Here is a 220425-nt window from a genome sequence, read left to right as displayed (position 1 = left end):
TTGAGCCCTCCTACGTGTTGGCTATGGGATGGGGACCCCCTGGGGATCCCCCACACACTCACCAGGGGGTCACCAGCGGCCCAGAGACCCCCCACCCCCATCCCGGGTAGTGGCTACGGACCAGGGACCCGCTTGTGGGGTGATGGCTTGGGACCCCCCCACGTCCCCACGGCTGTGGGCTGGGCCCCCCAACTTAAGCGGCTGTCAAAGGCGGGGACGTCTCAGCACATCCTCCATGACCCAAGGGATGTCCCCTCTGCCATCAGCATTGCTGGTGAGGGGGCAGCTGGATTTGGGCAGCCTCCTCATCTCCTCCATCCACCCACCAGCACCTCGTGAACAGGGTGACCTGAGGATCGCCCCCCAAACCAGGGATTCCCACCTGGAATCAGTACTGTGGTGCAGCTGGCAGGGTGCAAAGGTTTGAAGGGGAGGGGAGGGGGCTCACATCTCACATTTGGGCTGGGGTGTCCATGGCTGTGTTTGCCCAGCACCTGGGAAAAAAAGCAGCTTTGGTTTGGGTGGGAGCCTGAGTTGTTACAGGAGTGAAATTCTACCTAAGTGTAGGGGCTTGTAACCAAGTAATTGTAACCAAGTCTTTTTCTGATGCACAGAAAATTACAGTGGAAAGTGGGGCTTGGTTTAACAGCTGTTAAATGCTGCCTTGGTACCTTATAGCTGTGGTGTCACCATCCAGAGATGTAAAGACTCGTTAATGTTTCACTTACCTCCTTGGTCCTTCAGGTATAATGTGACATCACAAAAAACCGTGCAGCCAATTGTGCTGCACAACTGTGCAGTAGTAGCAGTGGTGAGTCATAGCTGCTCTGATTTTATGTGCCGTGATTAAATCAGGGTATCTCAGGACAAAAGAGTGCCTGATGCTGCTGCGGTCTGGTCTGGAGTTCCTCCTGATTTTGGTGGCAGTCAAGTGGGAAAGAACAACTTGCAAAATTCACCTGAACTTGGTTTTTTTTTCAATAAATGTATGTTTCATTTTATTCACAGATAACCAAAATCTTTTAATGAGCCAGGAAAGAACAAAGTAAAGTTTGGGAGCATTTTTAAACTTTGGAACAGTTTCTTCTTCCTCCGGCGGTGTTCACATCACCATGACCCACCCTGGGTGGCTCGGGCAACCCTGATGCGCTTTGCAGTGGGCACAGGCTGGGCTCAGGTTAACGTTTTCCTCCTCTCCAACGAGGGAACGGAACAAACTGACTTGCGGAATTGAATTGTCCCCGGCCAGCGCTTTCAGACACAGACACGTCAAGCTGGATTCTTACGTGAATGTTTCAGAGGCCGAGGCCTTTCACGCCCTGGGTGCTCAGCGCTCTCACCATCCAGCGTGCTCAGCTGCAGATGGGACGGCTCAGCACCGCTGGAAAGAGGCTAAATAGAGATTTTCGCGCTCATGTTAAAACAGCCAGCATGCAAACCTCAACCACATCTTCTGAGGGTGGAAAACGGACCGGAGAAACGGAAGAGGTGTCACTCCAGTCTTGTGCTGGCAGTGTCACTGGTGTTTGATCCTTTGTGCAGGGCTTGGCGAGCTGGGGCTGCCGCTTCTGTCCGCCATCGTCCCCTCTCCTGTGGCCGGCAGAGCCGCGGGCGGTTTGGTGCCTGTGCCGGAGCCGGTGCTGCCTGCAGGACAGCACTGCAGCGGCAGCTACGAAGAAACAGAAGCAGTTAGCAGCAAACCGTGTGCGTCCTGGCTGGTGGGGTGAGTGCTGTCGCCAGTCTGGCTGCGTGACGGCCAGAGGGTTCCTGCGGTGCCGTTATCTCACGTGGAGGCAGGAGGGGAAATGAGAAGGCTCAGATGGTGCCTTCATGGTCGTCAGCAAGCAGCGCGAGTGTGAGTCCCTTTGAAGTTTACTTGTGGCCCTGCTGAGATCAATACTCCGGGTGGGCAAGGAGGAGGGACAGAATCAGGCAGAAAGCTGGGGGAAAGGGCTTTGGAAAGAGTAGGGGGAACTTTGAAAAGGCTTAGGGGAGAAATGCCACCTCCCCCCCCCAGGAGCCAGGTACAGGACGGGCCCCTAGAGAGCCCCACACGCATAGATGGGCCGTGACTGAACCCCTCCTTCTTGTGTGCTGCTGTTTGAAATCAACGGTATTTGCTTTCTGAAGAGCTGGTTTGTGTTTACACGGTCAGATGTGGATCTCAGTCTTGCTGGGAAGCAGAACAAGCAACCCAGGACCTGGTGTGACGTGCAGGGGTGCCCCGAGGTTTCCCTCATCACCAGCACAACAGATCTGGGCACGATTTGGCAGGGCTCATCCGCCGGAGCCCCCAGACAGACGGGGAAGGTCAAAGGTACCGCTACCCTCGCACCCAGCTGCCCTCAGCCATCCGATCATTAACAGTATTGCAACACCAGTTAGAAGAATTTGAAGGGTCAAATTCCTTCAGAGCGTAAAATCGTTGAACTCGGTCGTCTTAGACCTCCAGCATATTCCGAGCAGCGTTTTAGGAGGCTGATACCTGAACGCAGAGCTGTTTAAAGGAGTTAATGTGTGACCGGCTACAAACCGTCTGGAGCAGAGATGGCCTGCCCTGTCAGAGCTGGTTTCGGCAGCTGGGACCCTGAGCAGTTCTCAGCGATGCTGATGTGAATACAGAAGAAAGCAGCTGAGGGGAGAAGGATTGCAGTTGCTTGCATCATCTGTAGAGCAGAATTAGACCCCTTTTCTTCTGCAGCCTTCCAGCAGGATGGCTACCCAGGGCTTTCTCTAGATACGTATGTCCATATTCTGAAACGCAGCCAACATCCCCTTACTAAAATAAACCCCATAAATGTACCGTGTCCGGAACCATTGCGATTAAGAGCTACCAAATAAGAAAAAATGTCAGAACACAATGGATTTATGTCAAACACTCAGCTGTTTGAAGAGTGTTCCTTTCTTTTAAGAGACCTTCCTGCTGGCTGATGGCCAGATACCGTGGAAAATCCACCCCCCTGCATGCAATCTGGAGTTCAGAATACAGCTAAATTGAAAACTAAAGAGCCTCTTGCGATCAAATTAGTTTTTATTTAAGCGCCACACCATAGGATCAGATGATCAGAGCAGTCAGTGGATATAGCGCACGGATCTGGGGCTTGTCAACAGGGAGAATGAACCAGAACAGCCGTCCTCACGTAGCTCCCCTCACGTGGGGATCTGACTGCAAAAAAAGTTACTGTATTTTGGAGTAGTAAGAGCAGTAGCAAACTATGCTAATTATTTCAGACCTATAGTGACCTTTTTACAGGGTAGCCTCTCTACTGGCTACCTAGGGATGGTTTGTCTGTTTAACACCACGTAAGTGCTCTCAAGTCCATCCTGCTGATTGATGTGGTTTCCTCAGACTCGGGAGAATCAGTATTCCATCGCTGCCTGCATCTCCAAGGAATAATTAATGTTCAATAACGTTCAACAACGTAATGTCTATTAATGTTTTCAGTGCTGCTGGCTGGTGATGCAGCTGCTGCACTGAGGCGGGTACAGGACCCGCAGGTCCGTGGCTGCCAGCAAAGTTGAACTCTTGCCTGTGAATCAGAGCTGCTGACTCTCCCTGGTTCACAAGTGGGCAGCTCTCAGCGGTCCCTGATCATCCTGGGTGTCCTCATTGTCCAGAACAGCTATTTTTTGGCACGGACAGTCATATAAACAGGACTGTTCACACCATTATTTGTCCCAGCTTGCTTGTGCAGACGTGCCTCTGTAAGAAGGGTTATCGAGAAGCTCAAAACTGATGTTTACAGCGGATGGAATTTGTCCAAAAGGCGATCGCCTGTTTAAAAAAGAAGCAGCGAGAAAGCTAGCATCTCGCCGGCACCTGCGAGCTTTGCACGGCCTCCGTGCCTCTGCATTGCTGCGCGTCCGCCGCTGAGTGCTGCTGCCGGCCCGTGCCTTTGCAGCGCTGCGTGTGCTGGGAAGCGAGTGTCGCATCCTGGAAAGCTGCCTTCCCAAAGACGGGAATTAACCAGACTGGGTTTTTTTTTCTGCTGTTGGTAAATAGGATTTTTCTTTGATGGCTTCTTTTACGACGCTGTGGCTTTAGGGTAACTCAGTTACTGCTGTTTCAAAGCCACCCTGAGTGTACCTTTCTTTTCTTCTTTTTGCTGCCACAGGTTTAATTTGCTCAGTCTGAGGAGCATACATCTCCACAGCTCGGTATTGTCGGCTTTGGGCAGAAACCAAAAAGCCTGACGAGCTCCCCTGATTGAAACAGAAAGGGTGAATTCAACTCAGTTTGCCATTTCTGCCCCCAAGCCGTTGGGCTAGGGCTGGGGGCTCACCCGCCAGCCCAGCTCCGTGGGCAACTGCAGCGGGCTGGGGTGAGGGCTCAGGGGGTCCCGCAGAGCCAGCATCAGCAGAGGGGGAAGCCAGGGATGGGAGTGAGCCCCCTTTTCCAGCCCTTTTTGTTTTTGCCTGGCAGCACCCTCAGGCTCAGCACTTTCATTTCATCAATATTTTTTTCCTCTTGCCAACAAGACCCTAATAAACACTGGCTGTGGGGAAAAAAAATCCAGGCAAATGTAAATATTTGGCAAATAGTTAGACAAAATATTTGATAAATACTTTGGCAAAATATTTGCTAAATACTTTAGTGAAATATACAATATATACTAGCCGAAGCAGATGCAGTGTAAAAAACAGTACTTAGAAAAAATGAATAGGAGTTAGGGAAACACAGATTGGCACTGTCTCTGTATAGACAAGAGACTGCATATTAAAAGCCCCGTGATGATGTCCTGGCTCTGCAATTCCAGTGTTTCATGTTGGTTCTCAGACGGGCATCCTGAATCCATGATTCTGCTGCGGAGCCTGCACACGGGCAGACACCGACCCGCAACAGGAGCCCTGCAAGTGTTCGCACGTTTTAACCTCGGTTTAGTCACACCTCACACTGTGATGTTGTTTAGTAAGAACTGCCATTTCCTCATTTTATTGCTTTTTAAGAGAAAGAAATGTTTTTTACTTGTTCTGTATTTCGGAGCATCTTACTTCAGCTTTGTCCTCTAAAAATGGGGCCAGACAGATTAACTGCAGCCATAAATATTATTTTTACAACAGAATCTTTATATTACCACATGGGTTGGTTGAGTTCAGGGCTGCAGACTTAAAAAACAGCTTCCCTGCCCTGAAGAGCCCAAATACTTAATTAAGGCAGATAAGGCAGGACAAATAAAAACAAGACAAAACTCCTCTTGCTTTGAACCACCTCTAGGGAGCAGGTCTTGGCAAAAGAAAAGAGAGATTGTAAAGCTGTAATAATAATAATGGTAATTAATTGTGTTTATAAAGCATCCCCTAATGGCTCTGGATGCTATACAATGATTTTAAGTACAGTGGAATGCAGCAAGAGTAAGCAGCCAAATAAGGAACTGTTGTAAAAATAAAGGTGTCTTTTACAGTAGCTAGCAAGATTTAAGAGCACTGGTCTTTCAAACAGTAAAATGGAGGTGGTGTCCAGCCTGCGCACACACGTTGCTCCCCGCGTGTTTCCGCAGTGCCGGTGCAGCTGTGTGTCCCAAGGGATGCTCCAAACCAAAAGCCTCAAACTCCAGCCCCCCAGCCCCGTTCTCTGGGCTCGGCCTCGCACAGGCTCACAGGTTGCGTTTTGCTTTACTGGCGTGTGAGAGCGGAGGGTGCGCGTTCGCACGCAGAGGTGTTTGCCGGCGAGGGCAGGCGGGCTGGGATCCGCAGCGTGGACGCATGGACATCAGTCTGAAGTGGCCGAGGATCCGTGCTGCAGTGAATTCTGTGGGCTTGCAGATTACAGACTTTGATTATAAAGGACAAATACATTTTAAAGCCTGATTTGCATGTCACTGTTTACGCTGTATTTCCTTTCTGTATTGCCGCCAGCCAGACGGGGTAATTCAATGCAGCCCAATTTACTTGTGTTTACACTTCTGGATTGGTTTTTGGGTTTTTCCATCCGCCATTGATAAGGGTAAACATGTATTTACATTAGATTTTGAAGACAAAAAAGGGAAGCCTCTTGCTGTGACTGGACACAGGGGGCCAGCCACATGTGGCCCTTCCCGGGGCAGCGGTTGAAGGGACAGCAATGGGTGTCCCGGCCGGGTGGGTGTTTGTGTTGGGGGGTCAGGCTGGGTTTGCAGGATGGCAACTTGGGCGAGGGCCAGCTGGCCGCTGACCCCCAGCACTGACCGGGCTCCTGGCAGCGGGACAGCCCCGCCGGGGCAAGGCCAGGGCCTGCGCCCTCCTCGCGGGGCGAACACCGGCCATCCCCCTCCTCTCCCCGGGGGGCAGCCGGGCCCTGACGGGGCTGAGGCCTGGGGGAGACTCCGTGGGGCTTTACCCACCGCACCCACTCTGCGTGCCGGGCTGGCCCGTGGGGAGGGGCGAGTGTCCGTGGCCAGTGCGTGCCCGTGACCGGGTTGCGGGGCGGAGGGGGCCGGGCCGGGGCCGGGGCCGTGAGGGGCGCAGGGCGGTGCTGCCCGAGGCGGGGGCGGGCGCGGCGCGGCAGCGCCCCCTAGCGGGGCGGGGCCGGGCCGGCGCGGGGCTGCGGCGGCTGCGGGCGGAGCGGGGAGCGGGATGGCGGGCGCCCTGTCGGAGGTGCTGGGCGAGGTGCTGGTGGCCGCGGACGGGGAGGAGGTGGCCGTGTCGGCGTTGGCCGCCCGCGGGGTCTCGTTGGTGGGGCTTTACTTCGGTTGCAGCCTCGGCGGCCCCTGCGCGCAGCTCGGCTCCAGCTTGGCCGCTTTCTACGGGCGCTTCAGGGGGGAGGCGGCGGCGGCCGGCGGGCAGCGCCTCGAGATCGTCTTCGTGTCGGCCGAGCAGGAGCAGCAGCAGTGGCAGGAGGCCGTGCGGGCCATGCCCTGGCTGGCGCTGCCCTTCGCCGACAAACACCGCAAGGTGAGACCGGGGGCCGGGGCTGGGGCCGGCGGGGTGGGGAGAGGCGGGGGGGGGCGCGCCCCGGGCTTTGTCTGGGGGCGGCGGGGTTCGGCCGTGCTCCCTGCTCCCCTCCGTGGCCAGGGCGGGCCCCGCGTGGCGTGGGGTGGGCGCCTTCCAGAAAGTTCCCAGGGGGAACGGGGTTGGGGGGGGGGGGGGGTGTCGGCTGCCGTCCCGCGGGGCAACGCAACCTCGCCCGGTTCCTCCGGTGCCGCCGGTTTCCCACTCAGGCACCGTCCCCCTCCGCGAGTGGAGGAGCCCACTCTGGGGGTCGCGGTTTCAGGGCACCCACTGGCCTCGACGGGTCCCTCGGAGGAGCGGGGCGGGCAGGCGAGGTGTGCGGGAAGCTGCTCGGCTCCGCTGAGCCGAAACCCAGGACCCCGAAACCCGGGACCCCGGCTCCACTCGAGTGGGTGCCGCTCAGCCTGAGGGAAGTGGGCCTGGCGTGGGCTGTGGGCAGGGGCCCCGTGGGCTCCTGTGTGGGTTTTGGCACAGAAGAGGGGCCGTGGCCTCTGCCAGCCGTGGTGGTTTAGGAGCGAGTCGGAGTCCGGCTCGTCTGGGAGCTGCTGGCAGAGCTGCCAGGCGAGTTTGCGTGATGGTGTTCGTTAACTTGTCTTCGTTTAGCAGCTGGTGTGTTCAGTACTCTACAAGTTAGAGCCCCTCATCTGAAAAGTCTTAATTGGAAAGACAGATATCAGACAAAAAGCGCTCTGTGAGCTCCAGACAGGGAAGGCTGTGAGGGACAGGAAGGCAAAGGCTGGGCTTCCAGATCCCAACGAGCTCGCAACCTTGGTAGTTTTAAAAGAAAAAAAAAAATCCTCTTTACAAATCTAATCTCTGGAAGCTATTGAGTAAGAATTAAAAAGATGGTGCCCCACAGTGCCATTTCTAAACATCTTTTCGGTGAGTGATTGTGGCTGCTGGTCTGAAAGCAGCGGGCAGGCGCTGGCTCTCAGCGAGGCGCGTTCTCCGCTTCAGCGGGGATTGGGGTAACGCCGGTACCTACGGGGCGGGGGGACAGCTGAGCCCCCTCCGGCATCCCCCGTGTTCGGGTTCTGCGAGGCTATGTTGGGATGAGAGGGATGACATCTTCCTGAGTGGATCTCTGAACCCTCTTCTGCCAGCACTCCGCGCTGTTCGTTTGGCAAAGGAGTCGTTTAAGGAAAAGCTGTCTGTTGTCTGGCTGCGCCGTGTGATGTCCTGTCTGCTGAGAAGAGGCACAGCTATTTTGAAACCCAGATTGGGCTTTTTTTCCTTGTTTGCTGCAGGTTTTTTTCACTAAGCTCCAGTTCTGCAAAAGCTCTCGCGTGCACCTGGGTGATGCTGCTGAAGGCCCCCAGTTTGCCCCTTTGAAGTCCAGGTGCTTCTAACGGGGAGCTTGCAGGAATGCTCACAGCTCAGGGTCTGAGATCAGTTTTCATTAACGAGGAGAGTTGTAACAGAAGCTTCATCCTTCAGAGAAATTACAGTTTAATTCCAGTGTTTTTAAAATCAAACCCTCTTCCTACAGGAATGTGAAAAGATTGTGGTTCCAATTAGTAGCTGGCCATTTCCCTCCAGAACATTTCAGGTTATTTAGATGGTGGGACTTTTGCTTGCCATATTTGCTTTAAAAATTCCACTGCAACGTAGTTAAATGGTTGTGAAATCATAGAAGTGGAAGGTGGCATTAATTTTACATGCCAGCCAATACTTCCATCTATTAGATTGCAAGAAAACACGAAATAAAAAGATTATGGGGTCTTAAACTCTTATTCCAAGAAGCCCAAAGTTAAATTCAGGATTATTTTTGTGTGGAGTATAAAGTAATTGAAGCTCGTGCTGTATATTTTCAAAACTAAGCAGATGTGATGTGGCTTTGGAGGAAGCTTAATCTGTGGATAACAGAGAACCTATTTGTAAGTTATAAGGGCAATTATGTCAGGATATCGTATTTCTAAACAGGAGATTTATAACCTGTAGTTCAGGCAGTTAGAAGTTTCCTTGTATAATAGGCTGATTTTTAAATAGTCAGGTTAATGACCTGACTCTCCAGAAAAGCACAAACTTTCTATTTTTCAAAAACATGCCAGCAAGAGCTGGAGATGTCTAGCATATGTTCGGTACCTCGCGGGCTTAATTTGTTTAAAAACAAAAGCATTAGAAAAATGTAGGCAGTCCTTTTGAGTTATGGTTCCTTTGCGCTAAAGGCTACTCCTAAACCCGAGGCGAGACAAGCCCCAGAGAATTATATAGATTTATGGGAAGAAAGAGGTCTTAGACATACAGAGTAGAGATAATACAGAGAGAGAGAGATGTGGGAATGTCGGGCTGGGAGCTGAACTCTATCCCCAAGCTCTCAGCCTCAGCCAAGAGGCTGCGGAGCCCCCATCCTTGGCAGATGCAGGGTTTGGCTGGGTGAAGCCGTGGCTGACGGGGTCTCGTGTTGGTGACTGCAGGGCTCAAAGACCTCCGGAGGTCCCTTCCAGCCAGCGCTTCCCGTTGTTTGTAGGTTAATTTATCTACTGAGGTTGTGAAAGCTTTGGGGAGAGATGACTTCCTATCCCATGTTGGCTGTAGCATCATTTTTGTTGCTCAGAATGATTAGATAATATGGCTATTACGGTCCTGGTTTCCTGCTGAAACATTTATCAGCGTGCGCCTTGTCTTTCTCTGGTCTACTCTGCGGTTTTTTACATTTCTCCTTCTTCCAAGCCCTGGGCATTGAATATTGATGGATCTTAAAAACCAGGCTCCTTTCTGGACTTACAGAAAAATTCCCACAGTCCTGAAAGTCAAATAGCATCGTACTCTCATGGTTATTGGTGGAAGGGGTACGGGTTGTCAAAGGAAACAGCCACTCTTTGTTGAATGCCTCAGTAACTCAATAATGCCAGGGTGCAGTTACCAAGGGCGCGTCTTGCAACAACCGGTTGAGTTTGGGTAACTTTAGCAGACAGCAATTTCTGTCTCCAAAGCAGTAATAGAGGAAAGCGGTACAAGTCAGCAAACATCTGGACGTAGGGAAAGCCTTTGATTAATGAGGAGGATGGCATTATGCCTCCGTCTGAGCCGCAGCCAGCCCTGTTACTGGGTTTTTTTTAAGAACAAAACCGTAATGTGCCAAATGAGATTGGAGGCCTTTAACTCGTGATACGCATCCCTCAGTTAAGCTGTTCAGCCCCGGATTTGGGTAGCTATACGCAGCTGTTGATAATTGATTTATCTTCCGATAATGCCTGGCGTTGCTGAGCAGAACATGGGGGAAGAGATGTTGCTCCGTGTGTTTGTTTCATTTGGGGTTTTGGTTTAACATCACCCTGTCGTTGTCTGTTTGCACGAACAGCTGCTCAAGTTCTGGAGGGTTGATGTAATAACAGCTTTAATTCCTGATTGCTACTGAGAACCCCGGTAATGAAAACAGCCCCCATCTGTCTACGTACCCTGATGTCCGCTGGCGCCCGCAACGGGGCAACACCCTCCCCGCTGTCGGGAGGACCCCAGACTTCTGGTGAGCTCCAGACCATCTCTGCTGCAGAGTCCATCTACACTCGGGATGAATTTGGGTGCTCTTCGAGGGCTTACGGCACGCGGGCTTTTGGAGCAGAGTAGGAGCATGCTGTTCTGCTGCACTGCGTGGCCGTGGGACATCTTGGTCATTTCTGCTAAAAAAAAAAAAAAAATTGGCCATGTTCTCTGTCGACTAGGTCCTCTCACATGGATCCACATAGCAGTGGGAGAAATAGGGGTCATGGTACTGGAGGAGAAGAGGCTGCAAGTGGGTCTGCGCTGGGAGAGGAGCAGTTTATCTTCTGTTTTGTTTACTTGCCCTTGCTTTTGTTTTTACTTGTTACTTACTTGGCCCAGTCGTCTTCCTCATTCTTTGTAATCTGGACTCTTCTGATTAGGCTTACTTCATGCATCCGCGCAGCGCCGCAGTGGTGTAGGGTCTGTGCTTTGCCTCTTGTTTTGTGATTGCTTTCTGCTGCATTCATGCATCTGCTTGAGTGTTGCCCAGATTCTTCTTGGGAAGGCAAACCCGTTTCCAGTGGAGCTGAAATACTTCTGGTTTTAAATAAATGCAAACCACGTTGATTATGTTTCTGTGATTATTCAGTCTGAGAACAGTTTGAGGACCTCTGTTTGCTTACGCTGGTGAATACACTTTGTTTGGGACAGAGTGCTTTTCCTTTTTCTTAAAAGTTGGATTTGTATACCCTGCTCTATGTATTTTCTCCCGTGTTCAGATGAAATGTGTCTTTGGCTGAATTGTGTGGCAGAGGCATGTGATCTTCTCTGTGTGTGAAGAAGACGTCTGTTCTGGTTTGCCCTAAGGAGGGGAAAAGGAGCAAGTTGGTAGTTTGGGATTGTGTTGCTTTGGTGGCTTGACTGCTATGGTAAGTGATCCGAGATGGATGTGGACAGAGCACGCCTTCCGTGCTGGGAGTACAGCTTCCTCAGCACGGTGCTCTGAAGACTGATGGATAAAGTGTGACCATCCTCTTCCTTGTTTGCAGATACCTCTATGGAGTCTTTTACAATAAATACCCATTAATTATTTATTTTGTTTGTTTTTAAATTGTGTTTTCTATTCCCCCCCGGCCCCCCCCCCCCCAACAGGGCATTTTCTTAGCTTAAAAAGATTGTCTACTGTGGGAGCCTCTCCTGGTAAGACACTGGGTACTGGTTTTGTAGGTAGGGTTTGTGCAGGAAATGGTGAGGAGGAGGTAAAAATGGCATTAAACTGTACGCAATTTGTTGGGGGGGGAACACTCAAACCTCTGATGACAGTTCAAGATATACCCTGATTTTTCAGGGACTCGTAACTTCTCTCTTTGAAATTGCCATCTGCCGAGATCTGGGAGGCGAGTGGTCAGCACAGATGTGGGATTTGTCTAACAGAAAATTTTGTAAATCACTTGAAGCGGCTTTTGAATTTCATCATATAAAAATATCTAGGTAATCACTTTCAGCTGTATTCCTGACTTTGTATTTCTGGGGTGGGAATGTATGTGACATCTTTGGCTCAGGGAGATGTAGATTTGAAAAATATGGTCTTTTCATGACATAAGGCTATTGAGTAAGAAGCAAGGCCTTAGCAGCACCAACTGATTCTTTGTTTGCTTTGAAACTCGCTGGTTCTGAAACATAAGAATGGGAGATATATGAAAGGAGCGGGGAGAAGCCTGTGTGCTGTTTTTCATTGTGGCATCTTAATCCAGATGTTGAAATGAAAACGTTCATTTAAAAATGCATGGTTGACAATTTCATTTGTTACTCCCAGGTTGCAGAACTAAGCAAAGCGACTTCGCTTTTTAAAGTAATCACAGTTCTTCTCCAGAAATGCATTCTTTTAGGAGCTGAACGTGTAACAGCTTTACAAAAGACGGTACAAGATAATGGAGCGTTTTTCTCTGCGATTTTGGAGAAGTACAATAGTGAACTTCAGTTGTGACTGAGGAATAAGCTATTCAGTATTTCCACATTGTGCGGACAGCATCGAAGCCAAAACATTCTCTAATTCTTGTTGTTGTTGATGTCGCTTTTCAGAATTATTTCTGAGTGTGTTTTACACAGCTTCGCAGTGACGCTCCACACAATTCGCAGTCGTCTCTCATGCCAAGACCCTAATCCTTCAGTGAAATCCCCGTAGGCGTTCACTGCTCTCCGTTAACTGCAAGGCTGGGGGCTGTGGTTAAAATCCAGGTCCTGCAATAATTGCAAAAACATCACTGACGTCCTCGGAGGTTGGATTGCCCTGTATATCCAAACTGTGGCTGCCTGAGCCCTTTCCCTGGGGGAGAATTAGTATTTTAAACGTCTTGCTGCTGTGTCATCTGCCGTGTTGTTTGTTGCATCCCTCAGCTGGTAATTGCCCGTGTTTCAGGGCCAGCTCTGGAAGTCCTTGGACATCTTTCCATGGTCAGATCCTCCCGGCTCCACGGTGGGGAGAAGCAGTGGGAGCTTTTGCTGCTCACGTATGGTTGGGTCTTGGACTGGGCTCTGCAGGTCCTGTCCCAAAAACTGCTGTCAGGTTTGCATTGCCTTTGGAGGGTGGCTTTCTCAAGTGGATTGATAAGGTTTTAGTTTGAAATGGCAGGAAGCTGCCTCGTTTAATGCTCGAAATAATCCTTTTGTACCATTGCCTGTAGGTACTTTCTGTAGGTATTTCTTAGTACTGGGAAAGTTTGCGAGAAATTCATAGAGTTCAGTGTTAGCAGGTATGGGTTTTGAGAGAGTCCAGAGGGTTTTGAAGTTGGAGTTTTTTGATCCTTTCTCATGGACATACTTTTAATGGTTCAAAGCGGCGCAGGGGAGGGTTAGCTCATGCGGCTGGGGTAGGGTTTCACTTCTCCTGAATTGCGTCTGGGTAGAGCTCTCTGTTTTGCATTCCTGTTTTTTTTCAGCAACGCTCCCAGCGTGGAAGTTGGGGTATGGTTTTAATCTAAGTGAAGTCAGAAGATATTGCACTTCTTGGGGATTAGACCAGGGGATTCTTGCCCCAGCCCCACGCACCCTCCTCCCTGACAAGGCAGCTTCAACGTAGGGATCGCCTGCTCCTTATTGCTAGAGTTCTGACGTGAAATGTGGGGATAAAAGCAAACTGAAGGGAATACTGGGAGCTGTAATACCGCAGGGTGAACTCTGAATTCAAGAAAACAAGTTTGAGCGGCGTTTGCCTGAGCATTTGCTTGGTGAGAAGCTCGCTGATGTGTGCGGATTGCCTGCTCCTCCTCCTTCCCCTCCCCGTTTTTTATCAGGGAAACAAGTTCCAAGCAAAATATTCCAAAGTGATATTTAATTACTCTTTAAAATGCAACTATTTGTCTTATCAGCCATGTGAATTTCTGTTTGCTGCTTTGATTTGACAGTTAGTAGTTTGTCATTTTTAAAAAGCTTACACACTCCAGGAATCTGTGATTTTTTTTTTTTTTTTTTTTTTTTTTTTTTTTTTTTTTTTTTTTTTTTTTTTTTTTGCTTTGAAAGGAGAGATGTTGAATTAACTGCAGCTTTGAACTATTCACGGATAATTTCAGGCCCCCCGCTTTCAGCAAATAACAAGCTGACTCCTGAGCTTTCAGGCTGGGTTGAATACTGAATAATCATGACTTTCTAGCTGCGTGTCTTCTCTAAACTGGTTCCATAGCCCGTCACAGCGTAATGTGCGATAGGTTTGAAACATTTTTCTGGACAGATCAGTTTGTGCTCCTGCCATCTCCAGATAAGAACGATTAGGAAAGGGGGGACTAACACCAGCATGGGGGGTGTGCTTGGATTCATTACAACTTGGGCTTTGTGCCCGTTAATTCCCCTCCGTTCCTGGGGGAGGAGCCCTGGCTGGGTTGGGGGGTGTTCAGCTGGGGGCGAGGGCTTTCCCCCCGGCGTTGCCTTGCCGTACCATACCTCTGCAGGGCAGATTCCTCTCTGCTAGCTGGGACGGCTGCTTTTCTCTACTGATGCTCTGTAGGCAAAAAACCCCACAATTAGAGTTAAATCAGTAGGTCGCAAGGTAAAGAGGTGGCTGGTGGAGAGACTGGGAGTGAGCTGAATTGACACGTAAGCAAATAGGCATACTAAATTTTCTTCCAGGAAAGTGAATTATACCAGTATTTCAGATTGCAATGTGAGCATCTGGTATGATAGCTGATCGCGTTTTCATCATCTAAGTTTTCCAGAGAAAATGTAGTGTCTTATTGACTTGGCTTAGAGTACACACAATTCATGGAAGGGTGGAACTAAAAAGATGCAGGAATGGTTTCTGCATACTCTCACGTCTGTCTTTCAACACCGTGAACAATTGCAACCAACAATTAATATGTAAAGAATTTGCGGTCTTTATTTAGTGTGAGTGACTGACTGCTTCGGTTGCGTCAGGGCATTAGCTGAGCTTTTGCAATCTGATCAACCCCCCGCTCGGAGCCCAGCAAACCCCTCTGGCCTCAAAACAAAGCGATGGGAGCCCCCGACAAGGCACGGGGGGTGCTGGCTCCCTGCCCGAGCGGCGAGGTGAGTGCTGGGAACGGAGCCTAAATGCTGGGGAGAATCTGCTCCATGAAGGATGCACTTCAAGTGATAAATGCCATCGCAACTGCCGAGCCCCGGAATGGTGCAAAGCTGGGAAAGCATCTTCAGCAGGATCACCAGGAAGCAAAGTCGGGGCAGAGCAAACCTGGAAGCTGAAGGCTTGTAGTGAGGAAGGCAGCAGGGCTGCTCAGTGCTGCTGCGGGCAGGGCTCGACAGCCTCTTCAGGCAGACGAAGTGCTGGAGCAGCAGGGTGGTGTGGGAGATTGCTGTGCGTGTTTTGCACCCGTGAAGATCTGCGGCAGTTGAAGGTGTCCAGCCCAGCCAAGGAGAGAAACTCCAGGGTCCTCCAGCAGCATTGTCTTTGCTACCGTGGCTAAATCCCACCTGACTTGAAAATATTTCAATAGAGAAAATGTGCAAGGTCCCTATCTAAAATTAATTTGCCAAGAGTTTCCAGGTTTTTATTTCGTGTCTGTGCTATAAAAAAAATAGCTGGTGGCGTCCTCAGGTACGCATGGGCCGCGGTGTGGCTGGCCCTGGGGGAGGGGATGGCAGCCGGCACAGGGGGTCAGATCCCACCGGGAGGGATCTCTGCAAGGCTGGACTTTGACAGCTGAGAAGGGAGCATTGTTTTATGTTTCAGTGCAAGGATTTAAGAATCTGGGTGAGAATTAGGTAATGTTTGCAGAAGAGAGTAGAAGGCAACTGAAACGAATTGCAACTGTGTGAATGAGCCGAAGAGAGGAATTCTAGTTCTCTGTCGTTCCCAAGAGATTCCCACTGGAGAGATGAAGTCATAGCCATTACTTCATTAGCGTCAACTCAGGATGCTGACAAATGAGCCCTCTTGATTTGTGCCGGGCTGGTTGAAGAGAATACCGCCCCGGCTCTCGCCTTGTGCCGTGGCGTTCGCTGCCCTTGCTGCGGTGTTGGCAGAAGCACACGCCAACTCCCCAGCGGGGCTGATTCAGCTCCGCGTTTTCTTTTGAACTGCCACCACTTTGTCCAGCGTGCCAGCTCCGAGCTGGCTTTTGCAAATCCTGCTGTGCAGAAGGCAGCCGCCGAGAGACGGGCGGGCAGGCGGGCGCGAGCAGCAGCCTTGTGCTCACCAGAACCTTTCCATCAACGCTCCAGCCTGTGGCCAGCGCGGGGAGCGTTAATGGTACCTCGTGGTCCGAGCTTGGCTTCCAGAGCAAACAGATGGGTGTAGGATCTCACCCTCACAGCCTGCAGCGTTGCTGTGGGAGTCCCTTTTGGAAAAAGTGTGAAATTTATTGTAATACGTGCTGAGGATCTTATGGCGGATCTGAGCTGCTAAAGCCTCTAAACCTGAGCCTGCAACTTCATTGACAGGGCCTCTCACTTTGCTCTGCTCCAAGCTTATGGTTTCACTGCTCCAATATTTTTCCATACATGGAAGCATTCCTGCCCTGGCCTGGGCTAATCCTGACATGCCACTGCATCTGGATGTTAGCTCACTTCTAGCAGCTGACACTATGCAAAGGCAGATGTCTGAACTTACTCTTGTTTAAGTAGATTTAATTCAACCAGCAAAAGTCTCACCCTACAGGTAAGCAGGGAAAAAAAAAAAAAAAATAGTTTTCTGTTTTATTGACCCTGCCCAGGGCTGTTAGGTGAATGAACTGGTCCCTGGTAGTGCCGTGCTTTGGAAATGCTTGGTGTTTAAATTGCGGATGGGTATAAACCAGGTTTTTGTGTGTCCGGCACAAGCTGAACTCCTCTCCTTGCTGTGGCTTGGTCGGCGGGAGGGGAGCCCCTGCCCGCCTGTCCGGTCTCGTTGGGGTGTGCTCCTGGCCTCTCCCCTCTGCTCCGGCGGCTCTTCGAGGGTTCCGTGCTGTTTGGGGCGTATGTAGCTCAGCGGGGCTGGGACTGCTGCGCTCCTGCAGCTGAGACGAGCCCCTCGGTTGTGCAGGAGAAAGAGATGCTTGTGTTCGTGAGCTGCTGTCTGAGCCGGGGCCCTGTTCTTAATTCCTCCCTCGCCAGGGTGGGTTGTAAGTTTTAATTAAAATGCCTGTAAGGTGCTCTGCAATCCTCTGCTGAAAGGCAGAGCCTTTGTGTAAAAGTTAGGGACCTTCCCCACGCGTGAGGAAAGAGTTGGAGCTAAACCAGTGAGACCAAAGCGGAGTTGAATCTCGGCAGATGTTGGTTCTCCCCCACTTTGATAGTTCAAGAGGGTTATTCTGCCTCTCCCCAAAAAAAAGGAGAGACACAATGATTTTATTGGCATTGCCAGAGATCTCAGCTCCATCCCCTCCTGCTCACTGCTGGTTTAAAAAGTTGCAGGCTGGGCTGGAGGCGTGCACGGAGAGTTTAGGTCGTGGGCTACACTGGTTTGTTTGCGATTCAGCATCCATTTGCCTGGCCCTCGCTGGAGGTTCGGGTGAGTCCAGGGCTCTCTCTTCGCTTGGCTGCTGCTGTCGCATGCGGGAATAAGACAACTTGAATTGAGCCAGGAGGAAGACAGCAAAGGTAAAACGGGTTTCAAATGAACCAAGCTGTGTGATGGCGTGGGAACAAGATGACAGTTTCCAGATTTGCCGTCAGAACCGTGAAGCAGATGAAACCACCTTTGCGTGACTGTTTCCAGCCCTGGGAAGTGAGGGAGTCCAAGAGCCCGCAGGTGCCTCCAGCCTTGCCAGCGACCCCCCCCACCCCTCCATTTGCCCCTCCAAAGGTACCTCGGGGGCCTGGGCAACAGCAGCACTGTGAATCCCTGCATGCATACTTGGGTCTGACAGGATTTCAGCATCAGACGGCTCACCGGGGCGTTAGAAATGTTCTTCACCTGCCGCCACATTTTTCTGACTGCTGTCACTCTGAGTGAGTTGAAGAGCGCCGGGCTACAAATCCTGCCTTGCCAGTACTGCTGGGGTGTTTATCTTGCAGGAATGCGCTTTTATCAACTGATACCTGGTGTTTTAAGAGGGGAGGGAGCTATGCTTATTTCCTTCTGGGAGGCTGATGACTCTACAAGCTTATTTTTTAGGGTGCTCTCTTTTAAATTCTGGTTTGTGGCTGCAAGGCAGAGGTGGCATCGCTGTTACATTACAGGCTGCTTCTAACGATCTCTCCCCTGTAATCGCTGTGCTCGGGAGCCTTGCAAATGGCTGCATGCATTATAGGGAAGTCCTGCTGTCTTCATCCGACGGGCAGGGAAACTGAGGTGGGGGGGATCTGGGGGCTGAATGAGTGACTGGAGCGGGGTTCTGCAGCTGACACCGCCGGGATTTCCCAATCCCAGCACCCCAGTCCCCCAGGAGCAGCCCTGTTTCACCAACCCCACACAGCGCAAGAACTTGAGCCCTGAACTCTGCTCAGTTTCCCTGCCCGCCACCACGTCAGCCCCAGCCGTTGCCCCCCGCTGCTGCCGCTGTTGTGCCGCGCGCTCCCAAAATCAGTCCGTTCCAGGGTTAGAAAAGACCCATTTTTGTGTCCTAAGCACGGGATTTCACAGACACAGAAGGGGAAAGGTCTTCATGCGTGCAGCTTGGTCTGCTAATCTGAAAGCATGGGAAATTTTTCGCAGGAAGATTTGCTTCCTGGCGTTCTCAATGCAAGTTTGCACAAATAACGTTTTATTTGTACAATGGGTTGTAGCAGCTGGATGCCTCCCACCGAGATTACTGATATTTAGGCCTTTGATTTTGGCGGAGAAACACAGCAATAAATTAAATGAGTGGGGGAGTTTCAGAGAGTAGTACAGATGGTGGGAAACTGAGGGCAGGGACTGCTTAAGTGCTAACGTATGGCACAGCTTTGACTCCTTTGTTTTGTAAAGGAACGGAGAAAGCGATGGGCTGCTGTACCGGCAATTTTGCCTCCCCCTTGTCTTCAGAGACCTGCAGGCCACCTCTATTGCAGTGCTTTCTTGGCAGTCAAGAAAGGAGCACCGTGTGTGCGCTTCTGCCCACTGTCACAGCGATGCGCTCTGTGCCTTTCTGTCCTCTTGCGAGCCTGATCCTGGCTCGTGCTGCGCTTGGGTACTCTCTGTCTTTGGTTTTCTACTTTCCTGGCAAATACTGGGAAAGCCTACTTAGATGAGATTTCTTGAATCTTTAGAAGTCTTTCACATTTTTTTTTGTTGTTAGATCTGACCTGGTTTAGGTTTTGTTTAGCTCTGGGGACTCAAGTGGAACGATTTCATTCCCTTATCCACCTCCGTCTGCGTTAATTCGCTGTGTCTCCTGACTGACAGGTTAATTATTGTGTGTGACAGGAGCATCCAGGGCCCCACTCGGCAAAAGGTGTTTATCACTTAGGTGGTGCATAAAGCAGATGTCTGCCGCCCTGGTCGCTCCCAGGATGGGTTTTTGCCTAGAGAGGCAGTTTTCAAGCCGGTTAATTGCCACGTTGTGAAGCAGAAGGGTAGGTGGCTGTCCCTGCCTTTCCCTGCAGGCACGTCCCTGCGGCTGCTGCGTGGGGACAGTGGCTCTTGAGGTGGAAAGATGGTGATGTGGTGAGCCTGCTGGGTTGGGAAGAACCATCTCACAGAGGGATGGTGAGCATGGGAGGGGTGGGGAGGGAGGGATGGATGGAGAGAGGGGAGCAGTGCCTCGCCTGAAAAGTCACTTTGCTCTAGACAGCCTGGCTTTGAATTGCAGGAAGGCTTCAGGTTTTACTCCGTTTTACAAATGAAACGCCCTGAGAGCCCTGCATGTTTTATGTTGCTTTTTGTCTCGGGCTGGCTGAGCAGCAGCCCTGTGTTGGGCCACATCCAGCATCCTCTTTTTGATGTTTGTCTCCATGAGGATTTGCTGCAGTCTTCGCAGCTGAAAAAGTGGAGTCATCTACATAAAACCCAGCAACTCTCTAGGTTAAGAGGCCACTGAATACCACCTCTGTCTGTGGCCATCCCTCTAATTATTAGAGTTGGGCAGAGCTTACAACCCCACCAGTGGCTCAGGGTCTGTTTTGTTGGGCCCTCTTCAGACAACTGCACGAGAAGGAGACAGCGATTGCCCTAGAGTTGGTTATTGAAGGAAAGGTGCCCGTGTCGCGCCGTGGGGAGAGGGTGGGTGCCTCTTGGGCAGTGACAAGCCAGGATGGTGGAAATGCCTCCCGCCTTGCGGGCACAGAGGTTTGGAATCTGGAAGGGGAAGGCAAGCAGGGACCTCCTCCATGGCTGTGCCCTATGTGAGGTGATGCACTGTGCATGATTGTGAGCTTGCAGAGCTCTTCCCTGCCAGCGGCTGGTCCTTAGTTTTGTCCTTGTGGCTCCTTCTGCCCCGTGGCTTGGTAGGAGCCCTGGCCGTGCTTGACTTCCCCGCAGCTGCTACCGTTGCCCATCTCTTCTCTGCAGCAGCTGGTGGTCCGGCCACACAGCATGAAGGTCTGCTACTGGCATTCCCAGTGTGATCTGGGAACTTCGCAGTCTTTATGCAAAAGCATTTATGCCAGCCAAGCTTGTGCAGCTGGTATTTGGTAGGCTGCTCAGAGGAGAGAGGACCAAAGCAAATGGGCAGAAGTTTGTCACTTGGATTCCGTCACTGTCCTGAACTGACTGACTGGTTTGCGTCAGCAGGTTAAACTATTGGTAAAACACGCTGGAAGCTTGGGGCCGGGCATCTGCCTGCCCGGTTGTGGGGATGCCCCTTGCCCTGATGTCAGTGCACTGAATTTATGCGGCTCTTTCTGACTTTGTGATGTGCCTTTTCTTCTTGGGGCTTGAAAACAGAAACGTGTTTTACACCTGGCACATGCCTGGGGGAGGATAAGTTGTATAAAAGCCATTTACCTGCGGTGGCTGCCGTCTCTGGCTGAGTGCATCTCCGACTGCTTCCTGCCCTTGGCTCCCAGGAGCCAAAGTGAGGATTATCCAGAACAAATCCTGTTACCCAGCTGCTTCTGTGGCGGAGACCTGCCAGGCGCAGGGATGAGCCCCTCCTTCCCCAGCACCCTTAGGAGCGAAGGAGTCGCAGGACAGGAGTGCCCCACGGAACATAAATCACATCGCTGTTTGCAGATGATGTCATGGGTGAAGATCGGGGATTTTTAGGGTTTCTTTGCCAGAAAGTGGCAGTGTTGATTGCCAGGCTTAGTAGTGAAGAATTTGAAGTTGTGATTCATCCCTCAGTTCATGTCTTAGGTATGCGACGGTGAAGCTGAGAAAATCTGTGTATGTATACAGTGCTTCCTCTTAGGGAGCTGAGAAACCCTTAGGTGCAGCAATTATTACTTTACTTAATTGAGATTGAAATTCCAAATGCTCAGAACGTGCCAGCTTGTGTCTGTTGTGGGGAAAATTCAATTGCTCAATAGAAATGTCTTTTCATCCTGCCATACTGAAGAGAAAATAACATCAAATCTATAGAAAAGAAAAATTCCTGACATTTTTTTCTCATCTGCTCAAACGATTGTTCAGGGCTCAGCACGGGCGGATGTTGGTGAGGACAAACATTTGAGAGGCAGCTCCTAAGAAGAAAAGTGGTTCTGTGCTGATGCTCAGACTTCTGGTATTTAATTTGGTCTTTTACTTTTTAATTACTCCAGCAATTAGCACGGTTACAGATTGTGCCTTGCCTTTGCTGTTCTGTGTGCTCTTCTCACACAGCATTTGCCAGCCCCAAGAAGAAACCAGGCTTGTGCAAAAGTGCGTGCTGGCTCTGAAGAGGCGATCAGAGCTTCACGCTGTACGAGCCAGTGTGTAATTCCCACCGAGGGTACGTCACGCTGACACCGAGCTGCCAGACACCTTGTCATTTCAAAGCCGGGAACTGCCATTTACTCACACGTTTTCGGTGTTTCTTGTTTCTGCTGGTGAAAGCACCTACCGACAGAGGAATAGACGCTGATGTGAGCAACGGCCGCGGCAGCGCAGAGCCCGTTGTTCAGCCGATCGGGGTGCATGAACAGTCTCACTCCAGCTTCCCTGTTAAGAGCTGCTGAAGAACGCTGCAGGGTTTTTCCCCCTTGCTTAACTAAATTTTACTAAAGAAAATAAGTTTAATCAAGTCCAGACCTTTTTGCAGGAATCGCCGTGCTCTTCTTCCCCTCGTGGGGAGCAGAGAGCCCTGCGCCGGCTCGGCCAGCGCTCGCCCGTTGTGTTGGAAGATCCTTGTTTGCTTGGTGGGGTTCAGTGATCCCTCAGTGGCTGTCCAAGGAAAAGAGCAAAATCCCAGTGGTCTGGCTGCCGTCCCTCCGCTCTCCCGCCTGTCACAGCCTGTCCAAGCCCTATTTCTGCTCAGGTATGAGCTCTTTTCCATTCTGTTTACTCTCCACTTACCAAAAGAGGTTGGAGCCAGATGATTATTCTGCAGAGGATATAATTTCATTGGAGAGAAGCGGGAGTTTGTAAAACAATCCATGGGATTAGGGGGCACTTCAGCTTCTGCAGGATTTCCCCACCCCCTTCTTGAGTCTTATTTCTGTTCTTTGAAAGCTGAAATTTCCATTGCTGTTGATGCCCTGCCAGGCACTCTAGCAGGGTTACTTTCCCTTGGATGCGGTTCAAGAAACCATCGTTCCTTTTCTCTATCGTTTGTCATCAAAGGGATGGGAGCGCCTTCCCTGCACTGCCCTGCTGCCTCCAGCGCTGGCAAGAGTAGATGGCCGTGGCTGCTCTTCAGATGCACCATGGTAGAAATGTGAATTAGAAAAGACTGTGGTGGCAGGGAAGCTGAAGCATCTGTGTCCTCAAGAAAGTACGCTTCAACATTTCAAAAAACCCAAACCAAAATCTGTTTGGGGTACCAACAGAGGTCTTGGTTAAAGCCCCCTTCCACCAGTGCAGCAATCTCAGGGTGAAAGGCTTGTCTTTGTGGTGTGATTTAGGTTTGTACATTTAGGCAGGAGTGTCCTAAGGGCTTCTGAGAGACCCATGGCGTGACATTTTTATTTTAGTAAAGACTGCTGAAGTCAGAGGTTTTAGGTAAAAAAAATCTTGGGGCAAGGGCAGCTTCAAAATTGGGGTTATTTGGGTTCTGCCCAGGCTGGAGCCCATGGCAGGTCCTGCTTGCGCCGACCACTGTGCTCTGCTGGGTACCATAACACGGGACGCAGTTACTAAGGGGGACGAGACGGGAGAGGAAACCCACCCTCCTGCATCCCGCAGCCGTGCCCTCCACAGCCTGCTTCCGCTGATACTGCGGATGCATTTCAGTTTTATCATATCTTCCTTGCTTTTAGGATTTGGGGTAACCCTTTAGCATGATCGTAGTGTGTAGTTTAAAAAAAACCAGTTTGTTAGAACTAAGGAAAAAAAAAAAACAAACCCACCAAGAGAAATATGTTTAAGAAGGAAAAGAAAGCCCAAGCGTAGCTTTCTGCTGCTTGTAGGAGGAGCTGGCTGTAGGACAGGCTGTTTCCTGATCGCTCCTCCATGCATGTTGGTGTGGTATCTTTAATCTTGGTGATGTGCATCATTTAAGTAGACTGTGTTGGGTGAACTGGTGTGTGTCTGCTTCCTGTATGTCCACCTGATTCACCTGACCTCTCCTTATCGACTGTCTTGCCTTGTCATAATGAAACTATAACAAGTTTTAGGATTATTGGGGGAAAAGCCATTTTCCTAGAGAGAATATAGAGGTTTGCTGGATTTTCGGAGAAAATGTATGAGCTTTACTGACAGGAGAACCGGCCGAGCAAGTTAGCAGTGGATTTGAGATGTTAGCTTTGTGGCTTTTGTCTACCAGAGCCTGAGCAGTATTTGATGTGCAGACATGTTTTCAGACATTTCTCATAGAGAAGGTGTTGGCAGGTCTGTTGTTAACACCCTTGCCTTTAGGCCAAACTATTGAAAATTCGAGTTCAGCTTGAATCTCATTTCAATGGCTTGGAAGGCTGCAATCTGATGGGCTGAAAAATCTCGTCCAACTCCAGCCCTTATTAGGAGTTTAATCTGAAGCGCAGCCAAAGCCAAATAAGGGGGAGGGAAGAAAAAAAAAAAGGCAGTAAAATGGAACAAGAAATGTGCATCCAATTTACAGTATGCCTCTGCAACCTTAATTCAGCCCCCCATGCGCGTTACGATGCAGTTTCTAATTATGGGATTGTGTATGGGTTTTTTCCATGGCACCCCTGCTCTGGCTGCTCAGGGAGGGCAGTCAGGGCGGCCCCGTGAAGGATGGGACCTTGTGCGTGGGACCTCTGCCCTGCATGGTGCGGGATTTGGAGGGAAGGGAGTGAGGCAAGTCATGGAAAAACAGAGGGGGTGAGGTGATGGTTAAGGAGACGAGATTCCTGCTCTGCTTCTGCCGCAGGGCTCCTGTACGGCGCCGGGATAAACTGCTTGTCATGCACAGCAAGGGACTCGATTTCCTGGGTCCCCAGGCTGAGGGCGGAATTGCAGAAGCGCCTAGCGCTTCTGCTGCGGATGATCTCATGGGAAGTTGTACGTCAAACGTTTAAGATGCTGCTCAGTGCTATTTACTTTTTAAAAAGGGAGCTGTAGGCTGATTCTAGAACTGGAAGCCCAGAGCTTCTCTGTGCCTCTTCAGCTATTAACCAGGGGTGTTGTGAATGTAGTTCTTTAGGATTTTATGAAAATAAATTTACGATCGTTTGAAAAGTATCCCAGTCTGCAGTGGCAAGACGCCTCCATTTTTGCCTTGGAGCAGCAGATGAAAAGTGTGAAGTGAAGAGGGCTGAGTGCTGCGTGTGAACGACCAGTCAAATACCCAAACTCCGTAATTCCTCACTTGGTGAGCATCTTCTATTCTCGGCACTGACTGCGTCAGGACTGTGTGCACACATGGTGTGCGGCCATGACGTAAAGACCCTGTACTAGTGGACCAGATTAAAGCTACAGAGAAAACTTATTTCCAGTACATCCTAGCTCTTCAGGGCTTGGCAACTGTAATGTTTTCTTAATGCAGCCCTTTAGATGTAATGTGGTATGAATTACAGGACTGGGCGAGTAAGGATTTGTGCGCGGAGGGCACGGACATCGCTCTGTGGCAAACCTTGCAGCAAGGACGTCGAACGGTTCCATCCTGGAGGTGCTCATTCATTTGCTTTTCTGACCTGTAGCAGGAAGTGGGAGGATTTTGGATCATCCAGGAAGGACCTTATGTGTAGTTTATTAGGCTGCTAATGCCAGATGTCTGCTTTGGCTTATCTGAGCGTGGGTTTCGTTTGATCTTTAGGTTGGACCACTGTTGTGTCTTGGAGTCTTACTTGCAAAATAGCTCCTGTGTCCATCGAAGAAAGAGGTTGAGGAAGTTATTTTTTCTGTGGTTTTATGGAACTCTATACCATCGTCTGTCTCTAAGGAAGATGTGACGCACGATGGCTTTGCAACTATGCAGCTTGATGGAGAGGCGCATAGCTGTGGATGCTGTCACAGGGATGCTCCAACAGGAGGTTTGCGAAGCTGAGAGGCAGCTAGCGTCCCTCTCCCTTCTCCAGTACCCTTTGGACTTCATTCCAGCTTATCTCCTTCCGCTCAAAACATGGATTAGGAATTGCAAAGCTCTCTGCAGGAGGAGCAGAGTGTTTTTTACCAGCCTGACAAGAAGAGCCCCGTCAGCCATACCTTGGGAGGAAGAGCCATGCTCTTCCAGGGCTCTGCAGAGTTTTGAACGCAGCTTGCTTAAATCAGCAGATGTTGTCAGGCATGCACAGGCAAAACCTTGCTCTAATTCACTACTTACAAAAATTCCTGGCAGAAGCTCGTTGTGAGTCAGCTACAAAAAAAATTACTTAGGAAGAAAATAAGTCTATGGTATAAGGCTGAGTTTAGCACACAAAAAGAAGGGAAGCTGGGTTTTCTGTAAATCCAGTTGGACATCCAGCTTTAGCCCACCGTGTCCTAGTCTGGAGAGAGCAGCGGTGGGAGAAGCGGAGTGGTGAAAGCCGAGGGGCTCGTCCCGCTTTGCCCGCAGCAAAAACTGGTGGTGTGGCAGGGGGTGGATGGAGAGTTTCCTTTCCGCTGCCGTAGGAGAGCCGGTGCCCAGCCTGGGAGCTGGCGCGGCTCTGGGTTGTGAATCAGGACAAGGCAGCCGCTTCCCTGCCAGCCCTGAGGATGGGGAGGAGCTGCTGCCGCCTGCTCTGGCTTCACGTTTGCCTTTCACCTCGCTGCACGCGTCGACCGGCACGGGGAACTGAGGAAGCCTCAAATCCAGACAGGTCTTGAATTGTCTGCAAAGGCTCTTTGCAGCACTGTCTCCTAGGGAAGCTGCTTTTTTTTTTTTTCCTTTATAAACGTTGGATTTTATTTTATTTTTGTTATAAAACCTGCATAACTAATTTCCCTTGGAATCTTTTGCAGGCGTCTGCTCTGAGTATGTTTTGGCCTCACTGCCCAGTGCTGATTTTGAATCCCACTCCCAGTGGTGGGAAGTTTTTGGAATGAATGCCAGTTGTATTTTTTAATAGAATCACAGTGTCCGCCTGTGGGTTTTAAACAAATATCTTTGGCTTTATGTTTTGCCTGCAAGTAGCCAGTATCCAAAGGGTGTGTAGCCGACAAGAGCAATTCGACAAGGATGCAGCATTTCCCCTTTGTCAAAAAAGACTTTGTGGTTTTTTTTTCTTTTTTTTTTTTTTTTCAGCCTGGCAGTTCTGGTCCACTGCAGCAGGCAGGATTCGTGCATTTGCGTGGGGCTTTGGTGCCCCCCGGGAGGTGTGTGGCATTCCCATCAGTGAATAATTTAAAATTACACGTGGGGAATGTGGAGTAGGAAGCAATCCTGCCTGGTACATCTGGGAATGGATGTGTCTTTACACAGTTGACTTTTCAGCTGGGCAAAATGTATTTGCTTGCATTTAGAACGCACTTGCGCTGATTTTTCTCCCTCCACCAGCTCCCTTTTTGCTTTTGTACCCGGTTTTAAGATGTGGTTCCTAAAGCAGAAGATAATTTTTCAGGGTGTAGCACCGTCCTTTTGATCCCAACCTTCCCTTGATTTCCTTTCCAGGATATCTTTTGTAGTACAACCTCACTGTGCTTCCTCTGCTCCCCTCTGCCTCACTGACTGGCCGGCGCAAGTTTTGGGTAGGAAGGTGAGCATCTCTGCCTGCTGCTTTGCCACCAAGGCGTGCCCCACAGATGCTGGCATCCCTCCCTTTGACAAAACACCGAGTGCAGCCTCTCCAAACTGCCCTGTCGTGCCCAGGAGTGGCTGTTTTCCTGCGGCAGGCGCCACAGCCACAGGTGCATGGTACAGTGACTCTGTTGTTCAGGTGCTTCTCAGCCCTTCCAATACAAAAACTAGTGTCGGCAGCGCTAAGTTGTCTGCAAAGTTGCTGTTGTTTGAATTTGGATTTTTTTTTTGGTACATTGTTCTCTGAAGAGCTTTTAAGCACACACGTCTCTGCAATGTCTCCAGTGCGGCAGTGATGACTGTAGCACTCGTCAGCTGTACTTTTTAGAGTCCTTTTCCCTTTGGTCAGCAGTTTTTATAGTTCTTCTCCGTTTGATTTTGGTCACTCTCAGCAAAGAAGTCTGTTCTGATAGGTAATAGCTGATAATATAAAATATTAGTAAATGAATGAGAAGCAAGCAGAAGACTGCAGTGGTGGTACCAGCAGGAACACCCAGTGAAAGAGTCGATTTTAGTGTTGAGGAAGGTCAGTATAAACATTCCTTTCACCTGGGATAGGAGAGAGAGGCAGCAATCCTGAAAACAGGTTTCTGTCTGCATGAAGATTCCATATCTGAAGAGCCGTCTATATCCTTGAAGAGACTTCTATTTATTCCTTGGAATCCAGAGTTTGTAGAGCATGTGTTGGCCATGCGAATTCTCAGCTTTGCCATAAATCTGCGTTTTGGCAGCACTTGTCCAAATGCCATATTATCCAGATAGGAATAGATAGGGGATTAAAGCAGAATCCTTTGCTATTTATGGACTCCCTTGGGGAATACATTGTAGTATTCTTCTGAATCGACTAAAGGCTAACCACAACAACCCAGTGCTGCACGTGCTAAATCTTCCCTGTGGCCCTCCTGTAGACCTGCGGAGGGGAAAGGGGGGATGCGGTGAGATATTTCAGCTTACAGATCTGAAATAGCGTTGTTCAGGCTTTAACGATCTGCCACCTGCTGATTCCCTGGGATTTGGAACAGAATCTGGGACATGTGCTGATTTTTTTTCCACAAATGGGCTGTGTTTGGAGCTTTAAATCTCTCCTTTCGTAAGCAAGTGTAGACTTGGAAAGTATTAATTATTTTGCACTATCTGTAGAAGCATCTTTCTGTAGGAGTTGCTGAGTTTTTCCCTCCTGCTTCGTCACTGTCTCTGCAAACCCAGGTCCTGCGTATCCGGGAGTCCCTGTTGACGCGGGAGTGGAGGAGCAGGCTGGGTGCCAGACGGAGTCTGAAGTGTTCAGCAGAGTTGCTGGCTCAGACCATCCTGACACCCTTCAGAGAACTGAGCAGCAAAACTTACCCGAGAGGGGCTTTTATCCTCTCTCTGAACTCATCAGTAATACAGAGTGCCGCGTATTTGTGCCCAGAGTTTAACGTTTTGGTCTCCAGCTCTGCCCAGTGAAGAGAGGAGGTCCTCAGCCCTCTTGGAGAAAACACAGAAGACAAAGTCCAGCTGTGTTAGAGTTTTACGCTGCTGTATATTGGAGCCTTTGTAGCGGGGTCTGTGCAGGTGGACCTCTTCCCTCGGCTGTGCCCTGGTGAGTGGTACCGCTGAGAACCGAGCACCTGGACCCTCAGACGCTCCTTTGTTTGCCCTCTGCCCTGCAAAACTGTGTGCAGTTCATAGCATGCAGAGTGAAAGCCATGAACTTCATGGATTGAAGACAAGCAAATTTGTGTAGGGGTGCAGCTTTACAGACCAGCTGGCTCTGGTTTGGTGTCTCTGGGCTTGGGAATCTTCTGGATTTGGGTGTTCATTCCGGCTGCCCAACCCCTGGGCTGTGTGTCTGCAAGGGGGCCAAGGCGTGCTCCTTGCCCGCTCTTTGGTGGGGGAGAGCCACGCAAAGACTGAAATGCTGGTTTCTCTTACAAAACTCTCTTGCTTTTTACTCAGGAGCAGCAAGTTTGTTCTTAGAGCGAGGGGAGTACACCTCACTTCCCCCATCCCCTTCATGCAGGGCTTAACACAGCCCATTTTTGTCTGTGCTCGCTGAGCAACAGCAAAAATCAGGAGCAAGCGGAGGGCCAGCGCTCTCTTTCTCCTTTATGCACCGTTCAGTTGGATAATGCGCGTGGCCTTGCCTTTCTGTTTACCTTAGGGTTTGTTAAGACAGAGGAGATGGATATTTCCTGGCTGGATTGCACAGTATGTAAACCAACACGATGCCACGCACAGTCAGCGTGTGAAGCCTGCCGCGACCTGGGAACTCGGGCTGTTCTTCGGTGCGCCCCGTTGACGTCAGCGCATTGCTTGGTGTCTGCGTTGCACCTTTGCAGCAATGAAGCACATCCCTTCTTACGCTTGTAGCCACTTGTGCTGTTTGCCAGCACGCAGGGGCTCATTTCAGGTTGCTTTTACTGGAAATGGGGTCATTTGGGAGAAGAGATACCTTTGAGGTATCTCTGTCTTCATCTCAGAGCCTGGTGAATTCTTGGAAATGTGGGGAAGGGAGTCTGTCTGCATCTTCAGCTGGTTTTGCTCTCCCCTTTTAGTACAAGCAAATGGCCCCTAATCTTGGGATGATTTTTGTACAGACTTTTCCTTGAGTTCTGAGTTTCTGAGTCCTTATTTCCCACCTAGGGAACTTTTTCTTTTTCCCCTGTGCCTTGTGATTCCTGGGTGATGTCTGTAATTTATCAATGCTAGCCTGTCAGCAGAGACTTGGAATAAAAAGCTTTGTAGTGTGCTGCTTAGCTGGCTGTATAAACATGAAAGTACCAGGTTTTTAACTAGCTTGCTCACATGGCTTTCCTCTGCAAAGCTTTAGCCAAAACACTCTGCTAGATAAAAGGGACGCTGAGAAAGTCCAGGTCAGCTGGAGATTGTCTGAGAAGGGGTATAACATTGATCTTTGTTTTAGTTTTACTTTTATTTCTTGTAACTTCTCAGTAAGAGCAGGGAACGAGGATAAATTATTTTAATCTCCTAGTGGTCAGAGATTAAGATGGATGAGGCAGTGGGCTGCCTGGAAGAAGCTGTTAAGTAAGAGCCCAGCTGTGTCTCCCCTCTCTTGCGTCTTGCGTGATGTTGGCTTCACGCTTCCTGCTTCCCAGGCACCCTTCCCCGCGCTCCTCCTTAAATATCTGAGCTGGTGAGTGATTGCCTTGAGTTTTTCTGAGCTCTTTGAACTAGAATAAATGAGGAAGGCTCTGGGGATGAGGCCTCTCATCAGTCGCTTGCCTTCCACCTCTGAGGGCAGAGGTTTGCATCAGGTGTGGCGTTGAATGCACGACCCCTTAGGTCGTGTCCTGCTAAACGTGCCCAAGGTGCCAGATGTTTGCCGTAGCTCACGCAGATCTGAGAAGCCAGAGTTTTTAGATCCGAGCATTGTCCCGCGGTGTTTAAGAGTAAAGAAAGGGTGAAAGAGGCTTTGGGTAAGAGGCAGTGCAGCGTTTGGGTTCAGGCTCTGGGATTTCAGCGTTTTTATTTGCCACTCCTTGTGCAGGTTTTCATGGAACAGGAATATATCTCACGTGCGTCCCAGGTTCAGATCTGCAGGGAGAAATTTCTGGGAAACTTTGGGCAAGATTCATCCTGTTTTGGGAGGGCACAGAGGAGTGTAACGCTGGGAAGAGGGATTTTTGGGCTGGTGTCTGTGGGAGCTAAGGCACCGTGTTCATGGCAGGGGGTGTACCGCAGCATTGTTGTGCTTTAGGTATTTAGTGAATTCTGGTTGTAAAAGTGGGTTCGGTTTATCACCAAAAGTGCCTGAAGGGTTGAAAATGTGAGACCCTTGGTTAAAGAAAATGGTTCTTTTGGAGCCCCAATATTTTGCCCTGTTTGTGAGGAAAAAAACCCCTGTTTGAGGTAGGGTGGAGTGTGCTGCTGTTTGTCACCCATACGTGGTGTAATTAGGGCTCTGTTTACATGGCAGATGTGAAGCCACTGTGCTGGGGCAGAGCAGGAGCAAGGCTGGCTCTGCTCTGCCCTGGAGCAGCCCTGCCTTGGCCTGTCCTCCCTGTCCTGCCTCTGTGGTCAGCCTCTCCTGGAAAATCAAGAGGCTCCTGGCACTTGTGTCCTTGCACAGTGCTCTCTTCACGTTGTCATTTTGTTAATGAGCGTCTGAAGAAGGTGCTGGCTGGCTGTAGGGTGCAGGCAGGGATTGCTGGTCCCTCGCGTTCTGCTTTGCTTGCTCAGGAACCGATGGGGAAGCAGGATTGGAGAAATGCTCGGCTTGCACGTGGCGAACGGGGCTGCCTGTGGTGCTGGAATAGCTGGACTTGAGTTTTGAAGACAATTCCCTGCAAAAACACCTTACTGCTGTTTGCTGCTGCTACTGGAATAGCCCCTGGCTGGCGTCCCTCATAGTTTCACTAAGAAGGGACCGAAGCTTGAAGAGGGCTTTTTACTCTCTCGGCTCTTTACCCTGAGGCAAAAGCTTCAGGGTGGGGAGGAGCCGGTGGGTGCCTCCAAATTGGGCAGGATTCTGGGCGCTGGTCCTCCGGTGCGTGGCGGGGCGGCTGCTTTCCTGCCCTTTGATGTCCTGCAGGGTATGTAATGAGCATCTGCCCTCTAAGAGAAAACAGATTTGAGTTATAAAGTTGAAAAAAGAGGGAGCAATTTTGCTTAATCATTTTCACACGGATCCACAGGCGTTTCTGTAAGAGCGAGCGGCATCTGGTTTAAGGGCCTTGGCTGCTTTGAGCTCTCCTGCAGCTTCTGCAGTCTTGCAGAGATTGATGTTCCAGATGCTGTTCCCAGCAATCGGATCAATGACATGCTTATTCAGATTTCTCATTTTTTAAAGAGGAAAAAAAAAAAGTAGATTATACTTTTTAAGATCATCTGAAGCATCAATGATCTGTGAGCCTTTTGTTTTTCTTTTTTCCCCCAGAGTAGGGCACTGCGAATTATTTCCCCTATTTATGAACAACATTCAGAAAGCAGAAGGAAATGAGCTGCTTGCCTTGGTACCTTGATACGCACCCATTCCCTCCTTCCAGCTTCTAGTCACTGCAAGAAATATAGGATATTTTATTCTAAACACAAAGCATTCCTTTCAAGGAGAAAGGACTTAATAAAGCTACGCAGACTGTCCTGGTGCGCGCTGTCTGGGCGTCTCCAGTTTGTGTATGTGGGAAAATTACTGAGCGACAGGAAAAGCGCTGGAAAGCTTTGGGGATTTGATTTAAATCTGATGAAAATCCAAGGCCGCTGCCTCGTCGGCTTATCAGCTGCCGGCACCCCTCAAGACGGCTGCGGAAATGGCTGCTGTGAGTTTGCCACTGTGGTTTGCAAAAACCAGGCTTGTTATTTACCTCTTTCCATCTATTGGGTGTCAGTTCTGCCTGCCCCAGAGAGGCAGTGGTGGTCAGTGAGTTATTTCGGAGGTGGAGAGGCCCTGGGAGAGACCGATGCCACTTGCTAAAGTCACTGGATTTGGCGGAAGCTCTCCCTGCGTCGCTGCAGCGAGTCCCATGGAAATGAGAGTCACTAACCACTGCACCAGCTCTCTTATCTGCTGCCTTGGCTGATGAGCTTTAATTATTACTGAGGTCACAACTGCTGCCTTTTCCTTGGGATACTGTGGCTGCCTTTGGTTCCTGGCATACCCTTTAGCTGTCCTGGAATGAGAGTTGCTGATGGTGATCCATAAAAGCTGCTTGCCGAGTGAAGCAACAGCGCCGTGTCCGTCTCGGGAGGAGTTTGGCTGGTTTCTGGGATGGACCCCGAAGCCCGTGCTTGGCTTCTGGCTGTGTGAGCGTGCAGCATCCGAGCAGATCTGCCGTGTTGGCTGGGTTACATGTCACAGGTTAGTTTTTGCCACTTTAGGGTCTACACGCTGCGTGAGGTGCAGAACAAAATTCCACAAAGCAAACTGGAATTAAGCTGCAGGTTTTGGTCTCATTAGTGTAAAATAATAAAATCTCGTGTTTCTTCTGTCTCTTAAGGAGAGAATGAGAATTAACTCCAGGAGAATGTAACCATATACTTAAAAGGCAAATTGTTCACATACTTTCTTTAAAATTTGCATGAGTGTACTAAAAGGTCATCCTAACTGCAGAGTCTCCTCCTCAGATCCCTGCCTGCCCATGGCTGATTGCAAGAGCCTGTTGCTAAGTGTTCCTGGAAACGGAATAAAGATGAAGCAAGATAATTGAACAAGAAAGAGGGAGAGGGGGGAGAAAGCTCGGAGCCCGCAGCCAAACCGCAGGGCTGCCAAATGAGATGAGTATGCTGGAGTTTGACTGGACGGTTGCATTTACTCAGTTCTGACCCAGGGGTGGGGAAGGGGTGACCAAGCCTGAAACTTCGTGGCAGATCCTTGGAAAAAGGCGCTTGGATGCAAGCGGATGATATGCTTGCGTTTCCTGTGGCTCATCCAACTCCAAACATGTTGCTTCCTAGCTTTGAGGCTGGAGTGGGGATGGGAAGGCAGACCGTGCTCCCACGGCGCTTTGTGCTCGTATCCTGGATAAAATCTCAGTTCCTGCAGCGTACATTTTGTTAGCCTGGGATCTTCTGCTGGATCCTTCATCACAGAAAGAACATAAACAAATCCAGAGCTTGACAAATACAGAAAGCCTTCAACTTCAGGTGACTCCTGAAGGTTATTTTCTGCCCACCTCAGGGCAGCCTCCTCTCTGAGGAAACAACTGGTGGTTGTTTCGTGTGCTGCAGAATCAAATAAACCCCTGATGCAGCTCCTTTTTATTGCCGAAAAGACAAAGATGCAAAACTTCCTCCGTAACTTTGGTCTTTCTTTATTCAAAGCTCTTGTAAAAACAGCAGACTTTCTTCGTCTCCATGGATCGATTTCCTGGAAACAGTTTTAATAACTGTTTCTGGAGTGATTTTTATCATCCCAGAGCACTTTACAAACTCTGAATATAGTAACAGCTCAAATACAGCCACATCTGAGGAAGTTTGCTGCCAGTGCACAGCAGTCTTCAGCGTTTTGTAAAAGAACACACGATCAGCTCTTCCTTTTGCACAGAACCTCCCTTACTCCCACCGAAAAGACGAGGTAGCACTCCCACCGTCCAGCCTTCTGCGTCACCTCCTGGTTTGCCGTCGACTCAAAGCCTCGGCAGCGGAGCGGGCGCTGGGCATCCTTGCCTCGCTGAAGCCTGCGATCTCCGAGCCTCCCCCTCCAGCTGGGGCTGGCTGTCAGCAGAGGGAATTAATGCGCCGCATCTTATCTGACATTTTGAACGCCCTCGTGGGATTCGCGTTGTCATCGGTTCCTGGCAGCAGCCTCTCATTTCGCCGCAGCTGCCTTCATGCCATGCTCGGGGTGACCGGAGGGACGCCGTGCCCAAGGCTTGCTCGCACCAGGGGTCGGTCCTGCCTTCCCAGTGCCATGTTTAATCCGTGTGCTGACTCACGGGCTCTCGCCCCTTTGAGAAATTGTATATTTTGTGACTTCGGTCAGTGAAGTCAGGATGTAGCTGGAGCTTTTGACCTCGCTACTGATTTATCGCCATCCCTGTTCATCGTTTTAATTGATTCGGCAGTTGCAAGACATGCTGCTCAAGCCGCAGTATGAATAAGAGGGAGCCCCAGCCTGCTGTCTCGTTCTTCTCCGGTCGATGGCTCTGGAGTTGGGAGGCCTCTTGCGTCTCGGTGCTGGGTTTCGCAGGACGGATCGAGTTCCCTCACTTGCTCTGCACCTGGCCCACCATGTGCATGTGTTGTAAACCCCACAACCCGCTGGCCTTTTCTTCCTGGCCTCTTCTGGGCTCGCCTGGCACTGATTATCCCTGCTCTCCCTCTTCTGCCTCCGTGCCCAGCCCATACCACATCTCTGCTCCTTCCTCTCCCTCTGCTTTCTCCTTGCAGCTCATGCCACCAGCTTTGCCGGAGCAGAGCTCGATGAGAAAGCCCCTCTGCAAAGGAACAGTTGGGTGGTGAAACGGCTTCTCCAACCTCCTGCCCGCTGGCTTGTGCTGCAGTTGAGATGTTAGTGCATCTGAGCTGTGGTCAGCTTTGTTCTGCTCTGGTTTTTAATGTGTGCAGATGATTAATTGCAAATGTGGGACTCGCAGTGGCATTTTCCCATTTAGAGGTCAGTGGCTCGGCATCAGGTGGGTTTACGTTTCCAGCTCTTGCAGCCTTTTCTGCTGAGGGGCTGAGTGTTGGTTTGGGGAGCAGGAGGGAGATAAATGCTCAGCAGGAGAGCGTTTTCCAGGCAGCCTGGCCCATTATATCCATCCTGCCTGCGTCACGAGTTGGTCTGATGGTGTTCCCCGCAGGGTACCCAGCGCTGGCTCGGGCCACTGCGGATCCGGGCTCAGCTGTGCTTGTGAAGTGTGTTAAGAGGACACGGGGGCCCCGAGTGCATCATCAGCGGTGGTTTAGCCCAGAGCAGTTTCAGTGGTGGGGTGTTTGCGCAGGATGGATTTTATGGCTCCGGAGGAGAAATCCTCGTGAGCGCCGTGGCTGCACTGTGTCGGCGTGGACTGTGGGACCTGCTTCCACCCCAAGAGCCGAGGAGGACTGAGATAACTCCGAGCTGTCACTGGCGGGGAGCGTTCTTTCCAGCTGGAGCTCCAGAGCACCTGGGTCTGGTTAGCTCCTGGCGTACTTTGTCCTGAGTGCGGTTACGGACTGAATCCTTTGGGCTGTGCCGCTGTTCCGAGCTGCAGAGCAGAGCCCATTGCCTGTCTTGCATGCAAAGCCCAGAGCTGCCCCAGCAGCGTGGGCTGGAGCAGGTGCTGGGGGCTGTGGTTACTGCATTTCTAGCTCTGCAGCTGCGTAACCTTTTCATGAAAATCCTCCTTGGGCTGCAAACCAGGAGTGCTGCCGGATGGAGATTCAACGCCACCGGCTCAGAGATGTCGAGGTGGATGTGGCTGTAGGGAGGGCCAGACCAACCAGTGCACCTTCTCCTGAGATCAACTGGAGCAACTGGAAGAACGTAGTTGCTTTTAAATACCCTGAGTGTTTGCAGTGATACAAGTGCTGTCTTGAGTGGGGATTTTTGTAACGAAGTGCCAGCAGTGATGCTGTGGATGAGCTATTGCATTTCTAAAGACGCTGCATCGCGAGGAGGTTCCCATCCGGTGCGTGCAGCAGCAGCAGTGAACACTAGAAGGTGTTTGCAGATGTTGTGGTAGTTTTACAAGGGTCTCCCATGTTGCTGGTCTGGGGGATGTCCTGATGTTGGCGTGTCCCAGAGAGGTCACTGCTCACGAGGCTCCCGGCGCTGCGGCATCCCAAAGCTCTCGCTCCCCTGGGCGCGTCACTGTGCTAACAAATACTCTATTGTTTTCCGTCGGTTTTTGGTCCGATTGTGTAAGGCTCCCTTTCGGATTAAACACTGAAAACCAAACAGAAACCACACTAATACCTCATTGTGTGCATTAAACAACAAAAAAAAATCCTGATTTCCCTGCAGATTTAAAAGGCTTTTGTGTTTGGTGGGAACTCTGTCTAAACTTGGGGCTTATCGGAAGTGTTTGTTTCTTAATGATCAGGGATTGCAAGTTTACTACCAGCGCTCGATGCTGGCTGCCTCCAAGCGAACGGTAGCAGTGAGAGCGAAGGCGGTGGGTAGGAAACCGGGGTAACGTGCAGCGGTTCTGGCAGCCGTCCCGCTTCCAATAACAGATGAGACCTGGGACCAAGAGAGACCCTGAACTTCGATTCAACGTCCCAGACTGCCACTCCACCCCTCACCTTGCCCCTAAACAGATGGAAAAGTATTCTTTCCCCATAGAGAGAGAAATTATTATTTTTTCTTATTACGTTTGTGTTTACATAGCTGTTTCTTACTCAGTGCTGGTCATTTGGGGACGTAATTTATAGGGCCCACGTCTGATACACTTTTACATGTGTCTTTAAATTTTTCCCACAAACATTTTAACTCCCTCCGTCCTCACTGCTTTGTCTGTTTGTCTTGCTGTCTTACCTACCAGGAAATTGTGAAAAAATGCCGGTGAAAAGCAGGTAGCAGAGGCTGGGTTCAAGTTGCTGGCAGAACCTCTGGGCTCTGCACCCGTCTTTGTGTGAGCCCCGTGCCCCCGTTCTCCTGGGTGTAAAGAGAGAGTGCTTGGCCCAAAGCAGAGCTGCAGGGGGAAGAATTGTTTATGAAATATCTTGAGGTGTTCACATGCAAACCTCCTTTTAAGAGGTAAAGCAAGGCATGCACACAGAGGAAAAAAAACCAAAACATTTATTGGAAATGTATGGAAGTGTATTTCCTGGTCCTGGGTAGGATGCTGCATCCTTAAATTCTGGATCATCTTCAGGCTGTTGAATACAATTTGAGGAACACCTGGAAAAAAAGAGGCTTATTAAAGACCTCCTCATAGTGTGAGAAACCGGCCTGTCTGTAGCATCCTCCCTGCAGCATCCTCCCTGCGTGATTTGCTGCCTGCCTTGTTATCTGTATGTTTAGACAAACGCTACTTTGCCCTGATCCTGGGATCAAATCAAGTTGCCAGCTCAGCGCTGCTTTGAAACTTGCACGTATAAAACAACCAGGCCACCTCCCGTGTCAGCTCCAGGCCCTGGAGCTTTGCTCTCCATACATCATGTTAACTGCTCTTCACTTCTGCTCAAATTAAATGTTTTCCTATCAGATGTGGGCTGCGGAGGATCCAGCCTGTTAGCCTGCCTGCGTGTCGGGAGGAGCGGAGGCAGCCGGGCGCGCGCCAGCCATATGCTGCTTTGCCCTCATATAAAATGCTCAGCTCGCAGTCGGTTGGACAGCTTGGCTCGGGAAATTGGGAAGAGCCCCGGTGCTGCTGCTGGGCAACCAGGGCGATAAGATGCAGAAAACAGGAGGAAGTGAGGGGGCTGGCACGTGAGACTGGGCTGGCCTGGGTCCCTCACCCCAGGGCTTTGGCTGCAGAGCTCCTCGGGGGAACAAAGAGCAGCCGTCCGCTGGCAGCCGCGCTGCCAGAAAACCCCGCGGAGAGGATTTCCTTCCGCTTCAGCTCCAAAGCTTTTGCCGTTGTGTTTTGTGGCTGGGAAGAACAAAAGCCCAAGGTTGCAAGCTGGCTCTTGCCAGGGTCTCCCCTGTCCCCCACCTGCTGCGGGACGATGCCGGCAGCCGCAGGCCAGACCGTGCTGTGCCGTTCTCCCACCATGGAGCTGCAGCAAGGAGAGGATGGAGGTGACAAGCAGGACTTTTGGTTTGATTTGTTTATTTTTCGCTCTCACCGACTCATATTGCTGGAACGTGACTGGCGGGGGGAGCACCCACAGCAGCCACCACTGGGCCGAGCGCTGGGGAAACTGGTCGTAAGGTTGGTTTTAACTGGGCCTTCTCCCACTGTAGGCAGCGTGGGGGCCGAGGGGAACGTTAACACCGTAGCCTGGCTGCGCACAGGTCCGTGTGTCCCAGCCGCCCCGGTGCCATGCGCTGTAATCTCAGCCGGTCACATCAATCTTGTTTATTGCAATTCTAGACCCTCCCTCCTCAGCTCATTAACGCTCTCAGAGCAGATGTCTCTCTCACCATTGTATTTTGTAATTAGATTTTGATTTGCTTTCAGAGAGAAAGAGCAGTGCAATAGACATTAATTTATCCCAAGCCTCGCTCAGTCTCCTCTGTGTGGCAAGGTCAGACCTCGGTGTGCACCTTCTGCCCTCGACGCCTCCCCCGCTATTCGGCTGCGTGTCATTCCGGCCCCGCATCCCTGTTCGTTTAAGGGGGTTCCCTTACACGCGAAGGGAAAGGAGCAGCAAGGGTGGGCTGCAAGAGGAGCCTTCGCTCGAGCTGAGCTTGAATCGCAGGGACAGGCGTGACCTGGATTTAAATCGACGGGGCGAGGGAGCAGCCTGTTCCGCAGCCCCGTGCCTGCTATCTGCAGAGCCTGGGTGGCCCCTGGTGCTTGTAAACCCTTTAAGGCACGGTGTCAAAGCTGCAATTTAACATTGCAAGCGAGCGGGGACAGAGAGGTCTCCTGCAGCGCCGGACTGTGGGAGCGGAGCCGTGGGGATGGCTGTGGCTGTCTTGCCAGCCCGGAGCTGGTCACAACAGCGGAGCTGGAGGTAGAGCTGGGAAGTGGACTCTGCTGGTCCCTGTATCCCTGGACCAAGGGCGCTTTTCCACCCGAGTGCTGCTTGTGAGTTCCTCACCCTTGCTGGTCAGGGCGGAAGTGTGGGCTGCAACATGAGCAGAGGCAGCGTCTGCCCTGCTGCTGGCATGGGCAGGTGCCTCCAAAACCTGTTCATCTCCTGGGTGGAGGCAGCTCTGTATCCTGTGGAAGAAGGAGGCGTGAGAGTTTTATGATCCAAGTTCATGCAACAGCAGAGAAACACAGCCCGAATCGAGGGCGGGAGGACCACTTTCCCTCATTTCACTGCAAACAATTCTGCTTTATCTTTGCCAGTGTTAACTATTGCAGCTCAGGATTTGTGTTAGTAAGTGAATGCAACTGAGGGCTGATAAATCAATCAGCACAACCAAAAATAGTGCCCAGCAGCTCTTGGAAGCTGAGGATCCCTTTCCCACCAGTATGTGCAGAGCAGGAGGGGATTTCATCCACCCCGGCCGAGTGCCAGCCCTGCACAGGAACAGCCATGGGCTGCTGGGGGGGGACCTCTCGCCTGACACCTTTATCTGGAAAAATCACTGCGGCTGCCTGCAGACTTCTCTCCAACATGCCTCTTGGCCAGGCATTTCCCAGTCACCAGGGTGGGGGAAATAACTGAGCCAGCCGCCGGTGCGGAGAGCGGCTTTGTGACTGAAGCCGTGCGCTGCTGCACGGCCTGATGTCTTGGGATCGCCTCAGACCTCAAATAATAAGCAATCGTTTTAAAGCCTCTCGTGGCCAGTCGTGGATGGAGCTGCAGAGGGAGTCCAGGGCTGCGGTTTCCGAGTCCTCCAGGACAGCGTGGTGATGCTTTGCGTAGGGATAAGGTTACCAGAGGAATCCAGTGATGGTGTTTTTTCCACTGGACTGCTGTACTTAACTACCTGCACAGGAGCCAGAGAGGTTTCTGTGGAGCTGATCAGCCTGTACGGCGTCTTGCAAGGGGGTGTATTTCCTTGCTCCTTCTCCAACGAGCGTCCTGGGGCGAGTATTGAGTTTAGCAAGCGTGCAGCCTGAACCAGGAGCGAAGGGTGCACTGAGAGGATCAGCTGCTTTCGGGCTGAATAGTCCGTAGATTATTTCCACATCTGTGTTAGCTTTGGCTTGATCCCGCAGATTTGCAACAGCTGTTGGGAAGCGGAGCAGAGATCCCCTCTTTAAATGGATGATCAAATCCTCAGAGTGTGGAGTATGTTATTTCTATGTCATCCTCTTCATGGCAGGAAAAACAGCTTTTAGAAGTTGCTGAGGCAGCACTCTGCCCTGCTGCCTGAGCTATCATCCCATCATCCTGCGGTTTCAGAGCAAGTCGTAATTTGCTTTCCGCATCCCACGCCTAGCCCAACAGAGGATCCTTTGCGAGGTGCGCGGTTGGGCAGGTACTTGTACAAGGGATGCCTTTTTTCTCCTGGGCTCCCCTTCCTGCCTGGACCACAACCAGCAGGCGTATGCCGCGCGGGACCGAGGAGGACCTCGTCTCCTTTCCAGAGCCTGCACGTGTGCAAGCTCTTGGCATTTTACTCTGAGAAAATCTATACCGTGCAACAGTTTGCCACAAGATGGGTTAGGTCATCCTGGTGTTCAAGAGGCTTTAGATAGAGATTGGATGTCTTTGCTGGAAGCTACAGTTCAGCTGCAAAGTAGTGGCATGGTGTGGGAATCCCGTAGCGAGCTTAGCTTATCCAAAAAGCTCAGCTAAAACGAGCCGGGCCTATTTCCTATCAGGGTTCTGCTCTTTCAGGTCAGACCTGTGGTAGAAGGAGCCATCAGGCTTCCTTCAGAAGTGCCTGACAGGGTTTGGAAAGCCAAATCCAGCTGAAGGGGGCCAGGGCGGTGGGAATGGTGGTAGCTGCTGGCACTTGTCCTGCAGCGCATGCGTTTCTAATTCCCCATCAGCTTTCCTAGCGCGCAGGAGAATCGTCAAACCAAACTGCTCCTGCTTTAAACAGCACATTCGTGTGCTTCCCGATACAGACACTGACGTTGATATGGTTAGTGCGTCGAGACCGCCGATTTGCAATTCAAGCATTTTATAACCGGGCTTAAAATGGCAACCCAGTTCCAGTCGTCTTCCGTGCAATTATCGTGTTTGTTCATCCGTGTCGTGTGGTGGATTTCACTGATAACCCAGGCGGCAAGTCTGTTGCACATAGTAAGTGCTGCATAAAGCTCCGAACGTTCGGAATGAGCTGCGATGGCTGGGCAGTGGTGTCTGGGAGCCGCGTGCTGCTTGCAGCTTTTGCGAAGATGCGAGGTAAAACCTGGCAGTTTTGGTTGTTTTTTCTTGTTCCCCCAAGGTGTGACAGAGCAGGACATGACATTTATTGGGTTCAAGTCTCAGAGCCTGATGATGGATGCGCTCCCGCAGCAGCGGCAGATGTCACATTGACCTTTTTTGATGCTTTTTGACCCTTTTGACTCACCTAGTTTCATGCTTGCTTGAGCCATTCTCCTGTGGACCCTCAGTTATGAACCAGAAGCAGCAACCCTCCCATTTCATGGGGACAGAGTATCTGAATTGCAGATTACCCGTACCACAGATGTCTGAGCAGCCAAGACTAGTCTCTGCAAAGGCAATTTTGGCCCCCGTAAACTGCCTGGAGCCAGCCGTGTACCACTCACTCCAGTGCTTCCAGCGAGAGCGGGTTTGGTTTGGTCTGGTCCCCTTATCTGGGGTGTCCCAGCCCCGTCCCCCTGAGCACGGTGAGTCGGTGCAGCATCTTGGCTCTGAAGTGCAGACCCTGCCGCTTCCCAGCCAAGCAAAACTGCGTAGTGAGACCGGAGTAGTGCCCCAAGGGGAGCGCTGCCCATGTACAAAGGACAAAGGGCTTGGCAAAAGTGTAATGTAAGCAACTATTTAAAGAGAACGATCCAGTTGCTAGTTGTAAGCTCCTCATTGTTTGCAACACCCTCTTAAATGCCTGTGATCCTTAGAAAGAGCTTTTCCTCAACCTTTAAACATCATAGAAGTGGATTTTACCTTCTGTGGTGTGAGCACACTCGTTGTGAGGGCGCTGGTTTACATTTAGTATGACTTCTTTTTACTTTCTCATGCCCGAGGCTATTTGATTTGTGAATGGCGATGTGAATGAATCTGCCTGTCCCAAGAATATACATCTAATAACATCTAATGGAAATCGAAGGCTGGTGGACAGGACACAAAGCTTTACCTTGCTGTGGGTCCTGGTAGATGGAGGTTAATAAAGTCTTCCTGGATCAGTGTTAGCACTTTTCTTCAGACTCAAAAGGGTTTTGCTGACACCCCATTGCAAGCAAGCTGGCTCATGTCGTTCACTCAGGTGTATCTTTTGTAAAAAAAAGCGTTGGAAGAAATATTTAATACAATGCCATTAAATCCTGAATGTGGATGTGACTTTCTCCCTCAGCCAGATCTCTGGTGAGCAAACTCAGGGATCCAGTTTGCTCTGCCTGAGCGTTACATCCCTTCCTGCCTTCATTTGTCTGGTCCCCAGATCATTCCCGTCTCGGGAAATGGGATTGCCTCGTTCAGAAGTCAGGGACAGTGATCCGCAGAGCTGTGGCCTCTTTCTCTGGGGGACCATCTGGGTCCAGTTTCCAGGTGAGATTCTGATGGAAGCAGCAACGTGTTGTGTGAGGGTGTCTCTGGCTCTCATGCTCGAACCCAGGCTGGCATTGGGTGGGATTCTCTGTCCCCTCCTGCCTTTCTTCCGTTGCTGGCTTTTATTTTCCAAACCCAAGTGAGCTGTAAACACCCGGAGCCTGAGGGGCTTTGCGGAGCAGAGCTTAGGGGAAGGTGGTGATTCATTTCCTTCCCCTCTGGCTCTCGGCTGTGGTTTGGCTTTTGTTTAAGAGTTTGATAACTCACTGCTGAGCTCTTTAGGTTGAACTGTTTGGAGAAGTTTAAGTAAACCTGGTGATTGCAGCAGCTCCTCCATGCACGACAGGGAGACCGGCTCCTCTGGCCGCAGCCAGCCCACACCTGCAGGCTGGGCTGTGCCAGCTGCTGTCGTCGTCTCATCCCGCCCCGTCCCGCTGAGCTTCTGTATGTGGGTTAAGCTCCAAATTATCCTTTGCCAGAAGCATATGCTGAGAAATGTCAACCCGAGACCGTGCGACACCCAGAGCACTCAGTCATCGGCGTTGTGCGGAGCCAAGCTCGCTGCAAAACGTAATGACCAGCAGACAGCAAGATCTAGATCGGGATACCCAAAATGTGGCCGTCGCAGCCTGCACGGCTTCTGTGCGTAGCTGGCAGGGACCGCTGCAAGGCTGGCAGTGCGGGATAGATGAGCTGGGCTGCGCGGCCCCCAGGCTGATGTCAAACCCGTTAATCAGCTCCTAGGAACAAACTCGGGAAGCCCCCGTTGCAGAAGAATCGTGTTTCTGTGCGTTGGCCTTGTTTTCAGTGTGGCTGTGTCTTGGCAGGGGTTGCTGGTTTGTTTAATGAACACTGAAATGGGAGAGCAGGAAGCAGCCAGGGAAGCATTACAAATTGCTTCAGAGCAGTGGCATTGAAAGTATTTGTGCTTACCGTGTCTTCTAAACAAAAACCTCAAAGTATGGTACATATTCTCCCCATTTTACTTGCAAAGAGGCAAATGCAGTGGGAGGAGGAGCTTTACCTGTGCTCACAACAGGCGTGAGACAAATACTGGTCTCACCCGTGGTACCAGGGTGATGGTGTTGATGGTGTGAGTCTGTGCGGGTGCTGAAGGTCTGGATTGGTGCAGCAGCTCTGGAGGGATGCCTTCATGTATGTTGCTGAAGCACCAGCTCTATTTCTGTGCTTAGCTCTGACCTCTGGTCTGAAAGATGCAAAGCGCACCAAAATTTTGCTCTTCACAGTGCCAAGTTTACCTTTCTTCTCTCCCCTCCCAATCTCTTTTACAGCTGAAGCTGTGGAACAAGTACAGAGTCTCCAACATTCCTGCCCTGATATTTATCGATGCCTCCACCGGGAAGGTGGTTTGCAGGAACGGCCTCCTGGTAATCCGAGATGACCCAGAAGGTAACACCCGGAGTCCCGTGTGCTGTAGAAACCTGGGCACACGGCTGCCTTTTCATCTCAGTTCATTTTGAATTGCCTTGGGGCAATGGGTGAGGGGAAGGAAACACACAACTATTGTCGTACTTAACTAATCGAGGCACTGTATTATTTTCAGCATAAAATTTTCTGCATCGTTCCTGCCAGATCTTGTGTTTTGGTTTTGCTTGTTAAAAAGAACAAAGACTTCCCCTCCAGGATTTTTGTCTGAAGTGCTAATGAGGAAAAAGTTAGTCTAACTGAAACATTAAGTTTGGATTTTTCCCTGATGGAGGCACATGGACAGACAGACTGAGGGCTCATGCTTTCCATACCTTGGGAGCAGAGTCCTTCCACAATACTGAGTGGGATTTTGTCTCTGACATCACATTCTAAATTCCTCATTATTTACAAATGCAACAGAAAAACGCTACCGTTATCCATTTCTGAGCTTTACCATGCTGGAGGTTGATGTTAAATCCATCTTCTTCCAATTTGCAAAAACCAAAATGAGCAAAATGTGTGCCCTTACTCATAGACTCTGCAGACCCATCATTCAACTGCTGCGCTGTCCATGCACACATATTACCAGCTTGTCGTTTCTTCATGTGGTGTGGTGACAGAGTCTTTAATTCAGGTGGCAGGAACTGTGCAGCACATACATGTTGTGGCCTGAGCCATCTGTGATGTTTCCTCCTCTCCAGCTGAATCCATAGATTGATTGCTCTGGGAGCTGGCAGCAGATGATGCAGAGCATGTGTTTGTGTGTGTGCACACATGCTTGCTTTTGGGGTGCAGAGGGTTAGTCTAAGTTTAATTTATATATAGGTTTTTATATATATATCAAACTAAATATAAGCCGCCTTTTATATATATATATATATGGTTTTAGAAGTAAATAGGTAGATGTACATATAAAAAAATAAGGGTAAAATCAGTATAAGGCAAATAGTCTGACTGCATTCCTGAGCACACACCACCTTGCCCTCTTGTTAAAACAAACGCTGATAAGGAGAAGATCCCTCATCAGGCACAAAACCAGAGCAGGCTTTGGCAAGCCGAAGGTGCTGCGGCTCGGGCGAGGGTGCAAGCCTACCTGTGAGAAAGAGGTGGCCCTGGCTCTGGTGCAGAGCTTGGCTTCTCCAGCTCTTCCATATCTTTGCAGAAGGTTGGATGGGTTTTTTTTGGTGGAACGTTTTGAAACTATAAATGCTGCATTTGCATCTCGCTGTTTTGTGTCTTCTTTCCACCCTCAACCCGACCACTCTGCAGGTCTGGAGTTCCCCTGGGGGCCAAAACCCTTCAGTGAAGTTGTTGCTGGGCCTCTGCTAAGGAACAATGGCCAAACACTAGACAGCAGCGCCCTGGAGGGCTCACACGTTGGGGTCTATTTCTCCGCACACTGGGTGAGTATAAGATGCTTTGAAGAGCAGTTGAAGTGAATTTGAGGGTGCTCTGGGGATCCCCCTGCGGCCTTGCTGCAGAGCTCTGTGGGAGAGTAGAGACCTTGGGCTGGTTGGTGTTGAAGCAGTTAAGGTGCTCCACTCATTCTGGAAGAAGTTGCAGCATTGCAGTGACCTGTCATCCTCAGCTGGCCCTTCAGAAGGGTAAGAGTGGACAGATTTAAAAAATGGAAGAGGTTTTGTTGGCAACTTATGGGCCATAAATCCCAGCCACATTCAGGGCTCCTGCCTAGCGCTCCAGCAAAGATGAGGTCACATCTGCCTTCTCATGGTCACTAGGTCATCTGGACCTCCTGGGTGTGGGTCTGGCCCTGTGGAGGAGACAATGTCCTTATGCATGTGTTGTGTTTTGCAGTGCCCACCGTGCAGAAGCCTCACAAGGGTCCTGGTGGAGTCCTACCGAAAAATCAAGGAGGCAGGACAGAAGTTTGAGATACTCTTCGTTAGTGCAGACAGGTAAGGAAGCACTAACACCCTGTACAGGCAGAGCTGGGAAGCTGTGAGCATTGCTGGTTTGATTTGAGGAGGAAATTTGATGTGGGGTAGAGCAGGTTGGCTCTGGTATCAGAAAGGCTGCCTAAGCCCTTTGCCCTCTGTCCAGCGGCGAAGGGTGAAGAGGGGTTAGTGAGGGCAGCAGTGGGCTGAGAGCAGGCTCTGTCCGCAGAGCAGCTCTGTGTTTCACTTTGTGGCTCGTGACTCTGAGGTCTGAAAGGTGGTCAAGCTGCTGCTGTCACCATGGGTTGACATTCAGATGCCCTGGAGAGTTTGAAATATTTTATCGGGGAAAAAATGCACCATGGACCACTTCTTGAGGGACTGGGGGATTTAAAATTAGTCTGCCTCTCCCCAGGTTGTGTCTGCCAGCAGCCCTTACAGGTGGGCTTTGGTAGAAGGGATCAAGGGCTTTGCAGGCCAGGTTTTTAATGAGGAGCAGAGGAAAGAGCCGTGCAGGCGGAGGATCGCACCCTGGATCCCAAGCCCTGTTCCCCTCGCGCAGGTCAGAGGACTCCTTCAAGCAGTACTTCAGCGAGATGCCCTGGGTAGCTGTGCCGTACACCGATGAGGCCAGACGGTCGCGCCTGAATCGACTCTATGGCATACAAGGTAGGAAAGGCCATACTGGTGTACAGCTCTTTCTGCTTCTTTTGTTGAATATTTGTAATGTCTCCTCTTGTTTAACTAAAAATGAGAAAACAGCAAAGCCAAGCACAGTGCCCCAGGCAGAGCTGCTTCATGTTTCTGCTCTCCACAAACTCACATTCCTACCACCTGCCAGGCAGGCTGTTAGTTGAAACAGGACTTCCATAAACAACCTAATTCTTCCTGGAAACTTGGAAGCTGTTTTTGGCTTGGATGTTTTTTGCCTAATTACTGATTTATTTATTTTGCTGCTTCTTGAAGGTTTAAATTTCATTTTCTTGCTGTTTTATGTAATGCGAAGGCAGGCTATCATTCTCTGCAGAGGCTGAGGAAGATGGCATCTGGTTTATGTTAGTGACTTGAATTACAGAAGAGTGTGTGTTTGATGTAAACCATGGCTTTGCCTTTACTGGACGTGCCAGTGCCAGAATTCCAGCAGCCTCGGCTGCTTGGAGGGGCAGGGGAGAGGCTCTGTCTGTCTGCATGGCTTCAAAGTGTCCCAAAGATGATAAAAACTCACAGCAGCCCTTCTGGGGACTGGCACCTTGTTCTGCAGGGGGCAAATTGCAGTGTAGAGACGTGCAAGGTGACTGGATCGCAAGGAGGTCTTCTGTATGTACCTGTAGTTTCTCCCTGTGGTTAGAAGGTCTTGCTGCAACATGCCTGTTTCTTACCCATTTCCTGGTGGCACTGGTGAGGTGGGCGCAAGCTGGCAGAGGGTTAAAAAGGTCTGCAGACTGGGAAGGGACAGGGGAGGAGGAGTGTTGCCAAAGGTGGCCCAGGGCTTGGGGAGAATGGCAGCAGAAATAATCCCTCGTTGCTGTCCTCTCTGAACACCCCTTCTGGTGTGAGCTCAGGTGCCATCGCTCAGCTCTGTTCCCTGACCTTACACCGAGAATAACCATTTGCCTGCTTTAAATAGCCATCAGTTTGCTGCTTAATTATCTTCCCGTGAGGCAAGAGCTTTCCAAATTCATCTGTCTTTTCTCTGGCCTGCTCACAAACCTCTCCAGTGCTGGTTTCGGCTGAGCGCTGCAGGACCGCTGCCAGTTTCACTGGGACTTTCTGTAAATAAGGTGTCCAGGCATGGATACTTGAGCAGCAGGCATGCTGTAGCCAGGGAAACAGTGACAACAGCTTTCCCTCTGACTCCAGCCACTGGCTCCTTAAATGCCTCTCTTCATTGTGTGCTGACCTGAAAATGTAAATATTTGCTGTTTCCCTGCGCCCTGACCCCTTTCTCTGCCAGGGAAGCTCCCATGTTAGCCCTGCATTTCAGCTGCTCTCCCAGGGGCGTTGACCTGGGATTTGGGCATGTTTGAGTGCAAACCCTTCTGCTTGTCTATCGTGATTTTCCTGTAAAGCGGGAACCTCTTCTCAAGGATGGGCTGTGATCCTACGAAGTCATGTCAAAATGTGGAGCCAGGCTAATTTGCACCTTGCATGGGAGGCATCGCTGTCCCACCTCCCTTCCTGCACAGGCTTTGCAAGGCTGGGCTGAGCTCTGTTTACCCGCTGCGGTCTACAGTGGAGCAGGGTGCTGCAGGGAGGGTGCCAGGGTACTGGGAAACGAGAGGGAGGGCTGGAGGTGAACCCTCCTGCTGCTCCTAGGGGTTCCAGGTTGTGGCTGACCACTGCACAGGCAGCAACTCAGGGTCCTCCCCACCAACTTTGGGGTTTGCAGTCAGGCTTTCGCAGCAGGCTGCTGCACCAGCTGTAGCAAAAGCTTTCTGCAGACAGACCTAAATGTGGGCTCAGCTCGTTGCCAGTGGCGGTTATTCCACCTAAATGAAAAATTGGATCCATGTAATCTGACCTGTCTTTACCCAGATGCGTGGCTGTGATGCCACCAGGCATCTTCGAAGCCCCCTTTGGAGCTGCGCCTGTGCACCAGTGTGTAACTGGCGTCCAGTTTACCATCCTCGTGGTGCCTTGGGTTGTGAGCGCAGCATGCACGTGGGGTGGTTTTTCCACTGTTTTTTGTAAGGCTGGGAGCTGAAACAACGGAAGAGCTTGTCTTCCCTAACTACTCCAAGTTCCTGAGTGGCAGAAAGCAGCAAGAGAGTCAAATCTCTTGTTGTTTTAGTCCTGTGTTGGCCCCTACAGCATTCAAAAACTCTGTGTAAAATGTAAGTTGAGTTATTGGCCTTTATTTGGGTTTACTTGAATGCCTCTATTCATAACCCATGCACAGTCAGTGGGCTGTACCGTACCCACCTATATTAAATTGCTTCTGGGTGCAGCACTGTCTTGAGAGAGAGTCATGTCTTGTGTCGTGGCTGCTTAGAAATAATTCTCCGTTGTGTGTGCTGGTCCCGGTCCGCGTGCTCCTGCCTTAGGTGAAATCCCCTGACGTTAGCTCTCCCTCCGATGGGATGGGGAGCAGCCATAACGTTTATGCTTGGATAGGAATCACCCCTTGTTGTGTACCTTATGAGATATTTGGGGTTCCTGAATATTCCCTGTGGCATCGCTTTGGGGTTTGTAGTCCCTTGGGGGAACTTCCAAAAACTGTTGGTTCCCTCCTGTCCTGTGGTTTAGCCCAGACACCCACAGGTCACTCTCACAGCTCGGCTGGTGGGAGCAGCCTGGGAGTCACAGGAGGTTTCTCATACCAGGTTTCCGGAGCTTTCTTCTGAAAAGGTGAAAAACCAGCAATAAAACCCACCGCCTGCCCCGCAGCTGGTGTATTCTGAGTGTTTGCTTCATGGCGATTTTGATTACTCACCCAACAGACTTAATGCAGATGAGATTTCCATGTCAGGTACAGATTTTAATACATAAATAAGTAAATGTACTGCCAGGTTTGGTAACAAATCATTTGGCGCCTGTATTTTTGTAAAATGCTGGCCCTGTGGGAACCGAATCCATTTTCTAATGCATAAAATCAAACTGAGCCCGTCTACGCTGATTCTCATCCAAGCTTATACAATATTCATTGCAGAGTGTCTGATCTGTGATTCTTGATAAGGAAATTCTGCTGTTATGACTCATGGCAATTACCAAAGCCCCCAAAAGACACTGAAATAACAAATAGTGGCTGGGATGAGCAGGGAGGTGGGGACCAGGGGGGAAATATTGGGGTTAGCGGGTGTGAATAAGGTTAAGGATGGCTCCCCTGGTCCTGCTGGTCTGTGTCCCATGCAAAGAGGATGTGTTTGCCTGGGAGGATGAGGCTGATCCTATGGGATGCCACCCTGAGCCCAGTAAGGCTGTGTCCTAACCCCAGGGACCCGTCCAGGAACGCGCAGGAAGGAGCTGAGGAGACGAGGCAGCGATGCTGGGGACTGGGAGCAGATGGGTCACGGCAGCCTCAGCCTTCACCAGGCAGGTCCAGAAAGGAAACCAGAGCTTCGTGGCTGGTGAGAAACCTCTGGTGCGGGGTAAAAGGTGCAGGGATTGACCCAGCACGTGTCACACACCTCCTGAAAACTGATATGACTGGGGGGGGAAAAAAAAGACGACTGAAAACCCAGCCCCAAGGTTTTTTTCTGATTTATGACTTACATTTCTTGAACATGCTAAACCCAGGATGAATTATCTTAAAGACTCTCTGTTTTCTGAGTCAGTTTTGTATTTGCAGTTGGAAGTTTTAGTAATTGGCTGCTTTGGTGTGTGTGTGTGTGTCTGCATACACAAATCAGGTAAAGTCTGAATGCTTTGGATAGTGGATGGAGTCCCTGACAGCTGTGAGGTCACACTCACAACGATCTGTGTCTAAATGGGGCCCTTAATTTTCCCCAGATGAGCAAAGCTCATTTGAAATCTCTGCCTTGCTGCTGCATTGTTCAGACCGATTGGTGACAGGGGACCGCGCTGAACCCACGTTTCTAGCCTGTCCCTCGTGTATGACGCAGGTCTGGAGAGCACGGAAAAGCAAGCGTTTGGAATGGCGTTGGGAATTGTAAATGGATGAAGATCTGAATCATGTGGGATGCTGATGGCTGTGTGCTTCTCCTGGCTTCAGCAGTAGTTTGTGCGTTGCAGGATAGGGCCAGAGTGAAAATTCCCAATTCCTTCCAGTCTGCTTAACCCATGCCTGCCCTAGAGCTATTTTGAATACCAGCAGGTAATGAATAAGCCTTTTTATGATACAAAATGGTTTTCTTGGCATACCCTTAGGATTTGCAAACCCAGCCATTGGTGGAGTTCCTGCGCTGTTCTTACACCAGCCCTGCGCTTGCACACCGGCAGGAATGTGAGCGGCGCTGCCGGGCTGGAATGAGGGGAATGCGGCCGCTCGCCCGGACCTGCAGGCAGGCATGGGACAGACAGACGGCCGTGTATTTCCTAGAGAAATGCCTAGAATTCAGAGGGCTGCTGAGTAACCCACTGTTGTACAAACACGAGAGCGCGGTGCCAGGAGTCCAGCAGCGGGGAGCGTGCTGCATCCCTCCTGCTCAGACAATGGCTCTGCGGGACATTTCTAACGAATGAGCTTAAAATGAACCTTTGGAGGAGGGCAGCGGGATTTGAGCTGCCTCAGTTTCCCAGTTGTGGTTTGGGGAATGTTGCTGGGTGAAGAAGGAGATGCTGGATAGCAAGTGGATCGAAGCTCAGGTGCAGCAGACAGCAGCACCTGGCACTAACACTGGTCGCTTGACCCGTCTCTTGGAGCCTGATCCCAAATTCTTCCCTCTTCCTTCCTGGCGGGATGTTTCTTTGTCTCCTCAATGAGAGAGGAATGGCGTGCTTTCCAGGTGAAGTCACCAACGTCAGCCACTCCTGTTGACTCTCCTGTGACCATTTTGTGGCCGGAAAGCCTTGTCGGTGCCTTATCAGACAGGACAGTCACCAGCTGGTGACCCGGTTGGGTTTGAATAGGTGACTTGGGCTAAATCTCTGCTGCAAGCACGTTTGCCTCCCTTTTGCAAGGGCAGCAGCCAGGAAGGGTGGATGACAGGTTTATTGGCAAGCGTTGCGTGTGGTTTAGCTGTGTGACAAGGTCTGCTGACATTAGTGTGTACGATCCCACTCCATCTCCACTTGCAGAGGTGTGTGCTCTCTTCTGGGTATTCCTAGGGGCATCCATGGTTCTGAGCACGAAATCTTTGTTAGTGCTGGTCTGGGGGCCTTTCTTCCACCGGCGGTGTCGGGTCCCTGCCTCGCCGGGCCTGGGTGATGCAAAAGAGCGTCCGAACCAGGTAATGATGTTTGTGACTTGTCAGGCACATCCCTGCACTCTGGAAATGGCTGGGCGGTTAGCGCCGAGGAGGGGTGTGGGGGTTCACGGAAGAGTTTGTGGCTGCAAAATATATGGTGTTCCTTCTGGGAAGGAACACACCCTGCTTCCTGGCCGCCGTTGTCTGCGGTCCGCCCTGCAAAAAGGTTTGCGTGTGTTCCTGTGAACCGGGGGCTGAGCTTTTCCGGCGGCAGCCACGTCTCGGCACTGGGGCGATGGTGCCTACGGGTCAGTGTTGCTCTGCCTCGCGCGCAGGAGGCACGTCTGTCTGGCACTTCACAGGAGGGAGCTTGCAAGGTGGGGTTAGCATCCAGGAGCATTGGCGTCAGACAGCGGTGACCCCTGCTTGCACTCGGGCAGGGAAAGGCGGGCAGTGCCAGAGCCTGTCTCCCAGCTTCCTGCTCTGGCTGCTGAATTACAGTGCTCTGCTAGGACGGAAACAGGATTCAGGAACCCCGATTCCCACACCGTGCGTGAGCTGCAGAGAGGCAGCATGGTCGCTGGGCTCCTGCCAGAGCCGGAGGTGATAGGAAAAGGCCTTTCTCCCCACACCCTGTCGCTGGCTGGTTCGCAGTTTGACTCATCCCCCCCCTGTTTTTCTTCCGTTGCAGGCATCCCGACTCTCATCGTCCTGGACTCCAAGGGAGACGTGATCACGCGGCAGGGGCGGGTGGAGGTGCTGAACGACATCGAATGCCGCGAGTTCCCCTGGCATCCCAAGCCCGTGCTGGAGCTGACTGACTCCAATGCCGTGCAGCTGAATGAGGGCCCCTGCCTCGTTCTCTTTGTAGGTATGGAGCATCGCTGCTTGGAAAGCAGAGCCTGTGCGTGGGAAGGGGGCTGGGCTACCTGCCAGCTCGGCTAGAGGTGGCCACGGGGCTGAGAACCTGCCTCTGGTGGTGACAGTGTCTGTGGGAAGGGACATCAGCCCGTTTCCATCCCTGAGACCAGTGCCATGTCCTCATGTGTCCAGAGAGGCCATGGGGAGAGAGAGGTCCCTGTGGAGTCCCCTCAAGGGATTCGGAGGGGCTGATGGACCTGGAGCCTTGCCCGTACCAGGGAAACGGGCTGCTGCAGCTCGCAGGGGTTTGCCAGAGCCTGTCTGTGCCCGCGGGCCTCCTGCAGCTCCCCCGCAGTGACGGGATGTGATGGAGTAGTGATTTGCAGTGCAGCGAGGCTGTCATATCAAAGGTGCTTTAGTGGCAGCCGTGGAGAGGAATGCTGATGAGGTGTTGGGGAGCATGAGAAATACACTGGCACGGCCAGTGGTGGTGGAGATGGGAAAAGCCTTTCTGGAGCAAGGACTTCAGGCACACGTGACATTCCACAGGAGGCAGATGAAGTGTTTCAGAGAGGGATTACAGCTCTGTGCTGGAAACCACAGCTCGGGGGCTCGAATCCCTGGGCTGAGCGGGGCCGTGACAGTCAGAGGAGCCTCTTCTGTGCTCTCTGGTCCTCGGGCGTTCTCCCTGTGGGGCGCTGGCTGCAGGACAAGGCAGGCTTTTCCCCAAAGTTCCTGTCCCTCTTCCACTGCTAACCCACACATGGAGCTCCCCTGCAGTTGGAAACAGCCCTAGAGCTCATCCAAAGCACAGCTGGCTCGTTCCTCATCGCTTCCCTGCCAGCAGCCAATGGTTAAATCAGGCGGGGGCTGTGGCCGGCGTAAGCTGTGGCCGGCTGCAGGGGTGGCCGGGCGGCAGAGGGGTGCGCACAGCATCCCAGGGATGTTGGGGGGTGTGTGGCTGTCCCTTGAGCACTCTGGAGCAGCAGTGGTGGTTTGCTGAAGAGGCCCCCCTTGTGTTGGGGCCTGGCCTGGGGCAGGGCTCCTGTCCTGCTTCCTCGCACACCCTTCTCTGCAGCTCTGACAACATGTCTCTCTCTCCTTCCCTTTTTCCCCTTCAGGTTTCCTTTTGACCCTGATTATTTATCCAGCATAGCCCAGCAGGGGACCTGAGCACAGAGCCAAAAACACTCTCCTCGCACGGGGAGGACCAGCAAGCCACGCCAAGCGTGATTGATTGGGGCCAGCGCTGCAGGCCTCTGGAAAGAGTTATTTTTATCTTGCTCTGAGCAAAGTTTTTCTATCACCTTGTTGCAAACATCTTGTCAGTAGAGCGCTCTCCGGCCGGCGGCTGGGGCTCTCGCTCAGCCCTTGAGGGGATGCCTGGCCTTGGTGGAATATGCCAGCGATGTGCTGGCGCTGAGACGAAGCTGGCGCTGCAGGGACAGGGGCTCCTGGTCAGCCTGTGTCCTGGTGGAAGATCCCCCACAAGCAGCAACACCCCAGGAGAACGCAGCCGCAGGAGAAGGCAGGCTTAGCAAGAGCAGGTTGTGAATAAATCCTGACCAACCTCCATCGGCCCCCAGAGAGTTTAGGGCTGGGTTAGCCAGAGTGTGCAGGGATGCCTGGAGTGCCGCCAGCAGCAGTTGCTTGCAGAAAAATCAATCCCTGCAGACACCCCACAACTCTACATATTTATCACTGTCGCACATGGAGGACGGACTCCAAAATGCAGCATGTGGCATCTCTGGCATCCCCTGCTTTTCTTGGAGAAGGCAGAGAGGAGGACAGGGAAGTGCAGAGCAAGGGCAGAGAGTGCTTCGGATGTGGGCAGTGCCTGTCCCAGCTGGGGGCTGGACCAGTCGTGTGGGTAGTAACATCATAGACCATGAGAGCCGCAGCGACTGGGAGACCAGGGGCGCCTCTTCTGCCTTCTTACTTTTTTTTAACACCAGAAGTTGTCCCCGGATTGAAATAATTTCATCTCTATGCTGCTCAAGGACACAGTCTCTCCTCTTCCCAGCTCAGTATTTGAACTTCAGTGGTGGCTGACGTTTGATTGATGTTGCCATCTCTTTCTACTCTACCTCTGTCAAATCAAAGCTGCCTTCACAGCGCTGCTGCCACGGAGACTCGAGCAGAAAAGCTACCGAGCAGCTGTCCCGAGGCGGAGGGATGGTGGGTGGCGGGCAGGGGTGGCAGGCAGCCTCAGATCAGCACGTTCGTTTGGTCTTCAAAACGTCCCGACCCTTCTCAAACTGCAAAGCAGCTTTTCTGTGCCTGTTTGCCCCTGCGCTTCAGCAGCAGCACCAGGGAGCGAGCAGTGAAGTATTTTGGGAGCAGGAGCTGCTCTTCTGTTACATGTTTCCCTGTCTCACATGAAAAGCACATTTCAGCTGCTCCCTAATTGCTACAGAGCCGCGTGGCTTTGAAGTTCATGCTACGCGTCCGGGCTCCGGTTTCCTCTGTGGTGGTGCTGTGGGATAGAGCTGCCAGCACCCAGCCCGTTTGCATCCTTTTTATCCTAACCTCCTTTTTGCCTTGCCTCTTTTGTTCTGTCTTCCCACTTCTGTGCCCGGCAGATTCAGAGGATGACGGAGAGTCAGAGGCAGCGAAACAACTGATTCAGCCCATAGCTGAAAAAATCATCGCCAAGTACAAAGCCAAAGAGGAGGAAGCACCGTTGCTCTTCTTCGTGGCGGGCGAGGTAAGCAGGAGGAGAGCACAGGGCGGCATCCTGCTGTGTCTTTGTATGAGGACTGAGCTGGGTTGGGTACTGCTGTTGCCACTCTTCAGGTGGGTAAACTGAGGCACGGAGCTGCTGCAGCTAGTCAGGGACCATGGAGCAAAGCCAGACCTGAGTCCTGGCTCAGTCGCCTGTGCTCATTGCTGGATATTATTTCTGGCAAAGGGGTCCCAGCTGCATTTGTTCAGAGGTGGAAAAGCCTGATGGCGAGCGAGGGAGCTGCTGGGGAAAAGCAGAGAGGGGCTGGGGGAGGTGAGAAGGAGCCAGCTGCTTCCTCGAACCCTGAGGCTGTGCGAGCAGGAAAGCTGGCTGGGCGGGGGAGAGGAACTGGGGTTTGGGTTTCAGCCTGGCCCGGCCAGTGCTGTCCTCCTCGCTGAGGTGCTGCTGCTTTCCTTCCCGCCGCAGGAGGAGGGCAGGGACTGGTGCTCCAAGCTCTTCCCTAAGGGGAAGCCCCAGTCCCACGGGCTGGGCCCATTTCTGTGCTGTGTGGGTGATGCTGGACAAAAGGGACCCCGGGAGCGCATAGGGGCTGCTCTGGGAGCAGGGATGCGGCATGTGGCTGCGCTCTCCCTGCTGGCTCTTGCTGTTGGAGAAAATGGGAAATGGGGAAACAGGGTTTCTTGGCCTCCTGTTCCCCCATGCAGGCACTTTGCCCCGCTGCAGGCTTGAAAATGAGGAAGGTTCTGTGTAAGGGTCGCAAAAAGCTTCCAGGGCCCCCCCAGGCCTGCGGTTTCACTCCCTAGGCGCTGCCTGGGCAGGTGACAGCTGCTGCACGGCTGTGCGCCTGCTCCGTCCCTCCACACTCACGTCACAGCTGCAGTGTGCTGCAAGCGGGGCCCTCTGGAGCCGCCCCGCACACAAAAGGGTCCCCACTGCCGCACCCTGGCCCCCCCTGCCAGGCAAGCCCCCACCGCCACCTCCCGCAGCCCCGTCAGCCCCCTCTGGGCAGGCGCTCCCGCCACCGTGACGTGTCTCTGAGCATCCCAGCTCGGCCCCGCGCCCCTGAATAAGCCCCTTGTTGGAAAGGCTATTTTGGGAGGGTCCTGCCCCCCTCCCCCAGAGCCTGTGAAGCATTTTCTTCCTGCTTGCTGGCTATAGCTGAAACATTGCCGCTATTCATCCGGCTCCCGACGTCCCTGCGGCGGCTGGGCCGAAGAATGGGGAGCGTCCAGCACGTCCCATTCATCCGTCACCTCAATAGCTGGGAGCGCTGGCCCCAGGTCTCCACCGGCCCTCGCGCACAAAGCAGCTTGGCCATGGCCGGAGCAGGCGCCTCCCATTCCTCTCCCGGCGCCATCTGGGCCGATTTTGCATTGATTAAAAATGGTTTTTTGGTCCCTTTGCGGCGGTGGAATAAAGGACGAGGCATCCCGACACCTGGGCTCCGAGCTGGGCTGGGAGGTGGGAAGGGTGGGGGGCAGCCGAGCGCCCCAGCCCCGAGGCAGTGGGCCCAGCCCCGCTCACCCTTCCCTGCCACGTGGGCTGGCTGCGCCAGAAACCCCTGCAATGGAAGGGGAGGCGCGACAGGCGTTACGCTGCCGGCCCCCGCCGCGTGCTGCAGAGCTACCAGTTGCTAACCAGACTGATGGATTTCTGTTACCGACCTTGGAAAGGGGCTCGGGGAACGCCCTGTGTTGGATGCTGCATGTCGTGGGCTTGGCCGGGAGCGGGAGATGAACCGCCCTCGCGCTGGCTTTTGAATTGCGCAGCCCTGACAGAGACAGATCATTTTTTCCCTTTTGCCCAGAGCTGTGCTGTGCCTGGCTGAAGCGAGAGCAGCCCGCTCCCCTGGTGAGCGGTTCCCAGCTAGGGAGCCCTGCGGCTTTTGCGCTTGGACCTGCCAGTGGGGTTTTGGCGTTGGCTCAAAGCACGGGCCTTCACCCCATTCCCATTTTCTGGTTTGCTCCAGATCCCTTCAGCATCTGCCCTGGTGAGTGACGAGGCCGCAGCTGTGCTGGCAGAGAGCTGGCGAGTTCTCACATTCAGCGCTCGTCCCCAGCTCCTGAGCTGCAGATGCCGAAATCATTCCTGCCCCAGAGGCTCTGGGGTGGCCTGGGGCAGCGGGTCGGTCCGGGGGTGCTGGGAGCTGTGCCCTGTGCGGAAAGGGTTGGAGGAATGCGTGGTCCCATCTCAGCCTGGGATTAAATCAGCCCAGTTTGGTTTTGACCTGGCAGAGCAGACAACGCCCCGCACTCCTGGTCCTGCAGTGCTGGTGTGAGGCCCAGGCCCTTGGGAGATACTTGTGGGCTGGACCACGCTGAGGAAGCAGCAAACTGCTGCTGGTGCCCTGCCTGTTGCTGATGCCTCTTTTCTCCCTCTCATTTTGGCCTCCAGGACGACATGACTGACTCCCTGCGGGATTACACCAACCTGCCCGAGGCCGCGCCCCTGCTCACCATCCTGGACATGTCAGCCCGGGCCAAGTACGTGATGGATGTGGAGGAGATCACGCCCGAAATCGTGGAAGCCTTTGTCAGCGACTTTCTAGCAGACAAGCTAAAACCCGAGCCCATCTAAGGGGCTTCTGCACCGACAGACGTTATTTAAAACTAGGTCTCTCTTCCGCCGCTCATGGATTCTCCAGCGTGTCCTCACGCCCGACCCAGTATCCAACCTTCTTGTGGTGCCTTGTTTTACGCAGTGAATCCTTCTCCTAAAGCAAACTCCTTGAGATGCACTTTCAGCAGGGAGTCATTGGCGTTTGGAGACTTCGCTTGTGCTTCATGGTGATATATTCTCTAATAACCAGGCCAGAACTGTTACCGTATCGTTATTTTATACACGGCACTAGCTAGCAGGCAAATCTTTTTGCATGGTGTTCTTCCCAACGTATGCATCAGGCAGTGGATGGGGCTCTTTTCTTCTCCTTCTCCCCCTTCTTTCCTTTCCTACCACCCCTGCTGACTAAATGACTTTAAGGAAGCAATAAGGAAACTGTCCCTTTCACTGTCCCTGGCCCGTCCTTTCCCACGCGAGTTCCCTGACGAGGCCGAGACAAAGTCTTAACTGCTGACAACCTCTGAAAGACCACGGTGCAGCCGAGCTCTTCTTCCTTGGGGTGAGACCCTTCCGGGTGGGTTTCCCACCTCCTACCCCCAAGCACCGACAGCCGTAGGTGGTGCTGGCTGTGCGTATTGGGAAGTCACCCCCTGCGATGGGTGGATGTTCCCTCTCTGAGCCAGGAGGAGGACCACCACCATCGGGCTGCCCTCACCTCTCCGTCTCTCCTTTGTGCTCTTCCCCGTCCCCTCTCGCACCTCTCTGGTATGAATTGTCCTGTCCCCTCTGTGTTAGTTGATTGAGCTGTTTTTCGTAGGTGTCCCTCAAACCCAACGTTAATGGTGCTGTTCTTTAAAAAAAATAACCAAAACAACCCGACAAAAAAAAAAAAAAATCCCTCCCTAACCCAAGCAGCACAGCTGAGCCCCCTGAAAAGTGACATTGTAAAAACTGTACATGGTGATTGGAACTTTGTAATAAAACCGTTATAATAACCTCATCCGCGGAGGTGCCGACTGCCGTGTCGTGCCGTCGGGGAGAGGGAACCCGCCTGGGACCCGCGTGGGAGGAGGAGCCCCCAGCCAGACCCCAGGGGTAGGTGGTGGGCCAGCAACTCTGGCGCTGCGGCGGCCGAGCCGGGATTGCGTGTTTCCCCCCCACCCGGGTTATTCACTGCACCTCCCCTGGGGATGGTGACTGCCATGAGCTGTTTGGAGACACCGTGGAGTGGGGAGCGCGGCCTCGCCGCCCCACACTGCGCCCACCCACCCCACGGGCTCACAGCATCCCCCAGCTGAGGGTTCCCCGGGGCTCTTGCCGGACGCAGCAGCGACTGCGATGGTTTCCGCCAGCATGCCGGGGAGGTGCGCGCTGAATAGCGGGTGTTGTGCAAGCCACTGCTTTTTCCCTTCAGCTCTTTCGTCGTCGATGGCAGCGTTATGGCCTCTCCCCTTTTATCGCTGCTGCAGCAACCCACCCTGGCAGGAGCTGGGAAGAGCCGCCAGCTCGGCAAGGCGGGAACGGTATAAATCCAGCGTGTTTGGCGCGTTTCAGAGGCTCTCGTGTTCGGCGGTGATTAACTGAGGGGTAAGCTGTTTGAGGAGCAGCAGCGCCCAGCTCGCGGTCCCTGAGCCAGGGAGGGCAGCAGCCGGAGGGGGCTGCGTGTGGCTGGGCTGGGGCAGGAGCCGGTGTGAGCACCGTGGCAGCAGCACGGCAGAGTTGGGAGCTTGCTGCACCTCCCTGGGCACTGGGCTGCCAGCAACCTACCCTGAATTAACCCTAAATTAACTTCTACCCCCTTTACTGGAGATTTTTGAGGAAATAGCCCGTTCAGCGAGTTACTTACTGCAGGGTTAAGGGCTCATGCAGTGAGCTGCGCCTGAGTGGACTCGAGCTGCGTGGAAGCAGCATCCTGGCCGGATTGGCACAAACGCAGTGGCGGCAGCTGCGCCCTGACCCCACAGGGAGAGGTCTGAGACCCCCCCAGATCTGCCGGCTGAGCCCAGAGGGGCCCTGCCCGGTGCTGCTAACAGGAGGGCGAGAGACAAGCCGGGCAGCAGGGAGCTGGCTGCCGGCAAGCTGAGGGCCCCCACCCGCCGGCCTTTCCCTTCTCACTAGCATCACCGTGCGGCTGGAGCACCCGCAGGCGCACCCGGCAGTCACGCACTCACCCCGGCACAGCTCCCCGACGCCAGAGCAGTTTAACACCTGTGTACTGCAAACCGAACAGCCCAAGCTGCGATTTTATTAACTTTACAAAGGGAGAGATGCTTCTTCAGCACCCAAACCCCAGCGGTTCAGCCCACTATGGGGAACTTCTGCCTTTCATCTTCCTGCTTGTGCCTCCGCAGCAACTGTCTCTTCCCCTCAAACAGCACAATGCCAGCAGCGATGGCGGAGTTCAAGCTGTCCACGCCTGGCACCACGGGAATGACCAGTCTCTTCCCGCCTGTGCTGGCTGCGAGGTGAAGCGCGTCTGGACTCAGACCGTGGGTCTCTCCGCCGATCACCACTGCCACTGGAGCCTGTGTCCAGTTCTCGTAGTAATACTGCGCGGACAGTTCTGGGACGCAGACATCCTCTGCTCCCTCCTCATCCTCGTGCTCAGGAGCAGCCTTGGCTTCGGATTTCACAGGAGTTTTCTGGTTTCCAGGAGCAGAGCCACCCCCGCCAGCTCCCCTCGGCACGGATGCGGGCTCAGCCTGAGCGCCTGGTTCTTTGTTGTCGGCCACGCAGACCTGGACGCCGGCAGGAAGGTTGCTGGGAACAGATTCCCAGTCCAGGTTGGTGACGATGGGCAGACGGAAGTGAGCCCCCATGCCTGCGCGGAGCACCTTTGGCTCCCACGGATCCACACAGCCTGGGATGGAAGCAGGGAAAACAGTGACAGTGCAGCAACTCTGAAAAAGACGGATTCAGCAGCTGCTGCTTCCCACAGCAACTCATGTCTGTGCTGGGTAAACTCTTGGAAACATCATCTTCAAGCACCTCTTATTCCCTGCCTTACCCCCAAATTACTCAAACTAAACTTCTTTTCCCCAGGGCGAGGCTCTTACCTTTGGTGAGCAGCACTTTCTCACAGCCTGCTCCTGCTGCAGATCTCAGAATAGTCCCCAGGTTTCCCGGATCTCGGATATTGTCACAGATGAGGTGCAGTGGCAAGGAGCTGGCTAGCTGAGCAGCAGGGTAAGACATCTTGGCATGGTTGGGCTTGGAAAAGATCCCTGAGGAGACAAAGTGCCGGCAGGCTTCTAACACACCCCAAGGAGAGGGCTGTCTGATTTACTTGCCCCAAATCTCACAAAAGGAGAGGAGTCTCACTAAGGCTGCAGAAAGCATTAGGAAAAGCACAGCTTAACAGAAGTTTGAGAAGAGTTTGTCACTTGACAAGAAGAACTATTTCCCAGCAGAGCTGGAGCGATGCACTATTAAAAATGAGCATTGTCACCTTCAGTGCACTCTAGGAGCCACTTTCATAGCTACCACAGCAGGTGAAAGAAAAGGGAATTTTCTCAAACTATGCCACTCTTGACACACTGCCAGAACATCTGGAGGAAGGTTATGGAGGGAGAGTCATTACCCACTTATTAAGTGTGAAATAAATTTTCCACTGAGCAGTGCTGTAACTGTTTCTAAGGCAACTTACCTATGAGCCCCTGCGGAGTTACGAGGTCAGACCAGCTCTTAATGTCTTCAAATTTCACCTTAACTAGGCTGGCTCGTTTTAGCTCTGCCTCCGGCAGCTCCTTCAGGTGCCCCACAGTGCTGAAGAAGAGAGTCTGCAGCACAGCTCCTGCCTCCAGGGCGTCCTTGATCAGCCTGTGACCCTCCAGCAGAACCTTCCCGTGGTGATCCCGAAACTTCTTCGACTTGGCAATGGTCACCACTTTTCTGCGGAGAAGTTAATGGGAGAAAAGGGTTGTGAGGATAACGACACCGTCCCTCTGACACCTGCCAGCCACCTGGAACTTCACTCGGAAGCCCCCCAGGTAGCTTTAGACCGGCTGTAACTGCCGCTGCGGTGTCAGTCCCTGCCCCAACTGTCGGAATTTGCCTTAAATTCTGCGGATACGGCACCGGCCAGCGCAGGGAGCCTCCCCAGGGGGCTCAGAGCGGGGCCGCCCCCAGCCCCACAGCGCTCCCGCGCACGCTGGGGCCCGGCCCCCTCCCGCAGCGCCCATCCCCGCGGGCCGCGCCTCACCCCAGCCTCCTGTCACCGGGCGCCGCCTTCTCGTACCACAGCCCCGGCCCGGCCGAGCTCCGCTCCACCGCTGGCGGCGGCGGTGGGGGGGGCGGCGGCGGCGGCTTCCGGGGGCTCTGCTGCCCCTCGGCCGCCGCGCCCCGCTCCTTCTGCGGCGGCAGCACCCGCACGGGGCTCCGCCGCAGCGCCCGCACCCCGCGCCTCCCCACCGCGGCTACCGCCGCCTTCTCGCCGGCCCGCAGCAACCAGCGGCCCACGCCGGGCGCCGGCCCCTTCAGCGCCGCCATCTTGCGCCGTCACCTCGCCGGGGGCGACGGGCGCGCTCCCGTGACGTCACGGGCCCCGCCATGGCGGCGCGGCGGGCGCTGCACTTCGTCTTCAAAGTGGGGGACCGCGCCCGGAGCGCGCGCTTCTACCGCGAGCTGCTGGGCATGAGCGTGAGCGGCGGGGCCGGGGCTGGGCGGGGGGGGGGGACCGGGGCGGGGGGCGGCTGTCATCGCCCGTTATCGCCCGTCTCGGCGCGGAGGCCCCGTGTCCTCCCTGGGGTCCCCGGGGCCTCTCCATTGTCCCCATCCGGCCGCTGTCCCTTCCCGCCCCGGGCCCGCCCGCGCCGCCTTAGGGCTGGTGGGGGCCGCTGAGGGGAATGGGAATGGGAGTGGGGAATGGGAATGGGGATGGGAAAAGCGTTTTCCCTGTGCTGACCCCTTTCTCCCCTCGCTCCCAAGGTCCTGAGGCACGAGGAGTTCGAGGAGGGCTGCAAAGCCAGCTGCAACGGGTGAGCAGGGCCTGCGCGCCCGCCCCGGGCCTTTTGTGTCTCGCAAAACGCCTGCCAGTCGCGTGTGTGTCGTTTTGTAGGTAAAACAGGGGTGGGATGTTGGGTTTTTTAAGTACTTCCCATGGAATCAGCAGTTCCCCTTTTTGCGTAGGTGTGGTGTTTACATTACAGCACGAGTATTGCTGTATTACACCTATAATCTGATACAGAATTTCATGGAATTATTTCTAAGCTTTCTTGCAATTACGCTCAGTTGTGTCAGTTTTTCACAGACATGGGGCTTTTAAGTGTCTTGAGTTCAAAAATCACTCCTGGTAGCCCCAAAGGCTTTTGTCTCCCTTCATGAATGAAAGAAATCCTACAATCTAGCGCCTAACCACCTACTTTTCCTACTTCTCATTAAGGAAGTGCTCGTGTAATTCCAGCTAATGAGCAGCTTGCGCTCTTAACATGCGAGCTGTTAAGGAGGAGGCAGAATTGTTTTTTGTCGCGTGGTCGTGGATGGCAGCCCAAGGTCACAACTCCTGACCGGATGCCTGCCTGCTGTGTGCTGAGCTGCAATGAGAATTCTTCAGCTCCTGCTTGGTGGGAGGTTGCTGGATTACCTCTGCCGTTTGTTTGGCGATTTTTCCTTGAAACACTAATACGTGTGGTTCTTCAGGCTTATTTCTAATACTCACAACAATTAAATATGAATGTTCCAGCCCATATGATGGAAAATGGAGCAAAACGATGGTGGGCTATGGGCCAGAAGATAATCACTTTGTTGCAGAATTGACTTACAATTATGGCATTGGAGATTATCGCCTGGGCAATGACTTTCTGGTAAGTACCACACTTAGCAGCAAAATCTTTCTTCTTAAGATAAGCTTTTTTATTTTTATGATTAGGAGTCTGTTCAGCATATAGGTTGCACCAGTTGCTTTTTTGTGCTGTTTAGTCCCTTAAGTACTTTTTATTCTTGCGTTTTAAGTTATCTCCAAGAGCAGAAACTAGAGCAGCTTTGTGCTCGCGTAGATTCCAGGAAACACGTCCTTGAGCACCTTCCAACTCAGTTGCTGTGTGTGTGGGACAGCTGGTGTGTGCTGGCCGATCTAATGTGAAATGGTTAGCTAAGAAGGGTCTTACTGTAGGAAAACACTCTTTTATTATCACATATGTCTTTGTTATTTACTAGCTGACAAGCAATGAACATCTCGTGGTTTTTTTATGAGTACACATAAGGTGTTTCCTCGTTGTTTCCCCTGAGCTAATATTCTTCCCCCAGTTTGTGAGGTGTCGGGGAGCAGCTGCTTGGAGCCGCAGATGTCTGCCTAACCTGGTAAAACAGTTAGGAACTCGGTTTTCCACTTCTGTACGTTGCCTTGAATCGGAGTTTTAAATTCCTTTTGCTTTTCATTTCCCTTCGGTGTGAAAGAAGGGTAGTTCAGTGTGCTCCAAATGTATGAGGGATGCCCAGTAAGACTAAGGTTAGTTAATAGGAACAAGAAACCTGGTTCTCAGGAGATTGTATGGTTCACCAAAAGTAATCTGATTTGTTTCTGGCCGTTTGTAGAGGCAGACTGTTGGAAGGCAGGGCTTACACACCATCCCCCCTGTGAATTTTGTCTGTGTCTGTTCTGATCTCGCTAGGGCATAACGCTTGTGTCCAGCCGGGCTGTGAGCAACGCTAAGAAGATGGGGTGGCCCCTGAAAGAAGTCACAACTGGTGTTTTTGAAACTGAAGCCCCAGGGGGATACAAGTTCTACTTGGAAGACAAGGAACAGCTCAAGCAAGGTGAAACATCCACGCACTGGCTGTTACTGGTGTTCAAGAGAGGTTTACAAGGGGGAAACTGGAATGAACCATGCATTTGTCTCTATAGCATTTTATGAAACAGAACAGTGTTTCTGTTGTTTCTTTGTGACTTCTGAAGAGTGTAAAACTACGTTTAAAACTACAGTATATTTGTAACTAATTTCAAATTATTGCAATCTTACAGATCCTGTGTTAAAGGTAACCTTGGGTGTCTCTGATCTGCAGAAGTCTGTTAGCTACTGGTCTGATTTGCTCGGGATGAAAATATATGAGAAGGATGAGGAAAAACAAAGGGCTGTGCTAGGCTATGCGGATAACCAGGTTAGTCTTTAGAAAACTTTCCAGTTCTGAGCTTTGAGTTGCATCTCATCATAGAAACCTCTAATTTCGTGAGAATAGAATCTTAAACAGGAAAAAAAAAGAGCTCCTAATTAGAGCAGCTGAGTGCTTAATTCTGTGCATTTAAATTAAAGCTTGCCTGCACTTAATTGCATTTTTTTTAAAAAGAAGTTGTGGTTTGCTCTGGTAATTCTGGCTTGTTGGGAAAGACGTGTATGGGTGATTTTGAAATTATTTGCGTCAGTGAAAAGCTGGAGCGAGTGTAGCACTGAGAACAGCGTTCTTGCGAGCCAGGCTTTCTTTTCTCCTCTTTCAGTGTAAGCTGGAGTTGAAGGCTGTTGGAGGAGCGGTGGATCACGGGACAGCGTTTGGGCGGATTGCCTTCTCCTGTGCAAAGGAAGAGGTGGTGATCGCATTTCCTTTACCCCTTTCATTACCCAGAGCTGACTAGTGGGAGGTTAATTTCTAGTGTTAGCAAAATATCTCCGATGTGAACAAAATCGTACCGAGCAGATACTCTGGTTGTGGTTCTTGCAGTGGGAATGCAATGGAGTCGTAGGTAATGGGGAACTGTAAATGAGAAGAGCATGAAGCATCTGATCTTCGTCTGACTAGGTTTGGTTTTCGCTTGTTTTCTGTTGAAGTTGCCAAACATTGAAGCGCTGATGAAAAAGGAGAATCAGAAAATTCTGACACCTCTGGTCAGCTTGGACACGCCTGGCAAAGCCACAGTGCAAGTGATTATTTTGGCTGATCCTGTGAGTAATGTTGGAAATAGCCATTAAATTAGATTTGAATTTCTCTCTCCCAGGTAGCTAACTTGCCTGCTCTTAAATTTGGTTTAGGATGGCCATGAAATCTGTTTTGTGGGAGATGAAGCATTCAGAGATCTGTCCAAGGTGGACCCTAACGGTGACAAGTTGTTAGATGACGTAAGTCGTGCTGTGTGCACATTCGTTTTCTTCTTGATTGTAGATGCCTGTAGAGTCTTTTGTTCCTGTGGAGTTTTTCTGAGAGGCAAGTCGTACAGTCTCTTAGCTCAGGTTGCTTTCTTCCTAAGGAACACACATCAGTTTTTAAAGTTGAGTGTCCTGGCTGGAGTTTTCCAGCCGAGTGGTGGACATGTCAACACCACCTTGGTGTAAGTTACCACAGGAAATGATTTGTGAGCTGCAGTAACATCAGTGCCACTGGGCATCCTCCCGAGGCAGAGGGGCTCTGGTGAGGAGCGTGAGCTCTGTGGGAAGGCTTTGTTTAAACTGTCCTGATTTGCTTTGTATTACCAGATCTATTTATTTACTACAGCAGAGAACATTGATTTTCAGTGCCTTTTCCTTACTGATACGTAAAAAAAAAAATAAAAATATTATCCATCAGAATAGCTTTCCTCTAAATTAGAAAGTGTCCTTGTGATCGATCTGGGCTTGTGGGAGAGGCTGATGAGTGCGAGCAGCGGGCCGTCGGCGGCTCGGCTGCTGTTCTGAACACGTTAACGCTTTTCCTCGTGCAGGCCATGGCAGCGGACAACAGTGACAAGTGGTTTGCTGCGCAGAAAATGAAGAAGGCTTCTGCTTAGCTGGAGAAGAGAACTGGACTGCTCGTTCGTGCCTTGGTTTTCATCCGACTGAAATGCCGATCCTGTGTAATGCGTTGCATTGCTCCTTCCAGTAAGAGGGTGCCGTGACGTCCCATTCCGGTTTGTTTGTTTGATTTAAGCCTGTGTCTCTTACTGCGACTCTCTCCTTTCAAGTACATAGTGTGTTCTCCAAAAAAAAAAACTGGGCTGTGCAGTAAGGGGCAGATTGAGCACGTGGCTTCAGAAACGGGGGCCATCAGTTGAGAAGACAACCACGTTTCTCTGTGGTGGTTACACTTGAAAAAGAGGTTGCTATATTCGTTACAGTGTCTACTTCTCTAATGAGCTGGCTTTAGCTGTCCTGGATTTGCAGCTTAGGGAAGAGAATGTCAGGTGGCTGTGGGTATCGCGATCACCCTGCTTCTGTGGCGAAGTGTTGGGCTGAAGGGGAGGGCTGTGTGTGGAGAACTCGAGCAGTTCAGCTGTTGTAGTGCATGCCCGTTTGTTGGGAACAGAAAAATTCTCTTGCGAAACCGCCTGAATATTCTAGTCTGGAACAAACCCTAGTTTCATTCCAAGATGTTTCCCCAGCTTTCGAGGTGAAATGTTCACTTGAGAAGCCTGCGGTGCGTTTCTCGCTGGGGTCACGTCACTGATGTGGCGGTTTCGGCTCCGTACCAAGCTCCTGCGTACCTGTCTCCTTACGGCAGCGCAGGGAACCTTCCACATTCCAGGCGGGAGCCGGGGCTGTGCTTCAGCGCAACTTGAAATAAGTGTATTGTGGTTTTGCAATTAGCTTTTGATGAGAAATTGCCTTTGGAAGTAACAGTTCAGGGCTTATTTTGTTGGAATGAAGTCACTCTGCTTTTGCTAGTGGAATAAGGGCTGGGAGGACAGGGAGTAATTACCAGCGTTGTCCGTGCCGGGCACGCTGCCTGGTTTGTCATCTTCCTTGATGAAAACCTGAAACAAGTTTCCCAGGGAAAAGTGGGCAAAGTCAGCAGCGCTAGCAGTCGCTGAGGCACGTCAGCGCTTGTGGTGAATATTCTGGGTTTAAAGAGGAAAATCTTCTCGCTGTGATTCTGTTGTTCGAGCCTTTTGATTCAAGTTCAGTGGTGATTTTTGAATCGTGTACCGATCGAGTTGAAAAATTTGATGCATAAGCTGCACCCCTGAAACTGCCGCTTGCCGCTGCCGCCCGTAACTGAATAAAATCGATCCAGGATGGTTTGAGTGCGTTTCTTCCAGCCGCCCAGCACGGCCCCGCACCGAGCGTTCCGCTCCCTTTTAATTGGGTTCTCGATTTCCCCGCACGAAAATTAATCACGGGAGGGGCCGGCGGCGCCACCACCGCCGGGCCGCCAGGGGGCGCTGCGGGAGGGGGCGGGGCCTCCTGCGGTGACGTCGGAGCGCGCCGCCCGCCGGTGGATCACGCCGCCGCCATGGAGGCCGGTGGGTGCGGGAGCTGGGCGGGGGGGGGGGGGCAGCAGCGGGGCCGGGGGGCGGTGGGGGCCGGGCCGAGGTAACGGTGTCTCCGCGCAGGGCCCTGGGACGTGTGCGAGGAGACCGCCATCCTGCAGGGCGGGTTCCTGCTGGCAGCCCGGCTCACGCAGCCGCGGCCCCTGCGGGAGCTGCGCAAAGCCGACTGGCCACGCGTGGGACCCCCCATCACCGACGCCCTGGGGGAGATCGGGGCCCGCTGCCCTTCGCCGCAGCGGCACAGCCTCTGGAAGAAGGAAGCCGTGGCCATCGTCTGGGTTAAAGTCCTGCTGCCGGCCCCCCCGCCCACCTCGCTGGACCAGGGATGGAAGGAGGATGGTTTCTTCTCCGTGGGCAGGATGATCCCCGACGTGAACCGCACCGTCCTCTTCGAGCTGGTCAAGGCTCTCGGCGCGCCCCGGCTCTTCGTGCAGCTGCTGCTGGCGCTGCCCCAGGACGTGCGCCAGAGTGAGCTGGAGCACTTGGTGGAGTACGTCGCCACTGAGACCTCCTCGTCGGACATCAGGTTCTTCTTGGACGTCTGGTGGGAGGTGATGAAACACAAGGAGGGGCAGGAAGACGCAACAGTCTCTACGTTCAGGACTCTCATACGTCAGCATGGCTGCGAGTCCTCTCTGGACGATGGTCTCCAGCCTCCAAAGAGGTTCAAGGGTGACCCTGGCTCTTTGAGCAATGCCCCTGCTGCCACCAGCCTGCTCATGGTCCTGATCGAGGGGTTGAAACAAAGCTACAGGAGCATCGCCCAGCCCCGCATGAGGTGCTATGCCTTGGCCAACCTGGTGGAGCTGCTGTCCGTGTTCACCGAGCTGGAGCCAGAGGGCAGCCCCCTCCCTGTTGCAGAGTACCTGGAGAAGGTCAGCTCTGTGGTCAGCCTCTGGACCAGCGACACTGAAAGCCAGTTCCACCACAGCGGGCTGGACGAGAAGGTGAAGGAAGCAGAGAGAGGTATGAGGCTCTTGTCCATGGCCAAGCTCTCTCATGAAGAGCTCTTTGTTGGCTTGGACTTTCTCTGCAGCTTGTTGCATGCCTGGGGAGAGGAGCTGCAGGGCTCCCTGAACAGCTCTGAGGGGCTTTGCTCTGAGAGCTGCCGGCTCCTGGACACCCTTACCACTTTCAGGAAGAACCTGGTTTGCTTCTCAGAGACTGGAGACCTGGGTGAAGATGAGACACGTGTAGTGTCAGAGCTGACCCGCATCACTGAAGACTTCCTCAAGGAGATCAGCACCAGCCTGAAGAGGCAGGATTTGGACACCAGCTTTATGTCTTCAGTTGCTATGACAATCATTGAGCAACAGCTCAACCGGCACGTGGAGGTGTGCTCCATTTTTGCTTCTGAAAAGACCTGGGCCTTTTCGAAGGACGGGGTTGACTGCCTTGTGAAAAACAAAGCCCTCTTCCAGAAACCAGAGCTCATTTTGAAATTGCTGGAGACGCTGGTGGACTTTGCCGTGTCCCAGCAAGACAAGGAGGCCCGAGAGCTGCAGATGCAAGTGACCAAAGCTATCTTGGAGTGTTACACTGAGCTTTCGTTAACTGACAAAAACAAAGTGATCTCAGGCGTCCTGGCATCCTGGGGCGGGCCAGGCCTGTCCCGGAACGTGCAGGTTGTTGTGGAGGGGTTCCAGGAGGATCTGAACGTGACTTTCAACCAGATCACGAAGAGCGTGTCTGATCAGGGCCTGACCAGGGCTGTGGCTTCTGTGGCCAGGCTCATGCTGCTGTACCCCGAGGCTACGGTGAAGCAGATTTGTAATCTTGCTGTCGTCAACCTAGGAGCACACCAGTTCCTCGCGCAAATCCTCTGCTCCTTCCCAGCGCTGAGCTTCCTGGAGACCCACGGTGATCCAGGCAGGCCACACAGCCTGGTGGTGGGGTGTCTGGAGGAGGCAGTTTGGGGGAGGCTTTCCACTGCAAGGGAAGAGGAGCAGTTCCTTGAATTCCTGGCCATTCTCATGCAGCCAAGCTCAGCCGCCCCGCTTGTGTCACCTGCAGAGGTGACCAAAGCCTTTGTCCTTCCCTATTTGAAATCAGACTCTGCTCACATTGAGCTGAGCCTGCAGATCCTCAGTAAGGTTTTGGGGCTACGGTCCTGTTTGGAAGAGCACTGGATCAAGTCCTGTCACCCATTCCCGCTTCTCCTCAGCATTTGCAAGCTTCTAGATGGTTACACAAGGTACTGGCATCAGCCCAGGGACCAGCTCTTCCCTTCGCTGAAGACCAAAGACCTGCTGCTGAACATCCTCTGCCAGCTCTGTGAGGTGGTAGGACCAGAAGCCGCCCCCTCCCCTGAGCTGTGGGTCCAGTCGCTGGCTTGGCTTCACAGGAAGGTGGCGTCACTGGACTGGACCATCGGTCTCCGGCTGAAGAAGCTTTATGGAGACCACTTCAAGAACGAGGTCCCAGCAACACTGTTTGAGATCTGCACGCTTCCTGAGGATGAGTGGACATCCCAGTCTTTGCCAGCATATGGACCGGGCAGTGGGCTCCTGGCGTGGATGGAGTGCTGCTGCGTGTCCACGGCGCTCAGGGAGACAATGCTGACGCTCCTCACTGTCAACGTGGACAACCCTGAAGAAGTGAATCTCTTCAGCAAAGGGTTCCTGGTGGCCCTCATTCAGGTCCTCCCTTGGTGCAGCCACAGCGAATGGAAGAGGCTCACGCACGTGGTCGAAAACCTGCTGCAGAGGCAGGTCCTGCACGTGCCGTACACGCTGGAGTACGTGCAGTACATGCCCCTGCTCAACCTCCGGCCGTTTGCCTGCTACCTTCAGTTCTCCGTGCTCTTCTTGCGGGGCTTCCAGCTCCTCTGCAGCTCTAGCTGTTCCACTTGGCTGCCGGCAGAAGCTTGGTTCCACGTGGTCCAGCTGTACTGCAGCAGCCTCACAGACCTGCTGGGCTCCGTCAAGAGCATCGCGGGGGCCCCCTCGCACCCCGCCGAGGACAACACCTCCACGCAGGAGGTGTCCTTCATCTGCATCCAGATGTTCTGCCACCTGCTGCACGTCGCCGCCATGCTCCCTGACAAGGAGTGCAGCGAGCCGCTGGTGGTGGTGGCGTTGGAAATCCTCTCACAGTACGAGACGTTCAGCAGCGCCGATACCTCCCCCGGCAACACGCTGCGGAGAGCCAACGAGCAGCACTTCCTGGAGTCCATCACGGACAACGTCAGCGACGGGGCGCTGCGCGGCACCCTCCTGCAGAAGCTCAGCAAGCTGGGAGCCCGCTCGGCCGGGGAGCTGGCTTGAGAAGCTGGAGAGGGCAAGAGAGAGCACTGCCCCTGCCTCAGGGGACCCCCTGCACCGACAGCTGTAAGCTCTGTAATAAACCCTGGCTGTTTTTCTCTTTCGAGCTTATTTTCCCCCTGCTGTGTTTTCTTCCAGCCTCTCTAAGCAGTGAAGGAGCCCCGTAAAGATGGGTAGGAAGCGCCACTCTCTAATTTCCCAGTGGGAATAGCTGTGGGCACAGCTGTTCCTGAGCCCCGTTGCCTGTCCCGTGGCCCCAGCCTTGCCTGCTGGCACTCTGGATTTACACGGAGAGCCTGGCAGCCTCTGGCATCAGGGAAATTGTTTCCCTCCGGCTCCCCTGCTGCCAGCCCTCCCCTAGTCCTGGGCGGATTGCTGGGCTCACCACAAGCTGCCGGAGGTCGGGAAGCACACGTTGGATGAGTTCAGGACTAGCAGGAACCTTTGGAAATACAGGTGCATTGTTCCTGCCTGGAGATAAGGATGCCGTGGTAACCCCGTGAGTTAACTCCCTCCACCCAAAAATGAATGGCACGTGGGAGGGACATCAGCGGCGTGACGCAGAAAGGAAATCTTTATTGGTCTCCTGACAGTAAATAGGGCAGTGTTAGTGCAAACTGAGATGACTTTTTTTTTTTTTTTTTCTTTCCCTGCTTGCATAAGGCACGTTATTTGCAATGAAAACAGCGAGGTACAAACATCTGTAACAGACAGCAAGCGGGTTATATCATCAGCTGGTCTCCATCGTTAACGTAACAGTAGTGTTTCTGCAATAACTGACCGCATGTTGGAAAACACCCTTTTATTTTATTCTTTCCAGAATACAGCCGTGGCTGGGACGAGATCCAAACCCCAAAAAACCCTCAGTCCTCGGCCCTTCCAGCCGCTGTTTTTAGGTGGAATGAAAGGCACAGAGTGGGCAGAGGTCTCCAGGCACGGGTGCTGCAGGGGGCTGGTGCAGTACGAGGCTTGTGAACCCCACGGCGCGGGGCGAGCTGGGAAGCCTTCCTCCATTTTGCCGTGACTGAAGGTAGAAATGGACTGAGCTGGTGAAGACTTTTAAATACCCTTTTTGGGGGATGTGGGGCAGGTAAAAGCAACTGCAGTTAGGGGAGGGGGTTGAAAGCTGCATCCCCTGATAACGACGGGCTCTGCATAGTACCCTGTGTGTTGGTGAGACGAGAACTCGGCAGTCTCCTGTCCCCATCCTACTCTTCAGCCATGGGCGCGCTGCTCCGGGACAGCGTAACCGTTCCTCTGTCCTGGCATGAGCTTCTCTCCTCTCCAGCCCGGCTGGGGACATCGGAGCCCCCCTACCGCGGGACTGTCAGCCAGAGACGTCAGACAGTTGTAGTGAAAAGCACCTTTGGGTGAAGTGGAGTCTTAAATGAGTTTGAGCCCAGCAGCAGCGGGAGATAAGAGGCTCTGAACGCGGCCGTAGTGTAGAGGCCAAGTCGGTAAAGGTCAGGAACGGGCGGTGCGGAACCACGCTCCGCTCGCAGCTGGAGGCTGTACACCAGAGCCAGAGGCGCGAGTCGAGGCTGCAGGAGCTCCGGCACATGGCTCCTCCAGTCCCCAGTGCTGCCGCGTGGGGCTGGGCGCACTCCAGCATCGCCGCCGCCTCCAAGCTGCAGGTGTCTTCACGCTGCGCTCTGCGCCGGTGTCTGGTGTCAGCCGTGGAAGACGCGGAGGGGGGGTTTGCAACAAACCTCTCTCCTGTAACCGACCGTTAGTTCGGTGCCACAGCGTTGAATCCCAGGAATGTGGTGCGTACGGATGGACCTCCTCCTCGCTGGCTCCTGCCCCAGCTCCCACGGGTGGGAGGGAGGACACAAGGTCCTGGAGCCGCGTGGGAAGAAAGCCTTCCTAGCCCAGGCTGGTGGTGCCTGGCACGGTGGCGAAAATGATGAGGCTGTTTCCAGCTCAAACAGCCCAGCGGTATCGCTGCTTCTGCCGCTCTGCTTCCATGATGGTCCCCGCAGCGCTGGCATTGAAGGTGGAGGAGCCGGACGGGGGCTGACCCTTTTCCAGCCCCTGTGCTGGGCTGCTGGCCGTTATCTGGTTTTGTCAGCGGGTGAGCTGCCGTACAGTCGGGCGGCTTTGCGGCAGATAAGCCTGAACCAGTAGAGCTGGGGGGCGATGAGGGAGGCGTTGGCTATGTTGCAGTGCAGGGGGATGCGGAAAGGCACCATGTAAACGGGGATTCCCACCTGCCTGGCGTAGGCCGCGTACATGAAGGGGAAGAGGAGAATACGGCAGAGGAAGAAGGTCACCAGGATGAGGATCCCGTTCACCTTGTGCAGGAGCGTGTCCTGCATTTTGAGCTGGAGAAGAAAAGAGGCGAACGTGGGGTGAAGGCTGGGTGAGCAGCGCCCCACGGCTCCTCGGGCACTGACTGTGCTGGGAGCGTGGAGGTGAGCGCCCAGCAGGCGTGGATGGGGGGAGCGTTTTGGAGGGAGTGGGAAAGCAGAATGGGAAGGGATGGAGGAGGAAGGGAGCATTGTGGGCAGAGGGTGGGGACAGGAGGGAGTGTGGGACACGGGGGAGGTACAGACAGGAGGGGGCAGCACCAGCACACAGCACAGCGCCCAGTTTGGGAACGCCCCTGGGCTTGCTGCTTGTTGGGGAAAGAGATGGGAGGTGAGGAGGGTGGCGCTGGGTGGGAGCTTGGTGTTACAGCTGTGGGGCTACCCTCCTCTGAGACCCCCCCAGCCTGCTGCACGAACAGGGGCTGATGGAGAAGGGCAGCGTGGGGCGGGGAAAGGGAATGAGCCGCTGTGGGGTTCCCAGACCCGAGCCCCATCCCTCCTCGCCTACCTGCATGAGGATTTTGCCCAGCGATACGAAAGGCGTGCTCAGCTCTGCTATGAAGATGCAGCCCACGAAGAAGTCCCCCAGCTCTCCCCTGAAGTGCTGCAAATAAATAAAGCCAGCAGTGAGCACTGGGACCCCCTGGAGAGGTGGCTGGGAGTTAACACCAAGCACCTCCAGGGGTTCATAGGCTGCTGACCATCAGAGATACTTTGCCAGATGCGGCCTCAGTTGCCAGCCCTTGCAGCCGCCTGAGGCTCCTCTCCGGCTGCGTTTCACAGCGGCCGTGCCCAGCCCTTACCTGGGTGATGGGCGTGAGGACGATGAGGATGAAGAGGTGGTGGGTCACCATCAGCCGCTCCTGCAGAAGGAAGCTCCACACGCTGGCCAGCGAGTGCTTCTTCTCCGCGACTCCCTTGTCCCGGCTCTTGTGCCAGTGGCAGAGGTACATGACGTAAATGTCGTAGGTCATGTAGGGAACGAGGACCCAGATGTACTCCACGGCCAGCCAGTGCCTAGGGGAGGAGCACACACAGAGGCATCGCAACGGCTCTGAGCCCCTCGCGATGCTCTAGAAGGTGGGAGAGAGCCTTCAGGTCTGAAATGGAAGCAGTGGGATTTTGAAGCTGCTGGTAAGCTGAGAGGTTTCGAGGTTTAACTCGGTCTGGCTCACCAGAGAAAAGGTACCTGGTACGGGTGGAGGACGCCTCCTCGGCGCTGCCCCCGCTTTGCGCTTGGCCGTGCCAGGCACCCAGCTCGGCCCAGCCTAGCACAAACACGGCGCTAACGGGAGGATCTTGATTAGCCCTACAGCCGGCTGTGTGCCGTGCGGGCCGGGGGCACAGCGCCGCCCGGGATCAGCGCTAATCCAGCCCCTCTGCAGCAGGGAATCTTCTCCCCGAGCCCTGGGACACCCAGAGGTGATGTGTGGTAGGAGAAAATCTCCAAGACTCCGTCCTTTCTGGCTACCACGCGGCTTCGGTTGGGAGCGTTGGAAAGCATCTGGCGACTTCAGAGTTAATTAGCGATGCCTGGCCCGGACTGCAGAGAGTGCAGTACAAAATATCTAATACAGGCAATAAACCCCCGCGAGACGTTTGTCTGTTGGGAAATAATTGCAGGCAGCTGCCTGTTCCCGAAGCATGTCAGAATCCCGGTTGCACAATCCGGGCAGCAGCAAGCCCTGCTCTGCTGGGAGACCGCGCTCCTTAAAAAGTCCTCGGTGAAATCATACTGATAAAAAAAAACCCCAAAACAACAACAAAAATGTAGCTCGGGGCCCAAATAAATCTGCTCTTGCTCTCCTGCAATCTGAAGAAAAATGTCTATTTCGGATAGAAGGATGGAAGTGATGTAAAGCAGGGAGGGGAAGTGACCAGCTATTGTGTTTGCAAAACTCGCCCAGGGCTTTCGAGCGCAATTACAGTGACAGCAATATAACGATTGTCTGCCTGTGTAAATAAACTGGCAAATTTTGCTGCAACCTTTGTGATGCTGCTTGGCTCTCTGTCTTGCTGTCATTCTCCGAGACCTTCCCCGCGGAGCGCTGGGCTGTGTTTCCTCCAAATTCACAGAAAATCTGGGTCTCTGGCCGTGAAGCGTTTGCGCAGAGCCGCTGGCCTCGAAAGCACCCGGGCAAGCGCGCAGCTCCGGGGAGAAGGAGGGCGGCCGGCCGCGCCTTCTGTCCGTGCGGGTCTGGGATTTCTCACCTGCCCTATCTATGCAGCAGATATTTTATTTTAGAGCAAAAAGGGTCACCGTTAGACTGCCTGGGTTAAGCAGGACTGAGCCATTTGGATGGATCTCGCTATCTAGCGCAAGGTAGGACGTTTCATACCTGCGTGTTGAAGGCAAGTCTGCAGTGACCGAGAGGGCAGCCCTCCCTAAAATCCGGTGTGATGGTCAGATTCCAGCTCAGCATAGTTACATTCATCCCTCCTGCAATTTTCTCTGCTATTCTGGATAATAGCTCTGTTTTTAAGTCTTCTGACCCAGATTGCGCTATCGCTCCTGCCGAGAGCTGCGTCTGGGGCAGTTTCCCTTGGAGCACTGAGGCCAAGGCGATGCGATTTTCCTCTGGAGCAAACTCCATCCTGATTTTCTCATTTCTGGACTCCTCCAGCATGCATCTCTCAAATCGGCTCTCCCTAGGTCTGCTTGACTCATACACAATTTCAGCATCCAGCAAAGGGCCTCCCTACCCCTTTGGAAGTGCTGGTGTGCTTATTTTTCGCTCGTCTATGGGCCCATGCGCTCGTACATGGGTTCCGTGCTGGCAGAGCAGCGCCTGAACGCACCGAACAGGGGGTGCACGGCCAGCACATTGCCCAACCCTTCACCCAAAGCAGAGGAAAGAGGAACATGAAACTGGTTTTCCCCTCCCTTTGTACGTGCAAGCCTTTGGCACAAAAGACTCCGGCTGCGAGCCGGCCGGGCACGGCCTCCGCGCGCTCCCGGCGGGACGGCAAGGCTCTCGGGCGGGATTACCTGTCGTACACCACGTCCTTGCAGTTAAGGACAACCGTGATCCCCGACACCGTGGCCATCATGGCTTGGACCGTTGACACCAATCTGAAACCGAGAGAGAGAGCAGAAGCAGGTCACCCCAGATGTCACCTCAGATGTCACCCCAGAAGGGGGATGGCCTTGGCGCGGTTGCGCCGGCAGAGCTGTTGCCACTTCGACGCCTACTCCGCCCACACCCCGAAAGCTTTGCCGGGGCGAGGAGGGGCTCTGCCCACGCAGCGCAGGGACGCGGCCGGCGTGTCGGTGCCAGGCACTGCGAGGTTGGGTTTCCAGGTCTCGTCCCTTCCACCCCCGTGGATCAGCGGTAACCCCTGCCCGGTTCCCGGTGGGCACGGGGAGAGCTGCACCGGAGCATCCCCCCGCTGCGGGACCCGGGCCCTGCCACCCTGGGGAGGGGGATGGGGCCGGGCAGGGCTGCCCACGCTGGGCTCTGGGCTGGGGGCTGCCGGGGGTCGGGCTCCCGGTGCTTTTGCCCCGTCCGGGTCGCTCCGGATGCCGGTCCCGGGTCCCGTCCCGCCGATCCCGCCCGTACCTGCCGCTGAGGAGGATGCGGTCCTTGAGGCTCCATCCCGGGGCGGCCCAGCTCAGCAACCGGATGCAGAGGGCGAAGAGCCCCGGGAAGAAGGCGGAGGCGAGGGCCAGCGTTCGCCACATGGGGACCGCCGCCTCTGCCCTGCCCGCCAACAGCAGGCCCGGCGGCGGGAGGCTCCGGCCCGGCTCCGCTCGGCCCCGCCGCCGCCGGGACGCGCCCCGCAAAGCCGGGCGGCAGGCCCCGCCCCCGCGTCACAAACCCCGCCCCTTCCAGAGACCCCGCCCCCACGCGTCACAAACCCCGCCCCTTCCAGAGGCCCCGCCCCGCCAAGCTCCGCCCGCCGCGAGGGGGGCGTGTCCTCCCGGCGTGCTGCGCGGCCCGGAAGCGGCGGGCGGCCATGGAGGAGGACGAGCCGGAGCTGGTGGCCGGGCTGGAGGCGGCCTTGGAGCTGGCGCCCGCCGTGCAGGCCGCTATCGAGCAGGTGCGGCGGGGCGGGGGCCGCCGGGGCCCCGGGGTGGGGCAGGGACCCGGGCCCGTCCCGGTGAGAGGGGCCCGGTGTGGGTGCGGCCCGGTGCCCGCTCTGTCAGGGCCCGGTGGCGGCTCTGCCGGTGTCCGGTGGCTGCTGGGCCCCGGAGAGGCCCGAGATGGCCGTGCCTGGCCTCGGGGGGAGCCCTTCGGCCCTCCGGGTGGGGTCTGCCCGTGTCCCGGGGCTGCGCTGGGCGCCGGTTCGGGTCCCCCGGGTCACGTTAGGGCCGGGGTTTGTCACGGCCCTGCGGTAGCAGCTCCGCTCCCTTCCCTCCCATCCCTTCCCCTCATCCCTTCCCTCCCATCCCTTCCCCTCCCATCCCTTCCCCTCATCCCTTCCCCGTTGCTGAGGAACGTGGGGCAGGCCTGCTCTCTGTCTTCTAGTTGAATCCTCGTTACTCGGCGTGTAAAACGTCTTCGTGGTGTCTGAGGGCCCGTGGCTTGCTCGCAGTCGGGATAATCCGAACGTCTTGGCTTGGCTTTTGTGGTCGATGCTGTGTTCTGCCCCAAGTCCTCTAATGTTTGCTGAAACCCTTCGTGGCACTTGGAGCCCAGCAAAAGTCCGTGAGAACCCAGGGTAAAATCGTGTGTCTGTTGGAGTCCGTGACTGAACTCGCACTGACTTCAGCCAACCCTTCTCTCCGAAGAGCTCGCTCTTGCGGTGGAAGTCTGCGGGCAGCAACAGGAGCAGTCTCTCACAGCATCACTCAGAAAAGTTTTCTTACTTTCTTGAGTGTTGAGGCTTGCGGGTCACTTTTGGTGGCTCTCCTGTGGTGGCTGGGACAGCATCTCAAGTGAGCCTGGCAGCAGAAGGTGAGGAGCAGCACGGTTTCTCTGTGGGTGCTGGGCCAGCTTTGGAATGTTATTGCTCCAGAGAAAGAGAAACCCCACATACTCTGTCTTTGCCTGAGGTTTGGCGCAGCTGGCAGTAAATCGTTGCGTAGTTTTTGCTGAAACCTTTAAGAATTGCTGAATTAAATGCTAGCTTCCAGAGGAGACCTGCAACTTATCCAGATAGAGCCCGTATGTTTGGAAACCAGAGAAACTTGGTGTGATTTCTAACACTGTACAACAAAAGAAGGTTACCTAACGACATTTCCATGAAGCACAAAATGTCTCTTCAGGGTAAAACACGTCTTTTAGAGACAGGCTTGACTTGCGTTTTGAACAATGGAGAATCCGCCGCGTCCCTGGCTGAATTATTTTAGCAGGCAGTAAGGCTGTAGGCAGCTGTTCCTGTCCTGAGCAGGAGGTGATGTTGAGGATGATGCTGCCTCCTGCCTTCCGTCACTTCCTCCCTGGCATTTCCCAGCCCAATAATATTCTTGTTCCTGTGAGTGTTCCTTCATCAGCTTTGGGCAAAACCTGCCAGGTTCCGGTTAAATGAGCAGAACTGGTCCAGCTGACTTCTGCCTGAAGCGGAGTAGGGAGCACATGCAGACCAAACGTGGGGTAGTCATTTCTGGTTCGTGGGTTGTGACAAAGACGTAGGAGTAGCAACTTTAGCTGCTACAGCTGCCTGCAGCATGGATCTCTGTCTGCAGCTGGAGAGTGGAGCTCCCTAGCCTTTATCTTCCATCCTGCCCCTTGTTTTGCCTGCTCTTAATGCCTGGGGAGATTTGGGATGAATTGAGCCTGCAGGAATTGCGAGCCCAGAGCAGGACAGGCTGGTTGTGATGCTGTAACTGCGCTCTTATGGTGGCTGAATGTCAGAGCATCTTCCCCAGACACAACCTCACGCGTATTCAACTGCTGCTTGCTTCTCCTGGGCCACTGGAGTAGCTTTGGGAAAGCTGCTGGAGAGGCCTGTTTTAGGGAGAAGTTGCTCTCATTTATTTGGTGTTGCAAAACCGCTGCTTCGACGCTGCAAAGTGTGTAAAATGAGGTAAATGCTGCATGTGAGCAGGGTGACGTGCAGAGGTGGTGCCGCGGTGTGAGGTGGGCAGGGTTTTGACCATTGAGTGCAGAGCTGGCGTTTGTATAAATACAGAATGAATTTGGTATCAGAGAAGGGAACGCAGCATATTTTAGTCTGTGGGGTCAAAAAGCAAAGCCTGGCAGCTGTGTTTGCGTTGTTTGAGCTCCTGAGGAGAGATGAGGTCTGTTTGCACCACAGCTGCTCTTTTCCCTTTCCCGTGGGTAGGAAGAATCATTCAGCAGGTTCTGTTTCTCTCCCTCGTTCTTCACGTGAAAGTGGCAAACCCAAGTCTCCAGAGAACTTGTAGAACCGTCGCTTAGTTCGTCGCGTTTCCCATTACGCGGCTGTGAGAAGCAAATCCTCCATCTCTCGCCACGGGGCCTCGCAAAGATAAGGGCAGTGCCTCCGCGGGGTTTTCATTTCCAGACAGCGGCAGAAGCGTCAGCGTGGTTTGGGATGCGCAATTAATGGCTCGGGTGTCTCAGGGGTTCCTTGCACGTGACGGGTGGTGCTGGGGCTGTACGTGGAGGCACGTGTGCGTATGATCTGTGTTTGTCCAGGAGTGTCGGTGGGGCAGAGACCTCCAGAGCACGTAGCTGCTTTGCCCCTGGGCAGAGGCCTGGCTGCTCTCCGTGCAGTGTGTTAGAATGACGCTGTGAAACGCCATCGGAAGTGGGTGCTGAAGTAATTGAAAGGAGTTGATACTGTGTAAAGTTACAGAAATTGATGGTGCATTGTTGATTTTATTTGTTTTCCTCCCTCTCTTCAGGTATTTCCCAGCCAAGATCCACTGGACAGAGCAGATTTTAACGCTGTGGAGTATATTAATACTCTCTTTCCCACTGAGCAGGTGAGTAGTGCTTGCAGTACGGCCCTCTCAGCGCGAGGGGTAACCTGATAGTCAGTGACTGAAGGCGTGTTTAAACCTGTACCCAAGCCTTTTCTTGTAAACAGTGGCACAGGTAGTAAGACTATTAACAGCAATCGCTTCTTAAACGCGCGTCTCGCGAGGTTCACTGTCATTATGTAGTTTCTTTCCACCCCAAGTGCTTGCTGCAGTAAAAGTCCTGCTTTGATCTGTAGAAATAAATTAGTTGTCTGTATAGAGGTTTCTCTTGCAGTAGATTTCATAACTTGCCATGTATTAATCATTGGTGAATCCTCAGGGGTTTTAGCCAAATAAAGCCTGTGAAATGTCACTGGAGAGTCATCCGCGTTTGAAACCAATTGTTTCTTTTGAGATGTAAAGAATGAGATTGCCGTGGGCTCATATCTGTACTTTGTTTTCCCCAAATCGGCCCCAGGGGCAGTTTTTGACTAAACTGTTGCAACAGGAGGTGTTTCTGCAGCTGAAGGTTGGCTTGTGGCACAGCTCCGACATTTACTGTGTTTAAGATCCTTGCAGCACCAGGTTTTTTTGGCTTTCAGCACTTTCTAGTCAGTTCGCTGGGGCTGCTGGCTTGGCTTATTCCCTTTTGCCAGTAGTGGAGAGCTATTTCCCCCGCCATACACACAGCTCCAGCACGGCCGGGCCTCCTCCACCCGGTGTGCCGGGCGTCCGGGCTCTGCAGGAGGGTCTCTGGCAGGGACGGCGAGGGCTCTGTCCCCGTTGCCCGCTGGAGGTCACTGTCACCACGGCGTTTGGGGAGCGGCTCTGCTGTCCAGGCAGGGCTCTGGGCTCTTCCTTTTGTGAGCTGAGGAGTAGCTGGGTTGCCCTGTGTCTCAGTTTCTCCATCTATAAAACAAAGTCACTGCTCTCCTCTTTGTAAAGTGCCAGACATGAGATAGTGTTGGGTATCACAGCCGGCGCGTGTCGCAGTAAAAGATTCTCCGTTTCACTTCTCTTCTTTTTTTTTTTTTTTCATGTTGTAGTCTTTGGCAAACATCGATGAAGTTGTGAACAAAATCAGATTGAAAATAAGGTAAATGTGGCTCCATTTCATTGCATCTCGGGTGGTAATCTGCTTGTTACCGAGGCTTCACAAATACAGCCTTTGCGCTGTAGCTGATGGGAATTATTGTGCTTAAAAGGCAAGGGTAAGGTCAGTCTGGAGTCCAGTAGTGGGACAGAGACAAAAATGACTCACTGTAATTATAATTCTTCTTTATAGTTTGCTCCTATTGCGTAATATTATTTTAGCTGATGGGTTGCAAAGTAGAGCTTTGAAAAAACAATGGACTAAGGATCACCAGGTGCCAAATTTTAGTACAGTTTGAAGGCTGAGAGAACAAACTATCTGGAAGATTTGGTTGCTGAAAATTTATTCTGTTTTTGAGGTCAAAATAGAAACTGTAAGACCTCTCATTTTGTATTTTTTTAAAGTTGTCATTATTGGTGCTAGAGTACAAAATAAATACTTAAATTTTCTGTGCAGTCTGGCATTGCCAACTTGAAATGATTGAGACAGCACTTCAATATGTGGGAAGTTGAATTGAAAACGGACAAAGGAAGACTGACGATATTGCTTAAGGGAAGAGAAACACAAGGAGCCCTGATTAAATTAGGAAACAAATTTTTATTTTTGCAACAGGAGTTTTAAATTATGTAAGATAGTGATGTCCTACAGAGAGAGAGGAAAAAATCAAGCCAGTTTAGCATTGATAGCACCAGCTTTTTTGTTTTAAATCAGTTCTGTAGTTCTCAAGGTTCCTGCAGCTCTTTGGGCCAGGCACATAGAGAATGAGTGTGACAGGGTAGATTCTTTTCCTCAGGAGGCTGGATGACAACATTCGAACGGTAGTGAGAGGACAGACCAACGTGGGACAGGATGGCAGGCAGGTATGTGCGTCTCCTCTCCGGTAACGCCAAGGGTTCGCGTCCTGCGATGCTGAATTGAGGAATGGCTCTGGCAGGCAGAAACCCGCTCTCATTGTTAGGGAGGTGTTTCTGCTGTCTCTTACGCTAACAACTTTGCGAGCTGCTCACTGAACAACTGTTGTAGCCTGCTTTCTGATCACCCTCCAAAGGGAAGTGAATGAGAAATTGATTTAAAAATCAAAAGCAAAAGCTGGATGGTTGCGGTTGCGCTGCTCTGAAGCTAATGATAAAATAAAAAAGATTTAATAGGTACAAGCACATCTGCTACCGAGATAGGATCAATAAGAGGATATTTAGCCTTTTAACTAGGTTGCTTGCTGAAGTAGCCTGAGCTGCTAGCGACTAAGCCTGATGACTGACTGCCAGTTCATCCTGCACGTCTTATTCAGCTGTCAGGTTTTCACTTGCCTGACAGATGTGTTTGCTCAGAGTACAGTATTGAACAGCACGGCCGGGGCTGCACTGAAACGGAGCTTGGTCCACCTGTGACCTGATTGTGAGGTGTCACCCAGTGCTGCTCTGATTCCTGTGTCTGTTCTGGTTGAAACCAGGATTGTTAATGTCTTGAATTATCGATCATGCAGCTTTCCTCGTTGTCAACATGGACTCATCTCTTTGATACCAGATTTAAGACTGGGTTGCTGGGATGGGATAGTCATTCCCGCACCAACACGGCTGGCTGCATTTTCCACTTCTTGCTGCAGTAGCCAGTCCTACCTCTGCCACAGAGTCTTGGCCCTGAGTGAATTTTTTAACTTCTCTGTGCCTTCCTATTGCTTTCAAAAACATGTGAGATGCTTCCCTCTCCTAGCAGAACTAGTTTAGTGTTTGCATTGTTCCCTGAGTACTGCTATTAAACTGGGATGTGCTTGGGATGTGGCATACCCAGGAGTGGTGCTGCCTGTAATCACTGGGTAGGGATGAGACAAGAAATGAATCAGGGAGCCAATTACAGAAACTGTGGAGGGAGTGGAAACCAGTGCAGTACTTGGAGAGTTTGGTGCGATTGGAGAGGTGGTGCTGTTGTAGCCTTTAGGCTCATTCGGGATGACAAATTCAGAGAAGACCGCAAAAAAGTGGGATCAAGAAGAGCTGTGGCTGAGAATTGCCTGGAGTGCCTCAGGACTTGCAGGTCCCAAGGATGAATGTGGTGAGAGATGAACAAAAGCAGTGCCGCGGTCAGCTGTGCTTGCAGGATAACAGAAGAGTCTCTGTGCTATGGAGATTCTGGAAGCTTTGTTTAGAGCTTTGCCTTGCGTCTGTGCTTTCTCACTCTTTAATCCCTTTGAAGTTCTCCAAAGCACGTATGGACAGACTTGGACATACCCTGCTCTGAAGTACCGGGGCGACAGATCTGTCTGTGCAGCACTTCATTCAGTTTGGTTGCAAAGGAACCAATTAAACTTCTGTCCAAGTAAAAACCTTCAAACATGCGTGTGTGTGTGTGTGTGGCGTGTCTGTGCAGGGTGTCTTTCAAGTGGCCTGGAGTTGAAGTTAATCACAAATATTCCTGGTTTTAGTTGTGAATTTTTCCATTTTCCTTCACTTTGCTGCTTTGCAAGGTGGAAGCAGGCTTCAAGACAAGACGCCGGAGCTTGCGTTTGCAGGGACTGCGTGGGCTAAGGCCAGGCACTTTCCCAGAAGCCTAACAGTTCTTTCTTACTTTGAGATCCTAACAAATACTGAAACCATTCAATTATTGAAAGTGTTTGTTCTCTGGGAAGAAAAACTGTTTGAATCTGAAATGCTGTGAGCATTTTCTTTCTGCATTTCTAAACCAAGTCCACCATTTCCCACTTGTGTTTGCATTTCATATGTGAACTGCTGGAACCAGGCTGTCAGAGCAGCAGAACTGGGCTGACTCTTGAAGTTTAAAGCAGTAGAGGAGCGTCGGCAAGCTCAGGCTTTGCGTGTTAGCTGATCGGAGGGACCTGCGGCAGAAGAGGTCATCTTACAGTGCTAGGGAATGCTCGAGTTGCATTTTAGTTTGAGGTGAAATTTTATATTTGCCTCCCCAGAACCAAACAGAGGGAACCTACAAGAAACGTTTGCTGTTCCTGTCAACCCCTGCTCTGCTGTCTCCGAGTAGCGTATCGTGTGTGCTAGCCGGGGGAGTAAGGCAGCCTTTTTCACGTGGCCGCCCTGTTGGTACTCAATTGTGGGGGTGAAAACCTTGCTTTTCACCTTCAGCCGCTTGTTCCTGTGTGAAGAATGCCTTTGTTCTACCGGCATTTTCTCAGTGGAACCAAGGACACTGAGAAATGTTAAGTTTTTGTAGAGCACGACGCCTGGTCTCTCCCACTTGGAGAGGAAGGTTTTAATTTTCCGATATGTGGTAGGAAATTGTTTTGGAAAAACTGAGAGCAAAGCCAGTGCTCTGCTAGGAAGGGAGTTGGTGCTACTGCAAGGGGCTTTTTTTCTTATATACCTTTTCTGGTAGTAGTTTGATCCCACAATAAAATTAGGTTTCTCCTGATTGTCTGTTCCTATTAAATGTGTAGGATATTTGTATCCTCAAGACCAATATTTCCCTGCAGAATTTGATTGAAGCATACATGTGGATAGATAGCGTCATCTTGTGAACGTCTCCGTTAGGAAGCCCAGGCTGAAGATCTTTATTGGATTTTGTCACACTAACCACAACGGCAAACCACGCTTGGTTAATAAAGAAACAGTTGGCAACTGGCTTTTGCAATAGGTTTGAAACAAAGTTTAATACAAAGTTTAATGATAAAGTTTATTCAGATACTTTCTCCCACTTGTAACGCTTTCTTACCATACAAGGTGTCTGTAGCCTGTAGTATGCAGTACGTGCAGCAGACAAGCTTTTGAAAACACCGTTCCTGTCTTTTGACATATTTCCATCCCTTGAGACACTGACACCCAAGAGGAACGATGCAATCTGTCGCGTCCTTGAAAGTGCATCCTGTAAATAAAAATGCATATGAACTCTGATGCTGTAGCTGCTTGAATTTCAGCTCAGGATCCTGTGTATTTATTGCAGGATTGGACCTGGAAGGTGTTTTACGAAAGCCTTTTTTCTTCGGTTGTATTCTCTCCTAACAATTCCTGATGCAAACTGTAATCAGCATTTGCCTGCGTGTGTGGTGTCAGAGCTAGAGGAGCTATTCTTGTCTGCAGAGTAAATAATAGTTTTCATAAACATCCTTTCCATTTCTGACTTCCTTCCAAAGGAAACATAAACCTCAGATGCAGTAGTAGAAGAAAAAAAAGCTCTTGTTTAAGTGAGGGCAAGGCGGGAGGGGGTTCCCTGCTGAGCGCTTGCCGGTGTCAGCTGAGCCTTGGGTTTGCGCGGGGAGGCTGAGCTGTGCAGGTGAGCCGCTGCCGCCGCCGCTGCCCTTGCAGGCGAGGGAGTGCTGTGTGCCGTGGGTGCAGGAGCTGATTCAGGAGGTTCAGCTTTGGCCTTTCCATCTCCTGTCAGCTTTGATTGCCCAACAAGGGGTTAGTAATCTCGCGTAGGCTGTTGCTCCAAGCACTGCCCAAATCGGTGCAGCCTGGGACCCGCCATCAAACTGTGTAATTTTTTTTTTTTTTTTTTTTTTGGCAGTATGTTTGCAGACAAGTGATACCTAGAAGACAAATGAAAGGTGTCTTGCTTTCTCTTTACCAGCTGAGCCCAGCAAAGCAGCTTTCCCTCCCGTCTGGAGGAGCAGTGCTGTACTGAGCCTTGTTGAGAGCTGCATCTTCGCAGCCGTCCAGGAGAGGGGAGCCCAGCCTTGCTTTTGAGATCAGGGTAGCATTTTGCTGATCATTGATGGTGAGGGAGTGCTGCCAGTGGAGGTGTGTTTACATAGTGCTGCGTGATATTTTCCCAGTTAGAGCAGTCTAAATCCCAGTCGGGCCCAGTGGGGGATATGCAGTACACAGCTATGGAAGTGTGCTCTCCGTGCTCCTTAAAGAAAAGGAGACCTTAGGGGCAGCAAGTTCAAAATCCTAACGGCAGATCCAGCCACTGTCCTCGCTGTGCTGGAGTCTCCTGTCCTGTCTGGCTGGCGGTGTGGCCGTGGTAATGATGGGGATAACAGCTGTGTCCTCCACCTGGGTGCTGAGATGATTGAGCAGGTCTTTGAGATGACTTGTAGCTAGGAAAAGGATGCAGGAGTAGCTTTTTATAGTCAGTCTTTAACTTTTAAACTGTTTCCCAAAGAGTCTTGATCACATACACATGTTCCTATAAAATAGCATTTGGGTGTTTGAAAAAGCAGATTCTAAATCTGAACAGAAAGTCGATCAAATAGATGTGGCCCCAAAAGAGTTATTTAAACTGCTCTGAAGACAGGAATGCTCCCTTCTCCACAAAGTGTAACGTTTCCCAGTTCAAAGCATCTGCCTTTTTGAAATTTTGCCCTAGAATTTCCTCCAAATGCAAAAGCCTTAAAATAGTCTGGCTCATTTGGCTTCCCCTTCCTGGTGCGTTATTTCAGTAAAATCTGTAGACAATATCATGAACTTCAGAAATTGTCTCACTAATGATCCTTTTATGGGAGGAAACAACAGTTGTGGGTGGAACATTCCTCTGCAGGGCGTAACAAAATTTTCCTTGGGAGTCCCAGACTTGGGCTATTTTGGATGCCTTGGGAGAGGCTGGGAATGCAGGAGCTGCTGTGGTTCAGTTGTAACGATAGGCGGCTCAAGCTGCGCCTGCACTTTCTGGGGAGCCAGCGCTATCCAATTTTTTTTTTTTTTCCCTCTGCAAAGTTTTTCTCAGAGCTGCTGCTGAGCTGGAGTCTGGGCTGACCTTGCTAAGAGCTGCAGTCCGGTTGTGGCATAATTTCCTCTCTGCCCTGGGGTGTAGTATAAAAAGTTCCCATAGATTTTTCCACTGACCGTTTAACACACTCTGTACAGTTTTATTTGTCACTCTTTAGTTGTGTTTATTGCTAAACCTTCTGCATGAGCTGGCTGTAATTTTTTTGACAGTTGCTGACATGCCTTTACTGGTTGGTTGGCTGAGGGTGCTTCACCTATCAGACTTTTGTCCTTGTAATCAAGTAGCCTCTGCATTTTCAGTCCAGTTTAACCCTTGGTGGTATCTGTGCAGCCAGGATGTGGGTGCCCGGGTCAGTAAAGCTGAGGCAGCTTCATAGGACATCTATTTTGGAAAGAGTCAAGAATTCCAAAGGAATCCAAAGATCCACAATGGATTAGTGGTTTATAATTTGAATTTTTTAAAAAATTATTTCTTTCTGTTATATCTGGTGTGTCTTTCCCTTCCTGCTCTGGGCACGCATGCATAACGCAAATGACTGAAGTTAAATGAGTAAAGACTCTGTTTTAAATAAAAGCTTACTTTATCCCTTCGTGTCTCTTACTGTATTAGGATCTGGCTCAATTAGTGCTAGAACCAAATTAAGTGTTAATTAGAAGAGAAAATGGATGTGTTCTGGGCTGGGAAAAGCCTTACATATTTCTCACAGCTGAAGATACTGGTTGATAACTTGGATTGCTTTGCTTGGCTCCCGCTTCTTTGCTTTGCTCCGTGAGAACAGTAATATACTTTTTTTTTTTTTCTTTTTTTCATGACTACAGCAGTGCAAGAAAAGAGATGGCAGTTGCTGTGGTTAAAGAACAGAACTGTATGCTTGCTGCCCAGCCTGAACCCAGCACAGCAGCACACGGTTCAATTAGCCATCCCGTCCTTTGGTAATCAACGCTGGCCTTTCTCCTTGCATGTAAAAATAAACATCTGGGCACTGCAGCTGTGGGGAGGCTCAGACTCCCTGCCCTGCGCTGCCCTGTGCTGTGTGCTGCAGTGCCTGGCAGTGTGTAAGCCTGTGGAAGGAGGAGGATGTGTCTGGCACGGAAAAATGCCCACAGCTTATTGGGTTGGACAAGGTCGTAGATGGAAGTATGTGAAATACTTTTTTTTTTTTTTTTTTTTCTCCCCTCCTATAAATAGAGATCAGGAATTGCTTTGCAGAATCAATACAGGGGGGAAGAGAGAGATGAAGATGGACGATGAGCAGAAGAGAACGTTGCAGGTGCTGGATGTGGCAGAGAGGAGGGCATTGGGGAGTACGGTGCTCCCCTGCTGATGGGGTCGTCCCGGCTGCTGGAGTGCCCGCTCAGCTAGCGGTGTCCTGAGTTACGGGGCAGCTGGCAGATGGTGTCACTGGAGCCAGTGGCTTGTCCTCTCCTCAGCGCTGCGAGTGCTGGGTTACAGGCGGTGTCAGCCTGGCAGGCAGGGAGGAGGTTTTGTGCCCTGTTTGCATAAACATGCTTAATAAGCAGCGCTGTTGCTCCAGCCTCTCCTCTTACCTCCACCTGTTTGTGTGGAGGTGGCTTTTTTGACTGCAGGTTGTGTTTCATGCTAAACCAAGGCAGTCAGTGCTTTCACATCTCCTACCACAGGTGCTTTCATTTGATTTTAAAATTGTATTTATTTAAATATACGCTCACTTCCAGACATCAAATTGTGCACTGCTTCCTTGGCTGCAGTGCCTGGGTTCGGCTCACGTGGTTGGCGCTGATGTGCCTCTGCTCCTGGGACAGCGTCGACTGCCCCTGCCTGAGCCCTTAGAGCAGACGAGGAAAATCTTAATAACTAATTAAGTCTAAGTCTATAAAATATTTAGGGTCTTTTTTTTGTGTCACAGTCCTTGATGTTGTAGGCACCAGCTTTCAATTATGTTCATTCTCTCCTGCATGGCTAAGCTTTATCTCCTGTTTTTGTGATGAATGGGTCATTGTTCTGAAATATGAACAGACCAGTGTTAGATTTCAGTATGTGAATGGACGAGGGTTAAGTAGTGTGTCTTAAACTGTGTAATTTTATATATATTTAAAAAAAAAAAAAAAAAGTCATGCCACAGGATCTGTAAGACTCCAGTTGAGTAGTTAAAGTCCCAGAATATTCTTTTGTAACCAATGAATAATAAACAGAAGTTGAGCTGCCAAAACGAATCAAAAGTGAGTTTCATTTAGAGTCATTCCCCTAGTGAATTCTGACAGTTGGACAACGTCCTTCCCATCTAAGAGACACGGTGAGCTTTTTCTAGCCTAGAACATGTTTATTGAGAAGGGTTTCAGGTGAATGGCATGCCAGGATGAAATAGTGCTGTTTATTATCCTTCTGGCTACTGGCCACGAAGACTGGCACCTGCAGCTGTACGAAGAGGTCAGGCGTGACTTCTGCCATCTGCTGCAAAGCCTGGTTCAGGGCAGAAGCAGGTCCGAGCTCGACCTTGCCTTGCGCTTCTGCGTGGAGAGGCGGCGGACGCACCCTGTCGCTGTCCTGCCGCCCGAGGCTGGAAACAGGCTCGCGTTTTGTGCTGGCAAAAGGCATGCTCTCTTGCTGGTGGGGTTGAAGGCAGTGCAAGTTGCAAAATAAGACTAGGCTGTTCCACAGCCAGCGCTCTCTGGGTTTGATGCCAACAAAGCGAGGAGCCCAGCCTGAAAATAGAAATCCTGACAACAGGCAGGAGCTCTTTTTCTTACTGTGGATCTAATTTTTTTTTTTTCCTTCCTTTCTTTTTTTTTTTTTTGTTGTCTCACATTTTCGGTGCATGGTAATGTTTATTCCAGCTGTGCTGCTTCTGTGCTTACGGCAGGTGAACTGTCAGCATTTCCACTTAGAAATCCTCACTTGTAGAGTTAATGGTGTGGTTGTCCGTTCCCTCCACCTGTATTTTGCCTTTAAGGTCTCAACCTGGACACAAATTCATCTTGCAAAATCTGATGCAACTCGAGTGGCTGCTAAACTTGCCCCCCACGTAAGTCAAGCGTGGCTCTGATATTGCAAATGTGACCGAAATACTGCCTGCAGTGTGCAAACTCATCACCAGACAAATAACTGAAATCCATCGGTTGTTTTCAGATTTCCTAGGGAAATTCAGCGTGCAGTGCTCCCGATCGAACAAAACAGGCGGCTCGGTGCTGGAGCGGAGGGTGAGCTAAGGAGCGAGTGTGCATCACTGCCTCCGGCAGCCGAGGGCCGTGGGTTATTTGGTGATTTGGCGCTGGAGGAGAGGCCCTGCAAGGCGAGGGGTGTCGCGGGAATGGGGAGGTGCAGTGAACAACTGCAGTCAGCGCGTGGACAGAAATGATGTGGAGGGCAGAGACTCACAGCTTTGCTGTTCTGAGGTAAAGAGGAGCAATAAAGGAAATAATAAGGGTTTGCATGGCAGAGTTTTTCCTGGGTGATAAGTGTTTGACGTGTTGAGCTGGGTGTAGGGGAAGGCTGTGGCCATTCACCTGCCAGCACTGAGCTGCGTGATGAAGCTGTAGCAACCCTCCCTGAGGTCTGAGCGTGATGAAGCTAGAGGGTTGTGCAACTCACACAATTAACGTTTAAACGGCCGCGTCGCTCTGTGCAGGTTACATGCATGATTGTAAAACCCGTGTAAAATTACTCACCAGAGCAAGACCACTAAAACCACTGTCGCTCACAGCACACCACCGCTTTTCTTTGTGGTGCGGGCTCCGTGTGCAGGGCTGGGTGATGCCATAAAAAATGACAGCGGAGAAGGGTGTTGGACTAGCACAGGAGTTGAAGTGCAAGGTTTCAGCCAGCACAACCTGGAAATCGCCTCTTGCTTCACCCCCTGTGTCTGTCAGCGTTTGTGCAGCTATTCAGAACGTGGGGTTTCATTTCTAAGCCTGATTTGGGGGGGTTAAGTGCAGGGGCAATAGCAGCAATTTTCAGCTTGGTGCAGCGTTGGACGTAATCTGCTTTGTTGATTTGAAGTGTCCTGTGCTGCCTTAGTGGTTAGGACTGGAGCTGATGACAGAAGACTCCATTCTTTAGTGACAATCGTAGCAGTTATGTGGAATTTGATGAATTCCTACGGTAGAACTCTGCTAAAATCAAAACCAAGTGTGAGAAGCCTTTCAGGTTTGTCTGCTTGATGAAACGAGCTGGCATGGCTGTGATGCAATGTCATCCTGCTCTGAGGGACAAGCCCTCTTGGCTTCAGCTGCAGAGGTTTATCCCTAGCTGTAAAACTTAAGGGTTTTCTCTAAAATGAAATCAGGCTGAGAATCAAAGTGTGTTTCCACCCTTTCTCAATCTGGAGGGACTCATTTGTGTGAGGCTTTAGCGGCAGAAATCATTAGGCTGGTCACAGTGTGCAGGGGTTTCTTTGAAATCTCTGCAGTTGAGGCTCCTTGGAGAATTGGGGATGGGAACTTATTTTTAGTCACGGTCTAGATTTTCATTGATCTGGGTTGTAAGCGTGGCAGCAAATGAAAGAAGCATTTCTGTGTCCGAGAGCGGGGACCGATCCAGGAGCGTTAAATTCTCAGCATCCTGACCACAGCCCAATTTGTAACATTAAAAATACATTTGGATGCTGTGAGTTTGGCAGATGTGTCAAGTGTCCATAAAATACTTTGCAGAGGGCAGCTTTCTGATGTGAGTAATAACATCCAATTGAAATGTATATTGGCTGGAATCAAATAAAAGTAGCACGTTTCTAGCACAACACCAGTGAGCATATGGAAGCTGTCGAGGTATTTTAATCATTACTGGGGGCAGAACAGTGTTAATTCAATTAGTCCCTGGGCTCAGAGTTTCCTAAGCAAGCAAACTTACTTTGAAAATTCCCTTTTTCCCCAGTTAAGCGATGTTTTGTAGGAACATGCGGGCCTCTCGATTCCTGTTTGCGCATTTCCTAGTGCTCCAGTATTTGCTTGCACAAGATTCCTGACAGGATGAATGAAGAGGTATTTAGAAATCCACACACCCACTAACGAGACGGCGCTGCCTGATGGGAGCGGTGACAGCTCTGTCCCTGGGCTGGGGAGGAAGGAGGAGGCTGTGTCCATCTGCAGCGGCTGTGGGGATTCGGAGAGACCGACTGGGATCCACTGAACTGGATTTTTGGCTTGAGTATTGTTGCTGATGCTGCTTTTGGGTGTGTTAATGTCAGTTATGGTACTGTGAAGCACTGGAACATAACCCTTTAAAGAACACATCAGTTCAAAATCGAATGAATTGGATGTGGTCTTGTCACACATCTCACTTCGGTTGTTTTCTTTCCTCATTTTGCTGCTTGGAAGATCTCATGTGCAAAGGTGACACAAAGGATGATGTGCAGGCTGACTGTAGAAGTTGTTTGGAGTAATACCAAGTAAAGCTGGTTTTTAGGCAGTCTTTTTCTTAGTTGTTCGTGGTTTAACTTTGCTCCCTATTGTTTTGTACTGGTGTGTTTGGGCTCTTTTCCTGTTGCATCTCAAGGTGAGGAAGATTGAAGATCTGTAGCTGATTCAAGTGCTATGTTTTTCCCTCTGGCTTTGGAGAATTTGATGAAAGCTCGTGTAGCTCACTGCCCAGCTTACCTGGGTTCTGGCTGTGCTATGGAGTCAGGTCTTCCAAATCCCACCTGTGGCTTCTCGATCTCCTGCATTTCATCTCTGCTGTTAACACAAAAGCAGGAGAGCTTCCTCTGCTGCGTAAACTTGCGCGGGGGCAGAGGATCAGACACGCTACACCGGAGAAGGAGGAAAGTGGTACGTGGCCGAAGCCCATCCTGTATTGAGCACTCCATCTAGGGTCTGTCACTGGTCCTGTCCTCTTTGCTAAATTTACTGTTGTCACAGCAGCTGGGGACAAACGTTACGGAAAAAGCCTCCAAGAAGCCACGGCTGTGATTCAGGCACTGCTGACCCCGATGGCTCTGCCTCTCTCGGGCAGCCGAGCCCTGTCCGTGCCGTGTTTCTCAGCCGGTGCCTGGCGTTCAGGGACCTCAGAGGTTGCATAAAGTTTAATAAATAATGCTGATGGGTTAATTGTAGCTTGCAGGCTCAGCTGTTGATGAGAGTCATATGGTGTTTTTCTAGTACCTCGCAACCTTAATTTCAACATCCTTGTTTCACATAACCACAACAGATTATGTATCCAGTCTCTTTATTTATTTGTGGTCCTCTGCCCCTGAAATGAACTCCTGGTGTAGGAAAGGAAACACAGTAACTTAACTTTTGTACGCTGTTTGGGGGTGTGTACATTTACATGTTTCCCAGTAGCACTGGTGAGGAAACCAATAAATCAGTGATGCAAGGTGAACCCTGCGTCAAGGCACAGATGTAAGAGCACTGGATGTCGTTCGTCGTGTAAGCCAGTTATGCTGGAGTAACAGCAATTCCTAGTCTCTTTATATTGTTTTGGTTCTAGAATTTCTGTCCAAAATGAATTGACTATTAATAAAATAACAAAAGCAGTAAGAAAATGCTTTTAAAATTCACGATTCACTGTCTTAACAGGAGCAGGGTGTGAAGGGAAATGCATACAGCATGGTCTTTGACGTGGCTGTGGTTTCCCCTCTCCCATTTTACAGGTGAAAGAATAATCGTTAGATAAACTTCTATATTACACCTTGAACAATTAGACTGCTTTCAGGGCCTAGATGTTGGTTTATTATCCCTTAATAATGAACACCATTTGTCAAATATGAGGTGTTTTCTTAAAATTAAGTTTGTATTTCCTTGGTTTTGCTCTTTGCCGTACTCTCTTTGCAGCGGGCAGGGAGGTGAAGGCTTTCTCCGTTATTGGTTGCTATTCTGTAGTTCCTTCCTCTACGTGCAGTATTTTAGTTTCAGATGCTGCACGTGGACTGTTGTGACCACAAAGGTTTCATTGGTTTCTTTAAAAAGGATCATAAGACAGTTTAATTGTAGGCTTTTTGCAAGAAGTAACACATCTAATTTGGTTCTGAACTTCCCAGCGGATCTACCTGACAGTCCCCTCCTGACTTAAGCAAATCTTATCTATGTTTGAAGAACTATTTTCATCTGTAAGTGTAAATTATATGAAAATGAAGCATGTCGATGAATTAGTGTATTCTGACTCAAATAAGGAGTGTGCAGCTCTTTTTTTATAAAAGCAGCTGAAGATTTAAGCCATAATGGCTAAGTAGGTATTTGGAAGCAAGTTTTAAGAAGTGAAACGAGGGTTTATGAGTAATTCTGACTTGCTCAAGTCTGTTAAGCTTGCTGTTGAGTTCTCTGTGTATTTGCTTTTTATTTTTTTTTTTTTTAACAGTTATGGAAACGTAACCCCTTCGCTAAGATGCAGTACGGAACTTGAACAGAGCGGCAGCTGCTGTTCAGTCTCTCCCCCACGTCCCAGCCGTGTTATTTTTCACAGCAGCAGGAGACCGCCATTCTTTAATTCATCAGAGCAGGCAGAGCACATGTTGTCTCGTTTGTGTTTTTCCAGAGTCTGTAAGGAGGTAAAAGCTACAAGTGTCAGGACCAGGTGATGACACCCGTTCACCTTATTTTTGGCAGGTTTAAGTGTACGAGAACAGAATCCCATTTTACTTTGGTCGGTGTTGCGGGGGCAGTTTTCAGGTGGGGAGTTTGCCCATCACTACGTGCACTGGTTTCCTCCGAGTGCAGAGCGGTGCGCCGCAGGAACATGTTCTTCAGGTGTAAACCAGTTTCCTGTAATAGTCTCTGCTGGTTTTTGTCACAATATTAATAAATAGCACTGTGACCTGGTAGAGAAGTAGACTGAGTGTGGTTTCTTAACAGTGAGCAAAAGAGAAACTGCTGATATGTGGGCAGCTAGAAATCCCTGGGCCGTTATCTGAGGATGAATTACGGGCAGTAACTTTGGAAAAGGTCCCTGTGTATAGTAGATTATATTCTGTCTCATGAGGCAAACGGGTAAGACGGTTTTCTCTTTGTGGATAGGGATTTTAATGAAAAACCTGTAAGACCTGGGAAGGAAATCCTCGCTCACGGTATTGTTTACTCAGAACTTGGTTGCTGAAGGCTGTCGAACAAATGGCTTTGAGCTGCATATCGGTGCTTAAAATAGCAATGCTTGCTTTCTTCCTTGGAGAGCAGGTTAGAGATGCCACCTGCAAGCAAAAGGATTATGGTGGATGGCTGGAGGTCTGGAAGTTTGCTAAGGAGAGCTGCTGTGGCTATTGTCCAAGTCTGCATCTGAAAAATCAGTCCTAGGAGAGGGGAGTGGGATTGGAGACGTCTAAGAAGCGTACGGCTAGTTTGGGAGTTTGGGGTGGTCCTGCTGCTTGTCTGCATTGCTCCGTGGTGGTGCTGCGTGGTGTGCCGGACCTCTCCGGGCTCCTCACGGCTGATCCTCTGTACCTTGCCTCCCAGTGGTTCTGCGTGCGTGAGATCCTAAGTTCATTTGAGATGATCCAACGATTGAGTAAGTTTTGTGAGATTGCCTTGGCTTTGAATGTGAAGGAGGATAACATCTCTTTTCAGAGAATCTTTTTGTCGGCTGGCTAAATCCTCGTCTCTTCTTCTGGTGAATTCAACAGCTCTGACTTCCCTGGGATCATGCAGAGGAATTACATTTAACATTAGTGCTGAAGCAAAGGGAAACATAGCAGTTGGCATCTGTGAAGAATTTTGGGTTGACTTTTTTTCTTTACAGACCTATCCAAATCTCAGCATATGCAGGACGGTTACTGCTTGCTTAATAGCCCGCTTGGGTAATGTGCTGCAGCCGTGGTCTGGGAGTGAGTACAGAGGCTGTAGTTAAATATGTTGAAAGGAGCATTCTTTGGTTCTTTGGTTTGCGTTTTCTCCACATGCCTTTAAATGGAAGGGGAGAGAAAACTTTATTCTAAGAGGTGGCTGAGCTGGAGCCCAGGGAGAAGGTGGGTGGTGGTGGTGGTGGTGGTTTCTGATACCGCTGTCCCTGCAGCACATTTGTGTTCATTTCCCCGATTGAACACGCTATGTGATAGCTGTGTGACACTAAGAGATAAAGTGTTAACTTTCACTTGATTCGGAAGATAGTTCAGAGGAGACTTTTTTTCCCCCCTCTGGAAAACGCATTATAAAACGTTTCCAGCTTTTATACTTTTATTATAACGCAGCTATGTTCCAGCAAAAGCTCCTGGCAGATAGCTTGCTCATACATTTCCAAATGAAGATGTGTTAAATTTATTTGCTGAAGAAGGTTGTAGCTTGCGCTGTAACCTTGGTCATGGGACTGGATATAAAAACAGAGGGAGAGAAGCCCACTTAACAGCGGGAAACAAAGTGGAGCTGGAGCTGGAAATGTTATCAGACTGGGAAGGCAAAACTTGTTGAATTGCTTCAGAAGTCAGATTTGGGACATGTGATTTTGGACATGTGGCTTCACTCGTGGAATCCACGTGTAGTTCGCACTGGTTGTGTGAGGTCAGGATGCACCACGGTTGTATAAAGGCGACCAGATGCCCTCAGCAGCTTGCAGTGAAGTAGCACAAAATCCAGGCAAGGTCCATTTCCCATTTTCCAACAGGATAGGATCTTCTTAATTCAGTGGGGAGTTTAGGCAAGCACTCAGTGTCCTATATGCAACGTATATTTTTTATGTAGAATTAATGATGAGTGTAGAGGTTTTGTGGAGGTTTCCTTTTCCTGCTCTAAATACGTATCAATCAGGAGTAAGTTTACATATTTTTCCACACTTAGTGCGTTGAAATTTATTGCAGTAACCTTAAACCTATTCATAGTTCTTGTTACAGCGGTGCTTTCATAGAATATCTCAATCAGATTTTGCCAGGGCATTACTGTGAAATGGATACTGGAACCCTGGTCCACTCTAGTTAAATATCCCAACGCAGTACACCGACTTTTGATGTGCTGACGGTGTTTTCTTTGAAAGAGAACAGCTCCCCTCCACTGCCCCAGCCCAGGGGGCTGTGAGGAGGGGCTGTGAGGAGGAACTGTGTATTTCTTAGAAGGTGAAAGCTGAATGCAGGTTTTCTTTCCACTCTGACCTTGTTTCTTTTCCAGGCCCTGGAAGAAGCCCAGAAAGCCATTCAACAGCTCTTTGGTAAAATTAAGGATATTAAAGACAAGGCTGAAAAATCTGAACAAATGGTGAGTAGCAGTTTCTCTCTAGCCTTTGAAAGGGAGCGGGGACACTGGCTTTTGCTTCCAGTTCTCATTAAGAAAGGAACACTTTTGTCTTTGACTGGTTGGTAATTTGCTGTCCAGCGTGTGTTGAACCTGTACCCTTCTCCGTTTGCTAACACGGCTGTCGAGCCAACATGCTTGTAGTCCTGAAGGGAGGAGAGAGCCCTTCTTATCTCCTTAAAAATTTTGTTGCTGTGGCTTGATGTTTAACCAGACTCCTGCTTTTTTGTTCACTAGGTTAAAGAAATCACACGAGATATCAAGCAGCTCGATCACGCCAAGCGTCATCTGACCACCTCCATCACCACCCTCAATCACCTGCACATGCTGGCGGGGGGCGTGGATTCCCTAGAGTAAGTATCTGAATTTTTAGTGGTACTTTGACACCACTCTGGGTTTTTAAGTTTGGTGCAGTGCTCTGAATAGGTCTGTAACCGCTGCTTGTTTTTCTGGAGGCTGCAGTCCTGATTTTTTGCTGGCAGATCCTTTCTGTGCTTCTCTGAGTGACCTGCAACCTGTGTTGCTGTATTTAAGGGTTTGCAGCATCGATTGCTTGAATTGCTGTGTTGATCCTTGGTGATAAGGAATGAGTCTGGCTTCATTAATGAGTAAGACAGTCTGTGCAATTAGGTATCCTCGTTAGAGATGTGCTCTTCAGGGATTTGGGGGAATTTTTATCAGTCTCATGTCTTAAACTGGAATGAGACCTCTCTTTCGGAAAGGTCTACTCTTCTTCTGAGAATGAGTTCAAAGAAGCCTTACAGTTGAACTGTGTATAAAGTGGGGTTAGATGTTTCTAGTAATCCTTTGTGGGTTTTTTAATGTGCTTGAGGAACACACAGGCTAGGGGAATCCAGTGTTTTTACATACTGCATCTGTGAAGCTGCGTGACCCAGGCACAGCCTGTTCTTGGATTGTAGCGAATTCTGCACGAACACTGGGTTAAGTGCTCAGAATTAAATTTTACTTAGGCTGCTGTCTCGATTGGAATGATCCTAAAGGATGAACTAAAAATAAATAAACTTGATTTTTTTTTTTTTTTTCTGTCAGTTCCCTGTGAAAGTTATTAACAGAAAAGTCAAGGCTAATAGCTTTTCAGCGTAATGGTTCTCTTCCCTGTGAAGCTTTAACTCACGCTTTGTGTGTGATGACGAATGGCTTCACTCAGATCATTATACTGAAATAATGTTTACTGCCTCCGGACCCATACTGGGAAGCGGATGCATTCAGTAGTTTACATGTTCTTTGCCAAGTGTTGCTTTTGACATTTATGTTTTTTGAAGCATTGTTAGATGTGTGCCGGATTGGTTTATTTTAGCATCAGTTAAGTGAAATTTTAATGCTGCATTGGAATGTTAATGAAGAGTTGTGTATTTTAGAAAAATAAATGTCGGTAGGGACCGGCATGACCCAGTGGGGATGAGGTAACCTGTGGAACTGCCACCCAGGGTTTTCGTTGAACCTGCCTTTGTAAATCTTTAATTTCCTCCACAGGGCTATGACCAGGAGGAGGCAATATGGGGAGGTGGCCAACCTTCTCCAAGGTGTCGTGAATGTGTTAGAGCACTTCAACAAATACATGGGGATTCCTCAGATTCGACAGCTTTCTGAAAGGTAAAATGATCAAACCCTGAGCCCTTGCATGCCTGCGGGGAAGGAATGTTAGAAAATGCATTAGGCATAATCAGTTTCTCAAGGATGTAAAGGCTGGACATGGTCCTTTGAGCTCTGTTCCAGCCAAAACAAACAGGTTAAAATTGCTCACAGTTTGCTTAAATTTTGAGCAGCCTATTCTGTTAAATAACAGTAATCAGTATGGATGTAATTCTCATTAACTGGCTTTTAATTTACTTACCTGGAATAATTTGTGGAAGTGCGAATTGCTTGATGTAATTTTCCTGTGCACGTGTTTGTGGTGAACCCTGAGGTGACGCTTTCTCCTGCTTTCTCAGCCTCAGTGGTACAGGTCAGCAGCCTGGCACGAAGCAGAAACATGTGCATTAACACGGTGGTGCTTGGGGCTCCTTTCTGCCCCGAAATTGCTGTCAAACTGCATAGCTGCTCAAGGGTTTGGGCAGACAGGATTTCTTTTTGTGCATTTGCTAAACTCGGTTATTCTGAGCACCTTGAGTTTCTTCTGCCAAACTCTGCTCCCATTGCCCGGTTCTGGTGAGATTTGAGGCTTATAGCAAATCTTCCCAAAGTCACGTGCACCTGACTGCTCTGAAGGCTTTTGCTGAGCTTGTGTAGTCTTGATTTTCTAGCGTGGAGTTGAAATTTGGTGAGTTTTGGTGTAGCTCCAACAGCAAGTGCCCACCATTCTCAGCAGTAGCAGGTGAAGACTCAATGGTGACTAAACCACCGGATCTCGTAGGGTCTTGGCTTCATTTGGGACCTGACAGCTGGGTATCAAGGGAACACCTTGTCCTAGTTCTGGACTGTCCTTGTCCAGAACCTACTCTTCCTGCTTTACAGCAGGCTTTATTTCTCTCACATCACACATACGATGTTTGCTTAACAGCCTGTCGCAGTGCTGAGCACAGCGCAGAGGTGAAACCAGCCTGTTAATGTTAGGGTTGAACCTTCTTAAGGATAAAGCCACATCTGATAACGTTTCTTTTCTGTTTGAAATCTGTAAATCTCTCACCACCATCCTCTTGATGCCCAAGATGACTATTCATTAAAGAGATGCTTGAAGGAGCATTCCAGGCACAGTAATTTTTTTTTTTTTTTTTTTGGTGACTCCCTTTGCTACGACAGCAGCTGGCCGCCTGTGCTGTTTAGTGATGGAAACAGTGTTTGAATGATTTGTTTGTAGTATTTTTATGTAAATCTGTTGGACTTTCTTTATGGTATGGATACCTCTTCCAGAAAACCCAGATGGAACCCATGAAAGGAAGCAAAAGAAAAATCCCCCCTAAATCTAGAGAGAGATGGAGCCTTGTTTTAACAAAGCATTTGACCATAACCATTTGCTTAAATGAACATCAAGGAAACGTAAACATATGTCAGTGGTTTTCTGGATTTAGGCTGTTGTGTATCCCAACCTCATGCTCAGAAAGATAGCTTGCTTCATTTTCTCCCAGTGCTCCCTTAAGCAGAAACCTGGTGGTGTCACTGACCATTTTAAGGCCAAAGATAATCTAAGCCTTGGTCCAGAGTTCTGGCTGGTTTTCCCTTTCTGATGGATGATTATTTAATACTTTTGTAGTTGCCGATAATTATAGAAAACAACTCATGCTGCTGCTAAAAGGCACGGTAGTTTCGAGTCGCGCCAGAGAGACTGGCAAGGACACGGAGGAAAACTTTTGTTTTATTCTGCCTTCAAGATAAGGATCTGAAAAGCTCACGAAAGTCTGTTCCTCCTATTTTTAGAATTGCCTCCGCAGGGTTTTTCTTCCAGTGTTTACACAGGGAGAGTTGCACCATCTGGTAGCGATACAGGCGGCTGCTTGTGGGGCGAAAGGAGAGCTGCACCCAGGGTGTTGCTGGGATCTCTTTACTGCTTTGACATCCAGGCAGCAAATTACTACAGGGAGGTCTACGGCACAGTAATATCTGCTTTGGAGTGTGACTGCGCGTGTATGTATTGGGGACCAGTTTAGAGTTGACTTTTCTCTCTCTTTGCTTGGAAAGACTTTTGTTATTCATGAAACACCAAAGGAAGTTTGCCTGGCTTCTCGCAGTGCTGTTTTTAGACTGTGAAATTGCTGGGGATTGATATCTCATGAATTTGGTTTAATGGTACAAGTGGAGCCTTTAGGATGTTTGCAAAGGCAAGAAATGCTTTAGTAGATGTTGGCACAGACCTGTGACAGCAACCGAAGTCTGTTATGTACAATAAGTCTATTATATCCACTGCTAAACGAGCAGATTCTGCTGCTTTCTTTAATAAAGAGCCTCTCTTTCTTGGCCTGAATGGAGTGAAGCCAAATATGAATGGGAAACCATGGGAAGGAAAAGTGCCTGTTTGGTGGTGTTGGATGTGCTCTTTGTCATGGGGTGTTCGGTTTAGGTTCCTGCTCCTAGATGCTGTGAAAACTAATGATGTGTTTCTGGTGTTGCTTTCCACCTGTTCTGTCCCTGTGAAAATAACCAAACAAAATCCCACTGGAAACCTGCACTGAACTCTCTTAATTGGCTTCTTGTGCTGATCCTGTTGAGTATTGATGCAAAAATGTCATAGCTCACATCCAAATTGAAATATTTACCTAAGTGTGTTCCTAAACCGCCTCTTACATGGTGCATTGGGAGTTGTTTGTTGTAGTAAATAGGAATATTTTGTTATCTCTCAGTCCTCTTCTGATTTCTGTCTGTGGAGAGAGCGTACAATTAGTGGTCACAAACCCACCCATGAAAGTGATCAGGAAAGCCTGGCAGATAGTGGAAAAAAGCCTGGAAAGTATTCAGGAGAAAGACGATTATAAATTTGCCACAGAAAAACAGGCTAGCTCAGCCTCTTTTTATCTCAGCAGGCTGCCAGGCGTAGTTTAAGATTTCTGGTAGCTTTGGCTAAAAGAATTGTGGTTTCTAGTAATTTAATGTCATTTGAAACATAACAGTGGGTTTTCTTGCTTTTATTTTTTTTGAAGGCAGGAGAAATAGAGAACAAAAGCCGCTAATAATAAACCAAAAGTAAAAAAAAAAAATCACTAATACTCGTGTAACCAAAGGTTTTGACACACGCTAGCCACCCCAGGAAAAGACAATTCCCTGCTGCAGCATGCCGGGATTGCTGCTGTGGTACCCCAGCCTGCTGCCGGGGGGAAACTAGGCAGGGAACGAAATCCTTATCAAACTGAGCTCAGAAGAGATCCAAAATCTGTTAGCAGCTGGGAGTGCCCGGGGTTGCTGAGCTTAGTGGGTTATTCGCTTTTTGCAAGTGGTTAAACGTACACGGTCATGCCTCTGCAGAAACGGTCCTTCAGCCGTGAGTGCGGGTGAAGCCAGCCCTGGGGTCGAGGCTTTTATCGCTGCAGTCTCCATCGCGTGAAGATTGTTCTGAATTATTGAAAGGCTCACGGCTTTCCTCGGGGAGCAGAAATCTCTAGTGGCTGAAGCCAAGTGCTTTCCTGGGTTCTCTGCCTGAAGAGATTGCTCTGTGAAGAGAAGGCGTAAAGGTTTTTGTGTTTCTGGGTGCACGCTGGTGGAAATAAAGAATTGTGCGTGTCTGTTTGTGCTTACATAAAGTGGTGGTTACTGGGAGGGCAGTGAGGCTCCTGTCGTTGCTCACACATACTTTGGCCACTTTGATGTCTCTGCCCTATCCCTATCTCACAGAATATGAAGAAGAAAAAAAAAAGGCTAAAACAAATTTTACCTGTTTGCTTTTGAGAGATTTTTAAGCAGGGCAGATTTTTTTTTTTTTAAATATAATTTTAACATGCCCATTCAGCAAGGCATTCCTGCAAGTTTCTTAATTTAAGGATATGAGAATCCCCGTTAAGACTGTCCTCAAGTACTTTTCTGATTCGGAGCCTAAACCAGCAAAGCCCACGGACAAGGCTTTTTACTGCTCGGCAGTGCCTCTTTTAAATTTCTTGGGTCTTTAGGAAGCTGGCCGCTGCTCATTTCAGCGCTCCGCTGCAGCTGTTGTCAGATGGGCAGGTCCCTTAGCTGGTCAGAAGGAAAGAAGAACCACGGCTAACGCTGCCAGTTGTTTGCACAAACTCATTCATTTCTGTGGCACCTAATACTAGAGACTTCTTTTTTTCTTGATTATTCAAAATATTTAATTCTTCGATCCATGTTTAGTATCTTTTTTTTTTCTCTCCTTTTTTCCCCCTTCTCTTTCTCGAAGATCAAAGGGCTTGGTTCTGTGGAGCTTTCTCCCATGAGTTACTAACCAGTGCTTCCTTGTGCAATTCAAGCAGGATCATACCTGTACTTGTGGCTGCTTGGCTGGATTGCTCCTTACTGGTTAAATTTTCCACTTCTGTTTCAATGTATTAGTGAATCCCTTTTGTTTTACAGTTATGAAGGTAACTGGGGATCTGTACCTGGAAGGGTAGAGGAGTTTTTAAACATTCCTATGAAGGAGAGCTTAAGCGAGAATTAAGTTTGACATTGCTGGCAGGAAGCTTCTCCAGCAAAATCCCCATAAATAAGTGCTGGATAAGACAGGTCATACATACAGTTAAATCACAGATATAAAGTTATATTTCAACTGTCACTTTTAAGGAACTAGAATTTTCTGCATTTGGCACCGTTAAAGAATCCAGCCTATTCTCCAGCTTGGTCAGGTCGTCTCGTAGGGTTTCTCTGCTAATGGACTGCAAATGGGAAGATTAAAGAAACAGATCATTCCTTGATAAGTTTGAGGAGTCTTAAAGGTAAAAAAAAAAATCCAAATTCTTCTCCCTGCAGTCTGAACAAACATTTTCACAAAAGTAAATGTAGACACTCCTTCTAACATATCAATCTCAGTGGAAAAATCCACTGCTCTGAATGATCACTTTAGACCTTAAAGCACTTCCAGTGTAATAAAAAGTGATGGAAGAATTCGAGGGCTGCAGAGGGATATAAGTGCCTAGCTGTTTGTTTTGGCTCTCTAGTATGTGTAGGCATTTCCATTTCCCTAGAAGTATCAATTAAGCCGTATTGACTTTTATTTCTGGAAATTGGAAGCTTTATTCTCTCAGCTAAATAAAGAGCAAGATTGTGGTTTGTTCAAAACTTTTTCACTCGTTTCATAGCTTTGCTCTTTTATACTTCTTAAGACGTGAAGGATTTATAGGATAAAACCGCAGCCAACAGTATTCACATGGATGCTTTTAAAAGTACACTGGACCTGTGAAGGGTTCGTGAGGAAGACTGAGACGTTGTGAAGCTTTTTACCTGTTAGAAACATGCTTTTGATCAAATGTGATCAACAGTCATGAAGGTAAAGACACATTGATCACATTGGCATGAAATTTCTCAGCTGACTAACTGGCCCTTATTGAAATACTAAATTGCAGCAGGGCGAGAGCATTTAGGACGTGTTCTGCTGGAGCTCGGGGATCGATGGTGTGGAGCTGGAGTTGCTATCCCAGTGTTATTCAGGGAGCAAATGCTCTCCCAGTTTTTACATGTAGGCCTTAGTGGGAATGTTTTCTCTTTAGCATACTTTTTTTGTCCTTTAAAAACCTTCATGTCGCTGTTAGCGTTTCTGTCGACTTTGTCGTAATGTTTGCAGGTAATGAGACAAGCTGTTGTACCCCCACCAAAACCTTTGCTTCTTCTGTCCTGGTCAGGGTGAAGGCAGCACAGAATGAGCTGGGACAGCAGATCCTGGCTGACTTCGAGGAAGCCTTTCCTTCCCAAGGTACAAAGGTAAAGTTCTCACTTCCCCTCTTCCTCCCATTGAAAAGCAAGGCTGAAAGCTATTCAGTGTGATTGTCGTTGGTCTTAATCTTGTTTTACATCTAGATTTGATCTCTCTCTGTTTCAGGAGTTAATTTAGAAACTCTCCCAAGCTGTAGGGTGCTAGGTATGTTTCTCACTGTTTCTGTCGAGTGAATGTGGGAGAGAAATGACACCCTTCCTCTGTCACGCTGCGCACATCTGTTACAGTGAGGTCTACAAGCTGGTTGAGGAATGCCCCAAGCAATTCATGTCTGGCCTACGGACCAGAGTGGGGTTCCCTTGGCACCTCACCCGGGTTACCAGTTATTTGCTGGCCACAGAAGGTTCGTGTTGTGTTTAGGGAAGGCCAAGCATGGGCTGTCCTTTGACATGCTGCCACCAACTTTGTCTCTGGTTTACTCGGACAGCTCAGATACAAATCTGGGCTAGGACTGAAGCACCAAATGTGCTTCCCCAAAATTATGCATCCAGTTGTTTGCAAACAATATGGGGGGCAGGTGTCAGTTTGAATTTATTTCAAAGAAAACACTAGTTCTGTCTTCCAGAATAGCAACTCTGCTGGATTCTTCATAAAACTAGCAGGTACAGAAATGAGAAAACTATTTGGTGCAGATCCTTGATGAAGGGCAAATTTCTGTCCATGTGACATAGCTTCGAAACAGCTTTTTTTTTTTTTTTTTTTTTTTTAAAATGCTGTTAAATTTTTTGTCTCCTCCACTAACATCATGGTATACCAATACAGACCAGCAGATGCTACTTTAAGTGTTAAAAGTTGATCATTTCTAGACTGCTTTTTTTTCCCCCATTAATTTGGCCTTCAGTTTTGCAGAAAAGGGCCTGTTAATTGGGTCTTGCAGTTTTACTTGTCCCGCTTCTCAGCCTTTTCTCTTAGCTGTTCCTCAGAATATCTGGGATGATGCAAGGCTTAGCAGAGGTGATGGGGCAGCGGTTTGTTCTGTAGATGGAGCTGGCTGCTCTTCTGGGGCAGGGAGCTTCCTGGCTGTTGAGCTACAGAACAGCTTTACGGCCAGCGAAACGGAAGGAGCTCAGTTTTCATCCAACAGAAATAAGATGCCTAAGTAATAATAAAGAGTAACAGCAGAAGCATCAAAAAGAGAAGAATAATGGGAAAGGATAAAAACAAGATAACCTGGATGCAGTACAACTTACAATCACCCGTTCAGCTATTTAACCTGAAACAATTTGTTCCTGTTTATTTTGATAGAGGCCTGGTGGACCCAGCAATGTCCTACGTGATGCGTGTCTAGTCGCCAATGTCCTGGATCCCAGAATCAAACAGGAAATCATCAAGAAATTTATTAAACAACACCTCTCCGAGTATCTGGTCCTTTTCCAGGAAAACCAAGATGTAAGGGAAGCTTAGCAGGCCACATTTGGATTTCACATTTTGCGCTGCTGGCGTTCACAGAGTTCACGTTTCCACAGATTCCTGTGGTGAAGTGTTTCTAACCCGAGGGTTTGGAAGCGGTGACTTGCGGGCGCGATACGGACTGGCCGATGGTTTGGGAGTCAGCGTCCTCTCTGCCGGGATGACTTCCTCCCACCTTAGACCTCAGTTTCATAGATCAGCACTGGAAATGCTTTCCCCTCCTGCAGTAAATAAATAAATTCAAGTTAGAGATACTTTCTGCCCTGTAAAGGGTTGAAAAATTAAACTCTGAAAATTGCAAACCCAAAAACTTTGAAAAACAACACCACCGCCCCCCAGACAAACAAAAGAAACCCCAAATGCCTAAAAAGCCGAGGGAGGGATTTCCAGGAAGTGGATTAATCTTTGTAGAGAATTTTTGAACTTCCTGTCCTGATGCTAACAACTCTTTAAAAATTTGTTCTAATCATGTTGGATTTGAAAAAAATAAAAACAAAAACAAAACCAACTTTGGATCAAAATGTGTTTTAACAATTTCAAAATTTTGGCAGTTTGTGACAAAGAGGAAAAAAAGGCCAAGATGCTTCATTTTAAATAGGATTTTTCGTTCAAAGTTTTTTGGATTTATCTTTCTACTTTTTGACCAGAAAACGCTAATGTTGCTGGGTGGGTCCGGAGGGGTGAAAACCAGCTGAACATGAGAATCCAGGAATTCCTGCGTTCTCATCCCACTGTTGACTTTAACCTCTCTGTCTGCGAAACAAAAAGGGTGGAATCAGATGAATTTGATGGAGTTTTCAATAGAACCTACGTGGTTTAGGAGTACTGTTATCCTCATTTTCAACAGAACTTGCTCTCTTAATTCGCACAAGATAGGGTTTTCAGTCTGGCATGTGTTTAAGCACTTGGAAGAATGGCTGTTAGCATTCCGAGTATTATTAATAGCGGTCAAGTTAGCTTTGATCGATAGCCCAAGGTGCTCTGCAGTACTACAGCAGCACAGTTAAGCGGTCAGGCTAAATATTAGCAGCTGCTGCTGTTAATAGATGTTCTCCATCTTGTTGAGGTGGCCTGGCTGGATAAGATTGACAGACGCTACGCCTGGATAAAGCGGCAGCTGGTGGACTACGAGGAGAAGTACGGGCGCATGTTTCCCCAGGAGTGGTGCATGACGGAGCGCATCGCCGTGGAGTTCTGCCACGTCACGAGGTGAGTGTCTGGGGAGCTCACGGTGCGTCGCAGCAGAGCCACCTTCCTTAAAACAGAAGGTTGGCTTGTCTTTTGCCAAATTGGTTGTATATCCGTAGGACTTTAAAGGCAATCTTCAAATACCTGTGTAGAATTGTCTGTGATTAAAAGCAAGTGAAGAGTGAAAACCCAGAGAAGTATCACTAAAACTGCATGTACTGTTGAGAGAATGAGATGATGTGGAATCAGTTTTCAGTGTAACAGAGGTAAAAATCAGTAATATTAGAGGCCAGGTGAAATAGCGTGAGCTGACTGTGGTGTGACTGCCTCGGATGGTGCTCTTTGCCAGCCAGAGATGAGGGACTGGAGGAAGGTGCCAGCTGGAGTCCCAGTAGCACCATTGCCTTTGTTCTGGGACTCCGGTCAGAGATACTGTGCTTCCCAATACTGTGGGCTTTCCTGGCTGCAGTGGTGCGCTGGGGTGTTAGGAGATGGGGTCTTGTTACCCACAAAGCTCTAAACAACTGTGATTATGTTTGAAATGTGATCTGTAAAGCAGTTTTATATTAGAGAGCATCTTAGGAATTAGTTTGAATTTTGTGATGGAAGTATCTCTAGGGAATAGACTGAATTACAGTGTTAGGTTTCAGATCTTTCTCTTTATAGAAAACCACATTTGTTTTTTTTTCTCTTTTCCTCCTCTCTCTTCCAGGACAGAGCTTGCTAAGATAATGCGCACAAGAGCGAAGGAGATTGAGGTGAAATTGCTTTTGTTTGCGATTCAGAGGACAACCAACTTTGAAGGACTTCTGGCCAAACGCTTCTCAGGTTGCACTCTAGCTGATGGGACAGTGGTAAGGGGATTTCTAAGGAGCAACCCTTTAATCCACAGCTTCTTTGGGAGATAAAAGCCCCCTCTCACACATAGCAATGGTAATGGGAGACTGCAGAAAGTGTTGCGCGCAGCTTATTCTTGCGCTGGCAGGTTAGGGTGTTCAGTGTGACTGTGCTCAGTGACTTGTAGTTGGGAAGGTGATTCTTGACCTTGCAGACCGTGGTAGAGAGGATGGCGCAGGGCTCACAAGAAGGAAAATACACTGGTTTTGTACTTTTCTGGTTCTCCTGGGCCGTGTGCTATTTGCAACTGAAGCCACATTGCTGTGGAGAACCACAAAGTCATTATGGGTGGTGACTGCATTATAATGTTTGTTCTCTGCATGTCGATGACACATTATAAGTAAAAGTCCCCTCTTCATTTCTAGTTACGACATGTTCACTGCATGGTACCAACTTTCAATCCCACATTGTCTGTTGGGTTAGTCTTACTTGCAGGGGCGTTGGTACCTTCCACTTTCCAGTGTCTCATTTGGTAGTTTCTAAAGGCAGAGTCAAGAGAAACAGCTCAGTGACAGCTCTGGGGCCATCTCTGTGCTTTTTCTGCCTGAGATCTCAGCCAAAAGCTCTGCCAGCCAAGTGCCCTGGGAGCACAGAGTCTACGTGTGGCTCAGAAGCCACTGGTTTGCGGTTGGCTTCTCTGTCCAGCTGGTGTCTTGAAGCCTTCTTGGATGTGGTAATTTAGCCTACGAGGTGAGCCTGCTGGACCTGTTTGGAATTTGCTGTGGATCAGTAGGTGCTGGTAATTAAAAAGGGAAGTCCTGTAGGGTTTTCCTCCTGGCTGAATTTAGATCTCTCAAGAATATGGCATTATTTTTCTGACAAATATAATATGAAATTTGCAGCTTTAATTAAATTGGCTTCACTGGGTCGTTATCCCTTCAGAGAAGGTAGGCACAGAAGCTGTTCTAACTGAGAAAAACAGAGAGGGAGGGTGCTGAAGATGAAGTGTGCTGTTGGAGCGATGGAGAGGAGAGCCCTGGGGTAGGAAGGAGTATGCTCTGACCTTGGTGGGGAGGCACCGCCTGTACTTGGAGATGACAAACTTCTATAGAGTGCTTTGAAGGGCTTAGTAAAGCAAAACGTGGGTGCAGCTGTGTGCCAGAGGGGACAACCCACTGTTCTCTAAGGAGCTTTATCTTTTTTAACAGAAGAAGCCAGAAGTGTTACCTCCCTCTACCAACCCATTTCTGGAAGATGAAACTGGGACAGAAACAGATGAGATTGTGATTGAGAAAAGCGATATGGACAAAGTAAGTCTTTGAAGTTCTCCGGTTGTCAGTGAGGCAGTCTCTGTGTTAGAATCTCTGGTGGTGCCTAAGCTTTTCCCATCACATTGATTTGAAAGATTTGTTTTCATAGCAATTAATTTAGCGCAGTTTTGATCCTCTGTGCAGCATACAGGCTCCCAGTGCAACCATGGTTTGCTCTGGCTCACTTCACTGAAACCAAAGCAATCTTTATTTCAGTTAGTAATGCGAAGACAATCCTGCCACTTGAGAGTGAGCTGGATTCTGTTCTAGCCCATGCAGCAACAGCTCAAAACTAACTAAAGGATTTCTGTCAAAGCAAGATGAACTAGCATAGTTGGGTTTTCAGATCCCAGAAGATCCCACTACAAGCAGTTGCAATTCATATTTGGCCTTTTCAGCCAAGCCAGCTAAGCTTGGAGTCACCAAGCAACTCACTGAACTTTCAAGTGTCAGTTTTAAATTTTCACTCCTGATATATTGCTTCTGGGCTTTTTTTTTTATCTCTATAGTGCTTTTCATCCATTACGTCTGCAGAGCCGGCAACACCTAACCACTTGTAAAAGCACCTCTGCAAATGTTAAAGCAGCGAATAGTAAATGCGATGGTTTTAATTGGCACCAGTATCAAAGCCTCTAAGCCCCATATTTTTTATTCACCAGATGGACATTTTCTAAGTGTTGAGTTGTGAGTTGCTAGGGGCAGATCCCTCTCCTTGTTTGGTGAGTTTACAGCCCTGTAAACGGGCCGTTTACAACTGGTATCCTGATGGATGAGCGGGGCCCTCAGACCTACTCAGATCTGTGCCCCTGGGAAGTGTGTGGGGTGGTAGCTCTCCGCCAGCACGGTTTGGTGCATGGCGTCCCCTCCAGATTTTCACACGAGCAGGGCAGCCCTCTGCCTTCAGCCCACACCAGAAGTCCTGAAATAGAATGATCAAGCAAAGTTTTGCTCTTTCAATTAAAATAAAGCTTGGACAGTTGGTATTGGCCAGGCTTTACCAGTGATCTAGAAGACAAGAGATTGGGAACATGGGCAGACACATGTGGTGTTTTTGTTTTGTTTTGTTTTTGTGAAGAGCTTGATTTCCACTGTCTGTAGTGGCTGGGAGAAGGCTGGCTCTGATGTGCAGTGTTGTGATGAGCGGACATCCTTGGAGAAGTCAGTAGTGCTAGAAGGCAGGTGAAGAGATAGCTGCAATACTTCAGCTGTTTAGGGCTGGTTTTATTGAACAGGAGAGTGCACTGCCCTGGGCAGAAGCAGTTCAGGTGCTTCTGAGGAAGGAACTGCTCTCCTCCCTGTTTGGGGAAGGCTGATAGGAAGCCATCCACTGAGCTATCCCTTGAAATGCGGTTTGTGGTGAGGTTGCCCTCTCTTTCTGGGTGCGCCCTGTGTTGATGCTTACAACACAGTGCAGGGCTCTGTTGCAAGGGCAGCTGCCCTGCAGGCACCTGTCTGCCAAATGGGAGCCCTCTAAGCCCCAGTATTTCAGTTTCAAAGTGCCAGACAGCTGGTGGTTAGTGCTGGTGAGTTCATGCTGGAGGTCTTATCTTCTGCTGTCACTAGCTGAAGAACAGAAGGGACAGGATGGGTTGAAGATAAAGAGTTTTGAGTGGTAGAGCTCTTCCGAGATACTAGTCCTGAGAATTCAAGACACTTGGGAGTGTAAGAGGGGGCACAAGAGTTGGGAGGGGGAATCCATGTTAAAAAAGAACCTCTTTTAGTGATCCTCGCAGTTCGTTTTAATCTGTTTACATTGGATAGCAATGAAAGGAAGCTGGGCCAGCTGCAGACCTCCTTACTGTGACAACAGTAACCTTTTATTATTTCCATCAAACTCAAGGAGGAAATAGCTTAAACATCTGCAGCTTTTGGACAGGATTGCACACTCAGAAATACAGCTTCACTGCTACTGTTAAAAGATTTAGTATTCTCTCCACCAGACACGCTGGGAGCAGCATGATGCAAAGACACACGCGCGCACACAGAAAACCAGTCCTGCGCTAGGAGTTGGCTCTTCCAGCCTGGTAAATCGTAAACATCATGAACCCACAGGCTTGTGTTGGTGCTGCCATTCTGGAGACTTGGCAGCTGGAAGGTTTCTGTGATTACCACCTATTGTTTTCCTCCCGGCTCCGATGAGCGTGTGCATCCGGCAGAAAAGGGCAGGCGCTGGCAAAGGGCTGGGACGGAGAATTCTGGGTAGTGGCTCTCTCCCAAAGCTGTAAAAACGTACATTCTCCAGTCATGCTCTTAGTGAGAAGGTTAATGAAGGCAGTCTCGTGGAGGTGGTCTGGTCTCCGTAAAACCATTTGCTCGCTTTAGGTTTGCAGCCATATGTTCGTATTCATTGTATCTTTGAGTCTTAATTATCTCTGAGAAATGCCTGCCTTGCCATTCTTTGCTATTTCTGCAAATGACTTTGTGCCACCTCCTCTGTTGTTTAGGAGAGTATGTCCTTCAGGCTCTCTTGTTTTGCTTTTCTTACGCTAAAAAAAATTTCAACTGGAAAAATTCATTATCTCCGTTGGCTAGGAGCTGATCCTGGCTTTTTGCGGAGACAGGGAAGAATTCCATTCCAGAGTCACTGCAGCACTCTTTGCAGGCAGAGAAAAATTGTCAGCTTGCTGGCAAGCAACAAGAAAAGTTGTCTGTCGGTAAAAAAATACAAATCTGGCTGTAGGGTAAAGATGAGCTTAAAGGCCCTGCCCAGCCTGGTACTTAAACGTGGACGAATTTAGGCATAGGAGCAGTTCCAGTGGCTTCGGTGAGATGAGCCTGGCCGCTGCGTAGAGCGTGGTACTAAACTAAAATGAGAGTAAACTGGATGACTCCCAAGTGGCATATGTGCTTAATGATCTAAATGGGATTTTTAAAATAGAAGTCTTCGCATCCCCAGAACCATGTTTCGCAGTGAAAGCAGCCCTGTAATGTGCCTGTATAACTCCAGCTCCTCCAGTAATTACATTCTGTTTATCTAAATAAAATTCATCCAGATTAAGACTGTAACTTTGAGTTATTATACTTAATGTTCTAAAATGTAGGGATTTTTTTAATATTGCTTCCGAATAAGCACTGCATTTCATTCAGAGGTGACTAGCGGAGTCTTGTTTACTGTTCCGATTTCAGTGAGGTTTTATTCACAAACTGCATTGGGATTCTTCTACTGAAATCTGTTTGCATGGAGCAGCCTTCTCTTTAAGGATAAGAATATTTTACGAGTGAAAAGTTAATTCCTTGGAATAATAACAGCTCTATAAAAGCAAGGGAAGACCTGGACACACTGATGCTGTATATGCTGTTTGTTACATGCCTTTGATTATTTGACAGTAGATTTGTGTGTTGTAATATTTCTAAAGACTTAGATCCTTCTGCGCTCTTACATTACTGTTTCTTCTAGGTGTCACAAGGCAGGTTTGAAACCAACACTCTGTTTTCTTACAGCCAAAGAAGCCAAAGGTCCCTGACAATCCTTTCCACGGCATTGTTTCCAAGTGCTTTGAGCCTCACCTTTATGTGTATATCGAGTCCCAGGACAAGTGAGTAACCAGCGTGCTCTTCTGGGTTTATTTGCTTTTGAATGTGTATTTTGGTTGGATTGTACTAGATTCTGTACTTGAGCTGCAGAAAAATAATTTCTTGAAGGTCTGCTTTCTTATTTCATCAGGAGCCGTATTCATGGCTCAAGAAAGTTAGAATAAGTAGGGCCTTTGGGCAAAAATGAGCGTTCAGAGGGCTATGGATGTTGGTTTCATTTGTAATTGCAAAGGCCTGCAGGAACGATGCCCACTGCCTTTCTGTGGAAGAGGCTTAGTGTTTCTGAAATTGCTTCAGTTGCCTCTGCAATTCCCACTGCAGACATATGCCTTTCTTTCGTCTCATGTCTTCCACAAATAGTAGGTTTGCTTTTTCTGTAAAATACACACGTGGCTTCATGGCAGAGGAGCTTCAAGATTTCCTTTATAGCAGTAAGTTATTTGAGATCCTTAGATGAAAGTTGCTGTAGATGAGCTGGCTGTAAGCTAACATTATCATTGCTCACAGACTGGGACTTTGTAAGAAGCTTTAATCCCTAGAACCCCTCTTCATCTTCCTCTTTGACTTGCAGCAAAATAACTTGAATGAAAGGAGCTTTCAGCTGAGAGCTCTGAGAAGTTTTTAGAGCTCTCACCGCACTTTCTTGTGCACCTCGATTCACACCAGGGTTTAAATAACATCTCTGTGCCAACTGGGAGAGGAGATAGTTGAAAAAGGTGGAATACCCTCTTTTGGTGCAGGTTAGTGGCTGGAAAGGAGAAAAAGGTGCCTGCCTCATCCAGCTCGTCTGTCTGTGCCCTTCTGTCTTCCAAGGACTTACACGAGGGAGTGCGTAACTCCAGGCTCATAGTGTCCTGATTTTGCCCAAACTCTAAGACTGGAGTCTTGAAATCTTGGAAAAGATTTCCCAAAAGATTTCTCCTATCAGCCTTTTATGCTTTAAATAAATAAGTAAAACCTTGCACAACGATCTGTCATGCGGGGTTTAGGTTCTGCTCTGCAGTAAAACAAAGGGAAACAGATATTTCCCACCGTGCCCTCAGCCGACTGAGTGCTAACTCGTTTGAATATTTCTTCCGTTCTCACTGGGAGCCATTTTAATCCCCGTTTTGGTAATTCTACCCAACTGCACTCCTAGCCCTTTCAGTTGCCTTTTTTTTTTTTTCCTTTTTCTTTACAATCCTAAGATGTTTTATATTAGCTTTATAGCCATAGGCTGCAAGGAGTTCAAAGAAAAACTGCCACAGTATTCCCCATGCTGGCCCTGTCTGCCAAAAATTACTTTCCTTTATGATTTTCTCTCTTCTTCCCCCTTTGATTGAACTTTTGAGGAATCTGATGCTGATGTCTGGAAATGAGATGTTACTTAGATAATTAATTGTATGTTTGAGCTCTGAATAGTGAGAGTAGTGTGGCAGTTTTGTCCTTCATTGCCTTGAGTCTGTGGCAGAAAGCAGCCTGGACCTTTTCTCCTGAATTTTTTTTCCATACCCATTTAAAGCAACACAGTGCCAAAATCTGTAACAATTTAAGAGGAGACACCTGAAAGAAAGACTTTAAAGATGCTGCTCTCCACCCTTAGCTGCAATGTAAATATCAGATTTCTTAACAGCGAAGCAGATTTCATTTCTGCCCCTTTGGGATGTGTGTCTTTAGCTCTTCTTTGTGGTCCGTTGGAGTAACGGGAGCGTACACCTGGGAGCGAAGCTGTTCTGCTGGAGTGAGGGAGGAGCTGAGAGCATGCAGAGCTGTGGTTAAGTTCTGAAATGCACACGTGTGTTCAGATTGTCTGGAAACTGGCACTTTGTCATGTGTGTTTGTGGCCTCGTAAGCAGAGGAGCTCCCAAAATACCCAGTCCATGGAAACTGCCCTCAAGTGGTACAGGTGTCTCTGCCGTTGCCCTTCCCCGGTACCCAGCAGACACCAACTGTTCACATCACCGAGCAGGCTGACTTGCTGAGCACTGTGTTCTTCTCTCATGCTGCTGAGGAGTTGCCTAGTTCCTCTCGTGATTGCCAGAGATGCAGAAAAAAAACACTCAATAGGCTGAGTGAAAGAAAAAAGGAAAATGAATATAGGAATGAAAGGATGTAAGAACCAGAATAAAATTCCCTCTGTATTGATTTAATTTCATATTTTCTCTTGGTTAGATTTGGGGAGTTCTTGCTCCCAATAAATATGCTGCTGTTAGGAAATACCACATCTACATTACCAGAGAATTTGCTGTGAGCTTTTTTTCAGAGCCTATATAAAGAAAATGTTCGTTTTCTGTAGTTCTCCTGCCCTCTCCATATTTCATCTCCCAGTAACTTTTTCTGCCAAATCCTTTGTGCTCCCATTGTACCACCCAAAGTTCATTAGCATTCACATTGTATTTGGGCCAACTGAGACCAATGTGAGAGTTTGATTGACATTGACTGAGGTGTGTGTTAATAATATATTAGTTCCCTTAGCACGTGGCATCCTGATGTTTTGCTGGTATCAATCACATGCTGAAATAAGAGCAACCCTCATGACCTGCCTTTGATGAGCACTTTCTCCAGGTTGGGATTAGCACGAGGCTCTAGCGCTGCTCCTGCAGCTATTTTGGACAGCTGCGTTTGCTCGTGCATCCTGGTTGACAAGACCTTGGGGGACTGGGAAAATGTAGATAAATTTCACTTTGCCTCGGAGAAGAGGAGAACATGTGGAGTAAGCATAAAGAAACAAAAGCCGTTGACATTCCTCACCGCGTCTTGAGACTGAGAGAATGAAAAAAAAAAAGGTGGCTGGTGAATGCTAAGAAAGCTCCGCTTTGTTGCCCAGATGGAGCGAAGTGCAGATGCAGAGGTGGAAATGCAGCTGTTTAATTTAGTGGGACTTTTGACAAGGAGCAAACCACGTCCGTTTTGCTTGAGAACCTGAAGGAATGCTGCAGCTCGTAGCACGTGTGAGCCCTCCTGCAGCAGCCATCTGTTTGGCTCTCCTACAGCCACGGGGGGAGGTATATTGTGCTTCCCTGTGGTCGAACACAATCAGCGCTTCAGTTCAGCGTTCAATTGCTCGTGCCAGTGTAGAGATTTATCACATCAGTTGAGCAGCCTGATGTTTTTACTGTTCTTGTAACAAAGCCGAGGAACTGTGTGTGTGTGTGGAATCAGAGCTATGTAAAGTACTCAAAGCAGCAAGCAGTAAGCATGAAAAAGGGGGCTACTTGTCTTTGCGACAGCCTGTGAGCCTAGCTTAAGCCGAAGAGCCTCGCTTTGTGATTTAAAGCCCTGAGATTGCAGGCACATTTCTGCAGATTGTTTTAGCCCAGCGGATCATCCACGGGAGGAGCTCTTCTGTTTTGGTGCAGCAATCTGTAAGGTTATGAGGGAAGAGCCAGGTCACCTTTTTGCACTCGTGCGGTGTTTTGAATTCTTTGGTAAGCTGGGATCAGAGTGCTGCTTCAGTTTCGCAAGACAAAAAGAAAGAAAGGAGAAACTGGGGAAAAGTTTTAGCCTTTGGTGGGTTTATTCCCCTTTCGTTGGCAGAGGTAAGTGAGAATGTGCTAAAGCATCTTGGCCGCTGTGCCGTCGGTGCTGGCAGTAAGGCCGTACCCATCTCAGGAGACCCTAGGGCAGTCTCTGCATGGACTCTCCTGTTGTGCCAGGTGCCCTGAGAGCTGCCATAATATTAGGAGAGCATTTCAGATTGAAACTCTTTTGACAGGCTTTTAAAGAAGAGTTTTCATTTCTACAGACAGCAGTGCAATTCTGTCAGATTGAGTCTGTGGCTAAAAAAAAAGATAATAAATTAACTATAAAGTAATGCCTTTTTTAAAAAAAAAAAAGTTCAGTTTCTTGCAGGAGGCAGTTCAGAACAGTTCAGCTTCTTCTCTCTTTCTCCTAAGGATTTGGGTTTCTGCTTAGGTGCCCTGGATCATGGCACAGCCTTTACACCCTCAGCAGTGAGAGGGCTGGAGGCTGTGCTGTGGAGGGGGAGAGCTGGGGGACGTGGAGCTAAGACCGCAGTGGAAACAGGAATTTAAAATACAGGAATTTCACAACTCCTTTTGGTCGGCGGAGCGCCACTGTGTCATCTGAAATCTCTATATATTCCTCAAAAGCCAAACTTCCTTGTGGAAGGATGGGTGTATTTGTGCGTCTGGGGGAGGAGGTTTATTGCTGTAATTGAGTTCATCTGGCAAAGGTTGATCCGCTCAGCTGAGCTGCGCTGTCAGGAGAGCTGGTCTTGGTTCCTGACACGGATGTGCTGTCTCTGGAGGAGTAGGACCAGAGGACCTCCCCAAGATCAGAAGACTTCTTTGGTCCTGTATTGACGATTCTGGCCCTCTGCCATGCTAAAAAGCCTTTTTGTCCTGATGAAACAGTGGAGTGAAGTTTATTGGTGCCTAAAAACCAAAGCATTTGAGTAAGGACCAGGTTCTAATGAATCACTGGAGACAACAGGAGGGCTTTTTGTGCCTTTAAAAAGAATTTAAGTGGGAAGTGCACTTTGTACTCATGCTAAATAAAACTTCTCTAAAGGATGTGTGAAGTTGTGCGAAACCAGGTGGTGTCCAAATGGGACCACGAAATGGCAAATGGCACAGCGTTCTGAGCACATCCCTTGAAAAGCGGTATTCCCCAGGGTCTGTTCCGGAGGCTGCTGATATGGGAAGCCCGACTGTTACTTTTGCTGGTGCCAGGAATGAAACTCGAGCGTATGCTTTATGCACTTGCATCAGATGTGCTGAACCCAGTCCTGGCAGAGTTGCGAGCTTTTATATGTGACTGGAGAACAGATTGAAGCCACCACTAAAACTCTTGAGTACAAAAGGTCGGTACTCGTCGGTCCAGTCCTCGTTATTGTATGAGGTTTGTGCGGAGAGGACAGAGATAAGAAAGGGCTGGAATAGCCAGCTGCTAAAATCTGAACTTGTTTGCTGGTGTCGCAAGATGAGGCATCTGTTTTTAAGCATTATTCTCTCTCTTCCCTCTGTTTCCTCCTCCAACATACTGAAATATTTTTCCATTGTTCCTCTCCATCAGGAATCTCGGCGAACTGATTGACAGGTTTGTGGCTGACTTCAAGGCTCAAGGTCCTCCCAAGCCCAGCATGGACGAAGGGGGAGCTGTCCTGCCCAGCTGTGCCGACCTCTTTGTGTACTACAAGAAGTGCATGGTGCAGTGCTCCCAGCTCAGCACAGGCGAGCCGATGATAGCCCTGACCACCATATTCCAGAAGTATCTTCGGGAATACGCCTGGAAAATTCTGTCTGGAAACCTGCCCAAGTGAGTTTAGCTTCCCAAATGCTGCAGCACCGTCTGGTGAGACATTCCGTTGAGGAGCAGATGCTTTGTAAAGATAATTAATAAATACATACTTGTGAACACTTATGTTTCACTGTCAAAGAAACCATGTAGCAGCAATGTGACTGCATTTACTTCACGATTTTCTCAGAGAAACAGCAAGAGACCAAACGGACAGTCACGGCATTGTCTTTCTTTGAAGGGCCCCTGGAGGACAGCTTAGTCTTTGGCTTTGATTAGCAGTCAGATGTACAGTTTCTTGAAGTTCCTTTTGAAATGCCAGCCCAGGTCTCTTCAGAGAGGTCTGTCTTTCAGAATGGCGCTTACCCTACTACTTGGGTAGCAAAGTCATACGGTGATTCTTAGCTGCCTTAACTCGACATTCTACATATAACAATTTATAATGAAAGTGGTTTACTTGCCTGATGCTAAGGTGCTTACCTGTAACTCCCTCTGCTCTGTAACATTTTATATATATGTAGGTGTAAATCCAGTGAAAATAAAGGAAATCATTATGGGTTTACACCAATATGGGAAAGTGTACAGGCTAAAAGAGCTCCTTGAGGTGTTGCCAGCCTTAACTACAGGTAATTTTGTGTGCTATTTACCATCTTCAGTTTGCTCCCCTTGTAAACTTGGAGCAGCAGAATGAATTTCTGAAACCAGTAAAATCTTTTACAGATGGAAGAGGAGAGGGTTACATCCAGACAAGTGGAAAGATAAATTTAATGTGCATTCTCCATCAGACCTCAGTTGCATTCTTTATACGCATTTTTTTGTGTGCTCCATTTTCGCTGTCCAAGATAAATATCACTGTCCTATTTTTTTAATGGATTTGGATTATAAAGAGTTGAGAGGTAGGGAATTTCCTGACTCTAAACTGTTCTGAGTCTTTCTTTGTTGATACGCAGCCGTTAATCACTGGAAGATGGTGGAAAGAAGCCACATTTTCTATAATTTACTGTGTTGATATCATCAGTTTTTAAAACAGGTTACCAAAGTTTCAAATGCATGTTGACATCTATTTACGACTGAGAAGATAAATATGACAAGCTGCCTGATAGCTTCAGAGACTTTTCTGTAATCTTTAATTAGATTTTGAGTAACTGGCAGTGAAGGTGAAGTTAGCTGGGAAAAATGGATTCCACTTGCACCCTCATCTACCCTGTTGTGAATGAGCGAGTTGTCCTGTGCCTGAGGACTTGATGTCAAGTTCTGTTTGTCCTTCTGAAGGTCTTACAGGTTTTGTCTTTTTTTTTTTCCAGGACAACTAGCAGCAGCGGTGGGCTCACCATCACTAGTCTGCTGAAAGAAAAGGAAGGCTCTGAAGTGGCAAAGTTTACTTTAGAAGAACTCTGCCTGATTTGCAGCATCCTAAGTACCGCGGAGTACTGCTTGGCGACCACCCAGCAGGTGAGCTTTCCTCTGCGGCACCTCTGAGATGGCACCCGGCAGCAGCCCCTCTTCTGTCTCGAGATCCTGTGCTGCTCCCTTTTCAGGGGTAGGCTGCTGGGGAGGCTGGAAGAGTCAGAAGTACTAAAATATCCATAGTAGTGTCTGCTCCACATAGCGTCCTGTCGATTATTGAACTCTACATTATTAAATCTCTATTTCAAAGAAAGAAAAGTATTGATTTTGCTGTTTCTACCTGAGAAAAGTAATTTGCTTGTAATCCTGCTTTGCAGCGTCAGTTTTTGGTGCAGTCATTTTATATTTGTTACATAATTGGCTTTGGATTGGGGATCAAATTTTTTTTTTAAAAAAAAAAAAAGACTCTCTTCATGATTCGTAATCTCCCTTTTATAAAAACAAGAATAACAGTAATTCAAAATAGGTTTGGGAAAATTCTTGCATGAAATACTGGGGCAAGGTGGAGCAAAGAGAGAGGAGGTATTTATGCCGATATACTTTGCAGCCACAGTGCTTGTACATTCAGGTGCTTCCAAAATGCCCTTGGTTAGTAGATGAGCTGTGATGTTTGGCCGTATCAAGGCCTCTCCACCACTAGAACTGGCAATCCTCCTCCTCGGCAGATTGGACACAGACAGGGTGTTGAAAAACATCTTCATTAGCAGGACAGGTGCCACGGTGTTAAGCTAGTACACAAGCATGTCATGCTAGAGTTACATATATGACCTTGGAGGTTTAATTCTTTAAGGACGCAGTGCCACCGTCGGCCGTCCTGGCAGATCAGTGTGTCTGGGGTGTCCAATGAGGAGAGATTTCCATTGTTCACTGACTGGGTTTTGGTTAAAGCCTGGACACAGATTAGGTTTTAAGAAGCTGACTTTTCCAGGACAAAAATTTTAAAGAATGATCATTTCAAGTAAGAAATCTGATCTTTCTGTTGCTTGTTCTGTTTCCTAACAGTTGGAAGAGAAACTTAAAGAAAAGGTGGATGCGAGTCTAGTGGAGAGAATCAACCTGACGGGAGAGATGGACACTTTCAGCATGTATGTTCAGCAGTTGCATCCTCTTAGAATATATCAAGCATCCTAGTTTGTCAGCCAGATGGTGCTGGAGTAAAACAAGCCCAAGATCCATCCCAGTGTCGTAGGACACAGCCGGCAGTAGGAACCACCCAGATATGCATTTCCCTGGTGAAGGAATGGTCATGCCTTGGCTAGTTCAAGAGCAGCAGTAGTACAGACTTCAGATGTAGTTGTTCCCCATTGCAGTAGCCAAAGGAACAAGAGCGCTGGAAAGGGTAAAGGAAATAGTGAGTTTCCATTTGAAACATCATTTGCATCTTGGCAGCTCTGTGAGGTGGCTGTTACATTTCAAGAAAGGAAGCTATTTCAGTACATTCCTTCCTGCTTTAACTTCCCACTGTTAATCAGCAGCCTTGTCAGGGTGATCAAACCCCATTTCAGATGACATAAAAGACTGATCCAATCTTTTATTTGGGGATTATAATTGAGAGAAGATTATAATTCATTAAAATAACTTTTCACATAATGATGCTAAAAATACTCCCCTCTAACATCCTCTCCACCACTGACAAACAGTTTGAGTATTTTTTGAGAAAAGGAAATCGAGGCAAAAAAAGAATTGTTTTGCCTCACATGAGACAAAAGAAAACCTTGGCAAAGCTGGGAAAATATTCCCTATCACCAGCTCTCCTTCTCCCTAAAACTAAGATTCAGCCCAGATAGCAGTTAAGATTTTTTTGAGAAGACTTCCTTCCTGTGATTCCTCCTATCTTGCTCCAGTGGGCAGGATCCCACTGAATCTCCATCCAGTTTTTTCACATGATCTTGGGCTCCATTCCAGGCTGCAGAGACTCCCTTCCCTTTGGATATTTCTCAGATCTTTTAAGAGAAGCCCTGACCGAAAGCTGGGGTTACTATGTCCACGAAGTCAAAGCAAGCAAGGTAGCTGGGGAGTAGAACTAAAATATGCCATGTGATGGGATTTTCTGAACATGGACAAGTTGAGGGCGAGTTTTGCGTTTTCTCGTGACCTGTCCGGCAGGAGCCAGCTGCCTTGAGTTGCTGCTCGGTTTCCACGGTGGCTGCCTCACGAGGTGGTTGGTTGTAGGTGGCCAGCATGATGTGTTTTGGAAATTGTTTAAATGTATAGTTCACGTTTGTTGTTCGGAGAGCTTTAAAGTTAAACTGACAGGCCTGACGTATCTTGTAACAAAGATTTTTTTAATTGACTTTCATTCTGTTCCAGTATAGCACTTTGTCCAGCCTTCTGTCAGCGTAAGTCACAGCTATAAACCTCTCTGGCATTTACTCATTCAACATCAAACGAGTTGTTTCTTTTGGGATTTGATGTCCTGTTAGGCATGGTCGTAAAGAAAGTGATAAGACATTGCTGCTTACACACCCTGGAAAGTGTCCCTTCCTTCGCAGAAAGGGAAGTGCAGAACCACCCCAAATGTGTATAAAGCAATGACTCTGAGGGGTTTTACCCCTGGGGTGGCTAAGCATTTTCTTTAGGAAATACGGGAAAGAAAATGAGCTGTTCTTGAATCTCAACAGAAGGACAATTATCGTGTAAATCCGGAAATCCATGATTCCCACCCCCCTGTCCTATTCTGTTGTGGGATTATGGGCAGTGGTCAGAGACCCCTTGAAGGCCTGAAGCTTTGAAGTTCATGTGGTAAGAGCTTACTGTACTGGAACTGTACTGCTCGTTTATGGCCTTGGCTTCCCGGTCTGTCAGCTTCTGTGTATCTGTCAGGGACTGTATGAGGATTCATTAACTGCCGCGGCAATACTGTTACGTGCTGCCTGGGGCAAAGGTTTGCAGTGGCTTCTAGGAGAAACAGGATGGAAGCCCTCTTGGCATGTCATGATGTCTTGTATTTACAACACCCCTCTGGCTGCACCGTTACCCCTCTACAGCAGATGCTGGTTTTGAAGTGTAGGCAGTGTGGGTTTCTCTCCCTATTTGCAGTCTTGTGGTTTTTTGGCGAGAGCCTGTGCTTGGTGACCCAGCTTCAGACAGACTCCTGACATGTGGAGACTGGCGATGAAGTCACTTTCCTTCGACTGAGAGGGTTGCGTTTCATTTTGGTGCTAAACCACAACTCTTTCCTACAAGTCATTGACAGCCGGCGCCCTGCGGGAGTCAGCTGTGCCCAAGAGAGTTATTTCAGTCCGGCTCCCTTGGCATCGCTTGAGCTGGTGGAATCCCCCAAGGGAGTAAATCCTGTAGTGCCCAGCAGAAGCAGAGGCACCAGCAGAAACAGTCACAGGCTTTTTTTATCCTAATGCAAGTTTCAGACCCTGTAACTTGACGCCAACGGTCACTTCATCTCCCATATTAATTTTTCCAACTAATTTTGGATGAGTTTGCCTTTACAAACAAATTAATTGCTGTGAAGGAACAGCCTTTTACTTGGCATCCTGTTCCAGTCTTTATGTGCTGGAGCTCTGGGAAAGGGCATAGACAGCCTCTGTGGGCTGCAGTGAAGAACGCCCGGATCCCAGCAGCAGTTATGAGTGGGTGACTGCGTATCGCGATGAGGACACTAAAATATTTTGAACGGTGAACTTCAGAGTAGTACCCAGAACTTCACAAGGAAGATGAGGGGGAGGAAAGACGGCTTGAGGAAGCATTGGTCGGATTTTTACAGATCTGCGATTCCCATCTGTGCTACCATCATGAGAAGGAGCAAAAGTAAAATCTAGTTCTTACATACGTAATCCTGAAGTTGTAAACAGGCATCTGTGGCAGATTTAAAGTTTACACTGTTTTTAAGAACTGTACTTAGCGAATCACAGTCACTTATTGCTTCTAGCAGAAGCTGTCTGTAGTGCAAGTCCTGGGTTACGTGCCCCTGAGGGTGGTCCAAGCTGCTGCAGCCGGTGTTTCTCGGCTGTTGTTTTAGGATCAGTTACACCTTTACGCACATTGAAATGTGGTGGCATCAAATATGTCTCTAAGCAATATCGTGCTGTTTTAAGAAAAAAAAAAAGGAGAGAGGGAAATGTGTTTGATTAATGTGTGCTTTAGTCTGGTATATGTCTCTGGGAAACTCAAACAATGGATGGCGGCAGTCCTAGACATAGTGTAAATAAGACATCTGCCTTCATCTTCTCAAATGGGAGACACGCTCAGCACTCGTACAGATGTACTTTTTAAAAGCCTCTTTGCAAGTTTCTGTAGAATATTGACTGTGAAGAAGTGGAGAGATGATCAAATGTTAGTTTTATGCAGACTGGGTTAAATTTGAAGCCGAATCCCAGTCTGGGCTCGGTACTCAGGGGTTTCTCCTCTTCCTCATGTGCAGGCAGGGGGTCACTCCAGCTGACACCTTTGATCTCCAGCCCCTTCTGTGCGTCGAAGCAGAGAAAGGTCAACTGTAAAAATGTCCTCTGTACACTAAAGCCCATTGTGTAGCTCCCTGATGAACAGCATGCAGAACTTCCCGACTTCTTTTCAGCACAAGTTTCAGCCATGTGCTACTGTCAGCTGGTCAATGATTTTCCTCCTTTCGCATTCAAATAAACCAGTTCTGGCACTGTGTTTGCCGAGTCCAATTCGAAAACTCGTGCTTGACTTTTTTTTTTTTTTTTTTTTTTTTTTTTGCAGTGTGATCTCCAACAGCATACAGCTGTTAGTGCAGGACCTGGATGCAGCCTGTGACCCTGCCCTGACTGCTATGAGCAAGGTAGGGGGTGGATTTGGTTTGGGAAGAGGTGGCCTTAAGGCCCATGAGGCGTTCTGGTTTGCTTTCATTGCTTGTTTTCACTATTGACATATCCTTGAGACTTGGCCATATATTGATTTCTTCTTCCTTCTTAGAGTATTGCTGTATTTATAAATATATCCTTCACTCCAAAACCTCTCATTATTCAGATTAGAGCTTTCAGTCTTTTGCAGCGCATTAAAACACACAGACAATTAAATATTTTCTGTACATCCGTAAGACTTTCTCTTTCCACTCTTAATGCCAGTGAGAGCCTTTAAAATTGGGAAAACTTCTGTTAGCATGAAATTTCAAGTACACCTTCTCATTTGCTATCCCCTCTGTGTTCTCTGACAAGGAGTTTTCCAAGCCTGCTTGCTTGTGGCTGTTAAATGGAGGTACTCGAGAGGTAATATGGAATTGAGATTGAGCCCTATCGCTTCTGTGATCCTCTCAAGGATACATGGAGCCATTTTTAGAGGCCCATACGATTGGTGCTTAAGGATTTTGTTGCAGTTACGCTGCTGGCTTTTATATGTTTGAAATGCAGAGCTGTGTGTTCTTGCCAAAGTATTGTGAAAAACCAGACTGTTTTAGACAGAGGTGAAGACAACAAAAGTGGATTGAACTATTTTTTTAATTAGAAATATTAAACATAGAGCTCCATTTTTGTAGGATCAACACACTGTCTCACTGCCATGAATTTTAATAGCTTTCTGCTTTATGATGTATTCCAGCTGTAACTAGCCCCGCCACCCCCAGCTAATATTTGAAGTGGAATGCAGCTGGTAATAGACCTTGTACGTGTTCCAAATGAAAAGAAGATTTATTTTTTTTTTTCCCCCCCAGTAAAATAACACTGTTAGGAAAGACTCGGCACTTCAGGTGTTGTGTGTGTGCCGTGACAGCTCCTTAGATCTCCTGAACCTACGTAGCGTAGTAGTATTTGAATCACTGGGCTCTGGCTGTTTATACCCAAGCAAACCACAACCTTGAGAAAGCAGCAGCTGGTAGGCCATTTATTTTTGTCTTTGGAACACTGGTAAAATGCAGCACATGTGATGGGACTGATGATCTATAAACAAGTTAAGTGTTATGAAATTAGCTGAATAAATACTTGTCGCTTGTGCACACATTCCACTGCTTGCATCAGACAGAGTCACTTTTCTGTGATTTTTACTAGACCTGGGTTTGGTGCAAGAGTTTTTTTTCCTTCACCCTCCTCCTCCTCCCTTTCCTTCAGGGCTGGGTTATTACTCTGACAGTTGAATAAGAAATGCATATAAAGATTTAAACCCCGAGTTAGTATTTGGATGTGTAAAATTTCAGTCTTTATTAAAGGAACAAAACCCGTGTGCCTGATCGTTCCGATTTTCCTGTGCTGGGAAGGCGTGTCTGTCTCCACACCCCTGCCTACTCCATTAGTGCTCTTCCTTTGTTTAACTTCTTTTCATTTACTTCACTCTGGTGTCCTCCAGGATTCAACATTCCCAGTCCTTTGTTGGAGTCTGGCTTTTTTTTTTTTTTTCCCCTTGCAAAATTGTTCCATAACTATAGAGGCAAATTAAGAAATACTTTAACCTCTAAATCCACTTTGGCTGCAGGCCACTTTGAGAGATTTAGCGCAGAAAATGGCATCATGAACATTGCTTTCAGCTGCTAATGGTGCTCAGTTTCCCTGTTTCTTTACCGTGTGTGTTCTGGAAGAAATGGTAAATGACGAGAAGGGCCCGTATTATGAAATTTGTAGGTGATAATCTTTACTCAAACCTTCCAGCAGGTGTAGAATGATTAAACACGGCTGTAGGATGGGGAGCTGGGATGTGGGTTGGAGGTTGAGAGGAACTTGCCCTAAATCCCTGTTGTCATATTCCGGATAACAAAGTGCTGTGAATGGCTTGTACTGATTTGTAGCAGGCGCTTACATTGCCTGGTGTGCTTTATTTTTAATTGTTGGGATGAGGGAACTGCTAATCTGCATGGGATATTTTTGCCCCAATTAAGTTTATGGATTGCACTGGATGAGGTTTGATTTACTTGCTGAATTAAGCATCGATTTATATGTAAAACTGTGCTTGTAAGTGGGGCTGGGGGACAATTTAGTGACTCATGTTGATCGCTTGCTGGTTTTTTATATTTTGCTAAAACCTTTTGCACAGCAGCAATTTCCTATTTCCTTACGATTGAGTGGACAACAGCAAGTGCTCAAGCACGGAGCTCGAGTAGTCTCTCCAGTACGTACAACGAAAGCCCCAAGAGCAGAGCAATCAGAGCTGCCAGCTGCTAATTAAAAGTCAGCACGAATGCATTTTAGCCATCACGCAGGGTGCAGCAGCGCAAACCAAAACTCGTGTCAGAAAACAGCGGAGGCAGTTTCAAAGGCAGCAATATCTGCTGCCTGCAGCCCCCGCCGCCTTTCCTCTCCCCTCCCACCCCTTCCTGCACGGGCAACACAAGGTCAAGGCAGAAGGTGCTGGCCCGGCGGTTGCGGATGCTCCCCGTGCCCAGTCCGGAGCCTGTAACGGCCGCGTCACCCCGTGTCCTTGCGGCGTGCAGGTGCCTTTCGGCCGCTGCCGGGACGCCCCGTGCGCCGGGCTTCTCCCTTTGGCCGGCAAGCGCGAGGCCTCGCTGCTCCCGTTCTTTGGGCTCGTTTTCAGCTTGTGTATGTAAACTATGTGGATATCCCAAGAAAAACATAGGACGAGGGAAAAAGAGGAATAAATTTAAAATGACAGGAACAAAGCTTTACCAGAAGAGTGGGGCTCATATTTCTTTTGATGACTTTTCAGTATGTGTACTATGTCTTTCATTGCTGCTACTGGGGTTTTTTTTTTGGGTGAAACACACCCACACACACGCACAAAGGGCTATTTTTACTGTTCGTGCTTTAAAGGTTTGGTTGTAAAGTATTGCTTTTGGAATGAAGACCAACAAAATGAAAAAGCTACTGTTTTATTGTCGTTGCAATAATTCAACTCAGCGGTCCCTTCTCACTTTCTGGCCGTTGCTGCTGTGTGGGGATGGTCTGGTTGAGGATCACGGTCGGTCAAGAAGGGCCAGCGCTGGGGATGTGTCGGGGAGACAGGCACCAAGTGTGACAGGTACCATGAGGAGCAGAAAAGCAGCTGTCTCTTGAGCAATCTTCCAAATGAAAGTAAGATGGAATTAAAACCTGTACAGAGAAATACCTGTGGTGAGAGAAACCTGTGGTGAGAGAAATACCCCTTCTAGATACGCGGGTGATGTGAGATGAGAAGGCTGGCGGTTTGTTTGTTTGGTTTAAGTAAAGACAGCTTTCATAGGACACATGTGGACTCTCTCAGACACTGTGGTTTTGCGAGGAATTTGGCTTCCCTTGCCCATTAAGTCACTTAGGCTGCATGTTGTTTGGATGGAATTGAATCAGCTGGGCTGCAGGGGACAAAGTAGCCGTAATTAAATTAAAACCAAGAATAAAAAACTTTACACGCGTAATCTAGAACTTGAGAAAAAAAGGTTGAGGACGAACTGCCCCTCAAAAGAAGCAGCTCATCTTCTGCATCTGCCCAGTTTCCTATCCGGATTTCATATCAGTTTCCCTCCTGTTTCATCTCCAGTATGAGGAGCTGCGTCTCCAAACAGTTAGCTGGGGCAGGTTGCAGAGTGCGTAGTCTCTGATCAGTAGCAGAGCTAAGAGCAGTTTTCTGAATGCTCGTTTTCCTCAACGAGACTTTGTTATGTACACGGATGCTTGGCCAGAGTTTACCCAATGACTTTTTTTATTTTTTCACGTTACTTGTACTGTGTACTCCCTGTGTGCTGCAAATAAGGCTTAGAAAAAGTCAAGGGAGTCACACGTGTGGCTCACAGCAGCTGTTCTGTTGCATTTCTGCCGATGGTAAATGAAAACAAAATGAGAGGTTGACTAACTCTTCTTGTTTTGTACTTTATGTGTTGTTTGGGATGAGCTGAAGTTGGCATCCTGGCTTGTACACAAGAAGCGTTTTCAGGGTGAGCTGCGCCGGTGTAGAGTGCTTTGGACTTTAAGACTATTTCTACCTCTTCCATCTATCTGTCATCAGGCTCACCAATATTAAAGTCTTGGCTGCCATACAGGAATCCAGACTTTGCAAGCTTGCAGATATTTTCTCAAATGCCTGTAATCAGGATTTATATGGGCACTTCATCCCGGCAGACTGGAAACTGTTAAATATTAAGGCAGTCTGGCGTGCTCCACGAGCTTTTTTTTAATCCTAGCGGTCTCCATTTGTGTAGGTTACTGGTCACAGTCTCTCTGCTATGGTGCAAAAAGGGTCATTCTGGGTTTGCTTTGTTTCTTGTTGTGGAAGGGTTTTGCTCAATTAATACAGTGACGAAGAACATGACCTTGGTGGTGAATTGCAGAGGCAGTCTCTTGATGATTCCTTAGAGATCTTTTGGCAGGAAGTTTCTACAGTTTTCCTTACCTACTGCTTGAATCTTAATGAATTAAACAGTCTTTTTGGTTGTTTTTTCCCGTTTGCGCAGATGCAGTGGCAGAACGTGGAACACGTTGGTGACCAGAGTCCTTATGTCACCTCAGTGATTCTCCACATCAAACAGAACGTCCCCATCATACGTGACAATCTGGCCTCCACAAGAAAGTATTTCACTCAGTTCTGTATAAAATTTGCAAAGTAAGTTACCCGTGTGGCACAGAGTCTCTCGGGGTCTCTGGTTCTCACTAATGTGTTCGTATGTGATAGTCTGTTTGCCTTCAGTGTGTAGCGGCGCTTGGTGTCTGGGTGAAGACCCTCTCCGTCCAGGCAGAGCACAGAGGGAGGTGGGGTAGGGCAGCAAGCACCAGCAGCTGCTGGCAAGGTTAAAAGATATTTCAATTTCTTGTCTCAAGTTTCCCGCTGAGGCAGATTTTCTCAGACATTTGTATTGATTAGTTCCTTTTCATGTGCCTAAACCATCCCATGAAATATCGTGATGATCGCTGTCCACTGTTTGCCAAGTACAGAAGGTGTGGGGCTGGACGTCTTAAAAAGACTTAGAATGTCTGAACGTAGATGCGATTCTTGCTATAGGAACCTACTTTCCTTCCAGTGATAAGAGACTGCGGTGCTTCCAGGTACAGAGAAATTTGGTGCATCATTTGCCTCAAAATAACTTTCATAATAGCTATAGCATTGTGGGGAGGGCATGTGTGATGAGAATATTCTGCCTTCACAGTCTAAAAGCTGCTTTTCTGTGCAAAAATAGTTCAGTAAGGAGGGAAAGTACACATTCAGATTTTGGGGGACATTAAGGGTGTCTTCCTGGCAAGTCACTTGAGCAGCATGAAAGAACTGGAAGATGAGACAAATTCCCCTTGTCTCTGGATTCAGGTTTGAGGGTGCAGCTCTCCAGCATCTCTTGAACATCCATACTTTAGAGCTGTCTACCTGAAACAAAACTCAGTTCTTTGGGAAGAGACTTTGAACTCTTCTCTGCTTTCCTGTGGCCAGCTGAGCTTTGCGTGCCAGTGCCCCAAGAAAAACCCTCGGGATGACTCTGCCAGTTGTAGCTGCTGCTTTTGGTGTTGCATGTGACTGTGCTGGTAGACTTGGGAGCAACACCATACTTATCATGTGTCACTCTAAAATACCTTAACGTTTCATTCATCTCTAATAAGCTAATCATCCTGAAATAAACTGTATGGCCTAGTGGTTACTGTGTGGGTTTGAGACTGGAGCTTCAGCTCCTGCTTCAGCAGGGAAGAATGCAGCAGGCTCTCCTGAGAACCGTTAGCTTTCGCAGCAGGGAGGCTGGCCTGAGAGTTTCATTCCCCCTTTCTATCTCAAGGTACTCATTAGTTTGCATTAAGGAGCAGTTACTGATAAATCATATTATGACGTTGCCCATAATCACTGTTTGAAATGCTGTCTCAGTGAAAATTTATTGCACTTAAGCCTTCTGTGTGGTTACGCTTGAATTTTATATTGCTAAAGGGTGGTAAATAAAAAACCCATTTACTCAGCTGTTCATAGTGCACTCTTAATACCTCAGCTTAGTTGCCTCCCTTTTAACTTTATTGCTAAGCACATACCAAGTCAACTCCGGATAAAACCCCCAGCTCTCACATTTGAGAAAAGTTCACGTCTAAGCTGAGTGCCCTCATCGCAGCTTGTTCCACAGGAGAGCACAGAAACCGGCAAACTGCTCCGCTTCAAAACCTTTTTAATACAACCACAGCTCTGACCTACGGCACGTTAAAATGAAGACTCAGTCCTGAATTCACTGCGCCATGGATCGGGTGTGAAGGTGAAAATTTGGTTCCTGAGGATTGTTTTTGCTGGGTCGTATTTAGAGTCCTCCTGTATAACTTGGTTTTAAGCAGAACTAGCCCAGTGGTAAGGGTGTATTGATCTACTGGAAATGCTTGTCACATTTTAGCGCATACAAACGTTTGTATTTTTAAAGCTCTGAATTCTTATGGAATATGCTGGCCTGCCCAATATAAATACTTGGCCTTTTGTGCGCACTACAACACTGAGAAGCCTTTTACCAGGCATTCTGCTTCTCTGTCCGTTAATGCCTGTATCTTTTTGAACCGCCAGCCACTTCTCCGCTCTAATGGGTTGTACGAAGCGCTAGTGTTGAGTTACAGGACCACAGGGGAGAAGGCATCTAAAGTCACTAAATTTAAAACTGCGGGATCCGAGCCAAGTCTGGAAGAAGAAAAATGGCAGTCAAAAACGGCATCAATCCTCTAACCCAATTTGTCATTTTTGCTTTGTTTTGACCAATATGCAACCCTCACTCCCTTGAAGTAGTGAGAAGCAGCTGGCTTCCCAGGAGGCACTCGCAGGCAGGGTGAGGGGCTCTGTTCTCGCTGCACCTCGGTTCTTATCCTTTGAAATCAAAAACCGCAGCGGCGAAGCCGTGGCTGCTACGCCAGGATGTGTTTGGGAAGTCTGTGACCTGACCTCAATGAGGAAGAGATTAGAACCGAGAGACAGGAAAAACAAACAGCTCTCCCCCTCGGCAGAAAAGCTCCTCATCCATCACGAACGGCCAGGCGTGGTGGGTAACTGCAGCGGGCGTCCTTCCAGGCGCCCTGGCCTTTGCATCCTGCCTTTAGTGAGAGCGGTTAGGTGGGAGAGGATTGTGATGAGAAGGCTCCTGGAGGTTTCGAAGCAGCGGGCTGAGCTAAGCCTGGGTGAGCCTGCAAGGGCTGGTCACCGCCTGGGAGGGTGGCATAAAGCAAAACTCTTCTGAGCTGCAGTGACTCAGTGACACCAGGATGCTTTGAACGATGTCCTGCAGTAGCTCATCTCCCGTCAGACAGACTGTGGTTGCATCTCTGCTTTCCTTAGCAAGGCATTGTGTTTGGTGCATCGTCAGCGCAGGGGATTAGGAAAACACAGGCTTTGGCAGAGCCACTCCCGTTGGACCGGAGCCTCTCAGATGCTGTGGTTTCTGTGCTTTAGGTTCCTCATCTGCCTTGCACTGCTTTATTATTACCCTGGGGACTTGTCTGCTTCTCTGGAGGGTTTGTTGGGTTCAGTTTTATAGCTGAAACTGTAAATGAATTCTGGCATCCAGTCGCGTTCTGTAGATGTACAGGGAGTAAAAGCGTTTAAAGTACAAAACCCAGTGCCGAGCATTACCGTTGAATGTGCGCGTATTCTTCACCTCAGGATCGCCTGCTGTGTGCTAAGAGAGCCAAGCGTTGAGTCCAGCCTCAGCAAGAGACTCAAGGGAATTTTTCAGTTAAGTGCAACTGCTCTTCATGGTCTCTGCCAGTCAAAAAAAAAAAAGGAAAAAAAAAAGAAAAGGGAAAAAAAATACCAGAGCAGCCCTTGGATCTTATGGTTTGTCTTGTCTGTCCTGCTGGAGTTGAGAAGCTGTTTCCAATAAGGCAGCGTGAAATAACAGGCATGTGGGGATGGAAGGTCACTCTCCCCTTCTGTATTGATTGTGGGTGGCCATCCTGAGGGGCCTGGGAATTGTTTCGTGCAAAACAGAGTGCTGTCTATGGCAGACCATGTGGTTCTATAGAAAAGAAGATTTAAAAAAAAAAAGAGGAGAGGGGGTCCTTTGGCTGCCGGTCTGCCACCCTGCAGAAAGAAAGGCTCGCCCTGTTTCTCATACACAACACGAGCGTTAGCTCCACGCCTGACCTTACAGAGAGAGGGAGATTTGGACCTACGTGCAAGATCAAAGGTACAATTAATCTCTTGCGCTCTTCCGCTTGTGGCAAGCTGCTGCCTCCGGAGCAGATTGATCAGTTTATAGGATCACCTAAGCTCCAGCTGTGCTGGGCACTCTCTAATTGCCCTCTGAGTATTAGTTATACGCCTGAGAAATGCACTTGTAAACCATAGGTTACATCTCTGCTGTAGGGCTTTCGTGCAAGAGGAGACAGGGCTTGTTTTCCTTCTCTTACTTGTGTTTTGTTGCCAAGGTTGTTTCTCTGGTGGCCAAATCCAAAGCTGTTTGGGTCAGCCCAGTAGCTGGTTCTCAGTAGTAGTTTGAAATTGTTCTCCTTGCCGCCTCTGCAGGAAAAGATGATTCACTGAGAGAGGTCATGGCTGCGTCTGAGGGAAGGGGCAGGGAAGGAGCCCTCACTTGGAAGGACCTTTCCTTGAACATTTATTTCGATTTGCTCAGCAGCTTGGCATGCTCTGTGCCTGAGTTATGCTTTTGTCATTCTTCCATGAGAAAGGGCAAAAAATAAATGACCTGGCTTGGAAAACAGGTGGCAGGACAAACAAGATGCTATCCATGCTCCTTGCTTCATGGGAAGGAAACAAATAGCTTGACAGATGCAGGGGGAAATCACGCTGAATTTAGATCATCACTATAAATGGCACCTCATTCAAAAGGACAGAAAACAGACCAAATTATATCAACTTGTGACAGAGCCGGGAGCTTGTCTTGCAGGGGCTCAGCCAGTGCTTCTGCTGGATGGGAGCATCTGGTTCTCCAGTGAAGAATGAAACTGCTGCAAAGCCTAAATCAAGAAGCAAAAAACTAAAACCAAAGCTGATGCTTTGGAGTACGCTAAGGTGACCGATATTGGGCTTCCATCCTTGCCAAATTCTCCCCAGTTGAGTATATGTGCCTTGGTCATTTTTTGGAGTCTGAAGTCCACAGTGAAATAGGGTAATGGTGTTTTCCCTCTCACAAAACTTTTTCGTCTCTTGATTGTGTTGGCTAGAAGTTTTCTGGAAGAGTGCCTTTCAGTGTGAATGTCCAGGGCCCAGCAGACCTCCAGCCTTGGCTGGACCTCAAGTTCAGTGTGTAATATGCATGTTACGGAATTACTAGTGTGCAGTAAAATGTAGGTTCTGGATACGATCAAGATATTTCCACTCCGTGAGTACTAATCCTGGTGTATTGCTGATTTTATTATGTACAATAGTTTGTTTGCTTGTTCTTGACCTTGTACTGCAATACTTCATGTATAATTTATACCAATTTATTTACATAGAGTATTTGTGGAACTTCCCAACAGACTTAGAGATCAGTATGGATAAAAGCAGAAGAATCGTACCTAGGGTTGGTTGCTTTGTTATTTGCTATACTTAACGTGGCTTGAGAACCAGGCACTTGCAGCATCTTTGTGGAAAGCCATCCTGGTTTGGTTTCGTGTGCTTTGTTACCACAGGAGACTGTATGACTCCAAATACTCACGTGTAATTGTGTCATTTTCTATCTCTTCTCTGCAGCTCCTTCATTCCCAAGTTCATTAACCATCTCTTCAAGTGCAAACCCATTAGCATGGTGGGCGCAGAACAGGTAAGAAAAAGTAGTTGCATTGGCTGTCAGATTTTATGACTTTTGGGTTCGAAAACTCGAGGCAGTTTTGGTAAAAAGGGGCAGAGAGCCGAGTTACGTGTCCTGAGCTCTGGTGCAGCTGGGGCAACAGGGATACACTGGTACAGGGCAGAGTGGAGGCAGGTTTTGATCCTGCCGCAGATAAACCTGTCCTGGGAGGGGTCTCGGGCATCTTCCCAAGCAGGGGAGCTCTCACTTTGCCAGTGAAAGTAACAATAGCACAGGAACAACAAACCTCTTAAGGTGTGATGAGATTCAGTCTTCAGTGTGCTCGCACAAGGGAAAACCAAGTTGTTTGTGGCAGAAACTGTTGCAAGAAGCTCCCAAGTCCTTCTCAGAAGGACTGTTGTTTTTTCTGTCCCATCTTTCTCAAACCTCCCTCTGCTGCTACTGTGCCTTCTCCCGGGGTTAAACTCAAGCCTGTTGCTTCTCTGCTCAGAAGAGCTGGGGCATGGTCAACCCGTAGCTGCTGGATGAGATGTGCTTCCCGTTTCCTCCCCTTCAAGAAGTGCCGGGGCAGAGGGTGCGCAGCGAAGAGGGCCTGTGCGGTGATAGCTTTAATCCTTTATTCATACATATGTCTGCTCCCTGAAAGGAGTTGATGTAGGAAGCATTATTTGGAGGGGAAGCGAGACCACAGGAAAGCTTTAAAAAAACAAACAAACAACAAACAGAACCAAAAAAACAAACCCAAAACCCCAACCCAAAAACCCAGGTGTCTGGGCAGTTTCTCAGCTCACATAGTTTAAACACCAGGACTGGTTTGGTTTGTTTGTTGTTTGGGTTTTTTTTTTAAGTATTGAATATGTAACACACACACACACAAAGCTTGGTCTCAGATAACAGTGCGTATGCCAGGAGCAGGTTGGTTCCTACGCGTTCCCCTCGCGGGCCCAGTGATGGCGGTGCGCAGCGCCACGTGCCCGCGATGGCGGCGTGCCAGCTCTCACTCAAAGCCATGCCAGATCCTCCCAGGGGCTGTGCGCGCTGCTCCCAGGTGCTGGCTCCTTCCTTTCGGAGGAGGTGAAGCTGTTGGGAGCCCAGGGGCTCCTCCGCAGCCTGATGGCAGTTTTTCTAGAGCCTGTGTCCTGGCTGAGTTTCAGGTGAGAGCAAAGAGGTTTTTGCCACCTCCAGTTTGCCTGCTGGCTAGGGATGGCCGTCGTCTTTCTCTCTTTAGAGCTATGCAGGGAGGATGGGGTTGTGGAGGTGTAGTGCAGTGTTTTCTCTGTTCTGTCCCAAAAATTTTTAAACGGAGGCCTGGGTTTGGTGGGAGTTTTGACTCTCGCTAGGTGAGAAATGCTGCTGTGCCTTAGGACAGGACAGTTTGTTTCCTGCATAAAAGCCTTCCAGGCCTCGCATCCTCAGGCGTTGTGAACACACATCCAAACACTGCTGCATGGCAGGGAAGCGCCATCCCCACCTCTGAGACCCAGGGAAGTGACAACCCAAGAGCTGGGGCTCAGGAGTCCGCAGCTTTTTCCGTGTAGCTGCCTCCCTGACACGCTTTGAGAGCTGTAGGTACCGCAGGACGGTGAGGCACAGTCTCGGGGGCTGGCCGTTGAATTGCGACCACTTGAATTAACGTAGGCATTTCTGTGGAAACGCTGCCCCTTGGCAGGAGCCGCTGTCCCTGGGTTACGTGTGGGTGGGCAGCACGGGGTATTTATTACCTTGAGGCCATGGGTACAGCTGCAGAGCTGTGCCCCTCCATCTCCCAGCCCTGCCTGCAGGGACCCCGCTACTCTGCGAGGATGAGGTTTGGATGAGGCAGGCTTTCAGCTGTCCCCTGCGTGTACAGCTGCTCCCCTGTGGGATGACTGGAAAAAAAAAAGAAAAGCAGAATCATCCCTAATGGAACGGCTGTGAACTTCAAACTGATGCCTTAAAAGCTGCTTGGGTTTTAGGCATCAAAGATGGGTTCTGAGCAGTGTGCATCTGCAAAATGAAACAGGAGCTTTACATCAAAACCTTCCTCTTTCTTAATGGAAAGCAAATGAAGCACAGTTCCTGCTCGTCTTCTGTGATGAGCAATAACCTGAGAGGGATTCAATGAAGCCTTCTTTTAAATAAGCGTCTGCAGCGATTAACTGGTTGCCAGCAGTGGGCTCATGTCTAATGTTGAAAGGTTTTAATATTACTGTATTGGAATAACAGGCCCAGTTTGGTTCTGTAAAGCAGACTGGAAGGTTTTTATTAGCCTGAGTCACCGTGAATGTATCTCATTATAAGTGGAACGTACGTTCCTGGGGTGAGATGTGCAGAGGTCTTCAGAAGCTGATCTCTGTCTCTGCAGCTGGTAGGTCCTCAGTTGCCTTAGCATCTTCTGAATACCCCCTGATCACCCACCGACATCTTTACGGGCAGGTTTCTCTCCCCTGGTGCCAGTGTTGCTGTGGAATACGCTTTCCTGGCCTTCCCAGTGCTAAGCACAGCTTTCCAACTGTTCGCTAATAATCATGTCTGAAATCCAGACCAGGGTGGTATTTAGGGAGGTGTTCAGCACGGGGAACGAGAGCTGTGGAGCTTCACTTTTTGTGTTTGTCTCTCTGACCTAACAACAGCTCTTCCTCTCCGCGAGCTGTGGCAGGGAGTTAGCAATGCCAGGGACCCAGAATGGAGAAGTGAGGGGGAATAGATGAGGGGACAGAGCCTGCGAGCACTGCGTCTGTGGGAAAGGTTGCGGAGCGCGCAGAACTCCTCCCAGACATGAGAGAGTTCATGTGGGAAAGATGTGAACTTCCCAACCGTGGAAAAGCCTTCCATCCATGCGATCCCTCACAGACACGCAGGAATCCAGCTATGACAGCCTGAGCCGACACCAGGCTCCAGCAGCTCTGGGGGGCACAGAGCTGCTCGTTTGCGCTGTGGTTTCCTGGCTTCCCAGGACAAGATTGATGGCATCGGTTCATCTCATGCAAACCATGAAACAGGCAGCACACGGCAATGATACGCTGCCGCAGATAACGGGGTCCAGACTGGAGCTGGCGGGACCCACCGCCCCTCCTCCTCGGCTCAGCCCTTTGTATCTGAGCCGAATTCCCACGTGTGCTGAAAGCCGTACCATAAACGTATTTTGTTCGTGGGCACTGCTGGGGGTCCTGTAGTGCCCCTAACATTGTGTGTCGCTCCAGAAGAACACGCTTCCACCTGCTCCTGAGAGCCTTTTTGCAGGAAATGCTCTGGGTGTGCCGACAGCCTGGCGGGCTTTCACGCTCGCTGCTGCGTAAATCAATTGTGCTCCTCTTCCTCTAGTTGGATTTCAGATTTCTGTCCCTTGCTGGCCTTGTCTCACCTCTTCAAACATACCTCGTGCAATCAGAATAGTGTGGTATTTGGGGTGGATTTGCTCTAAGAAACCCTCACCTACAGCATTTTGTCATCACCCAGCGCTTGTCTGCCTGCGCTAAATTTCGTGGCTGCTGCTCGCTGCTTATTTAGCCACTGCTCTGATAAAAACCAGCACAGGCTGTGAGTTTGTGTGCCACTGAGTGCAGGATATTGAGCAGTTCTCAATGTAGCTGTGTTGCAGTTTTAAAGAAAAAAAAAAAAGAAAAAATCAGTAAGCGGTTGAGTAAGTGCAGAAAACCTGACACAATGGGTGGCTGGGTGCAGGACGAAGGACGGTGTTAATTCATTTGACCTCGGTATCTGAATAATGGTACAGCTCCAGGTGATGGAGATTGTTTCACTTTATACTGTCGAGGGGAAGAGGACTGGAAATCCATGCCGTGTGTGCCAGACACTGAGCTGCCGTAAGTCATTTCAAGCCAGGGGAGCAGTGCTCAGTTAAAATCAATGAACGGTGCTGACACGCAGCCACGGGTGGTCGTGTCTCCTTGAAGCGTCGTTATGTGGGTCAGTCCCTCCCGTTCCTGCAGTCCGATCACCAGGACTTTTTCCGATATGGGAAGGGTTAAACTTTTAAGGATGTTGGATTATAGCGGCTAACGGAGCTTGGTAAAAGGGACCCGAGTAACAGTGTGATTAACTATTGCAGCTGCTGCTGGACACTCACTCTCTGAAGATGGTTCTCCTGGATCTGCCCTCCATTGGGTCCCAAGTGGTGAGGAAGGCTCCTGCCAGCTACACAAAGATAGTGGTGAAAGGCATGACTCGGGCTGAAATGATCCTGAAGGTAACTCAAGACTTTTGATAACCTGCCAGCCAGACTGCTGGACTGGGAATCGGAGCAAGCAAATTCCAGGGGGCCCTTTGAACGCGGCAATCTGCAATTGCACGTGAACATATGCGAGCTTGTCCGAGTGTGCTGCCAGCTGTTCCACAGAACTGGCTTGTTCGCCTTGCTTTTGCCCTCACACTCTTTTAACATCATATCTAAAGTTCTCATCCTCATTTTTCAAGGTAACCGAGGGCTCGAGTTCTGCTTACTAGGAGAGCTGGGGCAGCAGATTCCCTCAGGAGCTTGTGAAAATCAGAGCTAGCATCCGTAAGCGTGTGCCGCAGGGCAGACCCTCCAGTTCAGGTTACTCCAGGCCTTTGTGCAGACTCCGTTGCGCAGGGGAGCCAAGCCGTGCTTGAGTCACCTGTTTACTGTCTAGTGTAACAGCCAGTGCAAACATGTCTGGGTTACTGTATTCACTAGAGTCCTTTTTCATTTTCCAGACCCGGTGCCTGGAAAATGACCCAAAAGCCGTGTGTTGTCTTCATAAAAAGTATCAAGCAAAGCAATCTCCCCTTCCCTCCCATTGCCTTGCTGGTTTGATCCGTGGAGAAGCCAGGGGAGCCGTGCAGTTGTACCCTCCTGGGCGATGGGGTTGTCCCTGCTCACCAACAATGCTGCGAAGATGTTCGTGTGAGTGAGAGAGGGACCTGGGGTCAGGCAGGACAGGCAGCTGCCAGCCGGAGCCTCCTGTAAACGCAGCCAAGCCAAGGAGGAGGTGCGGAGTCGGGGCTCTCTGTGCTTGCCTGCTGCTCAGCGTGGCTTTGCTCCCGTGCCCAAGGTGATGTCACGGCTGAGTTTGCGTTCTGAGTTCAGAAATCAGTTCTGCAATTCCATGCTTGTGGAGCAAGGGGACTGAGATGTTAGTAGATAGGCTGAAGCAAGTCCAAATTTTCTTAGAAATGACCTGAAGGAAAACACCCTGGTACTGCTGACAGAGAAGCAGGGAAGATCGGTGCCTGTTGTGTACAGAAACAGGTCTTTCCTTGAAGCTTGTTTGTGAATCAGAAAATTAATGGAGTTAATTTGTCTACCCTTAGCGTCACATTGGCTTCACCGGGATTGGGATGAAGGCAGTATAGGAAACGGATCGTTGCCGAGCCCTGTGCCTCGGGCAGGGAGTGCTGCTGGTCCGTAGGATGCTGAGTAGCGGCGTGACAGCTTTTCCGATATCCTGTGCGTGCCGTGCTGCTGCATGAAGCACTTCTGCCGGCCCCAAGTGAGAGCTCAGTGTCAGTGTAATTAGTAATTAAACAGCGATACGCTTATGGCGTTCAGTGCTCCGCAGAGCTGTTGTACAAAATAACGCTCCCTGGAATCAGCGGGTGATGGGGCTGAGTGGTTGGCTGGGGCAGGATTGTTGATTGTAGTGACTGAACAGATCAGCCTGAGTCTAGGTGACCCCCACACAGCGCTTGGAGCTGCTGTCAGCACCCACCTCCTGGGTTTGGGAGGGAAAAAAACACTCTTGGAAGTGCCTGCTCCTGCTGGACCGCCAGTGTTTCCGTGGGAAGGTTTCCTTGCAGGAGCCCAGAACTGATCTCTGGCCGTTCTGTTTGTGTTGGGAGTTTTCTCTCTTTATCAGTGCTCAGACTCTCTCTGCTGTTTCCAAATTGTACATTAAAGAGCCTTTTCCCTAAGAACTATTTCACCCCATCAGAATGGGGCTAATAAACTCCACCAGTGTTTTCAGGGCTCTCCTACCTGGTACTGAGATGGCTCAGAAGCAACGCCGCTGTTGTACACAACAATACCACCAGTGTCGTGCCCAGGCTGATACCAGTGCAGCTAATTCAGTAGGAGCATCACTTAGCCTATAGATGACACAAATTAATTTGGCTAAGCCCTACAAGCACAGATGCAAGGGGGAGGAGGGCATCAGGGTGCACACATCCCGCGGAGCTTTTTCCTTTCTCCTCTGGCTGTGCTGTCTGAAGTTCCAGCTTTTCATCTTGGCAGAAGATTTTTACAAGGGCTGTAAATTAAGGATTTATAAGTGTATACATGGCTATGATGTTTCATTGGTCTGAAGTGCAGGAAAAGAAAGAAATGTCTCGGTGACAGAATACAGCGTGGGGTGAGCTGGGTCAGTGGGAACATATGGAAGTGTTTTCAGAGACAGGGAAGAGTCTGGTTCTGTGCTGTTTCTGCCCTGCATGCGCGTGCACACACACAGACACACTCTTTCCCAGGATGGGTTTGCTGACCAGCATTATCAAAAATGTGTTCTCTGTGGAGCTCCCTGCTTAAGTAAGGAAAATACCACAATGAGTGGTATCTTTCCAGCTTCAAAGCTATTTTAATTTTTTTCCTGACTTGACTGTCGCTGGGTCTGACAGGGTGTGAGCTCCGGGGCAGAAGTCAGCGGGGGGTTCGCGTGCTGCATCCCAGTCTCTCCAGAGAAGCGTACAAGAGGAGCTGCACCCAAAGCGTAGTGCCTTCATGTGGCACCACTCACTCATGAGGTTTTGAGTCAGAAGCAGGAGGACTGCAAAGCCGATTGCTCTGACCCACGCTCTCCTGGGGATGGAGGGAGTAACTGCAGAGTGTGGTCAGATTCCCCTGCGACGTGCTGGCTCTGCTCCGGGCAGGAGGGAGCGAGAGAGATGCACAGCCACAGCGAGGACCGGGACTGCAGCCACGTTGCCTGATCTGCTGGAGACTTTCTAAGCGCTCCCACCACCACCAGCACTGCCTTACTTCCCAGCTCTAGTCAAATCTCGAGCTTTGCCAACACGCCAGTGCCTGCCAGCCCACAAGCGTACGGAGTCCTGCTGCTCTTTGAAACACAGTGTGCAGCCCCCACAGCCCCTCAGGTTCGAGCACCACTGACTATCTGGGAAGAGACTCCATGTTCCTCTGCTCCTTACTTTACTCACTTCACTCACCTTTACTCCTCAGTTACTCACAGCACGTACAGCCTTTTTCTTGTTCCTTAAGTGTTTTATTTTAGGAAAAACAAGTCCTGGTGCCACTCGTGTGCCTGAGTTCACTGACCGCTGGCTTTAACTCATAGAATTTGCCTGATCTTTTTTTTTTTCCTTATCTTGGCAGGTGGTTATGGCTCCACACGAGCCCCCAGTTGTGTTTGTTGACAATTACATCAAGCTCCTTGCTGACTGCAGCACAGACACTTTCCAGAAGATACTTGACATGAAGGTTAGAACCTGTCCCACAGGGTTTCTGCTCATCCACTAGCGCTGCATGAGATCGTTGGTGACTTTTTTCAGTAGAAAGATACAGGGGTTTGGGAGCGGGAAGAGCACTCTAAGGCAAGTGTATCCTCTGTACTCTGGAAGCGTGGGGAGTTGCTACTGAAGAATAGCTTTTCAGTTCCCTTAGCGTGGTCGTAGCTGCTGAGCTCCGTTGTCTCTGAATCATCCAGAGGTCTACATACAGCTCTTGGTGGGCGAACAGAAGGTTGAGGTTTGAAATGGGCTCTCCTGCAGCTATTCTCACACACACCTGCTCCCAGATCAGTGAAGTCGAACTGACTCACTGTGCTTTTGCTCCCACAGGGCCTGAAGAGGAGCGAGCAGAGCAGCATGCTGGACCTCTTCCGCCAGCGCCTCCCGGCTCCCCCCTCCGGAGTGGAGAACGCCGGCTCCCTCTCGCTGAGCGCTCCTACGCCCGAGCAGGAGTCCTCACGGATACGGAAACTGGAGAAACTCATCAAAAAAAGACTCTGAGTGAGCAGAAGGAAACTCTTGCTCAGGACTAGCTGCAGTGACTGGGAGCAAAGCTCGTCAGACTTGTGATTTACAGTATGCTGCTGAAAAACCTGTATCCCATCAGTCCCATGCCCTGTGATCTCTGAACCATCGTATACCGTGCTCTGCATCTCCGTTCAGACCGAGGAAGGATCTGACCACGGTGTTTGCCCTTAGACAGCTTAGCAGGAGTGAAACCCAGGGCACGCCTGGGTCCACATGGTGGAGAACATAGAAGTATCTGAAAGGTAAGGGGTGGATTCAGAGAATATATGTGATTCACGTGGTGTCCTAGCCTTCAGCGTGACTGAGCTCTCCTGCTGCAGCACTGAGGATTTTGCCTGAGACTTCAGTGTTACTGCTCACTCCCTGTTGCAGAGCTGTTCCTCTGTTTGGTTATTTATTATTGCAGGGCAGGGAAGCAACCCCAAATCATCACCACCACCAAAAAAAACCCCAACCCTTTAACTGCTGGGATCCAGGCATCTGCAGCTCCACTGAATTAACGAGATGCGCAGGAGAGAACCCCAAAGCAGATTTCTCCTCTACTCCCAGGACAGGCATGCATAAGCCACCAGTAAAACAGCAAGGCAAACCCTTTTCAGAACAGGGGGAACGGGCTGAATGAATGCCTTCTGCACCTTGGCAAACCTCCTGCCAGCAAGCCGGCAGCCTCGGCCGCTGTTACGGCTTAAAGGCCAAACTAGACATCTGCGGAGCCCAACTCCAGCTGCTTGTTATTTCTCTCGCGTGTGCCGGACTCGCCCGCTGTCCCCGACGGGAGTTCCCGTACCGCGTCTCGCCCTCTCTGCACAAAGGGCGGTTCATGGAACGAGCGTTGAACAGCACCAGCCCCTCGCTCTTGTCCCAGCCGGCGTGTCCCCAGCAGGGGTGTGCCCCTTTGGCACTCGCGCTGCCCTGCAAGGCGAGGTGCTGGAAATGCTGGCTTTGACAGGGAGTGTGGGCCTCTTCCCAGGACAGGATGCTTAAACCAGCCTCGGGCTTTAAGGGCCTTCCTCTCCTCCTCCTCGCTTCAGCTTGCACCAGTGCAGAGAGGAGAAGAACCAGAGGTGAAATATTTCAGATAACAGCCACAAAGCCAGCGAGGAGCAGGGTTGAGGTTGGTGGATTTCTGTGCCCTGCGCATGGTGTGACCTTCCCCAAGGAGTATCAGTGCAAGAAGGTATCCCCTCATCATTAACAATGCTGGATTTCTTCCCAAACTCCTCTGTACCCTTTTTGAGGGACTTTGAAGGCGTATGCCCACCCACAAACAAATCCCATATGGGTTTAGGGGCAGTCGTGCCTGCTTCATTTTAACTCAAGCTTCACTTGCACGTGCAGGAAAAGAAGTCCTGTACCAAAAGAAGTTTGACCGGTGAGAAGCAATCATGCTGTCAGATGCCTTCTTGGGAGGGTTGTGCTCCCCACCAGGTCAAGTTTGGGCCTTAGGACTGTATTTATTAGGGGCTGTGCTCACCAGGGATTATAGTAGTCACTGCTGCACATCTGGGAGCGGGGAATCGGACACATTCCAGGAAAATGGCTCTGTCCACCCAAACCCAGAGCTTCACTGGGACTGGGGAGGGAGGAGGTGAAATGAGGAATTCCCCAAGCGAGGCAGAACCCGGGCTCACACTGCGTCTGCCTGTTCATGGTTCAGCATCGTCCCCCTTGGGCGCAGGCTGCTCCCCTTCCCTCTCCTCAGCCCTGTGGCTGTGGGAAGGCAAATTTGGCTGTGGGAGGGCAAATCCTCCCTTTGCACAGCCGGCAGGTGAGCCCGTGCTCAAGCAGGCAGGAGTTGATCACAGGATTCGAGCAGAAAGAATAAATCCACAGAGACTAAATCCTCACTGGTCAGATTTTCTAATGCTGCTCAGACCAAGCTGCCGCTGCAGCAAGGTGTGCGCTAACGTACCTAACACCGACTCTTCAGGATGTGTTTTCAGGGGTCCCCAGGCTTGGGCCCTGGCTGCGGCGTGCGTGCTCGGCTGCAGGGAGCCGTAGCGGTGATGTCCATCGCAGAGCAGCACTGACAACACCTGTGGGGAGGGACAGCAGTTTCTCGTCATTCCAGTTTTACAAATCTTCCCGAGTCGGCTGTTGCTTCATTTATTTCCTCTCCTGATTTCTCATCGGGTGAGAAAAGAAGGAACAGTGGTTGAAAGCACGTTGGGATTACGAACGGCCATTCCCCAAGGACAGATTATCTCAAGGTGCATGTGCAGGATGGTTCACACATTATCAAATGCCACAGCCAGGGAGGAGGGAACACGGGCTTGCAGAGATTCATTATTCCCGTGGGGGGAAGAATCATTTATTTTAGATTAATTTTTCTTTGCACTGTGTATGGATTACTCTCTAACCAAATTATGAATAGCTGACGACGATGTTCAGGTTATCATCGCGTCTTTCCCAGAAGGCTTCCCCTGTTTCGTTCTCCACATTTCATTCTGGAGATAAGGAGAAATAAAAGGAAAAATTAATTTTTAGTTTCAGCCTTTGAAGAACGCTACAGGTCTGGGTGTTGCACTTTTAGAGAGCAAGTCTGCGTTTTCTACTTTGGGTATAAGGGTTTTGTGCCCCTGGCTCTTGGGTATTTATCAGATTTGGCACATCTGTATGTGTGTGTTAGCTGTTTGGGGTTTACATCTCTGGGGAATAAAGGATGATAGGTTTTCTGTATAAAATGCCACTTTTTATGGTTTTTGGCTGAGGTGTAATTCTGTCTGTATGTCGGAGTGTGACACTAAAATGAATTAAATGGTTACTGATGTTCATCTGCTGGGTGTTTTCTGTACAACTGCCACGCAGCAAACTCCTGGCTGGGCCGGACCTCACCCAAAACGCACCGTACCCAGGGCTCCATTGGCTCTCTCCTGCAGCTTCGCTCTTTTCTGGCTTTTCCACCTTCCGCCACTCCAGCAAGCAACTCTCCGGCGGCAGCGCCTGCATCCGCAGCAGCTCCCCACACTGTGCAGGCGGTTCAGCAGAGCTGACCTTGTGCCCCTAAATAATCGGATTTTTTCTGGTGACTTGAACTGCTGGTGAGATTTCTGAGAGATCCTAATTTTTCCTTTGAAATTAATTAGGAGGTAGCGCCTTTTTTCCACACAGCGCATGACGCTGGAGGAGTTTCTTTCGCTTGGAGAATTAATGACTCATTTGCTTTTCTCCTACTGCTCTGCTGGTCATGCCCCCTCCGCCCTTGGGCAGGAGCAGCCTGGGCCGGGCGACGCGGGCGTTTATTCCTTTCACCAGATGTACAGCCGTGACTTCGCGCATCCGAGTGACAATGTCCAAGTCTCCACAAGCCTTTTCTTGGCCGCAGCTGGGCGGGCGGCAGACGCAGATGCTGTTTGGCAGCGTCAGGACGCAGCTCCGCTGTGCTTAGGGAAGTGAGCTGAAACGTTTGTCTCTGGGCCGTGTCAGAAAAGGCTTTGGCAGAGGCGTTCCTCCGCGCGCCTGCTCCGCTGGGGCCGGTTACACCAGCTGGTGCTGCCGTCACCCAGAATTTCTCGGTGAAAGCTGTGCTCGTTCCCTTCTCTCAGCCCGAGCAGCTCCACCAGTCCCGAGCTGCAGGCTGAGTGGGAGTGCGTGGGCCGGAGTACGTTGCCAGCCTCGCCGTTGAGAGCACAAGTGCCTGTCTGCACGGGGATGTCTGGGGGTGGCGGGGACACTGCTCGGGGTGCTGGGGGGTCCCTGCTGGGATCGGGGCAGGGGAGCGCTTCCTGGGCTCCCTTTTCACCTGGGATAGGGTCACCAGGACCAAAGCACTGTGGTTTCCTTGTGCTCAGGCCCCTGGGTTGTGGTGGTGCCCTCCTGTTCCTGGCAGGACGCAGGGAGCCCACAGGCTTGCCATCCAGGTCTGGATCCTGAGGGATGGGGAAAATCAGCCTTTGCTGCTTGCAGCACACGGAGCTTCCCGAAGCCCTGGGAAAGCCTCGGCTTGCGGCTCGGCAGTTTGTGAGGGTGGCGGCAGTGGCAGAGCTGTAAAGGCCGATGAAAACTCTGCAACCTCAGCGATGTGCCGTCAACATTCATCCCTGCACCCGAACTGCTTGAACGGCTCCCGGGGCTCCCATCAAGCCCACCGCTCGGAAGCGTCACTGCGAGCGCGACTCCCATGCCCGGTGGGTTTGTGGTCTGCTCCACAGGGATTTCCCGTCGTTTGGAAATAATTTTCCATCGTTATCAAATAACACAGGATCCTTCTGATTTGCTTCCCCCTGCCCGGGCCGACGGCCCCCCGCACCACCTCAATGTACCCATTGTTCGGTTGCTGACTAAGCCGAGCGCACCCAGCCCAGTGGAAAGTCCTTTCTGGAGGGAGGATCTTGATAAGATACTCGTATCTGCTCTGTCCCGGCTGTGCGCGGGCAGTTAAAAAGTAAATAGCGTGGACAAACATACTGTGATACCGAGGAAGAGATTTCCAGTGCCATCGGGGATTGCACGGATTGGTACGGTTTGAGAGGCTGAAGAAGAGAAGGGCTTTCCGGGAGGGCAGAGTGCACGTGCCGCAAAAGCAGGGCCCCTGCATACAGTGGCTATGGGTGGTATTTTAGTTACTGAGTCGCTCAAATTCTGGTTGAACACTTCCCTCTCGTCCTAGCAGGTGAGTTTGCAGCTCTGGACATTGGCACTGCAGGAGACCCCCAGTTCTGAGCCCCCTTGGCTCCTCAACCACTTCTATTTTGCCTGCCAAGCCCAGAAATGAGAGCCTGGAAGGGCACAAAAAAATTGCCGTTTGTGTTAAGCCAGGCCAGCAAGGAAGGGTTTTTTGCTAGTAAATAAAAAGCAGCAAGATTTCCAGAAGCCGATGCAGCTCTGCAGCACCCCAGGCACGGCCGGCTGCTGTCCCGCGTGGCTCCCTGGGCACGGAGATCCCTCGTGCTCGGACCCCGCTGCCCCGATCCCTGTGGGAGCAGCCGTGTGGATGCCCACGGCCCTCGGAGGTGGCTGCTGGGAGGTGCCTCAGGTTCCCCTTCCCCTCTGAATCTCACTAACTTGATTCTTGGCAGCGTGGTTTTTGGCCCAGGAGCTCGACGGCAGCTCTGAAATAATGATCGCGTTCATCTGGAAACTGCTCCAGCACCTTCTGAGGTGTCTAATTTCATAAAGGGCTTTTATGGGAGATTTTGGAGCGAGGAGCGATCGGCTTTCCCATTGCTCACAGAGACCGAAATCTCTCTTTTTTTCTTTTTCCTTTTTGTTTTGGGACACATTTAAATCAAAAGGAAGAAAACACCTGTCCAGCACATTTGCTCAGACCCCAAAGATTTCAATCAAAATTGTTAATGTTCTTTTTCTTTCCATCTGCATTTTTCAGCAAAGACAAACAGCCTCATAGTATTTCTTCAAAGGAATGTAAATTCCTTGAGGAAGTCTCCGGAGTTCCCAGCACCGCATAGCTGCAAACCACAGACGCCTACGGCTGAAAGCCCTGCTCTGCTTTTAATTTTGGGGCAGGGAAGGAATTTTTTTTCAGGGGTTTGAATTCACTTGTGCTGGGCCCGTCAGGCCAGACTGCTTGTTACTGCGCAGGGGAGTGTTGACTTTGGCCGGCGGCAGATGGTTGCTTTCCCTCCGCAAGAGTATTCCCCCACTGAATCCGATGACACGGTGCAATTATTTCATTAGGATTTTCCAAAAAACATTCCCTTGGTCTCCTCTAGTGCTAGAAAGACCTTTTCCTTCTGTTTTCTTGTTTCAGCTTCGGCAGCTTTGCCTGGAAAATGCAATTAAGGGTGGCAGCGCTGCTGCCTGAGTCCGAATCATCGGGCGGGGGGAAAGAAAGAGCAGCCTGAGGGAAAATTCTGAGTTTTGAAGGGTGTTGTTGAACTCCTGGGGTGAGTGAAGCCTGCGTGCGTGCGAGCTGCTGCTTTGCAGCCTAAACAAGGCCCCTGTTTCCGTGGGAGGTGCCCGCTGTGAGCGGCCTGCCGGGGAAACCGGGGCACCCACTGCTGGGGTTGAGCAATGGCAGAGGGTGGGTGAAACATGAAGGGAACTGTGTCCCCCCATCCCCTCCCCATTCTTCCAGGAGTGTTACATCTTGTCCCAGCTGCCAGCATGACCCACCATGGCCTGTCCCAGCCCCAAACTGCCCCTCGCCCACCAGCAGCACCTAGGCAGGCAGTGGAGTCAGGCCTGGCCTCTGCAAAACCCAACCCAAACCATTCTCATCCCTGGCACGGGAACGGGCAGCGCACTGGGAGGGTGCAGAGCCCATGGGCTGGACTAGGGCTGTGATTCGGGCAGCCTGTTGGGAGCTGGTCTGGGCAGGGATGCAGCAATGGGGCACTGGGAGGATAGGGACAGCAGGGAGAAGGTGACACCAGGAGGATGGGGACAGCGGGATGGTGGGGACACTGGGATGACAGAGGCACCAGGAGGATGGGGACAGCGGGATGATGATGATACTGGGAGGATGGTGGCACCGGAAAGTTGGGGGCAGTGGGAGGAGGGGGGCACTGGGACGATGGGGACACGGGGGGATGGGGACACGGGGAGGAGGGGGGCACCGCGCGGCTCGGGGCAGCGGGAGGAGAGGGGCACCGGGCGATACGGGACGGGGCACCCGGGAGAGGAGCGGGGCAGGCCCCGCCTCCTGCCTTGGCCCCGCCCCCGTCTTGGCCCCGCCCCTCCCGCCGCCGCCCGGGCGCAGCCGGTCCCGGTGGCGGTGCGGCCCCGCGCTGTGGCGGGGCGGTTCGGGCGGCTCCGCCATGGTGGGGCGGCTCAGCCTGCGGGAGGTGCCCGACCTCCCGGACATGAGGAAGCGGGGCGACGCCGGGCTCGACAGCCCCGACTCCGGGCTGCCCCCCAGCCCCGGGCCCGCTCCCCCGCCCTGGCTCCTCTCCTCGGGCAGCCCCGACCGCTCCGCCACCAACGGGCTACCGGAGCCCGACCCGCCCGCGCCCGCCGCCGCGGTGAGTACCGGTACCGGCACCGGCCGCGCCGGGCCGCCCCGCCAGGACCCCTCCGCCCGGGGCTGCAGCCGGGAGAGGGGCGCGAACCGGTAGCCCCGGGCTCGGTCCCGCGGCGGCAGGTGCTGGGCCCCGGGGGGCTGCCGGCCCCGGTGCGGCCGGGGGAGTGGAGAAGCCGGTACCCTCCGGGCCCCACCGTGGGGCATCGCACCCGGGAACGGCCGGGCTGGCGGCGGGCGGCTCTACCGGGCCCCGCGGCTTCCCTGGGGGAAAGGAGGGTGGCAAAGCGGCCCGCTGGTGCTGGGGTTACGGTGGGGGCTGGCACCGGGGCGGCCAGCGCGGGGACAAGTTGGGGAGCTGACCCCCGTTTCCCACCCTTCCACTGATGCCGTGCTGTCCCGTGATGGACCCACACCGGGAGGGAGCCCACCGGGGAACCGGGGCGTGCGGCGCCAGGGGAGCTGGCGGTGCTTTTCAGAAGCCCCCAGCTTTGGGGTCGGCTCGTGCTGACGCAAGGGAAGCCCCCGTTGCTCCTGCCACAGTGAGGTTTGGGACGGTGTCGCAGCACATCTTTAAAAACCCCCATGGAAAACGAGCTCTTGCTATTCCAGAGAGTGACCCGGAGTAGGAAGTTTGTGTATGAAATTATGTTTTCAGTTAACAGTATCAGGTAGAGTCGCACTAGTTAGCAAAATGATTATTGGATGTTGATGCTGAGCTGTTGGTACAAATATTTTGGAAACCGCAGATCTAGAGGAAAGATACCTTTTCTACAGGAGTGCTGCCATGGAATTGGAAAAAGCCGTAGCAGAACTGTGTATTGAACAGGAGAGATGCTCACAGCCCCCTCGCCCCTGCATAGTAAAGCACATGTGCAGAGGTGGCTTAAAAAACGCAAGCGGGTTGCTTCTCTTTGGGGCTGCGAGGCTCTCGCCGAGGGCTGCTTTGGTTTCCTTCCAGCTGCAGGACGTCGCCGGGGCGGTGTTGGCTCGCAGCGCTGCCCATCCAGGAGAGGAGCGCGGGGATGCTCCGTGAATTGCTGCTCGGTGGGAAAGAGTTAATCCTTCCCAACAGGTCCTGTGTGAATTAGGTTGGATTTAATGCCTTCAAATCATAGTACAGCGTAGCCGTGAAAGAAGGTTGCTCACGGTGAGACGCCCTGCAATAATTTCCTGCTGTGATCTGCCTGGGGGGATATTTGATGAGTCCGGCAAGGAGAGCTCTTTCATATACTCCTATAATGTTTGCTATAAATTGAACGTGAGCTCATGCAGCGAACGGGCTGTGCTTCATGCTGCAGAAAGCTACGCTGCACCGAGGGGCTGTATTTCTCTCCTGTTTCCCAGCGTGGCTCCTCTGATAGCTCCCAGGGGCTGTCTGCAAAAAATATACCTTGCCACATCTTTGGTCAGACCTGCGGGCTGCACTGGCAGGCATGTCTTAACTAGCAGGTCCTCTTGTGTGCAATGTGAACTCCAGCAGATCTGTATCAAGGGCTACATAGATGCGTTTTCTTGAGAACGTACCGAATTGTGACATTAATTGGATTATTTTTGCATTTTTTTGCAGAATTCTGTGTTCTCTCCCAGCCCTGTTCTCTCCAGCTGCCCTCCAAGATTGTGTCCTTTATCCTTCGGCGAAGGAGTTGAGTTTGACCCTTTACCACCAAAGGAAATAAGGTAAATACTGCGCTACAGTCATCTAGTTTTGAAGGAGTTAGCACGTAAAGGAGTAGTTAGGCCTTATCAGTGCCTGTGAGTCAAGTTAATTTATTTGCAGAGCTATTGTTCCACGCAGCTGTACATTCCTGGACCTGGACATTTGTACAGGCTGAAGGAGTGTTCAGCCTCTTTTACTCCCATATGGGTTTTTTCCAGGAAGACTTTCCTGTATTTTACTCTCCTGCTTTTACTTCATTGCACTGCTCCAAAATGTTGCCTTTCAACTCATTAACCAGAAGGTAATCGTGAGGGAAGACCTCTGAAGCAGCCCTCTTTCTAGGGCTGTTTTATGAGGGGAAAGGAATTTTGCTCTTCTAACCTCATGGGTTTGTAATAAGTGCTTTCTATCTTACCAACTGTGGCTGGTTGTGTGAACTAAAAGAAAAGTTAATATTAAGAGAGAGCATAATTGGGTTTTTTTTTTTAATGCACTGCATCACTTGTGCAGCCTGTGATTATTCCTTTGAACGTCAGGATTTGCAGTGATGAGAAATGAAGGCTCCCAGTTCTTACTGTGGCAGCAGAGGCAGACTGGTATAATCAAATGGAAGCGTAACGCAGGGCAGGGCAGAAAGCGCTGGCTGCCCAGGCGTGGGGAAGGAGCCCTCCCCGTGGCTGGAATCGAAGGTGGTTAGCGCCGTGGAAAAACTAACACAGAGTTGTTGCACTGTGAAGGAGATGAAAACTTCCTCTTGTGATCCAGACACAGAGGATTTTCTTGCCAGCAGAGTTTGATGTGCAAATTGTAGTATTTTCCTGCCAGCTCAGTCTTCAGAGGTTTCCCTTCAGAGACAGCCCCATGCCAGGAGCGATAGCGGAGAACTCCCACGTGAGTCTTGGCAGAGGAGAACTGAGAAAATCACGTCTGCTTCCATGGACTTGGCACCGTGAGGAATTAGGATGCCTATGTGCAAAGCCAAAACGTGGGTCTCGGCCTCTGGTGGGTGGTTTGGGCACTGGAGTTTGAAAGGGGTCCATAGCTTCAGAGAGCTCAGGCTTCAAACAGTGGACGTGAGGTTTGAGATGTTTGGTGGTGCTGGCAGCTGGACAAAACAGTGACAGTGCCGGGCGTGCTGCTCACATAAGGCTTTTTCCTCTCCCCGTAAATGAGTAAGGCGCCAGCAGACAGTGTTTGCGTGATGGGGCTGTTCCTGTGTTGAGGTGGCTGGTGCAGGGCTGAGGAGTTGCCCTGGTACCTGACAGCTCTGTTTTTCAGAAAACACAGCCTGCTATTTCAGAGCAGAGCTCACACACTTCTCTCTCTTGTATTTCAGGTACACGTCCTCGGTTAAATACGACTCGGAGAAGCACTTCATCGACGACATCTATATGCCAGTGGGCTTAAGCATTTCTTCTTGCAGTCAGACGGTCATCTGTGTCCCAAACTGCACGTGGCGCAATTACAAAGCCGAGGTCCACTTCGAGCCCCGCAACAAGCCCCAGCGTTTCACCAGCACCACCATCGTCTACCCGAAGCACGTCAAGACTGTGTACACCACCAGGCTGGATTACAACTGTCGTAAGACCGTGCGGCGGTTCCTCTCCAGCGTAGAGCTGGAAACGTCAGAGTACCTTGGGAACGACAGTGTCCTGGATGGTTGCTGACTGACGGCCGTCTCTCTTGCTCTGATCCATCCCAGTCCCGGCTGACGTACTGTGCTAACTCTCCACTAGCTAAAGCGGGTACAGACCCTAACTTTCTGGTCAGGCTAAGGGAACCGTACCTGTCTCCACCTCTTTCTCAGCTCTTAAATCCTGCTTTAAGCATCAGAATGGCCTAAACACAGTTTTCTGTGGGAGCATAACTTAGTAAGGAACTTGTTTCTTTGCCTTTAAAGTTGTGAGTTCCCCCCCTTCCCCACAGTGCAGTAATCAGATGAAAATAAGGGGAAGTATTTTCCCAGATAAAAAATTAACAGGTAAGAAAGAATATGGACTAGTGCCCAGCAGGTGTAAATCCATTTGATGCTTTGTGGTGATGTGCAAAAATTCTCTGGCAGAGAATCTAGCAGGTCATTTGGTTACAGATAGCCAGAGCTGTCACTCATTTCAGTTTAAATCATGAGACTTTTCTCTGTAAGAACCATCTCCTGGAAATTGCTGGAAAAAGCTAACAGAGAAAATCTGGAATTCTGCATTTAACAGATATGGAAATGTTACCCTATGGCATTCGTGTCCACTTTGAAGGAGTGGGAAAGAAGAGGAATTCTGAGTAGAATGGGAGATAAACTGCTCTTGCAGCTCCAGGCAGCAGAGAAAGCATCAAGTAATTCAAGTTATTTAGACGAACGGCATGAGGTACCTTCTGGACTTGTAATGACTCCTACAGCACCGTAGTCTGCGTAACACGCTAGCATTTGTGTACTACGTGTAGTAGGACTTGTAATGAAGAATATCAGGCCAAAAATTATCCCTGTATTGTTGGAAAGTCAAGTTTTGACAGTCTGGTGCTGGAAAAACACAGTGCCTAGTTTTTACCGGCATTGTGCTGTCTGCACTAAGGGAGTTGCAACTAGGAAAGCTTCAGAAAATGTGCCATGTATTCAGGGACCTGCAGTGGAGGAGGAGATGCTGGGATTGGGCGTGAGATGCTGTCGTGGTGGGGGATGAAGAGGTAGATAGTAGCAAAGGACAGGCAGATTGTTATTGCGTTGTAAAATCCACAGCTGTCGCTCTGCTTTCCCATTGAGCTTCTCATTGCAAAGGTCCGTGTCCTGTCTGGGCTTTGGTATCTAGGAGATCGCTGGGATGGGGTAGCATTTGCCAGTCTGTAGGGTGCTGAATAACCCCTCCAGTGCCAAGTGCATGAAGAGTTTGGGGACCAAAGAGAATAACTTCAGATACTATGAAAGTCCACCTGTATATTATGTGCACTAGTTTCTGATATGCTTCGATAAAAGTAAGATGGAGAGGTTTCTTTACCCAGTTGTTTTTTGTTTGTTTTTTTCCTGTATTGACAGAGAGCAGAGTAGTGTGGAGAGCATCTGCATTTGGGAGTGTGGCTTACGTTGGTGGCTAGCATGGTGTAGCAGCTCAGAAACGCTCAGTAGACTTGACTTAGCTGGACACAGCTTTTCCATGTATTCCAAAACTCCTCTGAGGTGTGGGTCACCTTCTCATGCAACATCAGCCCTGGAGCTGCTTTTAAAGAGGGCTTTGCTAGTGCATAGCCCAAGGGTGAATTAGTCAGTGGTGAGTTAGAAACTTGGGAGCCTGTTCTTGAGCTGTACTTCACGTGTGTTTGTGCAAGTGTGATGAATGCAAGTGGAGGTGTACTCCAGTGTGAAGTGAAATGACTTGGGAGGCTCAAAATGCAGCAGAAAGGAAAGCTTGAATTTATGTGGTTAGGGTTTTTCTATTGTTGTTGTTTTGGTTTGGATTTTTACTTATTTATTAGCTCAGAGCAGAATGTCCTTAATCTTTGGTACTTGCCTCAGAAAACCAGATCCTAAAACAAGGGTGTCAGAGGATGCCAAAGTCAGACAGGCATTGCTCCAGAGCTGTTAAGAGCAGCGCAGTCTTCTCAATAAACACGTTCGTTTAAAGACTGCAGTATTTAGGAGATGCATCTTAAAATACATGTTGCGATTCTCCCCTAAACATTGCCCCAAGATTTACTTGTGTAACAGAAGTCACACCTCAGCCCCTAACTGCGTGGGGTTTCCAACGGACAGAACTCTTCTTTGGGAAAGCTATTGCATCATAGCTCGCTTCGCAGTTTCACGTACCTTGCTCCTGAAGCATCTGGTGCTGGCCACTGTTGGACCCAGGACGCTGGAAGAACACGGACCATGGATTGCTCCAACAACGCTCTGCCAACGGATTCATTTGCAGGAGATCTGAGAGAAGATTATTTTAAGCTGTAATCATTAATTGTCCCTAGTTAAATTAGAAATGAAATTACTCTTACACTATGGTTTTAGGATAAAGCACCTGATTTTTATAAAGGAAACAAACTTTATTATGTACTTCTTAAAATATTTTAATTGGTAGAGATACCTTTTAAATTATTTATGTTCCAACATTTGCAAAGCTCTGATTAGCTCTGTGCAAGTGTTCTGATGTCTGTGATGTTTCCCACCCCACTTTTAATTTTCAATTTGTCTTTTACTTTATTGGTAATAAATGATCTGAAAACCATCTTATAGGGAAGCCTCTTTATTTTTAATTCAAAGCTTTTCAGTGTTTATTATGGTATTTACTTAGTAAAAAATGCCTAAGGTATCCTGCCACTCCCAGCTCCCCTCTTGTTTCTCTTGTATCATGCATTGCTGTTGTTTACGTATTCTGGGAAGGCATTTCCTATATAAAACTGTGTATTTAAAAAAATCCCAACACCAAATGTTGTGGGTTTATCAGTTTAGTAAGACACTTGAAAAAGTGCCTTGAAGACAGCTGAAAATCCTCTCCAGTATGTATCTGAGTCTTTCATCTGGCATAGTTTTATTTTTCAAGAGAGTTTCTGGTATGGATTTCAGTATATCCTGCAAGCAAAGCACTTACCTTTTAAAATATAACAATTTCTTTTTAATTTTGGTTAAAAATATAGATGCTCAAATGCTACTTTAGTAAATGCAGCATAAAAATAAGACTAGAATGTGTTATGCATTAAACTTTATACAAACAAAATAGATAGCTACAACTATTGTTTTGAGAGAAATGCTGGAGTGTTTTTCTGGGTGCTTAATCTGTTCTTTAAACCTTTCTGAATTTGCAGGCGTGCTGATTCTGTTAGCATCTCCGGCAAAGTAGAAATGGATGCAATTGAGCATCAGTTAATTAATTCATAATGGGATTTTTGCTTACTTTTTATTGTTCAGCTGGTTATCTGCTTGCGAAAGCTCTAGATCTGCATGTAATGACGTTATTGGAATTGAGGGAGCTTTGAAGCTATTCTCAAGTACACCGCTGCTCCTGCGGAAGTCTGTGCAAGCGTTTGAGCATTGTGCAGTGTTTAAACAGGAGAAACACCAACTGCTGTATAAAAGACACATCATTTGAAGAGCTATTAAGAAAAACTTTACGAATCAGACCAGTATCTTTCAGGTAGGCTTCAGGAAAATCCTTCTCTCCTTTCAGATGTGCCATCTAACTTCCAAATTCTTCCTTTAGTGTGGCCTGGGCTGTTTTCCTTTAATATTGTAGTAACACTCTGAATGAAAGATGTTCCTTTACTATGAGAAGTTGAAGTAGGGGAGTACAAGGCAGGCTACTGCTTGATGTGATTTTTAAGTCATACTGGCCAAATGGGCTTCTAGTTAGTACATATTACGACAAGGATAAGCCCATTGTTACAGATGTGCTTAATTTTCCTTGTATATATGCCGTGCTTCTCCAGAATGTGAAATCTGAGGGTCTGATACGATGAATTTTTATTACAAAATAAAATACTGTACCTAGCAATTAGATCACAAGCCAGGAGACGAGGGCTGGATTCCAATCCCAATTTTGCAGCTCGCTCGGTTTCAAGTACTGGGTAAGTTTGTGTGCCTGCAAATGATTTTAGCCTCCGAACAAGGTATCCGGTCACTCAGCTGCCCACACTGGGTTTCCCCATCTGTCACCAGGGCTGTGCTTGCTGGTATCAGGACGAGCAATTTACAAAGTGAATACCTGAAAAGCTGAGGTGTAATGCAGTATTATTGTGAAATAAACCAATAGCAACAACGAGGGTCTCCAGGAGAAACAGGCAGAATGGAAAGGAGCACTTCTAACTGTTGAAATAGTCTGAGTTTTGTCCATATTTTAACTAACAGGTTGGTTTGTTTTTAAAATATAAACATCCTGTTCTCCACGCAGAGGTAAGAGTTGAGTAATTGGTACTAAGCTACAGAACTTGTGGAGAGATATTGGGTGACACCGCTGGTTGCAGCTCAGAGACCGTGCTAGCTTGCTTGGCATTCAGGACCAGTTCACGCTTGCTCCTCTGGAAGATAACTGCAGCAATCTTCTTTACATACTGTGTGATCGCTGCTTGTGCACGATGTCCCACAATGAAGTAATGGGCAATGCCTGATGTTTGGGCAGCATCCAACTGTTGCTGGATATACAGTTTGTACTGTTTCCTTCTGTTCACCTTGCAGACACGTAGCCTTTCCTCCTCTGCGACGGGATCTTCAAGAATCCCATCCCATCGAAGGCTTTCGTTAAGCTGAGCAGAAAGACCTTGATCTGTCTGACTAGAGCCCAAAATGGTGGAAGGTGGTACCACAGCCTTGTTTATTTCTGCATCCTTCTCATTCTTGTCTGCAGTATTTTGGGCTGAGTAAGGGTTCCTCCCAGGACTTGGGATTTCAAGCAATGGAGGGGAGCGGGCCTGCTGCTTTCTGCTTTTGTGGCCGTGTTTATCTGTTAAAACGATAAACGCTTTTCGCAAAAATGTACACATTGCCTCTGAGGCTTTCCTGCTTATTTCATAAAGACTATGATGAGACAAGTGCTTGCTGTGCCTTTACATGTCCATTAATAAGAAACCAAATCGAGAAGAAAATAATGGCCTAAAAATCTTATTTTTAAGTTGGAAATATGTATTTGTCTGCCTGGCTAATAACATAACAATTCTCACACCTGTAAAATGTATTTATTGAGGCTCTTAATGCATTAATAGCACTTCTACACTGGCATCGAGTTCACTGTGCTTGCCTAACTCCATTTAGGCAGGAAATTGATTCTTAGTTGTTGGGGATTTGGGGATTTTTTTTTTTTAAAAGCTGTTATCCACTAATACAGCAAGCAATGTGACTTTTTTTTTTTTTTTAAATAGTACAATTACTGGAAACTTTTGGGCACCTTTTGTACTAAGATACTGGAAGCGAACAGCTATTCCTCTACATGGAAGATTTTTTTTAAATTAACTTTCTCTTTCTGTAGCTATAACAGCAACTCAGCCCCACTGATGGGAAGTTAGATCTGTGCTGGGACTCATGCCTGTGGAACAGCGAATATTTAAACAACTATACTGTAGCTCACCAAAAGAAAACCACTAAATATTTACACATCCCAAATTTTAGGTGGTTTATGGAATGTCCTACTCCTTGACAGATGTCTTATGCCTCCTACTGCATATGCTGTGTAGTTACACGTACTCTTTTTTTTTTTTTTTTTGATAGATTTGTGGTTATATATGAAAGTATACGTATAAACAGGCTACAGGTTTAGTGAAATGTTTTGAAGCGCTGCTCTCCCGCCGGCAGGGCCCTGCGGCAGGCCTGGCATGGCGCCCTACGGCCGCCCTCCAGCCTGGCAGGGAGCAAGGGAAGAGAGGTCAGCAGCCCTGGCCCAGCCTCCCTCCTTCTCCGTGACCTCTGATCCATCTTTACTCCCCTCAGTACCTTCCTCTCCATCTCACCTGCCTTTCCCCTCAGCGCCCGCCCTTCAGCAAGGTCTCTAGGGCAGCCATGGCGCAGCGGCAAGCCTGGGCCTGCCTGCTTGGCTGGGGGCCTGGCGCCATTGCTCTGTGCGAACAACCCTGTCCAGCACCACTTTCCTCCCCTGTGCCCCTCTGCATGTATAGCTAAAGTGGCTTGTCCAAGGAAATATGGCCACACTGGACAGTATTGGCTTCTCCAAGGTTGTACAGCCCTGGCAGCGGGTGCAGTATTGCAGGGCTGCGGGGTTTGCAGCACAGTGCTGCTGCAGAGGGAAAAATCAAATTTTTTTTAATCTGTTGCAGGGAGACCAGCTATTGGGGTCCTTCCCACCCCTTCATAGTACCTCAGCCCTGGAAATGAAGATGCTGAGGGAAACTTCCCTCTCCCTTCCCTCTCCTTTGCCTTTTCCCACATCACAGCAGCAAAAGTACACGTGAAATGGCTTCTGAGACGGCAACAGCTCTCCCACGTGTTTTGGGGCCAGTGCAATCCTCAGATCTCCTGCTCTTGCTGCTGGGTTGTGTTGGTGAGTGTTTTAACAGCCTCACCGGCGAGGGAGCTCAGCGTGTCTCCTTCGGAGGGGAGCCTGGACCAAAAACATTTGCGGGAACTCCAGCAACAGTTGCTGAATCCATGAGGTTTAAGCCTGGTTTGGTTGTTTTCTCCCCCACCCCGCCTGCCTCTTCCCTTCTCTCCTTCTGATCTATTTAGATGTGAAATTTGGCAGACGCTCGCAGTTGCGTTCAGACAGGTTGTGATGAAATCGGGCTTCCAGGAGGCTGCTCCCACCGCGGATCCTGGGGCTGCAGGCAGCACTTCTCCGACTGCCGCTAATGGTCTGATTTCAGAGTGTCAACAGCAGAGGTTTCACAGTGATGGTTATTACTAATGCTGCACAGCAGCCAGCAGGTCTCCAAAGCCTGCGCGCGGATGAAAGCGATGGTGACACAGGGCAAAAAGACAAGGAAAACGGGAACAGCAGTGATGGGATGTAAATAATTCATCCAGACTGAAAAGTGAGTATTGTATTTTTGGAGAACAGCTGAGGGAAGGGGATTACTTGTAGTTAGTGGTGATCGTTGTTAATTTTATTATGATAAAACCTGACTTGTCAGCCAAAATTAGAGCCCAGTGGTAGTGGCTGGCCTGAGCTACATACAAAGAAAATAATCTTCTGACAGCTACTTGTCCTGGAGTACAGAACCAGTAGGACCAGTGTTCACCTGGCTAGCCTGTCCCTTCTGCTGCTGCAGCTGGCCAGGAGGATGCTGAGGGGTGAGGTGCTCCCTGGCAGCAGGTATTTTTATTCTGAAGGGGCATCATCCTCAGGGAAATCCCTGACCCTCTTACTGCTTTCTGTCACTTTTCTATTTGTCCCCATTTTCTGTTTAGACTGAGAGTCTCAAACTTTACTGTGCCCAGCTCAGCCAGGCTCCAGTCTCAGTGGATGTCCTACCTGCAATTCACAGGAAAATACTAAGAACAAACTTTCCACAATCCTCTGAAGGTTTCACTGCATCTCAGAGGCATATATCTCTTGAAAATAAACATATAATGAATTAATAAAATAGAAGTCTGGTTTGTAAACCCTTGCCAGGAATGGTAATTGCATTCCAGCAGTAGATCTAATCTATATGTGTAAGGGTTGTTCGATTTGTCTTTCAATTTGGTTTAATATCCCACTGTCCTCCTTCACTTTAGCTTGAGTGTAAAATGAAGTAAAGGTACCATTGTATTTGTTTATTTTGGTGAGACAGGGGTGTTAGGATGGCCCCTCACTCAGTATCAAATCTGGGTAATGCAACAGGCAGGTGCCTCTGAGAGGAGATTTGTGAACTGTGAATGTGCCTTATAGCCTGATTGGAAAAATCAGTCATTTTGTAAGCAATTATGTAGATCTGGTGACACAAGGAAGGAAACTTGCAAGCCTTAAATTCAAAGCCCAGCCTAAGCTGCTGTCTGAAAGTGGATCTTCACAGTTTTAGCGTATATGTATATCTGTATTTTTATCAGGACATCAGAGAAATGCCCAAACCTCAAATATATAGCCCATGGCTGCTGGGTTCTAGCTCAAACGGCTTTTATTTGGCAGGGGATGTTCTTGGTGCACTTTTTTACTTCAAATGCAACTACACTGATGTCCTGGTTCTGGCTAGGACAGAGTTAATTTTCACCTGAGCTGAGAGGGGAGCTGGAGCTGGTGGCCCCTGTGGCTGGGGGCACACAGCTGGGATAGCTTACTAATTACCCCACAGCTGGGATAGCTTACTAATTACCCCACAGCTGGGATAGTTTACCCCAATTAGCCCTAGGGCTGTTCCATCCCATGTGACACCATGCTCAGTGTATAAGTGAGGAGGGGGCTGAGAGGAACTTCTTGCTATTCAGGAGGCCAGGATCCACCGTGAGCTGTTGTAGTGTAAGTTACCTGCTTACATATTTCCTGTTATTGAATTTGTTTGTTTTCCCTCCCTGGTTTGTTTTCTTAAACTTTTTCTAATCTTAACCCATGAGTGTTGCTGCCTTTTCCTTACCAATTCTCCTCCCTGTCCTGCTGGAGGGTGGGGGGAGTGAGTGAGGGACTGTGTAGCTTGGCCCTGAGCAGGGCTAAACTGTGACAACTGAGAAACTCCTCTGGCCTTCCCTGTGGGATCAGTTTACTCCAAAATGTGCCTCGCTTTCCTGTGCCACGGGTGCATTGGGCTACTAAGAAGTCTTCTTGTGAAATGTTCTAGTTGATGCTGCAGGCTTACCTTGGACAAGGAAAAGAGATTTAGACCTGATACTTGTCCATGCAAGCAAAAAGAGCAGTGGATCAGAATGGGGAGTTTGTCTTTAAAACAGGTGGAAAAGCAGCTTAATTTGCTATGAAGCATCAGTATTCTTTAAACATTTTCTTTGTCTCAAATATTCCTGAGCACGCGTACTCTAGGCAAGATTTTTTTTTGTGTTTGGATTAGGGACTGAATCATTGACCTTTTTGTGTAGGAATGGTAATTAGAGGGACGAGTACAAATTGAATCACGGAGGACCGAATAGCAGAGAATTGCAATCAGAGTAACAGCTTGGAGAAGATCCTGGCCCTCTTGCTGTGAACTGTAAAGCAGCTAGATGGAGCTGAGGCGGTCAGGGCGATGGGAAGGGGGTGCCAAACGTCTCCTTGCTGGTTGTCAGCCTGCGTCCCTAGGAAAAGGTCTGTCAGAGATAAGCAACCAGCCAGTTTGGCCTTTGGTTATGTGTTTGAAATTGCTAATAATTAATGTTCTCATTATTAATTTTGTATTAAAACATTAATTGTCCACCTCAAATGTTTCTGTCAAATGCTAAACAGACAGATGATGAGAATCCTTACCTGAAGGAACCAGTGACGTAGCCAGAAACTACAGCCAAACTGGAAAGCAGAGCAGCAGTGCAACAGCTCAGCTCTGATTGCCTGGGAGGACACAGCTGAGAATGGGGGCCCAGCCCCTGCTTACCAGCCCAGTGTCCAAACTGGGAATAATTTCCTGTGGCACTCCAGGACTGTTACAAGTAGGGTTGTTTTGCTGTACGATAGGGCTGCTTTTAAGCATCTGTAGCTCTTCTAGAGGACACCTTCGTGCCCACAAGTTTAACATCTCTCTGAAAACAGTGGTGTTTATTTTTCATTTCTTGAGAAACGTGCCTGTCCCAGGGTGAGGCTCCCCGGTGTGCAATTATGTGCTGTGCGGAGACGAGACTGGATCAGCTCGGGGCATCTGCAGTACAACTGTCAACATCGCTGATAGGCCTGCAGGAGAAGGCTGCTATCCGTTGTGGTCCTTGTCATGTGTATATTTAAAATCTCTGGCAGCTGTGATCTGGTGAATAATTCAGTGAAACCCATCATTGAGAAAAAAGAGATTTTTGAAGGGTTCTTTGGGTGGCATTGGAAGTGCCTGCTTTCTGAGAAGTTAGTATATTAAAATTTGACTTCATGCTATCAAGACAGAACTCATATCTAGCCTTTTAACATTTTTAAATGTAATGTCATATTTATCCTCTGTGACTTCAAGCTATCAAGGCCCAGCCTTGCAGTCGGGCTCAGAAGCGTCTGTGCTTCTGTGGGGAGCCCGATGAGCAAATTCAACAGCAGAATGCGTACGGACTTGGAGATGTGTGTCGTTTCCTGTGCCTGTTGCTCCTGCCAGTACAGCTGGTTAAATGAGGTAATTTATCTTTTTCCTGGAGCTGGCTGAACCGTGTGTTTAATTTATTTATATTATTGACTGTGTGGAGGACTACCCTGGTGCGAAATGTCATCTTCAAGCGCTTTCTTCCAGAGAAATACAGGCTCTGTATTAATGCAAACACTGCTTCCTCTGATGTATTTTTCAACACTTGCCTAAATCAAAAAGGAAAATATATACTCAGGTAAAAGGTGGCTTAGGGTCCCAAAGTTTATCCTGAGTCTGGTGGATGTACGGAAGCGCTGGGGCTTGCAGGGCCACCGGGGTTCTCAAGAACAGGCTCTGAACAGGCAGTAAAAGCACAGACTGGGAATTTTTCTCTCCCTTTCTCTTTGCCTTCTGTTTTTCTCTTCCTCCCTTCCTGCCACATGGCAAATTTACTTACCGCATCCACTGGACATTTAGACAGTAATGAGCCTTAATTTCTGTGTTCACAGCCTGGTGCAAGGGAATAATGGTTTTCCTGTGATTTTCTGTTGACTCAGTGTGACCAGGGGCGGTCGCTTCACCCAGCGCTCTGCTCTCCCCCCGCCAGCCTCCCTGTGCTGCCCGGGACAGCCCTGGACAGCCCCTCCACAGTGCGAAGCCAGGCACGTAACGGATGAGGTGTGAGGGAGTGGGCTGCCAGCAGTTGTTGAAAGGGAGAGAAAAACCCTGCCAGCCCCTCGGTCCCTCGCTCATGGCGCAGTAGGTTGGTTGGGTTTATCTTGGCACGTTGAGTCCAGGCTGTACCAGGTTCGCAACCCTTCGTGCAGGCTGAGCTTCTGCTGAGATGGGCAGCCTGTTCGCAGCGCTGCCTACAGCAGTCCTGGCAGGAATAGCTTTACTGTTCAAAAAAAAAAAAAAAAAAAGACCAGATTTTGGTGCTGATCCCAGGCAACCTTCTGTTACTAGGATCGCCCTGCGGATTTGCCCCTTAATTTTTAAAAGTTACAAGCTCCTCCCTGGACAGTTGTCCAGGGCTCAGCAGATCACCTTGCTTTGCTATGGGGTGCTCTTGTTCTGAACTTTTCTTCCCCCTGTGAAATTAATTTTGTGGTGGGGTTGGTTTTTGCTGTGAGGTTTGTTTGTTTCTTGAGCTGTTTTTTTTGTTGTTGTTTTTTTTTTCCCTTTGAGGTTTTTCGTTTTTTTTTTTTTCTTTTTTGAGGGGGATATGTTTTGTTTGGGTGAGTTTGTGTTTGTGGGTGGTTTTTTTTTTGTTTTGGGTTTTTTATTGTGTTGAAGTTTTTGGTGGTTTTAGAGGGTTTGTTTTGTTTGGATAGGTTTGTTTTGGCTTTTCTGTTTTGTTTGTGTCTCTTTGGTTTGTTTGGTTTGGTTCTTTTGCTACTGGCTTTCCTTGTTTGTAGTTTGGGGTTCTGTTTTGTTTTTTTAAAGTGGTTTTTAATTCCGCCTTGGGACTCCCGGGCGCGGCGGGCCGGTCCCCTTTGGGCGGCTGCCCGCAGCCTTTGCCGGGAGGCTCCGCTCCCGAGCTCCGAAACTCCGTGCCGGGCCTTGGCGGCTGCCGGCGCTGGCGGGGCGGGTGCGGCGCCGCGCCGCCAGGGGGTGCCCGGGCCCGCGGGGGGCGCCGGGGGGGTTGCGGAGCGGAGCGCGGCGGGGTGCGGAGCGGAGCCGGCGCAGGCGGCGGGGGCGCGCGGGGCAGGTGCGCTCCGGTTCCGCGTTGTCCTGGGGTGTTGGGGGGGGGGGGGAAAGGAGGCGGCTCCGGCGTGGCCCGTGGCGGAACCGGCCGCGAGTTTGGCCGGGGGAGCGGGGGAGGACGCCGCGCCGGGGGGGGAGCGGGCGGTGCCGGGAGGGCGCACGGGCGCTTCGTGCGGAGTTTCACGCAGAGTTTCAGGTGTTGGTACGTGCGGGCTGCCTGCGGGGAAACCGCTGTGGGGTACGGCCCTGTCCCCTGGCCGGCTGGAACGGGGGGCGGGGGGGAACAGCTTTTGGGAGGGAGGTGGGGGGCTGGAGCACCCAGCCCCGGAGCTTCGCTGGTGGGAAAGTTTTCTCTAAAAGGGTGCTGAGAGCAGCCTGGAAAGTCAGGAGGGTGAGCTGCACAGAGCTCCATTTGGGAATTCAGCCTCCCGGGGGTGACTGAGTGTAAGTGACGGAGGTGTTGGGGGGAAATCAGCCAGAAGTGGGAGGCTGGACGTGCCGTGCTCTGTCGAAGCAACGAGCAGCCCGGGCGTGCTCTGGAGAGCCTTCGGGCTTGTGCACGGCCTGCTGTCTCACGGTGGGAGCAGCCGTGCGCGTCCTGCGAAGGGTGGGTTGCTGCGGTCCTTTTAGGGGCTCTGATGCGGGGTGATGGGTGCCGCCATATGTGCGAGTAAGAGTGGCATGCTGTGCCTGCTGCCAGCGTTTTTCGTCTGCTGCGCCTTGGGTAAGGTACTCCCCAGGGCCGGGTCAAAGTCCATGGCTTTCCTCTTGCATGTGCTGACGACATTCGGGGTGATAAAGGTCTTGGAGTTACTGCTGGCCGTGCTTGTGTGTTGTTCAAGGCTCCCTAGGATGCCCCAACCCAGCGCTGTAGCTTAAGGATGCTGAGAAGGGTATTTCATCCTCCAGATGAGATGATGGGCCTGTGGCTCGGAGCCGTGCTGGATAGCGAGTTTTTGGCAAGGCCTGGGGTCAGGCTACTCAGCAGAGGTTCTCTGCCAGGTGTGAGTGTGATTTTCCAGGTTCACTTGAGGTTACCCACGAAACAGGCTGGCATGGAGTTCTCCTGCAAGGGAGTCCTTGGCAAACGCTGGCCCGTGCTCCGTACTTCCCTGCTATGTCCAGTTCTTTCGAAGAAATTTGATGCTTCTCTGGAGGCTGGGAGGTGCCGATTCCACCCTGCCAACCTCCAGCCACAGAAGGCCTCCTGAGCTTTTTAGCATATCAGAATAGTGAAATGAGCCTCTCTAATTGGCCATTTAGATGCTAATTTGCTTCTTCTAGGCCTATGCCAGATCAACCTGCCCTAGAATGTGAGTCAGAAACAGCCTGCTGTCTTCATGAATTATTCACTTTGCCCAACTGCACCTGCCTGGCTGGGGATCAGAAGGAAATAGGGCCAAACTCTGATAAATGAAGATACACCTTGGCAGGTGGAACAGTGCTGGCTTTCCTACCCGGCATCGTAGGGTGCCGGGGAGCTGGAAGACTGCTTTGCTTGGGCAAAAACTAGTTCTTCATAGCTTACCATATATCAAGTAGCCACGCTAATAAGTGCCTCTCATTAATAGAGGATTGTTGGTACCGTGTGTCAGTTTTCCTGTAGAGCTGATTTTATCTTTCCACTAGTAGGACTGGCATGAACCTCCAGGGCATTGTATTTTATAACCACTTTAACAAGCTCTCTCTTAAAAACAGGCTTCTTGCCACTGGTGCTAGGATTGGGAAGCAGCTCTAGTGCATGGGAAGTTCTTCCCCCCGCCCCCCCCTCCAAACTTCATCCTCGCTTGCTTCTTTTCCGACTTGGCCTTAGGTGATAATGACAGCTCTCGCTTTCTAAGCACTATGGCTGGTTTGTGTTTGCTTTGAGTTGGGCCAAGCAGATCTGAAGATACATCTCTGAATGAGGTTCTCCCTGTTTTGCTGATGGTACTGCTTAATTGAGCTTTCACGATGGGACAAATGGGTAGAAGGTCTGTCTGATGGGGTTCTTAAGTTGTTGTCCCAAAGTTTGCTAAGGCTTTGGGGTGTTTGTTTGGACATTGTGTTTTCCTTGTCTCTGTTGGCCCAAGCTGCAGAGCTGCAAGTCAAGTCTGATCATATTGGATTCCTTGTGTTGCTTGGCTCTCCATCTGCTGCTAAGGGTTTGCACTAGCAGTGGGGATTTGTCACAGTCAGAAATGGCAAAAGGCCATTTTGCAGCCGTGCCCCTGTGCACCAGCCCAGCTCTCTCCCTTCCTGAGAGCGGGGAGCAGGAGGGTGATGAGGGTTGCTTGGCTTCACGGTGCTTGTGCGTCCTGCCTGCTTACCCACCATAAAACGTGGATGCTTACAGCAGGCTCCTGTGCCACAGGAGGGGCTGACAAACTGCTAGGTGTAGGTATGAAGGCACAGTTCAAAGTGGTTTGTGTGCGAGAAGAACTTTTATAAAGCCCTGATTCAGGCCAGCACTTCTGCAGGCACAGTTACTCCCCTCCTCTGGCTTTGAGACTTGGCTGTGTCTTGAAAATCAAGTCTGTCTTCTGCCACGCTTCTACAGCTCCGAGGGTTATTCTGTCACTTTACAACAGTCTTGTGCTTTGAAATACAGCTGTGGCACTAGGATCTTTAAAACATGAGGGGAAGACTTGTGTCTGGACTAAATAGCCTTTCTCTGCCTGCTCGCAGTTGTCTCCCTGCTGCGTGACCAGTGTCTGGGAAGAAAAGGGACTGGCCGGCAGTGGGGGAGAGGCAGAGGCTGGGTTCACCTTATCTATCTCTGCTACTCATTTATCCTCTGTCATAGCAACAAGAGCAAACACTCACTTAGTTGCTAAGGTTTCCCAGGGATAATGGGGTCTGGTGTGTGGAGCAGTGAGTAATTACACTCTGCCTCTTTGAGGGAGCAGCAGCTGAAAGGAAAAACAGGCCAGCATGGTACCTGGTGCGAGCTGGGAGTCCTGGGGGAGGTGACGCCCTCAAAGCAGGCGAGTTAATTACACCGGCACAGCTCGGCTTGGGAGTTGGAGCTCATCTCTGGCCAACTGTTTAATTTTTATTTTGTAAATGAAGTATTAAAAAAAAATGCCTAATTAATTTCCTATAAAAACAAATTAATATAGACACGAGCTGCTTAGCTGAAATAACCAGGCGAGTGAGAGCCGGCTGGAGAGCTCCTCATGGGCCTGTGTAGGACGTTTTTGTGTTTGCAGGGCTCCGAGGAATTCTTGCTTTGTGGGCACCTGTAATCAGCCCAGCTGCAGGAGGGCTCATGCAGGCTGTGCTTTCGCTGCTGTGAGGAGGTGTTTGCTGCTGCAAGGACTGCCTCAATGTCAACAAGACCCTTCGGTTTTAATGTCGACGTAGTCAAGGTAAAGTCCAAGTGTATTTGAGGTGGAGGAGTGGGAAGGGACTTGGTGTAGCAAGATGATGCTGAAAGTGTGCATGAGCTGAAAAAGCAAGCTGATAAATTTGGGACAGAAAAATGTTAAGGGTGTTAAATACAGAGCTACAGCCTGGCTCAGGGAGTGCATGATCCAAGAATCTCTGGAGGCTGAGCAGGTATTCTGGAAAAGCATTGCTGTGCTGTGCTCTGTTCATTTACTCTTCTTTAAGCATCTGCTCCTGGGGCTCGTTACTTAGCAGGTCCCATGCTCCCTGGCCCTTTGGCGTGACCTGCTATGACAGTGCTCCCTTACTAAGGTAAAGATACGTGATGTTTGTGTTGCTGTTGTGCTGAGAAAACTGGCCACCTTTCACAGAAGAGCCTGAAATTCTTTGAAGAGTGTCATGTTAAAGGGCTGTGTCTGTGTACTGCTGTTGGCCAGGGCTAGCTCTGGGACGTGCCAGCGTGGCAACCTTCTGCCATGGCGGCTGCCACTTGTAGTTGGTGTCAAACGTGCTGGTTATTGGAACGTGGATCAGGAGTACACCCAGAAACACCTGCTGCTGTTCTTCTGCTGCTTTGGGAAGGCGTGCCTGCTGCAGGATCCGTGGCTGTGTGGCTTAAGTCGGGTGGCGTGGAAGAGTGCTCATCCACAGCCTTCTGCAGCCCACCCACCTTTGTTCTCCAGGCCAAGAAGTGGGAACTGTCCAGTGGGAAAAATCTTGCTCACGTTGCTGTCTCGTAGTTGCTCTGCAGGGATGTGGGGCCAGGTCACCAGCGTGACCCTGCTGCTGTTCCCTTCACCCAGACCCCACCTGCAAATTTCTCCCTCGCAGACTGAAGTCATGTTCTCTGGCTGCGGAGTCTTAAGTCTCATGATGGAGACAGCGGAAGCAGTGCTACTTCAGAGCTGCAGGCAGAGATGTGCTCAGTGATGCATCCTGTGAAATGCTCCTGGCCCCATGCTAAGGGTTGGCTCTCTGCGGGGCAGCGCTCCTTCCTTGCAGGGCTCCCCGTAGCTTCTGTGCCAAGGGCAGCCAGGTGGACTCGGATTTAATGAGGTTTTGTTTCATGTGACTTCCTCCATCATAGGAAAGGAACAAACAGGTGGAGGGGTTTTAAAGCAGGTCATAGAGTATCAATAAGAGCTCCCTTTTAATTTTTGATTCAAGTGAAAAGTAGAATCTTGGAGTGGGAAGTTTTTCTGTAACACCAAGTATTTGTGCTTCCCCTTTATTCTCTATGCAGTGTACTTGCAGCAGAGAGCTGTGGATTTTTCTTGCTCTCACTGCTAGAGACTGGCTGCTTCTGCCTTTCGTTAGCTTCTTCAGAGGAGCAGAGAACAGGGAGGGGTTGGCTCGGAGAGGTGGGTGCTTACTGGAGCATTTTTGAGAGACAACGCAGTAGTGGCTGCCTGCAAGAGAGGGATGTTTCACCACAGCCCGTAGAACTGACTCCGCTGGCTGACATGGCTTTGCTATCTTAGTGTTTCTGATTAGTCTGATTCCACCGTACTTACTGTCCTGTACAAGATTACAGGAAGGATGCTTCACACATTCCAGATACTGGTACCATTTTTCTCACATTGTTCTCATGGCTGTGCAAGATACACCTTTCCCTCGAGTCCTGCTAGTGCTCCTGTTTCTGCCCCAGGAGTGCCATGTCGTTCTTGTTGCCATCTCCAAGGTAGTTGTGGGCTTTTTTCAGAGACAAGGGTGCAAAGCCTGCAATGCCAGTTTACATCAGAGGGAGCAGCAGATACCCAGTGCTGCCGAAAGAAAATGCTCCTGTAAATATTTCGGGGAATTACCTATCTGAAGACTGATTTGGGATATGATGGATCTCTAGGCTGTGTTTTGTTTTCCTTCTCTCTTTGCAGATGCTGCTCAGGGAATGGTGGAGAAAGAAAGCATATGCTGAGTAACAAGAGGCAGAAGAGCATGACATTGCTTGTTTTAGTTCAGTCAGGCTGAGAAAAGCGCACTGTGGTACGAGGCTGGAGAATGTGTTTAAGTCTCTGCTGAGAAAAATGCTTAGCTGCTGTGCTCTATTCTGACTTGCCGTCAGGTCTGTTAGAGCAGATAAAGCTCTGCAGAGGAAGGGTAGATGTGTTCAGCGCTGCTTTCCTCCCTGAAAGCACAGCTGCTGACGAAGCAAACTCCTCTGCCCTGACCATGGTATGGGGCTCATCTCCAGCTCTAGGTTTTATGCTAAACACTCCTACAGCTGCCAAGCAGTGGTCACGCTGAGATTGTTGTGTGCGTTCAGCCTTGCCGGTGGATATGGAGTGGGTGGGCTGTTCTTCAGGTGTGTGTGAGTGGGAGGGAAGAGTGTGTGGAATATCTGAGGAGTAATTTAATATATGCATTTATGTGGAGAGGGTACATGAGCATATAATCCGGTAACAACACATTGCAGGCTTGGAAAATATTTGGAAAATCGCAGGTCAGCTGTTCTGTGTGAAATTGTAGCTTCTCTCTGCTTCTAACACTGGCGTGGGGGCAGGAGCCTCTGTATTATTTTGCTATTAATGCTCGATTGCTCCCCTGGGTGTGAGCTGCTGTGGAAAGCGTGCAGGGACTGCGTTCTCTCCTTGCTTGAGGTTGTGAAGAAGATGAAAAGAGCAGGAGGTGTTCTGGAACAAAATGGAAATGCAAACCCGCAGCATGTGTGGCACTGAGCAGAGCGGGGAAAGTAGTTGGCAAGCTGGAGACGCTAAGGTTCAAGGATTTCTTCTAGGGATGATCTCTTTCAAAAGTGATCACCTTAGCTAATGTAATAAAGATTTAAAAAACTGGGTGTCACACTTTTCTGTCTGTCCTTCCTATCTCGACCCTCTGCTGAACCTTTTTTGCAGCCTCCCATCTCCTCCATGCCTCGCTTTGCTGTGCAGTCAAACCGTGCTGCTGAGCATTATGCTGAACGGTTAGAACCTTCACCCTTTTTATACATCTGTCCCCCTACACCAAAAGAAATTGGTGCTGCGTGTGGAATTCCTCCTCTTTTCTCCTGCCGGTTGTGTAAGCACTGAGTTTTCAGACTCTCTCCAGAAACTGGATGGTCAGAGAGGAAGGAACGGGTTCGTTGTCTGTAACCATTTTGGCTCTCAAGACTGACGTGGGGTTTGGCAGAAGATAGCTTTCAGGTCTCTAGCCACGGGTTAGTGTTTCTGTGCTGGGAGCTGAACGCTGCGTGTGGCACGTGTGACCTCAGCCTAGGGAGAGAGAGAGATGGACTTGCACGAGCTGCGTGCCTGGCACAGAAGCAGAAAGCTCTGCGTGTCAGCAGTAGATAGCTAGCGTAAGCGCAGCACGCTGAACCACGGGCACTGCTGGGGTAAGTGTGCTGTGGACTGAGACTGGAACATGTGTTTTCTTGGGAACTGCTGCACAGTTGGCAGGTGATACAATAGCAAGCAAGGTATATCTGATTTGTGTTTGCCAAACAGCATTAAACCTGTTATCTCTGCCCAGCAGGTATGGTTTCAAAGCTAGCAAGTGTCTGTTCTGGGAAAGGTGAGTATTAATACCTGGAAACTTAGGCATTAGGGCTCATGAGACACTTGCTCTGCTGGAGAGTAAATCCAGCTGGAGGACAGCTCGGTATGTCAAGACTAGTTTTGCCTACACTGAAATCTTGGCTGTGCCTGGCCCTTGGTGCTTTCAGCTCATCTGAGCTGCTGGTAGGACTCAGAACTGCTCAGCTGCAGAGTCTCTTTTGGGGATGTCTCCTCTGAGCGCGTGGAATGTGGCTCTTGCTGCCTTTACTGATCAGTTCACGGTGAAATTGTCATTGAACACAAGGAATCGCTGATGTGACCATGCCGGTTAGAGGAGCCGCAGTAGGAGATCTGAAGGAGGTGCTGTCTTAAACATCAGGGAATGCAAACAAGCTGCTATTGTAGGCTGTAGTTATAAATATCAGGCTATTATGGAGGCAGTTTTAATGAACGAAGTGACTTGCCGCTATTCATGCTGATTGTCGTGTGGGTTTTTATTTGTTACCCCATTAAGAGGTTAAAAAAAAAAAGCAACTGTAACTTCTTTGTGTCCTTTAGAGTGGCTTTCTGTCAGTGCTGCAGTGCTGGGGCTCTAGAGGTGGTGGGGCAGAGATTGTTCTTACAAACAACACTTTTCTCTAGTTTGAAAGGAATAATCAGAACTGACAGAATCTCTGGCTTATTTTCAGAGTACCATAAAATCTAGACTTCCAGCCTTGTCTTCAAGGTATTTGGAGGTATTTATTGGCTTTTGTTTTGTAAGGATGATGGTATGTGTTTTATGGCTGTCTGCTCCACCGTGGGCGATGCTGGCCGATCACCTTTGCTTTGCTTGCCAGAAGCGGCCCTTTGGGACGGTTCATCAGGCTGTGCTGAACCCTGTGCTTTCCTGAGGGTGAGGTGGCAGCTGTGCTCAATGCTGGTGTTTGCTTCTTACAGGTGTGATCCCTGCCTCTCCTCCCAGCCTGGTGCCATGGCCAACACCATTTTTGGCAGCGGGACGGGCCAGTGGGTGTGCCCCAACGACCGGCAGCTGGCACTGCGTGCCAAGTGAGTCCTCTCCACCCCTCTCCTCTCCTTCCAGCCTCAGCTCTGCCCTGAATGGTTTCTCTGCAGAGCACTGGCCCATAGGCCTTGTCCACAGCGTGGTTGGGAGGCAAGAGTTTGCCTGTCTTGCAGACCCTTCTGTACCCTAGAAGCGTGCTGCTTGGGTGGGACAGGAACTTGCAAAGCTGAGGCTGGGTGCTCGGCTGCTGCTCTGAGCTGCCAGCCCGCAGCGGAGTTTGCAGCACGGTTGGTGTGTGGTGGGAGTCCATCCCACCTGCCCTACCCTGGGTGAAAGGAAGGGCTTGTAGGCAGGCTCCTATCTCTGCAGCACCCTAAATACAATTGATAGTGTCCCCCAGCTACCAGCACTCTTTTGTTTTAGGAACTTGATCTCATTTTCCCCTGAAGTTAAATTACTGCATAACTGAAGACAAAAGGGATGGAGATGAGTCAAGCACCAGAATTGTATTTGGTTTTTTAGATGCTTTTCCTTCTCTGGAAGCCAGTACCCTGCCACTGCCACGTCTGCTCTTGTCTGAACCTCTGGGGTCAGCCTGCTGCAGCGTGTTAGAAAACAGGAGGCCACCCTGTGTCTGAGGGGACTGCCCCAGTGTGAACCCTGCACACCACTGCTGCTTCTCCAGTCTTCACCTGAGGGCTGTGTTAAGACAACTGTGTGTGATAGTGCCCTGCATTCTGCTAGCAGCTCTAACTTTAGCCAGTGACCTCTAAACCCCTGCTGAATGGTAATTAATTGAGCTGTGAGAGCTCCTGCCTGTCCCCAAGTGAGCTAAGGAGAAATATCAGCTGCTATCTGCGAGGCGTGGAGGGAAGTGGCTTGCTTAAATCCTCATGTGGACCTAGGTTAGACCAAGGTGGGAGGTTGCCAAATTTTTATTTCCAAGTGTGCCTGGTGATTTGTGTGTATGAACTGAGGACCTTAGAAATGTGTGATCTGGAGGGAGGAGGGTGCAGGTAATCCCTGTGTTCTGGAGTCTCCTGTTGGCATTTGTGGTGTCTGGCAAGGGTACCCCCAGGACAGCCAGCCCGAGGTGCGCTGGTTTTCTTTATGGGCAGAACCAAACAGCAGTGAGGACACGCAGTGGTAAAATACAAACTGTAGCAGCAAGGGAAATAAAGAGGGCAGGGAGAGACAGCACAGCATTCTGCTGCTGGAGGGGTGACATGGTGATCTGGTCAGTGAGAAGACTCCTGCTTTGGGCGTTAGCCAGGGAACAGACTTCTCTGATGAAAGGCTCATGCAGGCTCTGTGTGCCTGGCAGGTTTGGCCTGTTGGGCAGGGCAGGGGTTTTGTGCTTTCCTCTCACAGCTTAATTCTGCCCTCCACCCCCTCCCGCAGGCTCCAGACGGGCTGGTCGGTGCACACATTCCAGACTGAGAAGCAGAGGAAGATGCAGGCTCTGAGTCCGCAGGAACTTGAGGTCATTCTGGAAGTCATCCGCAAGGCGGAGAAATTGGACATCAGTGAGCAGCAGCGCATCGGGTACAGTCATGTTCGTTTGTCCCCTTCCCTCAGAAGGAAAGGTTGGCGCAGCTCAGCCTGAGCTCAGCCTCCATCAGTCAGGGCATCCCTTAGGTCAGCTATTTTCCCCTCCCATGTTGCTTGTTTGGAGGTGATGAACATTGAGAAGGATGTGATGTTTTCCTTCTCTCCGTGTCTCAAGCCTTTCTCGTGCCTCCTTTGAGCTTTGGGGCTTGCTGTGGTTTCAGCCATGACACGTGTGCTTGGTAAATGCAGCCTGTGCTGAGGGAGCTGCTGCAGCGGCTTGGGAAGATGCGGAGCTGTGCAGCTACACCCACTGCTAGTGGACAGCACGCCTCAAACCACTGCTGGCAGTGGAGTTAGGTTTTCCCTTGTGCGCAGCAGCCCCCTGGGCTTTGCCTGAAGCAGTGAATGAGTTTATGTTCTGCTTGGCTGAGCCCTCTGGAAGAGGTTTGCTAGCTTGAATTATTTAATTTACAGGCGTTCTTTTGCTGCTGCAGGTTTCCATTTGCTTTCAGTCCTGCTGGAGGTCTGGCCTCAGCTGTGTTTGTGATAGTCCTGTGCCGACTGCCTTTAAAGCTGGGGAGTTCGGCCATCCTGCAGCATTTCCCAGCAGCATTTTGTGTTTGTGGGACAGGAAAGCCCAGTGACTCCCAGCCCATGTCCAGCAGGCCCAGCTTCCTGCCCCTGCATTTCCCTCTATCCCTGTGCGATGCACGTTTGTGAGTGACAATGAGAACTGACAGTGATTGTGTGATACATGGGAGACCCCAGCAGTGCCAGAAGCAGCCAGCGATCCTGAGGAGCTGATCATTCCTGTGCGGTTGTTGGTGTAGCTGTAGAAAGCGATAGTCTTGCTGTTCCCGTGCTGAAGCATTCTCAGAAATGCCTTTGTTAATTCCTGGGAGTTCTCTTGTGCTGAAGTCAAGGATCATAAATCCACTGATGACGGCTCAGCCTGGCTGTGCTGTCTGACCTCATCACCATAAGCACTACCTCTTTCAAACAGACCTTGCCTTCCTCTCAGTACGAGACTCGGTTGATGGGACATTAGCGCTAATGAGAATGGGGTTGCATGGATGGCAGGATTGTGTTTCCTCCTTGAGGAAACGTGCATGGCTGTGGCTGGTCACTGCCTTTGATAAATGGCCTGGCTGTTATCGTCCCCGTCTACCAATGGATGCCTGAGAATTGCCGAGCAGTGATCTCCTGACAGCAGCCTTGCTCGGCATGCTCTCTGCATCCCTCACCCTAATTGCTTATCCCGCCTTCCTTCCCTTTCGTAGTCCTGCTGCTGCGGACGTTGCGCATACATATGTGCTTTCTGTCTTCCAGGCGGGCTGTCGAATGAAGCAGGGAGCAGTTACTGGCATTCCGGTGCTGCGACTGGGCTCATTCTGGTTTGATGGCTTCAGTCTGGCCTTCCCGCTTCTAACAGGATGTGGGATGTGCCTGCAGTGCTGCTTTCGGGGAGTGTATGTGAAAACGGAGCAGGGCTTGGCAGGTCTAAGCCCTTTCCTGGTGCTGTCTGACTTGCCCTGGTCTGAGCACTAAACACTTTTCTTGCTCGACAAGCAGGAAATCTGTGTGCTGAGACTGTGGCCCAGGTGATGCTGAGCTCCTGAAGGGTGCAGGACCAAACCCTTCTTGTGTGCTGTCTGCCCCATACCCTGAATCAGGCCTCTCGGTGATATTTGCAGTGTTTATTGTTCTGGGCTTGGTGAGCATCGGTAGATGAACTTACAGGGGTTTATATCCCCTGGAGACCAAGAGCCAGCTGATGGGAAACACTAAGTGCAGAGACTGAAGTGAAGGTACATATGGTCGCAGAAAGGGGCCCAAAACTGCACAGAAGCAGGGATGTGGTGAGTCTGGAGCATACCTCTGCATACTTTTGGCATGCCTCAGTACCATGTGCTTCAATTTCCCAGGTGAGAGCCGTGACCTCTGCTCTGCCTCGTTCCCTGCAGGCGCCTGGTGGAGCGGCTGGAGAACATGAGAAAGAACGCGATGGGGAATGGCCTCTCTCAGTGTCTGCTCTGCGGTGAACTGCTCGGGCTGCTGGGCAGCGCGTCGGTCTTTTGTCAGGATTGCAAAAAGGTGGGTTTGGTCACAGAGATGCTGCCTGTGGCTGGTAGCAGATCTACCCAGGAAAGGTCACCAATCCTCTTGAAAGCTAGATAGCTCTGCCTGACTTGTCTAGGTCAGTGCAGTCAAACCATCAGCTTTTCTCTTGCACCCTGGTTAACTTATTCCTCAAGATCCTGAAGTACCTAAACTGCACGTAGTGCTGAGATGGGGTGCATCAGCCCCCTCTGTGTTTCCTACTCTAGCGTTGCAGAGTGGGAGAAAGGGTAGGAATGTATGGCCATCAGAGGCAACTCATAAAAGGGTCTGTGTGTTTTAATGTTATTTACTGCAAGGTCTGCCCTTAGACCTTCCAGTAACATGTCTCCTTAGAGGGTTCAAGTCCATCTTCAAGTTCCAAACCAGTGTTTCCAGCCCTGATACATAAATCATCCTGTGCATCGATGACTGCTGGTGTTTGCATGTGTTGTTGGCAGGACTGCACGGGTACCATTTGAAAGGGAGCATCAGTTTGCAGGGGAACTGTTGTTCTGCTGGTGCCCTGGGGGATGATTGTTGCTTGTTTAGATTCTGCAGCCGAAGGGTTAATCTGTATTGCTGTGGAAATGATGATCTCCAAGGCAACCACCTTATCTTCCCTCTGCTAAGAGGCTGTTTTTCCTGCACTTGAAGCCCATCTTTCCCTGGGGAGACACCTCTGTAAGTGACTTTGTCTCAGCGTGTTGCCTGGGGAGAGGTGAGGGTACCTGCTGGGTGCAGGAATGTTTCTGACTTGCTGGTGGTAGGGTGGAAGGGAGCAGCCTGTACTGACTTGGTCCCTGGTGGGTACTGGAGCCAAGGAGACACTTGCCCGTGTCACCTCCCCTGTCACTGAGAAGCTCACAGGACAGCACTGAGTAAAACTTGCTCCTTTATTGTGGAGTGGTGTGTGTTGGCAGCTCTGATCAAGCAGCCATGCAGGCCATGATGGAGAACTTTTTGTGCAGGCACTGCTGGAGTTTGTGAGATGCAGTTCTCGTGCAGAGCAGGCTGCTGGGCCGGACCTGCTCTGGTCCACGGTTGGCTGTAGCACTACTGGGTTTAAGAGTGTAAGAGACAGAAAGGAGGTGGGGGCTCCTTGCAGTCAAAACCGAGGTCCCAGCATCCTCCATACATGCTTGCTGGGCAAGGAGCTGCTGTGAGCTGTGCTGCCTTTGCTGACCAGTGAGTTTCTCCACTGGATCCAATTTACAGAAGTAGCCTGACTGAGTCAGGGATTATGCAGGAGATTGCTTGTAAGGGAAAGTAAATGCAAATTTTTGAACCCCTGGGTCATAAGCCAGAGGGAAAGTAGCCTTTTTAGGAAGGGGTGGGGAAGGAAGCAGCAGTAAGGTACTGGGAAGTGAAAGATCTGGTTTCAGTGGGAGCTACAGGACAGCTGTCTTCTGCAGAGAATAAAGGGCTGGGTGGCAGACAGGAGGCGGCTGGCTGTTTCCTGCATTTCAAGCATGCGGAATAACAGGATGTGCTGTATTCTTGCCTTCGACCCTTGACGATTCTGCTCTCACCTTGTACACAGCCATCTAGGTCACACTGCCACAGCGCTTTCCAACTTCCTTCCTGTGAGCTCCGAACGCTAACGAGGAGGCAAAATCTGGTGCAGACACTTCTGTGCCCTGTCCCTTTGCAGTTGCAGGTAATAACCCCTCAGCTAGGGAGGCTGCATGAGCCCGAGGCTCTGGGAGGCTTCTGACCAGAAAACCCCAGAAAGAGACTGGGATTTTCTTGGTGATTATTCCTTTTTTTTTTTTTCTTTTGTCTGGAGTGTTTGTGGTAGTTCAGGAGGATTCATATCCAGGTTGATTTAAGGTGAGACCCTACTTTTCCAGTGTGCATTTTGCAGCTCGGCTGCATTTTTCAGCCGCGTGCAAGCCCAGGGCAATGCTGACTGGGAGCCCTGGGCTTCTCCCTTTACTGCTGCTTAATGTTGTGGAGTCAACTGGGGGAGCAGCCAACCCTCTGGCAGAGCACACAGAGCAGGCTGTTACTTTAAGCTTGTTCCCTCTTGTCCAGGGACATCCATCACTCATGCGGTGTTGTGTGCAATAGGCAATGACTTGCCAGGGAATTATGGATTTCTAAAGTTCGTGCTTTTCTTGCTAACGTTGCTCTGTTACCATCTCATTGCAACCCTTGCTATAATGATGCATCTGAAACATAGCAAAGAACTTGCCCTCAGCAAGTCCATTCTGCTGACTACATTTCTTGTAGCCTGGTGGATTTTCTAGGTGCTGCTTTCTATTTTATAAGAATATTTTTAATATTTTTATTCTCTTAAAAATAAATGCACTGTGGCAAGACAAAGATGTATGCAAATCCAGATGTGTTAACAATAGCAGTAGTTAAAAAATGCATAATGTGTCATTTATCATGCAGAGGAACCAGTATCCTGTATAAAAGGTGAAGCGTAAGTAGAAGAAACTGCTTTATCTTGTATTTAGTGAGGAATGAGGCTGAATTTAATGTCCTTGATTTTTATGTCATCTTCTGAGGGGTTGTGAGTGATGTTCAATTTTCCAGCTAGCCCACACAGAAGGGGAGGAGGAAAGCCCTGTTTTATATTGGAAATTTCAAAATTTATGGCTAGGAATAAAATCATTTGGAAACTTCCACTAGAGGGAGTGTTTGAATGTGCTATATGTGTGGGGACTGGGATCTTTGAGGGTATTTAAGACTGAGTTGCTCCCTCTGATTTTGGTTTGAGGGAGGGAGAATTTGAGGTGGTTAAGGTGGTGTCTGTTAATTGCATCTACAGTCCCTCTTGGCTTGGGTAGTCATGTGAGTATTGGCGCACCAGACCCAAAAGGTTGTTCCTTATTTCTCTATGAAGGTGGAGACAGGAATGGAGATAGAGAGAGTATCCCCAACCTCTGTGGGGCTGCTGGTGCTACCTCCCCCTTCCTGTGCAGCATGAATTGGGTACAGACATGCCTCTGAACTACACTGACCAAAATCTTTGGGTGTGGTTATTTACACAATGAAGCTGTTGCTTCAGGTACCATCATTCTGCTGTTCTCCTCTTCCAGGTGTGGGCACTGAAGGCTGAGTGAGCTACTGAGATTTCCATCCCTTGACACAGACCTCCTGGCCTAGAGAAGGAGCAGCCTGGTTAGGGGGATATGTAAAACCTTAGCTGGGGAGATTAAATTCACTTGTCTCTCTAAGCAAGGTTTTGCTCTCCAGGGCCCTCTTGTGAGTGGCTTTTGCTCTGTGAGGATCAAAGAATTCATCCAATTTCTCATTCAAGCTGTAAGCCAAGCCTGATACCCATCAGCTTCATTATATAATACTAGGTGAATCAGGTTGTAAATGGCTTGTAATGCCGGCGGAGACATGAAAGTTCCCTTGCGCAGCGATAGGGGCCATGCGGCGCTATCAAGCATTCTGCTCAGGAAACGTGCATGTAGGCACGGTTGTGCCCGCTTCCTAAGCAGCCACAAATCGATAACTGCCGAGTGCGTGCTGAAACGGAGGGGAAGCTGTGGGGTTTAAGATTACGTGTGTGAGGGAAGGAGGAGAGGATTTCCAGTTTTGCACAAAGTCGCATTCATTTTTTTTATTTGTTTAGAGCTCTTTTCCATGCCGCGGTGATTGGGTTTTAGAATTTAGAGGAAAAAAAAGCCACTCTAGAAATATGCCTATTGGTCATGGGGTTTGATTTGCCCTCTCCAGTTCTCTTTTCGCCCTGCAGTCGAGGACTGTGCTGTAGATCTGCCTTTGTCTCATGTCCATATAGACCTGAAGCAGCTTCCTGCAATCCGTGGTTCTCCAGGATAAATAACAACTGTGCCATATTGGGGTTTTTAGGGAAAGAACTGTTGAGACGGATGCTTCTGGACTTTCTCTCTCCCAAGGGCTATATGGCTGTGGGGAGTTGCTAATGCCACCTTTTTTTTTTCTTCCCCCTCTTTGTTTCAGAAAGTTTGCACCAAGTGTGGAATAGAAACCTGTGGAACCCAGAAACGTCCCCTTTGGTTGTGCAAGATCTGCAGTGAACAGAGAGAGGTAAAATGCAGCTGTGGAGAGATGGGGCTCAGCAGCATGCACCTACCTGACCCAGGTCTGCGCTGAGTGTGCGTGGGCTCTTCCCTGCATCTGGGCACAGGGAGGGGACCTTGGGATGGGGTTTGGAAGGCTCAGTGAATACACATAATGATGACAACTTTTGTTCATGATGGGGTGGAGGGAAAAAACCATGCCAGCCCATGCAGCCTGTATGGCTTTGTGGAATTTTTCTAGCTGTGGTCATAAAAAGACTGTTATGTTTTGCTGCTGCACTCTCTCTCCTAGTTCTCTGGCAAATAACTTGGCTAACACTGGTTCTTTAGTGGAGAGATCTATCGCGTAGCTGCAATATTTGTCCCTCTAAAAATAACTAGGATTGCAGCTTTTAAGTCTATTTTCTTCCCTGCCTGCAAAAATCCCATAACTTGACAGTGTGTGAGACTTCTAATATAGGCCTCTAAATTTTTATATCCTTCATCCTTGACTTTACCCTGCAAAAAGTAATGTCTTGCCTCCAAGTTTTGTCTGCCAGCCAGTATCCACCAACATCAGGGCTTGCTGCTCTACAGTGAAGTCACTGAATTTGTTCTGTGATTACAGAAGGATTTCCACTTGTTCTTCTCTGTTTATTTTGGACTTTTGCTTGTGGTCCTTGAACATCAATCCAGTGCAGCTATTTCTGACCACTGCAACCAACTGTGAAACCTGGGTGCTCTGCTATATCACTTTTTGAAGTGTAGTGAGAGCATTTGTGCAGGTGTTTGAGATGCTGAAATTATTTATAATAGTTGTGGAAACTTAGCATTGCTTAGATTTTACGTAGGAGGGGATTGTCTGTGTGGGAGCACTTGCAAAGTTCATGTTCAGGTAAGATGAGGGGTGCATGGATGCTGCTGACCTTTAACTTTTGACCAGCGGCATGGGTAGGGCAAGCAGAGAGCATTCCAGCTCCATGGATATTGCTAATAATTGGATACACTGGATCATCCAGGTGTTTTGAATTCCAGATGGAGGTCTCAAAACAGAGTGAGGCAGGACAAGGTGTTTTGTGTTCTGCAGGGAGATGAGTATGGGACTGAAATTGACCTTATTTCTTTATTCTGTTCTGTCTGTATCTTATTTTTCTTATCCCCCACTCTATAATTGGTTTATTATTCCTATTTCTTATAAAAGTAATGAGGAGCTGTGGTCACTGGACAGAGAAGAATATTAACCTGTCCAGTGAGTGTTTTGTGCTGCCAGCTTGCGAGGGTACGGTAACCTTCAGAGCTCGCTCTCTCCGTGAAACCTGAGGTACGGCTAAAGTGCTTCCCTAATGAAAATGGATGGAAGTTTCCCTCTTAAACTAACTAAAAAATCGCCTCATCTTACCTCCCAACCCTAAGCTTCGTCTTTATTTGTTTGATTCTCTTTAAGGTCTTTTGATTCTTTTAAGGTTGGCATCTGTTTCATTTCTTGTTTCCCGGACCAGGAGAAGGTTGGAAGGGTCACAGTGTGGACACACAGTCAGGCATCAAGTCATACATCCCCTCTACCTTCCCACACACTCCGCTTTTATTTGCGTGGAAGGTAGGGAAGCATTGAGAATTAACAGAAGCCTTGGGGCATGTCAGGGCGAGGAAGTTGAGACTATATCAGAATAAATGCCTGAAAAGTGGCTTTGATCAGGTCTTCCTTAAGAGTTTGTGTGAGGAAGAGATGAGGCTCTTACGCCTCAGGCTGATGGCTGGTACTAGTGCAGTCCCTGAAGCTGGTTCAGGTGTCACGATATTACAGGACATGCGCTAAATTACCAGGTTTCTCTTAAGGGCTTGTGCTCACAACCAGATCGTTGTTGCTGTCTGTTTCTGTGGTCTGGATCTGTACTGTATTGCCATCTGCTCTGGACCAAACCTGTTTGGCCATGCTCTTTGCTGAAGGTTATATCTGCTATCAATGGGTGCAGATGGATGTCTGCTTTTTGGGATCAGGTATTCTTGTTTCTGTCTATCCTCTGAATCCCCTGCATGGTGAGCAGGTATTGGCCTCACTTTATTTTTCCTGGGATCCAGGCGGGGACCTTCAGGAACCCACTGAAGCATTTTGGGTTGTGTGATGCAGTAACAGGCCAGTACCACGCTTCTCTCCCCTTCTCAATGCAGAGGGTGACTAAGCAAGATTCTTCTTTAGCCCATGCCAATGAGGCACATGCTTAAAGTAGGCTTGTCCTAGGCTACGGAGCTCTGGGGACACCTCCCAACTTGTTGGGCCATGCTCAGGCCCTTAAACTTGACCAGCTCTAGTGGGTGAGTGTTTGATGCTGGTCCGGAGTGCCCCCCCTCCCTGGCAGATGTGATGAGATGTAGTGTTTCCAAACTAGGTGATTCCCTCCACATCAGCACTTTGATCGCTGACTGTAATTTTCTGAACCACCGCTCGAGTTATTTGGGCATGATATTTATGAAGCTCTCAATGCTGTTAGTGAGAGACTGTCAGGCACTGAAGTGAGAAAGGGAGGTCATTTGGAAACCTGGATGAACTAAATGGGGTTGGCTAGAGTTAATAAGTGTCATCTGGCTGGGATAAGAGTCTGGGACTATAATTGTCCCCTTTAGCCTCTGCCACACACTGAGCGAGCAGTATGAGAGTCGTGTGGCCCACCAGGATGGTGGAGTTGGATGTTCACGTATACCAGGTAACTTCAAAGGGTGCAGCATTGTTCATACATGATAAAGCTCTCATCCTCTATCTTCCTTGTTATTATTTATCACTCAAGGCTTGATCTAAGCTAGGGTAAGTTTAGTGACGTGGTAGTTGTCTTCCCCCTTTTGCTGTGTAGACAGAAACTGTGCTGGCTTCAGTTACAGTTAAATCATCAGTATGCCTGGGTCAAAATGAAGACCAAAATAGCAAATTATTGTTTACATCCATTTTTCAGCTGGAGTCAGATGTTTGATGCCTATAGATCCCTTTTGGAATCCCAGTCTCAGCCGTTCAGAAGTGTTCTTTGCTGCTTTCTGTTTCCTTGAAAACCTCCACTGGGAAGGGTGTGCTGCATAGCAATGAGGAACAAGTTGCTCTGACACTGTCTTATTTCTGGAGAGTGGAGGTGATTAATGGATTCTGCCTGCTGCTTGCGTCCCAATCATCGAGAAGGAAGAAGGCGTATTCGGCACCACTCGAGCTGCTGAGCGTGGTGTGTACGTGCAGGGCGAGGGTCTCCAAGCTGCCGGAGAGGTGCTGGGAGGAAGGTACTGTGTTCTCATGTGGCTGGGACCTCATAGAGCCTGAATGTTCCTGCTGCCAAAGAGAACATCCCCAGGGACCAGCAGATGCCCCTGTGTCATAAGTGCATCTCTTCTTCCTGAAATAAGATAAACCTAATCTGCTTTAGGCCAGAACTGGCCTGTTGGAGACATCGCTTGTCCCAGCTGTTTGCAGAAGCATCTATTGAAAACCTGCTTTTGTTCTTCCAGGGTTCTGTGGGTGTTGTCCTTTGCAATGGAATTAAAGCAGGTGTGAGTTTTGTGTTTTATTGTTCCTGCAAGGGCAGAAGCAAATCCAGTCAAGCTCACAATCACTTTTGAGGGCAAGAATCTTTCATCTTCCCTCCTGGGTATGCTACATTGCCTTTCTTGGCTTTGCATCTTGCATTGCCTTTCTGGAGACTGAGCATGGAGGGCTGATCCTCCTTGGGGCAGTCTTGTTTCTGCACGTGCCTGAAGTCCGATCAGGGTGCTGATCCCCGACTGCAGCAGACGCTGGCCACGGGTTTGCAGTGAGCCTGTTCGCTAACTTGGCAGTGAAGCAGCGATGCGCCCACGGGAATGAGAGCGCAGGGCAGAAAGGGAGGAAGTCCTCCAGCAAAACAGGCTTATTGCAGCGGCTGTCAGAAGAGCAAAACTGCCTGGGAGGAGCTGTGATACAGCTGGAATGATTCCCTGCTGCCAGGCCTCTGGCAGAGCACGTGAGCTTGATAACAGCTTGGGCAGCAGTGCCCGTGTTGAATGAGTCGCGTGTGGCTGAAGTCTGCCTGTCACCTCCTGGCCTGAAGGGGCAATGGGACCTGCTGTGTTTTGTCAAATCCCTCTCCAGCCATTTAACTCTCTGCACAGCCTTGTTTTGACTGATACCACCAGGTTCTGCAAAGCACCTTCCTGAACTACCACTTTATATATATATTTTCTTATATCCATAATTAGCGATGCTATCATCATAATTAAAATCCTCTTGGAAGTGTTCATGCACATTTACATTTGAATTGACACATCCAAAATTGTAGTGATAATGAAAACAGTTTAAGTAGGATAGGGGGAGATAGCTCTCTTTTCTTTAAACCCCATCGAATATGAAAGAGAGTGTCAGCTATCAGGGACCTGTTAAAGTTTTAATTTGGCCCCTCTGCTTCACTTTCCCTTTTAATTTCTTCTCCTTCGCTAAATGGTGTGTTCATGGCTGGCTGCTTTTCTTGGTTTATCACAATAAACCATGCGAAGGAAGGCGACTGCTGCGCTGGAAGAGCAGAGTTGTCTCCTCCCTTTTTGCCCCCAGAGCTTCCCTATCCACATATACGCTCATACCATTTTGAACATTATAAACCAGCGTAGCCCAGGGTTATTCCTGCCTGGCATGATGATTTCTTGGCAAAATACCATGCTGATGGAAGGGAGTATTTATTTTGGGTGACTCTGGATTGAATCAAAGTGGTGTGCACCTGTTTGCAATTCAAAGAACTCATCAATAGCCTGACATATTATTCTGGGGGGCGGTAGCAAGTGGTTAGACTCAAAATAGTGTCCTCTAGAATAGAGCCACAGGGGAAAAAAGAGGCCTGATTGAGAGGGGAATGATAAATTGTTGAAGGCTGGCAGCCATTGCAGCTTGAGAATCGTTGGGGTCGGAGGTGCGATAGATTTTGCTATTCCGGAAACAAAGCTCCAAATAGCGATTTCAGTGCCTTTTAATTTTCTTCATCCTCAAGTGCTGAATGTGGGAGTTGACAACAGATTGCTGTAAATAATGTAATTGGAAATCTCTGCGTTACGGAAAGGCAGATGAATGCAAATAACGAAGCTGAGGAGCGCTTGCTCTTTCTCCCTGCCAGTGGTTTGCAGCGTGCCAGAGCCGCGGTGGAGAGCTGGGACAAAGCAAGCGTGTGGGCATGTGCTGTGTGAGGGCAACGCAACGAATTCCTCCCAGGGTGGGTGCGTTTGTAGGTGCTTTTCTCTTCATTAAGTATTGTAACCCACGGGAGCCCGCTCCCTTGCTGTTCAGCTGCCGGAGGGTTGAGCCAGTGACGCTGGTGTCAGCATGGGAGGCTAAAGGTAGTTGTTTTCCTCCAGCACAGCCCAGGCTGCTGTGAAGGAAGGGGCTGCAGAATGAGAACGGCTACTGCATGGCACGCAGTTGGGTGGTAGAGCAAAATGTGGTTTTGCAGCTCAGACCCTTTCTAAGCATCTCTGTTTGCAGGATTCGTGGCTTGGTGAAGTGAACTCTGAGAGTGCTGCAAGTGTTTGTTTTGATTCCTTCAGCTGTGACCATGTCCCTTCATCAGCATTCCTAATGTTTTCTCTGTTTAGGAGCTTGTCTTAGCACTTGTATATTCAGAGAAGGAGAAAGAGGAGAGAGAAATCTGAGCAGTAACATGCATTTCACCAGGGCCCACTGATTCTCCGTTAGGTCCTGTTTACCGGCTGCGCTTGAATGTGCTCGATAAAAATACTCCTTTGCTTCTGACTGTCTCATCCTGTAGCTATGATGATGGTTTGATGCAACTTTAATAGGAATATTGTCAGGGTTACGAAAGGTATTGAGCTCTCTGGACTTGCTGTGGCCGTTAAATTGGTTTGAAGTAATAAAAAGAGGAGTGTGTTGCTAAAGTAGCACTTCTCCCCTGTGTCTTTCCGAGCTTTGCTTTCAAGTAGTTTGGGTGTCAGGGGAGGCAGCAGGACAGGAGCCTGGAGGAGGCCAGCAATTGGCATGGATTTTGGTTGTGTTTGGCTGCAGTTTGAGCGCAGTGGGCCAGGGGCAGCTGCAGCTGGTGAACCATGATGTGGCTGCTCTGTCCCGAGCCACACGCTGGGCCCCCACGTCCTGACCTGGGATAATGCCAATATGGATCTTTACTCCTCTCTGTCAAGCACTTGGAGCGAGGGATGATAAAAATTTGGGTTGTTGCAAGAGGCTGGTAGTGGCTGGCTGTCCCTCTTGCCAGTGGGGTTCCTGCTCCGCTCAAACTCAGGCTGCCGTGGGGCAGGATTTCACCTTAGGTGCCAATGGGATTGGTGGGAGCAAAGCTCTCTTCTCCTTGGAAAGAGCAAGCTCCTGCTAATAAACAGGAGTTTTATTCTTGAATCACTGTTATAAGTTTATTAATTTAAAATCAAACAAAACTTTGCTGTAGGGCCATTCTTCTGATCAATGAAACTGCCATCAATAGCAGTCAGCACCATCGATTTGTTTTCACGCATGGATGCTAAAACTAACCTGGGCGCCAACGGAATGTGAACCGCAGTCGTTTCGGATGGGGCACGCTGCTAACCTGGGGGCAAGCAGAGGTACTGAGTTAATATAGGGGAGAGCATCTTGCTGCAGCTATTTCAGAGCTGATCTCGAAACAATTTCAGTACTGCTGTAATGAGTCCAAGCTCTATTAGAAGCACCAATTCAAAGGGAATATGTATGCGTAGAATCAATTTTATATTAGTATTTACTGCATCAGTGCCGGGTGTGTTATGTCATTAACTCTTTCTATAACTTTGAGGCAGTGAGAAACCTGGGGGTGCCCAGCCTTTCCTCACAGCAGTCCTTGCTGTGTCTGATTGGTTTTGTGTTGTGCCTAAATTGTAGTTCACCTGAAGATAATAGGTCTCTTCAGTGCTTCAAATTAAATTACAGATGTGGCAAGGTCTGTTCAGAGAATGACTGTAAGAGAGTTGCTTCCTCCCCAGCAGTTTGTGTGGGGAAGCTATGTGTGCCCCAGCTCTACCCAGTTTGGGGCAGGGGATGGACAACCTGCCCTCCTCAAGCTGTGGCACTCATTGAGGTGCAGACCCTGTGGCCGCAGCAGTCCCCATCCTGGCCGCTGTGTCCTGCGTGTGTGGCTGCGCCCGAGGCTGCCCACCCTCCGGAGACACGGGAGACGGGGGCTTGCCCAGCCTGCAGCTCCTGCATCCGGTACGTTTAGCTGCGTTGCAGTGGGGTGAGCTCCGCGTAGAGCCGTCTGTCCCAGATTTTAAAAATGCATTGCGTTTCCTGATTTCTTGGTTTTGCGTGGATAGCAGAGCACGTGTCTTCAGGGTCTCTGTGTGGCACTGACGAGTGCTGTTGTACAAGCTGTACCAAACGCTGCGCAGTCCCTACGTGCTAGCAGAGGGGACAGAAGGAGCTGTGCCAGCTCATGCCTTGACTGGCTGGGTCACTGTTTGGGCTGTTTGCACGCTGGGGAAGGAGCTAGTGAAGCGTTCTGCCTGCCAAGGCCCCCTCTATGCAAGAACAGCGTGCAGTCTTCTCTCCTTTGGTGAACTGGCTTCCCAGGTTTTTGCTTGGATGGCAGCCTCACCCTCCTGCTGGGCTGTACCCAGAAGGAAAATGTTGGTGTAATTGCAAGGTGCTCTCACCTCCTGGTTTCTAGATCCTGTTGTGGTGCACAAAAGCTCCTCCTGCACTCTTGCAGTAGCTGACTTTTGTGTGCTGGGTCACAGTGATGCTCAGCAATGCTCTGCTTTCTTCTGCTGGGTGCTCTTTTAAAAAGCTTACTCCCAGGTTCCCCTCTGAATTCAGATCACCTTCATTTGGGTTTCAAGACCCCAAAGACAGAGATTTTGGCTCTCTGTTGGTGGCTCTGGACTAGGAACCAGTCGACCTACTGAGCAATCTCCTCCCATCAGTGCAATGGTGATGATAGTGTCCTGCTTTTCGTGCCTGTGCGAGAACAACTTCTCCTGAGTGCCAGGTGGTGTCACTGCCCTCTACTTTGATTAAGCCCTAAATGCAAATTGCAAATGTGTTGCTGTAATTAGGGATAGTTACATTTGCACCCATTACTGTCATGGTGATACTATATGCAAAATGCTTTGGGAACTTGGAGTAGAAACACTGACGATCTCCTTCACTCTGAACAGCAGCGCAAGGTTTCTACCCACTTGCATGAAATAGAAAATTATATTTTTTACTATATTAGCTTATTTTTGCCCCGACTGTCTCATTAGCTCATCATTAGACTGCTGGAAGGCATGAAAGAATTAGGTTTTTAGAGGCCATTTCTCCTTGTCTGAGCTGCCATCCTTTTCTCTTCCTCTGGCTCACAGCAGGCTTTATATTAAATATACTTAATAGAGCTCCTTCATCGTCAGCTGCATTAAAAGTAAATTGGGGAGTAGAGGGCATTCTTACAGGAGATATTCCAGTCCGTTTCCTGATGCAAGTTCAGGTTATTTGAGCGTCGTTCTCCTTGTTCTGGGGTTTTCAAGCAGACTTGTTAAATGATCTGGCTTAGCCTGAATTGCTGTATGAAACACCAAGGTTGTGCCATTCGGTACCACAGGAGACAGCGTTTCTGCTGTCCTGGGACTGCCACCTGCATCCCCAGCTGCTGTCGGTCTTTGACTCAGAAATAAGTCACCCGGGCTGAGGGACCTGGTGCAGCAGGAGACACTTGTGAGGATGTGCTGCTCCTCCAGCCAGTGCAAGATTTGTTTTATTCTAAGGAGATCATGTCGTTGGGGTTATTGCCACCCATGGCACATGCGTGCTCTCTCCAGGAATCTTTTTCTTTTTGTGGATTCCCAATGGGAAAGCAACAGATGCAGAATCTGAACTGCCTGTTGCCTAGTGTGGACCAGGGAAGTTCATCCCAGTATCCTTGTAGGAGATCTGGGAACGTGCATTTGACTCAAGCACGGCATCAGAGAAACATCTCGTCTTGATGCAGAGAACGCACGAAGCTCTGTGGTTTTGCGCAGTCACCCTCTGCTCCTCCTTCAGTCTGTGCCTGCTGCTTATTCAGATTTGTGCTTTTTAGTAGTAGAAGGAGAGTAGAGGTGAAGCTGGGTTGATGGGTGTAGGGAGGGATTTGGGATGCTGTGGCAGTTGCACAGCACAAGGGGCTCTGTGAGCTGGAAGATAATGCACGTCTGCAGGCTGTCTGGAGTTGGGTCAAGGTGGCTTAGAGGGGGTGGCTGGACTGAGCTGATGGGGAGCTCGTTTGGTGCTGGTTGTGCTCTCTTGCTGTGAAATCCCAGGCTTGAAGTGTTGTGTCTCCATCCCCAACAGGTTTGGAAGAGGTCTGGTGCGTGGTTCTACAGAGGGCTGCCCAAGTACATCACACCTTTGAAGAGCAGCAGCAAATCCAGTGAGCTGCCCTCGCAGCCTTGGCAGAGCGAGCCAGCCATGCTGGAGGCAGAGAGCATCGGGACCAGCCGATCTTTCACCTGGGCCAGGGGAAAAGGTTGGTTGTCTGCTCCTTGCCCAGGAAACAGGTGGGGAGAGGAGGAGAATGACCTGTTGCTAGCAGGGTTTGGCTGATGGGGAGGCTCTCTGCTAGAGGTATGGAATAGCCAACAGGATGTGGTGTTTCCCATGCGGGTGGTGGTGGTTTTTGTTATTATGGTATGTTTTTCAGGTTTCACTGTTATTTAAGTGCATGTTGGTGGCCTAGGCTAGCCCCAGCCCTCCTGGACTCCCTGTCCTTCAGTCCAGCCTTGCTTTCCTCCATTCCTTGCAGTCCCCACTGTTTAGCTGGGACTGCGAAGGGAGGGATGAGCCGTGAAGCAGACTCTTGAAGCTGGCTGCACCCCAAAGAGCTCCTCCTGCTGAACTACACAGAGTGGTGCCACCCATGGACAGTGTCGTGTAGCCAAGGCTGACAAAAGGCCGGTCTCATTCACTCCCTCCTTGGGGCTGCTTGCTCCTTGCTTCTGCTGCTCCACAGAGCACCGCTGGGCAGATACCTCAAGTCACTTTGAGCTGGGTTAGAACTTACACCCCCAGCATCTTCTTGGGGTCTTCCTGGGACCTGGAACAAGTGGGCAGACAGTCTTTTACAGTCAGTAGGCAGGATCGAGCTGATGCTGGCTGTGTCCTTTTGTTCCTGACCCCCGTGAGCAAGTGAGACCAGCAAAAGGTAAAGCTTCTTCCCCAGGTCTTGGGGAGGGGGTTGAGGTTTGCAGCATGGAGAGCTTGGAGCTGAGTTGTTCTTTAAATGTGTCTCAGAGAAGCTGTCAATTAACTTAGCCCTGTGCAGGGCTGGGGCCAAAGCACTGAGAAGCCTGAAGATTTATTAGCTTCAGCACTCGCATCCCTGTTCTTTGAGGTAGACCTTGATTGAAGTAGACCGTTGTATCAAGTGCGGCATCTTGGATTGCTGCCGTGTCAGATCCCATTCACAGCGCTGCCTTGTAGGGCTTTTTTCCACCCCCTCTCTTCCATCTGCCCACCCTGTCGTTGCTCGTACGCCCACTCCAGTGCTGTGCCTAGAGCCAGCTGGGGGGAAACAGCAGCTTGGCATTGAGGAGCTGAGCACTCAGGGTCATGAGCACAGCAGTGAATGGATGCTGCAGAATTAAAGCTGCTGCCAGTCTGATTTCTCTTTATTTCTTTCTAGTGTGGATTAGCAGAACTGTCTGGCCTCTCTCCCCTTCTGTCTTTTGCTATTAGGTCCCCTCAATTGGAGACCTCTTCAGCGTACCAGCAGCATACACTCTTCCACATCCAGATGAATCTTGTCAGCAGTGCACGGGGAAATAACCTTTTAATAAAGAGGGCTCAGGAGAGTTGGGTTTACAAACCTTCTCTTCAGGCCCAAGCTAGGAAAGCACTCCCAACTCTACTGTAACTTTTGTAATTAAAGACAAATTAGATCAGCAATAGGTGGTTGTGCTTCACTCCAGGAGATGCTTGGAAGGAGTTGTCTTAGCAAATGAACTGATTGATGAGGTGTTTTCTGTTCACATGATACAGAAAACATTACAAGTCAAAGATGTTGAGCCCAGACCTGGCCTGCTTTTTAGTTGAGCTTTTTAGTTGAGTTTTGGCTTGGGGAAAGGCCTTGCTCTAATAAAGGCTGACAGGAGCAGTAAGGGAGCGGGTGGAGGACAGCAAAGTGGCCTTTGATCAGCTTTGCTGTGGGTGGTGAGCTGCTTTTTTCCCTGTGCTCTGATTTTTGGCTGGCTGCTGCTTTACGGGTTGGAAAACATTAATTTACGGTTTTATTTTCTGGAGCTTTCTTTCCTTGTTGCCCTTCTCTGTTAGGCTGCTTGTCCTCTGGACGGCTTTCAATGGGCACTGCGGGCTGTAATTCATCTCTGAAGCTGGGAGCTTGTACATCTCGCCCCTCTGTTTAACTCTTTTTCACCTGCCAGTGCTGGGACTTCTGCCGTTTGTCATCCAAAACCTCTGCAATGTGCAGGGCAGCCACCTTCCCCCGTGGAGATGATGCAGCTGTGATATTGCCAGTGTGAATCTGCAGCAGGGCCTGGGCTGAGCTTTATGAGGCTGTGGCTGACAAGGCAGCTGGCCTTACCTCTGCTGCGCTGATAGCGTTTGTCAGCTCACACCTCATACGCTCTCACCTGAACATGTCCTTTTGGCACTGAGTTAAGCCCTGGTGCTTCTTTGGAAGGATGTTCTGGAGAACGAGCTCTGGCATTTAATGCGCCTGACTCTGACAGGCTGCTCTCGGTGGGGTTTCCATTACTTGGCCAGCCGTATCTAACCCCACTGCTTCCCTCCTGAGATGCTGAAGGAGCTGTCTCTCAGCTGTTAAGGGATTCAAGTCAGGTGGGACCAGCACAGACACAGCCATTTCCGGGCACAGCCGCTTGAGAACCTGGGAGAGGGGAGCTGTGCTTCTCCCTTCGACATCCTCCCTGCCAGGAGCTGCCTTTCCGCAGGGATGGGGCAAACCTCAAGTGTCCCTTTTACCCCCAAAGGAGGGGATCAGTGCCATGGCCGCTCCGGCTGTGCCTGTTGTGGGAGGGTGGGAAAGCAGCGGGACCCAGGGACTGCAGGAATGTGCCTCTTGGAAGACAAGCCAAACCCACCAGGAAGAAGTTTTATTTTTACACACCCATTATTTCTCTCGTGCTCACTGACACTAGGATTTGCCATTGCCTTTAGTTTTCCTGTAATAAACAAGCAGTTGCCATGGGAACCCTGCTATTAGTTAAGGCGCAAATGTATTGTCATGGGGAGAATAGCAGGAATGTTTCTTGTGCTGGGGAGCTGCTCTGCTGTGTGTGGTGGAATGTGGGTGGGTTTCTGCACTGGGTCAGGTGGGATGGGGCTGCCTGGGGGTGGGGAGCAATAAGCAAGAGGGCTTTCCTTCCTCTGAACTCTTGAGTTCTGCAGAAAAAAAAATGTAAAGCAGCTGCATGGAAAAAAGCAGTGTGATCTCCGAGCTACTGAGCTGTTTGGTATGAGGGCTGCCTGCTGCTCTGCTCGATCTCCAGTGGTTTCTCCCATTTCAACGTGCCAAGCAATGCGACGTGCTGGGCTCAGCGCTGTCGGAGGTGCAGGAGCAGCAGCTGGGCAGGGGGATGCAGCAGGTTTGTCTGGTGTCTGTGTGCTGGAGGCCAAATCCCCGAGCGATGCAGCAGAGGGGAGTGTGCTGGGGCACACCAAGCACTCTGCAGGCCACTGAGCCAGCTTCTCTACAAGTTTGAAGCTGCACATGCTGCTTCTGACAGGGAGGGCAGTTGGGTCTGGTCCCCTACTTCTGCTTGGAGATGTCTCTGCAAGTAGGGGCAGTGCTGGGTGTGATTTAGTGCGGGAGCTGCGCTGGGTGAGACGCTTTGTAAGAAAACTCTTCGTCTCTGACCCTGCCACCTGCAGTGACCGGGAGCTGCTGGCCTCCCCGCTCTCCAGAGGTCCCGCTCGCGAAGCCTGGTGATAAGGGTGCTGCAGGGGAACCGTGTGCTCGAGGGCTCGTGGTCAGCTTGCCCATCCAGCGCATCTTGGCTGCGCTGGGCATGTGTGCCTGTTTGGAGCCGTTGCTGCGGGGCGCTCGTGCATGCCCGTGTGTTTTTGCCATGTTTTTGGCAGCTGCAAGAAGTGCCAAGCTTTGTGTGTGCAGGGACTGAGCTCTGCCCTGCGATGGGCAGCAGAGGGAGCGTGGCTGGCTCTTCCCATTTGGTGTGCCCTTGCCAAATGCATGCATTTACTATTAGAGCTCAGCCTCAGCCAAGTGCTGCTTTTCCCTTGGCCTCTGCACAGCCTTCCCGCATTCTCTGCTGCTGGGGTTGAGTGCAGCCCGGCAGCCCTTTGCCATTCCCTGTGGCTCTCTGTGCCACGAGGCTCTGGTACCTCTAGCTCGGAGGTTGAACAGAGGGATCGCGGGCTCCGGCAGCAGCTGCAGGGGTGCGGGCCCTTGTTGAGTGACCCATTCCCTGTGGGAATACTGCTTTTCTTGCAGTTTTATCTCGACGTATTTTTAAATGAGCTTTATCTCAGTCAGCTGGAGATGGAGAGGGATAAATCTGTTACATTCTCTAAAGGTACGACCGTCCAGCGACTCTTATTGATATATCAGCAGCTGCTGGAACACCAGATTTATGACTTCTGGGCTCTGGAAAGTGCCAGCAGAAGGTCTGGGAGCTTTGGGAGAAAAATTACCTTAAAGGGAAACATTGGCGCGGTGGGTAAAATACACTCTTAATGGCAGCAGAGGAAATGAGAGCAGACAGGGCTGCTCCTGCGATGTGAGTGCCTTCGTGTCATTAATATTTTCCTTCTCTTGTCCTGGTCCTCTCTGAGCTGCTGAATGGCAGAAGGGAAGGCAGCAAAAGTCACCTCCACTGAGTCACCAGGGCCTTCTCCAAATAAATCCTGACTTCCAGCATTTTTAAAGGATTCTTGGAATGGAAGAAGGAGCTGTTCTAAAGCGATGGATTTTTGTGAATCCAGGAGGCCAGAAAAGCGTGGTGACCAAGTGGGACAGGAGTGCATTTGCTGAGGGAATTGGGCAATGGGATGGTTGGGATGATTCTCAGAGCTGATTTTGAAGCAAAGAGCCTGGTACGTCTGGGTTGTTATTAGCAGAGTTTATCTGTATAGTCCCCCACCTCTCCCAGGGAGCTTTGGGGAAGTAGTGAAGCTGTCTTTAAGACAGCAAAGCCCAAAGCCAGACGTTAGCTTTCAGAACTCCTAGTCAGAAGCGCAGCCCCGCTGCTTTTGACAGGGCTTTGCTCTCTGCCTGGCTCAGCTCCACGGCCCCTTCCCCTGCAAGCGGGAAGTCCCATTCCTGATGGTGCCGGCAGACTGGGAGAGGAAGGGCCAGCCTCAGGCAGGTGGTGGGCGCAGGAGCCGGTGTCTGGAGGAAGGCTGTGCGGGCAGCGAGGAGGGGGCACAGTGCTTCCCAGCAGCACGTCGTGCGCGGGGAGCTGCCTGCCGGGGCAGCTTCAATAATGCTTTGCAATAATACTAGCAGCCAGCTTTAATATCCTCAGAGATGTTAACTCCAGAGAAGTGCTATTTTAGCTATTAATTTTTTTAGGAAAATATTTAGTGTAGTACAGATTGCTGCCTGAATACAGGAGCATCTGCCGAGGTCCTTGGCAGAAATGTTTCTCAGCTTGTGCTCACCTGTGCGAGGGAATGGATACCTGTTGTCCTGCCCCGGGCGGTTTTGAGGGGTTTGTAGCCCTGTGAACGACCTGCGGTGAATTTTAGCGCTGATGTAGAGACATGAGCTGACAGCTCTCTTTGCTACCCCGTGGCTGTCACCTTGTACCGCCGCACCCAGGTCCTTCCTGTGCCGGCAGCAGCGTGAGGCTGGGCCGTACGAGTAACAGTGCGGGGGTGAAGGGTTTGTTCAGCTGCAGAACGGGGAGCTCATTTCTTGTAAATGTGAGCTTATAGATACATACTGATGAATGTAAAGAAATAGCTGGGGCTTCCTTTTTCTGCTGTAGAGGCTGTAGGTTGCAGTGTTGCCTACTCTATGTCTCACATGAGCAAATATTGTACTTTCCACCAGGAATTGTGACCCACTGTTTGAAATGGCTTTTGAGCTGCTAGGAGAGCAGGTATCTGCCTTGGTCAGCTGGAGAAATGCTGTAGGTGCAATCCCTCAAACAAAAGACAGCTATTTTCCTGTTACATTCCTCCTCCTCCATCATTTCTATTCTGAGATCAGACCATTACAGAAACTCAGGAGATGGAAAAACACCTTTCTCATTTTACCTAGAGCAGCTGGCAGTCGAGTTATCTCTTACACTGGTATAAGCAGGGGGGGTACTTGCATAGTTGCATGGAAAAGTGGAAACAACCTGCCAATTTGGGAAGTTGTATCTGGCAAAATGAGGCTCTTCTAGCTCTTATGGAAACTATGGAGGGTGGAAAGCCACAGGATTAGGGCCAGGGTTCAGCAGGGTTGGGGAGGGAAGAAGAAAAAAAGCAGCCTTGAAATGAGGAAAGAGTCTGCTTGAAGAAGAGGAGCGACCCTTGCCTCCTAAGCCTCGGAGACATAGGAGTAATATAGTTCTGGGCAGTGTGCTGATAGAGATGTGCGTCTGCTGAATGGGTGATGAGCTAATAAGGCTGCTTCTTTGTGTAATTGCTGCAGGGGTTTTTATTTGATGTGCTCAGTATTTATCTGGTGTTCTCCTTGTAGATCCTGGAGCCTCTACAGAGGCACTGCCGCACTTGAAATGCGGCTTGGAAGAAGCTGGCCCCTCTCCCCGTGTTACTCAAACGTGGGTGCTCTAATGGTGGAGCCAGGACCCCTCTGCCCACAGCTGGGCGGGAACCGGCCTCGTACCCAGCCCTTAACGTGCTGCTCCCACACAAATGGAACGAGGAGGGGGCTCGCTAGCATACTAGCAAGGGGTCAGCGGGAGCAGAGCCCAGCTGCCAGACCAGCCATGCTGCGGGGCGCTCGGCTTTGCAGCAGGGAGCTTTGGGCAGCAAAGCGCAGTGCAGGAGCGGTGTGGTCCCCGTGGTCCCAGTTACGTTTGGGAGAGGAGCACTGGTGATGTGTGCATCTGCTTCAGGTGCTGGCACCACTGCAGTGTGTGTGGCAGAGTTATAAATCATCTGTAAAAAGTAAAAACACATTGTGTTTGCGAGGAAGAGTGAACAGCTGTGGGGGAACTGCAGGTCAGGCTCCTTTTGGAGAGTGAGAACGTGATCAGCAAGTCAGCATTTGTTCGTGTTTTATTTGGATCCATCTGGCACCCTCTTTGGTAAGTGTTATGAACATTGTGAATGACTGTCTCTCTCCTCTCCTCCCCCTGATCTTTTCTGCAGTGGTTTCTAGCGACAGTGAGAGCGACTCGGAATTCAGTTCCTTCAGCCTGGACGACAAGCCTTTACCTGCGGGGTCAAAAGACTCGCAAGGCAGAAAGAACCGAGCAGGACTGGGTGAGGAGCTGCTGTTCCTTGTGGTTGGAGGGTGGGAAGTGTAAAGTGCTTGACCGTTTGGCTCTTGGTACTACTTGGTAGATTTTGGCTCAGCCGCTTGCCTGCCCTGTGCGGCTGCAGCCCGCTGGCTTTAGCTGTGCCAGGGGAGGATCTGGTCCTCTCTCACTGGAGTAGTATAAATGGGTCAAACTGGTGGTAGGTTGCTCCATTGCCTGCAGTCTTTTGGGGTCTGCCCTTGTAGCTGGGAGCTGCTCCCGGCCACCTGGCAGCACATCTCTGGCCAGCTCCTTACTCCTGACTTTATAGCACTGAAACCACTGGTGCCGTTATAGGAGCTGAGCATGGGAACTGGGTTTTGGTCCTGCTCCTTGAGGGTGCCCAGCTGGGAGCAGGGAGGCTGCTGCTCTTGGGACCTGGTAGAGTATCTGCACTCACTTTTCCCTCCCACAGCAGCATGTCTGTTGTGTCCCTGCAGCACCCGCTGAGGAACCCAACCAGGCCACGGGCAGGGTGCTGGGCAGCACCCACTCCCCTGCCCTCTCAGGGAGCGGCAGCAGCCTGGGCAGCGAGCAGGGGGTTGCCCTCAGCGCCACGGAGAGCTGCCAGAGCGACCAGCCAGCAGATGGGCGCGACAGCGATGTTGGCAGCAGAGTCCCTGGTAAGCTGAACCTCCTCTATGGGCAGATCTGTGCTTTTGGGGCTGACTTCCCTCAAAGTGCAGCTTTCTCAAAGGCACACCTGGCAAAGCTGTGGCCTGAGATCCCCTTTCCCTGCTGCTTTTCTCGTGGCAGATGCTGTCACAGCATTATTCCTCACTCCTATCCTTTTCCCCAAGTGCAGAATCTGTTCTGCAATGTGAGCAGTTGTCTGGGGTGGGAGCTGCTTACACCCACCTCCCAGAGCAGCCGTGGCCTGGGTCTGTCCCCCTGCAAGGCCCAGGGCTCCCATCTGCCCTGCAGACTGAGCTTTTCCTGAAGCAAAACAGAAGTCCAGCAGCTTTATGAGACTGAGTAAAATTTTTCCTAATGTTAGATGGCTCCTAAAGCCAAGTGTGGCTCTTCCCAGAACTCTGCAGTGCAGAAAAAAAAAACACTTTTTCCCCCTCAACAATGTTGGAACAATTAAGTGACTGTGAGAGCAGAGGCTGCTATCACATCTGATCTGGAGCGGCTGAAAGAGATGCAAATGCGTTCTCTCTGCGGTTCCCGCTAATCTATTCAATAACCCCTTAAGTTATCATTTAGCACCGCTCCCTCCAGAGCGTTCCTGCCGCCCTGTGAACTGCCACTCCTTTTGTTCCTGAGCCCGTTCTGTGCTGTGCATGTTGAGGCGTAAATTGGATTAGACAGAGGAGGTTTATCCTTTAGTGCAACATGGAGTCATAGTCCCCCTCCCCACGCTTCCCACTAGAAATAGCTGGCTTAAAATTGTTTCTACCTCTTCCCTCCCTCCCCAAGTTTCCCAGATTTGCAGGTTTCTTTAATTTTCAGAAAGTGAATCGGATGGGTGATGCTTCTGCTCTGTCCGTCCATCCTCTCTCTGGATTACCGTGCCGCCCCGGATGGGGCGGTTTATTTTAAGCCGCTGTTGGCTGCGGCGTTAGAGACGGCCAATTCCCCTTGTGTGTCGGCTCTGCTGCCTGCCAGAGCAGAGCAGCAGGTTGTTCTGTGGGATGGTGGTGGATGGCGGCTGTGATCCTTTGGGTGGTTTTCCTCGCTGATGCTACGTGGCTATGCTGAGGGTTGGGATGGATGCACACCTGGGTGGTGTGTGTGTACAGTGCTTAACGCTTTGGAGCTTTCCTGCCAGCTGTTCGAGCTAACTGCTGCCTGGCCATGACAGTGCAATCTCTCACAGGCAGAAAATGCCTTTTTCCTGCTAAAAGACTCGTATGCAAAGCTTGGCACAAGGAGTCAATGCTTTCCAGTGGGATCTCTCCTTGCTAGGCAGGGGAGGGATAAAAATGACAGGCAGCGTGGACATATATTTAAAAATTGAAAACTATAGTAATCTCGTGAGCCCAGTTTAAAATAGTCCCTGAGATCCCTGAGAGGATGCTGCTGAGGAAAAGCTTAAGCCACGTTGCCTGACTAGAGAATACCCGTAAACATCTTTATTACATCTGGGGTCATTTATTTCCCAGTCTTCCTGCAGAAGGGGCTGCTTTGTTCAGGTGTGGTGGATGCAGCAGCGAGTGCTTTGGTAGGAGAGACAGCAGTGAATATTTCTCCTCACGTGTGCTGGCGGGGAACGACCTAGCAGTTGTTGCGATTGGCAGGCATGGGCTTGGGAGCTGATGGAGGGAAGCAGCAGGCGGGGTTCTCTGTGTTATGCCAGGGAACCAGCCACCAGCTAAGCATCCTCCTGGGCCGGGGAGCTGCTGGGTGCTCGCAGGGAATTAGGTAGCACAGGCTGAGCTACTCCCTTCCTCCCAAGATCTGTGGCCACCGAAGATGACAGGGTGGGCTACAGAGCAGCTGACCTGTCTTCAAGCCTGTCCTGTGCCAGCATTGGACCTCGTGCTCCTTTCTGCAACACGGGTGCTGGTGTGGTAGGGTTTGAGGCTCTACCAAAGGGGTCTGCAAGGAGGCAAAGCTGGAACCTGAGCACGTTGTGGGAGGTACGTGATGTGCCAGTGTTGTGCTTGACACAGCTGTATGCTCTGTCCCACAGTGTGGACCATCTTCAGCACTTCAGGGTGGGGAGGAGAAAGGAAGGGTGACTTTGTTTTCCCTCTGGGTTTGGGATGGGGATGTGGCCTTGCCACTGTGCAGCAGGTGAGCAGCAGGGATGAGTGTGATTGGTATTCATTTACTCTGAGGGCACTTAACGTGCCCAGCTGGAGAGACGCTGCCACAGCGTGATCTGTGCAGTGAACTGTTGGCAATCACGATCCATTACGTATGAATTCAGCAATCAGCGTTACGCAGCGATACAGCTCCATTGCCTCGTGTTCTGTGCAGCTCGTGTTCTAGCAGGTGGCTTGAGCGGATCAGACATCCAGGAGGCTGCAATACCGAATGCCCGAGGGCCAGCAGCTGGCAAGAGCAGAATGTGAAGAGAAGGGCTAAACCAACGCTGTAGTCCCCTAGGAAGGCTGTTCTGCAGAAGGGTTCACGTGCTCTGGGAAGCTGGAGGTCGTCTGGGGCATGCAAACGCTGGGAGCCTTGGGACAAGCGGCAGTGCATCTCGTCATCTTCATTTCGATTAAAGCTTTGTCTGTCTGTGAGGGGCTTTACACGCGTCCCTCTGGATGCCAGTATTTGCCAAAGAGCAGAGGCTGCTCTAGCTGTTTCATCTCTTTAGAGAGTGGTGGAGGTGATGGGTGCCGTGTGTCAAGACCGGCAAAACTCTTGGCTGTGTCTCCCTGCCTGTGGGACAGTCCCTGTGCTCTGCTGTGAGAGAAAAGCAGAGCAAGGGGCAAAGATCCTTTCTCATTTAAATTTCTGATCCTCAGTTGCAGAATGAGAACTTTAAAGGGAGATTCTGGTACAGCTTTTCTGAAAGGCTCTGAAACTTTCCATCACTGTATTGGGAGCAATTTTTGCTTCATATTAGCACCTCAGGTGTTGTTCTACCGGTGACTTTTTTTCACTTCTTTTTCTCACCTCTGCTCTAATTCCACTCTCAAGTGCGACTTTGCAGATCACTTCAGCATCCTTAAATCCCAGGCCACAGCCAGAAGAGGGAATTAGGGAGTGGTACTGCAAATGCAGCTGCTCTCATAGTTCTTAGCTCTTTAAGCCTGAAGGCCAAGACGACAGCGTGGTCATGCAGCCAAGGGAAAACGAGGAGCTGTAAAGACGACTTTGTACATTTCCAGTGTGTGGCTCCGGCTGGGGTTTGGTGAGGCAGATAATGAAGCCTGGGGTTTGTCATAAAATGACTCATTGTCAGAGCTGCACTGGGATTTAGGCAACCTCAGCCCATGAACCAAAGTTGCAGAAGAGAGTGGTGAGTTGAGACACTGCCAATTTTTTTTTTTTTTAACCACCTGCTTTCAAAAGCATCGTTTTCTGAGGGTCTGGTGTTTCTTCTTCTGAAGCTCCAGTTCCTGGAGCTACCCACTCCGACATGATAGCTGTTAGGAAGAAGGTCATGTGTTGGTTTTGCTGGAGAATGTTTTATCCTGAAGAGAGTGAAATTTGCACACAGGAAAAGCACAATCTTTTTTTCCCTTAGTTGCCCTCAGCTAGGGAGGTGACTCACCTTGCTCTGGCTGTGCAGCTGATGCGTTAAGAGATGCTTTGGTTAAAAAAGAGCAAAATCCTCCCTGTTGTTAATTATGACATTTTTATTAAAGAAAGGGAATATTAAACAGAATTAAACGAAGAAATTGTCAATATTACAGTGGTTTTCATTAGCCCATGGAGAGCTTTTAATGGGGATAACATCTTTGAGCTGCTGCAGAGGGTAAATGGAGAGCAAAAGGCATCTCTCCTCAGATCAGTAGCAAGTTCTGCTTTGTTGAGTCCCAGTTGGTGGGGTCCTCGGTGTCTTCTGAGGACCTGGTCTCAGGAATGGGTCAATCCTCTTTGGTATTCTGTGGTTCACCTGAACAGCTTGCCGTTAGGGCATGGGCTGTGGGGCTGGAGAAGGCACTAACTTGTGCTTAAAAGAGGAGATCTGAGAAAAGCCACAAGATAAACTAATGAATGAGTAGCATACATCTGAATGCAAATCACAGTCTCCCCGTCTCTGCTGTTTGCCAGTGTGTTGTGTAAATCTTTAATACTTAGAGCGGTGCAGCAGCTGGCAGTTAAACAGAGCCACGTTAAACGGTGGCGGTGCTGAGCCTGGGAGCTGAGATGGTGATGGCAGAGCCTGGTGGGGTGTAAGAAAGGTTGTGGCCTGCAGTCACAGGGTGAGACCGGCTGGAAGGACCTCCAGAGGTCAGCAGGTCCAGCCTGGACCCTTCTCCCAGGGTGGTGAAGCTGTAGCTTCTGGAGACCTCCCTTTGGCTGCTTGCTTTGTAGCTGTCATGCTGGGAGAGGCTGAGCAGAGCTGAGAAAAGGGCCTGGAGCTGAGAGAGAGACGGGCAGGAAATGCTGCTTCCAGCTCTCTTAATTTGGGGAGATTTATGCCCTGTCTTTCAGGAATTGACTGGATTTAGAAATGAGGTGGTGTCACTCTCACCGTGGCTCAGTGCCTCCTTGGCTGGGGTAGGCATCAACTTTTACTCATAAATATGCAAGCTGTTAATACATGAGACAGGCAGAGCCATTCTGCATTATTTTGATGGCAGGAAATTCTCAGGGCATCTTTGAAGTTAAAGCATTAACTTTTTTTTTTTTTCTTCCCTTCTGTTTCTCAGATGTCTGTTTTGCTCCCTCGGGGATGATGAGGAGGTAACATTTTGCTTCAGTGGGTCTGACTACTCCCTTCCATGTAGGAAAAAAAAAATTATCCTAACAGTAATTAGGCTCCAAATGGGATACTAATTTCTTTAACGACTTTCTTTGTGGCAGTCTTTGGGGAGGTGACTTTTGTTTTCCTGTGCTTGGTGAGAAAGTTGCTTAAAATTTTCAGACTCCTTGCTCCCTCGTCTGCGTGAGCTGCAGCCAAATGGTGTAGTCTTCCAGGGCTGACTTTGCAGTGGGGTGGAATGGGTGGGCTACTGTGTGAGGGAGCTATGCTTGCAACCCCTGCTCTTCCTCCCTCTGCCTTCAACCTCTGCCTGCACTGAGGGCACAGGACAGGAGGGAAGAGGGAGTTGGATGTGGAGGAGAGACCCTCACCCACACCCAGCCTCTCCCCTCCAAGCCTCTGCCTCCTGCACTGGCTGCCCCATCAATCTTTGGACGTTGCCGTTTGCCTCCCTTTGCTCAAAGCTTGCTGCCGCGGGATTGAGTTTTCCTGCTGCCAAGGAGGATGAGTTGTCCCTCTTCCACAAAGCGAAAAAAAATTGAATTGTGCCTTCATGGCTGAGAAGCTTTGAGCTGTCTCTGCCTCCTCGTATTGATACTGCAGAGCACCACATAGTCCTGCCGTATTTATAAATAAAACATGTCTTTGGGTAGCGACAGCGTTAGGAAATGATTCAAGGCTTGCGTTCTGGATACAATGCATTTGTAAATATGAACCTCAGAGGAAGCGTATGCCCCCTTCCACGTTTTAAGGAATTAAATATTTTCATTCTCAAGTAGCAGAACCAAAACATTTTCAGCTCTTTTGAGTCCGCTTTGAAGTTAAGTAAAAAAAAGCTTTAGCACCTAAAAAAATAAATTACTTTCACTATTTCTGTAATTCTTTATGGAGTTTTAAATTGAAGATGTTTTCCTTGAGAACAGAGGAATGACAAAGACTCATTCTCTTGCCTCGTTTACTCAATATATCTGGAAACAAGACAGCTGCTGAAGACGAAGCTCCTATTTTTTTGTGCCTTCTTTCACATTGCAGAGGTCTGTGCTTTGGTCTTTGATCAAACAGCCTGTCTGGCCTCCTGCCCCCACGTCCTTAGACTTATTCTCTGCCCTGTGCAATACGTTTACTCCTCGTGCTTCCAACTTTCTATTCAGCATTTTGCACAAAGCACTGAGGGCAATAGTTGATGTAATCTCTCAAAACAAAGCGTGAAGGAAAAAGCGTGGGACATCAGTAATACACAAGTTAGAAGTCTGGATTTTGGAGTCTTTGTAAACCTATGGAGAGGTTTTATGGCTTGGAAGACTGTCTTTCAACTGGGACTTTGGCCAGTAGCTGATGAGAGGAATTTACAGGACTCCTTGTGCCTTGAATGGCAGTGACTGGAGACATCCCCTGGCCTTTCTCCAGGAGTCAATGTAATTTGTGCTCCCTTCAGTTCAGAGAAGGGGGAAAGAAGTTAATATTGACGCACCATTGCCTTAGAGCTCTCCACATTGCCAGCCCAGCGTTTCACCCCATGCGCTGGAACCAGCGTGTCCCAGCAGACCCTGAGTTTTGCCAGAGGCTGCTGAGGTGATTAGCTCAGGTTCGTTCAGTCGATGTGAGCCAGTGTCTTCTGCAGTGGAGCAGTGTTGTCCTGCACCCATCCGCAGCCATGGGCAAGGGTTGTGTTCTGCTGAAGCTCCTGTCCACAGCCCAAGCACATGGAAGATGGGGGCGGGGGGTCACGTGGAGGATGTGCTCTGTGACACGTGGATGCTGTCCCCTGGTTTGGAAATGGCTGAGAGCTTGGATTTTTGTCTGACTTGGCCCTTTGAGGGAAGCATGTACTAGAGGACCAGTTCTAGCAGTACAACTCCTTCTTTCTCCTTCTTTCCTCGTTTCTCTCCCCTGTCTTTTCTTTCTTTAATAAAGTTTAATGGGCCCTGACTGCTGACAGAGTGTGGAGTAATGATGCACAGAAGTTCTCTTCATTATTATTTTTAGGAAGCTCTTAAAATGGCACTGAGTGTGTAAAAGGAATGGAAAATAACTTTGTCAAGACTTTCCCCTTCACTTCTTTCCAAATAAAACTTTTGTCTTTATGTATTTTATAGGCAAACGACGCATCCACACCAGAACACGATGCTGATGAAGGTGAAGATGGAGCTGCTGTGCCTGGAGCCAACTCTTGCCCCTTGCGCGCTCCTGTAGACCTCGCTCCAGACAACAACTGCTGCCGGTGGCGACTTTATGATTCTGGCAACACAACGGCACCTGGGAAAGCGCCTGCCTGTCCTCCCTGCCTCACTGATCTGGTTTATGGATTGGTCTGGTTTCCCCTTCTGCTGCCTGACACACACTTCGGGGTGCTGCTCGGAGAGGGGTGCCATGCTGTGTGGTGCTGCGTGGGATCCAGACCACTGTTGAAAGGGGCGCACAAAGTGCTTGCTGGAGCTGCAGGAATGTGTGTTGCCTGTGCTGTTCCTGGCTTGCCAAGGCCAGCCCTGGGCTCAGCTCCTGGCCTCGCAGTCCTGGCTTTGCAGCCTTCAGGAGAAAGGGAAGTTCACCCCTGCTTCTCCAAAACGGGCTGTGAGGAGAATGCAGCCCTTCTACTGCTTCTCAGCTCAGGGATGACTTTCCCTCTGTGAACCCCAAGGGTGAGACGGGGGCTCTGATTTGCACTTGGCTGCCATGGACCAGGGTGTTGCCCCTTGAATTTCTTGTCATTGCTGTTCTGGTGTGAGTTGGTGTGAGTTTGGTGGGGACATCCTGAATCAGCTGGTGAAGTTGTGCTCCTGTCCACTTCCATTGACGTCTCTCTGGGATAGGGCTGTCTGCTCAAGGAGATGATTCAGTTAGTAAAGAAGCACTTGGAGAAGTTTGCTATGAGTTTTTCAGTCCTGGCTGTGCGCTGGCCTGTGCGTTCTGCGGTGAGGGTGGTGCTTTGGCCGTGAGGTCGTGGGCAGTGTGTGTGTGCTGCAGCTCCTGGTGGGAGAATGCCCACCGCTCCATGGCCTGCTGGGTGCCTTTGTGTGCCCAAATTGGATAAAAGCTTTCAAATTACTTCATCTTGTTCAGCTCTGGAGATTCTCCTCCTACGTGCACACCTTGTCAGCTCTTGCATGAGCAGAGACCTTTGTTTTACCTTTTTCCTGCGAGTCTTGAGCATCTGGCTGACTGTGATGGTGTCATCATGAGTCAGGCTGCAGAAAGCTGCGTGCCCTGCTCCTGCTTATTCTCCAGGATGGACAGTTTCCCTCCAAGGCCTGGCAGATGAGGAAAATCAAATTACCTGACATCTCTAGAGCAATTAGATCTTTGAAGGCCTGAACAAAACCCATACTAGGCAAGTGGGAGTCTGTGGATTTTTATTAAATACTTTGGATTTGACCCGTCTTTTGCTGAAGAAACAAAGTACTCCAAAAAGTTCCCTCTGAAATAATGAATTTACAGGCAATTTGTACCTGTTAATGTCAGCCTTTTCCCTTGCTTATTACTCTTTTGTTCTGTTCTTTGCTGCTGGGCGCTCTGTGCGTGTAGTATATGCTCTTACAAATGGCTACAGTATGAAGATAAATGAGATTGGGAGCTGGAACACTCTAACAGATCTGAAATCCATCCTTGACTTTCTTTCTAGAAGAGCGTGATCCAACAGAGGACCATTCCCTTACTGCTGTTCCAGCTCATGTGCTGTGACAAGTTGCTGGGAAAATCCTTCCAGCTCTTTCTCCATGATCTGTTTCTGCCCTTTTAAAAAATAAAACAAAAATTGGGGTGATGTGGGCTCTTTGAGATGGCGTAAAGAGGAACCACTGGATGTGGGCTTCACAGCATTGGTGTTGAAGAGAACAAGGGATGAGGTTGTTCTCCACTGAGGGATGCTTTATGTCGTGGTCTGTTTTGTTTAAACTTGGCCATTGAGACTTGACCAGCTGCATCTCTGAAAGGGGTAATGCCAAAATTATTAGCTGAAAAAGTAAATCCACAAGTCAGCTTTTGCTGAAATACCAGTATGATTTCAGAGCTGAAGTCATACTGTTTCTTCTGAGAGCTGCAGGGTCTTCAATTTCAGAAGTGTTTGCCACAAAAAAGTCCTGTCTTGCCTTGGAGCTTGTGACAGTCCTGCTGAGGCTGTCTTGCTCGCACTCTCATTACCACAGTGCCTCAGACAGCCTAGCTGCCAGCCTCGGTTCTTCTATAGAAGAAGAAGGAAAAAGACACTTAAAAATTGAATCAGTTTTCTTTAAACCTGTTACTTTCTCATCAGAAACTCTGCACTGAGTTGGAAAGAGTTTTTGAAATTGAGGATGTAATTTTTAACTCTTCTCGTGTTTCTTGTGCTTCATTCCTGGGCAGTGCAGGCAGGTCAGGTGTGTTTTCACCCCCACCCTCGCATCTTAGGGCTTTTTACCGCATTGTGGGGTGCCAGCTCTGCACAGGAACCTGGTGATCCTTGCTGGCTTACTGTGCTGCTTTGAGGCATGAAGCTTGATTTTTAACTGAGACTAGGTTTGAGATAAATTTGGGACTGCTCTTGTACCGGTGATACTGGAAACCTTTCTTTTTTTACCTTTGTTTTTTTTATCTCCATGGAGTCATTCCATCTAAGTTTGAACCAGAAGAACCATTTGGTTGTGTACGGAAAGACTTGCTCCTCTTGGGTCGAGGAAAGGATCTAGCCTGAGAGAATGTTACCTCCCACATATGAATGTGACAGAGGAATATCCACACCTCTGTGCACAGACTTTTCTATCAAAGACCACTTTTCTTTGTTGCGTCTCTCTTGGTTGTGTTTTGTAGCTTTGGTCAGAGTATTATCCGAAACCTGTGTCAGTTAACTGCCTTTTTTGTTGACTTAAGGTGGGCAGGAAGGGCTCAGTGGATAGTGCTCACTCTGTTCTGATCACTTGTGTTTCTTTTATTATTTTGTTGTTTTCGTCTCCATCCCTTACAACTTTTATGTAGTGTTTTACTACTGGAAACAATAAAGCTTTGGCTGACTTACAAATGCTTGCCATTCTTGAAATAGTAAAAAGGTTTTTTTCCATTCCCAGGTTGCAGATACTCTCCAAATTCTTGGGCTGGCTCCAGCATGGAAAAAAAATAATCCAGCCAGTGGAATGGTGATTCACACGGCTGGAGTGTAATTGAATTCTGCACTTGAAAGTCATCTTTTGTCTTACCCCTCTTCGGTACCTTGTGCTGGCGATGGCAGGGGGCACGTGTCTGCTCCTCAGCCCCTCCGTGGATGGTTTTCCGTGTTGTAACCACTAAGCATAAAGCAGCACCACTTGCCCTTCTGTCAAGTGCTGTCCCGGTGGCCTCCCAAGGCTTGTCACTCGCTCCGGTTTGACAATTGGGGTCCATTTAGCTTTGCCTACAGAGAAGCATCTCCACATTGTTCGGCGAGCGCGTGCAGCCCTGGCTGCTCTGCGTTCCCTTCCACTTGGCATTCAGCTTCAAGGTTTCAAATGGCTTTTTAATCTGTTTTTGCTTTTCCCGTTTTAAAAGCGCCTTGATAATTGCTGTTGGGATTGTTTGCTGGGGAGCTGCCATTAGTCCAAGGATGGAGCGTGTCAAGGACTAACTACCTCTTACGTTGTTCCTTCCCCCCTCTGCTTGCCATGACAACAACCGATGTATGGGAGAGTTGTCTGCGGGATCTCTCTGAGTCAAAAACACTGTCCCTGAATTGCCATGTTTCCATGTTTGCTTTTTGCATCTATAGTTTGAGGGGAAAGGGGATGCTTTCTCTGTGGGAACCATGCGTAGTAGTTCAATGTAGCTGAAGCAAACGGGCTACCAGCTGGTGTTTGGACAGTGTGTTTCTGGCCGTTACTGAATCGGACAGCGAAAGCCCTGGACCATCAGCTGGAGTGCCTGGACAGTGACACAAAATGGCAGGTAATCTCTGCAGATGGCTGGAGTTTATTTGTGAAATAAAAGTTAGCGGCAATTGCTCTTCTCTCCTCCTCCTCCTCACCCCTCCCAGATGATGTCTCCTTCCAGGGAAGAGGGCTGGCAGCAGCGCTGTCTCACCAGCCCACCTCTCTCATTTCTTCCTGCCGTCACTCCCATCACTTTGTTCCTCTCCGCGATGGAGTCTCCTCTTCTGATCATAACACCTTGTTTCCTCAGGTGGGTGTGATTGGAGGAGAGTTCAGGGTGAAGTTTTTTTTGAAGGGCCAATGCTGCAATCAAGTAATGAGACTTTCAGCAGGCACAAGATGGCAGGTGACAGGTAAGCATCTTGTGGAAAACTTATCTTGAGCAGCTCATTCAAATTCCTTCCTGACCATCGCCTCTTATTAGCAGTATATTCAGGTAGCGCTGGAAACGCCTGCGATGCTTGAGAGACAGGAGATGAGGCTCTTGCCGTGTAGCTCTGTGGCAGTGCAGCGATAGGAACACGATGTGTGCTGCCTACCAGTGAGGTGCGGCAGCATGCACAGCTGGTCACGCACATCTTCGTACACCCCCGCCCTGCTCCTCTCTCCCTGCAGAGATATTTCCTCTCATTATCTGCATAGCAAAACTTGACAGGAGCCAGCCCAGCCCCGTGGCTGGTATAGCCTGCTGCTGCTGGCCCGTGCCCCGCTGCCCAGCAGTCCGAAGGCTGCTGCTCTGGTCAGTACCTGGGAGCTGCACCTTTGAGGGACAACCCATCCCTGGAAATGTTCAAGGCCAGGTTGGACTGGGCTCTGAGCAACCTGATCTGGTTGGAGATGTCCCTGCTCCTGGCACGGGGGTTGGACTGGGTGACCTTTGAAGGTCCCTTCCAACCCAAACCATGCTGTGATTCTATGACTGCAGATCCCCTCGAGGTGGAGAGCTGTACACATTCACCTCTGCACTGCACAGAGGTTCTGCGTGTTTGAAGGCATCTGTTGCGTTTCTTTTTCCTTCCACTGATTTCTGTCTGGCACTGGGAGCTGTTTGTAGAATCTTGGAGGGATTACTGCTCTTGTTTTCCCTCACTGGAATGAGTGGCTGTACATGATGTATTCATATTTTGCCAGGGAGGCTGGATTGTGGTTTTAAAGTATTTTTGTTGTGGACTGTATCAGTTTAACAGCAGCTGTTGGTTCTGAGCCCTCTTTCAGCCCCCAGCTCGATGCCGTTTCCTCCCAGGTGCTCCCCTGTTACTCTGCAGTTGACCGAATGCAGTAAGCCGGCGTCACCGTCTCCCTTTCTCATCAGCTCTCCTGCCAGCCTGATCACGGCAAGCAGTTATTATCGGAGGCTGGAGGCTGGCTGCTAATCAGGGCCTTATCAGGGCCATCTGGGTTCGGGGTGCTGGCAGAGATGCCTTCCCCCTCCTGAGCCTGACTGACTGCTGCTTTCAGAGGTGGCTCTGGCTAATTATCACAGGACTGTGGCTGCTTTTAATTATTTGCAGTTCTACACCTCTGCTCTGGCTGCCCTGTCACATCCCGTCGGAGCAACCCCTCGCGTGTGGGAGCTGCCCCAGAGCAGCTACTGTCCAGGCTCAGATTTGAGAGCTGGGAGGAGAGCTCACATCTCCAAGGCTGGTCCTTGCTTCACAAGGTTGTGCTGCTTTGTAGTGACAATCCTGCACAGTGTCACCAGCTCGGCTCTGCGCTGGGTGTTTCTGGGGCTCATTCATCCCCGAAAGAGTCCCCAGACTGATACGCACCCAGCCCCTGGATGGGGACGGCAGCTGGATCACTGAGGGCGGCTGAGCCCGGCGTTATTTATTTTTCTCCTGGTGAAGTCAAGCTCAAGAGACCAAGAAAATCTCGCTGAACAGCTGAGCCCCGCTGCAGGAGAGCAGGGGGCAGGATCTGAGCCCTGGGTGAGCAATTGGCGAGCCACTGATGGGACAGACCATCTTCAAATGACACTCATGCAAAATTAAACTCCTGCAAGCAATCACACCCTGATCGTTAAAATGGTGCCTTGGAGGACAGAAGAATAAACTGAGAAACGCAAATTAGAGATATAAATCTTTCTGGCTGTGTCTGGGAGGTACCTGTTTAATTAGCATCATTGAGCAGCCTTGGTGTTGTAAGTGCTGAGTAGGAAATGTGCCAAATTTTCCCTGTTTCGATAGCAGGTGACTTGCGTTCTGTTTGAATTCCCACCTTGTGATTTGTTTTTTCTGTACTTGCCAGAGTTGCTGTGTTGTCTGTAGCATGAGGAATTAGCTGCAGTCACCTGGGCTAGTCGGATGCCACCGCGCCGGGGAGGAGCTGCCCGCACCGTCCTGCCTGAGCCCTCTGTGATGTGGACGTCTTTATATCTAAGGCCTCGGGGACTGCAAAGCTATTTTCAATGAAGTATTGTGTGATGGAGAGCTAATACGTTTAATCATTTTTCTTTTTTTAGTTCATGTCATCCTGGGGTACAGAGGTCACTTGCCATGTGGAAATTTAAGAGAAGGGCTCTGCTCCCAGCTGCCTTGAAGGAAGCTTGGCCGCGTGGCCAGAACACAACCCCAGCCCCTCCAAGGGGTTGAACATGAGGGCTGCCCCGTGTCAGGTTGCAGTGAGCTTGCTCACACTTTTGTGCTCCTTCCAGTGCTGCCTTGGTGAGCCAGGACCCCCGGCGCGAGGCGCTGAGCCTGCGCAGAGCCACATGCGTTGGTCCTATGTGAGGGACGATGCTCAGGGCACGGAGGAGCCTTCTGCCTCGCGTTCCCCCTCTTGCACTTCTCTGCTTTGGGCTCTGGGGATTTGTTCGTGTGACGGATGAGAATATCTCTGCGACGGTTTAGGTTAGGGAGTTACTGAGCCTTTGTTTCTGTATCACCCCTGCGTATTCCAGCGCCCTGATGCTAATTGGTACCACTGAAACACGAATCTTTTAAACACTGATAATGTTGGTGAGTTATTGGATGCTTGGCCTGGACCTGCCTGGGAGTTGCAGGCGAGGCGTCCGGAGGTCCTGCCGTCTCCCAGGCGTTGCCTCGCCGGGTTTGCAGCCTGCCTGTATTCATTCTGGAAGCCTCTGTATCATGCTATTTAGCAGGTCACTGTTACTGACCTGGCACTGTGGGAGACAGTGGGATTAGGATGATGGAGTGGCTGGAGAGGGTAAACAATAATGATGCTACACTGGTGCAGCCCAAACAATGCCTTTCTCTTTCGTGTTTTCTCTTTCTGTCAGTTTGCTGTTCAAGTGTAATAAGATCAGTGCGGCTAATTTGTGTATTCGTACAAAACATAATTTTCCCTCCTGTGCTTTAGCAGCTGCACTGCAGTCGGAAAGGCAAACGCGCACTTTCTTTTGCATGGTTATGAATGGGTGCATCTGTTCCTCGAAGATAGGGAAAGGAGGGTGAAAGGACTGGAAAGGAAGGGAAGAAATCAGATGCAGCCTGTTTCGTTGCCTCTGTGGAGGGGGAAGTGTACAGGACTCAGATTTCTGCAGCTGGGGGCTCGGACGGCCCTTGCTGGCGGTCCAGCATCCCAGTGATGGCAGGAGGAGGCACAGGGCCAGCGGACGTAATTAATTGGACTTTCCTCTCTCCTTTTCTTTTCTGAGAGGCCCACTAGAGAGGTGAGGGGAGGGAGGAAAAGGGGTTTAATTTTCTCCTGTTATCTGGTGTTTCCAGCTGTGAGCCGTGGTGACAGCCCTGGGCTGATCAAACACTCGAGCAGCCTCAATTCAGCGTCCCGTCTCCGTGGTCGTAAATAAGGAAAGTGCTCTGCCCCTGCCTGAGCCCACATCCTGCCAGCAGCGCACCAGCACGTTCCCTCCTCCTGCTGCCGCGATGGTGGGCTCCCACCTTCGTTGCTTGTGACGCGGAGTCATTGGGCATTAGCAGTTGGCGTTGGCGCCTAATGACACAATCATGTGCAAACGGGTTCTCCCTCCAAGCAGGATTTTTTCAGCCAGAAGTTCTGGTTCTTTCCCCCTCGTTGAGATGGAGTTCCTCCGACTCCTGTGTCGGGTTTGTTTCTGTTTCTCACATGCTTTGTGAGCCCAAAAGCTTCCAGATACGGGAACTGAGCACCGCTTAGGAGTGAAATACAACGTGCGCTACTTAAAATAAAGGATAAAAGTTTACCAGAGCCACTGGGAGCTTCTCAGCTGCCTTCCAGCTGAGGGTCTTGACATGGTTTTTTAAAGTCTTAAAATGTCCCCATTTAATAGCTTGGGTGGTTAAAGCAGAGAGGCGCTAAATGCCAGGCTTTGAAGTTGTACGAGGCAGATGGCAGAGGTGGTGAACAGACCCAAATATACCAAATGGTCTCGTCTGAGCAGTGCTTTTATTTACATGGCAGCAGCATTACCTGCACCAGATGAGGGGAGAGAGGGCAGCTTCAGCTCAGCGCATCCCAGCAAGCTTCCCACCAAGCTCCCCGCAGGATTTACTGCTCTCGTTGCCGTTGGTTGGTTCAGGCACGTTTAATTCCAAGGGCCTTCGGGTTTTAGCTCTTTGCATCTCGCAGGCCGGCGCGTGGAGATAAGTCACTGTAATTTGCAAAGCTTTCAGCGGTGGTGAGGCTTGTGGTTACTCTGAGTCTTGATGGAAGTGGTTTGAACGTCGGCACACCGATCCTTTTGTCTGTTTTCTTGTCAGTGTTTGGAAGGAGCGCAGGCAGCGGCCGTTTCTGGGGCTGAAGGTGCCCAGGGAGTGAGCATGCACCTCCTGGTCCCTCCCAACTCGTCACTACCAGGTCTGTGAAGGGACTTGATAACTCTACCGAGCACTCAGGGATATTTAGTCAGGCAGCTGCTCTGCTGCACGCTTGACACCTCTCGCCCTGTGATTTTGTGGGTGGGCTGCAGGACTCTGCTTAGATATCACTGCACTGCTTTAATACTGGAGCAGGTTCTGCCGAGGAGGCCAGGAGAGGAAACTGCTAATTTCTTACAGCGGTATAAATCCGATGTTGCCACCAAGTTGTTGCAATGTGGCTTTGAAGGGGTTTTTGCCTTTCTGTGGTCCACGGTTGCAGAGTCCATATTTCTGTGTTAAGAGGCCAGGAATCAAGTAATTGAATCTCTCCTCCTTCCTGTAAAATCAAGTAATTGAGTCAAAGATCATGTGATTAAAAAAAAAAAAAAGACAGAGAAAAGAGTTCATTTTGGATTCCCTTTATTGGCTTCTTAAATTCCCAGCTTTGCAACCAGCTGGGAGTGTTTTATCGAGCTCTTTTCACGGCTGTGAGTAGGACAGACTTAACTGCCCGTTATCCTGGGATCCAGGAGCTGGGCTCTTGAGAGGCGACGAGCGTCCGTGGGGACTGGGAAGGGACAGTTTTAGCCTGGGTGACCCCAAGGCTGAAGGTTTGCTCCCGACCCCTGCAAGGGGCATGCCTGTCCCAGGTGAGGCGTAACCTATGTAAGACCCTGAGGAGGAAAATTGTTGCTGTGGTGTTGGCATCTGAGCGGCCCGGGATCGTGCCTGACAGCAGGAGAACGTCCCTGGGGTTGAGCTGCCAATGGCTGCGACTGGTCATCCAGAAAGCTGCTGAGGATGCAGTCCAACGAGCTTCATTGGGATGCAAATGGATGTAAATTCATGTAAACATATGTCTTGGTGCAGGTAGCGGCTCGTGCCCAAATTATGCAAATGTTCTAATCCAATAATGCTAATGTCATGATTATCCAGCAACATGATGCTCATTAATATGGTTCCCTGGCTCTTACACCCATCACTGTCAACATGATTACACTGAGGCAGAGACTTGCGGTGTCTCTGGCAAGGGGAGCCAGTCTCGGGGAGGGGAGGGGACACCCAGGTCATGGCAGGACTGGGAAGGACCCTTCATCTACCTGGTGAGGCCCAGAGGTGCCACATGTCCTGAGGAGTCCTGTCCACGCACCTGGCCATGGTACCACACCGCTGCCGCGCTCTCCTCGAGACGCCCTTCCTCCCAGAAGCAGACTCGGAGCAGATTTTGCAGTCCCCAAAAGCCTGCAGAGTAGCTAAACGAGCATTTCTTAATATCCGTCGCTGTGATCAGATGCATAGGACTAGCAGGGCCATCTAGTGACTCCTCTGGCTGCTTAATGACCTGGGAGGTGCCCCCCTTAGATGGATGTAATTTTAATGTTTGTATTTTGAACTGTGCTCCTGTACCTGCCCACCTCTCCCTCCATCTCCCCTTTCTTTGTCTGGTGATTGTCCTCTGCTTTGCAGTTTTGTTTTCCCTGGTTCACAACAGAGCTGGAAAATGCTCGGGCTTCCCCACACTGGAATGGAAATTTGTCCTGCATCGCCTTGGGTTGAGCGACATAAGGTCAGATAGCCCGTAGATCTGAGAGGAGCGGGATCCTGCAAGCTGGCTTGCCTTCCTCCGCGCCGCCGGTAAAGCTGCTCTCTGGGCAGGAGTCTGCTTGTCTCGGTTGTGGCCTCAATTTCTTCGCTGCTAACCCGCAGGTGCCGGTGTAGCCGCTTGCCGGGGCACAGCGGGGCTTCCTCGTCGCCGGCTGCTCCCGCAGCTTCGTGCCGGCTGGCAGCCGCGAGGAGCTCAGAGCTGCCTGGCCCGGGGAAGGGCTCAGCCCATCGCCCCGCTGCCTCCCCAGCCGGCGCGGCTGCTCCCTTCAGTCCCTCTACAGGGATTGTGCAGTCCCAAAAAGAGTGGGTTTGTCCGTGCCGCAAACATGAGCAGCCTTGCCCAGTTTAGGGAAGCTGGGGCTGTTGGCTCGCTCTGGCAGCCTGATCCCAGAGTAGATATGGATTTACCCTTCTCCTTGCACCGCTCTAGAGCCTTTCCTTTTGCTCTGTCATTTGTATTGCTTTTTGCGATGTTGGTGTGATACCGGGATTTGTGAATGGGGCCGGGAAAATGCCCTGGCAGCCCCGGCGGCCGATTCCCTTGCAGCTCCCTGAGGCTGTTTGAGCCTCATGATCCAGGGACGGGCAGGACACATCCCAGCCATGCTGGAAGGAGCGGCAGCCAGGACAGAGCTCGCCAGCCATTGTAGGGCTGTGACAGGTACATTTACTGCACTGAGTATCGGCACGGAACGGGGGCTTTGCTTGGATTGCTTTTGACAGGATGTCGTTAGCCTGATGTGTATGTGGGAGAGGAGCAGCTATAATGCTCTCTTAATGCAGCCAAATTGCTCTTTAATTCTGCAAAACCAAGATGTTATTTCATGAATCCCCAGAGCTCGCCGTGCAGAATCTTAATGCTGCCGGTTATTGGTGGCCTTTTCCCTCTGCATGCATCCAGTTCCAAATTCTGGGAGCGTGGGGTGGAAGCCGTTCTCGACTTGCCTCCCCGAAGCCCGGCTGCTCTCTGGCCGTGCTTGCCTTGGCCTGTGTTAACTCTGGAAGCTAGTGGTGACTCCTGAAATGCCTCCTCCCACCAAAATGTGAGCAGAAAGTCTATCCATTTCCATGGCAACAGGGCCAGGCCCTAAATGCTGATGTTCACTCCGTTTCTGGACAGCTGTGGAGCCTGCGTGGGAGGCAGCGGTGCCCAGCCTGGGTGCAGCTCCCCAGGCCAACGGTGCTGGGCACCGCTCACTGCATGTCCCAGCCACCACAGGGTATGGTGCTGCTGCAGAACCAACACTGGGCTTTGCTTCTGGCTGCGTGGAAGGTCTTGAGGAGCGATGTTGCCATCCTCCTGCAGCTGGGAGACGGTCGGGAAGGGAAGAGGTAAAAACAGGGTAAAACTACTGAGGCAAGTCAGCTGGATAATCTCAGAGGACGTTGACTCCAGCTCAGAAAGGCACTGAGAGCAGATAAAATTAGTCTAATAAGAGTTGATGCTACGCAGAACTCTCCTCTCCCTTGAATGCGAGGGCTTGAGTCTGTGTTTAGCTTACAGGCACCTAACGCAAAGAGCCAGCGCGGTGCGAAAAAGTGGCTTTGCCTGGCCTCGAGATGGCAAACCCCTGCTAAGGCTGTGGAGTTAGAGGGGACCCAAGGACCATGAGGGAAATAAGAGGAAAAAGTAGAAAAAGGATAATTCATAAGAAAATATTCCTGAGGACTGCTCCTGGACAGCGCTGTGCCCCAAGATGGGATGTCAGTGAGGGTGAAGCAGGACGAAGGCAGTTTAGGGGCAGGGTTCGTGCAGGAAGGCGTTTCAGGGCAGCCAGGGTTTGGGGTCCCGCTTTGCCCAGGGCTGCCCTGGCCCCTTTCTCCTGCAGGTTTTGCTTTCCCTGGTAGATGCGGTCGCGATACCAGCCTGGGGAACTTGGCTCACGTTTCTGTCAAGAGCTGAACCCAATTCATCCCGCATTTCTAACCTGGCAGAGTGAGCTAGGCACTGCCAACGCAGGGACCTCAGGGTGTTTCTGCCGTTGGGAGACTCCTGAAAGCAGCTGGACCAGCCCCAGGGATGCAGGTTAGATGGGTGTGTGGGATGGGGGTGCCTCTGCTCTCGCCCTGGGTTTGGGGAGCAGTGGGTGCGTGGGCCATGCTCCCCGGCCCCGCTGGCGTTGGGGTCCGTGTTGAGAGACGCGTGCGGGCCAGTAAAGCTCAGGGGCAGCACGCCCTCCCCTTGTGCGCCGTTCGGATTTTCCTGCAGCTTCCCCTTCTCGCTGTGTGCAGATCCACCCCTGGTGAATTCGTGTGTGTTTAATACGTGCTCCCTGTAGCTAATATTTACAGCAACTGATTAGCTACTCTGGATTTGCAGGTGAATAGTGTGTTGGAAATGGTACATCAGGGTGCGTACACACAGCGTGTTCCCTCCCCGGAAAGGAGAGTAGACATTTCACAGGACTCCAAAAATCAGTGCGTTCAAATTACGAAACAAAACACCAACTATTCTGGGATTCACATCGAAATGGCAGCACATGCTACACGTTAAACATCAGCCTCTGCTGAAAGTTTCTCTCTTCTGGGCCCATTTGGAGTGGTGCTGGAGACGCGCAGAGAGCAGCTGCCTCCTCCTGTCCCCTTGGCAGCTCCCTTGCAGGTCCACCTGTGCTGGTAAGAAAGATGCCATCTCCCCTTGCCGTAAGTTGGGTTGTTTCGTAAGGTCTCTGGGAACCTTAAGCAACATTTTGAAGGGAGAAGGCCCTTTCTTGCTGGCATTTGCCCTTTGCCTGGCTTTCTGAAAGGGTTTGTTTGTGTCTGCTTTGTAATAGAGTGTGGGCTGTATTTTACCACAGCGATTTTGTTCTCAGCTAGTAATTGCTGGTTAAATCTGGTCAAATGATGGTTGTTAGCAGGGCTTGTTTGAACACAGATAACCTCAGATATTTTTTGTGCAGAGGAGGAGTGGGGGCCAGGGTGCACCGGGATATCAGCACTGCTGTGGAGCCTTAGTCGGTGCAGCCTGGAGTAAGCCTCTTAGGATGATTTAGCCAAGTTTCCTAGTTATCATTATTATTATTGCTTTATTTAGCAAATGCAAAGGGTGTTTAACCAGGTAGGGTCCACAACACATTTGACGAGCTCAGCCAAGCCTCCCCAGCAGTCGAGGGCAGAGATCTTTCAGGGGAAGCAGCTTCGTTGCCAGTAGCTGTGCATCAGCCAGAAGACAGCACCTCGAGTGAGCCGAGGAGGAGCAAGGCCCGTGCTGCTTTTCAGTTAACCCCCTTCCCGTGCACAACAGCCATGCTGGAGCTAAGGTCGTTTGAAGAATGAAGTATGTTTCATACCTACCAGCGAGGTCGGCTGAAGACAATGTAGGTCCTGAGTCACCCCAGAGGGATGGAGGAGGCTCTTCCACCAGCGCTGGTCCCCTGTTCATGTCCCTGCAGCCAGGTTGAGCTGATGGTACCTGCTGGCACCCTCTCACGCCTAAGGCTGTGGGTACTTGCTGTGCCTTAACACAGGCTTGAAAACGGCTGGGGAAAAAGCAAAAAGAGAGCTAGGGCTGCACAGGCTGGTGCTGCCTTGTATCACTCCCCGTGTGAGTATCAAACCTCCCTGCTCCCAGCCTGCGGTGGGTCCCTGTGAGGTCAGGGGTGTGTGAGGTCCAGAGATAGTTCCTCCAAACAGAGGCTTTAATTTGGCGTCAGCTCTTTGTGCGTCTTTCAGGCTCGTGTCTGCTCCAGCAGCACCAGCAGAGCAGGGACTTTCTGTGAGATCGTTCGGGTTTGAGCTGGCAAAGAGTTAAATAAAGAACCAGTGGGTCAGCCGTCGAATCTCTGGTAAGCGATGGGGGTGCGCAGTCCTGCTGCTGTACTTCTCATTTGGTAAGGAATTGATTAAACTGGAGTCTGCCCTCGTTCTTGTCGATTTAAACCTGGAGTGACTGATAGCAGAATCTGGCACTTAGCGTTTGAAACAAATTTGGTTGAAGCGTGTCCTGAGGACAGCCTGTGTTTTTGGATGCATGTTTAATCTACGTGTTACTGTTTTGTTTGCTGTAGGAATGCTCCTTCTGTTCGCCCGTTTGTGTGGCACTGGCAGGACGACTCCCCAGTCACAGAAGGAAGCTGGGCTGCTGCACGGCTCTGCTCAGGACACGGGGTGAGTTCGTGGCGCAGGCTTTGTTTGGGATGTGCTTAAGTCCTTGTCCAGGGCAACATTTAAAGTCTAAGCTGTCTTAGACAGGATCCTTCTCTGAGCCTAGACTGGAGATGGAGCGATGGCTCCTGCGTCCCACGTTGCGGCTCTCATTATGGGATGCTTTTGGCACACCAGCCCATGCCCTCATGTGGTGTGAGCAGCTGAACCACTCTGTTACACCTCCGAACAAGCTGAAGTGCAGTACCCTGTGTGCTGAGCTCAATGTTGTCACAACTTTCCCGCACCACGGAGAGGAAACATGGCTGTTGACAGCGGTGATGTGCTCTTCTCCATCGTCCCATTCCTGCTTTGATGCTGACTCTCTGATGGCCGTCTTCACCTTCCCTAAAGGATGTCCTCCTTCCTCCAGGGATGGAGTGTCCACCTGCAGAGCTGTTGGTCCCTGCAGCCACGTGATATTTAAAACATCTCCCCTCTTGCTGGGCTGGCAGGGAAGCCAGCATCCCCCCTTTTTCAGGGCAATGAAGGCCACATGCGTGGGCGCTGCTGTAGCTCTGAATCGCCCTGGCAGAGCGAGGGATCAAATCAAGTCACATTCCAGGGCATTAGACAGACGGTGGGAATTAAAAGCTTTACCTGGAAACGGGCTTTGTATCTCCAAGCCCTGCTTTTGTCTCCCAGCCCAACTCTCTATTTTTGTCCTTTTTACCTTCTGTGTTGTCGCGTGTCCTGTGTGCCGGTGCTTGGTGCCTGGTTGTGCAGCCGGCCCCAGCCACGTTTGGGGAGCCCTCAGAAAATACTGGGCTGTGCAGCCTGGGAGGGAGCTTTCAGGCAGTGTGAGACAGTAGGCAAAGCATAGTTTATGAAAAACAAGGTGCTTTGGGACTCATTAAAAGCTAAGGAAAGGCTTCAGCTGCTTTCAGTAGGCTGGGGATCGGTCAGAGACAACAAAGTCCCATCAGGGCTGTTAGCATTAAGTCTTGGTTTTGTTTCTTTGAGTCTGTAAAGTTTGGGGACAGCGTTTCCCTCAGGGGCCAGTCCTGCTCTGACATCAGGGAGGTTTGCCTGCTTCAGCTCTGTTTTTGCTTTTCCCTTAATCTGGTCTCCGCCTGCACCTGCCTCTTGCAGCACCAGTTGCTTCTGCATCCCCGGGTGAGCTGAGCATCTCCCATCGGTGCTGCTGAGCCTGGGTCCCAGCCGTGGATTGTCAGCAGTGTGGGGCAGGTTTCAGGGTGCTGCGCGACACGGGAGGAGGCAGAGCTCAGGGGCTTTCCTTCGTTCCCAGAGCCTTGGATGTCTGACCTGTAAAACAGCCCTCTTCTCTTTGGTTCTTGTGCTCTTTGAGGAAACATTTGAAATAATGATGGTTTTGTAATAGCAATAATGACATTCAGCTCTCATACATAATTTTATTTATTTATTTATTTATTTACCCTTTCTTAGAGGAAATTGCTGCTATTTTCTGGGCATCGGGCCCAATTTTTGCTTCGTTCTGTCTGAGTCTGCACAGCATTCTGGATGCTGCACCCGAAGATGGAGCCTGTGTGGATGATGAGCACATCCCGGCTGCTCCAAACCCTCTTTGTGTCTCCCATCACGTTCCCACCCATCGTCTTGCCACCAACAAGGTTTTCAGCCCCAACCACGCAAATGCAACCTGAGTCCTTGGATGCGGGAAGGGGGTTAAACTGTCTCGGGCTGGATCTGCTGTTGGACCTTGCCGCAAAAGAGCGGTTTGTCTCCTGGCAGAGCAGCACGATCACCTCTGCACAATAGGTGGGAGCCGCCTCAAAGCGAAAATACGACAGAGGGAGGAAGGAGTGGCTGAGCGGTCTCCTGTTCTCCCAGGTCGTTAGAGCATCCGTGTGCATCACGTCTAGGTACGGAGCGATGACAAGTTTGGATGCTTCAGGAGAGAAATGTTTGCTTCCCGGTGAGAAGTAATTAGGTTAGTTTGCCTAGTGTCAGTAACTTATGAGTCAGGGATATTCATTATCATTTACCAGAATCTGAATGAAAACAGTTCTTCATTAGACAAAAGGGTTGGGTGTCATTTTGCTGTGTTTTGGGGAAAGTTCTCCAAAGAACTGAGCTTTATTTTTAATAGACATCTGCATGCCAGCCTGCAGGAGACTGCAGTTCTGTGTGTGTCGATCAGGGATCGGTGTGTTGTCAGGTTACCTGGCGGTACCAGCTGTTACCAGCTTGAGGTGGTGGTGGGTGACCAGCACACGCAGTGTGTCCCAGCTTCATGACAGACCCACCACACCTGAGCCAGCAGAAAGTCTGCCCTGGGGGAGTTACCCCTATGAAAATATTTCAGATGCGTTTTCCTGGGCAGGGTGAGTTTCTATGCAGCATTTTGCACCATGTTCTCACAGCATTTTTCTTCTGGCACTCCTTGCTCAAAAGTCCACTTCCAGTAGCTTGTGGAACCACAGATTTATTGATTTGGACATAAGAGGAGATGAAGTGAAAACGCCAGTTTGAGACCCAACTCCCTGAGCAAACCACAGCCCAGCATTTACCAGGGAGCCTGTGGCAGGCTGCAGGGAGCCTGTCCCCTTCCCGGCTGGTGACAGGACCCTGTCTCTGCCCGGAAAGGTTGCTGGAGGAGCGCTGAGTGTGGTCACGCTGGCTGTGGGCCCTCGCCCAGCCCATCACTCGCTCCTCTGCGATGCTTTACCTGCTGCGTTGCTCCATGGCGGCAGCCGCCGGCTGGCTGGGAGAGGCCGTGCCGGCTGGGCTGCGAGGCAGTGCCACGCGTTGCTTCAGTCCCTGGTGCGTTCCCAGCCCCAGAGGCTGCAGGCAGCTCGCCCGGCTGGTGCTGAGCTCTGGAGGGGACGTTGCTGTGGGCTGGGGGCAGCTATGGCAGCAGGGCACCGAATCTGGGCTGGCCCTGCCCCTGCAAGCAGCGGTGGAGCTGGGAGCGGGCAGCGTGCCGCCCGTGCCCTTGCTCGGTACGCAGCGGAGCGCCTCCCCAGCATGGCCCCGCAGCGAGCCGGGAGGGCGTGGGGGGCTGCCAGGGTATCTGGGGACTCAGTGAGCCCTGCTTCCCTCTCCGCAGGGCGCCAGGGATGCGATGCAACAGGACAGC

The 220425-nt window shown here is 50.0% G+C and overlaps 8 protein-coding genes across 12 annotated transcripts; 6 read left to right on the top strand and 2 right to left on the bottom strand.

Moving 5' to 3' along the window:
• The first annotated feature begins 6543 nt into the window (after positions 1–6543).
• Positions 6544–58760, top strand: NXN (nucleoredoxin). Its single transcript, XM_086763401.1, has 8 exons — positions 6544–6870; positions 43817–43934; positions 45222–45355; positions 45768–45868; positions 46410–46516; positions 52346–52525; positions 55098–55222; positions 57596–58760. Exons 1-8 carry the CDS (start codon positions 6553–6555, stop codon positions 57776–57778), a joined length of 1266 nt encoding a protein of 421 aa, XP_086619527.1. The 5' UTR covers positions 6544–6552; the 3' UTR covers positions 57779–58760.
• Positions 58761–59973: 1213 nt separating this feature from the next.
• Positions 59974–62248, bottom strand: MRM3 (mitochondrial rRNA methyltransferase 3). The gene is made up of 4 exons (XM_086763441.1): positions 61962–62248; positions 61407–61651; positions 60817–60984; positions 59974–60620 (listed from the first exon to the last, which is right to left on the bottom strand). The coding sequence occupies exons 1-4, from the start codon at positions 62246–62248 to the stop codon at positions 60058–60060; spliced, it is 1263 nt and encodes a 420-aa protein (XP_086619567.1). The 3' UTR covers positions 59974–60057.
• Positions 62249–62266: 18 nt separating this feature from the next.
• On the top strand, positions 62267–67674 carry GLOD4 (glyoxalase domain containing 4). Its single transcript, XM_086763444.1, has 9 exons — positions 62267–62398; positions 62687–62736; positions 63441–63561; positions 64369–64513; positions 64719–64855; positions 65190–65276; positions 65518–65631; positions 65719–65805; positions 66384–67674. Exons 1-9 carry the CDS (start codon positions 62309–62311, stop codon positions 66447–66449), a joined length of 897 nt encoding a protein of 298 aa, XP_086619570.1. The 5' UTR covers positions 62267–62308; the 3' UTR covers positions 66450–67674.
• Positions 67675–67786: 112 nt separating this feature from the next.
• GEMIN4 (gem nuclear organelle associated protein 4) lies at positions 67787–71302 on the top strand. Its single transcript, XM_086763440.1, has 2 exons — positions 67787–67901; positions 67992–71302. The coding sequence occupies exons 1-2, from the start codon at positions 67892–67894 to the stop codon at positions 71192–71194; spliced, it is 3213 nt and encodes a 1070-aa protein (XP_086619566.1). The 5' UTR covers positions 67787–67891; the 3' UTR covers positions 71195–71302.
• A 441-nt stretch (positions 71303–71743) lies between these two features.
• Positions 71744–77269, bottom strand: TLCD3A (TLC domain containing 3A). The gene is made up of 5 exons (XM_086763442.1): positions 77061–77269; positions 76490–76573; positions 74304–74517; positions 74009–74104; positions 71744–73515 (listed from the first exon to the last, which is right to left on the bottom strand). Exons 1-5 carry the CDS (start codon positions 77180–77182, stop codon positions 73246–73248), a joined length of 786 nt encoding a protein of 261 aa, XP_086619568.1. The 5' UTR covers positions 77183–77269; the 3' UTR covers positions 71744–73245.
• A 183-nt stretch (positions 77270–77452) lies between these two features.
• Positions 77453–144655, top strand: VPS53 (VPS53 subunit of GARP complex). Of its 2 annotated transcripts, none has more exons than XM_086763400.1 (22): positions 77453–77541; positions 80273–80353; positions 81376–81425; positions 82216–82282; positions 97046–97132; positions 97406–97521; positions 98663–98782; positions 104404–104482; positions 105741–105884; positions 106972–107114; positions 107806–107947; positions 109142–109240; positions 112682–112776; positions 117791–118033; positions 119317–119464; positions 120422–120504; positions 124100–124178; positions 128703–128851; positions 133877–133946; positions 137983–138120; positions 141220–141324; positions 141684–144655. In XM_086763400.1, exons 1-22 carry the CDS (start codon positions 77458–77460, stop codon positions 141852–141854), a joined length of 2493 nt encoding a protein of 830 aa, XP_086619526.1. In that variant the 5' UTR covers positions 77453–77457; the 3' UTR covers positions 141855–144655. The 2 variants fall into 2 exon arrangements, with proteins under 2 accessions (XP_086619526.1, XP_086619525.1); XM_086763399.1 differs by having other exon boundaries at positions 109139–109240.
• Positions 144656–148532: 3877 nt separating this feature from the next.
• On the top strand, positions 148533–154662 carry RFLNB (refilin B). The gene is made up of 3 exons (XM_086763286.1): positions 148533–148804; positions 150371–150480; positions 151797–154662. The coding sequence occupies exons 1-3, from the start codon at positions 148601–148603 to the stop codon at positions 152125–152127; spliced, it is 645 nt and encodes a 214-aa protein (XP_086619412.1). The 5' UTR covers positions 148533–148600; the 3' UTR covers positions 152128–154662.
• A 9041-nt stretch (positions 154663–163703) lies between these two features.
• On the top strand, positions 163704–205976 carry RPH3AL (rabphilin 3A like (without C2 domains)). Of its 4 annotated transcripts, none has more exons than XM_086763404.1 (10): positions 163704–163739; positions 166927–167085; positions 171538–171648; positions 173006–173149; positions 175120–175249; positions 179195–179281; positions 188534–188708; positions 195506–195619; positions 196095–196277; positions 203083–205976. In XM_086763404.1, exons 3-10 carry the CDS (start codon positions 171572–171574, stop codon positions 203115–203117), a joined length of 945 nt encoding a protein of 314 aa, XP_086619530.1. In that variant the 5' UTR covers positions 163704–163739; positions 166927–167085; positions 171538–171571; the 3' UTR covers positions 203118–205976. The 4 variants fall into 4 exon arrangements, with proteins under 4 accessions (XP_086619530.1, XP_086619533.1, XP_086619529.1 ...); XM_086763407.1 differs by lacking the exon at positions 163704–163739 and adding an exon at positions 163900–163937; XM_086763403.1 differs by lacking the exon at positions 163704–163739 and adding an exon at positions 164082–164179.
• Positions 205977–220425: the final 14449 nt, after the last annotated feature.

The sequence above is a fragment of the Chlamydotis macqueenii genome, chromosome 19 (assembly GCF_036417535.1).
Source record: "Chlamydotis macqueenii isolate bChlMac1 chromosome 19, bChlMac1.mat, whole genome shotgun sequence".
Lineage (NCBI taxonomy): Eukaryota > Metazoa > Chordata > Aves > Otidiformes > Otididae > Chlamydotis > Chlamydotis macqueenii.
The sequence above is the reverse complement of the archived record's forward strand: the minus strand, read 5'-3'. Positions and strand labels throughout refer to the sequence as shown.

Bases quoted from the DNA above. Each gene is read 5' to 3' on its own strand.
- RPH3AL (XM_086763404.1), top strand. From the start codon at position 171,572: ATGGCCAACACCATTTTTGGCAGCGGGACGGGCCAGTGGGTGTGCCCC. The intron at 173,150-175,119 runs GTACAGTCATGT...CGTTCCCTGCAG, and splicing joins AGTGAGCAGCAGCGCATCGG to GCGCCTGGTGGAGCGGCTGG. The intron at 179,282-188,533 runs GTAAAATGCAGC...CATCCCCAACAG, and splicing joins TCTGCAGTGAACAGAGAGAG to GTTTGGAAGAGGTCTGGTGC.
- MRM3 (XM_086763441.1), bottom strand. From the start codon at position 62,248: ATGGCGGCGCTGAAGGGGCCGGCGCCCGGCGTGGGCCGCTGGTTGCTG. The intron at 61,652-61,961 runs GTGAGGCGCGGC...ACTTCTCCGCAG, and splicing joins CCCGGTGACAGGAGGCTGGG to AAAAGTGGTGACCATTGCCA. The intron at 60,621-60,816 runs GTAAGAGCCTCG...CTTCCATCCCAG, and splicing joins GAAAGTGCTGCTCACCAAAG to GCTGTGTGGATCCGTGGGAG.
- RFLNB (XM_086763286.1), top strand. From the start codon at position 148,601: ATGGTGGGGCGGCTCAGCCTGCGGGAGGTGCCCGACCTCCCGGACATG. The intron at 148,805-150,370 runs GTGAGTACCGGT...ATTTTTTTGCAG, and splicing joins CGCCCGCGCCCGCCGCCGCG to AATTCTGTGTTCTCTCCCAG. The intron at 150,481-151,796 runs GTAAATACTGCG...CTTGTATTTCAG, and splicing joins TTACCACCAAAGGAAATAAG to GTACACGTCCTCGGTTAAAT.
- TLCD3A (XM_086763442.1), bottom strand. From the start codon at position 77,182: ATGTGGCGAACGCTGGCCCTCGCCTCCGCCTTCTTCCCGGGGCTCTTC. The intron at 74,518-76,489 runs GTAATCCCGCCC...CTCCTCCCCTAG, and splicing joins AAGGACGTGGTGTACGACAG to GCACTGGCTGGCCGTGGAGT. The intron at 73,516-74,008 runs GTAGGCGAGGAG...TTTCTTCTCCAG, and splicing joins TGGGCAAAATCCTCATGCAG to CTCAAAATGCAGGACACGCT.
- GLOD4 (XM_086763444.1), top strand. From the start codon at position 62,309: ATGGCGGCGCGGCGGGCGCTGCACTTCGTCTTCAAAGTGGGGGACCGC. The intron at 65,277-65,517 runs GTGGTGATCGCA...TTTCTGTTGAAG, and splicing joins TCTCCTGTGCAAAGGAAGAG to TTGCCAAACATTGAAGCGCT. The intron at 65,632-65,718 runs GTGAGTAATGTT...AATTTGGTTTAG, and splicing joins TGATTATTTTGGCTGATCCT to GATGGCCATGAAATCTGTTT.
- NXN (XM_086763401.1), top strand. From the start codon at position 6,553: ATGGCGGGCGCCCTGTCGGAGGTGCTGGGCGAGGTGCTGGTGGCCGCG. The intron at 6,871-43,816 runs GTGAGACCGGGG...TCTCTTTTACAG, and splicing joins TCGCCGACAAACACCGCAAG to CTGAAGCTGTGGAACAAGTA. The intron at 52,526-55,097 runs GTATGGAGCATC...TGTGCCCGGCAG, and splicing joins CTGCCTCGTTCTCTTTGTAG to ATTCAGAGGATGACGGAGAG.
- VPS53 (XM_086763399.1), top strand. From the start codon at position 77,458: ATGGAGGAGGACGAGCCGGAGCTGGTGGCCGGGCTGGAGGCGGCCTTG. The intron at 77,542-80,272 runs GTGCGGCGGGGC...CCCTCTCTTCAG, and splicing joins TGCAGGCCGCTATCGAGCAG to GTATTTCCCAGCCAAGATCC. The intron at 133,947-137,982 runs GTAAGAAAAAGT...TAACTATTGCAG, and splicing joins GCATGGTGGGCGCAGAACAG to CTGCTGCTGGACACTCACTC.